The sequence below is a fragment of the Rhinolophus sinicus genome, linkage group LG07 (assembly GCF_036562045.2).
Source record: "Rhinolophus sinicus isolate RSC01 linkage group LG07, ASM3656204v1, whole genome shotgun sequence".
NCBI classification, from domain to species: Eukaryota; Metazoa; Chordata; class Mammalia; order Chiroptera; family Rhinolophidae; genus Rhinolophus; species Rhinolophus sinicus.
The window spans coordinates 67,742,319-67,993,170 of NC_133757.1; the positions used below are offsets into that span (position 1 = coordinate 67,742,319).

At 55.0% G+C, this 250,852-nt stretch overlaps 16 protein-coding genes and 1 long non-coding RNA gene across 44 annotated transcripts; 11 read left to right on the plus strand and 6 right to left on the minus strand.

Annotated features, from left to right (window-relative positions):
- Positions 1 to 9,223: 9,223 nt before the first annotated feature.
- C2CD4C (C2 calcium dependent domain containing 4C) lies at positions 9,224 to 12,988 on the minus strand. Its single transcript, XM_019716015.2, has 2 exons — positions 12,687 to 12,988; positions 9,224 to 12,141 (listed from the first exon to the last, which is right to left on the minus strand). Exon 2 carries the CDS (start codon positions 12,100 to 12,102, stop codon positions 10,840 to 10,842), a length of 1,263 nt encoding a protein of 420 aa, XP_019571574.1. The 5' UTR covers positions 12,103 to 12,141; positions 12,687 to 12,988; the 3' UTR covers positions 9,224 to 10,839.
- SHC2 (SHC adaptor protein 2) lies at positions 12,913 to 31,175 on the minus strand. Of its 4 annotated transcripts, none has more exons than XR_012497965.1 (13): positions 30,479 to 31,050; positions 27,979 to 28,049; positions 27,548 to 27,608; positions 27,147 to 27,266; positions 26,730 to 26,783; positions 26,565 to 26,616; positions 26,349 to 26,475; positions 25,177 to 25,339; positions 24,500 to 24,557; positions 23,936 to 24,079; positions 21,697 to 21,943; positions 19,691 to 19,824; positions 12,913 to 13,011 (listed from the first exon to the last, which is right to left on the minus strand). XR_012497965.1 is itself a non-coding variant. In XM_019716014.2 (13 exons), exons 1-12 carry the CDS (start codon positions 30,950 to 30,952, stop codon positions 19,696 to 19,698), a joined length of 1,767 nt encoding a protein of 588 aa, XP_019571573.2. In that variant the 5' UTR covers positions 30,953 to 31,049; the 3' UTR covers positions 12,916 to 13,011; positions 19,691 to 19,695. The 4 variants fall into 4 exon arrangements, 2 of the variants coding, with proteins under 2 accessions (XP_019571573.2, XP_019571572.2); XM_019716014.2 differs by having other exon boundaries at positions 12,916 to 13,011; positions 21,630 to 21,943; positions 30,479 to 31,049; XM_019716013.2 differs by lacking the exon at positions 12,913 to 13,011 and adding an exon at positions 17,465 to 18,078 and having other exon boundaries at positions 21,630 to 21,943; positions 30,479 to 31,175.
- A 1,885-nt stretch (positions 31,176 to 33,060) lies between these two features.
- On the minus strand, positions 33,061 to 38,588 carry CIMAP1D (CIMAP1 family member D). 3 transcript variants are annotated; one of them, XM_074337351.1, is made up of 4 exons: positions 38,201 to 38,587; positions 37,235 to 37,342; positions 35,191 to 35,337; positions 33,061 to 34,048 (listed from the first exon to the last, which is right to left on the minus strand). In XM_074337351.1, the coding sequence occupies exons 1-4, from the start codon at positions 38,325 to 38,327 to the stop codon at positions 33,564 to 33,566; spliced, it is 867 nt and encodes a 288-aa protein (XP_074193452.1). In that variant the 5' UTR covers positions 38,328 to 38,587; the 3' UTR covers positions 33,061 to 33,563. The 3 variants fall into 3 exon arrangements, with proteins under 3 accessions (XP_074193452.1, XP_019571576.2, XP_019571577.2); XM_019716017.2 differs by having other exon boundaries at positions 35,191 to 35,304; positions 38,201 to 38,585; XM_019716018.2 differs by lacking the exon at positions 35,191 to 35,337 and having other exon boundaries at positions 38,201 to 38,588.
- A 6,803-nt stretch (positions 38,589 to 45,391) lies between these two features.
- On the plus strand, positions 45,392 to 46,521 carry LOC141572654 (uncharacterized). Its single transcript, XR_012497966.1, has 2 exons — positions 45,392 to 45,560; positions 46,403 to 46,521. It is a non-coding gene; the product is annotated as an uncharacterized LOC141572654 (long non-coding RNA).
- Positions 46,522 to 50,113: 3,592 nt separating this feature from the next.
- On the plus strand, positions 50,114 to 54,340 carry MADCAM1 (mucosal vascular addressin cell adhesion molecule 1). Of its 3 annotated transcripts, none has more exons than XM_019716044.2 (5): positions 50,114 to 50,268; positions 50,446 to 50,718; positions 51,163 to 51,486; positions 52,934 to 53,302; positions 53,999 to 54,340. In XM_019716044.2, the coding sequence occupies exons 1-5, from the start codon at positions 50,208 to 50,210 to the stop codon at positions 54,139 to 54,141; spliced, it is 1,170 nt and encodes a 389-aa protein (XP_019571603.1). In that variant the 5' UTR covers positions 50,114 to 50,207; the 3' UTR covers positions 54,142 to 54,340. The 3 variants fall into 3 exon arrangements, with proteins under 3 accessions (XP_019571603.1, XP_019571602.1, XP_074193454.1); XM_019716043.2 differs by having other exon boundaries at positions 52,934 to 53,282; XM_074337353.1 differs by having other exon boundaries at positions 51,193 to 51,486; positions 52,934 to 53,282.
- Positions 54,341 to 54,457: 117 nt separating this feature from the next.
- On the plus strand, positions 54,458 to 63,611 carry TPGS1 (tubulin polyglutamylase complex subunit 1). Of its 4 annotated transcripts, none has more exons than XM_074337355.1 (4): positions 55,591 to 55,727; positions 58,490 to 58,678; positions 59,928 to 60,135; positions 62,805 to 63,611. In XM_074337355.1, exons 2-4 carry the CDS (start codon positions 58,660 to 58,662, stop codon positions 63,340 to 63,342), a joined length of 765 nt encoding a protein of 254 aa, XP_074193456.1. In that variant the 5' UTR covers positions 55,591 to 55,727; positions 58,490 to 58,659; the 3' UTR covers positions 63,343 to 63,611. The 4 variants fall into 4 exon arrangements, with proteins under 4 accessions (XP_074193455.1, XP_019571604.2, XP_074193456.1 ...); XM_074337356.1 differs by lacking the exon at positions 55,591 to 55,727 and adding an exon at positions 55,736 to 56,081; XM_074337354.1 differs by lacking the exons at positions 55,591 to 55,727; positions 58,490 to 58,678 and adding an exon at positions 54,458 to 54,758.
- A 2,966-nt stretch (positions 63,612 to 66,577) lies between these two features.
- On the plus strand, positions 66,578 to 74,881 carry CDC34 (cell division cycle 34, ubiquitin conjugating enzyme). 2 transcript variants are annotated; one of them, XM_019716036.2, is made up of 5 exons: positions 66,578 to 66,970; positions 69,965 to 70,051; positions 70,135 to 70,232; positions 70,996 to 71,056; positions 73,821 to 74,881. In XM_019716036.2, exons 1-5 carry the CDS (start codon positions 66,794 to 66,796, stop codon positions 74,028 to 74,030), a joined length of 633 nt encoding a protein of 210 aa, XP_019571595.1. In that variant the 5' UTR covers positions 66,578 to 66,793; the 3' UTR covers positions 74,031 to 74,881. The 2 variants fall into 2 exon arrangements, with proteins under 2 accessions (XP_019571595.1, XP_019571594.1); XM_019716035.2 differs by having other exon boundaries at positions 66,587 to 66,970; positions 70,922 to 71,056; positions 73,817 to 74,881.
- A 4,176-nt stretch (positions 74,882 to 79,057) lies between these two features.
- Positions 79,058 to 83,883, plus strand: GZMM (granzyme M). 2 transcript variants are annotated; one of them, XM_019716000.2, is made up of 5 exons: positions 79,058 to 79,145; positions 81,498 to 81,657; positions 82,703 to 82,838; positions 82,941 to 83,204; positions 83,594 to 83,883. In XM_019716000.2, the coding sequence occupies exons 1-5, from the start codon at positions 79,082 to 79,084 to the stop codon at positions 83,765 to 83,767; spliced, it is 798 nt and encodes a 265-aa protein (XP_019571559.2). In that variant the 5' UTR covers positions 79,058 to 79,081; the 3' UTR covers positions 83,768 to 83,883. The 2 variants fall into 2 exon arrangements, with proteins under 2 accessions (XP_019571559.2, XP_074193459.1); XM_074337358.1 differs by having other exon boundaries at positions 83,663 to 83,883.
- A 12,646-nt stretch (positions 83,884 to 96,529) lies between these two features.
- On the plus strand, positions 96,530 to 104,653 carry BSG (basigin (Ok blood group)). 3 transcript variants are annotated; one of them, XM_074337360.1, is made up of 9 exons: positions 96,562 to 96,698; positions 101,125 to 101,238; positions 101,890 to 102,046; positions 102,658 to 102,740; positions 102,861 to 102,997; positions 103,071 to 103,347; positions 103,750 to 103,774; positions 103,926 to 104,008; positions 104,386 to 104,653. In XM_074337360.1, exons 3-8 carry the CDS (start codon positions 101,988 to 101,990, stop codon positions 103,987 to 103,989), a joined length of 645 nt encoding a protein of 214 aa, XP_074193461.1. In that variant the 5' UTR covers positions 96,562 to 96,698; positions 101,125 to 101,238; positions 101,890 to 101,987; the 3' UTR covers positions 103,990 to 104,008; positions 104,386 to 104,653. The 3 variants fall into 3 exon arrangements, with proteins under 3 accessions (XP_074193460.1, XP_019571605.1, XP_074193461.1); XM_074337359.1 differs by lacking the exon at positions 101,125 to 101,238 and having other exon boundaries at positions 96,530 to 96,698; positions 101,914 to 102,046; XM_019716046.2 differs by lacking the exon at positions 101,125 to 101,238 and having other exon boundaries at positions 96,533 to 96,698.
- Positions 104,654 to 108,695: 4,042 nt separating this feature from the next.
- Positions 108,696 to 134,485, plus strand: HCN2 (hyperpolarization activated cyclic nucleotide gated potassium and sodium channel 2). Its single transcript, XM_019715994.2, is given in 10 exon segments — positions 108,696 to 108,741; positions 108,744 to 108,794; positions 108,797 to 109,289; positions 117,878 to 118,301; positions 119,037 to 119,198; positions 120,242 to 120,460; positions 121,406 to 121,552; positions 131,071 to 131,311; positions 131,534 to 131,698; positions 133,071 to 134,485. Coding segments are annotated over 10 exon segments (2,658 nt in total). The 5' UTR covers positions 108,696 to 108,710; the 3' UTR covers positions 133,796 to 134,485.
- Positions 134,486 to 134,565: 80 nt separating this feature from the next.
- Positions 134,566 to 160,196, minus strand: POLRMT (RNA polymerase mitochondrial). 2 transcript variants are annotated; one of them, XM_074337361.1, is made up of 21 exons: positions 160,017 to 160,195; positions 159,407 to 159,502; positions 153,102 to 153,703; positions 142,173 to 142,303; positions 141,824 to 142,016; positions 140,366 to 140,515; positions 139,928 to 140,092; positions 139,664 to 139,834; positions 139,156 to 139,380; positions 138,100 to 138,888; positions 137,582 to 137,704; positions 137,123 to 137,245; positions 136,667 to 136,846; positions 136,210 to 136,296; positions 136,020 to 136,133; positions 135,874 to 135,926; positions 135,621 to 135,719; positions 135,094 to 135,166; positions 134,920 to 135,011; positions 134,775 to 134,833; positions 134,566 to 134,682 (listed from the first exon to the last, which is right to left on the minus strand). In XM_074337361.1, the coding sequence occupies exons 1-21, from the start codon at positions 160,102 to 160,104 to the stop codon at positions 134,633 to 134,635; spliced, it is 3,663 nt and encodes a 1,220-aa protein (XP_074193462.1). In that variant the 5' UTR covers positions 160,105 to 160,195; the 3' UTR covers positions 134,566 to 134,632. The 2 variants fall into 2 exon arrangements, with proteins under 2 accessions (XP_074193462.1, XP_074193463.1); XM_074337362.1 differs by lacking the exon at positions 139,664 to 139,834 and having other exon boundaries at positions 160,017 to 160,196.
- A 5,708-nt stretch (positions 160,197 to 165,904) lies between these two features.
- Positions 165,905 to 169,056, plus strand: FGF22 (fibroblast growth factor 22). Its single transcript, XM_019716002.2, has 3 exons — positions 165,905 to 166,277; positions 168,550 to 168,653; positions 168,739 to 169,056. Exons 1-3 carry the CDS (start codon positions 166,064 to 166,066, stop codon positions 168,931 to 168,933), a joined length of 513 nt encoding a protein of 170 aa, XP_019571561.2. The 5' UTR covers positions 165,905 to 166,063; the 3' UTR covers positions 168,934 to 169,056.
- Positions 169,057 to 170,536: 1,480 nt separating this feature from the next.
- RNF126 (ring finger protein 126) lies at positions 170,537 to 180,410 on the minus strand. 4 transcript variants are annotated; one of them, XM_019716030.2, is made up of 10 exons: positions 180,225 to 180,388; positions 176,555 to 176,628; positions 173,932 to 173,990; positions 173,610 to 173,673; positions 173,120 to 173,364; positions 172,387 to 172,455; positions 172,245 to 172,314; positions 171,623 to 171,716; positions 171,294 to 171,409; positions 170,537 to 171,097 (listed from the first exon to the last, which is right to left on the minus strand). In XM_019716030.2, exons 2-10 carry the CDS (start codon positions 176,594 to 176,596, stop codon positions 170,771 to 170,773), a joined length of 1,086 nt encoding a protein of 361 aa, XP_019571589.2. In that variant the 5' UTR covers positions 176,597 to 176,628; positions 180,225 to 180,388; the 3' UTR covers positions 170,537 to 170,770. The 4 variants fall into 4 exon arrangements, with proteins under 4 accessions (XP_019571589.2, XP_074193464.1, XP_019571587.2 ...); XM_074337363.1 differs by having other exon boundaries at positions 170,537 to 171,210; XM_019716028.2 differs by lacking the exon at positions 176,555 to 176,628 and having other exon boundaries at positions 180,225 to 180,410.
- A 5,772-nt stretch (positions 180,411 to 186,182) lies between these two features.
- FSTL3 (follistatin like 3) lies at positions 186,183 to 192,261 on the plus strand. Of its 3 annotated transcripts, none has more exons than XM_019716033.2 (5): positions 186,190 to 186,400; positions 187,708 to 187,893; positions 190,012 to 190,227; positions 190,701 to 190,928; positions 191,019 to 192,261. In XM_019716033.2, the coding sequence occupies exons 1-5, from the start codon at positions 186,298 to 186,300 to the stop codon at positions 191,072 to 191,074; spliced, it is 789 nt and encodes a 262-aa protein (XP_019571592.1). In that variant the 5' UTR covers positions 186,190 to 186,297; the 3' UTR covers positions 191,075 to 192,261. The 3 variants fall into 3 exon arrangements, with proteins under 3 accessions (XP_019571591.1, XP_019571592.1, XP_074193465.1); XM_074337364.1 differs by lacking the exon at positions 186,190 to 186,400 and adding an exon at positions 189,321 to 189,638 and having other exon boundaries at positions 187,763 to 187,893; XM_019716032.2 differs by having other exon boundaries at positions 186,183 to 186,400; positions 190,701 to 192,261.
- Positions 192,262 to 194,206: 1,945 nt separating this feature from the next.
- Positions 194,207 to 201,580, minus strand: PRSS57 (serine protease 57). Its single transcript, XM_019715993.2, is given in 6 exon segments — positions 194,207 to 194,526; positions 195,936 to 195,979; positions 195,982 to 196,076; positions 197,107 to 197,152; positions 197,155 to 197,246; positions 197,692 to 201,580. Coding segments are annotated over 6 exon segments (630 nt in total). The 5' UTR covers positions 197,775 to 201,580; the 3' UTR covers positions 194,207 to 194,256.
- Positions 201,581 to 202,030: 450 nt separating this feature from the next.
- PALM (paralemmin) lies at positions 202,031 to 226,344 on the plus strand. 4 transcript variants are annotated; one of them, XM_019716024.2, is made up of 9 exons: positions 202,031 to 202,246; positions 212,944 to 212,995; positions 213,383 to 213,463; positions 213,638 to 213,768; positions 215,757 to 215,883; positions 217,178 to 217,199; positions 218,375 to 218,434; positions 220,826 to 220,957; positions 224,363 to 226,344. In XM_019716024.2, exons 1-9 carry the CDS (start codon positions 202,242 to 202,244, stop codon positions 224,893 to 224,895), a joined length of 1,143 nt encoding a protein of 380 aa, XP_019571583.2. In that variant the 5' UTR covers positions 202,031 to 202,241; the 3' UTR covers positions 224,896 to 226,344. The 4 variants fall into 4 exon arrangements, with proteins under 4 accessions (XP_019571583.2, XP_019571582.2, XP_019571585.2 ...); XM_019716023.2 differs by having other exon boundaries at positions 202,108 to 202,246; positions 218,372 to 218,434; XM_074337368.1 differs by lacking the exon at positions 202,031 to 202,246 and adding an exon at positions 202,394 to 202,525 and having other exon boundaries at positions 218,372 to 218,434.
- An 85-nt stretch (positions 226,345 to 226,429) lies between these two features.
- Positions 226,430 to 243,035, plus strand: MISP (mitotic spindle positioning). 5 transcript variants are annotated; one of them, XR_002136196.2, is made up of 6 exons: positions 226,432 to 226,553; positions 231,501 to 233,210; positions 233,791 to 233,921; positions 234,635 to 234,673; positions 235,243 to 235,478; positions 242,827 to 243,035. XR_002136196.2 is itself a non-coding variant. In XM_019716021.2 (5 exons), exons 2-5 carry the CDS (start codon positions 231,542 to 231,544, stop codon positions 235,330 to 235,332), a joined length of 1,929 nt encoding a protein of 642 aa, XP_019571580.2. In that variant the 5' UTR covers positions 226,432 to 226,553; positions 231,501 to 231,541; the 3' UTR covers positions 235,333 to 236,584. The 5 variants fall into 5 exon arrangements, 4 of the variants coding, with proteins under 4 accessions (XP_074193468.1, XP_019571580.2, XP_074193466.1 ...); XM_019716021.2 differs by lacking the exon at positions 242,827 to 243,035 and having other exon boundaries at positions 235,243 to 236,584; XM_074337365.1 differs by lacking the exon at positions 242,827 to 243,035 and having other exon boundaries at positions 226,475 to 226,566; positions 235,243 to 236,584.
- The last annotated feature ends 7,817 nt before the right edge of the window (positions 243,036 to 250,852 follow it).

Sequence of the window (250,852 nt, forward strand, 5' to 3'; positions counted from 1 at the left end):
CGGGAGTCGAACCAGCAACCTTGTGGTTGAGAGCCCGCGCTCCAACCAACTGAGCCATCCAGGAGGCAGCTCAGCTCAAGGTGCCGTGTTCAATCTTAGTTGCAGGGGGCAGAGCCCATCATCACTTGCGGGACTCGAGGAATTGCACTGGCAACCTTGTGGTTGAGAGCCCACTGGCCCATGTGGGAATCGAACCGGCAGCCTTCAGAGTTAGGAGCATGGAGCTCTAACCGCCTGAGCCACCAGGCCGGCCCCAGTACTCCTTACTTTTGAAGTCTCAACCACTCTCGCTCACATCCCATTGGCTGACACATGGTCACAGGGCCATGCTTGGTCACAAAGAAGGCTGGAGAGACGCACACCCAGATTCCCAAGGCCTCTAAGGGGAAGCTAGAAGTCTTCTCTGTAGATGTCTTTGTCAGTAAAGCAACTAAAAATCCTGCCTCAGATGGGCGTAAGCAATGAGGCAAAATGTTATCTCCTCCAAAGAGGCTCCTGGGCTCCTCTCCACTGTGCTGCTCCGTGGTTCTCTTGGCTATGCCTCCTTTTCTATGATATTCATCCTCGGATGGGCACCAAAATGGCTGCAGCTGCTCCAGACATCTCATCATGAAGCTGCAATGGCCTCAGGCAGAAAGAGACCATTTTCCTGGGCCTCCCTTTTAGGAGTAAAGAAACCTGTGATAAGCAGAATAACAACCCCCAAAAATGTCCACGTCCAGACCCCCAGAACCTACACGTGTCCTTTTGTATGTCAAGGGGAAACCGAGGTTCCAGGAAGAACTAAAGTTGCTAATTGGCTGACCATGAGAGATGGGAGATGATCCTAGATTATCTGATGACTCAGTATAACACAAGGGCCCTTATAAGAGGAAGCAGGAAGCAGAAGAGAGAGAACCAGAGATGGCAGCGTCACAAGTGAGTCTACAAGTTGAAGACATCATGAGCCACAGAATGGAATGCAGTAGCTTCTAGAAGCCTCCCCACCTCCCTCACATTATATTGGCCAGAAGGGCGTCACATGTCCACACATCAGCCTACCCCAGCAAAGGGGTGGGGCACCAGTGAGGGTTTTAAGCAGCACCTCGGTAGGATGGGTTTCCCAGAGTCACATGAGGTGGGGACTGGATGCCAGGCTCTATCCTCAAGGAAGGAGGTTGGTGGGCGGACTCCGAAGCATGAAGGATGGAGCAAGTGGGGTTGTCACCATATGTATGGGGCAGCCACAGAAGGCCTGCAGGGTGAGGGGCAGCTTGGAGATGCCCAACATGGACTGGCCGTCCACCACCGGATGCCACTGCCTTGCCCAACAGTAACTCAGCTAATGTCTAAACCTCGCGCCCCCAGGAATTTACACTGTACTTGGACTGGGTTGAATTGCGTCTCCCCAAAAAGACACGTTCAAGTCCCGACCCCACAACCCCGACTGATCTAAGAGGACCAAGGGGAATTTCACTGTCAGTGGTCCCCAAGGCTCTATTAACCCTGAGCATCCCTAAGCTTGGTGGGGGCCCCCTCCCCCAGGCTAGCTCCTCTGAGCTGTTGTCTGCTGACCTTGCTGCCAGCATCTGTTGTCATGGCAACCTGCTCAGTTACAGAGGCCCCCTAGTGAGACATCATTGGGTCAGATATGAGATGGTTTCAATGTGAAATTTCTCAACCTTGATAACTATACTGGGTTATAAAAGAAAATTTGTTTTTTAGAAAATATATGGTGATGTTTGTGAGTTAAGGGTCATCGCACCTCCAATGTCATCTTAAATGGTTCAGGAAATGCATACCAGTATACATATATGCACACAGGTAACAGGTAGATGCAGACCATACAGCAAATAGGGCAAAATGCATCCCACTGGGGAATCTGGGCAGAGTCTACAAGAGTTTCTGGTACATATCTTTAAATTTTCTGTACGTTTGAAATTACATCAAAATGTAAACTTGTGAAGTGCATGACTTGACTCTCCAGCTGTAAACAGGCCCAGAATCTAATTTAAGAGCTGAGGACGAGCAGGGTGTTGTAGGTTGAATTGTGCCCTCTGGATATACTCAAGTCCCAAGTCCCTACACCTGTGGATATGACCTTATGTGAAAACAGGGAGTTTAGAAATGTAACCCAGTTAAGACGAGGCTGTACTGGAGTAAGGTGGCCCCTAAATCCAGTGACTGGTGTCCCCATGAGAAGAGAGAAATGTGGACACAGACACACGGAGAAGGTCAAAGGCCAGAAGGTCAGAAGGTCAGAAGGTCAGAAGAAGGACAGAAGCCATGGATTGGCGCTAAGGGCCATCAAGGACGGCAGGCACCACCAGAAGCTGGGAGCGGGGCCTGGAACAGAGTGTCCCCCAGATGGCCCAGAAGGAACAGCCCTGCCGACATCTTGATTTTGGACTTCTGGCCCCAGAGCTGTGAGAGGTAAGTCTCTGTTGTCTAAGCTGCCCAGTGTGCAGACATTTGGTGCAGCCGCCCATGGGACGAGTACAGAGGGAATCTTGGGCGACAGTCAGAGGGAGACAATGATAGGGACCCCTTCCTCCTGGGGTACCACTCAACCCACCAGGAAGCACTGGCCAGATGCAGACACTTCCAGGAAGAGCTGGCCATGTTCCCAGTCAGTCAGTCATTCACACACACTTTAAGCATACACTGGGTGCCTACTCTGTGCATGCTGGCAAAGGGGGGGAGCCAGCTGTGAACAAAACTGACTAATTCCTCTACCCTGGAGCTGACATCTTAGCAAGGAGACAAACACACACACACACACACACACACACACACACACACACACACACACGGGAAGTGTCAAGAGGGGAGAAAGCCAGCATGGGCTCGAGGTGGTGTGGGGGGCAGGTTAAATAAGGCGGTCATGGGGTGGGCGGTCTTACCATGAAGGGGACTTTGTACAAAGATGGGAGGGAGGGAGTTATGGGAAATGGGGGACAGTGCACTGGCAGGGAGCACACACAGAGTAAAGGCCCAGAGGTGAGGTATGTTGGAATGTGGAGAGACCTTGTGAGGACAGCAAGATCAGAACGCAGCGAGGGGCCAGGCACACCCCATTACATGGGGCCGTGACTTCATAAGACCTACCTGCCACCCTGTGTGTGGGTAGATGCCGGTGCCAGGCATGAACATGCAAGGGAGGGCTGCCCTGGCCTGCAGAGGGGCCACATGAGGGCGGACACGTGCAGGACATGGCCCAGATGGGCACCCACATATGTGCTGCATGTGCTGGTGTAATTTTTGGTCTGCTCACCCATTGACCCACCCTAATCATTGTACAGTTAAAACACTCATTAGTATGACCATAAAACAGAGCTCTTCCCATGAGCTGGGGTGGGGCCGTCTGCAACTGCCTCTGGAGGTGGCAGGACGCCTGGCCTCTGCTACTCACATTGCCCACTTCTTAGGAAAATGCAGTTTCTTAGCTGGTTGATTGTCATTCACTGGATCATTCACTCAGCAAATATTTGTCAAGCACCTACTATGTGCCAGGCACTGTTCTAGACCTAGAAAGACAGGAGGGAGGCGGTCCTGGCCCTTCTAGAGTGCTAGAAAGAAAATAAAGAAGGGTAAGAGGAAGGCCTTTCTGCAGTGAAGATCCTATGGAGGTCTGGGGAAACATCAGGAGGAAAGGGAACATCAGGAAGCAGGCACAATATGTGCAAAGGCCCTGGGGCAGGTCTGTGTCTGGCGTGTTGGGGGAACAGCAGGGAGACCCATGTGGCTGAAGCAGAGTGAGTGAGGGGAGAGAGAGGAGGAGAGGGCAGGGAGGTGACGAGGCAGGTCACACAGGGTTCCCTGTGCGCAGGAGGACTTGGGCTTTTACCCCAAGGGGTGTGACAGCCATGGAGGGCAGTAAGTAGAGCAGGGACACGTGAACTTGGTTTTCCTTGATGTCCTCTGGTGACTGTGGGAAAGAACATAATGTGGTCAGCATGGGGAGAGGAGGGCGATGCCAGAAGGGATAGTGGCTGAGGGATGACGTGTACAGAGTGGATAGTGAGGTCCAATCTCAGTAGGGACTGACAAGGACAGAGAAGTGGGCAGGTTCTGGGAACTTTTTTAATATCCTTTTTATTGAAATATAGCTTATATACAATAAAGTATACAAATCATAAATGTATCAAGCTCAGCAAACTTTTTAAAAAATTGAAGAAGTCACAAAAAATAAAACTAAACATTTTAAAATGAATGATTCAGTATCATTTACGACATTCACAATGTGCAGCCAGCACCTCTTATCTAATTCCAGGACATTCCATCACCCCAAAAAGAAGCCCTGTCCCCATGAGCAGTCACCCCCACCCCCTCCCCAGCCTCTGGTCTGTGGACGCGCCTGTTCTGGACATTTCCCATAAGTGGAATCACACACTGTGTGGCCTTGTGTGTCTGGCTTCTCTCATGAGCACCGTGGTTCAAGGTCCATCGATGCTGCGGTGAGTGTCAGCGCGTCCCTCGTTTTCACCGCCGAGTGACACCCCAGTGTGTGGATGGACCATTTATCCATCCATCCATTGATGGACACTTGGGCTGTTTCCACCTTTTGGCTGTTGTGAATAATGTTGTCATGAACATTAATGTACAAGCTTTTGTTTGAGGACTGTACCTGTGGGGTACACCTAGGAGGGAAATTGCTGGGGCACACAGTAATTCCATGTGGAACTTTTTGAAGAAGTGCCCGTCTGTTGTCCACAGCAGCTGCACTGTTTTGCATTCCCACCAACAATGAGTAAGCTTCCAGTTTTTCCACATCCTCACCAACACTTGTTATTGTTCATTTTCTTGATCACAGCCACATCCTAAGGATGTGAAGTAGTATCTTATGGTTTTGATCCGCATTCCTTGATGACTAATGACATTGAGCATCTTTTCATGGGCTTGTGGGTCATTTCTCTTTTGGGAAGTGTCTATTCAGGTCCTTTGCCTACTTTTTACTTGGATTGTTTTTCTTTTTGTTACTGAGTTGTAAGAACTTTTAAAAATATATTATGAGCCCTTATGAGCTCAGTGAACATTTATAAACACCACAGCAACCACCACTTAGATGAAAATGTCGATGGTGAGAGCTCCCCAGAGGCCGTCCTCAGCCCCGTCATCATACTCACTGCACCGCAGGTGGCAGCCGTCCGACTCCCGTCAGTGTAGTCACATTGCCTGTTCTTGAACTTCTAGTGATGGAATTGCACAGCGTGTTTTCCTGTGCCCAGCTCTCTCACTCAACATCAGTGCTGAGGTCCATCCAAGCTGCTGTGTGCAGCTTATTCTTTACAGGGACGGCTCTGCGTGGGTTTGGAAGGCACAGCCTTCTGGGTTTGCTGGGGGGTGGGAGTGAGTGGGACTGAGAGAGGAGTCCAGCAGGATCCCCACCCCCACATCCAACCCCAGCATATCCCAGAGACTTGACATCCTGTCTTTGGGCAAGTGAGGGAGTGTAAGGCAGAGATTTACCCCAAAGTCCTCCACCCTTGCCTGTATGCACAGAGTAGGATATAGGGTACTGAAGAGGAAACTGAGTCACAGCAGAGAGAGTGGCTTGTCAGAATTCAAACCCAGGCAGGGCTTGGAGGGCAGGGAGCCTCTCAAAAGGATGAGCCTGCAGGATGTGAGAAGGCAGTGTGGGTGAGCTTAAGGGCTTGGTCTGCACACAGCCCTGGTTCAAATTGCCATCCTGCCACCTGCGAGCTGAATGGCTTTGGGCAGGTCATTTTTGCCTCCCTATTCCTGTTTCCCCACGTGAAAATGGGGCCTGCAGAGTCCTGGTGAAGACTCAATGCATCATCCTCTCACCATATGGGCCCTGCACTGTGTATACATATTTTATGTAATCCTAGAGGGTAGTGCCTGTAACATCTCCATTGTCCAGAGGGGGTAAACTGAGGCCCAAGAGAGCAAGGAAGCCAGCTGTGAGCACTGGAGGCACTTTTGCAGCTGGTTTCAGCCCATGGTCATTTGTACCAATTCAACACCAACAGGAACCCCCAATTTGGGGTGCAGTGAAGGAAATTTCATTCAGTGAAAACAGCTCACTAGTGGAATGGCACCTGGGTGAAGTAGCCCCTGGGCAAGGCCCCTCTCCAGAGAGACAGTTCTGCACCAACAACATGACCAAGAAACACAGACCTCAACCTTAGGTGGAAGGGGAAAGTATGCTCCCAAAAACCAGAGCTGCCTTTATATAGACAGAAGTCCCACCCCTGGTCCCTGATTGGTCCATCCTGGTGCAAATGAAGACTCCAAATCATCAGTTTGATTGATCCAAAAGGTGCTGTCCTGATTGGTCAGAATGGAGCCATTCTGATTGGTTGGTGAAGATGCTAATGAGAATATAGCTGTAGGCTCTGCTGCAGATGGGGAAAGCCTCAGTCCTATTGGTTGAAACAGAATTCCAGGAACCCCTTTATAAGGGCTGGATGGCAGGAACACAGTGCAGGCAGGTGGGTCAGTGCCAGATTCTCTCTGAGGTCCAGTTTGTGTGACAGGCTCTGCTTTTAAATTTGAGCCCAGTGAGCCACCAGGAGCCCTTCTCAGTAGCTTTCTTCTTTCTCAGGGACAACAGTGCACACCCGCCCCGTGCTCCCAACCTCCACCAGGGAGGGGGTGTAAGGGGATGGGGGGGATGAGCGGCCTGAGCCCCCTGGAGAGGGCCGCACACGCAGGCCTGCTCCCTCCCGTGCTGTTCCTTTTTATTCAAGTCATTTTTCTCCTACTGTCTGGGGGGGGGGGGGGGGGCGGGGGCAGCCCCTCCCTCCCCACTGCAGAGGAGCTGAGAAGAAAACAAAAGCTTAATTGAATCCCACACTGGGGGAAAAGGGTGCAGCGGGGAAAGGCCCCTCACAGGGAGGCCAAGGAAGGCCCGGCCCCCCGTGGGTCTTATGGTAGCCTAGCCTACAAATATCATCCTAATTTGATTATATTAATTATTGCCGCTGTACTGGCCTGCTTCCCACAAACGCTCCTGTGCATAAGCTCTTACCACACATGAGCCTGGGCCTCATCTGGGCTGAAGTGTCGCTGGTGTGGACCCTGAGACTCAGACAAGCCACGTGACTAGCCTGGGGCTACACCGCAGAGTAGAAAGTCGTGGGCCGCTCCCCTGGCAGGTCGAAGTTCAGATTTGCAGGCTCCCAGATGTGCCCAGCAGGCCAGCTCCATAAGAGCCAAGGCACCGGGAATGGGGCATGGGCTGCAGGGCATGGTGTGGGGCCATGATGAGCCTGGAAGATTTCCAAGCGGGGTGGCAGGTGAAGGAAGTGGACGGATTGGGTGGGCAGTGTGGCCAGGCTGCGGTGGAGTGGAAGCCCACGGTGCGCTGGATTGCAGCCCCTTCCCTTCCTCCAGAATGTGCCGGCTGCCCCATGCCACTTTGTTTCAGGTCCTGCTCCTTCTGCAAAGCCCTCCCTGACTAATGCCCTGATGGAGGCTCCCTCCTTTCGTCTTGGACCACACTCCCCAGGGTTCCTGTCAGACTGGGGCACACTGAGCTCCACGCTCTTCCTTCTTCATACTGGAGACTCACTGTATCAGTGTTCCTTGGCTGGGAATGAAGAAAAAAAAGTCAAATGGCTTAAACAAAGAAAGGACTTTATTGGCCCTCTGAACTAAAACGTGCAGTTGCGGACTTCAGGCACAGCTGGATCCAGGTGTCCATGAGGTCTGCAGGCATCTGTCTCCTCATCCTTAGCTGCGCTGTGCACTGTGCTGGCTCCACTCTGAGAAAGGGGCATCGTTCTGTGATTTGCACCATATCAGGTGCCTATTGCTAGTGGTTGCCCTGGATGCCCATGGCCCTTCTAAAAGTAGGAAGGCTCAGGATGGTGGGCCGGCTGGGAGGAAAGAGTGCTGGTGCCACCTTCGTTTGCACCACGGACTGAGCGCTGGAATGTTGCAGGTGCAAACATTCTGAATGGACCGATGTCATAAGGCAGTGTATGGCCGTGACAAGGAATATCAAAGGGGTCTGACCTCATTGGGGTGGGGGCTGCCCTGAGGAAGAGGCAGAGTGAGAGGACATAGGCTGGATCACAGCGAGGAACCAGCATGGAGAGAGGCGGGAGGGGGTCTTCGTAAGCTGCGGGTCTCCATATGTCCTTTTGGGAACTCTGAGACACAGGGCAGCCACAATGCACGCGCGTGCACGCACACACACAAATACACACACACACGCTCACATGTCTCCATACTGCACACAGCACACAGCACATGTGGGCATGCAAGCACACATGCACACACACTTGCTGACATGCATGGCTTCACTCATGTTCATATATGTGCTCACATGGTTACACACCAAGACACTTGTGCACAAACACGACTGCACTCCTGCATGCATGTCACTATACTAACACACACATAGGTGCATAAGGGCACACACATGGTTACACATGTGCAGAGGCACATGGTTGTATGCACTCAGTCACCCACCCGCATACACACAGGCTGCCCAGTGATGAGTGGCTGGTGGGGCAGAGGCTAGAAGGTGCCTGGTTGCCCTGGCAACACATCCTGGGACCCAACCAGGCCTTGTTAGCAAGGCTTAGTTGGCGGCAGTCAGCGGGTGGAGGGCTGCTGAGAACTCCAACCCCGCACAGAGGCTCCTGGTAGCTTCCTGACAGCACTGGAAGTCTGCGCCCCATTGGGAATAAGAAGAGAAGGAGCAGGACCTGGAGTCAGAGCAGGAGACAGGGCCCTGGACTGGGGGATCTGCGGGGAGGGACATGCCCTGCGCTGGGGTGTGTGTGGTTGACACAAAGGTGGGGACTGGGCTCCTGACCAAAACGCTTGCTTTCTGATTCCTGTGTGGTAGCAGGGGCTGGGGCAGAACAGATGAGAACGAAGAGCATGTCCGTGAGGACACACCCATTTTGGCAGCTGACACATCCGCAAGGGTGCCCATCGGTGATGGCACCATATGTCCAGTCTTTGTCCCCAGTAGACAGCCGAGGAGGGGCAGACCCTGCCTCTGTCTCCCAGTCCTGGCTCCCATTGGCTAGGGTTTCTTGGGCAGGTGAGGATGTGGGTGGCCCCCTCAGGGGCCATCACGTAGACATCTGCTGAGTGAATGTCAGCTGTTGTTACAACAGAGCCTGGGGGCCCCCTCCTCCCTGGAATTCCAGGCAGAATTCCTCTCATTATTAAACAGCCAAGAAGGCAGATCTCCACCCCCGCATTCCCCCAAATACCTTTATTGCACTAAAAACAGCATTTATAAACAAACACACTTGAGGAGGGTGTCTTAAAGGTTTACCCAGAGTTGACTTCGAACACAGAGATATGAAACAGTGCAGGGGCATATAAAATGCAGGGAGAGGTCAGGATCAGAGAAAGGGAGGGGTGTGCACTCCAAGCGGGCCCTCTGTCTGCCTCCTTAACCCACAAGCCTGACCCTAGTGGTTCCCAGGTTCCAGAGTGAAGGGGGAGCCCCTACAAAGCCAGGAGCAGTAGCATGAAGGAACAGGCACAGGACAGAGGCTGGTGGGTCCCCAGCTCCCAGGGCTCCTCCATCTTAGTCTCCAGGGTGCACTGGTGCTTTCCCCAGCCCTGGGGGAAATCTGCCCTTCCCCCCTCCCCCAGTGAGATTTGGAAATCTAGAGTCAGGAGGGACAATGTGTGAACAGGGAGGGCCACCCCAGATCCCCATGAACTAACTGCCTTGGTCCATCTGTGGGCAGCCCAGGGGAGACAAAGGGGCAGAGCCGGCCTGGCCTTGCTGGCCCCTGCTTCAAACTGTATCATTTCTGTTTCGTAGAGCTGGAAAACCTCCATAGAAATCACTCAAGGACCCACATGTTGACACAGTAAGCAAACCCATGCAGTCACCTAGCAACATGAAAAGCCACAACGAGGGTCCTCCCAGCTCACCTTTTGTCCCCTTGTCCCTTTGTCCCACCCATCCTACCCAAAACCTATTTACACACGTGGAGTAAAAGCCTCGGCCATCAGTCACTGGGCATCACTCCCTGGCATCTAGAGGTCAAGGCCATGGGGGGGAGGGGGGAGGAGACGACAGCCTGGAAGGTGTGGGGAGGGCCAGGCCATGGGCTGGGGGCTGCTCTCTGGGCACCTTCTGAGCAACCCCCTCCAGGGGAGGGAGGCTCCAGATGCCCCAGCAGGGCCTAGGGGTCCTGAGCAGATGCAGCAAACAGGACAGGCAGGTCTGTGCGCGAAAAGCAAGCAGAGTAGATATTGGAGGAAAACATCCATGGGGGTTGGGGGGTAAGGGCGCTGTCTGGCTCCAGGAACAGGAGGGGGGCCATTGCTCCCATTTTCATCTGGGTGTCCTGCGCCTGAGCTCTGAGGCACACAGCTGCCTACCATAGCCCCATGGGAGCACTGTTTGTGGAACCCAGACATGGCATTGCTTTCTAGGGGGTGTCTGGTAGGCCTGGGGATGGAGGGCACTCGTGCAATACAGGGAAATATTTGGCTCCGCCTCAGAACTGCATACCTCTAGGTCTGTGATCCACGTTGGCCACCTCCTGGCACAGGTTCCCAGCGCCCTGAGAACTCCTTTCCAGAATTCTGAAGACCACTGGCATGAAACCCGGGGCCCAGGGGATGCTCAGCCCTGCAAATGGCCCTTTCTCTTACCCAGCAGCCCCCTCTCTTTGTCCTCTGAAAAACTTAATCCCGTGAAAAATTGTATCCTGGGCACCATCATCAACCTAGGAAAGCCCAGGCACCCACTGCAGCGTCAGGCCCAGACCAGCCTGAGTTTAAACCCACCTCCCCCTTCAGCCCAGGTCAACTGGCCTCCTGCCTGGCAGGGTCTGGGTGGGGAGGGAGGCAGGGTCTACCCTGGGCACCCACGGGAGGGATGAAGGAAGGGGCAGCAAAGGGCCTTTACAAGAAGGGGAGCAGGGAGGTCAGGGGCAGCTCCTTCTCCCCCAGCAGCGTGTCCCGCTTGAGGCTGCTGCCTTTGTTGACCACCTTGATCCTGAGGGCCAGTTTCCGGACGCAGGCCGGCCCGAGGCCGTCAAAAAAGAAGTCCTCGTTGAAGACTGGGTGGCGACTGTTCTTGATGATGGTGCTGCGCTGCTTCTGCAGCTTTCCAGGAACCAGGCACAGGCCAACGCAGCAGTTGATGCTGCGGACATCGCACAGGCGGTCATATAGGCCCTCAGCAGCCAGCAGGCGCACGCGCAGGCGCGCCTGGGCCGCCTCGTACTCGGCCAGAAGCCGCACACTGCCCCGTGCGCCCATGCGCACGGTGTGCTCTGCGCGAGGCGTCTGGCCCGGCTCAGGGGCTGGCTCCGGAGTGGCCCTGCGGGTCAGGCGGCGCCGAGCCCCAGGGCTGGTGTCCGGCGTGCTGTCGTCGGCTGACAGGGAGCCATGGCGGCCCACTGAATGCTTGAGCTGGCTCACCTTGGCTTGGCTGTCCTGGGCAAAGCCTTTGAGCAGCGACACCGAACGCGAGAGCAGAGGGGACCCGAATGGGGAAGACTCAGCGGAGGACCCGGTGTCACTCTCCCCACCGCTGAAGTAGCGGCTGGGGCTCATGAGGGCCCCACTGGCCTCCCTGGGCACCCCGTCACCCCCATTGGCCTTGGCACCCCCCCGACGGCGCCCAGCACCCGGGGAGCCCACCTGGGCCAGGGCCCCATGCTCGCTGTGGAACAGGGACTCCTTGCGTCGCGTGTGGGGGCTCTCAGCCAGCGTAGTGAAGCCATAGGACGTCTGGGCCTTGGGCACCGAGGGCAAGGACATGGCACTCTGGGCCTGGGGGTCAGCATTGGTGGCGGCCTCCTCGGCTGGCCAGTCTTCAGCACTCTCGATCTGGATCACGTGCCGGGTGGCGGCCTTGAGCAGGCTCTTGCTCTCAGCTGCCAGCTTTGCGGGCAGCCGGGGACTCCGGGGGACTCGGCGGGGCACAGCAGAGGCCAGCTTCTGCTCCAACGGAGGCAGGCCAGGCTCAGCCTGCCCCTCAGGCTCTGCGGGGCTGGCGGGCAGTTTGGGGGGGATGAAGAAGTCGGGGATCTTGTCAGGCGTGAGCACGTTGCTGTATAGAGGCCCTTTGGAGGCCTTGTCCCCCCCCTCGCCCCCAGCAGCACCATTCTCCCCGGACCCCCGAAGCCGCTCTAGGAACCACATGTTGGTTTTCTTCATAGGGGCGGCAGGCAGGAGACCAGGAGGGGCCCGCAGAGTCTGGGAAGAGACGCAGAGGTCAGGAGCTGCAGGCACCCTGTTCTGGGGGCTGGAAGAGGGGCTCTCGTCTGGGGGGAGGGCGCCTGGACAGGGCCCAGGACGGGGGTGGGGAGGGCGCTCCCCTAACCACCTCCACCCAGAGGGACGTGCTTAACTTCCAAGTGAAGCGGAAGCTGAAGGGGGGGGCGATCCCACTCTAGGGAACCCCCAAGGGACAGCGGCCCCTCTGCCGACCCCACCCTCACTTTGAGGATCTCAAAGCGCTTTCTAAAGGTTTCCGCGCTCAGGCCCCAGGGAAGACACCCCAGGGTATGGGTGCTCCCCACCCCCCCCTCTGGCTCCCACCCACCTGTGGCTTCTCCCTGGCTTGAGGATCAGGGTAAGCGGGTGGGGGAAGGGAGAGAAGGGTAGTCTGCGGACTGACAGCGCAGCCAGCTGACCCCTCTTCTCCCCTCCCCGCCATCCCCCTCCTCCTCCGAGCTTAGCTTGGATAGGGCTGGGGTCCTAGCAGCCCCCACGGAACATGGTGTGGTCCCTGAACTCACCTGCCCGGGGATGGTGGCCCGAGGCTGAGGCTGTCCCGCGGACTCGCTGGGGTCTCCGCGCGAAGGCTCCGGGCCTGGCGCAGGGGATACGGCCGCAGTTTGCACACGGACGGCGGTGGCAGCGCAGTCGGACTCATTCACCGGCGGCGGCGGGAAACCGCCCAGCCGGGCCGCCGTATTCCTCCTAGTACGGCCGCCACTCCCGCCCCCACCCTGGGGCCGGTCGCACCCAGGAGCCTCGCGGGGACCCAGGGCGCTGACGGCGGGTAGGTAGGAGGGAAGCAGCTGATCGCTTTTTGTTGCTGACCACCCCTAGCGCTCGCGCCTGCGAATCACGGAAGGCTGGGTCATAAACCCCAAGCCCAGCCTCAGTTCACCTGGGGAGGGACGCAGCCCCCCCACCTGCTGCTGGGCCTTTCTCTGGTGAGCAGCTTTCCCGAGCATCATCTCTGATGACGAGTAAAATAATAGCAATAATAACAACCTCAGCTGAATTTACTATTGAGCTGTTTCCTGGTACCAGACTAACGTCCTTTCCCCAATGCTGATTCTTACAACGGGCTGCTGCTGGTAGGTCCTACTGCTGCCCCATTTATAGATGAGAAAGATGAGGGTTTCCTTTTAGAAATAAGGGCCCAGCAGCTAAGCCCCGCTCCTCCTGGTAAATGGCCATGGCTCAGTGCAGCCACCCCAGAAGCGCGCGAGGGGGCTGCTACTTCCTTTCATGGATAGATGTTTGTTGAACATCTACTGGATGCTGGACAGTGATCCGGACGCTGGGGACGCAACCCTGGAGGATGCACCCACTTTGTGAGGCATCCCAGAGGTACACAAGTGAATATGAATTGTGACAGGAAGATGAGATTAAAGGAGAGAAGGGAGAACACCAGCAAGCTGTCCATAGAGAAAGGAGGCAACCCCAGGCCTGGCAGCTCCTAGGACTGCAGGGTCCCACCCTCCTACTTTGTGATCTGCCAGCCGCAAACCCCTTGTTTCCTCACTGCTTGCCCTCCCTCCCAGCCTCAGTTTCCCTTACTGGAACCCAAGGCCAACCAGTCCAGAGACCAGTCTCGGTTTGTGAGGAGCCAGCAAGATAATGTGGCCAGATGGAGGCCCCGCCCCTTCATCACCTCCACTCAGCTTGGAGAGAGGTAGGGTTTAGAGTCCCACCGTCCAGATGGGGAAAGTGAGGTTCAGAGGGGCCACGACTCCAACAGGCCTCTCAGCTTTGTTCACCCAGCAAACACTGAGCCCCTCTTTGTGCGATAGCAACACTGTCTGATGGGGGACAGATACCAATGAATGCGTCATCTTACCACCACCTCCAGGAAGCCTGCCCTGCCTGCCAGCCTGGCTGGGTGCTTCGCAGCCTGACAGAGCCCGCTACCATGAAGAATGCTCTGGAGCAATGACTTGGGTGATGTCATTACCCCTGCTGGGCCCGGAGCTGCCTGGAGAAAGGATTGTTGCACGGGCGTAGCCCTGCAGTGTCCCCAAGATGCCGAGGTTGTTCATGAGAACCTGCCAGACAAACGGAAGGATACGTGCTACCATAGGAAGGATGCCTCCTGGAACAGCACTCTTTCCTGTAGCAGGGGGTCTCGGGGTGCCTCAGCCACCTTCCTCCACTGCAGGGACAGGGACCGTGGGGCTCAGGAAGGAGCAATGCCTGGATGGCCTGGGTATTGGGGGCTTCACTCCCCACTCGCTGTTGCTGGGCTGGGGGAGGAGGCGGTGGGTTTACTCTGTGCTAAGCAACTCTAATCAGGGAGCCGCTCAATCAGGGTTCGAGTGCTGATGCCAACACTTCCTGCTGTGTGACTTCTGGCAAGTGTCCAAACCTCTCTGTGCCTCCATTCTCCTCAGTGGTCCCTGGATATCACAGCATCATGGTGACTTTTTGCCCAGAATGTGCTGGTCTTTGTTTCACGGAAGCTGCTACTGGTAAGGAAAGGGACTCAGCCAGGAGAGGACTTGCCAAGCCTCGAGATGAACCCCAGAACCCTGACCCCACCACAGCCTAGCTCAGCCAGAAGCCCCACCTCTCTCCCCCACCCCATCACATTTGGGGGCTGGGGAAACTGAAGCCGAGGTGAAAAGTGCCAGGGGATGGGTCCCAAACACCTGCTCTGTGGGTTGCTGCAGCACCCCCTCCCCAGAAGGGGCAGGGGCAGAGAGGCTGGCTCAAGCTCTGTGATAAACTGGACCCTCTCCTGATCAACAAAAGCTGCGTCCTCTGCAGAGCCCTGTGGTTGACAGGTGTGGCAGTCCCCCAGGACTTCCCCCAAACCTTGAGCTGCAGCCATCTTGGAACCAGAGATGGGGTGGCTGCAGACTTCAGGCCCAAGCAGGGGAGGGAGCCCAGGCAGTATCCACCAGCCCCTCCTGCCCTAAGTTGTGCCACCTTGTGCTGAATGGCCTGGTCCTCACCCACCACCCAGGGACCTGCTGTACATGGGGAGTGGAAAGTGGCAGTTCTCAGGGAGGGGGCAGGAGGGTGGTGTTTCCCAGGAGCCAGGCCTGAGTCATAGCAGCCCCCTGCAGCATCCAGCAGCAGGGCTTGGAGGACCCACAGGGAAAGTGGCTCAAAGACAAAAGGCCTGGGGTCCAGAGCACCAAGCCTGAGGAGCCACCTTGTGCCCATGCAGCTCTGGGCTGAACAGTCTCCTCCCCTGGGAAATGGGAGGGAAGGCCGCCTGTCTGCAAACTCTCAGGAGGGACACCAGCCCAACAAGGCACAGGCTAACCCACAGTGGGAGGTTCAGGGGTGGGCATCATCCCTGGTTTCCAGATAAGGAAACTGAGGCACAGGGGATGGCCCAATTCTGGGGGGAATTCAGCCCAGTTCAGGGAAAGGAAGCAACTGGTTTAAGGCTGCATAGCAAAATTTGAAGCCACATCTCTACTGCTTCCCACCCCAGGCCCCCTGACGGTTAGGCTGGGGCAGGGAGCATTTGCTGAATAACAGATGATAGAATGGGACAGGAGACAAGGTGGGGGACCCAGCTATCACCGTGGGGGCACCCCAGACCTGGGAGCAGGACAGGGGAAGTGATGGGGTTCGAATCCAGGCTCTGCCACCTCCCAGTGGTGTGGCCTTAGGCAGCCATCTCACCCCTCTGAGTCTCCATCTCCTCATCTGTGAAAGCAGAGAAAATCTGAGTCTGTGAAATTCTTGGCACAAGCCGGGCAGGAGTGCTAGATGGAGACTTTGAAGGGAGGGTGCCCGGCTTTGGAAGACCTTGGGCAATGAATGAATGAATGAATGAATAGCATTTAGACCCCTCTCTGTCCTATAAATCTCTGGAATCTGATACTTCTTGACACTCCCTGGGCCAGCCCCCAGTGCACTCTCTCAGCCGCCCCCATTCTTATCCTGTCCCTAGTGCATATTTCCAACTTGGGAATCTTATTACCTCTGGGCTTAAAAGGTCCACACTGGCTTTCCCTGGCACCTAGCTTCGCTCCCACTCCACCCACCCTCCGATTTCATCTCCAGCCACTGCCCATCCTCCTGCCCCCAAATGTGCTGAGCTCCACACATCACAGGGATCTTTGCACATGATGTCCCCTCCCACTCAGAACTCTGTCCTACTCATCCTCCAGATCAAAGATCTCTAAGCCCCAGGACCCTTGCCTTTTCACAGTTGTCATTAGACACTTCATGGTGATTTGCTGATTTCTGTCATTTGACTGTTAACTCCAAGAGGACAGGTCTGTCTAGGTCACCCCCTGACCCATCCCTGACCCATCAGCGGTCCTGTTAGATAAGAGAAGCTCAAGGCAGTCAATTAAAGGATATTAGGGTGGGGGATGTGAATTGATGGACCAATGAATGAGTGAATGAAAGACGAATGGAGGGGCAGACAGGTAGGTTAATGACAGATGGATAGATGGATGAGTGGCTAAGTGGGTGAGTAGATGGACAGACTGGTGGCTCTCAGTCTCCATGTCTCTGAAGAGACATGGCATCAGAGTCCCCTTCTGGCTCTGCCTTTGGATAGCTTCACCCTTAGTTATGGGAAGAGCAGTGACTTTTACTCCCACACCCTTGCTAGGTGCCCCAGGCGTGGGAAAAGGCATGCTGACTGGGGACAAAGCACAACCCCTCTCCAGCCATCTGGACCTTGGCAGGATGTGGGGCAGACTGGGGGCCACTTTGGGAGAGAGGCCTCCACGTTTGTGGAAGGAGTTGAAGGAGGGTCCTGGGGAGAGTGGAGGTCTCTCTGAGAGGGAGAGTCCCAGAATCCATGTGCAGGAAGGCCTGGAGGACAGAAGTCGGGATGCTAGAGTAGGAAGCTGGGCACGAGGGAGAAGCATAGGTGAGGGTGACGGAGTCAGGTCGAGAAAATGGGGAGGAGAGGAGTTGGAACCCCTGGGAAATGCGGCCAGAATTATAGGCAAGTTAGGAGCAATTTGGAGAAGACGACAAGGAGCTTTTTGAAGATATGTCGGGGGTATCTCGAGAGAGGTTTGTAGCATTTGGGAGATCAACTAGGGTGTTTCCAGAGAGGAACTGGGTATGTTTAATAGGGGAGTTGGGGTGTACTTTACCTTTGGATAAAAACAAAGGTGTATGAGAGATGTTTGGGATTCTGGGAGAGAGCAGACTGTCCCCCCACACCCTCCCCCGCAGCAGGGGCACTCCCACAGGTGACTCCCTCCTCTCCATCTCCAGGCCCTGGGCCCCCCACTTCCTCCAGCCCCAGGGAGGCCAAATCCGATGCTGCCTGGCTTTTTCCCTGGCCAGCCCCCCAACCTAAGAGTGCCCTTTAGTGTGCAGTCATTCCCAGGTTTAATTACAAACAGATTCCAAATGTCCAGTCCAGGTCGACACCCGAAGGCTGCCCCCCACTTGGACATCAGCACATGTCCTGTCCTGAGGACCTAAAGCACCTCTGTTCTCCCTCCAAAAAACAATTGTGCACCAATTTTTCCATTGGAAACACTGAAGCCAGCCAGGATAGGACTCCATCTCCATGCCAGGGGCTTGGGAGCCCTCCTGAGCTGAGGTCCAGCCCAGAAAAGAGTCGGTGCCTCTATCCCCACAGGGACCTCAGCCAGGGCTCTGAGAGAGAAGGCTCCTTTCTGATATCGTTTCATTAAAGGCAAGAAACGGTTCTGTCTTTGGTATGTACACCCTCACTCCAGGTGAAGGGTGGAGGCAGGAGGGGCCTTAGAACGAGGGGCCTCGGCCAAGGAAGCCAACAGGCCTCGATTACCCAGCCCAACCCAAGGCCTGCAAGAGAAGAGATTTGAGGCCCATGTGGAGGAAGGAGAGACAGCGGCGGTTCCGGCCTGACCAGGGTCCAGAGAAAGGCTGAGCCACCATTTAAGGCCACCACACCAGGGGTCTGGCAGCAGGGACAGGAGCCGAGACTAGAACCATCACCTGGGGGAGAAAGTGAAGGAGAGGTCAAGGGTCAGCTGAGACAGCAACCAGAGACCTGGGTTCATGTGTCAGGGCTCCAAACCTCAGTTACACTGCAGTAAAATGACCCAGAGAGGGGCCTCACGCCCAGGGGCCCAGCTCCCCCTTGCTGTTCCAGTGTGACCTAGGGTAGTGTCTTAACTTCTCTGCTGTTTCTTCTTCTGCAAAATGAGAATGCTAATAACAACTCCTGTCTCAACCTCGTGGGAGTCAGTGAGATGCTGTGGGGAGGGGCTGAGCACAGTCCCTGGATACAGCAGTGGCTGCATTAGCACCTATTATAGCTGCCATCAGCATTCTTTCTTAGGTCACAAAACAACTCTGGGGAAAAAAGGCAAGCAGGTCGTACCCTGGCACATGCAAACATACAGTCCCAAAGTGCTGCAGGTCACTTCAGGTGTTCCATAGGACCACCCCCAACCCCTGAATCCCTTCTCCAGACTGGGAACCCCATCTCTGCCAGCAGCCAGGCCCGTCTGGGGGCAGGGAGGAGGCCCGCGCTGAGTGGGGGAGGAGGCAGGAAGGAGACCGTTGTCATGGGGACAGGAGAGCAGCTAACCTGGCCCAGAAGCTCCTCTCACACAGCCTTTGGGGAAATTCCACAGCCCCCTTCCCCTGTGGTCCCTCCCTCCCCGAGCCCAACCCCCAGTTCCTGTGGTCCCCAGATCCTGTCTCTCCCGCCACCACAAAAGCTGCTTATGATACTCCACTCCCCACCCCCGCACCCCTAGTTCAGCCATGTCTTCTCCTGTCTGGACTACCCCCCAACCCTGTTTCACCCCAGAGTCCCTCCTCTCTCACCAGAGAGGTCCTGGGCCTGTCTGTCCCCAACCCACTCAAAACCCTCCCTTGGCTCCCCAATACCAAAAGTGAAAGGCCAAGGATGCACCTTCTCATCTCACCCACCCCACCTGACACAGCAGCCCAGCCAGACCCAGGTCATTCCCTCTTCCAGGGTAGTCAAATGCTGCCTCCCTCAAGAGATCTTTATCACCAATTAAACAGTTACCATAACAACTCAAGCATTCCACTCCCAAGGGTGATGAAAACTCACGACCACACAAAAACCTTTACACACATGTTCACAGTGGCATTCTTTGTAACAGCCAAAAAGTGGAAACAGCCTAGTGTCCATCAGCAGGTGATGGACAAACACAATGTGACCCGTCCACACACTGGAGTGTCATGCAGCCATGAAAAGGAGAGAGGCGCTGACACTCGCCACAACGTGGATGGACCTTGAACACACAGTGCTCATGAGACAAGCCAGACAGTGTGTGATTCCACTTATGGGAAATGTCCAGAACAGGCACATCCACAGACAGGATGTGGGTTAGTGATGGTCATGAGCTGGGAAGGGATGGGGATGACTGCAGACGGGGTTTCTTTTGGGGTGATGGAATGTTCTGGAATTAGACGGGGATGCTACACAACTCTGCGAATATACTAAAAACCACTGAGGTATCCACTGCAATGGGTGAATTGCATGGTATGCTCATTCCTTCTCAGTTTTTAAAAGGAGAGAAAGTGTGGCCACTGGGCAGCTGCCGGGCGCCAGCGACTGACTACACACCTGGCTTAGGGCTCCCGCTTTACCACACTGCGCAGATGCAGCTCACTCTCGGCAGCCACGATGGGCTGCCCGTTCTGCAGGTGGTAGTCGATTAGGTGGCTGATGCTCTCAAACAGCACATCCTTCGTCCGCACCTGTGGGGCCAGAGGCCTCAGCATCAGCACCTCCAGGGGCCTGTTGGGGAGCAAACTTGGCCAGCCCAGAGCTGCTGAATCGAGACTATGTTCGCACAAGCCGCCCACGTCCCGATGCACACTCAAGTCTGAGCACCCTGGGGTCCGAGACTCGGAGAGTCAGAACCAGGTATGGACACAGGCTCCAGAACAACCAGGATTCTGGGGCCACACTTCCTATAGCAGGTTGAATAGTGTCCCCCAAAACAAGTGTCCACATCCTAACCCCTGGAACATATGAACAGGACCTTATTTGGAAAAAGCGTCTTTGCAGAAAGGTCTTGAGATGAGCTCATTCTGGATTACCCAGCTGTCCCCAAATCCAGTGGTTTGTGTCCTTGAAAGAGAAAAACTTGGACACCGAGACACAGGGAGAATGCATGAGAAGACAGGGGCAGTGACTGGAGTGATATGTCAACAAGCCAAGGAACACTAAGAACTATCAGCAACCATGAGAAGCTGGAAGAGACCTGAACAGATTCTCCCTCACGGCCTCAGAGGGAACCAGCTCTGCCGACACCTTGATTTCAGACTTCCAGCTTCCAGAGCTGGGAGACAATAAATCCTTACTGTTTTGAGCCATCCAGTTTGTGGTCACTTTGTAGGGCAGCTCTAGAAAATAAACACACCCCTGGAATCTCAGAGATACAGATCTGGAAATCAGAATCACCAAATCCAAAAACCATCTGTGTCTTCGAATGAGAAGATCTTAGCATCACTGCCTGCTAGATCTGGGTGCAGCACAGAAAGACCCTCGGGTCCCCTGGCTGCCAGGCGTTTCACAGACAATGCTGGGCTCACTGGCACATATTACCTGTGGAGCAGGGTAAAAATGCACATTTCTGGGCCTGGTCACACAACCACCTTCCACCCAAGTGTGACCCATGTAAAGACAGGAGCATATGCAGCCACCGAGGGCAGTTCTTAGGATTCAGCTAGATGTAGCTAAAGCCCTTGGTAAACTCTAAGAAGGCCCTCAACACCCCTAAGCACCTGGGAAGTAACCTGTAGAGCCCAAGGATGCTGGAAAGTGCTTCACAAACCCTACAATGCCTTGTAAATTGGAAGATGCTCTGTAAGCCCTAAAATGCTTTAGGAACTGTAAAAGACCAAATCTCATTGGCTCAAAGCAACTGTAAAATGCATCACCATTTCATGTACCACGGGGGTGGGGGTGGGGGTGGGGGTGGGGAGGCAGGTTCAAAGATGCAACTGATGGTTGAAAAAATAATCTGGACCTCAGAGATGTCAAAATGAGAGGGAAAAAAGTGTGTATCAGAGGCTTGAAGAGATCAGCAACCTGTAGACCTTAAAGCTCCATGTAAATTGAAACATGCTTTGTGAACCCTAAAATACATTAGAAACCGAAAATACCGTATTTACCAAAGGCATCACTATTTGTGGGATAACAGAATGCAAAAAAAAAGTGCATCTTACAATTGTTGAAATATGGTACTTTGTAAACCCTGAAAAGCCTTGAAATTGGAAAAGATTTTGTAACACCCAAAACGCTTTATAGACTGAGAAATACTTTGTAAACCCTAAAATAGTTTGTAATTCTTAAATTGGAAAATTGTAATTCTAAAGTACCTGGTAAACGGGAACAGAATCTGTAAACGTAAAGGGCTTTGTAATCTGGAAAGTACGTCATTAAATCTAAAGGGCCTTAAGAAGCTGCCCCTCTCATCCCCCAGCCCCGCCTGCACCCCTTCTCCAAGCCAGGCCTCGCCCCCATCCCGGCCCTGCCCCACCCCACCCCACCTTACCACTCCCTCAGGATCCACAAGTAGCAGATGCTTAGGCTGCCCAGCATGCATGCCGGTGAGGACGTACTGCCCGGGGTTGGTGACGCTGTCGCGCACGAGGAAGTCCCCGTCTGCTCGGAGCAGTTTCTCCGCAGCCCGACGGCTCATCTGGCCGTGGTACCAGGGTTCCTGCCGCAGCTGCTCCTCCGTGGGGGCGATGGGAGCCCGGCGGGTGGGGGGACTGGGCCACTGGTCCTCCAAGAGAAGGGGGGCTGCCGCCGCCGTGCCAGCCGCCACGGAGCACTCATGCAGCTTCAGGGCGTCCTCGAAGGGGCCTGCGGGTGAGGACGGGGTGCAGGAGGCAGGGGGCAGGCAACTGCCTCCTGCTGGAAAGGGGGGGCCTGGCTGGAAGGAAGGACCCACCCTTGGGAACTGGACAGCACTGATTGAGCACCTACTGTGCATAAGGCCTGCACTAAGCAGCACAATGCGTCGCCAGCTGTGCCCTGTGTGCAGCTGACTGTGCTGTGTGGGCACTGTGTGTGCTCAGTGTGCTCTGGGTGTGTGCTGTGTGTGCTGAGTGTGCCCTGGGTGTGCTGAGTGTGCTCTGTGTGTGCTCAGTGTGCTCTGGGTGTGTGCTGTGTTCTGAGTGTGAGCTGTGTGTGCCCTGGGTGTGCTGAGTGTGCGGTGTGTGTGCCCTGGGTGTGCTGAGTGTGCCCTGGGTGTGCTGAGTGTGTGTTGTGTGTGCCCTGGGTGTGCGCTGTGTGTGCCCTGGGTGTGCTGAGTGTGCTCTGGGTGTGCACTGTGTGCTGAGCGTGCTGTGTGTGCCCTGGGTGTGCTGAGTGTGCTCTGGGTGTATGCTGTGTGCTGAGTGTGAGCTGTGTGTGCCCTGGGTGTGCTGTGTGTGCCCTGGGTGTGCTCTGTGTGTGTGTGCTGTGTGCTGAGTGTGCGCTGGGTGTGCCCTGGGTGTGCTGAGTATGAGTTGTGTGTACCCTGAGTGTGCTGAGTGTGCGCTGTGTCCTCAGTGTGCTCTGGGTGTGTGCTGTGTGCTAAGTGTGCATTGTGTGTGCCCTGGGTGTGCTGAGTGTGCGCTGTGTCCTCAGTGTGCTCTGGGTGTGTGCTGGGTGCTGAGTGTGCCCTGGGTTGCTGAGTGTGCCCTGGGTGTGCTGAGTGTGCTCTGGGTGTGGGCTGTGTGCTGAGTGTGAGCTGTGTGTGCTGAGTGTGCGCTGTGTGTGCCCTGGGTGTGCTGGGTGTGCACTGTGTGTGCTCAGTGTGCTCTGGGTGTGTGCTGTGCACTGCTTGTGCCCTGGGTGTGCTGAGTGTGCGCTGCATGCTGACTGTGGTGTGTGCACTGTGTGTGCCAGTGGGAGCCTGGTTGAAGCACCTTTCTCCACAGGGGCTGCTGATCTCCCAAGGGGCCAGCCTACCTCACAGGGAGCTCATAATTTCTTTCCCAGGGGAGGGTCTCTGGGAGGTGCTGGGGGGGGACACGCACACTCCTAGTCCAGTGCCCAGTGCACAGTAGGTGCTCAGTCCACACCTGTGCATGTCATTCTTCCAATGATAAGAAATCCAGTTGTCAGATGACAGGGGAACAGGGCTTTGCAAACTTTATGAAGGAAGACATATGCAGCTAGCTTGGAAAGTTCTCAAGGACCTCCAACTAGGGAGGTATCCTGAAGAAGAAGGGCCATCCTGCCTGGACAGCACTTCCAAGTGCTGTGGAAGAGGTGGAATGGATGTGGGAAGTAAGGAGGGCATTTTGGACACAAGCCTCCTCCATCAGACTGAGCCCTCTCTCAGGCCCTGAGAGAGGCCAGAACAGGCCCCAAAGTCCGCTAGTCAGCTCTATCAAGATGTGTATCAGGCCACCACCATCAGACTGGGGGTCCCCCAGGAAGCAGACAGTGCCTCTCCCACCAGACTGGGATTCCCATAGGAAGGGGCTGGGGCCTCCTCCCTCAGACCATGGAGTCACATGAGAAGGGACTTTAAATTCCCTGTCAAGACTGGGGAGACCCACAGAGAAGAGGGGCCTGAGCCTCCCCCATCATACTAGCCACTCCTTTAAGATAGGAACTAGGCTCCTCTTGTCAGACTGGGGACCCTCATGGAGAAGAAGCTGGGTTACCCCCAAGAGACTGGGGCGTCCCACAGAGGAGGAGGCAGAGCCTCCCCTATCAGACTAGAGAGTCCCATAGGAAACACTTTCGCACCTCACCCTCATCAACTTGGAAAATCCCCAGAAGAGGAGGCTGGGCTTCCCCCATCAGACCACAGGTGGCATGTGTGCACCCTCCCCCTCAGGCTGGCTTGCCCCCACATACGCATGTCGAACAGGTCTTTCTTGGGGCTGTCCTCAGGCTGCAGGAGCTCCAGGGCGTCCAGACCCTGCGTATTGACGTACAGGTGGTCCTCGTAGTCTCGGGGCCCCCTGGCATCCGTCTGCACATAGCCGTCCCCAGGTGGGGCTGAGGGGGGTGGGAGGGGTGGTGGGGTCAGCTATGGGAGCCAGGGGAGAGGCCCTGGGGAGGCAGGGGTTAGGGCAGGACCCCACCTGGGAGCCCCACCCATACCTGTCTCGTCCAGGAAGGCAGAATCCCCACGCATTTGAGCAGGACCATCAGGAGTGAAAAACCCATAAATGCCCAAGCCGGGGTAGTGGGGCAGGGGACATCCGCCCCCAGGGAGGAAGGTGGCCCAGTGAGCCAGACCTTCCCAGTTTCAAAAGAAGCCAGAAATCTCAATGAAAAGAAACTGATAATGTCAAATCTCATAAGAGCTTGGGGAGTGAAAGTGAAATGATGCAGAGGAGAAACTGGGGGGGACCCAGGCATCCAGTCAGGGAGGGGCCGGGGCACCCCCATGCCCCCAGAGCATCCTACCCTCACCTGAGAGGCCCAGCTCCCACTGCAGGCCACAGGCGTCTCTTCGAGCAGGAGATGCACCCTGAAAAAGAGCATGGGGTCCCCTTGCAGTGTGCAAGCCACTCTTCGCAGCCAAGCACACCCAGTGTCCCTACCCAGCCCACCTAAATCCCTGGGGACATAAGTCAGATGTGAGGCGAGGCTCACACCCTCTAACCCTTCCCCCTCAAACTGCCAGCTGCCCACCACAGCCAGCTTTGTGCCCACCTCCCACTCCTGCTACAGCCTCATAGGCCCTCTCCACTTGGGAAAGCAGCCTGTACCCTCCTGCTGCCCCGCACATGCTACTCTCACCATCTGCATTCTCTTCCCTGCACTGCTATCCTGGGCAACTCCTCTTCACCCATCAGAGCCCAGCCCAAACATTGCTTCCTCCTGACCACAAAGCCAGTCTCCCTGTTTTACCTTCCTTGGGAGCCCTGTCACAGCCATGATTAAATCACTGTGATCATTTACTCAACATCTGAAGTGTGAGAACAGGGCCTAGCGTATCTGTGCAGTTTGTGAAGGGAGGGTTGTGGGAGCAAAAAACCATTTAGGATCAAGGAAGAGCAGAAGGAAAAGCTAGGGACAAGGCCCAAGGAGTCAACATCAGGGGATGGCCCTGCCAGTCCCTCCCCCGTGAGTCCCCAGAGGCTGACCTGGCTGAGGGTTCCGAAGGCCCCGAGGGCACAGGGTTGTGTTAGGGTGAGCCTGGAGTCCACCAGCCCGCCCAGGGGCGGCTCCTTTCCTGGGACACTGTTGTAGTAATTGCGTTCTGTGTCCTCCTCGTCTCCCCAGGCCGGCTCCTCCAGCCCAGTCAACCTGGGGGCAGACAGCAAGTGTGAGCACAGGCAGGAGCCCCAGCACACAGGGCAGAAGGAACAGAGGTGTCTGAGGGATGCCAAGACCTTGGGGCTTGAGCTTTCTAGGGTGGATGGGACAAGCCAGACCCCAGCTCCAATCAGCTGAGCCTTCACCCAGGAAATGCTTGCTGGGGGCTGTCTTTCTCATTCCTGTTCTATGATAGGACACTGCATGGCTATAGCAGGTGCTCAGGAGAGCTGGTCTCCACTGCTGCCCTTTGCACCTGCCTCTGACCTCAGGCTGGCACCCAGGAACAGGTCAGGGGGAACACCCTCAGTGTTTAATAAAAGGCCCTCACCATCTGGCCCTATTGTCACACCTGTTGAAATTTATCCCCAGGTGCCCAGCCAGACAGGTGAAACCCAGTGTGCACGTGTGAGGAACAAGTGAGCAGGTTACAAAAGCAAAAAAGGCCACATCACCCCCAGGGAAGGGTCGGGGGTGGGGGGGCTGCATGAATTCACATGTATACTTCCTCTTCGGTGCCTGCATGTTTGAATTTCTAACGATTAATAGATATTTAAGTAGCTGAGAGCAGGGACTAGCCCAGGAGCCAAGAGTGATCTGCACACTTTCAAGCAATAAAACATTTAAACGGTTAAGAAGATATCCAAAGGACAGTAGTTGCCGACATAAGAAAGTTATTGTAATTCAGATTCGCACATCTATAAACACAGTTTTCTTGGCTTGCCGCCTGTCCACCGCTTCAGAACCCTCCACAACTGCTTACACAGACCACCGCCTGTGCGTCTGGTGGCAACAGCACAGAAAATGTAGACTGTCTGGGCCTTTGCAGAAGCGTGGGCCGCCCCGGACAACGACGACCGTAATGCGGGCAATGCCTACTGGCTCCTGAATCCTCATGGAAGCCCCGGAAGTGGGGGCTGTTTTTATCTGGGTTTTACAGATGAGGGAGCACCGGGGACAAAGTGGACCCACTCCCAGGCGGAGGACGAAGGGCTGGTACCTTTCTGGGGGGACAACCACCTTGGGGGGGCTGTACAGGTACTGTTTGAAGCGCAGCTCGAAGGCTTGGCCCACGGTGCTGATGACGCTCTGGGCGAGGCCCTCGCAACACTCCAGGATGTGGCAGGCTGGGGGCCGTTTGTGACACAGCGTCAGCGTGGCCTCTGCGGCTAAAACACTACACAGCACCCCCTCCACCCGGCCCACTGGGCCTCACCTCTCTGGTTGATGGGGTCCTTAGCAACATAGGCCACGTAATCTGTCATGTCCTGGGGAGAGAGGGGATGGGTGGGAGGAGCCCCTGGGCCAGGATTCCTGGCCGCCCGCCCCAGCAATAAAGGGGACAGAGGGGGTGATGTCTACACGCCCAGCCCCTTCTTACCGTGTCGCCACCCGAAGCGAAGGAGATGGACTGCATGTGGTGGTTGGCGATGATCTGCCAGAGACACGTGGTCACGGGGCCGCCCGGGCCAAGGGCCAGGGCCCCAGGAGGGGATGCGAGGGCTGGGGTGCGCAGACGCGCAGACACGCAGTCACACGCAGACACGCAGATGCACGCACATACACACTCCGTGCCAGGAGCACCCCCACCCCATCGTGACAACTGTGGGGCGCTGTGACGGCAGTGGCTGTGTCCCCCCTTGGCTTCTGGCTCAGGCTGGGGCCTCAGCTCCTGTCCAGATGAACAGGTCACACACACCCCTGCACCCACCACCCCTCTGGGCTTCACTTGTGTGCGTCCATAGAGCCTGCCCTGCGTGGGGCTGTGGGGGCTGCGAATAGAGCAGGCGGCGCTCACCTGGCGCGTGGCGGGCACCGAGAGGTTGAGGCCGTCGGTGGAGATGCTGATGGAGATGCTCATGCCCGCGAAGCGCAGGTTGCTTTTGCCCAGGATGGAGGCCAGCGCTTTGTTGGGGGCCTGGAAGCAGCACAAGGCGCAGGGTGGGGGAGTGGGTCCTGGAAGGGGGAGCTGCAGGGTGGGGGTGTGGGGGCTGCATTGGAGGCGTGGGGGCTGGAGAGAGCCCTGCCCCCCCCGCAGAGTGGCTGGGGCTGGGCACAGTCAGAGGGTGAGGACCAGATGATGGCCATAACCATCCTTCCAGTGCCTATGCTGCTGGGAGGGTACCTGGTACAGCTGGAGGGCCACATGGCCGCCCTGGTCATATGACCCCATGGCTTCCCCACCAGCCCCTCACCTACCTTCTTCTTCCAGGAGCCACGGACGCCTGGCACAGCCTCATGGAGCCGGTTGATGGCTTCCCTGTGGAGGGAGGGACTGAGAGCTTGGAGGGGAGGGGCCTAAGGAGGGCCAAGAGCTCAGAGAAGGGTGGGGCTCAGAGGGCGATGGGCTGAGAAAGGGTTCAGTAGACTCTGAGACGGGGATGGGCTCTGAGGAGGGAGGGGACCAGAGGGGCAGGGACGCTAGGGTGCTTGGGGAGAGGAGGGAACCGGAGGCATAGAAGTGGGGGCTCCTGGGCATCTGGCAGATACCCCCTCAGTGCTTTCCCTCCTGCTCTTTCTCAGTGGCCAGCGCATGCCTGGGCCACAGCTCCAATCGAAGGCATGGGTATTTGATTCGGTGGGGCCAGCACAGCCCCTGAACCTGGTCCCGACCCCTTCCCACAGCTCACCTGGTGACCTGGGTGCGAGTGTTGAAGTCCAGGGAGCGCATAGAGCGCAGGACCTCGATGCAGCCCATGTACTGGAGAAGAGAGACAAGTGAGCAAGCAGCCCAGTGGGGCTGACATGGGCTCCTCACGTGCCTGTTGCACTCAGGGCTCCAAGCTCTTCCCACAGTCCCTGAGTGTCCAGCTGATAGCCACAGGGCCTTTAGACCCACTGACCCCTACCATTCCCATCCCCATCTATTTGCAGGCTGCTTCCTCTCCATGTCCAGTCTCAGTGTCATTGCCTCAGAGTGTCTTCCCTGACTACGTAAGTTGTTCTCAAATCCTCCAGGTTCAACCGTGACTGTTCATTTAACCGTGTCACTAGGACGTAAGTCCAGGAGGACTGGGGTGGTGCTCATCTTGCTCACTGCTGCGTCCCAGAGCCCAGCACAGGGCCTGCAAGCAGATGAGACGGAGACCAAGGCATTGAACATCTTTGACCCCTTACAGGAAAAGCATGTGGACTCCTGCTTCGACCGCCATTTCCATGGAAAGGTAATTCAGAATCTCCAGGAGATGGTGCTGAGGGGCAGAGGAGGTGGGAATAACCAGCAAAGTTCCTGGAGTGAGGACCAGATGATGGCCATAACCATCCTTCCAGTGCCTATGCTGCTGGGAGGGTACCTGGTACAGCTGGAGGGCCACATGGCCGCCCTGGTCATATGACCCCATCCCTGTGCAACGTCCAAGACAGGCACATCCAGAGACAGGAGTGGCTTTGCAGTTGCTAGGGGTTGGGGGTGACTTCCTATTGGGGTGATGGAACATTCTGGAACTAGACAGTGGTGATGGTTGCACAACCTTGTGAATATACCAAATGCTACTGAATTGTCCATTTTAGAATGGTTAGTGGTTAAATTTGTTATGTGAACTTTACCTCAACTTTTAAGGTAAACCATGGTGATGGAAGCGGGGTAGTGGGAACGCTGCAGGTGGTGCCAGCCAGGAGGGGACTGAGTACACTGCCCAGCTCAGTCTGGGTACCCTGCACCTGAGACTTGCTTACACTAAAGTAGTATATTTATGTTATCCTTAAATTTTAAAAGTCTGACCAAGAAAAAAAGTACATCCCACAGATACTTATTAACTATAAAGGAAACAAGTGGTACCTTTACCAGAGAGAAATGTCACCTAACCAAGAGTGTTAGTTTTCTGGGGCCATTGTAATAAAGCACCACTAACTGGGCAGCTTAAAACAGGAATGTATTCTCTCTCAGTTCTGGAGGCCAGATGTCCAAAATTGAAGTGTTAGGGGGCCCTGCTCCAACTGAAGGCTCTAGGGACGGTCCTTTCTCGTCTCCTCCAGCTGCTGGTGGTGATGGCCGGCAATCCTTGGCTTACAGACACATCACTCCACTCTGCTTCCATCTTTCCCCTGTGTGTCTTGGTCCACATTTTCCTCTTTTCGTCAGAACACCCTTCATTACATTAGCGTCACCTCACTCCAGGATGACCTGATTTTAACTTGATTAAGTCCACAAAGACCCTATTACCAAATAAGGCCACGTTCGCAGGTTCGAAGGACATGAATTTGTGGGCAACACTACTCAACCCAGTACCCGGGGAGTGGGACTGTGGTAAACGCAGCAACCAAATGCAAACACATCAATGTCTAGGGTGCTGGTCCCAAAAAGCAAGCTGAGATGTGAATCCCGCCAAATGGTCAAACACACTCTGGAATCCCAGATACTGTTTGTAGATGTAATGATGGAATTGTGGGCGTGCAGGATAGCTAGCTGGGGAGACGCGTGTTGGAAGCATTTAATAGCCTTGGTACTGGTTCGTCACAACTATACCCAGGGACAGACACACTGTGCAGAGAACGTGAGGATAACAGCCGTAGGTGTGGGTGCACAGGAGATCCATTCGTCCAGCTTTTCCGTATGTTTGAAAGGTTCATAATCAAAAACCCGGTTTAAATAACAACCCGTTCCTTTACACCACATTCAAAGTCCCTGAGTCTCACATCTCAAATTCTGAGGTCTGGCTAGACACCGCCCCTTTGCAAATACCCCTCCCCAGCGCCCCCCATAGGCCAAGCTCTCCATAGGTTCCGATTCTGTCGTCTGCGAAGGAGCTTTTTAACGGGGGTGTGGGTAGCAGGATAGGATGCCCTCAATGATGTCCCCAACGCCCAGACTCCCGCCTAACAGGATTTGGGGGAGGATGTTTAATCTGCGCATGCGTGTCCCCCTACCCACCTGCGTCCATCTCCCCGCCCCTCCCCACGTGACGCCGTGGGAACTTCCACCCCAGCGCCTCCCCGCTGGGGGCGCCCCGCAGAGTGAGGGCTGGAGGTGGGGGTCCCGGGTGGTGGGGAGAGGAGGAAGGATAGAGAGGAGACAACTGGGTTTCAGGATCCGGGGTGTCCTAGAGAAAGAGGTCTAGGAGGGGAACCCCAGTCCCCAGGTCTGTGGTCGGTGGAGGATGGTATCCCAGCGGTCCCGGCCGGCGCACTCACCCGCACGATGTAGGAGACCCCAGGACCCAAGACCCTGGCGTCTGGGTGTAGCCAGCCGTGCGCCGGCTTGTGGATGAAGCTGCCTTTGCGGATCCACTCGTCGGCGGCGGCGTCTGGGGGCCCGACCGTCCCCCGCGCGCCCCGCGGCCCCCGCGGCCCGGAGGCCCGGCAGCGGCTGAGCGCCGGCAGGGGGCAGGGCGCGGCGCAGCGCGGCTCGCAGGCGTTCAGAACCGCGGCCGCCAGCGCCGGGACGCTAGCCGAGCCGGCCGACTCCGGGTGGGAGTCAGTGCCCCCCGCGACCCCCGCATCTCCCGCTGCCCGCGCCGCCGCCGGGCCGCGGCCCAGGAAGCCAGCCGGGGCCGCGAACTTCCACTGCGGCATGCGCGGCAGCAGCGCGCAGAAGGTGGTGGGCGCCTCGGGCTCCGGGGGTGCAGGAGGCCCGGGAGACGCGCGCCCGCCGGGACCCTGCGTCATGGCCGCGGCCGCCGGACCCAGCCCGACCCGGCGCTGCGCCTGGCGCGGAGGAGGCCCTCTCGCTCCCTGCCGCTCCCTCCCCGCCCCGGGCCCGGTGATGTCATCCACCCGGCCCAGCGCGCAGCCGCGGGGGGCTGCGCCCCTGGGACCCCGGCCCTTGGCGTCCCGGCGCCTGGCGGGGCGTCTGGGGAAACTGAGGTCCGCTGACTCGGATCCGGCAGCCAGAGAGGGAGCGATGTTTCCAACCCAGGGCCCGGGCAGGGACCCCCCTACTTCGCCGGCTTAGAAATCACCTCCTTTCCTCCCTTTTTTGACTGATGAGTAAACGAAGCCTGGAACGGGACCGAGGCGCTGTCAGAGAACAGCCCCAAACCAAAGGGTTAGACTCCTCTCCATTCCCACTGTTCCAGCCGGAAGTTACTTGAAAATCAGGCCCTGCTTTATTCCCTAATGGGGAGACTGAGACCCAGAGAGGGAAAGAGGTGTGTTTGAGGGCACACAGGAGACTTGGACCTAGGAGTGCCGGGGTGGCCTGGCTGGGTGGGGGGCGGGCTCAGAGCAAAGCTAAGTGTCTCCTCTGCTGCCTTTTCCTGGGCCTCAGTTTCCTAGGCTGTAAGCCAGGGGCGCCGGCTGGAGTGTGGGCTCATCCTCCATTTTTAGGGAGCCCAGTCCAGCAACAACCCAACTGAGCCCTTGGGCTTGAGCCTCCCAGGCCTGCTGGCCCCTTCCGCCCCCGCCTCTTCGTCCCTACGCAGGCCTCAAGGGTTGATTCCTTCTGCACCGGGGAACTAGGTGTTACAGTCACCCCAACACCCAGCCTCCCGGGCTCAGCCTCGGCCGATTCCTCCTCCTCCCTCTCCCCGGGGCCCCGCCCCAGGCTAAGGCTGACTGCTGGGAAACAAAGGGAGGGGGCCGAGGCTCGCGGGCAGGTGGGGAAGGAGGGGCGAGGCCGCCTGGAGTCAAATCAATACAACCGAGAGATGAGATCACAACCCGGCCCAAGACTACGGGGCCCGGGAGGAGGAGACGATGGGGGAGGCGCGTGCGGCCGCAATTGGCCTACAACGGGGTCGAGGGGTGGGGGTCGGTGATGCCACACGCCTGCGACTATCACGCTGTGGTAGCTATTGTGCGTCTGTGGGTTCTGGGGTGAGTGGGTGTAAAGGAATTGGCCTTTGGGTCTGTGCGAGATCCCCCGTCTGGACTTGTGTGTGCCGTGTGTGGTCTACCTACTAGTGGACTGCGTGAGGGTCGGGTTGTTTGTATCTTGTGTGCAGATGTGAACATGTGTGTGCGTGTAAGGAGAGGGTCTGAGTTCCTCCCAGGTGTGTGTTTACGGGATCCATGTGCATTTTGAAGTGTGTATGTAGGGGTCTTGGTGTGTGTCCACCTAGTGGGCTGAAGGGGTGTATGGTCAACTGTGGCATCCCCAGGCTGAGAAGACGGACAGTCATGAGAGCTAGTATCCACCTAGGCCCTCTGCATCCTGCCTTCAGTGCTGCCCTTGGGGCTGTGTCCTCCAGGGAAGAACAATGGCAGTCTGTCCCTGCCAAACTCCTGGGCTAGGGCCTTTCTGGATTGGGGTTTTTAAGGCTGGGCCTAGGTGTCATCATACAGAGGGCTCAGTTTCATGACACCATCCATGTGTTTCCTTCCTGTTCCTAGGAAAGAATGACAGGAACAGAGCCCTTGGGCAGGATTCAAACCCTGGCATCAGACAAACACTGGTTCATATTGTGCCCTCAGACTAGTGTCCAATCCCTCCAAAGCCCAATTTCCTCTTGGTAAACATCACCTGCGTACAGATTTGTTGTGAAGCTTAAGTGATCTTTGTCAATATTGGGAACATTGTAGAGTACCTACTGATGAATATTAGAATACATCAAACTCATATACATCCTTCAAAACCCAACTTCCAATGTCCCTTCTTCCAAGAAGCCTACCTGGCTACCTCCACTCAAAACCCCAAATCCCTCCTCTGGTCCCAGCCAGACCCCCAGGGGCTGCAGAGTCAGGGGTCTGGATGTTGAGAGCAGTGCTTCAGATCTCCTTCCTGTGATGTAAACAGACCATGGGTTAAATGGACACACGTGTGTGATGCTAACAGCTCTTGGTGCCACAGAGATTTATTGGCAAGCAGCTAGAGGGTGGGATGGAGAGGGGAGCTGTGCTTCCATGAGAAGCAGGGAAGAGCCCAAGTTTGGCAGAAACCTGAGCTGTGTCAGGGACCCAGGCCTTAGCGGACGGACACTGAGTTCTAGGACACAGGAAGCTCCGTCTCCAGCCAGCCAGTGGGGAGGGCCAGGGGTGTCTCTTTCTCTGCCTGGCCTGGCTTGGCCTGGCATGACCGGGAGAGAAGAAACTGGGGCGCCCTGCACAGAGCCACGGGGTCACAGCCCCCAGGGACTGGAGGAAGCAGGTAGCCTAGAAGGACCTTGAATAGTTCAGAAAAGGGGAAGGAAGGAGGTGCCTCCCCCTTCCCTGGCTTCTCCAGGGCCCCCCCATCCTGCCTCCAGCCAAAGCCAGGCCCAGTAGGGGCCTGCCCACACCCCACTTCTCTGGTAGGAAAACTGAGGCTCAGCCCAGGCAGGCATCCTGTCCCCAAGAAGCATCAGGGTGTGGTGTCTGCAGCCATGGTGGCTGCCCGTTTGGAGTGTCGGATGCCCATAGTGAACGCCGGGGCCCTGGCTTTGTTCACGGTGACCTGCTCAGGGCTGTGGGTGCCAGGGCCAGGTGTCTCGTCCGGAGGGCGTGGGGCACGGGGCCGTCCCAGCATGGTGAAGGCAGGCCGGCGCTGACGGTAAGCGTTGGGGTCTGGGCTATCATATTGGCCCGGGCCTGGTATCTCAGCGGGGTCCTGTGGGGGGCGGGCAGGGGTTGTGCGGCCCACCACCGTGTAGCTAGGGCTACTGGGCTTGATGAAGATCTGGGCACCCCAGAGAGAGGGCAGGGTGTAGGCATTGGGGGCAGGGGCTGAGGTGTCCAGGGGCTGAGGACGCAGGCGGGAGCCCAGGGTAAAAGCTGGGGCAGTCCGCTGATGCAGAGGGGCCACCTTCTCTGGGCTGTAGGCCCCCGGGCCTGGCGTCACTTCCAGACCTGTGAGGATGGGGCAGAAGCATTGGCAATAGACAGAGTCCTCACCTGCTCAAAGACCTTGCTTGCATGCCCCTCCCCACCTTGTCCACATGCATCCTGGAGCTCACAGGACTTAATGAAGAAACCCCAAGGTATTTCTCCTCCTCCCTTACTCCACACACACTCTGTTCTCTTTCAAGCCTCCAGGCCTTTGCCCAAGCTTAACTCTGTGCCAGGCAAGCCTTCCATTTCACATTCCCACCTCCTGGGAGCTGCTTCTCATCCTTCCCTCAGCCCCAGAGTCTCCTCCTTCCTGCTGCCTTCCCCAGGCCCTCCTTCTAGGCAGAGCCCTCACAACCCTTCAGGAAGAGCACACTGCCTGGGTCTTCCCCTCTTTCCAGACATAGTCACACTGAAGTGGGATGGTCCCCATCTGAGTCTGACTCCATCGCTATCCTGGGGTCTTATAAAAAGCAAGGACATGTCACATCTACTTCGACGCCCAGCAGTGGCCTAATACGTGTTTGAGAGGATGAGTGAGTAGAAGGATAGGTGGTGGGTGAGCGGTGGGATGAGGAGTGAATGAATAGATAGATCCATGAATGGGTGGATTAACGGATGGAAGAGTGGATGAATGGGTGAATGGACAGATGGATGGGTGGAGGATGAGTGGAAGGATGGATAGATGATAGATGGATGGGTGGGTGGTGGAAGATTGATGGGTTGATGAGTGGATGAATCAGTGGATGATGAATAGATTGGGTGATAGGCGAAAAGATGAAAGGGTAAGTGGATGGGAGACTGGAATTGGGTGATTAAATCAGGCACTTTAGGTGAAAGTAAGCTGTTTGCAGCCTGTGAAGGGGATTTCCACATTTGCTACAGTGCCCACTGCACCCTGTTTCCTGATGCTGAGGATGAGCCCTGCTGCCCTCGTGGCACCACCTGTGCACAGTGGCACCGTCACCGTCACCCTTCATTGCTTCACTCAGGTTTTCTCAGGCCCCCTGCCCCTCCGCTGACATCTTGGACTTTGTCATTCCAAAGACACTGAAGTTGTAAGAATTTGAGGAATGGAAGGGAAGGAGAGGACAGTGGCGAGAGAGTCGCCAAGACCCTGAAAGGGCAGGGTCCTCACGGGGCTGCACAGATCAGACACTCACCCCGAGACTTGCCCCGGCCCTGCATGGAGTAGGCAGGGGTACAGCTTCGGCCGAACCGGGTGACTTTCGGGTCCAGGAAGTAGATGGGCCCAGGGCTGGTGTCCTGCGGAGATGCTGAGGAGAGGAGCCCAGGTCCACAGGGCACCTCTGACGGCCCTACTCAGTGCCCCTTCTTCGCCCTAAGGCTCCTCCACCCTCCACTTGCCCCCAGCCCCATCTTGGAGAGTTGGGACCTTGGCCTCCTGAGCTCTGACTGCCCTGACCAGGCATGAGTTTGACTTTGTCTTGACGAGCGTTTCTGTGCCCTAGTGATCCAAGCCGTCCCACCCCTCAACCTCTCCTCTGCCACGAGCTAGGGAACTGGCTCTAGAGAACCAGCTCGTAGGTTGGTTAGAATTGTACATAAAGTGAGAATAACTAGGCTGTGCCTAAGGGCCCTAGGAGGGTCCTTTCAGTGCCTGGGCTGGTTGGCATGTGATAAGCTTAAGGGAGGGCTCTAAGCTGGGCGTGTAAATCCCAGCCATGGCTCTGTGAGCTGTGTCCTTGAGCCTGTCTAAGCCTCCTTTTCCTCAGTCATTGGATGAGAACATTGAAAAGTGAGGCCGTCCATGAATGGGGTGCCTGGCACAGAGAACTTGGGACCAACGACTATGATTGCCATTACTACTTTTTAAAAGCACATTCAGGTATAAATGTATAGGAGGTAGGACAAGTATTATTTGGTGTACATGTGAACGTGTACGTGCACCTGCCTGAGACCAGGCACACACGCGGTGAAGCATGTTCATGACAAATGAGCACATCCCAACTTGTCCCATTTCCCACCTCTAGGCCTTTGCCTATGCTGTACGCTCTGCCTGGAGTTCCCTTCTTCTGAGGGCTCCACTGAACACCTACTCATCCTACAGAGCCCAGGTCCCATGCCTCCACCTGCAAGAAGTCCCCGAGCATTCAACAAAGTCTACACACTCCACCACCAGCACCCCGCTGCTGACTCCCCAGGCGTGTCCTATGACTAGGATTAGAACTGGGAAGCCAGTTTGCTCTGGGCCGCAGGCTAAGTTCTTAACCTTCCTGGTGACAGATGTGACCCTGATTCCCTCACTTGCCTTCTGGAGCCCCTTGCTGCTTCCTAAGTTCTGTTCCAGTTTGGTTTGGGATCTTTGCTGATTCTGAAGGAGCCACTGCCAGCTGCCCCCTCCTAACAAGACTCCACCCACGTGAATCAACCTCCCCAGGTGGGACCCCTTCTGGACCCTGACCCTGGCCCACTTGGGACCTCAGAGCAGCTCTAGAAAATGGGGTGATGGGGTTTGTGGGCCTCCATATGAAGGGTGTAGGCACTGACATGGTGGACAGACTGTGGCCGGACCCCGCAGCCCTGCACTTGCTGCTCACTCGCACCCTGTTGCCACTCAGTCCCAGCCAGGAGAAAACTGGGTGCCACAGACGTGAGGCCAGCGTGCCGCAGCCTGCTGTCCTGCCACCCCTGCCTGTCCAAACATCAAAGGACTTTCACTCTGCCCTCACCACACGCTGTGAGGTGAGCAGGGCCTGCGGAGCCCCAGGCTTGCTGATGGAGAAACTGAGGCTGGCACTCACATTCCAAGACCACTTTTCTGAGGACTGACCAGATACCCAGCATTGTTGCTACTTTTAAGGCATTTAATGAATGTCTCCAGGCATTGTATACAATCCTGACAACTGTGCAAGGAATGTATTGTCACTGTTTACAGAGAAGGAAACTGAGGCACAGAGCAGTCAAGCAGCAAGAAATGTGCAAAGTGCTAAAGGCAAACAGGTCAGGTCCAACCAGCCACCTACTTCTCCCGCGATTCTCTTCCTCAGTAAGGAAACAGAACCAGAAAGACATAGTGGCTTCCTGAGGTCACACAGCAAGCCTGGGGTTGAGTGGCCCTGCCTCACTCAATGGGGCCTTGGTCTATCTGGTGAGGAAATGCCCCCTGGGGGAGGTTGGCAGCTCAGAAGTCCTCCCAGAACCTTCTCTCCCCACACCCCACTCCCGCCTGCGGGCTGGACTTACCCTCGCTGTGCCTCCGGAGCAGTGAGTAGGCAGGACTGGCCACCCTGGTGCAGTCGTGGTTGATGTAGCCGACAGTGGATGGCAGGACATACAAGCCCGGACCAGAGCCTGTGACCAAAGCCCTCCGATCATGGCCTGGGGCAGGTGCCCTGGACCATGGGGAGGAGCCCAGAGCCCAGCCCCTGAGCCCCTCCCCAGGCTCCCAGCACTGTCCATGGCAGGGGTGGGGGGCAGGAGCTGCCTCCCACAAACAGGCATTATGAGTCGGACACGAATCACAGGAAGCGGCTGCAGGGCCAGCAGCCTCCTCCTGCCTTGGGGCACACGGGCCTAGACACAGAGACACACTGTCACAGGTGGGGAAACTGAGGCCCAGACACAGAGACACGTTGTCACAGGTGGGAAAACAGGCCCAGACGGAGATACACTGTCACAGGTGGGGAAACTGAGGCACAGACACAGATATATTGTCACAGGTGGGGAAACAGGCCCAGACGGAGATATACTGTCACAGGTGCAATGTTTGGTGGTCTCTCCAAGAATGCCAGTGCCACAAGAGCCAGGAAATCCAGCCATGGAGCCCGACTTCAGATGTTCCATAACAGACCGGGAAACTGAGGTGCAGGCCAGGGCTCTAACCACGACCCCACGGTTAACGTCAGAGTGGAATATCCAGCTCACTGATCACTACACCATAAACTCTCCCTCGTGGTTTTCCTGGTGTCTGTCTTGCCAGGCCCTTGGCTGTTTTGCCCACTGCTGTCCCCTCAGCACCGAGCAGGGTGCCTGGCCCACAAAGTGCCTAGTTCTTGTTGGGTGGAGATATGTGCAGGGCCCATGGAAACGCTATGCCCACACCTGGCCTACTAGACAGGAAGCTGAGGTTTGGGGGCATGCAGGGAGTTCTTGGAGGCTCCCAGAAAGGGTCCCACCACCTGGCCCCCCTCCTCCATGGCCTGCGTGTACCGTTCTCCAAGGTGGCCATCCCGCAAGTCTTCCTCAGGCCGGTCTCCGGGATCTGGCACTCTGTAGCCCGCTGGCCCAGGGGTGCTGAGGTCAGCTGTGGAGCAGGGTCGCAGCTGAGGGTCCCCATGGTGATCAGGGGAGGGGCCACAGGGAGCACTGGGTCTGGCAGCACCCACAGCTGGTGCTGTCTCCTCGGCTGCAGCGGCTCTGGGCCGCAGGTCTCGGCAATGTCCCCAGTCCTTGAGGCTTCTGCCGGTGTTGGCAGAGCCCGGGCCTCACCACACCCTCCCAGGGACCGCACAGACAGCCCCTTGTCCCTCAGCAGGGAGTCTTGGGGCCTTGGCCCAAGCAGGCTGGTCAGTGGATGCTGGCCTGGAAGTGGGGCTGGGATCGAGTGTCGTCCAGATGGCTGGACGGTCCAGGAAAGAATCTGGTGTCAGCAGAGCAGGTCCCCTGGGAGCCGGCTGAGCTGGGCAGCTGGGGCCAGTGCAGGCCCCAGGGAGCTGGAGCCACAAACATGACACCCACAGCCTTATAGCAGGAGGGACTGGCGAGGTCATGGGCAGTGTGGCCCCATTTCTGCAGCTGGGGAAACTGAGGTGCAGCTCAAAGTCATACAGCAAGTTGACCACTCTGGGCCAAGAAGGCAGACTCCTTCCTTCCTTCCTTCCTTCCTTCCTTCCTTCCTTCCTTCCTTCCTTCCTTCCATAAGAATTTATTAAGCACTGACTGTGTACTAGGTTCTGTTTGGGTTGGTGGGGACACAACAGGACACACAGACAAGGACCTGATGTTCTTGGGAAGGGACAGAAAATAAACAATACATTAATACATGAGTGTAGTATATTAGGAAGGTGCTAAATGTGCTGTAAAACACAGAGCAGGGTTGGGAACAGAGCGGAGCCAGCCAAGTATTAGTTCGGGTGGGATGAGGGGTCACTGCATTGAGAAGGTAAGACAAGAGGACAAGGCAATGGCCAAGCAAAGGCTCTAGGTCAGGAGCAAGGACGCCAAGGAGGCGGTGTGGTCCTCCAGCCACTGCCTCCAAGAAACTAACAGGGATTTACTCCAGCCCAGCCTAGAGTTAAGGTCCCTGTCTGCTCAGGTGGCTACCGCTGTGTCTAGCTCCAAGATGGGGCTCAGGGAAACTTGGCTAAATGGAATTCAAATCCTTGTCTCCCCCACAGTACCCTTGCTTGCCGCTGTGTTGCCAGGCCCCTTTGCACTATGATTTTTTAACAGCGTTATTGAGTTATAATTCACTCACCACAGTTCATTTTGCAATATAATTTTAATGCATTCTGCAATTTTTAAACTTTGTAGTAAAAATGTTATAGTCTATGGAAAAGGTCATAAAACGAGCCTTAAATGCTTATATCAGAAAGAAGAATGATCTTAAAATCAATGACCTTAGATTCCACCTTTAAAAGTTAGAAAAAGAAGAGTAAGTGGCAGGAAGATCAAAAATGTAACAGTAGAAGTGTATGAAATAGAAAACTATAGAAAGAATTACAAAGCCCCGTCCCCAAAAGCTGGTTCTTCAAAAGAATCAACAAATTTGATAAACTTCTAACCAGACTGACTAAGGACACAAGCAGAAGGCACAAATCAGCAATATCAGCCATGCGAGGGACACCACTGCAGACCCACCCCTGAGAGCTATATCGCACAGCACACAGCACACTCCTTACGAGCATCGTCTATCCAGTTACCACAGCATCTCACTGAGGGAGACACTGTGGCTAAACCTTGTCTGTAATTACAGGTTGGGAAACTGAGGTTCAGGAAGCAGAAGCAACACACGAAAGTCCCTCAGAAACTCAACAGCAGAGCTGGGACTTGAACCCAAGACTCTTTGAGTCAGCTTTTAATCAAAGCTAAGGGTCCAGGGCTTCTCCCAAGTTCTAATGCCAGCTCAGCTTTCGGAAAATGCTGAAAATCCACCATGGATTCCTGCAGTCCTAAGGATAAAAGCCAAGCCCTCACTGTCAAACAGGCTTTCCTGTCCTCTCTGGCCTTGCTGCCACACCTCAATCCTCACTCACTCCACTCTGGCCACACCAGCTGGCTGGCTATCCCTCGAGCCACCTAGACAGTCCCCACCTGGGGACCTGCACCTACTCGCCCTTACCTGGACACTTTGGCCAACAAAGGAGGCCGCAGTCAGCTCCAGCCTCAGTCACCTGTGGGCCCCACCACTGGACGAAACATTTGCTTTTTTCCAGAAGCAGCAGAAACTCAGAGCTGTGAACAGAACTGGGCACTGAGGAGAGGAATCACAGAGAGCTACCCCAACCTCTCCTCCCATCAGTGAGAGTCTCCTACTGACCAAAACTGGCCAGAAGTGCATGAGCCTAGGGCCCCACCACTGAGGTCAGCCAGGGACAGAGAGGACAAGGGTCCCTGTGGAGGCCGTTCCCTGAACGCAGCCGATCCCATGCCCAGCACCCCCAGCCCGGGTTAAGTCAGCCTGCCGTGGAGTGCTAACCAGACTTGGCGCCGACTGCCTCCCCATTGTGCCTTGGGGAGGAACCAGGAGCTAACATACAGAGGGGGGTCAGACTGAAATGGTCACCTGAGCCTGTGAAGGGTGGCTTTGAGGACTTCAGGGCCCAGCCACCTCACCAGACTAAGCTCAGCAACCCCCCCACACACAAACACTGCCCCCTCACCTCCCCCCTGGCACGGCTTCTCTCTGTGACTCTTCCAAGTTCAACTTAGAGCTCTTCCCCAACTGCTAAGTAAATGACATTTAAATGAGATGCTAATTAATCCAAAGCACATGCAAACAAGCCATGTTTTTAATCTGATCTGATTCATTGACAGAAAAGAGCAAATCAGAAAAATAGAAAAAAGGAGCTGGGATTGGGAGTGAGAGCAAGAGGCTCCCACCCAGCACCCAGGGAGGGACCGCACTGCCTCTGGCCTCAGGATCCTGAAGGCTCAATACAGTGCGTGTTCCCTACATTATAGGTCTTCTCCTACTTATTAATTCAACCAGTATTTACCTGTGTGCCCACTGTGTGCCAGGTAGGGTTTCCAGGCAGGAATTCCCACCTGTTCTCAGGAGTTTTTTTCACTTTCCCATTCCCGAATCCTGAGATATAAACTGTTTTCTATTCTCCACGATGAATCGTTCCCACAAAGTGACAGCCAACACTACCAACCACCTGGGTTCAAGGAACCGATTTTCCCAATTTCCCAGCCAATTTTTCTCAGGATTTGGGAACAGGAAAGTGAAAAGAATTCCCAAGAACGGGTGGGAATTCCTGCCTGGAAACCCTAGCGATAAATAGGAAAAATGTCTAAGAGATACATTGTGAGTAGTACGTTTATTTCCCATTGTGGGTATTACTGGGTTCAAGGAGCTGATTTTCCCGATTTCCTGACCAACTTTCCTCTGGATTTGGGAGTGGGAAAGCGAAGAAATTTCCTGAGAACGGGCGGGAATTCCCCCCTGGAAATCCTAGTGCCAGGCACTGGCAGGTGCTGGGGAAATGGACATGAGCAAAACACATAAACTCCGTTTCTGACATTTCTGTCAAGAGAGGCAGACAAATACGTGAGTTTCACTTACTTTAGAAGGCAGGTAATGCCTAGGAGAAAGCTCAGGGGCCAGGAGGGCCGGAGGTGCAGGAGTTGGCAGTTTGAAATAGGGTGGTCAGAGGAAGCCTCTCTGAGAAGGCGACATTCCAGCAGAGACCTGAAGGAGGTGAGGAGGGAGCCAGGAGGAAGTCTGGGGAAAGGACACTCTAAGCCGAGGGCACAGCACGTGCAAAGGACCAGGGGCAGGTCTGTGCCTGGCATGTTGAGGGAAGAGCTGGCAGTCCTGTGTGGCTAGAGCAGAGTGAGTGAGGGGACAGAGGGAGGCGATGAGGGCAGGGAGTTGACGGGGCAGGTCGTGCAGGGTCCCGTGCGCGCAGGAGGACTTGGGCTTTTACCCCAAGGGATAAGGTACGTGGAAGCCTAGAAGGGCTGTCTGCAGAGCACAGACGTGGCAACTCGGTGCTCCTTTGCGCCCTCTGGTGGCTTCTGGGCGAACAGGCCGTGGGGGTCCGAGGGCCAAAGCGGACTCAGGTGCTCACCGGCGCCCTCTGGTGGTTGCAGGGAAGAACAGACCGTGAGCGGCGCGGGGAAACCAGGGCGGAGCGGTCTGCGCTGGACTAGGCGGAATAGGGAGTAGGGGGACGGGGGGAGTGGATAGTAGCTCCACCCAGGTGGGGGTGGAGGAGAGAGGCACAAGCTGGTGGGTTCGGGGTCTATTTCTAACCTAAAACCGGCAGGGTTTGCGACAGATTTGATGTGGGAACTGAGGGAACTAAAGGTGTTGAGGCCGCCTCCAGGATTTGGGACTGAGAACCCGGAGGATGGAGCTGCTGTGAGGAGGGGGCGCAAGATGTCGGAAGGGCAAGTTTTAGGAGATCAAGGGTTCAGTCTTGGAGCTGTGAGTTTGGGGCTCCGGTGGGAGATGCATGTGGACACTGGTGGGCAGCCAGCCGTACAGGACTGGGTTGTTGGTTGTCTATGCCGTGCAACAAATTCCTCGAAACGTAGTGGCTTAAAACAACACATGCATTTATTATCTCTCAGTTCCGAGGGCGATGGAGCGGGTCCTCCCCCCAGGCTGCACTGACGGTGTTGGCCAGCACTGGGGGCTCATCAGGAGGCTGGACAGGGGAAGGGGTCCCTCTCAGCTCCCAAGGTCATGGCAGGATTTATTTTCTTGATATAGGACTGGGGCCCCTTTTGGGCTGGCTGCGGGCTGGAAGCCACTCTCAGCTTCTAGCCATGTGGCCCCGAGTGAGGTGGGAGCCACAAAGGGTCTAGGCAGGGGAGGGGTGTGGCCAGGTGTGACAGTGAGGGAGGAGTCAGAATGGCTGCGGCGTTCTTTAGTGTTCGTTATCCATTTCTCCCGCTTAGTGTTCATTATCCATTTCTCCCGTGAGTCCCCGGGAATAACACGCATGCAAACACATGCACAAACGCACGCCCACAAGACGAAGCAGGAGCTGTGCCCCTTGTGTCGTGAGAGTCCAGGACATCACTTGCACATGGCAAGTGCACGACAAATACCTATTGAAGGGGGGAAGGGGAGGTCTCATCCACGTTGTTGCTACTGCTGGGCTGAGTTCCCACCACCCTTTTCTAAAACCATTGGGGGCTGAAAGTGAGGATGCGCCCCCAGGAGACTGGGTTTATTATATGACCAGTTGTTTTCTGTCCATGGCAGAAAGGTGTTCACCGGACAGGCCTCCACCCCAGTCCGGTGTCAGCTCACAGTCTGTTCCCGCAGCCACCACAATTTGTCACTTTCCACCTCCCCAGAGACTTGAAATTGTCCTTTGTCCAGTGGCCAGCCCCCTGACTCAGACTCACGCGCCTCTGTGGCCGCCTGCCCCTTTGTCCGGCATGGACTCTAACAAGAAAGCCTTGTTCTTCCCAAAAGACAAGAACGCAGAGAACCTGCCAAGCTCTCTGTCTGCCTCCACCCCAGAAAGAGCTGGCTCTCTACATGGGACCGAGCAGGGATGGGACCAGCTCTCTGTTCTGCTGGGTACCCAGCTGCGTGTCCGCCAAGTCCCCATTTTACAGATGAGGACACTGAGGTTCAGAGGAAGGAAAGGCTTGCATTCAGAGGACTGGGGGTCTGGAGAGGGGTCCCAGCAGCCTCTCCTGGAGCCCACAAAGTCCAACCCAAGAGGAGGTCCTTTCTCCTCTCTCTTGCTATTTCCACCCCTCTGGTGCAACCCCTCTGGCTCCCTTGCTTTTCTAGAACACACTAGGCAGGCAGCTGCAGCCTCAGGGCCTTTGCACTTACCATACTTTCTACCTGGTACCCCTTTCCCACATAGATGCTTGCTAGTTCACTTCCTTCAAGTCTTTGCTTAAACCCCTCCATCTGAACAAGTCTTACTCTGATCATCCAATTCAATTCTACAACTTACCCCAGCTCTCAGCTCCACACTGTCAATCCCCCTTCTGTCTTACTTTTCCTTTGTTCCACAGCCCTTATCACCAGCTAATGCAGTGTAGCATTTACCAGTTGCACATTGGTGGGCTGGAGTTTGTATGAGCCAACTGTTAAATTTGCAGTTTTGTGAAATCAGTCTTCGTGGGAGTATTTACACCACAGGAATCTGCACATAGTACAGACCTGGAGAACCAGCCGTTCAACACTTACAGGCACACAGCTGCCTGCTTATTATGCTTAGTGTTATGGCCTCTGGTTCTCTGCCCCCATTAAAATGTAAGCTTCTTGGGGCAGGGGTCTACCAACCTTGCTCTCTGCTATCACCCTGGCACCTGAAACAATGCTGGGCATCTAGTAGGCACTCAAATATTTGTTGAGTTGATGAGTGACTCTCATCTCTAGCAACTGCTCAGACTCTGACATCAGGGCCCTAGTGACAAAACCACCCCTCACTACCCCCTGGTCTCTAGCACCCTTAAGCCAGTCCCCAGAAACATCCTCCCACCCTTAGATCAAATAGTCCAGTTCCCTAGCACCTTGACTCTAGGCCAGGCAGTAAGACCCTGGCAGCCTTGGCAACATGACTCCATCCAAACAACACGGCCCTTGTCATCCTGATCCCAGACCCACTCGAGATGACCTAGCAGCTCCTGGTGTCACGATCCAAATCCGGAGGGTGACAGACCAGAAACACTATGGCCTCGTTCCTTTGTGCTTTCACTCAGAACCTATTTATTGAGCGCCTACTGCCGTGTGGATTGGAAGATGCAGGAACATTCTGGCTCTCTCGAGGCTTCCCAGTGACCTGTCCCTGTCCCTGGTCCTAGACAATGCAATGCGACCAGAGAACTAGGGGACGGGGAGTTGGTTTAAAGAAGCACGACGTCCTTGTCATTCACACTAATATAAGAGGGAGGCACCCGGTACGCGCAGCTCCTCACGCCCGTTCCCCGAACTGCAGAGTCAGGTCCCTCAGGGATGTGACGATCCGACAGGAGAGTCAAGGGCTCGGGGCTAGAGAAGCCCTGAGGTGCGCATGGCCTTGCTGAAAACGCAGCCCCGAGCCCGAAACCTCCCCCCCCGGGGCCCGCGGCATGCTGGGAGTGGTAGTCCGGCAGAGGCGGGGGGGGGGGGGTCAGGGGGCTGCCGGGATTTGTGGGCGGAGTCGGTGCATGCGCAGTGACCCGCCCAGTCCCGGCGTTGGTGACGTCAGCGAGAGTCGCGGCTGGAACCCGACTGTCCCCTCGGCGTTGGGCTGCAGGATGTGGGCGCCCCACAGGATCAAGCCGAGCTGGGTGTGGCGGCCGGGGCACCTTGACCAGCGAGAAGAAGCGGATGAACCGCAGCGTCCTGCTGGCCTAGAAGATCGTCCCCAAGGATGGCGGTGCTGTGAGTACCCGAGTGCCAGCCTGACCTCGGACCCTCAATGTCAGCCACATGCTGACCATGAGCATCAGCCCGATCTGGGACCCTGCCCCTGATCGCGAGCTGGACCCTGACCCAGAGCGCACGACCGGTTTGGAACCCCCCCGCCCCGCACGATCGGGGCACCCACGGCCCATCTGGACCAGCTGGGACTCCCAGTCTCAGAAGCTGAACCCTGGCTCCATTCCCTACACACGACCCTCAAACCCAGCCTGGTCCACCCAGGCGCCTAACCAGACAGCCAGGCACAGCCCTGCAACCCCCGTTTCCCTACCCTCCCTGCAGAGCCACCTTGATGGGCTCTGAGATCGGCCCCACCTCATCATCTCGACCCTGCCCAAGCGCCTTGGCCCCACTCATGTCGCAGGTGCAGACCTTGCGCCTGAAAGAAGCTCTTTGGGCAGAGAACTTCCCTGAGGGGGTGTGGTCTGGTCGCTGACCATGACCCCCGTCCCTCTGCTACAGTCAGGCACACCTGATTCTTCTAAGCCCTCTGCCAGTGTTCTGTCCCACCCAGGGTTTCCCAACCTCTGGCAGTCCCAGCACTGCTGGCATTGGGGCTTGATGTCTCTGGGCACTGTGGGGTGTTGACCCTGGTCCCCACCCACTTGATGCTAGAAGCACCCCCAGTCATGACCACCCCAGAAGTCCCTAGATGCCATCCAGCAGAGAGACAGAATCACTCCCAAGTGAGAACCACTGTCCCAATCCCCTAAAACAACAGGTGTTCCCAGGTGTCAGCCTGGGATGAGGGGGAGAGGGGAGCTTGCCACTGTACCAAAGAGTATTTCCGTTCTGTGCTCCAGATGGAGCCCCCACCTGCCAGAAGTGGAAGTCGGGCTGAACAGCTCACTTAAATTCTCCAGCAGCCACATGGAAAGACAAAAAGAATGGATGGCATACATAAAATAAAATGAGTTTTATAAAATGTAAAATGTACTTTATTTAACCAGTGTTGACCTTGAGAAGAATACCTGCCAGGAAGGACTCCTTGTGGTTAACTGGGCCCAGATTCATAACCAGAGTCAAGCAGCCGTTGTTTACAGGGGCCTCTCACCCAAGCTGCATGTTTGCTGTTAGAGAAAATCCACAGACTGGGCTGCCAACCTCCTGCACTGTGCTCCTGCAGGGTGAGTCAACCCTTACAAGAGAGCTCCTAGGATGGAAACTCGACCAATAGGACTTAGACTTTCCTTGTCCAACCAGAACTGTGCAGCTATATCTTTATTAATACCTTTACTGACCAAGCAAAGGGGTTTCATTCCAACCAGTCAGAAAAGTGACCTTTTGGACCAATCAAACTGTGAGGATTCGGAGTCCTCATTTGCATTGAAATGAACTGGAGTTGCAGCCAGCACTGTATACCAGCCAGCTTGGCATCTGTCTTGGTGGAGGGCACTTTCACTTTCCATTGAGGATGATGTTCCATCCCCTGAAGTTTTCCAATAACTGAATTGAGTATCTGTTTTAAAATTGAAGTTTAAAAATTACATTTCAGGTGGTCACTACCCGAGAGTGATTGGTGGCTGTGACCTGGCCTGTCTGGTGTAACATCCCCGACTGAGTCCTCCTGTGGTTGCACCCAGGCTTGAAAACTGCATACAGCAGGCCCAATGCTAGCTCTGGTACTCACCCGCAAAGTCTTCTGAACTATTTGAATGAATTGTCACCACCCAGTCTCCACCATGAGCCATTGTCCTGCCCCCTCGCTCCACCCACTCTGAGCTCTTAGAACTCCTCTTATCCCCCAGCACAGCCAACTGGCCCTGCAGCCCAGCACCCACAAGAAGCTCAGCGGTGGGTCCCTGAGCTGACCCCCAGGGAGCTGCTGCTGAAGGACAGCATAGCCCGAGAGAGCCACAGGGTCTGAGGTCAGGAGTGAGGCTTCTGGGGGCCCCTGCCCCACCACTGGATAGTGGAGGCAGCTCCCCCAAATCTGCTCTCCCCAAAATGTGCCTCCCTGCCCTGGGGGCAGGTGAGGGGGTTGGGCACCCTCAAGGCCCCCTACCCTCATGTGTCCAGCTCTCTCGGGGTTGCCATCCTGAGCCCCCGACTCCAGCTTCGGGGCCTTCCATCTAGTCATCTGAACCCAGACCTCACTGCTCAAAGCCTCCACTCCCCTTGTCACTCCTAATGACCTAAATCTTAGGCCTGCAGACAGCACCTCAAGCCAGGCAACATGCAGACCCTGGCCCTGACAGCCCTGGGATGGCCACCTGCCATCACCTATTTCACCAAACTTGGATTCAGCTTCACAGACAGTCATCAAGCAACATTGTCTTCACGGGCATTCTCTGTTGGTTATTCGGGGTCCTGGCCCCCCAGCTTGGTGTGCTGGATGTCACCCCTCCTGCTATGCTCCCTCAGCCTAGCTCAGCCTTGTGATTTTAGGTGCCAGCAGGGGATCAAAGGCCTGATGGACTGGAACTGCCCTTCCCACTCTAGAGCCTTCTGCGTGGTTATTAAACAATGACACACAGCCTCCCTTTGTCCCTGAGACCCACCGAAGCAGGGAATGACTCTGAGGGGCAGGGTCTGGGGTCCTCCAGAGCCAGAGCTGGGTAGGGGAACCTAAAGGTGGTCTTGAATGACAGCCCATCCTGAAAAAAGAGCCACGATGCCCCCAACTGATCAGTGGTACAAATGAGGGGAGCTTGCCCAGCCCAGATGGGAAGGGTGTCCGTGGAGGGAGCAAGCATCTCCTGGGGCTCCCTCTCCTGGACACCCTCCTTGGCCCAAGTCCCCTGCAGAGCACCACTGCTGTCAATGGGAAGATGGACCCGGAGGCCAGGATGTCGAGTCTTGAAGTGGGGGCTGGGACCTCTAGTCTTCCGGCCTAGGCTGCTGAGGACTTCCTCCCGGGTGGGGACAATGCCGGGAAGGGGGATAGAGGGCGGGCTGTGCCGGAAACCCAGTGTTGGGGGGGGCAGGTAGAGCATGGACCTCAGCTGCCTACCTGGGGGCTCCCATGGGCTCAGTCTCCCAGGGAAGAGGCCACATGTCCCAGGTGCAGGTGGGAAATCAGCTCAGGCCCGTCCCCCGCCCCGAGTGCTAGCCTTAGGCTCCCAAGGGACCCCTGCCCCTCCCGCTCTTCTCCCCCTTCCCTCTGTCTTCCTCTCCCTCTCCCTCTCTGTCTCTCTCCAGCCCTTCTCTCCCACCCCCCCATGCTCCACCTCTGCCCAGAACTTTGTTCATATATTCAGCCCACCTGCACTCAGAGAGGCTGTCACTGACCCCCCACCCCTCACCTCAAATCATGGGCTGCTTCTTACAGTGTTGTGTGGATGTGAAGGCTCACTCATCACACACAGGTAGAGCTCAGATCTTGGAGCATGGAATGGGCGGCAGGGCGGGGAGGCAGGGCCCAGAGAGCTGGGTCACGCCTTGCAACGGGCCTCAGCTACGTGGGCAGCAGGAAGCAGGGTCATGGGCTGGGAAGAGGCCTATTCAGCAGGCCCGCTGCCCCCCACCCGGGTTAAGGGCCCAGCTTCCCGAGGAGGGCCCACACCTCCGGCCTGGGGAGGCCTGGGGAGGCTGAAATGTGGAGTCCACCTTCCTGTGTGGCCTTTCCCGGCACCGTGGAGGGGAGGGTGGGGCCAAGGAAGACAGACTAAGTTCACACTCCTGGACCCTGGCCTTGCTAGGTCTCACCCTCTTCTGCTCCCACCCCTTCGAGCCTCAGTTTCCCCACTCTGCTCCCAGCCCCTCCTCTTGGGTTTTATCAGGGATGTTAGAAACCCCATTGCCTGGCTGCTCAAGGCAAGGACCACAGCCTGAGGTTGACCGGGGGCAGACCAGGACGCCTCCCTTCTTTTCCTCCTGTGTGCCTGCTGCAAAGGAGTCCAGGGGGGTCACAGCAGACAAGATCGCCCCAGTACCAGGGGCGTTGTTCCTTCAGCTACACGACCCCTTAAGGCTGCAAGGAAAGTGCACGGGGAGAAAGTAAAATAGAGGAGGAGGCGGTGGGACGTGGTTGGGGAGGACTCTGAGGAGGCAACGTTTGGGCAGAGACTGAGTACGGTGAAGGCACAAGCCGTGCAAAGGCCCTGAGGCTGTCCGATCCCCAGGGCTCCGCCAGTGAGGAGTTGGGTTTTTTCCTTTGCGCCACAGGCAGTCTTGGGGGTGTCGGTGCACTCAGAGGAGTGCTTCTAAAATCGGCGGGGGAGGGCACACCGGGAACTCAGGGCTCTCCATCGCCCCCGCGCGGCCACGTGGGGAAGTGAAGGCCGACCTGCGGCCCACCGAGCGCGCGCGGGCGGCGCCAACCCTGGGCCTTGTTCCGACGTCTATTCACTGGACCTCGACCGTCACCCCTCTCCGGCCCTATCTTCCGATCTTTCCGTCTGCGAAAGTGAGAGCTGGAATTGGTCCATACCTTCCCGCGACCTCGGCTCCGGCCCTCCATCTCTGGTCCCCAGTCCCTGCCTCTCTGTCGCCTCCAGGGTCGGGGGTCAGAGCGGGGAAACTCCCTCGGGAAACCCCCGGGGAGCAGCTGGAGCGGGAGGGGAGTGGGGGACGGGGAAACAGGGTCGTGAGGCGGCAGGAAGTACCAGGGGCACCACTATTTAAGCCGCCTCCTTTGAGGTCAGGGAACAGAGCAGGGGATCCGGCATGGAGAGGGGCCTCTTCCTAGTGCTTCCCCTCTTCCTGGGGTTCCTCCAGCAAGGCCGCGGTGAGCAGGGCAGGGACTCCGCGAGGGCAGGGGGCTCGGAAGAGGGCGGACGTGGATGAACTCGGCGAGCCAGGTGGGAGGTTCAAGGGAGGTGATGGGGAATCCTGTAGAGGGTGGCCTTTGGGGGCCGGGTTGGGGAGGGGGCGGGGCGGGACTGAGAGCACTGTCTGCCCGCAGGTGGGCCTCTGGAGGTGGAGCCCCGCGAGCGCGTGGTGGTGGTAGCAGTGGGCGGGTCGATGCAGCTCACCTGCCGCATGGACTGCGCGGGCCCCAGGGCTGCCTCGGTGCAGTGGCGGGGCCTGGACACCAGCCTAGGCGCCGTGCAGTCGGGCGCTGGCAGCAGCGTTCTTTCCGTGCGCAACGCCTCGCTGTCCACGGCGGGGACCCGCGTGTGCGTGGGCTCCTGCGGGAACCTCACTTTCCAGCAGACCGTGAAGCTCCTGGTGTTTGGTGAGACCCCGTCCCTCCTCCCCTCGCTGCCTTTGCACACTCAGGACCCAACCAGCAGCCCTGCTTTGTCTCTGTCCCTATGCCACCACTTCCTGAGAGCCTTCCTGGATTGCCCATCTCACCCTCGCTCAAAGCCTGCGTCGAAGCTCCTGAGTTGCTTTGCAATTCGTTCCGACCTCCTGGCATCACCCCTGCCGGTCTCCCAGCCTTCACTCCCTCATCCCCAATCCTCCCCTAAACCTCCCATGCCCGAGCCCCTGCCCTTTCTGCTCAGGACTCCTCTCCAGCACCTTATATTCTATATTCTAGCCACACTGGGTCTCCCTGTCCCTGTGCACCAGCAGTCCCCACTTCCCCCGCCCTCTCCGCCCCCGTCCCTCCTCCTCAGGGCCCAGTCCTGACCCTCTGGGCTCAGCCCACCCCCCTCTAACCCTCCTCACACAGCCTTCCCAGACCAGCTGACTGTCTCCCCAGTGGCCCTGGTGGCAGGGTTGGACCAGGAGGTGGCCTGCACAGCCCACAATGTCACACCTGCCGACCCTGATGCCCTCTCTTTGTCCTTGCTCCTGGGGGACCGGGAACTGGAGGGGGTGCAGGCCCTGGGCCGGGATGAAGAGGAGGAGCCCCAGGAGGGCGAGGACATGCTGTTTAGAGTGACAGAGCGCTGGCTGCTGCCCCCACTGGGGACACCTGCCCCATCTGCCCTCCACTGCCAGGCGACCATGAGGTTGCCAGGCTTGCAGCTGAGCCATCGCCAGCCCATTCCAGGTGAGTCTGTGGGGTCCTGGCCAGCCTGCTTCTTAGTGTCCCCCAGGAAGTGAGCGAAGTCACGCCACTCAGGTCCTATGAGCCTTGGTAAGAGGTGTCTAGCGGCTCTTCTGGAATCCTGGTTCTGCCCCTCACCTGCTGGGTCTGGACAGTCACAGTACCATCTTTAGTCTGTCCCCTGGTGGAAGCCAGCGTGATGCTTCTCACTCATTTATTCATTCATTCAACAGATTTACTGAGCACTTACTTTGTGCCAGGCCCCATGAGCTCCCATTCCTGCTCTGCCCTCCGCCCTGGTCCCCCGCTCTCACCCTCGCCCCCAGTCTGTCCTCCCCACAGCAGCCACCAGAGGGCCCTTGTGAACGTCTGAATAAGGTCCTGCCTGTTTTCCCTGGTCTGTCCTCCCGGCAGCAGCCACTGGAGGGCGCCTGTGAGCACCAGAGTCAGGTCCTGTTCCTGCTCTGCCCACCACCCTTCAGGGCCGCCACCTCCCTCGGGGTAAAAGCCCAAGTCCTCCCCGCCATTCACAAGGCCCTGCCTGACCTGCCCTGCCCCTGCCCTCACCTCCTCCGTCTCTCCCACTTGCCCATTCTGCTCCAGCCACACAGGTACAGACCGGCCCAGGGGCCTTAGCATGAGCTGTGCTCCCTATTGGGAATACTTTCCCCAGATCTGTATTTCCATGGCTCCCCCACTCACCTGCCTCAGGTCACCTTTCCAATGAGGCTCCCCCTAATCTCCCCCTCCCCCTCACACTTGTGTATACACACACACTCGCGCCCTTCTCTTTCCCTAGTGAATGTTTCTTGACACCTTTTATCAACATCTGACATCCTATATGTTATCTTTTTTTCCCCCCATTATCTGTCTCCCCTGCTTTTGGCTTCACCGAGATAAGAATGTGTCTGTGCCATTCATGGCTATGTGCCCAGTGGCTAAAACAGTGCCGGGAGCATAGTGGGTGTTCAATATGTACATGCTGAATGAATAACTGTTCCCATGGTGCCCAGCACATAGCAGCTGCACAATAAATATTTGCTGGGTGATGAATGACTGAAAACATTTGCTATGGGGCCTGGCACACAGTAGGTGCTCGGTTTGTGTTGGATGCGCCCTCCCCTCTCTCCATCTCCCAGTTCCATAATAAAACCCACTATGCTTACTGACCCTATGTTCTGAGAGCACGTGAACCTGGGAAGAGGGCTGTCACTCCATTTACAGGAAAGTGAGACATGGCGATTCAGAAGCCCCCTCAGGGTTGGGGGGCTGCAATGGACTCCAACCCCACTCCTACCTACTGGGACACACAGCGATTTGCCCAAATGGCCTAGGGTGGAGCTCAGAGCAGTTCTGGTCCAACCCTGTGAGCACTGTGGTCCCGATGGAGAGACAGGCAGTAGCAGGGACCTGGGGCAGCAGGGAGAAAAACAGATGCCCTCTTTTCCAGTTCTGCACCTGACCTCCCGGGAGCCCCCTGTCATGACCTCCCTGGAGGCTACCCTGGATCAAGGCTCCACCCACAGCCCACCGAGTCCTGGCAAGCCTGGGAACAGCTCCACCGGACCCTGCCTCCCTGAGATCCACCGGTCACCAGTGCCAGGCGGGCTGGAGCTGCTGTGTGAAGCGGCTTGTGGCCCTGGTGTAGCTGTGCGCTGGACGCAGGCTCCCGGTGATCTGGAGGCCTATGAGAGGCGGGAGGCCGGGGCCCAGGCTTGGCTGAGTGTGCTATGGGCTGCATGCAACCCTGAGGGCTGGTTCCAGTGTCGCCTGGACCCAGGGGGCCAGATGGCCAGTCTGTACGTGGTCCCGGAAATCTGTGAGTTTGGGAGGCTGGGAAGGGTGCTGGGGGAGCCTGAGAGGGAAGGAAACCCTGAGTCAAGACCTTAGACAAGGAGGTGCCCTGTCCAGCCTCTGTTTCTCCAACCATCCAGGGGCTTCCCCAACACTGTAAGATTACAGTTCCCTGGCATGGCGATGACTGTAAATTCCAGGGACCATGTAGATTCCACAGCAGTTTGTAAACTCTGATCTTTATAGACTACAACAGCCTGTGGAATGAAAAATAGAATATAGCCATTTAAATCATTTCAAATTGTGTAGTAGCCACACTCAAGAGAAAAAAGTAAAAATAAATTAGATAGTTCATTGAACGCAATATATCTCAAATATCATCATTTCAACATGCAATCTGTAAAAAGGTATGAACGAGACACTTTACATTCTTGCAATGTGTGTTGACCTCTCCAGCCACATTTCAAGCACATGTCGAGTGACCACCATACTGGACAGCCCACTTGTAATGATAAGGTCCTACGTGCATTTCAAAAGACTCACTCCAAAGTCCTTTGGATACTCCAAAGGTTTTGTACATTTAAAAAGACATTCTAAGTTGTTAAGTCCTGTGTAAAATTTTGGGGAACTCAGTAAATTTGGACGCCCCTAGTAGGATCTGCTGGGCTTTTCCTCACAACCTGCAAAGAGGTGTTCAGGTTCCTGATGCTTCTCTCTCCAGGCTTCCCCCTAACATCCGAAGCCCTGTGGACAGGCAGCTTGGTGCTGGGGCTGCTCTTCCTGGTGTTTCTCACCTACCGCCTATGGAAATGCTGCTGGGCCCGCCAGCTCCTTGGGTCCTCTGCTCCGCCTGGACCAAATTGAGGGGGATGGGCAGTGGCCCCTCTTGAAGTGGCCTGCCTTTCCTTCCAATCAGTTGTGCCTGAAGGACATTTGCAGGGTTCTGGACAGCATGAAGCCTGACCACGGGCCCTTCATCATCCTGATGGTCAGCATATCCAGGCTCCCGAGCTGGCTGGGGGGAGCCACCCCCAACTGGAGAATAAAGAGCCATCTGCTCTGATCTCAGTGCTTGCTGTAGTGGTACCGGGACTCTGAGACCCTCTGCCCTGGGCGACTCCCAGAGAGCTAGAATGGACATTTACCCCAGCCCCACTGGGCCAGGGTCGGGGGGGGGGGGGGGGGAATGTGCACTCTGCCTGGGGCGGAAGAAGCCAAATGCTGTGCCTTTCCCTGGGTGCGGGGATGCCACAGCTTCAAGAATAAGCGGGTGTCCTCAAAAGAAGTGGAGGACGTATTTGGTAGGACAGTGTGAACGGACACAGAAGAGCAGTGGCCTATTAAGGGAGAGACGAGACAGGGACTGGAAATGAGATCAGCAGATGCCAGGGACTTGAGCCTGCGGGCACTGAGTAGCTCTGGGCGAGTTGAGAGCGCTAGAAGATGCGGTGTGAGAAAGACCTCTCCGGTGGTGATGAAAGGTAACTGCCTGGGACCGTGAACTGCAGACTGTGGGTAGTCCACTCATTCCTAGAACGTGTACAGGGGACTAGGGACGGTGGGCGCCCAAGACCCCTGACGCAGCCTATTGGGTGGCTGGAGGGGGGGGGGAGTGTCCCCACAAAGAGAGCTATACACTCAGACCAAGATTGGGTTAGGTTGAGGGCCAAGCTGGGCTCAAAGACGAAAATCAGAGGGGTTGGTGGCGGTGCTCAGTTCTTGAATCCAGGTGGATCCACCTGACGCGCGCCCCGGCTTCTCTGGTAACCGAGGAAACTGGTTGTTAGGGGACCATGCTAAGGGAGGACTCGCCCACTAAGAAGATGGCAGCAATCCGGCTTCATGCAAGAAACCAAGCCTCTTCTTGGGAGCCATCTTGGAGTCTGGCAAAGTTCGGTTCCGGACGTAAGCCAAGAAAACCAACAAGGATAGGTAGAGGAAAACGGAAGCAGAGCACCAATTAAAACCTAGAGAAAAGAGTGGCAGGCACTAGTTACTTCCCAATCTCCAGCGTGATCCAGCGTTCTCTGCCCTTAACCAAGACGGCTGCCCAGAAGCGCCAGCGCACTGTGGAACATGGCGGCGCTTCTGGTCCCGTCGCCCTCAGTGAAGATGGCGGCAGTGGAGAAGCGGCGGCCGGTGCTGACCCCTGCGGCCAGTTTCACCGACAGCACCCGGCCGTCGGTGTCCAGGGCGGTAGCATCGACCGAGAGCGAGGAGGACTTCCTGCGGCAGGTCGGCGTGACGGACATGCTGCGTGCGGCCTTGCTGAAGGTGCTGGAGGCGCGGCCCGAGGAGCCGATCTCCTTCTTGGCGCACTACTTCGAGAACATGGGCCTGCGCTCGCCTGCAAACGGCGGCGCCGGGGAGCCCCCAGGCCAACTCCTACTGCAGCAACAGCGCCTGGGCCGCGCGCTATGGCACCTTCGCCTGGCTCACCACTCCCAGAGGTGCGGGACTGGGCAGGGCCTGGGCGGGTAGGGGCCGCGGCCAGACTTCAACTCCCAGCGTGCTATACGGGGCTCCTCGCCCCTGGCGCCGGCACTGGAGCGCGGGGCATGCTGGGAATTGTAATTCGCAGTGCCTCCCTGGCGCTGGAAGGACCCGGATCGCAATGGGCTGGGGGTTCCTAGCGTAGCCTGGAGGTGGCCAGCGTGCTGTGCGCTGGCGTGGATAGTTCCTGTTGGCTCCGTCTTTTACGACGCCTTTTTGCAGGACTGAATTTCCCCTTGCAGTCCACCCAACTTTTAAAATCATGAAGCCCAGAAATGACTTCACCATGGAGCGCCAGTCCTCTGACACAGGTTCCTCCTCGATGCCTCGTTTTGAGCGTCGTAGCATCCCCGTCCATTCAGCCAGAAAATGAGTATTTACAGGGCTAGGCCGTAGAGACAGAGAGCAACCCAGTCACCCAAGGCCCCTGTCTTAGAGGGAGGCTCTTGGCATGCATTAGGGGTGTCCGGGAAGAGCTTTGCATGACACACAGGGAAAGGTGTTGCAGGCAGGAGACCAAAGGTGCACCGGCCTGCAGGTTGTACAGGTGCAGTACAGGATCCACAGTCTTCCCGTGGCTGAAGCGTGGTGGGGTGCGGGGAATGGCACCTGCCTACTCCCCACATGTCCCCCCTTTCCCAGAGTTCTGAGCCCTTGGAAGGCAGTTGAGAAATGTGTTGGATCCATGGTCTGCATCAGGTGGATTGGGGAGAAGCAGCACCAACCAGACGAAGTCACTTAGTAGATGTGGGTGGGCTGGGTTTTGGCTGCGGGAGGGGGGGGGCAGAAATAGTGCCTGAAGCAAGTATGCATGTGGGGGGTAATTTGATAAGGGGGAGCTCACAGAGAACCCCAGGAAGGGGGAGGAAGCCAAGTAAGGGAGCGTTTCAGCCTGATTCCTAGGGTATTTACAGGTGCTTTGGGGCAGACTCCCCAAGAGAGTCAGGTGCAGGCCACAAGAAGGAAAGCGGAGATGCTGGAGCAGGAGCTTGGCCATGAGAGAGGGTGTGGAGGACGGGCATCTGAGCAGGGCATCCACATTTCCAACACGGGGCAAAGGGAGTGTGGGGTGTCTGGGGCCGTCCCCGAGATGGGCACCTGGGAAGAGGAGCAGGTTGGTAGGACACACAGGCTTGGGACATTCTGTGAAGTTGAGCTGATGGGTTTTCTGGGCCAGGGTGGAAGAGGTGTGCACAGGACAGTGCCAGGTGTCCATGGGGCCATCCACTGAGATGGGTGGTCACTGGTTTGGGGAAATTTCCCAGAGGTGCTTGGGGATGTTTAAGTCAGGGGGCTGGGACAACCAGCATGAAAGTGGACAGGAGGGTCTTCAACTGAGATATGCAACTGGGCAGGAGGTTCTCAACTGGGAGGGGTTGTGAAGACCTCTAAAGAGCTGAGAAGAGCCCAGGACCCAATTCTGAGGAGCCCCAGCATGGAAGAACCCACAAAACTGATTTGAAGGAGGGAACCAGAAGAGGGTGGCATCTCAGGACATCTCCCAGCGAGGAAAAGTAGTCAGTGGCAGAGCCACACGTACAGTTGTTCAGGTCAAGCACTGCACAAGCCACTCATACCATAGACATCACAGATGAGGATGTTTATATGAAGGCTTTTTGCAGAGTTTTTTCCTAATTCACACAAAGGTACCTCGTGGGCTGGCAGCAGCCCTGTGTCCAGTAGCCTAGGAGGTGAGGGTTGAATAACTTGGATTTAGGGTCAACAGGAAACTTGGTTTCCTGTGGCTGCTGTAACAATCAGAAACTTAGTGGTTTAAAACAACAGAAATGTTCTGGAAGGCACAAGTCTGAAATTTAGGTGTCACAGGGCTGTGCTCCCTCCATGGGTTCTAGGGGAGGGTCCTCCCTGCCTGTCCCAACTCCTGGTCTAGCTGGCAGTCCTTGGTGTCCCTGGACTTGTGGAAGCATACTCTAGCCTCTGGTATCACACCGCTGTCGCCTCTGTGTCTCTGTTCTCTCTTTTCTAAGGATACTGTCATTGAACTTAGAGCCACTTCATCGTATTTCCAGATCCTGAACTAATTACATCTCAAAGACCTTTATTTCCAAATAAGGTCAGACTCATGGGTTCCAGATGGACATGCATTTTGTAGGGACACTAGTCACTACTGCAGGGACGTTGGGGCCATTGCTGGAGGCAGTTGGGAGCAGCAGGAGTACAGAGGGAGAGCAGTGAGCAGGGGGACAGCAGGTCCTGGCAGCACCTAGGCTACCTGGCCCCCCAGGAACGGAGCCACAGTCAGGAGCCCCTCACCCATGCCCAGTGGGTCAGGAGCAGAAAAAGCCTGCCCAGGTGTGGGAGACAGGTGCTCCGAGGCCCAGCAGCTTTGCCCCGACGCTGAGGGGTGGGCCGGGCTGTCCTGGGGCTGTTCTTTTTTCTTTTTTCTTTTTTTTTTAGGGAAGGGGAACAGGACTTTATTGGGGAACAGTATGCACTTTCAGGACTTTTCTCCAAGTCAAGTTGTTGTCCTTTCAATCTTAGTTGTGGAGGGTTCTGTTCAGCTTCAAGTTGTTGTTCTTTCAGTCTTAGTTGTGGAGGGCGCAGCTCAGCTTGCTGTTGCTAGTTGCAGGGGGCGCAGCCCACCATCCCTTGCGGGAGTCGAACCAGCAACCTTGTGGTTGAGAGGACATGCTCCAACCAACTGAGTCATCCGGGAGCTCAGCGGCAGCTCAGCTCAAGGTGCCGTGTTCAATTTTAGTTGCAGGGGGCAGAGCCCACCATCCCTTGCGGGACTCGAGGAATTGAACTGGCAACCTTGTGGTTGAGAGTCCACTGGCTCCTGGGGCTGTTCTTGAGAGCATCATCACCGTGAAAGATCTGGGAAGAAGTCAACCAAACCCCTTGTGCTGGCATCTCAAGACATCAGAAATGCTGGCCTCCAGCACTGGTAACAGCGGCAGCCTTGTCCCATCAGCCCCCCTGCCAGCCTCACAGCCCCAGGAATTGTCTGGGAACTTGCCGAGGGCTGCATGGCCATGAAGGGCAGAGCCAGAGTCAGACCTAGGCAGTGTGGCCCAAAGGCCTCCTCCTAAGCCACAGTGCTATCCCCTGCAGGTTCCTGTGACCCTGGAAGACACGCAAAAGGCACCAGTGGCTTTAGGCCAGTTCTCTGCTCAGATCACCGCTAGAGGGCCGTCCTGGGCGTGGGGGGGGGGGGGGTGTATGAGCAGCCTCCCCGGCCCCGACCCCCTTGATGCCAGGAGCACCCCCAGTGTGACAACAACAGATGTCCCCAGGTATTGCCCAGTGTCTCCTGTGGGCAGAATCACCCCCAGTGAGAACCGCTGGTCTAAAGTGAAAACTCTCTTTCTGGAGACATCCCATAAACATTCTTTTTGTGTTTTAACAAATGCTTATATGCTTCACAAACTACTCTGTGTAGGAGCTGATAGGAGGGAACCTTCAGTAAGTACCCAGTCCCACCTCACAGACAGGGCAGCTGAGGCCCAGAGTCCCCTCCCCTCTTCCTGTTTAGCCGCCACGTCAAGAGTAGGCTGCCTACCCCACCACCATTCAGCAGATGGCATGGGCGCACCTCGTGGCCAGGAATCGCTTGGGGAGCTCCCCGGGAGGGGCGGGTATGAGGCAGGTGGTCTAGTCTTTCTCTGGGCTTCTTTCCCAATTCACCGACACGACTGATCTCACTGGGCTGTAATTACCCCTTTGCTGCGTTCCTGCCCCATGAGGCCAGGGATGAGGTAGCCAGCCTCTGGACAGCCCAGCCAAACTGCAGCCATGGCCATGCAATGACAAGCTTGCATGGGGTACAGCCTTAAGCCCTTGGCACAAAATCAGCCCTCCGGTCCTCATGCGGTTGCTAAGGTACAGGGATGGGGACATGAGCACGGGGTGGGGCCACTTGTGCTCAGTGAACACTTGTGAGGGTGGCCAATGAGTGCCCCTGGTGTGTCCACCAGGTTCCTGGGCGAGAGGCTTTGGGCCCAAAGCTGGTTGCACTGGTCAGGGTGAGCTGAGTCCCACTGCAGGAACAGACACCTGAAATCTCAGTGGCTGTAACACAACTCAGCTTTGCCTCTCACACCACGGGGCCCGGGCATGGACTGGGGGGGTGGGGTGCTGGTTGTCTGAGAACGCCATTGAACGCTGACTGTGGGTTGCTCATGCTCATGTTTCAGTGGCTGAAGCAAGTCACAGGTCTCAGCCACAGGGAGGAGAGAGGTGGACAGCACAATGGAGGCCATCTTTCCGGAGCACCCCGGAGACCCTCACCTGGTATCTGTGTGCACTTGCCTCCCACTTCCACCGGGCATCACATACCAGACAGAGAGAGACTTCGGTTCCTGCCTCAGTCCCATGCCCTCGGAACAGCTGCCGTGTGTGGAGGTGCTCAGGCCACCCGGCGGGGACACCCCAGGGTGGGGAGCTGAGGCCTCATGTCCCAACCATCATGTGGTACACCTCCTCTGGCCAACAGCCTGACCTCAACCTCAGGAGAGACCACGGGCACACAGAAACCCCAACATAGTGAATGTTGTTTTAGGCCACAGGATTTGGGGTAACTTGTGCTGTAGCAACGGGTAGCCGACAGGACACTCAACAACGATCAGTTATTCACAGCGGGTCTCCCAGTTCCCTTCTAGTGAAAGGATTTAGGAATACAATCTCCCACCGAGGGTTATGCATTATGCCCTAATCATAGCAGCCAAGCCTGGCCAAGTGGAGGCTGCACCCTCGACACTCCCACGACCCTCACACCCAGAGGTCCCAGCCCACCCAAGGACCCAATGAGCAGGAAGACAGGAGTGTACAGCCAGATAGGCGGGGACTGAGTCCCAGCTAGGACAGAGACCCCAGGCTACTGCCCTCTTGCTTCAGGGCCTTGGTTTCCTCTGTGACGGCTTTGGCCCACACAGCTAACCAGGTCAGCACACCCATCCACAAAAACCACATGCTGGGCAGCAGTCGTGACCTGAGTGGCAAGCGTTTATTGGGCTCCTGCTACACGCTGGCCTGTGTTCACTGGGCTCCCTCTCTGTACTGACTGGCATTCACTGGGCTCCTGCTTCATGCCGGCCAGGGTTTGCTGGGCTCCCACTGCATGCTCACCCATAGAAAGGTAAGGTGACAGGTCCAGGTCACACACGAGATAAGAGTGGAGCTTCAGTGTGAATCTTCCCTAACCATGGAGCTGATCTCCCAGAAAGGACGAATGTGAGGTCTGAGCTCAGCCTCTTCCTCCCTGGGATTCCCTGGCCTGATCATCAGCCCGCCCTAAGCCTCACTACCCATGTGTCACTGTGGAACTAGTAACAGGCCACCAGCCACTTGAGCACTGGGCCTGTTGATCTGATGATGGGAGTGAGACGGGGTCAACTAGCCACCCAGGCTCACCCTCCAGCCAGCACGTTTAACTGCTGTGCTCCCCAACTCTGCTCGTGAAGCTCACAGTCTGGCCAAGGCACACGGCTGGACCTCAGGTTCCTCATGAGGCAAGGAGCTGCCCATCTCACAGCCAACAGTGGGGCTGACCGACTTCTGTAAAGGCTAGGTAGCAAGTACAGGGTGTGATCAAACAATACGGTGAATGTTTAAAATGTGTTACAGAAAAAGACACATTGCCATTAATCCCCCTCACAATACGCCCCCTCACTTCGAACACACTTATCCCATCATTCTTGCCACTTTCTGAACCAGTTCTGGAAGGCCTCTTTTACGTTTTGGTTGTGCTGTCCTGGCTGCTTTGATGTCCTGAATCCTTTTGACTTTGGGGAAGAGCCAGAAGTCGCACGGTGCCAGGTCAGGTGAATAAGGTGGATGAAGACACACCATGATGTTTTTATTGGACAGAAATTGCCATACCAGAAGCGATGTGCGACATGGAGCGTTGTCATGATGGAGGAAGACTTACGGCACACTAAAACACACCTTCTCTCAACTGTGGCTCACACCCGACTGACCGCACCAAACAAGTTGAAACTAAGCTTCGATGCACCGCATCCCGTATTGAAGATCCTGCCTTTCTGTTGGATGGCACTGGGCAGCAGCATTCACCGTATATTTTCATCACAACGGAAAGGCTCTCTGTCACACATTCCTTCTAGTATATGGCAATTTCTGTCAAATAAAAACATTACAGTGTGTCCTCATCCACCTTATTCACTGGATCTGGCACCGTGCAACAAAATAACCATGGAAAGTAAATGTTTTGAATTGATTCAGGACATCGAGGCAGCCATGACAGCACAATTAAAGACACTCACGAAAGAGGACTTCCAGAACTGCTTCAGAAAGTGGCAAGAACAATGGGACAAGTGTGTTCAAAGCCAGGGGGAGTATTTTGAGGGTGATTAATGGCAATATGTCTTTTACTGTAATAAAAATGTTTTATTTAAACATTCACCATATTTGTTGATCACACCTCGTACTGTCAGCTTTGGACTCTGCTGTTGCAGCAAGAAAACTTGCCACAAGCAGTGTGTCAGTGGATTGATGTGATTGTGTGCCAGTAAACTTGTTTACAGAAACAGGCCATGGGCCAGTTTTGACCCACAGCTGTAGTTTGCCAACTCTTGGCAAGTGGGACTGAAGACAAGTGAAATTAGTTAATCCACGTTAAATGGCTAAGCAGTGTGGCCAAGGGTGACCAGCCCATAAATGCAAGCATCATTGTCAGGAGGGCAGTTGGTGTGTCCCATGGGGCAGATGCCCATCAGGTGATTCAGCGGACGTTTGTAGAGAACGTGCTGTAGGCTGTGCAGTTTTAGGCAGTGGGGCAGTACAGTGACAGAAAAATACTGACATGGGATCCCGGGTTCACGATTAGGTGGGAAAGACATGAACTCATAAGGCCCCATATAGGCCCTGTTATGAAGAAAAATAGAGGAGGAAGGAGTTAGGGAGGACCCTACCAGAAAGGTGACTTGGGGGACAGGCATTGGAGGCTGGGCTAGGCCTGGTGTGTTGGAGGAAGAGCGATGGGGACTGGAGACTGCAGGGGCCGAAGGCAGTGCTGGGCGCCGACTGGCTAGCCCAATGCCTCCATCTGTCCACAGGGCAGCCTTCAACAACAACGTGGGCGTGGCCTACGAGTGCCTGAGGGCCAGCGGGCGCAAGAAGAAGCCGGGGCTGGATGGGCGTACCTACAGCGAGCTGCTCAAGCGCATCTGCCGCGATGGGGAGGCGCCTGAGGAGGTGGTGGCGCCTCTGCTGCACAAGATCCAGTGCCGGGACCACGAGGCCGTGCCGCTGGGTGTCTTCCGCGCCGGCATGCTCACCTGTTTCGTGCTGCTGGAGTTCGTGGCGCGGGCGGGTGCCCTCTACCGACTGCTGGAGGACCCGGCCCTGGCTACCGCCGACCGCCGCATGGGCCAGGCGGTGCTGGACACCCTGGAGGGGGCCCTGCAGGCTAGCGACGGTGCTGTGGCGCCTGCTCGATACCTGGAGGCCGGCTCGCGCCTGGGGCCTGACAGCCTGGCGCTGGCCATGGACCGCGCCCTGGTGGCCCGGCGGCCCAGCTCCCCCATGACCCGGGAGGAGTTCCTGGAGAAGGCTGCCGCCCTCTTCATCGCCAAGGTCAAGCCGGTGGGCTGAGCTCTGCTTATGCTTCACCTGCCTCCTCCATCCAGACAGCTGGGGACAATGCGAGGCCTGGCTCAACAGCTCCTGGTGGGACATGTGTCTGGGAGCTTCTGCATGCAGTGGCTGTGGGGAGCCCTCCCCACACCCAGCTTCGGACCAAAATGATGCTCCAGCCCCGTTCAGGGGCAGGCTGAGGGCCCCAGAAAGCGGGCACCCCTCCCTATACACACCCGCAAAGCCTCCATCTCCCCAGCAGTAATAAAGTCTGTGCCTGAGGCCTACTCAGTGTGTGTGCTCCACCCCCCAGCCGGAACCCAGAAGCGTTTCTCCACCTGGCTGCATGCCCACCAGCCCCAGTGGGCCCCACCATCGCAGGGAGACAGCTTTATGGGAGTGGAGGGCACGGAGGCACCTGGTGAGGTGCCCTGGACCCAGGAGGCTCTTCCCCAGGTGTCGTGCGAGGTGTCAGGCGGGATCTCTGGTCCCACTCCCCGCATAAGAATGCAGGACGTGGTGAGACCAAAAAGGAACACCCACAGAGCCATAGGTAGGGGAGTCATACCACTAGTCTCGCTGGCGGCTGGGCAGGAAGCAGGAGCCACACTATCCACAACCTGCCGTCCACTCCTCTCTGCCAACCAACCTCACTTGCTAGCTGCAATCTGCTGTGCTGACTGCGATCTGCTCTTGCAGGCTCAGTCACCATCTTCTTGCTAGCCCCCATTTTTTTCTCTGCTAGCGTAGCCACAGCAGTCATATTAGTGGCCAATGGCTCACTGGTTACAGCTGATGGCCAACTAGTCACAGCTGATGGCCATAGAATCACAGTTGATCGCCATTTACTACCTGAGCCAACACTTTTCCACGTGAGGCCGAGAGCCCGGAAACTGCACTCCTGGCTCTGTCCCCACACCAAGTGTGGGGACAGAGCCCCAGAGAGTAGTTTACAGGCTCTCGGCCTCACGTGGAAAGGTGCTGGCTCGGCTGTGGCTGATTGGCCGTGGGCTGTGGCCGGTTAGCCGATTGGCCGCTGGTATAACTGCTGCGGCTACGGAGGAGAGCCGAGGACTGCTGAGGATTGCCGAAGAGCCGAGGAGAGGAACAGAGTCGAGAGTGGAGGAGAGTCGTCGGTCAGTCAGTTGGCAGAAAGGCGGAAGGCAGGTCGCACGTCCAGTGAACCCAGCCTCCAGTGAGACCGTGCTGGTATGGCTCCCCTACCTATGGCTCCGTGGGTGTTCCTTTTTGGCCTCACCATATCCTGCGTTCTTGTGAGGGGAGCGGGAGCAGAGACCCCGCAGGCCACCCCGCCTGAAAAATGGCGTGGCGAGCAGGCCTCCGCACACGACACCAGGGATGTGGGCCCACATGGCCGGCTGTTCTGGAAGCTGGAGACCGAGTCCCCAGCCCCGCTCTCCGCATGTGCCCCGCCCAAGCAGTTCCTCCCTGGGCCTCAGTTATCTCAGCTGTCCAAGGAAAAGGTTCACTGGGCAGATACTAATGGCAGTGATGTCACATTCAAGGCCTGCAACATCTCATTTGACTCTCACCACAGCCCTATGAAGAGGGTCACTACTTGCATTTGACAGATGGGGTAACACCCCACTCCCCCCACCCCCCCACCCGGAAAATCAAGGTGCAGTGCACAGAAAACCGACAGGGAGAAACTGCAGACATCTGCCACCACAGCAGGCTTCCTGGGAGATGGGGCCCCCTGTGGGTTGGCTGGGGTGGGGCACAAATCTGGTGCTTCCCTTTATACTTCCAGGACTGTCCCCCAGCACTTCCTAGGGATGTGGGGTGTTCGTAGGCAGAGACCTTGGGAAACCTGTTAGAATCCTGATTAATTACTGTTTATTGACAAGCTGCCACATGAAACTGGAACCACCTGGCAAAGTTATAGCGCATTTGACAGATGAGTGGCCCACCCCAGCTCTCCAGAGTGCAGGGCGGAGGGCCTGAGAGACTAAGCCTAGAGCTTTAGGGATGAGAAAGCCAAGGCCCAGTCTCGGGCAGCCATTTGAGCTGTTGCTCTGCCCTGAGCTCTGACTCCTCGCCCTCCCTCCCCAGTTTTCCTTCCCCCAGACAGATTCACCTGCCTGACATTTGGCACAAGGCGAGGGGCCAGGTGTTGGGGCATCTGAGGGAGGTAGTCACCTTGGCCAAACCCAAGGTGTTGCAGCTGTTGGCTGCCCAGGACACCTGCTAGGAAGGCTGCAGGCACAGCGGGAGGGTCAGGGACACAACAGGTCACCCTCACAGGGAGCTGTAACATTACGGAGGTGGAGGGACGGAGGCCAGCGCACCACACCTAACTCTCCTGACCAAATGACCTAGCAAGGGGTGGGTGGATGTCAAGGCCCAGGTCTCAGTCAGGTTGGAGCTCAGTTGAGTCAGGGTAAAAAACCTTGGTTCAGGGTTAGCTGGGGTCAGGACTCGGGTGGGGTCAAAGGTCAGCCTGAGATTAGGGCGGTCAGGGCTGGGAGGTGGATTTGCCCAGCTGGGTGTCTTATGAGTGGTGATGGCTTCCCCGGTTCGCCTGCGGGACAGCGCCTTGTCCATCTCTTCTGATTCCTTTGTCGAACAGAGTGGTAACTTGAAGGTTCTGTTCAGGCCTCCTCGCCTCCCTCGGGTCCGCACTGCACTCGCGGGGCCTTCGCCCCTGCCCAGAGCTCGGCCCTATCCGCAACCCCTCCGACGGAAAACTGTGGCACCGCGCGCCTAAGACCCCGGGGCGAGGGCCCCAGCGCGTGCTCTCACCTGCCCCCCCCCGCCCCCCCATCGGCTCCGCGTCCTATCTGCTCGCTCCAGAGATTCGGAAAAGGAGTCCACCAGTCCCCCTCAAGGATGGGGAAACAGGCTCGGGGCCGGCAGGTCGCGGAGGCCAAGACTCACCGCACCGCTGGACACCGCCTGCCCGGGCCCAGCTCCCAACTCCCCGGCCCCGCCCCGCGCCGGAGACGTCACAAAAAAGGCCCCAAAAGCCTGGCGGGCCGGGCTGGGGACGCGCAGCCCAACCTTGCCCACCTCTCCGCGGACAGGCGTCGGGGTGCTAGTCGGAGCACGGGCTGCGGCGGCCTCCTAAGGATTCGAAACAGCTAAGGCGCTTGCGCGCTCGGCCCCCTCCCTCCCCGCTGCCGTGCTCGGCGGTTCAGGAAAGACAGAACTCTAGTTCCCTGTGTGCCCCGCGGGTGCGCAGGCGCAGTCGGGTCCTGGCAGCGGCGCGCAGGCGCGGTCGCGGCCCGGCGGCGGCGCACAGGAGCAGCGCGGGGCGCGGCGTGTGGGCCGGGCGGAGGGGAACGCCGGGCGGGAGGCGGCGCCAGAGCGAGTGGAGCGTTCGGGGGCCCCGGGCGGCGGCGGCGGCGGCGTAGAGGAGGAAGGCAGCCCCGGCCCCGGCCCGTCCCGCGCCCCTGCGGCGGCCCCGCGGCCCAGCGCGCCTTCGACCTCTGGCCCCTCCGCCGCCGCCATGGCCCGGCCGCTGGTGCCCAGCTCACAGAAGGCGCTGATGCTCGAGCTCAAGGGGCTGCAGGAGGAGCCGGTAGAGGGCTTCCGCGTGACCCTGGTGGACGAAGGCGACCTGTACAACTGGGAAGTGGCCATCTTCGGGCCCCCCAACACATACTATGAGGGCGGCTACTTCAAGGTGAGCCCGCAGCTCAGTGCGGACGCCGCGACCCTTGTCCTCTCGGGGTGGCCCCCTCCATATCTGCCCGAGGCCTCCGCGCCCTCGCTGGAGGTCCTTCCATCACCCTTTTCGGGCCCCAGGAGTCCCCAAGAGCCTCCTAGTCTCCCTAAAGCAGATTCAGGCTTCCCGGAGAGAAACCCGGGGGCCATTCCTGTTGTGTTTGTGTGGGGTTCTCGCTTCCCTCACGCCTGGGAAGGCTCAGTCCCATGTGCCCCCTCCTTTGGCGCTGCCCTGCGGGAGGTGAAGGGGGAGCCCCAGCTAACCCAGCCTTCAGCTGCCTTCCCTGCCCCCGGAAGAGGCAAAGAGGCCTCCCCAGAACCAGCAAGCACTGTTGTTGGGGTGCACCGGCCTTGGGGGAGGGAGCCCAGCCGGGGTGGGGGTGGGGGCAGTGGCTGGGCTACTTGGCTACTTGCTCGGATTGCAACAAAGGCCTAGATGGGTCTTTGGCAGCCAGGACCTGCTTGGAAAGCAGCCACCCTTACTGATAGCAGTGGGCCAGGTCCTTTCAGCTTCATCCCGAGCTTTACGTAACCTGTTTTCTCTGGAAGATTGAGGCAGAACCATCACTCCCACCCTCCACCCTCTCCCTGTGAGCCACACTGCAGAGGTGCCCACACGGGCCCCAGGCCTCTGGCCCCAGCCAGCATCCCAGACCCTGGCCTCAGAAGCTCGGGCCCCTCCATCACCACCCCAACTGGCCTTTCTCAGGCTCTCCTGAGCAGGCGGCTTCTTGGGGCCAGAATCTCACACTCTGAGCCATTTCTTTTGCCCTATCTGGTGGCTTAGTTGTAAGCAGTTCCCTTTTGTTGTTGTGGGGATCAGGGAGGTGGGTGCTTTTTCTGTGACTGGTGTGACAAAGGATTCAGGCCAAAACCTGGGCAGCTTTCTTGACCTCATGATCTGAGCCCAGAGGTGGCCTTGGAAGGACTCCTCTCAGATCGCAGTTCTTGGCTTCTTGAGCCAAAGGGACAAGGCAAGGGGTCTCCCTGTGGGAGAGATGAGGAATAAGCCATCAGCATAGGAACACACCCCATCACAGCCTGCCAAGAGCCTCCCGGGCCCTGCCAGGTTCAGCCTGGCTGGGAGGCCTGGGTGGGGAACAGAAACCACAGCTAGGCTGGGCTGCCCAGACAGATTTCTGTGTTTGCACTTTTGGCTAATATTTTAGCCAGTCTGGTCAGTGGCCATGAGGGAGCAGCCTGGTCTGCTGGGGGTGCTTCCTAGATGCTGGGTTGTGATGGGAGGAGGAGTGTGAACAGTCCTGGGCTAAGTTCTATGTCTGGAATCCTGCCTCCCCATGCAGAGAATGGATTTGGGGCTGGTTTCAGAAAGGTTTAACCAGCTTCCTCCCCAGCTTCTTATGTCTACCCTGGAGAACAGCTGGCTCTGAGGATCAGGGATTGCTCAGAATCCAGATATTGAAGTCCTACCCGGAGGCCAGGCCAGGCCAGGAGTGTAAGCAAGGTTGCAGGTCTAAGAGGAAAGGACAAGGGTGTTCGGCTATTGCTCACTAAGTGGTTGCAAGGGACTGTGGGTAGAGCCTCCCAGGCTGTTGGGGGGATAATCCCATTTACTTAGAAAAGAATGGATTGGGGAGGAGGTGCTGTGAGACTTGTATCACACCTGCCACAGGGTCTGTCCTCAAGGAAGCCAGCATATGGCCCAGGGTGGTTCTGCCGTCCACCCTATTCTCCCACCTGGGTCCCAGTGTGGTCAGGTGGGGCGTGAGGGAAAGACCCTCTTCCACAGGAGATGTGGAAATGCAGGGGTGGGAAGTGTCCATGGGCCACCATCACCACTTCCCAACCACTTCCTGCAGCCCAGCTGCGCCCACTTCTCTTTTGTGAGCTGTAGGAGCACTCAGCCTGGGACAGGCCTCCCGGCAATGTGGTGTGCTGAAGCGGGTGCCTGACAGACTTGCTGTGTGCTCTTGGGCAAGGTGCTTTCTTCCTGAGCCTCGGTTTGCTCAGTGGGAAACAAGACACGGTGGGTGCTTGGTGCAGGTGAGGACTGTTCCACAGAGGGGGCCTCAGCTGTTCTTGGGTTCATCACTTAGAAACCCAGCACTGGGCTGCCCAGACTTCAGACCACAGGGCAGGTGCTGAAACCCAGGTTCCAGGCTGGCTCTGCAGCCATGGCCAGTGGCCTCCGCAAGTTCACCCAAGAACAGAGGGACTTGGCCCAAATGCCCTGAGTGGCCCCCAGCCTACTCGCTCTGAGAGCCCAGAGCACTGCCAGGATCCAGGCCAGACGTCACTAAGCCTGGGACTGGAGCTGAAGCAAGCAAACAAAGCTTCCTTACCTGCTGATCCTGTGCAGCTCTGTCACCTGGTCAGGTGGTCCTTCCTCGTCTACCCCGTGACCTTGTCTGCCTTCCTGACCTGTCCTCCCCAAGACAGACACCTGTGGGCAGAGAGCCTGCCCACCCAGCGCTGACTCATCTCTCACGGGGCCCGCACAGCTAGGTGTCAGGAGGACTTGCCAAGTGCACGCATCTATTTTAATCCTCCCCAGAGCCCAGAACCTGAGGCGGGTGTCCAGCGCCCAGCTGGAGGCTCCCAGCCCCAGACCCTGCCAATCTATGTAGCTGTATGTGGGTCTGAGCCCTCCTATGGCCTGGGCCCGAACGGACTCGGAGCTGCTCCCTGGGCAGGTGCCCATGCTCCCCAGTGCAGGGTGGGGGCCAGGATCAGCTCAGGTGACCCCAGTAAAGCCTCAGGCAGCCTGCTGTGCACCTGATCCCAGGTCCGTGAGGAGTGTGGGCTGCAGGTGGGGTCTCTAGTGACTCGTACCCACACGCATGTCCATCCCAGGCTGGTGTCCTCATTTATGTATGTATTCATGGGCGGAGCCCCCAGTTGGCTTATCCTGTTCGGACTGAACCCACACATAGCGCTGAGGTGACAATGGGGCTGGCCCTGGCTGAGCCTCCTGCTTTCTGCCCACTCCCAGGCACGCCTCAAGTTCCCCATCGACTATCCTTACTCCCCACCGGCTTTCCGCTTCCTGACCAAGATGTGGCACCCCAACATCTATGAGGTGAGCCTGCCCCTCCCAGCCTCTGTAGTGGGGGCAGCAGGGACTGGTGTGGGCACTGACCCTGCCCTCCTGTCCCCGCACAGACGGGGGACGTGTGCATCTCCATCCTGCATCCCCCTGTGGATGACCCCCAGAGCGGGGAGCTGCCCTCGGAGCGTTGGAACCCCACCCAGAATGTCAGGTGAGCTGGGTAGCAGGTAGAACCCCATCCCCAGCATTCCTGACCTTGCTAGAGTTCTGGGGACAGACATGGAGAGACACCTCCTTGCAGTGCTGTGGTACCTGGAAACTGGCCATCTGCAGGGTTCTGGGGCCCCAGGAGCCAGTGCAATCTCCGCTGGCCTTGCCTCTCATCTCTTGACACCCCTGCCCCACTCACCGGGAATTCTATGTGCATATCCTGCTCTGGGGTCACCCCTCCTTCCTCAACCCCCACTGAGACCAGCCAGCTCTATCCTCGGCTGACCTCTCACCCTGAGGGGACCAGCAGCCCAGGCCATGGTAAAAGATGGTGGCACATGGGGACCCACTTGCCAGGCTGAGCTCTAGGGGATAGAAAGAAGCGTGCTACAGGTGGAAGGAAGGTGGCCCTGTCCAGGCACGTGGGCACAAGGCGAAGGGTGGGAGGAGGCCGGCAGCAGGGTGGAAAGTCCAGACAGATGTCGCTTATGGCGTTGGGGCAGCTTCAGGGTGTGTCCATAAGCTCCCCCATGACTCAGGCCAGAAAGCTGGGGCTCTGGGCGTCCGCCCATCAGGGGTGGTTTGGGGGGCCGTGTTTGGCCTGTGGTTCCTGGGGCAGTGTCGGTCCTGGGAGGGTGCAGCCGGTGAGGATCCCTGTGGCCCCCACCCGCTGCCTCCGTGTTCTCCCAGGACCATCCTCCTGAGCGTCATCTCCCTCCTCAATGAACCCAACACCTTCTCCCCGGCCAACGTGGACGCCTCAGTGATGTACAGGAAGTGGAAGGAGAGCAAAGGCAGGGACCGGGAGTACACAGACATCATCCGGTGAGGAGGCTCCCGTGTCTGCTGGGTCACAGGCAGACCCCGAGGCTGTGAGGTGGGGAAAGGCGCAGCCGGATAGAAGCCCAGCCCGTTGCTTTTCTCCTGGTCTGTTTTAGAAAAGGGAGTGTTTTTCTTTCCTTTGCACGTTTTGAAATATTTCAGTCGTGCACGTCCGTGTATTTACTGTGGTCCGTAGATATACCATGTATGTGCGTGTTGGGGTGAGGGTGCATAACACACAGGCTTGATAGTGTGGCCCAGAAATAGACACGCAGGTTTCCAGCAGCTCCTCCTGGGCTTCCTTTGCCCCTTGCTCCCCTCTCGCCCTCCTAGGCAGCGCCTCTGAGGATGGCAGTGGTCCTGTCACATGGGCCCGTCTCTGTGTGTCCAGTGAACGGGGGTGTGGTTTGCCTGTCTGCTTTTAGGCGTGAGACAACCCATGCATGTCTGGGCATGTGCGTGTCCTCCGCTGCTTGCTTCTGCCCCTCACCCGTGTTTCCCGCAGTTGTTTTTCATGTCAGTGAGACTGGGCTTTGTGCAGGGTTTTCTCTTTCCCTCTTAATAATTTGCTGGGAACATCACCTAACATTTGTAATTTTGAAACTTGGAATCATTACTAAAGGCTGAAAAACCATCATGGTATCAACATATTTAGAAAATAGCCTTTTCTAAAACAATTTTTTCTCTTGCTTATAAAGCAACATGTTGCCTAAGGATTTGCCAGAACCAGCATCCCCTTGTCTCAGTTGTTCGCAGGGCTCTCCTGTCATGAACAGGGCGGTGACATTACAGAGCAGGTCCTCAGCATTGTGGGTGCCACACTGGGCTGGGGGTAAGGCCCTGGGTGTGCGAGCTGGCAGCTTTCACCCCAGGTGGTGTGACCCCATCTGTCTGCCTCATTTGTTTGTCACGTTATGTGAGCTGCTTTGTCCATTGTCACTTTTCATCATAGGGTTTACTGACTTGTTTTATGACAAGCAGCCCTTCGTTAGGTTTTTTCCAAATACATTTTAAGTTAGACACAGCCCTACCTTAGACCCAGCCGTTCCAGGCCCAAGTATTTACCACAGAGAAACTGGACACGTGTTCACACCAGCACCCGTGCAGATGTTTTCAAAATAGCCTTCATTTGCCATAAACAGGCAATGACCCAAATGTACATGAGCAGGTGAGGGGGAATAAGCTATGGCCTGTGCACATTGCCGTGAGGCTGTGTCTCCAGGCGCTACCCTGCTGAGAGAAGCTGGGCAAACGTGGGCAGCGCGTCCATGTCCGTGTCAGGAATGTGGAGGCCTCTGGGGGCAGTGGGCACGTGCATGAGCTCATGTGTGGGATGCTTTCACGGCCACATGTGGGTCAGGTCATTGCTGACGCTGTGCACAGGTGCAGTTTGTCATAAAGGCATGGAAACAACAAGCAATGAGAAGGCAAAAAGCACATAGGTACAAGTATTATACAAGCAAAAACCTCGCGATACTAACACGTAACCGTTATGTTTGGGTATATCCTTCTAGACTTTTATCTGAAAAATGGGACCACAGTGCATGTGCCACTCTGTCAACAGCTTTTTAGTCATGTTTGCTGCGGTGTCATGTACAGTAAAGCTCGTCCTTTTTGGGGCTCATTTCGGTGCATTTTGATGTGACTGCATCCCTCCGGCCTGGACAGAACCGCCTTTTGTAGGTGCCTGACCTCAGGCTGTCGGGGTGCTGACCTGCTGTAACCTGCTCGCTCCTCCTGTCTCTACAAGGTCGTCTTCACTGCGCTGAGCTGCTCGCTGGTCACAGTGGTCGTCATCCTACCCCGCTTTGCCTGGTCCTGTTTTATGCGTGTCGTGCACATGGCAACGGGGCGTAGGGCTTTGTCCAGCCTTGTCTGTCCTGGGCTCCCCCTCCTATTCCAGGTTTTCTTTTGGTGTTTTAGTTTTGCCAGTAAAGTGTGTCGGCTTCCTGACATTGGCTTGGCCTGTTTTTGCTGGTGGTTCTGTGGTGTTTTACATAAGAATTTTCTAAACTATTTTGACGCACACGTGGCCCCAGGGAGCCCATGAGTGAATTCTCCTTGCCTCTCTGCGTCTCCCTGGCATCCCTGATGCTGGGCAGTCACAGCTGACTGTCTGTAGCGCTCAGGAATGGCTGTGATGGATGGGCAATGCTGGCCCCCTCCACCCCGGCAAACACGGCCTGCTCCGCTGCCAGCCTGCTGCACAAGCCTCTGGTCACAGGCTGAGCACGCTCACACCTCCACCAGCTCTTCCTGGCTGCTCACGAGGCCCTGAAATGGAATCCAGTCTATTTTTATCCCTGCAGACTCCCTGTGGGCCAGCTCACATGTGCCCACGTGGGGAGCCGAGTTGGCTACACCTGCCTGTTTGCTCACCCCCACCCGTGTCCCCGCAGGTGACGCGGGCTTAGAGGTTTCCACGTCTGCGGATCAGTCTGGTGGGGTTCCTGTCTCAGAGGTGCTTTGTGCTGGGACTAGGGCGTTAGGCCGTCAGGTGTGTGTGCCATGGGTTGCCACCTCCCTGTCACCTCACTTGTCCCCCCTGCCTGTAAACCTCACCTACCGTCTCATGTGCAGGGCAGTGCTCTGTGTGCGTGCTCCTGAGTGAGCCCGTCGCTCCCTACCCTTCTGGATATGGGTCCTGACTCGGGCGTCTCCCCCCAGGAAGCAGGTGGTGGGTACGTGTCCTGACTCCCGCTCGTCTCCCCCCAGGAAGCAGGTGGTGGGTACGTGTCCTGACTCCCGCTCGTCTCCCCCCAGGAAGCAGGTCCAGGGGACCAAGGTGGATGCGGAGCGGGACGGCGTGAAGGTGCCCACCACGCTGGCCGAGTACTGCGTGCAGACCCGGGCCCCAGCACCCGATGAGGGCTCGGACCTGTTCTACGATGACTATTACGAGGACCCCGAGGCTGAGGCCGAGGCCGACAGCTGCTTCGGGGATGACGAGGACGATTCCGGCAATGAGGAGTCCTGACAGCGTGTCCCCTACCGAATAAATGCACAGATTTTACCTCACCAGGCCCAGACTCTGTGGGCTCTCGGGCACCTCGTAATGTGACGCCGAGGTCACCTCAGGGAGGTAGCCTTGCGCTTGCACTCTCCTTGGTCTTGCTTCCCTTTCCCATGTTGCTCTGGGTGCTCCTTGGCTTCAGAGGAGGGGCCTCATTTGTGCTGGGCACCCGGCCTGGGGTCTGCTGCCCTACTGGCTGGAGCCAGAGACTTGGGGATCCCAGTTAGTGGACTGATTAGCTTGTGGTCATCTCTTCCTTCTGCTTCAGTTTGTTTGGAATCTAAATAAAACGACTTTATGAGAAGCCAGAGAACCAACCTCTCCTTGGTCTCCCCAAAGGACATTGGGGGCCAGGAGACCAGGCCTGGTGCCAGCAGCACTGCATGCATGGGACCCAGAGGCATGCCCAGCGTCCAGGGATGTGGGCCCCAAGGGTCCTGAGCCCCAGGCCAGAAACGACCAGCACCCCTCAGGTGGCTCCACCTGCTGCCTGCAGATGCCACATCTACCGTCACCCCAGCGTCACCCAGGCCTCTGGCTTTATTTCTGTGTAACAAGAAAGTCAGGAGCAGGGTGGATAGCGTCATCAGGACAAAGGCCCAAGTGAGACCTGACCCCACTGGTCACTGCAGCTGGAGCCCAGATGACCCCCCCACAGGTGAGAGTCAGGTGCACCCCAGGTCCGCGTCCAGCCTCACGGCGCCCACCGAGCTGCCCTGGCCCACAAGTGCAGCTTTCACGGCTGGCCTCGATAGTTTTGTTTGTTTTTTAACATGAATGATTTTCCTACATTAAAATGTGGAAGGTTTCACACAGTCGTTTCCATTTCTGGCTTTCCTTGTATCTGGCTTGTGGGTAGCACAGGGCCAGTGAGGGGCCACTCAGATGTATGCCTCGCCGTCCTCCCCTGCACGCTGGTGTCTTCGGCCAGGTTTGAGCAGAGTCTGGCCTCCAGGGCAGCCACACCCATTCCCCTCGTCTGGGCTTTGTTCAGGTGCCTCTGAGCCCCACTGTGCAGTACCAGAACCCAGCCCCTGGAGCATCCACAGGTGTACCCGGTCCCTTGTGTCAGGCCCTGGGCATGTGACCCTCTCCAAGCACTGCAGGCACGTGGCCAGGCCAGCAGCCTCCTGGTGCCTGGGCCTGGGGTGTACAGCCTCCCTTCCTCTTCTGGGAAGGCATTTGCTGAGGGGGCTGAGTCAGCTTCTACACTTGGAGGGCAGTGGGACAGCCATTTCCTGCGAACCCAGAAAGTGGTAGTGAGACGGAAGGGCCTTCTGGGGTCCCAGAGCCCGGCCTGCACTAGGAGACCCTGATGTCAGCAAACCACAACTACAGGGCACACCTGCCACACCCGCTTCTCTACTGTCTGGGGCTGTTCACGAGTGCGGCTGCAGACTGAGTACTTGCAAACCGGACTGTCTGGCCCAAAATGCCAAGGATACTTAGTCTGGCCAACTGCTGTCCTAGAGTTACGCCAGCACCTTTGGCTACCCCCGTGGAACTTGTAGGTTAGGCCTCTGCTCTGCCTTGGATAGTTTCTCCCTGTCCCACACTGCTGCTGCAGAATACCCCATCTGAACTTAGTCACATGGCACCACCACCTCTATGCTCAGATTCTGTAGGTCAGGAATCAGGTGGCTTGTCCACTGTCATCTCTAGGTGACTGGAAACCTGGGGCTTGGGGTCATCAGGAGGTGTCTTCACTCATGTCTGGTGCCTGGGCTAGGACAACACTAGGACTTGGCTCCGCAGGACTGAGTGCGCACACGTGACCTCCCCACATCTACCACTTGGGCTTACTCACAGCATGGCAGTGCAGGCTCCGTGATGACAGTTCCAGAAGGTGGTCACATGGTGCCACTTCTGCTGCTACAAGATTAATCGAAACAGACATGAGCCCACCTAAATTAAAGGAGAGGGGACGCAAACCCCCCCCCATTGATAGGAGCAGTCACCATGAATCACGGGCCATGTTGTAAAACGGCCACAACCTTGTCCCCTTCTCCCCTCTCAGACTATCCCACACGATTGCTAAAGGAGATTTTGCACACACAGATCTGACTACAATATCCTAGGCCTATAGGTTCAAATCCTGTAACTTGGCCAAGGATAAGTGGCTTCAACATTCAGAACTTCAGTGTTCTAAGTTATAAAATGGGGATAATAATTAGAGTTGCCCAGTTAAATTTTAATTTCAGGTAAACAAGTAGTTTTCATTATAGGGGTATCCCATGCACTATTTGGGACATAACTTACACAAAAAAAGTATTCATTGTCTATCTGAAATTCAAATTTACCAGACACCCTATATTTTATTTGCTAAAACTGACCACCCTAACACTAATGGAACCTAATTCCTGGGATTGTTAAGATTAAGCAAGGTAGAACCTGTGAATATATAATATATGTATATTCACATACATGCACATGCACACACATATACTGGGGGTGCCAAAAATGTATACAAGTGGACACTGGTCAATGTTGCTCAAGCAGTAGTTCACCGTAATCAGAAGTGTCTGGACGCTGATGGTAACCACTTCAAGTACCTCTTGTAATTGCAGAAGTCAAATGTGACTTGTATTCATCTTTTGTTATCGGTATATATTGAGGATTACAATTTTAATACAGTTTTCCTTTCTTAAAATGTATACATTTTTTTGGCACCCTCTGTATATATGTAAATTTTTCTTAAACTTGTTGACTCTGAAAAGAATACCTGCCAAGGAGGACTCCTTGTGGTTTACTGGGCCCAGATTCATAACCAGAATCAAGCAGCTATTGTTTACAGGGGCCTCTCACCCAAGCTGCATGTTTGCTGTTAGAGAAAATCCACAGACTGGGCTGCCAGCCTCCTGTACTGTGCTCCTGCAGGGTGAGTCAACCCTTACTTACAAGAAAGCTCTTAGGATGGAAGTTTGACCGTTAGGACTCAGACTTCTCCTGTCCAATCAGCTGTGCAGCTATATCCTTTCATCATCTTAGCTGACTAATCAGAGTGGCTCTATTTTGACCAGCCTGAGGATTTGGAGTCCTTATTTGCATAGAAATGGGCCAATTGGGGACTGGAGGTGGAAACTTGGACATTTGAGTCAGCTTCCCCACTCCCACCCCACGAGGGCACTTTTCTGGTGGAGATGGTTTGTCATACTGGGGCTGTCACACTGGGCCACCTCACCTGGGCCAGGCTGGCTGGGCTGTCCCATGGCTGTGCCGTATCACAGTTGAGCTGTTTGCACTGAATAAAGTCTTTCCTCACCACATCCCAAATGGGGATTCCTATTGGCATGGAAGTAACCACGATCTTAGGTTGACAAAGTCATCCCTAGTGTCACATACTCTACTGGGTGGAGACAGAACTCCAGAGCCAACTGTGCCAGACGCCATCAAATGAGAAAATGGGTGGGAACTTGCCTTCAGTGTCCCAGCACATAGATGAGTTTGTCTGCCACCTCTCCTTTGTCATGACCCTTGCAGTAGCCAAGGGCAAAATGCCCACCTCAAACTGACTTGAGCACAAAGGAATTGCACTGATTTCTGTGAGTCACAAGGCTGGGGCTTCAGGCACAGCCAGATCCAGGCAGTGGTTCTGTCCAGACTCTGTCCAGGCTGTTAGCAGTAGACTAACAGCCCCAAAGATCCCCACGGACTCACCCCAGAGTCTGCATCTCTAGAAGTTGGGAAAGGCAGGGACGATTCTCCCCTGGATCCCCGGGGCCAGCAGCCTTGCCCACACCTGGGTTTAGCCCACTGGGGCCCACTTACTGCTTCTGGCCTCCAGACTAAGAGAAGCTTGTGTGGTTTCAGGCACAAAATGTGAGGTGGTTTGTTAGTTTGTTAGAGCTACAGGAGGAAACAGCCCCATGCTCAGCTTCCTCTGTGCACGTCTGCAGGCCTCGTTCTCAGGTGGATTCCTCTCACCTTGGGGCCACCCCCCAGGCTGACACCCTTGCAGATTCAAGTCCAGAACAGAGTGAGGGCTGTTTCTGAAAAGTCCCAGGAGAGGAAACCCAGGCCATGGTCCTCACCGAGCCTGCTTAGGGCCCCTCCACCCTGAACCAACCCCTTGTAGCCAGGGGGTGGAGCAATCTGATTGGCCGGGCTGGGTCACGTGGGTGGGGGAGGGTCGAGCAGTGGATGTGAGGGAGTGAGGTGGGAAGTCCCAGGGAGCCAGCACCTTTCCCGTCCCTGCCTTGCCTGGGCAAGCATCACTAATGGATACAGCTTGGATTTGTGGCCACTCCCCTAAGTGTTCAGAGCACACAGCGTTTGTACCATCTTTACTCATAATAACCAAAGACTAGCAATAGCCCAAATATCCATGGACCTATAAATGGATAAACAAGATGTGGTCCATCCATACAGTGGAGTGTTACTCAGCCTTGAAAAGGAAGCACTCTGACACCTGCTACAGCGTGGATGGTCCGAGGACATGATGCTCAGCGACATCAGCCAGACACAGGAGGACAAACACTGTGTGATCCCACTCACAGGTCCCCAGAGGAGTCAGATTCACAGACAGGAAGTAGATGGTGGGGCCAGGGGCTGGGGGAGGGCAGGGGAGTGAGAGTTTAATTAATGGGGACAGAGTGTCAGTTTGGGGAGATGGAAACTTCTAGAAATGATGGTGGGACGGCAGCATAATGATGTGAATGTGCTCAATGCCACTGAGCTGTGCACTTAAAATGGTTACAATGGTAAAGTTTATGTTGTGTCTATTTTGCCATGATAAGAGAATGGGGCCAAATAAAACAATCACATTAAAACTATACACATAAAAACCCCTGTGTATGAGATGGGGGTTGAATATGATAGGAGATGACGAGGAGGAATTTTTGTGAATTTTTCAGGTGTGATGTGGTTTTGTCTGCAGAGAACACTCTCTGAAATGCTTGGGGGTGACAAACCAGCTGGGGGCTGTGTGTGCTCTGGAGCGTGGAGCTGTGAATGTCCCCTCCCCCATAGGAAGGGGTGGGTGGGGTGTGGGAGGCACTGGTGGCCCAGGCAGCACCATGGAGGCCCCCTTATGTCTGCTTCTGCCACTGGTGCTGGTGGCCTCAGGGACCCTGTGTGCAGGTGAGTGGAAGCGGAACAAGGAGGTTTGGCGTTCAGGGGTCCATGGGTGGGTGTCAGAACAGAGATTGGAAACAAATCCCCTGTCCTCAGAAGGGGACTGCTGGAAGAAATGGCAGCTGCTCTGAAAAGGAAGCAAGGCCTGAGCCAGGGCCCTGGGGTACAGGAGAGGTCACTTCAGGCCAGAAGGTATTTTTCATTTCAGTCTTGCAGAGAGAACTCCCATCTGCTCTTGCCTGGGTTCCTTGGTTGTAAACATTTCGCCAAAGCTCCCTCCCCGTCCTGTGCTAGGTGTCTGTGCATGGTGTCCATATGCAGTTTATTTTCCTGAACCGTTGGAGAGGGGGTTGCAGGCATACTGCTCCTCTGGTTTTTGAGAACAAGGACATTCCCTCAACCACAGAAGGCGGGGCACAGGCTGGCTGTTTGCCTTCCGGTAGCAGGGTCCATAGCCACATGTGTACACAACCCCAGCTTACACAGCAGGAAGCCATGGCCCAGCATTATGCAGCCTGCCCAGAATCCCCAGATAGGAAGCACAGAGCTGGAATTTGAGCCCCCCCTGACTGCCTCCCCAAACCATATATGCTTGACAAGGGCTGGGTACCAGGGAGCATGAGATGGAACACGGTGGGTAGTGGGCAGCCCAGAATTCTGGCCAGGATGGATGAGAATGGCTCTGTGATGAATTGGGGATCCAGCGGGTGAGGTAGCCAACCATTCACGTATCATCGTGTGTTTTTTTCCTTCTTTCCTCCCTTCTTCCCTTCCTTCCTTCCTTCCTTCCATCATCCATCCATCCATCCATCCATCCCCCATTATCATTTATCCATCATCCATCATCCATCCATCACTCATCACCCATCCATCATCCATCATCCATTTATCATCCTTGATCCATCCATCACCCATCGATCATCCATCTATCATCCATCATCCATGCATCATTCATCCACCTGTCCATCCATATTTGCTAAGCACATTCTGTTTAGGCCTGCTGTAAACAAGAGAGGCATAGAGCCTGCCCTTAACAACACGTGGGGATAGAGGGCAGTCAGCCAGTCTATGTGTGAGACACTGTCAGGGAGAGGTGAGTGCTAGGAAGACAGCAGAGCAGAGTAAGGGGAGGAGGGTTATATTAAGGAAGTTTGGAGAGGGTGTCTCTGAGACTTTTGAGCAGATACCCAGTGAGGAAGCCAGACTTGGGAATGTCTGGGGGGAAAGGCCCTGAGGTGGGAATGGAGGCAGTGTCCTGGAGGATCAACAGGGCGGCCTGTGTGGCTGCAGTGGAATGAGGGGACGTGGAAAGGAGGCAGGGCGAGCTGATGTGGGTCATGGAGAGTTTGGATGTTTAAACCATGGTGGAGAATCATAGGAAGATTTTGACCTGATTTGCATTAAATGAACTTTTCGTCAATCCTTTTCAATTCATGATTGGTTTCAAAACAATTTTTATAACATCTTTATTGAGATAGAATTCACATGCCACACAGTTCACCCTTTTAAAGTGCATAATTCAGTGGTTTTTAGCACATTCAGAGTGTTATGCAACCAGCACCTCTATCTAATTCCAGAACATTCCATCACCCCAAAAGAAGCCCCGTCCCCATCAGCAGCCACCCCCCCACCCCCTCGCCCAGCCCATGACAACCACGAACCCACGTCCTGTCTGTGGATGTGCCTGTTCTGGACATTTCACACCAACGGAATCACACACTGTGTGGCCTTGTGTGTCCGGCTTCTCTCATGAGCACCGTGTGTTCAGGGTCCACCCACGTTGTGGCAAGTGTCAGTGCCTGCCTCCTTTTCACAGCCGTGTAACACTCCATGTGTGTGGATGGGACATGTTGTGTTTGTCTGTTCACCCATGGGTGGTTGTGCCCACCTGTTGGCCACTGTGAATTGTGCGGCTGTGGACGTGTATGCACAAGATTTGTGTGGACGTACGTCTTTATTTCTCTTGGAGGGGAGTTGCTGGGGCGGGTGGTGACTGTTGAACCTTTGTAGAACTGCCAGATTGCTTGCACAGTAGCTATCCCATTTTACATCCCACCCGGGGGGTGTGAGGGTCCAGTTTCTCCACTTTAAACAGCCCCTCGGGCTGCATGGGGGCTACGCTGTGGTGCCCAGGGGGGTCCTGATGGGGCCCAGAAGCAAGGGATGGGGGTGGATACCAGATGGTCACATGCTGGTGATCATGATGTGGGGGTGAAGGATGGGGAGGGATCCCATGGGGAGGGACAGAGGGGACTGTGTTAGGGGGTTAACCTCAGGGTCCATGCCCTAGACCTGGGGTAGGAAGGTCATGGTGGGGTGAGGCACCCAGCTAATCTGGCTTTCTGTCTCCCTCCCCAGGAGACGACACATCTGAAACCCTCATCATTGGGGGTAAGGAGGCTGTCCCCCACTCCCGTCCATATATGGTCTCGCTGCAGAAAGCTGGTGCCCACCTGTGTGGGGGAGTCCTTGTGCACCCACAGTGGGTGTTGACAGCTGCCCACTGCGTGACCCCGCCGTGAGTGACCCTGCCCTTCCCAGCCCCTCTGCACCCCAGGTGTCCCGGAATCCATCCCACAGTCCCCTGTCCCATTCTCACTAGGGGTGGGTCCTGAGAGACTTATGCCAATTGTAGAGGTATGGGGGTCCCCTATCCTCTCCTGGGATTGTCGAGGCAAATGTTCATGACATTAACCACAGGCCTGCATACGTGACATGAGGCTGTGGGATTCCTGGGGAGGCTTTACTTGCTACAACAAAGTGCCTTCCAACTAGATGGAGCTGGGCCGCTTGTAACACCCAGGAATGTGTATCCCACTGTGGCCACAGGGTAGAGCCAGCCTACGAGGGTGGCAGAACCAACCCAGGAAGCCACCAAATAAAGCCACCCTGGAGCTGCCTTGCCTCTGGCCTGGCCAGTACTAAAGGGTGCAGATCAAACCTGTTGAAGTAGCCAAAGGGCGTCCGTTGACTCACTTAACTGAAAAGTCTAGTGGCAAAGATGGCTTTGGGCCCAGCTCAGTCCAGGTGCTCATGTGAGGGGGTCAGGAGCTGGCCCATCTCTCAGCTCTGCTGCCGGGTCCTTTGTCTGCATTATCAGGAAGATTGTCACATGGTGGCCAGGTTGGGCCCCATAGAGCCTGTTGAAAGAGCTTGTTTCTATGTAGCTGGGTAAAGTTAAAGTTCTATGTAGTTGGGTAAAGTTCTGATGGGCCCAACCTAAGTCACGTGCGAGCCTCGGAACATGTCGCTGTGGTTGAGGCGTCATGTACACATTGGATGAGGCTGAGGACCCTGTGGAGGGGCCAGCACTTTGGACACACGCAACCCTGCCCCTGGCCAGGACTGGACTGGAGTCGGGGGCGGGCTGGGAGCAGGGCCATCTTCCTGGAGGAGGCGGGAGGAGGCTGACTGAGAAGGAGATGGGAAGAACCAGCCAGGGGTGGGGCAGGGGCACAGCCGAATAACCCCTGGCCTTGCCTTGAGTGCAGCAGAGGATGGGGGCGGGGACAAAGCTTAGGATGTGGGGAGTCCCCAGGCTGCCCTGACCCTGATGCCTGCAGGACCCAGCTGCTGAGGCTGGTACTGGGGCTGCACGTGCTCAGAGAACCTGGCCTGGCCTTGCAATTGAATGCGGCAGTCCTGCATCCCAAGTACAAGCCGCCGCCCTATCTGGAGCATGACCTCGCGTTGCTTAAGGTGCGGAGGATGGGGGTGGGTGTAGGTGGGCAGGAGGAATGACAGTGAGCCCAGGCCCCAACCCTACTGCCCATCCCCACCCACCCCTTCTTGTTGCTGTAGCTGGACAGGAAAGTGAGACACAGCAGGACCATCAGGCCCCTGGCCCTGCCCCCCGGGCGCCAGAAAGTGGCGGTGGGCATGCAGTGCAGTGTGGCTGGCTGGGGGCTGACCCAGCAGGATGGGCAGCTGGCCAGAGTGCTGCAGGAGCTGGATGTACAGGTGCTAGATGCCCGGATGTGCAACAATAGTCGCTTCTGGCACGGTGGCATCACCCCCGACATGCTCTGCCTGGAGGCCATGTCAAGGAACTGGGCCCCCTGCAAGGTGAGGGGCATGGGGGACAGCCCGCAGCCAGAGGCAAACCAGAGACCCTACTCGCCCCCTTCTCTGAGATCGCTAGCATTAGCCCATTTCTCAGATGCAGAAACAGGCACAGAGATTAAATGACTTACCCACCGTCACACAGTCAGGGGTAGGTGGAGATGGGGTTTGAACTGTAGCACCAGAAAAATGGTCATGGCATGGAGACACTTGTGCAAAGGCCCTGTGGTGGGAAAAAGGAGCAAACGAAAAGTGGGGACAGGAGCAGTGAGTTGTGGGACCAGGCTGTATAGCCATGTGGGGTCTGCCCTGGAATCAGCTCCCGCCCCCAGGGATAATCAGGCCCCCTCCAGTGGGCACTGAGGGTGACCTGTGTCCCTTGGCTCCGGCAGGGGGACTCAGGCGGGCCCCTGGTGTGCAGCAAAGGCAAGGTAGCTGGAATCCTGTCCTTCGCCTCCCAGGACTGCACTGACATCTTCAAGCCTCCTGTGGCCACCTCTGTGGCCCCCTACGTGTCCTGGATCAAGAAGACCATCAGCCGCTGGCCGGTCCCGTCTCAGGCCTGAAGCTCCAGGATGACCGTGATTCCCTCACTCGCGGGTCCTTCCTTGCAGGGTTATGGGGAGGAGTGGCGAGGGGAGTGGCCACAGCTCAGAGGACCAATAAACTGTAGTAAAGAAAGCATAGGAGTCTTGCCTGTGTCGTGACCCCACTTGTGCCATGCTGGCTGTGTGGGCGGGGGCAAGCCTCAGTTTTCCCACTGATAAAACAGAGGTTGCAATTTTGAGGCTGCTGGAGGGAGCCTAGAATCAGGACAGGGCAGGCGTCTCCCAGGAGGGGCTCCAGGGTGGAGCCCCAGAGGACAGTAGTGAGTGGCATTGACCAGTGTTAGAGGCCAAGGCCAGAGCTTGGTGGCCAGGTGGGCTGGGCGCTGGGGGTGGGGTGGGGGTCACCAAGCAAATATACCCCAGAATCTTCTTCGTCTTTCCTGTTTGGTAAATTTTTGCAGTTTGAGATATAATTCACATGCCATAAAACTTACCCTTTAAAAGTGTACAGCTCAGCCATTTGTAGCACATTTCACAATATGTGCACCCATCACCACTCTAGTTCCAGAACATTCCCATAACCCCAAAACGAACCCTTGTGCCCATTAGCATCACGCCCCGTCTCCTCCTGGAGCCCCTGGCACTCATTCTTTTTAAACAGCTTTATTGAGCGAGGGTGCACGCCCCACACAGGTCACCCACTTAAGGGGTACAATTGAGTGGGTTTGGTGTATTCATAGATACAGCCATCACCACAGTCAATTTTAGGACATTTTCATCACCCCAGAAAGAACCGCAGGCCCTTTAACTGTCTCTGCGCCCACCCCCAGCCCTAAGCAACCACCTGTCTGCGCTACGTTTTACTCCTGTTGTCTTCATTTCTAAAGGCCGACCAGCAGTGGTGAGGTCACTGCAGGCAAAGAAATGGTGGCGAGTGTTTCACAGGGTCCCTTCTCTCTTTGTGGCTGTGTCTGAAACCCATGTCAGGGACTTGGGTTCCTTTCTGCTGTCCTGGGCACGTGGGCTGGGGGTTCACATCAGCCCGCACAGAGCAGAACAGAAAAGTGGATCTTGCAGAAGAGTCCTCGATGGCCTCAGACCCCGAGGCCGTGAGGGCTCTGTTCCGGGGCGCCCTGTCCTAGTGGATATGGCCAGGCCCAGGGAACTAGCACTGCTTCCTGGTTCCCTCGTCCCGGAGGGGGGGGGGCACACATCCTGGTCTCCTTCTAGCTGTAACAGGTCCCACACTGCCCTGTGTTGTCCCTCATCTGCCCTGTGCTGGGCCGTCTGGAGCAGGCCTGGAGGGGGCAGGCAGGCAGTTGCTTGAATTAGGGGCTTGTCCTGGAGGCTTTCAGAAAGACACACCATGCCCCTTAGCTGTCACCTCCCACTGCCTTCCCAGCCCCTGACAACCATGAACCCACTTCCTGTCTGTGGACGTGCCTTTTCTGGACATTTCACATAAATGGAATCACATACTGTGAGGCCTGTGTGTCCGGCTTCTCTCATGAGCACCGTGTGTTCAGGGTCCATCCACACTGTGGCGAGTGTCAGTGCCTCCCTCTTTTCACGGCCGAGTAACACTCCCGAGTGTGGATGGGCCGTGTCATGTTTGTCCCCCACCTGCCCATGGACCTCGGGGCTGTTTCTCTACCTCTTGGCCCTGAGCACTTCATGGCCTGGCCTGTCTGGCTGCCGGTTTCCTGCACTGACCCTTCCACAGACACACACTGTCACAGCCCCACTAGAATGTTGGCCCCTGCGCGTCTCTGCAGGAAGCTTTGGTTTTCATTATTCTTCAACATCCTGGAGTAAGACTGGTTTAGGGGCAGGAAGCCCAGCGAGGAGTGGACAAGGAGTGCTCAGAGGCCAGCAGCTTCCTCCCCATGTCCCCCAGAAGTTAGAGGGCCCTGTCACCTCGGCAGGGTCCTGGCCTGGCTCCAAGTGCATGGAGATCAGTGGAGGCCAGGCCAGTGTTTGGATAGCTGGAACCACCCTAAGGGTGAAGGCTTATCTTGCCTTCTCAGCTGTTCCTTCCTGGCCCAACTGGGTCCCCACTCCACCCCCAGGTGGGCCTGGGAGGGGGCTTAAAGGGACAGAGCAAGCCACCAGCTCAAACCAGATGCTCTGGGTCTCCCCTTAGGCTGGCAGGCAGGAAGCCCCTGTCCCTCCTGGGGACTCAGGTGTCAGAAGGGCACAACCAAGTGGGCCGTGCTCAGATCTCTGAAGGTATCGAGAGGAGTGAGGCAATGCCACTGAATGACTTTCCCCGGACGGCTGGAACAAAGCACCACAAACCAGGAGGCTCAGAGCAATGGAAACTTACTCCTCCACCTTCCTGGGGCCACATGTCCGAGATCATGGTGTCGCAGGGTCTCCCTCCCTTGCGAGGCCCCAGGGGAGGGTTCTTCCTGCCTCTCCCAGCTTCTGGGGGCTCCTGGGCTGGTTGCTGCATTCCTCCCATCTCTGCCTCTGTCTCCATGAGGCTTCTCCTCTGTCTGTCTCAGCTTCTGTCTCTTACAAGGACGTTCACTGTAATGGTTTTAGGGCCGCCCTGATACAGGATAACCTCATGTAAAGACCCTGAACTTCATTACATCTGCAATGACCATTTCTCCAAATATGGTCCTGTTCACAGGTTCTGGGGACACCATCCAACCCACTGCACCATCCTGTTCCCTGCCCAAGTCCACTCCTAACCCGCCCAGGCCCCTTCCCCCTCATTGGCCGCGAACCTCTCTACAACATACAGCTCATGATGACCCTCCCTTCCTCAAATCCCTCCCAGGGCTCCCAAGCACCCTGAGAATAAAATACACCCTCCTCCCTAGTCACCACCTTTCAGAAAAATGCACAGAGGTGGTTGAGCTGGAACATCTCAGTGTGGACAGAGGTATGGGAGGTGTGAGGAGACTGAAAACCCTACATCCTCTTCTCTCCCTATGTCTGAGTTCAAAAGGTTTCATAAGAAAAGGTGGAAAGCAAACAAACCAAAGCCCACACCCTGTGAAGGCACAGTGGCTAGTACCCTGAGTGTGAGGGGATGAGCCAGGCAGTCACCTGGGAGGGGCAGGCTGGCATCAGGCACAGCCCAGGAGCCAAGCCTTGGAGGCAGGAAATGGTGCCCAGTGCCTGTTGCCCATGAGGCTGCAGCGAAAGGCATGGGGGAGGTGGAGGGTGCTAAAGGGTCAGAGGGCCAGGCTTGAGGCTGCTGGGAGGGCTTGGGCTTTCACTGCAAGCAAGAGTTGATGGAACAAAAAAACAAAAAACAAAACAAAAAAAAGAGTTGATGGAACAAGGAAGGAAGGGCTCCCGGCCTTCTTTTGGTGTCCGGGGGAGGCCCGTCTGCTGCCCCGGCAAGCTGGAGACACAGGCCAGAGAAGATAACTGCTTGCCTTGCCCTTCTGTCCAGGCGGGAATCCAGGTCCATCCCGCAGAGGGGGCAGGTGAGGGATGACCTCTCACATCTGGACGGGGGACTGCTATGTGTAGATGGGCGTACAGCATGAGATCTCAAACGTGGGCACGGGACAGACACGAGGGCAGAGAGTGACCAGTGCAACGAGGAGAATTACAAAGGGGGATAGGGCCACACTGCTTTCCACTGGGTCAGATGCCAATGGAATACCAGACCCCCAGTTAAATTTGAGTTTCAGATCATGTTTTTAATGTCAGTACATTCTAGATATTGCATGGGATATACTTATACTAAAAAATTACTGATTTAAAAAATCTGAAACTCAAATTTAACTGGGTGTCCTGTATTTTGATTTCCTAAGTCTGGCCACCCTTAACAGAGTGGTCCTGGCCACAGAGGGAGCCTGGACCCTCCTGTCCTGGGTGGGGCCAGGACTGAGCAGAGCAGGGATCTGGGGACTGGGAGGGGACGAGAAAACTGGGTCCTCAGAGGGTGCAGATTTATTTTGCAAACAAGGGCAAAGGCTATTTTCCACGAGCTCTGTTCTCAGCCCTCCCAGGCTGCAGGGGCGTTGAAGCCAGCTGGCTGTCTTCCTCAGTCATTCTGCACGTAGCCTTGACGAGCCTGATGGCCCCAGCTCTATGGGCAGTTCTGAGGCATCCAGGAGTGGGAGCCTCACCCCACAGGCTCTTTAGCAGCAAGTCTGGCCTCTCTGCCTCATCCTTCCAGCATTTTCCTTGACCATCCACCACAGCTGGGGCTCTGCCAGCTCTGCCCAGCCTCCTCCTGGGACACTGCCTCCCCCACCTGACAGACTGTTCTCAGACTCACCACTCACCCCTTCCCACAGCTGCTGCCTCCTCCTCATTTTTGTGTCACCTCATATGTCATCGCCTGCAGGAAGCAGCCTGACCCCTTATGTAAATCTGCCCCCCTTACTCACAGCACCCTATTTTTTCATTGAGATAACTCGCATACCATACAATTCACCCATTTAAAGTGGAGTTTAGTGGGTTTGAGTGTATTCACAGAGTTGTGCACCCATCACCACATCAATTTTAGAACATTTTCATCACCCTGAAAAGCAACCCACACTCTGTTAGCAGTCGCCCCCATCCCCTGCCAGCCCCAAGCAACCACTAACTCACTCTGTTTGTGGATGTGCCTGTTCTGGACATTTCACTAAATGGAATTACATGCTGTGTGGTGTAGATGAAAAAGGGACCACATACTGAAACTGACAAGCTCAGGGGAGGCCTGCATGGCGGGTCCTACAAATTCAAGAGACTGAAAGTGACCACATAGGATGGTCTGAACATAAGAATTACTAACTATGAGCGTGTCATGGCCGATAGGGTCATGGCTGCTAGTCACATCCTTGTACTGTAGGTTCCTTGACAATGGTCAGTCTTTACCTTAAATGAGCCTGTCTACTGTCTTTTTGCATTTAAGATAACATACCTTTGAAATGTCAGAGTAATCCCTTTTTTTCCCAGACCCCTCAGGGCACAATCGCCCACCAGAGCAGGAGACCACAAAACCCCTCATTGTTATCTTGTTCCCGAGTACCATCTCTGCGTGCTGTAAATGTTAACTATTAACTTTCATGTACCCACCCATGTAAAAGAAGTGTCTCTCCATTTTGCTTTTTATCCAGTCCCAGAGATTTCCCCACTTTGCTTACCCCACTCCTTTAATCTACCACCCATGGATTTCATATAACCCTCCTTATGTCTCCCCCTTTGATTCTAATGTATAAAATAAGTTGCGAAACTACCATTCTCCAGAACGTTTTCTCAATCTGTTCAGATTTTGCTTCCCAACAATTTGTCGTCAGTTGGCTCAAATAAATTCATTAAAATTCTGTGGGGACAGAGTCCCAGAGAGCAGTTTCCAGGCTCTGGGCCTCGCGTGGGCAGGTGCTGGCTCGGGTGGTGAATGACCATCAACTGTGATTGGTTGGCCATCAGCTGTAACCGGTTAGCCAATTGGCTACTGATGTAACTGCGGGGCTGCGTTGATTGGTTGGTTGGTTGGCAGGCAGAGAAGTGAATGGCGGACTGCAGATCATGTGGCTACTACTACGTGTGTCTTGCCCGGCCGCCAGAGAGACTATAGTGGTATGACTCCCCTATCTATGGCTCCGTGGGTGTTCCTTTTTGGCCTCACCATATCCTGTGTTCTTATGTGGGGAGCAGGACCAGAGGCCCCACAGGCCACCCCGCAAGACAAATGGCGCAGCGAGCAGGGTATGGTGCCGGCCAAAACCTACCAAAGCATGGTGGAGCAGTTTTTGCTTACAAAAGTTCAGTTTCAGAAGGCCTGAGAGGAGTTGCGCCGGGAATGGGAGGCACGGTCTGCCTGGGAGACTCAAGCCTCCAGATGGTACACCTCCCTCCTGGCCACAGAAGGCATCGCCTACATTTTGGTAATCTGCTGCTGCTGTAGGTAATCTGCTGCTGCTCCGAGGGTTGTGGACATCTTGCACTGAGGCCTCCACCCATTCGGATGCCTGGCACGGCAAGCAAAATTCCGGCCAGGTAGGAATGGAGTCTGACTCTGGGCAGGAGGACGTGTGGCCACCACACCGTGTGTGGTGTCCGGTGGCCACTGTTCTCAGGAGTTGGGTCCCCAAGGAGGGGTGGGAGGACATGGACGGCTCTCCGGCCAGTGTGGAGAGGGCCCTGCAGGCTCTGGCTGAGTGGTTGCCAGAGGAGGCGAAGGCTACAGCCGGCCGCATGGGCTGGATGTTCCTCATGGCCTTGAGTCTCAACACGGAAAATGCGCCTAATGAAATAGCCTAGGTGCTGGACCAGGTGCCCGGTTGGAGGCGCTGGAAGCCCGGGTCCGCCTGTTAGAAGAGGGGCCCCACAGTGGAGACTCTGAGGCAGAGGCAGAGGAAGCCAGTGGAGACAACATAGCTCCCAACCCCCAAGCCCAGCCAATCTTGAAGCAAAGGGTAAACTGTGAGCAACCTTTGGGCCCCGGGGGTGTTGCTGCAGGCAACACAGCTGTGACTGAGTTCACGACCTACACCCCTTACACTCCCACTGAGTTGCAGGAGCTGGGGAGGCGGTACAGACAGCGCCCTGGAGAGCCAGTCTCGGCTTGGCTATTACGTTTATGGGATGAGGGAGCAGACAGCATTCTCTGCTCCCCAGGCGAGATGGAAAAGCTAGCCTTCATGACAGTGCATCCGTCCCTGTGACAAAGGTTACAAAACTGCCATAGGTTGGCCAACAACCAGGGCAAGCATTCTCTAATGCAGTGGCTCACGGCTGCGGTACGCACCGTATGGGAACAGGCTGGCGAGCTGCCAGACACTGTGAGGCAATGGCAGTCATATATGGAACTTACTCAAATCATCCGTGAAATGGGTATGAGACATGCTATTTTCAACCCTAATATTTAGGGGCTGGATGACGAGCTTTTTACAGCCAGCATGAGAGATCTGGTTTTGGATACTGCACCTGTGAGTGCTTTTGGATCCTTGGTTGCCATTCTCACGCCTTATGTGGGGCGGCGGATCCATGAAGTTACAACTGCCATGGCCACCCTAGGGGATGTTGGAAGCCGGAGGTGAAGGAAATTAAGACAGGATGACTGTGCAGTTGAGACCTGGAAGCCCAAACCAATGGTAAAGGGGCAAGATCGCGGGCCTCAGTGAGTAACATGTGCACAGATGTGGTGTGATCTCGTGGCAGCAGGGGTCGATCAGGAAAAAATAGACCGACAACCCAATGCACTCCTGCTGGAACTTTGGAAACAGTTGCGTCTGGAACAACAATTCCGGAGAAGCCTAAAGGAGGAGTCTGGGAAAGCGCGACCCGTGTCCCTCCAGGACTTCATGCAGCCGCTTGAGGCTGACTCCTTCCAGCTTGATTAGGGGTGGGGCCAAGGTACCCAGTCAGAGGGGATGAGCAGGGACCAGAGGCCCCTGTGGAACTGTCCATACATTGGTCCCCTTCTAATGTGCAGAGGGTTTTAGCCCTAGTTGACACTGGCGCAGACTGCAGTCTTGTTTATGGGAACCCAGAACTGTTCCCTGGACCAGCAATCTGCATTGATGGCTACGGGGGAAAGACTGTGACTGTGAAAGCCGTTTCCTTACCACTGGGTATAGGAAGGCTTCCCCCTCATACCTACAAGGTTTATGTCTCCCCCGTTCCGAAATATATTCTAGGGGTGGACGTGCTACATGGCCTCAGCTTACAGACGTCGGTAGGAGAGTTCCGTCTCCGGATCTGGGTGGTGAAAGTGGTGACATGCGGGCATGCTCACCACCCTCCTCAAGGGTTGCCACAGCCCTGGCACGTGGTTACAGTATGACAGTACCGCCTGCCAGGAGGACAGGAGGAGATTGGTCGTACAATATTGGAATTGGAGAAGGCACATATTGTGAGGCCAATGCACAGTCCCTTTAACTCCCCAGTATGGCCTGGCAAGAAGCCAGATGGGACCTGGCGAATGACTGTGGACTATAGGGAGTTAAATAAGGTGACGCCACCTTTGCACGTGGCACTGCCTTCAATTCACGATTTGATGGCTCGTCTGACTGTCCGCCTGGGGCCATATCACTATGTAGTGGACTTGGCCAATGCTTTTTTCTATGCTTGTCGCATAGATTGTGAGGCAAGACCCTGGAGGGGTGGAGTGTGGGTACAGAGTCCCAGAGAGCAGTTTCCAGGCTCTGGGCCTCATGGGGAGGTGCTGGCTTGGGTGGTGAATGACCATCAGCTGTGATTGGTTGGCCATCAGCTGTAACCGGTTAGCCAATTGGCTACTGATGTAACTGCGGGGCTGCGGTGATTGGTTGGTTGGTTGGCAGGCAGAGAAGTGAATGGAGGACTGCGGATCATGTGGCTACTACTGCGTGTGTCTCGCCCAGCCGCCAGAGAGACTATAGTGGTATGACTCCCCTATCTATGACTCCGTGGGTGTTCCTTTTTGGCCTAGCCATATCCTGTGTTCTTATGTGGGGAGCGGGACCAGAGGCCCCGCAGGCCGCCCTGCATGACAAACGGCGCAGCGAGTAGGGTCTCCCGCAAGACAAATTCTCTACAGGCTTAGACGTTTCTTAGGTTAACAGTGGCCTTGCGTGTCTGTAATTCATAGCCAGAATGGAGCAACCATTGTTTAGAGGGGCCTCTCACCCAAGCTTCATGTTAGAGAAAATCCACACAGACTGGGCTGCCAGGTTCCTGCACTGTGATTCTTTCTGGCTGAGTCAATCCTTTAGAAGAGAGCTCCTGGGATAGAAATTCAACCAATGGGCTGAAGACCTGCCTCATCCAATCGGATCTGTGCAGCAGTATGCTCTTTGCATCTTTCCCCACCAATCAGAGTGGCTCCATTTTGACCAATCAGGGCAGTCCTATTCAGACCAATCAAACTGTGAGGATTTGGAGTCCAATTTGCATAGAAGTGGACCAATCCGGGACCAGTGTGGGAACTTCTCTATAAGTCTGCCTCCCTGCCATCTTTGTAGAGCACATCCTCAGTTTCCATTTAATGTTGTGTTTCCTTGGCTGGGGCTATGATGCCTGAATCACGTTCCCCTTCACTGTACACCAAATTAGGGATTCGTGGTGGCACTGAATTGGTGCTGAGGACGACCTTCGGTTGACACAAATTTCTGTGTGGCTGTGAGTTTTCAGTTCTTGTGAACATATACCTAGGAGTGGAATTGCTGGGCCAGATGATAACTCTGTGTGTTACTGCTGGTGTGTTTTCCATATTGACTGAACCATTTCACATTCCCACCAGCAGTGCACAAGGGTTCTAGTTTCTTCACCTTCTCCAACACTTGTTATTGTCTGCCTTTTATTACAGCCATCCAAGTGACTGTGAAGTGGTGTCTCACTGTGGTTTTGATTTGCATTTCCCAGCTAGCTGGTGACATTGAGCACATTTTCATGTGCTTATTGTCCACTTGCATATCTTCTTTGGAGAAAAGTGCATTCAGATTGGGTTATTATCTTTTTTTTAATACTGTTGTAAGTGTTCTTTATATATCCTAGATATAAGTTCCTTATCAGATACATGATTAACCAATATTTTCTCCCATTCTGTGGGTTATCTTTCCACTTTCTTGTTTGTTTGTTTTTTTAATGATTTTATTGGGGAAGGGGAACAGGACTTTATTGAGGAACAGTGTGTACTTCCAGGACTTTTTTCCAAGTCAAGTTGTTGTGCTTTCAGTCTTATTTGTGGAGGGCGCAGCTCAGCTCCAGGTCCAGTTGCCGGTGCTAGTTGCAGGAGGCGCACCCCACCATCCCTTGCAGGACTCGAGGAATCGAACTGGCAACCTTGTGGTTGAGAGCCCACGCTCCAACCATCTGAGCCATCCGGGAGCTCAGCAGCAGCTCAGCTCAAGGTGTCGTGTTCAATTTTAGTTGCAGGGGGCAGAACCCACCATCCCCTGCGGGACTCCAGGAGTTGAACCAGCAGCCTTGTGGCTGAGAGCCCACTGGCCCATGTGGGAATCAAACCGGCAGCCTTCAGAGTTAGGAGCACGGAGCTCCAACTGCCTGAGCCACCTGGCTGGCCTCTTGTTGTTTTTTAAAGCACAAAAGGTTTTAATTTTGAGGAAGTCTCATATATTTTTTTCTTTCATTGTGTGTGCTTTTGGTGTCATATATAAGAAATCATTGCCTAATCCAAAGTCACGAAGATTATATTACTCTATTTTTGTTTTAAATTAGTTTATCATTTTAAAAAGCATTTGCTATACTGTATTTCCCCAAAAATAAGACCGGGTCTTATATTAATTTTTGCTCCAAAAGATGCATTAGGGCTTATTTTCAGGGGATGTCTTATTTTTTCATGTACAACAATCTACATTTATTCATGTACAACAATCTACATTCATTTATTCATGTACAAAAATCTACATTTTTTCACATACAGTCATGCCATCTTCTGGAACATCGTCATAGCTCTCCAAATCCCGAATTCCGGCTTGAATTTCTTGCGACTCCATTTCCTGTAGAACCATTGGCCCCAATCGCTCATGTCCAGCAATAGAGCTCTCCTTAAATGAGCACTTCTTGTCCATGTAGCCTGCTTGTAATGCATTGGCAACACAGCTGTCAGTGATTTTATCCCATGAATTCTTCACCCAAGTCACGACCTCTTGCAAGCTAGGCTTCACAGAGTTTCCACGCTGATTTCTCTCCATTCTATTTTCAATGTAGTCATTGATTTCCATGCGCAAATCGTCCTTGAATGGCTTGCTTATTGCAATATCAAGAGTCTACAGATAGGCAGTCATTCCTGCGGGAATCATTATTTGATCTATTCTTCTCTCTGCAAGGAAATTCTTCATGTCTTTAGTGCGGTGAGTGCTGGCTGAATCCCAGCCTAGCAGACCTCTTTGGCCACCTCACAAAAAATATGGCAGCATTAAATCGACCCACTTCCTTGTAATTGCTTGTGTGCACCAGGCGTTCTTTATTTTAAGAACATAAACACATTCAACTTTTTCTTGCCCTTAGTGATGATTAGAGGTGGGGCTTTCTTTCCACCCAGATGAATTGCCAAAATACAGATAACACGTGCACTTTCGTAACCAGTGGAGGGAATGTAGATTGACAAGGCACCCCTCTGATCAATTGTCATTTGAGATCCTTGGCCCATAAACACTGCAGTTTCATCCATAGCAATCATATTTGGAGAGCTGGTATTTAGAAAAGTCGATGCCATCAACAAAGGACTTGAATGTAAGTGCATGTTTAATAGCTTAAGTATCTTCCAGCTTGAACAGTGCTGTCGATCTTAGAGACAGTTCATATCACTGAAGGAAGCCATCCAGCCAGTGTTGTGATGCTTTGAATTCTGGGGATATTTCTAACTGTGATGCCATTGCAAGGGCAAATGCTTGAATATCAGCCCTGCACACAACCAAAGCCTTTGCTCTCCTGTCAGCAATCCATTCACAGATGATGTCTTCCAGCTCAGGAAATAATGGTTGCTGACTTGATCCACACTTGCGCTTCTTAGCATTTCCCTCGTCCACCTGTTGACTGAGGTTATCGTACACTGTTCGCCATTGTCGGACCATTCGGAGATCCAACTTCTTCTCTTTGCAGAAAGCCGTAAGATTCTTGCCCCAGGAGTAATCCACGAGTCCTTTCTTGTACTTGACGGAATAGCTCTTTCTCATCTTGTCTGGGGGTCAAAATATTATTCCCTTTAAATCTACCATTAAATCAAGTGTTAATTGAAGACTTACGAGACAGGAGTGGCAACAAAAATGATAGTTAAGAATGATGGTCCACGCAAAAGCAGTGAAAAATTGCAGGCACCAAAATTCAGAAAACGTTTCTTTATTTCACACGAGTGCATTAAGTACATCCATTACAATACACGATGTATTGAATTATGAAGATTCATATTAGACACAAACACGTCCGTTTGTTATCAAGTGTGCACGTTATTCGTGAGTTGTGTCTATACTCTGATTTGTCATTCGGCAGTAAGTTTCGAGTTCATCTGTTTACATAGGCGTTTACCTCTCATCCAAAGGCGCCTTCTTGGGTATTTACAAATACTTAATTATAATTTATATTATCATTTATTTTAAGTATTAATGTCAATAATATTATTTATATTTAATTATATTTTAATATTATTTTATAATTCAATACGTCAGTCATGTGTTGCAACAGACATACTAAATGCGTCCGTTTGGCTGACGATCTTAACTGGGGCTTATTTTTGGGGTAGGGCTTATAATATAAGCATCCTGAAAAAAATCATGCTAGGGCTTATTTTCCAGGTAGGTCTTATTTTGGGGGAAACACGGGAAAACATGGGGACCTCAGGGTAGGTTTTCCAGACAAAACACAGGACTGCCAATTATGCTTGAATTTCAGATAAATAGCAACAATCAGATAAATAACGAGTATTTTTCTTGCATCTCTACGTCTACATGTTGCACGGGATAGTTACGCTAGTAAATCACTCGTTCTCTATGTAAAATTCAAATTTACCTGTGGTCCAGGTATTTTTATTTGCTAAACCTGGCAGCCCCTGTCCACCCAGGGGACATATCCCACCTGTTCACAAGGATCCCGATGGCCTCCCTTAATGTTTTTTTGTTGTGGTGAAATACACATAATAAAAATTGAGCATTTTAGCCACTTTTGAGTGTACAGTTCAGTTCTCAGCATTTTCTGAAAGAATGAAAGCCTCGCTTCCATTTCTTAGCAACGTAGCCACGCCCCTAGGCCGCAGGGCGTGGCGCGCCAGAGTCACATGCGCCGCCTTCCAGGCTTCCGTAGAGCAAGCCTGCCAGGGCCGGCGCGTGCGTACGTGCGTCTACACGCGTGCGCAGGCGGCGGCCAGCGTGCTCTGCGCGCGCGTCCCGCCCTTGCGACACGGCTCTGCGTGCGCGCGCCCAGCCAGCCCCTTGGAATCTTACCGCGCCGCGGGCTGTGGTTGGCGTCGGGCAAGGCAGCGACATGGCGACAACGCTGCTTGTAGTATTGGGGCTCGCGCTGCTGAGCGCTGACAGAGGCACCGAGGCGGGTGAGAACCGGGCGGGCGGGGGCCGTGGGTTCGCCCTCGGGGGTCCAGCCGGGCGGGGGTGGAGGTGAAGCCCCGTCCTCCTAGGGGAACCCGTGAGCTCCGGGAGAGACAGTGCCCGGGGTTTGGGGGCGCTCCGAGGACTCCCCGCCGAGGTGGTATGTGTGGGAAGCCCCGGCTTGGGGGCTCGGGGATCCGACCAGGGCGATACTGAAGTCCCAGATTTTCGGCGGCCTGGGGGAGGGCGGGGTCTGGGAGCTGTTGTGACCCCTGGTGAGGGCACCTGGGGAGGGAATCTGGAGGCGGCCCCCCCACCCTTCCCCCGCTGGGGAAGGCACGAAGCGGCTGGGTCTTGGATCGTCCCTTCGGACGGGGCCCAGGGTCCTGAGGAAGCAACTTGAGGGTGAGGTTCCCCGGTCTGGGTGTGCGGGGCAAGGGGCGAGAAGGGCCCTCCGGACTCCTTGGGGCGCTTAGCTCTTATCTGGAAAGCGGGCTGTTGTCCTCAAGTGGACGCTGGAAGCAAATGCACTTGAGCGTCCCTGAAGCTGGCGGCCGTCGAACTGGCAGGGGTTGTCATTCTTGCTGGGATTTAGGTCCCGAGTCTCCTGGGTGTGCATCTGCTCCTGGTGTTCACCCAAACTTTTAAACCCTTGTAGGGAGGCCGACATGGTCTATTGCCTTAGGTTTTGTCTGATTTCTGGGCACAGATGAAACTGGTCTAATCCACCAGCCTCCTTTTACAGGGGTGGAAACTGAGGCTCCGGATGGGAGGGGGATGTTCCAAGGTCACCGTGAGGTCGCCCTGGCCACCCAGTTCAGAGCAGGAAATGGAAAGGGTTGTTTATACAGACTCTCAAACAGCATTCAGTTTTCAGAGCTGTTATGAGGAGTGGGCAGTGTTTCCGGGGTGGGCAGATGTGGTTTGGAGAATGCTCCTGGGAAAATGGATTAAGGCGCAGTTTTCCAGGAGAAAGCCTGATAGAAGTTTTCTTCCCCTGTCGAGACTGTTTCTGGTTCTGGTTTAACAATTTAGTGACTGGCATGTAGGGAGCAAAGTGCAGACGTGAAAGTTCTGGGGCACTGAGCCCTGGAGGGGCTGCCTATTGTAGAAGCTTCACCAGGTTACTCCTGACCTACTTTAAGATCTCAGTTTGCCTCTTTCCTCTTCTTATAATCAAAACAGCCATTTATCGAATGCCTCTGGGCAACCTGTCTGCCCACCAGCGCTCTCTGGAAAGACTTAGGTAGGACCCTGTAGTCGAAGTGAATTCGGAAGATAAGCAGCTGGGGCCTCTGTGGCTGGAGACAGCCGGGGGGGGGGGGGGGTGAAGTGGTTTTCCTCTGCTGTGGAGCACAGCCCCCCAGTGTGCTCCTCGCCTCAGAGCCCCAGCCAGGAAGCCAGGAGGTTCTGTGCAGGTGCAGATTGGGGGCTATTCTTGCATGCTCCCCGCATGGGGTTCACTATGCCCTCTGACCCCCTGGGACTCCTGTCTGTTTTGTTTTCCTTTTTTACTTTTGACAGCTCCCCCTTTCCCAGGAACTCTTGAAAAGATCCAAAAGTCTTTCAGAGGATGTCACCACATGTTCCTTTTCTACCTAGGAGGAGTGACTTAGTGACAGTGTTTGCATATTCAGGCCAGGTCAGCACCCCAGGAATGCTTTGGGTGCTCTGCTGGGAGACCCTGGCTATCCCTAGGATTGCCCAGGGTCCTGTCATTCTGGCCAGCAGGTTGGGAGGGCATGGGCTTGCCATCTGGGTTCCAAAGGCTGATGACATGGCCTCTCTGAACTGCCTCCTGGTGGGATGGAGGGGAGGGTGGTGAAGTGAGGAGCCCACGGCTGGTACCCAGAAATGCTCTTGGCTCCTATCTGGGGCCTGCAGTGCTGCTATGGGTGGGAGGAGGGTGGGGACCTGCAGTCTCCTCCTGATAGCTCCTGGGCTGTTCACCACGAGGCCTGCCTGGCCATGCTCCCCAGCCTGGCTGCCGAGTGGGCACTGAGCAGGGGTGGCTGTTTTTAGATGAAGGTGACTTTACTTTAGAGTGCAGGTTACAGTCACAGGACCGGAATACAGTTTTCACTTTCCACTCCCTGTGGATTGGGGTTGCTCCCCACCATCTCCTAGGCCCTGGGTTTGGCCAGGGGTTGCCAAAAGACGTGCTTTTCAAACTTTCTCCAGCATGGACGTCCTCCCAAAAAGCCCTTTGAGACCTTTTTCCTAATGGTCCTGTCCCAGTATTGTTTTAATATCACAGATGTTAGCGTCACTTATACCACAGATGTCTCTGTGTGTGACCCCGAGTACGGTCACAACCACTAATGCCTAAGACACCCCACACACACACATTCACACACCCTTGGGAGTGACGTGGCCCTGTTGAGGGTACATAAGATAGGTGGCAGCATCGTGGCTAGCTCATGGGCTCCTTTGTGTGACCACTGTCATGTGGCCCAGGTGTGGCCTGGCTTGGTCCCCTGCTGTGTGTGGCCTTCAGGCCAGGGCAGAGGTGTGGGCCCGAGGGGCTTTAGGCTGGCTGTCAGGTCACCTCTGTTACCACACCAGAGGCAGATGCAGCTGGGACAAGATCTGACCCAGCTTTCTAGCGGCCCTGGGTGAGGAGATTAGAGCACTGCAGGGGCTGAGGCTCTAGGGTAGAGAGTAGGCCTGTCTAGCAGGAGGCCTGCCTGGGCCTTGCTTCCAGCCCTGACTCATTGCTCCCAGCTCTGCACATAGCTGGTGTTTTGCAATCTTGGGAAGTTTTGACTCCTGAGAAGTGTGGATTACTGGGAGGTGATTGTTTTGTGACAGTGGCACTGCCACAGAAGTTTTCAGCTTCCAGCTTCACACCTTTGTCTGGTTGTAACTGTTCCTGTCCTGAGTCCTGGGAATTGCTTTTGGGTCATCCCAGGTGGGGGGACATGAAGGTCCACCTGTCCCAGGGCCTTGGGGCCACCTCACCCCAAAACAGACAGCCTGAGGCCCCAGGGTCGTAGCCAGGGCCATGAGTGTGTGTGTGTCCATGTGTGCTCTGCGGGTACTTGTCTGTGTGCCCCTTCTGCCCACGCGCACACATGCCCTGGAGCAGGGGCGCCCCAGCCCCAGCTGCCTCCTTGCCTTTCCTGTCTGGCCTTGGTCGAGCTTTCTGCTTCATCCCCTGCATGCCTGGAGTTCTGACACATCGTGTCCTCTTTTAAAGAAAGAGCCAGCAGGTGACTGGCAGTGGGGCAGTGAGAACTAGCCTGCCCAGGAAGGGGCCCCCTCCTGGCTGTGCACGTGTCCTGTCCACGGGCTCGCCACCATCCCCCCAAATTAGACATGCAGCTGGGCAGCTGGGACTGCAGGCGTCAGTTTGCAGTGGCACGGTGGGGGCACTGTTAGCCACAGAGGACCACGTGCCGGGCCCTGGCTGTTGCCCTGGGACCTGGGGAGTGGCTGGGGCCACGCTGTTCTCTGCCTGAGGAGGAGACAGCGTATTATGCCCATGGATCATTCCAAAAAATAGCCCAGTTGTGAGGTCCCTTGGGTAAAGGGTTCCTGCTGCTCTTTCGGGTTTTGAGGGTTAGTTTTCTTTTTTGGGGGCGTGGGGCATAGTTGTCTTAGCGACTTCCCTGTCTGTGTGCGTGCTGTGTGTGGATGAGGGAGGCGGAGCGGAGTCTGCTCTCAGGGGGACCCTGGTGTGGCAGCCAGTGGACACAGGCCTTTCCTGTCCTTTACTTTTGGGTTGGGGTTTACATGAGCCACAGGTGTGCTCCCCGTGGAATCGGTTTACACTGGTGCTGAGGCCAGTCCCCTAAGATGACTGTCCAGACAGGGCTAACGACCTCTGATCATTCTGCCCAGTTTCACGTGTGTTGTTCTGCAGTTTCAGTTATGCTGTCAGAAATCACTATGACCGCAAGGAGGCGGGGGTCCCGATGGCCACCACCCTGCTGGGCTTCTTGTGATGGCTTTTCTCAGAGGAAGTTGTTCACATATAGTCTCGTATTCTGCTTTTTTCACTTAACATTGTGCCACCAACTAAAAGGAAGGGAAGCTTATTGCAAGCAGCCCTGGCTAGACCTCTTCACGGCCAATACTGTGGGCGCAGCCTTTAGAAGGGGCAACTCTGGGGCCCCAGGGAAACAGACACTTCTGAGTAAAGCTTAGCTGCTGTGCCGGGAGCCTTCCCAAAGGAGGCAGGTGGGGCAGTGGGGGCAGCCCCGTAGTGCCTGGCTGTGTCCCCACAACTCCTGCCCCAGCCCTGGGACAGGGCTGCAGTGTGGACACAGCTGGGCTCCCTCCCCTCACCGGTGACTTTCAGCCCATCGAGCACCTGCCCAGCTCCCTCCCGAATATGGAGGCTGGGGTCTGTCCCCACTCCCTTACCCCTGGAGAGGAGCCTTCCCCGCTGTCGCCCAGTCTCACGTGCTTCTCACCCTCTGGTTCTAGCTAATTTTTACATTTTGGCTTCTCAAGAGAACATCCTACAGTAACGGACATTTGCCTAATTGGAAATGAGTGCAGGGGACTTTGGCCGCTGAGAGTCCACCCTCAGTGTCCTAGGTAGGACATCAGATTGTCTTCTATACAGTGGATTTGTGGCAAGTGCAAGTGGGCTGTGGGAGTTCTTGACCTTCTGGGAAGAAGGTTCCTTCCAGGATAGAGGCAGCTGGAAGCCCCTGGTCCTGCCATCACCTATGCTGCCCTACCTGGGAGCCAAGCACACCTGTGTCCACCACGGGTGGCCTTGTTTTGGTGAAGGACAGAGAGAAGGTGCAAGACCATTCCGTGGAGGAGTGGTGGCCTGAGCAATGATAGATTTACTTTTTAAAAAGGAATTTCGGTTGGGGGAGGTGGGTTATCACTTTGTGAGGGGTGAAATGTCTAACTAGTGCATTGTTTTGTACACCTGAAACTAATTAAAAAAAAGGAATTCGGGTCAGTGCTGGGCCTGGGCCTGGGCATCAGAAGCCCGGGTGGGCATTGGCCTCTGTTCCGCCACCTGAGGCCAGTTAACGGCCTCCCCATGAAAACTCTGTGGGAAGTGTCCTGAGTGAATGAGCCAGTGCAAATTCCAGATTTGTTACCAGGGCTGTGGGCTTCTCTGCCAGGAAGACGCTGTGGCTGTGGAGGAGCCACGGGGGTGGGCTGGCGGCAGGTGGGCTCTGTCCTTCCCCACTCCCCTTGCTGATCTCCTGTCGTTTGGCCACCCAGATAGCAGGATCTCTACTTCCATAGTTGATGAGAACTCTACAACACGCCTCACCTGCACCTTGAATGACAGCAACGTCCCGATCCTTGGCCATCGATGGATGAAGGGGGACAAGGTGCTGCAAGAGGACACGGAGCCAGGCCTGACAACGCAGTATGAGTGCGTGAGGCCCATGGAGGTGCTCAGGCCAGGCCCTTTTTCCCCTCAGGTCCTAGCAGAAGAGGGTGGGGCCTGGTTTCTGGGAGTGGTTTTACCCTGGCCCCCACCCATCCTGCTCGCTCTGACATCTTTAGCTGCTGACACCTCTGGTCAGCGGGAACGAAGTCAGTGGGCTCGCTTGGGACAGGTGTTAGACCCAGAGTCTACTCAGACTCCTGGGTCGTGAGAAGCCCAGGAACCCCGGAGAGTCCAGTAGCTGCTGGACGTCACAGCTGGCTTCCAAGACCCTTCCTTGGGGAGCTGGCGGGCAGGGGTTACAACACAGCCCCAGGCTGGAGTCCCCATGTCCCTGGCACTCAAGGCCACACACTGAAGCCTTGTGCTAACTGGGGCTCTAACTGGAAAAACACCCCTCCTGTTTAGAGGATGCTGGGCACAAAGGCTCTTGATGCGGGCGCCACGGCAGGAGGCAGCCAAGCCCCACTGCCGTGCCTGCACCTCAGCCCTCCTCCTGCAGGGTCTTCTGACCATGACCACCCCGGCCCTGCTGTGGTCCCGCAGGGTCCCCTGCAGCTTGCAGTGGGTTGGCTCACAGCTGCGTCTGCTTGCAGGGTGGACATAGACAAGCGTGCAGGACAGTACTTCTGCGTGTTCCTCCCGGAGACTGTGGGCAGGGCCAGCGTGAACGTGGAGGGTGAGGTCTACGACCCCGGAGGGGATCGTCCACAGCTGGGCATCAGGAGCCCACACACTGGGGGAGGGTGGACTGCTCCAGGCCATGGACCTCAGGCTCCTGTGCTCTGCTCCCCACTAGGGCCCCCCAAGGTGACTGCTGTGAAGAAGTCGGAGCAAGCCACTGAGGGGGAGGAGGTCGTGCTGGTCTGCAAGTCGGAATCCTTCCCCCCGGTCAGCAACTGGGAGTGGTACAAAATTAGTGATGCCGGAGACCAGGTGAGGGCCCAGCCTACCTGGGGGGGACATGGGGCCTGGGCTTCGGTGCCCTACAAGGTCTGCCTGCCCCCAGGTTCTCACCAACAACTCCCAGGATAGGATATTCGTGGTGTCCACGGAGACGAAGACAGAGCTGCACATCCGGGACCTGGACCTGAAGGTGGACTCCGGCCAGTACATCTGCAATGGCACCAGTGCAGAGGGCAGTGAGCAGGCTGTCATCACACTGCGCGTGCGCAGCCACCTCGCCGCCCTCTGGCCCTTCCTGGGCATCGTGGCAGAGGTGCTCGTGCTGGTCACCATCATCTTCATCTATGAGAAGCGGCGGAAGCCGGATGAGGTCCTGGATGGTGAGTGGCCCAGTGACCTCTGTGCCTCAGCTGTGGGGGGGGCCTGGGGCCTGGCACCATCCAGGAGTGCAGGACAGGAGAAGGCACTTTGTGGTTGAGGGACAGCCCCTCGGCTGGGGGGCGGGGGAGTTCTGCCTGCCCGCATAGCCTTGTGGGTAACTCCTGTGAGTGGCTGCCCTCGGTTGCTTGGGGCCCCAGGGCTGTGCATGAGTGAACTGATTGCCTGGTGGAGCTGGGGAACTGGGGCTGCCCAGGCACGTGGGGGCTTGTTTGGGGGTACATGCCCAGGAGCGAGATTGGCTCCCCACATGTCCAGTCGTGGACACTGAGGGTGGGGCCCAGTAGGATAGGAGCCATCCTGATGCCTGTTCTTCTCTTGCACGTGGCTACGCGTCTGCATAGATGAGGACACCGGCTCCGCTCCCCTGTGAGTGCTGGCCTTGCTGGGGATTGGGGCCCTGGGCTGGGCTTGGAGGATTCTCTCTATCCCTGATGTTGGGGGGCGGGGACGACCTTAGTGGACAAGGGGCGGCTGCTTTGTCCTCTTAAGTGCTGAAAAGTTCCCCTCTTGTTTCCAGGAAGAGTAGTGGGCACCACGTGAACGACAAAGGCAAGAATGTCCGCCAGAGGAATGCCAGCTGAGCGGGCTCCCATGCCCGAGGTGAGGGCAGCTGTGGGCTGGGGTCTCCACCATGCCCTCCCTGCAGGTGGCGCATTTGTACTATTCCCAGGGCTGTCGTAGAGCAAACCCGCACTAGTGAGAGCACACCACACTGGATTCAGATCACACCTTCTCTCCTTTTTAAAAGAGAGGTGTTGTTTTTTGTTTTAAGAGCACCTCAGCTAGATGTGAGGTTCTGTGTGAGACTCCTGCTGGCCCCTGCCTGTCCCCTTACTGGCCCCACCACCCGTAACCTGGGCATTTAGCCTAGTCCATCACACTGGGGGGCAGTGGAAGGCAGACTGCATTTTTCCAAGCCTCCTGCCATGGCTCCAGCATCCTGCTCGTCTAAAGCCACTGCTGTTGTGTCACCGCAGGTCTGTGTGACATGGGACAATCCTGCCTGCATGGCTGCCCCTCAAGTATCCTCCCTCACTGCTCCAGCAGTCCCCGCACTGAGGGGTGGTCTGGTTGACCATCGCAGAGGGAGTTTCTGTGACGGCTTTTTTCCTGTCTGCCTATGGTGACTGCAGAATCGCCCTCGCCAGCGGGGCCTGAGGCTTCTTCCTGTCCACAGCATCCTGACTCCCACGGGGACCCCCACCCCACTTGCCTGCCCACCAATAAAGGCTGCCCCACCTTGTCCTCTTCCGGCTCATGTCTGTGCTGGGCCTGGGTCTTACCAGGAGAGCTTGGGGGCGGTCGGCTGGTGGGGCCAAGTGCCAGGTGGTGCTGAGGCTCCAAGTGATGTTGGGGTACGTGGTGGAGCGGGGCTGACACCTGGGCCTTGTTCCCAGGACCAAGGGTAAAGGTAGGGTGAGGGGGCAGTCACCAGCTGTTTCAGAGGGCCTGGACAACGCCCGGCCATCCTTCCCTCTGGTCACCACCAGAGGGTGCCACTGCACACCACTGAGTGGGACTTGGGCTGTGAAGCCGGTGGGCAGAGCCCCTGGTTTAGGCCTGGTCCTCTGTGCCCTGTAGCTGTACACACCTGGGCCCCTGAAACTTTTCAGTGGCCTGGAAGATACATATACCCACTTGTTCGTGCAGCAGCACTGATTGGACACCAGTGGTGTGCCTGGGGCTGGGGGTTGTTTGGGCAGGCCCCTGGTCCAGTGAGAACCAATCCTGTGATCAGGAGGTGACAACAAGGCTGGCACCTCACAGGCATGGCTGGGCCTTCTTGTCACAACGGGCACATGCGTGGGAATTTGCGTGCTTGGCGCTGGCTGGGCAGCTGCACTGGGTTACTCATCCAGACAGTGTGGGACAGCACCTGGTGTAGGGGTGACTTCGTAAAGCACAGGGCAGCAGATGGGGTGTACTGTGGACAGGCGAGCAGATAGCCCAAAGCACCCGACCCCAGGAAGGAATGCTGCTTGACCTGCATGGCTCACCGTCCAGTCTTTTTGCACATAAACCTGATTACAAAAGTGACCACTGGGCGGCAGCTTTGTCCATCCCCACTAAGGACTCATGTCCATCCATCCAGCAAGCATTGGATGCAGCCCTGTGCCATGGGGCACATTCTTGGTGACAGTCTGCTGAGACCTGCCTCAGTTTCCCCAGGGATGGGATGGAGAAGTTACAGCAGCTAAGTCTCAGGATTCATGAGATCTTTGGCATGTGCTTGGAGGGTTTAGGGGGGTCTCAGAGTTCTCAGCCCACCCAGGCAAAGGGACCGTTGGACAAACAAGGGCCCATCCTGGGACAGCTTGGAAATGCCCCACCTGTGTCTCTGGGGGCCCTTCCCCAAGCCCTGACATGGTGCCGTGACCCTAAGAGCACCTCTGCTTTACAGTGGGGGCACCCCAAGATTGCACAGTGGTTGGCAGTAAGAGGTTTGGGGACCTTGCCTGGAAGCAGAGGACAGAGCTGAACCAGAAAGGGCCAGAGGTGGGGGGCGCCCTCAGACTGGTATTCTCCCCATCCCTGCCCCATCAGGGGGTCCCTCCTTTGCCCCCTGAGTGAGCTCAGCAGGGGAAGGAAACCCAGGAGTCCTAGGTTAACACAGCATGTTGCAAATAGGCCTGGGGGAGGGACGCTGCCTAAGGTCACTGGCCACTTGGTGTCACCCTGCACAATGGCATTTGTGTGTGTGGCTCAGACATGAGACACAGCACCCCCTTCCTAAGCCAAAGGTAAATGTAGGGTCCCAGTCCTGTCACGCACACTGATCAAATTCAGTGTTTCTTAGGTCTTCAGTGGACTTTCCAAGCGGCTTTTGAAGCTTAAACTCTGGGCCCCCTCTCTGGCCCCCAAACTCTGAGGCCTGTTGGAGGTTCAGAGCCCTATGATGGTGAAGAAGGGGACAAACAGCATGGCAGAGGAGCTGGTTTCCTTTCAGTGGCAGTGGGGAGGCAGCAGTTTGAGGCAGCAGACCATTGTGAACTGACAGCATATTATACCTGTCCACACGTTTAGTCCCACGGCCATCTCTGGGTGTCCTATCTGCGCTCACCCCCTGGGTCCTCGGTATCTCTTCTCACACAAAGCAGGCACCATCCTGCTTCAAAGCCTTTGCATAGGCTGTGCTGTCTGCCTGACACTTCCCACAGATGTCCACAGGACACTGTCCCTCTCCAGGTCTTCACTCAGATGTCACCTCTGCAAAGCCTCTGGACATCATGCCTGTACCTTCCTCCACCCCCTTCTCTGGCTCTGAATGGTTGTGTAGCACTTACCACCTTCTAACGGACAAATATCTCCGAAACGTAATGTGTGTGGTGTTGGGTTATCTGTCTCTGCCTAGCTGTCAGCCTCACCAGGGTGGGGTGGCCTGTTAGGTTCACTTCTGATCAGGTGTTTAGTAAGTATTGTTGGAATGAATGGATGAGTGTATTCAGTGCAAAGAATACTCTGACCTGGCAAGTGGTGAGTGGGTGGGAGAGATGGGGGGCCCAGGGTAGAGCCTGTGGTTGAAGAGGAGTCCTCAGGACTTGGGGACAAGGACCCCAAGGCTCAGAGAGGGCCTGGGACCTCCTAGGTCCAAGCCAGGTCCCTGGGGAGTAGTTGCTGGTCTGTCTCACCGGCTGCCAGACATGGTAAGTCCTCAGGCTGGGCCATGGTCCACCTCCCCACTCTCAGCAGCGAGCCCCAGGGCTCTGGCAGCCTGCCCAGGCTGACATCTTCCCAGGGCGAGCATAAAAGGTCCCCCTTCAGCTGGAACACACATCTGCCTGGGACAGGCCACAGCCTGGCACTGCCAACTCTGCCCACCCAGCCTCTCTCTCACTGCCTTGGGACAGACAGTGGCCCCACCTACCCACCTATCAGGCTTCAGGTCTGGTCAGACACTGCAGAGGTGGCCCCTGGGAGGCTGGACCCACCTGGTGCCTGTGCAGAATCCCCTGGGTTTGGGGAAGCCTGACTGGCATGAAATGGACCAGCTCAGCTCACCCGTTGTCCAGATGGGCCGATCTTTCAATCACTGTTGAGCACCTGCTATGTGCAGGGACAAATCACATCCCTGCCCTTGTGGCCCTGACATCCTGGTGGGTGGAGGCTCCCAATATGACATCAGGCTGAAAGTGCCACGAAGGCTAGATGGTCCTAAGAGGCCAGGGCTCTTGCCTCCTAGGCCGGAGTGTTTCTCCCACTCTTCTGTCTCCTCCCTCTGTCACCATGTCTTTCCACCCCCTTCTTATGACACCTATGCCACTCTGGTTGGGGGGGAGTGTGTGTGTGTGGGGGGGAATAGGGGGCTAGGGGCAGAGTCCTGGGCCTAATGCTCCCACCTCACCCAACACCAACCTGGCTCTGGCCCCAGAAGCTGATCCTCAGGTGTCTTCTCAGAGCTAGGGGCTGGCTGGGGCAGAGAAATGGGGCAGCACTGTCAGGCTCCCATATGGGCATCAGGCTCCCATGTGGGCATCTTGTGGGAAGGGGTGGCCGGCTCTGGGACCCCTGTGACCCCAGACGCTTCCCCATTTTAAAGCCCAACCAGCCTTACAGAAGAACCCCAGCCCCCACTGTGGTTTAGGGCACTGTTTAAGTGTGGGGGTCGCCAGCACCCTTGGGTAGCTCTTCCTACTGACCTCAGTTTCCTCATATGCAGGAGGTGGGGGTGAGGGGACGATTGTGGGCCTGGAGACTGGTGGCATTGACCCCATTTTGCTCCACCCCACACAGTACATTCAATTCCCAAGGGGCTTTGCCCAGGACCCTCAAGTGAACATGCATGGGCTCCGTGGCTTTTAAAAACATTCTTTTATTATGGACATTTTCAAACCTACAGAAAGGAAAGAGGCTGGAACTGGAGCGGCCCCCGTTCTCTGAGCCCCACTGGCAGCGGTTAACGCGACCCCGGCGCTGTGGGCAGAGGCGAATCCGAGGCCCTCGCCAAGGTCGCAAGAGGCTCAGGCCCCGTGGCTGGGCTCGGTGACCTTGGGTGCGTCCTTCCGCTTTGCAGGCCTCAGTTTCCCTTTCTGGGACAGGAGTGGGCGAGTCTCTCAGGCCTCGGGCCGCGTGACCTTGGGCTGTCCCCGACCTCGCTGCCTCAGTTTCCCGGGCGCAGGGCTGTGGCGAGGAGCTCCCGCAGGGGGCGCGGGCAGAGGCGGGACTTCTCCCGTCCCTCCCCAGCAAACAAGGCTCCGCCCCCGCGGCCCCGCCCCGCCCCGCCCCGCCTTCCCCCTCCCTCGGGCTCGGGCCGGCGGCGGCGGCGGCGGCGGCTCAGCTCCGCACTGCCCGGCGCCGCCTCGCCATGGACGCGCGCGGGGGCGGCGGGCGGCCTGGGAGAGCCCGGGCGCGACCCCCGCGCCTGGGCCGGCGCCGCCGCCGCCGCCCGCGCCCCTCCGGGCCCCGGGCCCGCGCCCCTCCAGCAGTCGGCCCGAGCCGAGGCGGCGCCCCCGGAGGCGGCGGACGAGGGCGGCCCGCGGGCCCGGCTCCGCAGCCGCGACAGCTCGTGCGGCCGCCCGGGCACCCCGGGCGCCGCGAACACGGCCAAGGGCAGCCCTAATGGAGAGTGCGGGCGCGGTGAGCCGCAGTGCAGCCCCGCGGGGCTCGAGGGCCCGGCGCGGGGGCCCAAGGTGTCGTTCTCGTGCCGTGGGGCAGCCGCGGGGCCGGGGCCGGCGGACGAGGCCGGCAGCGAGGAGGCGGGCCCGGCGGGAGAGCCACACGGCAGCCAGGCCAGCTTCATGCAGCGCCAGTTCGGCGCGCTCCTGCAGCCGGGCGTCAACAAGTTCTCGCTGCGGATGTTCGGCAGCCAGAAGGCCGTAGAGCGCGAGCAGGAGCGCGTCAAGTCGGCGGGGGCCTGGATCATCCACCCGTACAGCGACTTCAGGTACCGTCACCCGGAGGGACCGTCCTTGGAGCGCCTCGGGGAGGGTGGGGCGGCGTGCCCCGCGGGTGACCTCGGGGACCCTCGGTGACCTCGGGCGCGTCCGGGACCCGCCCCAGAATGACCTGGGCGCGAAGCTCCGCCCTTGGAGGGGCACTGGGAGGCGCGCGCATACTCCCGCCGGGACCCTGGCGCTTCCCCTCCCACGCACCCTGACATCCCCCACCCTGTGGAGTGGTCTCGTATCACTGGCCGCAGGGCCAGGGTCTGTGCTCGGATGGACCCAGAGGACGAATAGAGGGGAACGTGGGCGCCGGGGATGCGGCGGAGCAGAAGGAAGGAGGAAGGAAGGGCGCCCGGGAAGGACGCGTCCAGGAGAGGCTGGCGGAGAAAGGGTTAAGCGGACACAGCCTGCTCCCAAGATCTCCACCTGCGCCCCATGCCGCAGGGAGGCGCGTCCGGGCCCGGCCTGAGTATGGCGCGAGGAGGGGGCGCTGAGCGTACTGGGGTTTCCCGGCTGTGTCTTCTCTGAACCGCATCAGTCCCTGCCGCTGGGTGGTGTGCACTTGTCGGTGGGTGTGTAGATGTAGATATGACTTAAACCAGTTGACTGATGCGTGGAAAGGCTCAGCGAGGCCAGGTGCAGGGTCACCGCGGTGTATGTTTGCAGTTCTTGTTCCTGGGCGTGCGCTCTGTGGCCTGCGAGTGTAGACTGTGCGTATCACTGCAGACCGTGTATGTGATCACAAGCATGTGACTTAGGGGGGCCGAGTGTCCTGAGGGTGTGGGCCGAGTAACGGGGGCGGGGGTAGGCGTGTCCCTAGGGGTGTGTCTGCGTGGTGGGTCAGTGCTGTGTTAGGGAGAGATTGTGTGTGTGTGTGTGTGTGTGCGTGTGTCCGGGTGGGTGTGCACCGGTGGGCAGTGGATGTGAGGTTATGTGTACGTGAGTGGGGGCCATGTGGGACGCGCCCAGAGCAGGAGCGGTGTCAGGACCACGGACAGCGGCCCAGCCTCCTCTCAGAGCCTATCAGATGTCAGCACGCTGCGGGTCTCCCCACCCCAGGCCTGAGCCCCTCCCGCCTCCAACGTCGGGGGTCGCCACTTGACAGCTGGGGAAACTAAGGCCCAGGGGCACACAAGTACAGGACAAAACCTGGAATAAAGTCCAGGATTCCAACATTTCACCCCCCAGACCTTCCCTAGGAGGTGAATACAGCCTTGACCAATGGCTTGGATTTTGAGAGGCCAGTGGAGGGGGGGACCCAAGGGCAGCCCAGATAGGGTGCATCTGGATGGCCTCCACCTGCACGGGGTCTCAGCATTCCTCTTTAGGTGGTCCAGGCTAGGAGCCCTTGGGTCAGTGTCCCGGTTGTGAAGGGTCATATGAAATGGGGAGCTAGTGCCAGCTATCTGGGAAGGGACAATGGGGACATGTGGGCTGGGGGAGATAGCTACAGAAAGTGACCACTTCCCCCATTCCCCATTTCCTCCAGGACATCTGCCTGCAGCATTCCCCGGGGCAGTGGGTGGCCCTGGTCTTCCTCTTGGCTGCAGAAGAGGTAGTGTGGGGTTTAGGTGAAGGGTGCCTAGAGCAGTCGGGCTCCCCATCCTGTGCCCTATTGTGGAACCCTGGGCAGGCCACATGGTCTGGGCTGGGGAGATAAATTGTAAAATGGGGTGAACAAGCATTGAGGGGGCTAATGACCTGTAGTTGGGACTGGGGGAGCCACAGTCAAATAGAAAAACAGACTGTAGCAAAGCTGGGGTGCAGCAGGACCTCTACAACTCCCATTCTGTGGGAACTGTGCTCCTTCTAGACCCTTCTGATTTAGAGACAGGACCCAAGCACATGACCAGAACAGTGCTTCCTTTCCTGGGCCAGGTGCTTTGGGAACACCTTATGAATATTGATTCAATCCTCACATCAGCTGTGCGGTGAGTGCTGCAGCCACCCGTGTATACACATGAAGAAAGGGGGCAGAGAGTAAAGTCACTTGCCCCAAGCCACACAGCTCATCTGGGGCAGATCAGGGATTCACACCTGGGCAGGCTGGCCCCTGTGTCCAAGCTCTTGACTGCCAGGCAGCCTGGCCTCTGGCCATGTTCCATCCAGGACAAGAAGACATGGGAGGAAAAGACATTCTGGGGGTGTTCCAGATGTTGGGGGTGCCCAGAAGTGTGCCATGCGTCCTCTCTGTTTAAGTCTATGTTTAAAAAAACTGTTCATGGAGTGATGGGGAGGGGACTTTCTTGATCTACTTTCCTGCTTTTGTCTCCTTGTGTCCCCACAACCCAGTGATACAGTTACCATCCCCCCGTTGGTGGGTCCGTGCCCACACACTGTACCCGATTTAAAAGGGAAAGGGAGGTGATGAGGTGGTGTCTCCACTTCCTTGAGCTATGACTTCGTTGCTTGCCAGTGGAGCCCATCCCATGAAAACTGGCCTGGCACCTGCCTGGCACCAAGAACGGGACAATTACTGTTTGGTAAACTGGAACAGCCCAGCCTATGCCTCGTTCTGCGAGACCCTCAATGGGGCATCCAGGGTGCAGGGATGTTAGCAGAGGGTGTTTCGGGGCTGTCTACTTCAAGCCTATGCCTGGCCTTGAGTGCCTACCTGCCTCAATTTCCCCAGATATGCGATGGTGGTGGTACGAGGGGAAGGAGGTGTCTGGCATTCCCAGCCATGCCAGCACCTCTCTGGGCCCCAAAACCCGCACCTTCTTCCTCCCCTGCCTATGGAGTAACTTTGCAGGAGCTGGTCTCCCCTGCTGTGCATGCCTTCACCTCAGTGCTTCTGATTTTCAACTCCCAGCTCACACGTCGCCTCCCCCAGGCCATGTGCCCTGCTGTTCTCAACCTGTTATCGTGTCTGCTGCCCGGACACTCAGAAGCAGCCTTTTCATTTGGTGTTGCCTAGTTGCCCCTCAGCGCTCACCATGGGTGTGAGGGTCTGTCTAGGTCCCGTCACAGTGGGCACCCAGGATGTCTCTGAACTTGCCGAGGGGCATGCATGGGTACAGGGCAGGTCTGGGGGAGCTCTGGTCTGGGGAGGTGGAGTCCTCATCTTCCTAGAGAGTTTGGGCAAGTGGCTTCCTTACTGCCTTTCATCTTAAGTCTATGAGTGCCTCTGAGGTCTGACTTTAGTCACTCTTGCTGCTGCTGATTTTCAGTTCAATGTTCCTGAACTGTCTACCACTCGAGGCTTGGCATGGGAGACAGAGATGAGTCGGTCTCTTTCCTGGCCCTCAGAGCAGTTTAAACAAAGCCAGAACCCATGGACCTGCATGGGTTCTGTCGCCTCCTCTGGGGTCCCCCTCAGAACTGTGTTGTTGGAAGGGGCTTGAACAACCTGACCACATTGAAGGCCTCTGTCCCCCACGCCAGATGGCCCAGTGGATCAACAGGAGATCAGGATGGGGGGCTCTCTGCAAATCCCTACATTAGCTCACAGGAATAAACCCCACATTATCCAGGGCTGGGGGGGGAGCAAGGGTGAGGGTTTCCCTGACTGCAGACCCTGCACAAAGGCACTTGGAGTGGGGGGCAGTGGACAAACCCATTCCCCAGTTAGGAAGATCATGGGCGGTGGGTGGCCATGGCCTCCTCACTCCAGGGCCTTCCTGCCAGAATTTTGAATCTCTGGTCCCTGAATTCCCTGCTTTAAAACTTTACATCCCCAAGTCTCCTGCTTCAACACCCCAGGGCCCAAGGATAATCCCCAGGGTTCAGGGGGCCCCTTCCTCAGTCACCCGATTGCACAGGCCAGATCCTGCCTCACTTTCCCCCATTAACAAACCCACCCCAAATCCAGCCAGCACAGGTGACCCCCATCTCCTGCCTAGACACTGTCCTCTGCCCTCTTCCTGGCCTTCCGGCTGCCAGCAGGGGCATCTTAAGATACATGTGTCCATCTTTCCCCCTCACTTAAAACCTCTCCTGACCGCAGCCTCCAAGACCCTGCTGAGTCCCCCTCTTGCCTGCCTCCCTTCATCTCCTCTTACCTCCTTCACTCCGTCTGCTCCAGCCCCAGGCCGCCCAGCCAGCCTTGGAAGTGGAAACCCCAATCAGCCACAGGACCCTTGCACTTGCTGCTCCCTCTGCCAGAGGTACAGTGCCTCCCATACTTTGCCACCTCCTCCAAGGAGCCCTCCCTGTCCACCCTGGCTAGAGTAGACTCTCTGAAGGATCCTTTCCGTCTGTTTGTGTGGAGGACCCATCTCCCCGCCCGGCTGGGGGCCGTGAGGGAGGCAGGTCTATCTGGTCGCTGTGTATCCTTCAGGCCTTGCACATCACTGGCCCCCAGTCTGTACTGCCTTGGGATCACCCCAGAGTCCAGTGTCTTCCCCCATAAGAATCTCCCTTTCCTAATCCGTGACACTCACCTCTCCATAATTCACATCTGAGGGCTCAGGCCCCTAATTCTTAGTCCCCTGCTCATCCTTAATCACTAACCGGGCCCCTAATCCCTGGATTTTCCATCTGTAATTCCCCAGGTTCCTGGTTCGCACATACTGCAGGGAGGGAGCTCACCATGTCCCTGACCAACAGCCACAGGGCCTCAGCCAACCTCCAGCCAGCGGGGTGTGTCTGGCCACCAGGGTCTTGTCACTTCATACTTGGCATGACTTGGTTTCTCCATCTGAGCCAAGAGAATGGCTGGGCAGCTGCTAAAGCAGGACTGAGGTCATGCTGGTGGCCACCAGAGCCCCACTGAGGTCACCAGCCTGTGCAGGTGCACCTGGGAGAGGGTCCAGGCTCCCTCCCATCTACAGGGAAACCCCAGCCTCATCCCTGTGTCCCTCTGGCCTGCGCTTCTCTCCGCAAACAAGCTGTGAACTGGCCCACTGGCCACTGCCCTCCCGGTGTGTCCACAGAAGCGGGGACCCCACTGTTGTTAGGGAAGATTTTAGAACACAGAATTTAATTATCGTCATCGAAGGCTCTGGGTAGCTGAGGGCTAACTGTGTGCCACCCCCTTCTGGCTGCCTGGTGACATCCCAGTGGTCCCTGAGGTGACCCATTGAGGAAAGGGCTGCCAGGATTGGGTAGATGAGGCACTGTGGCTCAGAGGAGAGTACAGTCCCAGGCTGCACAGCCCAAGGGGGTTGGGCAGGGCAAGGAAAATGTGGCATGCTGGGGCAGGCACCCCGGCTTCCTCTGTCCTCCGCCACAGAGTACCCCAGGACTCTTGCTTCGCCTGCCCCTTTCCAGGGGAATCAGGCTGGCTGGAGAGCACACGGGTCAAGGCAGCAGGCCCATTTGGGGGCATCCCAGTTGGAGCAGGAGGCCCTGGGGAAGGCCCCAGGCTGTCTTGTCCCTCAGCCTCTGTCCAGTCCCCTGCCCTCTGCTCCAACTCCTCATAAGCCCGGGGGACACCACCCAGAGTGGGAAGACAGGACACAGCACACGATGGGGCTGGGCTCGAGCCCTGAGCGAGGAGTTTCCAGAGTGGGCCGTAGACAGAGGACAGGCCCTGGGCCAGCTCTCAGTTCCTGCCCCCACTCTCTGGTCTGTCAGTGGGGGAGACTGCTGCCTGCCCTCTCCCACACCCCAGGAATAAAAGGAATGTCTGAAGTGTCACCTGTCAAGGATCATGCCCTCATGCTCTGTGGCCATTTAGCTGGTTTCTAGGCCTGCTGGCCTTCACTTACGCTTTCCTGCTTGCTCTGTACCAGGGCACGGGCCCTGAAATGGGGGAGAGGTAGGTCTCATTCCAGAGGGTGGAGGTGGATTAGGAGCTCTACAGTGGATGCTCTGGAGGTTGGGAGTGGGGGAGGGGGCAGCAGACAGGTGGGGCCCCTGAACCCCTTTGGATGCTGGGGCCCAGGGGTCTCAAGGAGGAGCAGGTGCCCCAGATCAGGGGTCTGAGCCCCACACCTTGTCTAGATTCAGGCAAAAGAAGGTCTGGAATTTCTGGCAGTTTTGCCCACTTTATGTCAGCCCTTTGAGCTCCTCCATCCCCAGGCGGGTTTAGGCAGGGCCCTCCCCATCATTACCAGAGTCCCCAAGTCCACTCAGAGTAGATTCCATCACATGTGGGTGGGACAGTGCCCAGAAGGACCCTCAACGGATGCCACTCCCTGGGCTCCTCTGGGATGGATAGAAGGAGACTGAGGTTTGCAGGGGCTGGAGGGACCTGCCCAAAGTCACGCCTGCCAGTGGGCAGGGAGAAGTGGGTGTCAGCCAGGGCTGGCTGCTGCCCCCACAGTGGTAGACGTTGGGTCCCTTCCAACCTTTGGCTCTTGCATACTGAGCTCCTGTGAACATGTTGGTCCAAATCACTTTTCTCTTCCTCTTGGACAATTTCCTTGGGATCAGTTTCCTGGAGTGGAGCACCAGCCAGCAGACGTGGTGTTAATAGCTCTTCCTTTGCTGTGCTGTCCAGAAGGAGCCAAATGACAGAGGCTCCGAAGTAGGGAGCTCACTGTAGCCAGTTCTGGGCTCACAACTTTTTATTTACACACTCCAGCCCCTGGGAACCTCAGTCTCATCTTCTGTCCATCCCAGAGGAGCCCAGGGAGTGGCATCCTTCCAGACACTGTCCTTCCAAATACTGTCCCACACACATGTGATGGAACTTTCTCTGAGTGGACGTAGGGACTCCAGTCACGATGGGGAGGGCCCTGCATAAACCCGCCTGGGTTTGAAGACCCAAAGAAACCTGAAAAGGCTGACATAATCTGGGGGTGGGTGCTCTTCTCGCAGCATTAAAGGCAAAATCAAATAATTGACTTCAAAATTTGACACCCTCCTTTGCCTGAATCTAGACAGCGTGTGGGACTCAGACCCCCCAATCTGGGGCACCTGCTCATCACTGAGACCCCCCCCCCCAAGGCTTCAGTGTTTTTTTCTTTTATAATGTTAACACGTGTATAAAACATAAAATTTGGCATTTAACCATTTAAAAGTACAATTGAGTGGCATAAAGTATAATCACAATGTGTTGCGTAACCATCACCCCATCCATTTCTAGACATTTTTCATTTTCCAAAACAGAAACTCTACAGCCCCTTTCCCCAGGCCCTGACAAGCACGAACCTACTTCCTGTCTGTGGATGTACCTATTTGGACATTTTACATAAATGGAATCACACACTGTGTGTCCTTGTGTGTTTGGTTGCTGTCACTGAGCTGCCATCCACGTTGTGGTGCGGCCAAGTATCACTCCCATGTGTGGATGGGCCACGCTCATCTGTGGATGGACATGTGGGCTGTGTCTACCTTGTGGCCGCTGTGAATCTGCTGCCTTGAACGTGGAAGCACAAGCACCTATTTGAGTCCCCACTTTCAGTCCTCTGGGTACACACCTGGGAGTAGAATTGCTGGGTCATATAGTGACTTGGTTTAACTTTTTGAGGAACAGACAGTTCTCCCTCAGAGTGGTTTTGACTTATATTTTCTCAGTTGCTGCAGGGCCGGTCATCTGTCCATGTGGTCTTTTGAGGCATCTGTCCTCATGGACACTTTATTCAGAACTCCGTGCCTGGCCATCAATAGATATTGCTTGAATGGACAGGTCCTTTTCTGAGAGCACTTTCCAGGTAGAATTTTAGAATCGACCTCGGGGACCTGTACCATGTTTCCCCAAAAATAAGACCTACCCTGAAAATAAGCCCCAGTTAAGATCATCAGCCAGACAGACGCATTTAGTACATTATGACGATTTTCCAGAAGACGATGATGACATGACTGTATTTGAATAAATGTAGATTGTTGTACATGAAAAAATCACATCCCCTGAAAATACGACCTAATGCATCTTTTGGAGCAAAAATTAATATAAGACCCAGTCTTATTTTCGGGAAAATACGGTATAAGACCTGGTCTTATTTTCAGGGAAACACAGTAACTGTCCTGAGTGTATTTGGGAATGGAAGCAACCAGTCATCACTTTTTCAGGCGTATTTGTCACATTAAATGTCCCAGCAGTTGCCAAGTTCTGTTGCTTGGATAGCTCCCACGGTCTCAGCCCTCCGCTCTGGCCCTGCCCAGCCTTGGCATTCTCCTTGCTGGACTGGCACCCCGCTGCCTCCCTGTTGGTGGCCCCCACGGTTGCTTCCTGAAATGGAAATATAGCCAGTGCCCCATGTGGAAGCCTGCCTGCTCAGGATAGCGTCCAGGCCCTGCAGCCCGACATCAAGCTGCCATGTCCAGCTCCCACCCTGTACCCTTCAGTCCCCCCTCACCGCCACCCCCGCCTCATTCCAAGCCCTCTACTCACCACCTCTCTGCTTGTCTCCCCTCTCCTTTCTTGTCCCTTGGACACCAACCTTGTGCCTGGCGCAGTGGGCCTTTTGATCAAGGGAAACGCTTAGCCAATTTTTCAGTATTCTCGTAGGCTCTGTGAGGTCTTGTGCTTCACGAAGGGAAGGTCGGAACTGGGCCAGTGGGAGGGCCTCGAGTTGGGGAACTCCAGTGGGCAGTGGGGTGCTGTCGGGGGGTGGGAGGACTTCCTGAAGGCAGAGTCCACTAGCCATGACCCAGGGCCAAAGTCTTGGCTTTGCGAGAGGCGGAATCTGGGCTGGCCCTCGAAGGCGCTTGCGCGCGTCGGGCAAGGGTGGGGGCTGACGGCCCGCGCCTCCCTCAGGTTCTACTGGGACTTCACCATGCTGCTGTTCATGGTGGGAAACCTCATCATCATCCCGGTGGGCATCACCTTCTTCAAGGACGAGACCACGGCCCCCTGGATCGTGTTCAACGTGGTCTCGGACACGTTCTTCCTCATGGACCTGGTGCTGAACTTCCGCACGGGAATCGTGATCGAGGACAACACCGAGATCATCCTGGACCCCGAGAAGATCAAGAAGAAGTACCTGCGCACATGGTTCGTGGTGGACTTTGTGTCCTCCATCCCCGTGGACTACATCTTCCTCATTGTGGAGAAAGGCATTGACTCTGAGGTCTACAAGACGGCGCGCGCCCTGCGCATCGTGCGCTTCACGAAGATCCTCAGCCTGCTCCGCCTGCTGCGCCTGTCGCGCCTGATCCGCTACATCCACCAATGGGAGGAGGTGAGGGCATGGGCTGCAGGCCAGGGCTGTGAGAGAACACGCTGTGGGCGGGGCCATGGCTGCAGGGGTGGCGCTGTGAGGACACCAGGAGCAACAAGGTGGGGCCATGATGGAAGGCTCTAGACGGGCTATGAGGACCTAGGAGCCGGGCCACAGGGAGAACGAGTTTATAGGCACAGGAGAAGGGTCATGGGGGCTTGGGGCAGGGTCCTAAGGGTTGCTGTAAGGGGCCTACAAACCATAGGGGGTGGAACCTGGGCATAGTGGGGGCCACGAGCGGGGTCCCAGAAGGGTGTACAGCCGCCGGCTGGGGTCAGAACACAGCGTGGACCTTTGACACACCCGCGCCCTTTCCCTTCATTCTGCCCTGTAAGAGGAGGAATCCACAGCTCCATTGGCAATGGGGAAACTGAGGCTCACGGAAGTGAAGTTACACCCTTGTCCCCCAAATCTAAAACTGCCTCTGGACCACCTGTCCCCAACGATGTTGCCCCGTTTCCAGGGCAGCGACAAGGCTCCAAGGGGGGGTAATCGGGCAGCGAAAGGTTTGCAGGAAGGGAGGTGGTCCTGGGAGAGGGGCGTGGGGGCAGGTTGGGCAGGGGCCACGTGCTCTCCTGCAGGACATTTCATTAATCCGAAAGGCAGTGGGACCCCCTGGGAGTGGGGGGCGCAAGGAGGGGTCTGAAGGTCCGGTCTGGGGGCGCCTTCCTCCCTCACATGCCCTCCCCGCCCCAGATCTTCCACATGACCTACGACCTGGCGAGCGCGGTCATGCGCATCTGCAACCTCATCAGCATGATGCTGCTGCTGTGCCACTGGGACGGCTGCCTGCAGTTCCTGGTGCCCATGCTGCAGGACTTCCCGCGCAACTGCTGGGTGTCCATCAACGGCATGGTGGTGAGCGCCCCGCCCTGGGCCCCGCCCCGCTTGGCCACGCCCCATCGGATCCCATCCCCGCTTTACAGACCCCAAAGTGAATCCCAGAGAGGTCCCAGGTTCGTGCCCTCTGGGACCATGGACAGGCAGCTCCTTGATCATTCCAGTGTGACTGTGACAACTTTTGTCACCTAGACATATCATCATGTTTTTTCCGATTGAGTCCACTTTCTATGTACATAAATGTATTTAAAAGACAAATAGGAACGTAGTATCATGGACCATAAGAGAGAAAAATCCTCCAAGCGAGTCCCAGTCACCAGTTGCTTCCTGGCTGAAATACCGACCGCTGAATGGGCCAAGTCTTGGGTTCCCGGCAGCACCACAAGAAATCTTTCTCCTGCCCCAGAGGGCTGAGCCTCCGGCACATGTGGGGTGGGATGTGCTCAGACCCGGGCAGGAGCAGGGGGTAGTTGATGAGCGAGGGGCAGCAGCAAAGGGAACACCCTCAGGCGTGCACCGGCGCCTGGCACAGCTGCCTGGCTGAGGCAGCTCATTGTCTGGCCCGACACCCGGCATACTGTCCTGTTTCCTGAACAGGCCCCACTGCACCCCTCCCCCTGCCGGGTCAACTGAGGACTGTTGGGGGAGTTGGGGGGGTCCTCCTGGCTCTGCCTGATGCCTCCACCCTCCTGGCCCCCTCTGATTGGATTCCAGTGTCCCCAGCTTACCGGCCCCAGTGTCCCTGAAACTTTCACATCCTCTTGGCCTCACAGACACACTGATCAGCAGATACAAAGGGATAGGGGCTCCTGAGACCCCAGGGCCAGGCTATGGCCCCTCTGAGCCTCAGTTTCCCTAGGAGTGATGTGGGGAAGCAGCTTCATACTTGTCCCTGCCACTCACTGTAGCACATGTGCTGTTTCTCGGTTACCTCTGGACGTGGGAAGCTTGTCACCTCAGGTGCCTGGGGGAGGGGAGGACAGGCAGGTGCGGCCCTTTGGGCCAAGGGGCTCCCTGGGGGCCATGAGCGCCTGCCCACCCACCAACCGGTGGCCTTGCAGAACCATTCGTGGAGCGAGCTCTACTCCTTCGCGCTCTTCAAGGCCATGAGCCATATGTTGTGCATCGGGTATGGACGGCAGGCACCTGAGAGCATGACCGACATCTGGCTGACGATGCTAAGTATGATCGTGGGCGCCACCTGCTACGCCATGTTCATCGGCCACGCCACCGCCCTCATCCAGTCACTGGACTCTTCGAGGCGCCAGTACCAAGAGAAGGTCTGGGGGCATGGGGATTCTAGAGGGGTCTGTGGCTGTGGTTAGGAGTAGAAGTTCCTCAGGGTCACTCGAGGACATACCGGTTGTCTAGGCCCACGGAAGAGGCCTCTTGGGGAGCAAGGATGTTTGGCTACTTGGACCGAGCCTTGCGGTGGGGCGAGCCTCCATGGAGCTAGTCTGAGGGCCAGGGACCGGGAAGGGCTGAGAGACAGCAGGCGCTGGTCCCCACAAGCCAGCCCTTTCTGTAGTTCAACCTCGAGGTCTACTCTGCCTTGGTTTCCCTCTCTAAGGCTAAAGACGAGTGTGGCCTCCCCACCATGCCCAAGCTGTCTTTCTGCCCTGGCTGCCCTTGGCCGGGCAGCTAGGAACACCCCCAGCAGTGCCAGTTAGGTCGGCCGGGTCAGCTGGGCCCAGTGCCCAGCACCCTGGCTGCCCAGAAGCCGCAGCCTCACACCCAAACATGAGCTGGTGCCGCCACCCGCCTGCCGTCACGGGTTCCGCTGAGCTCAGGGCAGCTGTGGCCGGGTGGAGCCGGGGCAGAAACCGGGCTGGGGCACCCCTGGGGGTGCCATCCTGGGGACAGCAGGGACTGGCACCCCTGCCTCGTACCCATATCCCTGCCCTCCTTAGGGGCTGAGCAGGTGGTTTATAGGAAGATCCTGGGGGAGGGGTGCCAGGGCCACAAGCAGAGTTGGGGGCCTCTGGAATGGGGCTCCAGCATCTTGGGAGCCTGGAATCAGGCTGTGCACCCATTTCCCAGGGGTGGGGTTGCCAAATAAACTTCAGGACACAAGGAATAACTTGTTAGCATGTGCATGTCCTAAGGATGGCCCAAGATCTGCTCATATTAAAGGTCATCGGCGATGATCTGGGACCCAGATGTAACTGGGTGGCCATGTGTATTGTTACCCGGTGAGGCTGACCCAGGCCCCCGCCCCATTACAGTACAAGCAGGTGGAGCAGTACATGTCCTTCCACAAGCTGCCTGCTGACTTCCGCCAGAAGATCCACGACTACTACGAGCACCGCTACCAGGGCAAGATGTTTGACGAGGACAGCATCCTGGGCGAACTCAACGGGCCCCTGCGGGAGGTGAGGTGGCTGTGGGCCCTGGGCTCAACTGGGGATCCAGATGCCCCAGTCAGGCTGCCAGTCCCAGAGATGGGCGTGGAGGGAGCAAGCTAGATGGTGCCTCCGCCAGCCTCCAGCCCCTGCAGCCCTGGGTCCTCTCACCCTCTAGCGGACTCCACTTACCCTATTTGGAGTGTGTATTAGACAGAGGGGGCAAGCAGAGGAAAGGCAGCCTGGAGAGGGCCAGCCCAGGGCAGGTTGTCCTGGGAATGCCTGCTCTGCCCCTAACAGCCTGGGGGATGTTGGGCAAGATTCCTGGGGCGGCTGTGACAAGTAACCACACATTGGGCATCTTAAAACAACAGGAATTCATCCTTCCACATTTTGGGGCCAAAAGCCCCAGATCCAGGTGTCACAGGGTCCCACTCCCTCCAGAGGCTCCAGGGGAGGGTCCTTCCTATGTCTTCCAGCTTCTGGTGTACCTGGCTGTCCTTGGTATCCCTTAGCTTATAGATATGTCACACCAAACATCTGCCTGTCTTTGCACGATTCTCTCCCTGTGTGTCACCTCTTCTTATAAAGACACTTGTTATTGGATTTGGGGCCCACTTTACTCCAGTGTGACCTCATTTTAACTAATGATATCTGCAAAGACCCTATTTCAACATAAGGTCCTATTCCTGGGTACCGGAGGTTCAGGACTTCAACATATTTGGGGGATATAGTTCAGCCCACAATACTCTTCCATCAATTACTGAGTGCCATCTGTGACCCTGCCTTGTGCCCTTGGGGGACCAATGGGAGAAGCTCTGGGAATGACTGGAGTGGGCAGGGGGCTGGTGTGGTGATGTCTGAGCCAGGTGGATGTGAGCCTGTGTTGTCCTGGGTGGAGGGCACGGCCAGGGCCCTTAGGAAACGGGGCAAGGATGGAGAGGGAAGCTAATAAGGGCTAGAGGAAGGGGGCACTGCGCCCTCCTAACCTCCCCCCACCCCCCATGCTGTGTTTTTGAGGGTGGGGAGCCATTCACAGACATTGCCTCCTAGGGAGCAGGTGCTGTGGTTAATGACACTGAAGATGTTTAATTGTATTTGATAATTATTCATCCATCCATTCATTCATATAATATGACTCATAGACAACAAGATGCATAAAATTCAGTGGTTTTTAGTATATTCAGAGCTGTGCAACCATTGTTACTGTCTAATGGCACAGCATTACCATCACCCCAAAAGGACACCCGTGCCCCTGAGCCATCACTCCCCGTCCCCCTACCCCAGGCCTTGGCAACCTGTATTTGATAATTACTTAAATGTTTGCACAATTCCGAAGGCCAGTTTACAAAACCACATATATTCAGGAATTTCCGTCCTTGTCCTGTAGCCGGAAATTCCCTCTTGCTACATCCTTCCATTTCCGGTTCTGGGTGCGGCCACCTCTCTGCACGCCCCGTCCCTTCCGTGGGCCCCCTGGGCGCAGTACCGGGTGCGCATCTTGGCGCTTTTGTTCGCGCATTTGCGGGAGGGGCTCTGGACAGCGGGCGGAGGGTCCAGGGCAGTGTCTGGTCTCTGCTGAGGGCCTGTGCTGTGCTGCACGCCCAGCCGCAACGCCAGGGACCCCTGATCCCAGCTGAGGGACGTTTCCAGATGCACTAGTGACCTGTGTATTTAGGGCTGTTTTATTTGTGCTTCTCATTCTGTGAACTGTCCGTAACTTTTGCTTGTTTTTCTAAAGAACTTTTGGTGTGGTTTTTTTTTAAGAAATTATATACTAGGTCTGACAATTAAGTTCGCGAACTTTGTTGCAAGGCTGTTGCTAACCTTTTTTATCAGAGGGATTATTCATTATGAATTTGTACCAACTGGACAAACAGTTAACCAAGTTTACTAATTGGAAGTGCTGAAAAGGCTGCATGAAAAAGTTAGACGACCTGAACTTTTCGCCAACAATTCATGGCTCCTGCATCACGACAATGCACCAGCTCACATGGCACTGTCTGTGAGGGAGTTTTTAGGCAGTAAACAAATAACTGTATTGGAACACCCGCCCTACTCACCTGATCTGGCTCCCAATGACTTCTTTCTTTATCCAAAGATAAAGGAAATATTGAAAGGAAGACATTTTGATGACATTCAGGACATCAAGTGTAATGCGACGACAGCTCTGATGGCCATTCCAGAAAAAGAGTTCCAAAACTGCTTTGAAGGGTGGACTAGGCGCTGGCGTCGGTGCATAGCTTCCCAAGGGGAGTACTTCGAAGGTGACTGTAGTGATATTCAGCAATGAGGTGTGTAGAACTTTTTCTAGGATGAGTTCACAAACTTAATTGTCAGACCGCGTACGCGGAGGACTTTAACTCTGTCATACAAATTTCCATCCTTATGGCCGTTGGTCTTTTTTTTTTTTTTTTTTTTTGTGGGGAAGGGGAACAGGACTTTATTGGGGAACAGTGTGTACTTCCAGGACTCTTTTCCAAGTCAAGTTGTTGTCCTTTCAATCTTAGTTGTGGAGGGTGCTGTTCAGCTTCAAGTTGTTGTCCTTTCAGTCTTAGGTGTGGAGGGCGCAGCTCAGCTCCAGGTCCAGTTGCCATTGCTAGTTGCAGGGGGCGCAGTCCACCATCCCTTGTGGGAGTTGAACCGGCAACCTTGTGGTGGAGAGCCCGCACTCCAACCAACTGAGCCATCCGGGAGCTCAGCAGCAGCTCAGCTCAAGGTGCCGTGTTCAATCTTAGTTGCAGGGGGCGGAGCCCACCATCCCTTGCGGGACTCGAGGAATTGAACTGACAACCTTGTGGTTGAGAGCCCACTGGCCCATGTGGAAATCGAACCGGCAGCCTGTGGAGTTAGGAGCACGGAGCTCTAACCACCTGAGCCACCGGGCCAGACCCTGGTCGTTGGTCTTTTAACTTTGCTTTGTTTTTCTTTTCTTGACATGGGTGATTTTTATGTTGCATACAGCAGGAGTTCCATGTATGCTTGCTGTACACAGTAGACCCCAACACCTGCTTGCTGAATAGAGCAGGTTCACAATTAATGCTTGCTGTATCCATGTAGATTTTAGCAGAATTCACCCGTTTTCTTCTAATGCTTGTAGTTTCATTTTTTCCATTTGTGTTCTTATTCCCACCTGCCACGCCTCTCCCCTTGGGCAACCATCAGCTTGTTGTCTATATCTATAGGTTTGTTTCTGTTTTGTTTGTTCGTTTATTTTGTTCTTTAGATTCCACATATAAGTGAGATCATAGGTATTTGTCTTTATGTCTGACTTACTTCACTCAGCACAATACATTCTAGGTCCATCCATGTTGTCACAAATGGCAAGATTTCATTCTTTTTTGTATTCGAGTAATACTCTATTGTAGATATACCACATCATCTTTATCCATTCCTCTATTGATGGGCACATAGGGTGCTTCCGTATCTTGGCTAATGTAAATAGCACTGCAGTGAACACAGGGATGCAAATATCTTTTCAAATTTCTTCAGATAAATATCCAGCAGTGGAATTGCTGGGTCAGGAGGTAGTTCTATGTTTAGTTCTAATTTTTTGAGGAACCTCCATACTGTTTCCCACAGTGGCTGCACCAGTTTACATTCCCACCAGCAGTGCACGAGGGTTCCCTTTTCTCCACATCCTCACCAATGTTTATTGTTTGTTGATTTATTGATGATGCCATTCTGACAGGTGTGAGATGATATCTCATTGTGGTTTTATTTGATTTCCCTGATGATTAGTGATGTTAAACATCTTTCATGTGTCTATTGGCCATGTGTGTGTCTTCTTTGGAGAAATGTTCATTCAGGTCCTCTGCCAAATTTTTAATTGGATTGTTTGTAAGGTTTTGAGTTGTATGAGTTCTTTATATATTTTGGATATTAACCCCTTATTGGATATATCATTGGTGAATATCTTCTCCCATTCTGTAAGTTGTTTTCGTTTTGTTGATGGTTTCCTTTGCTGTGCAAAAACTTTTTAGTTTGATGTAGTCCTATTTATTTATTTTTTGTTGTTTCCCTTGCCTGAGGGGATATATCAAAAAGATATTGCTAAGACAGATGTCAAAGAGTTTACTGCCCATTAACGTCTAGTTTTGTGGTTTCAGGTCTTATATTTAAGTCTTTAGTCTGTTTTGAGTTTATTCTTGTATATGGCATAAGAAAGTAGCCTAATTTCATTCGTTTGCATGTATCTGTCCAGTTTTCCCAACACCATTTACTGAAGAGACTGTCTGTACCCCATTGTACATCCTTGCCTCCTTTGTCATAAATTAGTTGACTGGATAAGCGAGGGTTTATCTCTGAGCTCTTTGTTCTGTTCCATTGATCTATTTTCTGTGTCTGTTTTCATGCCAGTACCAGTTTTTATGCTGTTCTTTATGCTGCAAATTAAAGTTTATTGGGGTAACATTGGTTAACAACATCATATAAATTTCAGGTATACAACTTCATAATACAGGTATACTCTGTCTGCTAACCATGCAAAGTCTAGTCTCCTTCTGTCACCATATATTTGACCCCCTTTACCCTCTATGTCTTCCCCCCACCCACTTCCACTCTGGTAACCACCATTCTGTTGTCTGAGTTTGTTTGTTGCTTTTTGTTTTATAGCCTACATGAGTGAAATCCTATGATTCTTGTCTTTTTCCATCTGACTTATTTCACTAAGCATGATACTCAAGATCCATCCATATTGTCACAAATGGCAGTATTTCATCTTTTTTACAGCTGAGTAGTATTCCATTGTGTGTGTGTGTGTGTGTGTGTGTGTGTGTCTCACATCTTTATCCAATCATAAGTAGAAGGATACTTAGGTTGTTTCCATGTCTTGGCCACCATGAATAATGCTTCAGTGAACATAGGGGTACATATATCTTTACAGATAAGTATTTTCAAATTTTTCAGGTAGATACCCAGAAGAGGGCTTGCTGGTCATATGGTAGCTCTATTCTTAATTTTTTGAGTTGCATTTCCCTGATAGCTAGTGATGTTGAGCATGTTTTCATGTATCTGTTGGCCATCTGTGTGTCTTCCTTGGAAGTGTCTGTTCAGATCCTCTGCCCGTTTTTTAATTGGATTGTTTGTCTTTTTGTTGTTGAGTTGTATGAGTTCTTTATATATTTTAGATATTAGCCCATTATTTGAGGTATCGTTTGCAAATATTTTCTCCCATTCAGTTGGTTGCCCTTTTGTTTTATTGATCTCTTTTTTTTTGGCTGTGCAGAAGCTTTTTCAGTTTGATGTAATCCCATTCCTTTATTTTTGCTTTTACTTTCCTTGCCTCTGAGGTCAAATTCACAAAAGCTTCTCTGAGACCAAGGTCAATAGGTTTAGAGCCTATGTTTTCTTCTATGTGTTTTATTGTTTCAGGTCTTACATTTAAGTCTTTTTGGGTTTTTTTTAAAGATTTTATTGGGGAAGGGGAACAGGACTTTATTGGGGGAACAGTGTGTACTTCCAGGCCTTTTTTCCAAGTCAAGTTGTTGTCCTTTCAATCTTAGTTGTGGAGGGTGCTGTTCAGCTTCAAGTTGTTGTCCTTTCAGTCTTAGTTGTGGAGGGCGCAGCTCAGCTCCAGGTCCAGTTGCTGTTGCTAGTTGTAGGGGGTGCAGCCCACCATCCCTTGCCGGACTCGAGGAATTGAACTGGCAACCTTGTGGTTGAGAGCCCACTGGCCCATGTGGGAATCGAACCGGCAGCCTTCAGAGTTAGGAGCACGGAGCCCTAACTGCCTGAGCCACCGGGCAGCCCCTTACATTTAAGTCTTTAATCCACTGAGTTAATTTTTGTGTGTGGCCTCAGATGGCAATCTAGTTTCACTCTTTTGCATGTGACCGTCCAGTTTTCCCAGCACCATTTATTAAAGAGACTGTCCTTTCTCCATTGAATGTTTTGGGCTCCTTTGTTGAAAATTAGTTGGTCATATGAGTGGGTTCATTGATGGGCTCTGAGTTCTGTCCCATTGGTCTGTGTCTGTTTTTTGGCCAGTACCATGTTGTTTTGACTTTGTAGTATAGTTTGAAGTCAGGGAGTATGGAGCATGCGGCTGTGTTCTTTTTTCTCAGGATTGCATTGGCTATTCAGGGTCTTTCCTGGTTCCATACAAATGCTATTTGAGGATTTTTTGTTCTATTTCTGTGAAAAATGCTATTGGGATTCAGATGGGGATTGCATTAAATCTGTATATCATTTGAGGTAATATGGCCATGTTAGCAATGTTAATGCTTCCAGTCCATGAACACGGAATATCGTTCCATTTGTGTCTTCATCAATTTCTTTCAACAATGTCTTGTAGTTTTCAGTGTACAGGTCGTTTACCTCTTTTGTTAAGTTCATTTCTAGGTATTTTATCCTTTTGTTGCAGTTTTAAATGGTATTGTTTTCTTAATTTCTTTAATAGTTCGCTGTTAGTATATAGGAATGCAGTGGCTTTTTGTATGTTAATTTTGTATCCTGCAATTTTACTGTTTCTAATTGTCTTTTGAGGGAGTCTTTAGGGAGATAGATAGATAGATAGATAGATAGATAGATAGATAGATAGATAGATAGATAGAGGTCATTTGCAAATAGTGAGCTTTACTTCTTCATTCCCAATTTGGATGCCTTTTACTTCTTTCTCTTGCCTGATTGCTCTGGCTAGAACTTCCAGTACTATGTTGAATAACAGCAGTGAGAGGGGGCATCCTTGTCTTGTTCCTGATCTGGGAGGACATGCTTGCAGCTTTTCACCATTGAGTATGGGGTGAGCTGTGGGCTTGTCATATATGCCTTTATAAATTATGTTGAGGTACTTTCCTCCTACACCCATTTTATTGAGAGTTCCTATCATAAAAAGATGTTGAATTTTGTCAAATGCATTTTCTGCATCTATTGAGATGATCATACAGTTCTTATCCTTCATTGTGTTAATGAATCAATCACATTGATTGATTTACAGATATGGAACCATCCTTGCATCCCCTGGATAAAACCCACTTGGTCGTGGTGTATGATCCTTTAGATCAGGGGGGTCCAAACTTTTTTCAACGTTTTTCACCAAGGGCCATATGCGGTAAAATACACAAACAGCCGGGCCACTCACTCGAGGTGAAGTGCGTATTGCCTCACCTGGTTAGTTAAGTAAACTAAATATATTATTGGAACTTGCTGCGGGCCAATAAAAAATGGATTGCGGGCCACAGTTGGCCCACTGGCCGCAGTTTGGACACCCCTGCTTTAGATGTCTTGTTGAATCCAGTTTATTAATATTTTATTGAGAAGTTTTGCATCTATCTTCATAAAGAATATTGGCCTATAGTTTTTCTCTTATGGTAGTGTCTTCATTTTTGTTTATCATTTCAAGGAACCAGCTCTTAGTTTTATTGATCTTTACTGTTTTTAAAATTTTTATATTTTATTTGTTTCCACTCTGATCTTAACTTTGTGGTTTGTTTTTCTTCTAGTTCCTTTAGCTGTAGAGTTAGATTGTTTATTTGGTTGTTTTATTTCTTGAGGTCAGCCTGTATGGCTATGAACTTTCCTCTTAAAACTGCTTTTGCTACATCCCATAAATTTTGAAAAGTTGTTTTCATTTTCATTTGTCTCAAGGTCATTGTTGATTTCCTGTTTGATTTCCACTTTGACCCATTGGTTGTTTAGTAGCATGTTGTTTAGTCTCCACATATTTGTGTATTTTCCAGGTTTCTCCCTGTAGTTAATTTCTAGTTTTATGCCATTGTGGTGGGTAAAGACACTTGATATGGTTTCAATCTTTTTGAATTTATTGAGGATTGTTTGGGGGATTAATATGTGATTTATCATGGAGAATGTTCCATGTGCACTTGAAAGTGTATTCTGCAGTTGGAATGAAATGTTCTATAAATGTCTAGTAAGTTGATTTCGTCTAATGTGACATTTAAGGTCACTATTTCCTTATTAATTTTCTGTCTGGATGACCTATCCATTGATGTGAGTGGTAGTAAAGCCCCCTACTATTGTATTGCTGTCAGTTTCTCACTTTATGCCCATCAATACTTGCTTTATGTATTTACGTGCTCCTATGTTGGGTGTATAGATATTTATAATTGTTATTGCCTGTTCTTGGATTGACCCATTTATAATTATGTAATGTCTTTGTTTATACATTTTTTGTTTTAAAGTCTATTTGGTTGATATTAGTATTGCTATCCCAGGTTTCTTGTCATTTCTATTTGCATGGAATATCTCTTCCCATTGCTTCACTTTCAGGCTCTGTGTGTTTCTATTTGAAGTGAAGTAGTGTTAAATAGCATATAGATGGGTCATATTTTTAATCCATTCATCCACCCTGTCTTTTTATTGGATCATTTAATCCATTTACGTTTAATGTAATTATTGATAAGTATGTACGCATTGCCATTTTGTTTTCTGGTCATCTGCTATGGGGCTGAAACATCTGGCTTCACCCCTTTAAAGTTCCATTGCACTTGGGTCTTTTCTGGGTTTTTACTCTATTCTGTTGGTCTCTCTGCTTTCTGTGCGTGAAGTTTTACAATATGTTTTAATATCTTGGAGGGCTAGTCCTCGCTGCTTTCCCTTTTCATGGGTTTCCTGCTGTTTTTTTTCTCTTGTTCTAAATGAACTTGACTATCTCCAGTTATTATTGGGATAATGTGATGGTATTTTTATTGGTATCATGTGAGATGTGTACATGAACAGGGAGAATGGGTATCTTTTGTCTTTATGATGGTGAGGAGTTCTATCTTAGAACACAGTGTGTTCATGTCTCCTGTGTCTTTCAGGAACATTTCTGAGTTTTCTTTATACACATTTGGACATGTACTGCGACCTTCATACCACACTATTTTACGTAGCTCTTTATGGTGGTTTAAATGGGGTTTTCTCATCCACTGTATCCTCTTCTAAGGTTTTCATTTGCATATATAAAAGCTGTTGATTTTAAAGAGAGTTTTCCTTTTTATTGAAGTTCATTTTACAGAAGACTGTTCATGTTGTAAGGGCATACTCAATGGATGTTCTGTAAATTGAAATCCCCATGTAACCACCACCCAGATCAAACATGGAACATTTCAGTCCCCCAGACGCTTTTTTGCCAAGGGCAAACTGTCAGCCTGACTTCTACCACAATGATTCATTTTAATGTTCTTGGTTTTTATGTTGACTTTTTCTATCAGTTGTTATTATAACTAACTTCCCTTATTTGTTAGTTTTCCATTGGTTCTTTAGAGTTTTCCAGTAGTCACATTAAAAGTGATAGTAAAGTGAGTTTTACTTTTCCCTTTCCAAGTCTTACGTCTGCAGTCACTTTTTCTTGTCTAATTGCTTTCGTTGGCATTGCCAGTAGTGTTAAGTATGGAATCAGCATGCATCTTTTCTTCCTCCTGTCTTTGGTGACAAAATCTAGTGTTTGCCCATTAAATAAGTAAGACGCTGGCTTTCAGGCTAAAGTGTTAAACCCCTTCCACAGATGAAGAAACTGAGGGTCTGAGTGGTGGAACAGTCCCAAAGGTGAGATGGAATCAAGAGCTGGACCTGTGCCCTGATGTCACCCCTGCCTCCCACCTCTACAGGAGATTGTCAACTTCAACTGCCGGAAGCTGGTGGCCTCGATGCCACTGTTTGCCAATGCTGACCCCAACTTTGTCACGGCCATGCTGACCAAACTCAAGTTCGAGGTATTCCAGCCAGGTGACTACATCATCCGTGAGGGCACCATTGGTAAGAAGATGTACTTCATCCAGCACGGTGTGGTCAGCGTGCTCACCAAGGGCAACAAGGAGATGAAGCTGTCTGATGGCTCCTATTTTGGGGGTGAGCATCTGCAGGGGCTGGGGAGCAGGTAACAGAGCTGGACTCTTTCTGGGGATGGAGGGTGACGTGGGGAGGTCACATGGGTGCAGGCATAGCCATTAGGAAGGACCTCTGGGTGGAACGGCAGCCCTAGCAAAGGTGTGGGCTGGACGACGCTCACGGCAGCTGGGAGGTCCCCAGGGTGATTCAGAGCCACCAAGGTGCTTCCCTTTCCACACGCAGAGATCTGCCTGCTGACGCGGGGCCGACGCACAGCCAGTGTTCGGGCTGACACCTACTGCCGCTTGTACTCGCTCAGCGTGGACAACTTCAACGAGGTGCTGGAGGAGTACCCCATGATGCGGCGGGCCTTTGAGACGGTAGCCATCGACCGCCTGGACCGCATCGGTGAGTGGGTCTTGCTGTCGGCCCTCTGTGATGGCAGGGGGATCGCACGAGATGGGAGGGGGCATGGCCAGCTGACAGGAGACAAGATTGTCTGGATCTCTCTCGGGGGTAAACACAGCCCACGATCCGAAGAACAAGAAAGTGTTGGGTGTGTTCAGTTGTGCAGAACTCTGCTCATTTGGCAGTTACTTGGTGAGCACCTACCATGTGCCAAGAGGTATAGATGGTGGACCATGAGGCTGGCTTGGGTGCCACCCTCAGGAAGCTTACGTCACAGAGGGCAGGGGGAGTGGTGGGGCTTCCTGGTGATGCTGAGTGGAGATCAGGATGAGAAGGCATGTTCTAGGAGTGGACGCAGGATATGCAAAGGCCCTGAGGTGGGAAAGTGGCCTGGAGTCCAGAGAGCCAGGGTCGCTGGAAGGAGTCTGTGGAGGCAGGAAGGGACTGGCACACACGGCCTTGTGAGCTGTGGGGAGAGGCATATGGACAGTAAACCAGGAGCAATAGCCACGGATGAGTCTAGGCAGGAGGAGACCCAATCAGATTGGTATTCTGCAGGTGGGGGGATCTCAGGAATAGTTGAGAGGTGGAGCCCTCAGGACTTCCTGGTGACTAGATGTAGGAGCAGGGAGATGGTAGACCTCAGTGCTACTTATGGGAATAAACACAATGGCTGGAAAAGCAGGACTAGGCAAGGTGGCAAGGGATCAGGGAAGACTTCCTGTGTACAGAAAGTGCTCAACACGTGTTTATATAATAGGCACTCAACAATTTGCTCTGTACAGTAGGTGTTCAACATAAATTCGAGTGGCAGGTACTTAGATATATTTGCTATATTCAGCAGGCACTCAACAGGTGCTCACTACACAGGTGGTAAGCACTCTGCACTCTGGCTGTAAATAGGCAGTGTTCTGGGCGTGTTGCTCTATATTACAGCGGTTCAGTACATGACTGCTGTATACAGGAAATGCTCCATGCACACTGGCAGTTTACAGGTGTCTCATACCTGCTTTATGTATAGAGCAGGCGCTCTATGTGCTTGCTACACACATCAGGTGCTTGATTCGTGCTTGTTGTATACAGATCATTCATATTTGCTAAATACAAAGGCTCTCAGTTTCTGCTTCCTATACACAGCATAACTAGATACCTGTCCTCTATATATGGAAGGCGCTCAATACTTGAAGCTGTGTACAAGCTGTGGAGTAGGTGGCTGACCCCTGCTTGCTGTGTACAGGTGTTCTGTGCACACTGGCAGTAGAGTTGGTGCCCAACACCTGGCTGTTGTATGCAGGCGGCGCTCAGCACACGCAGCGATGCGCCTGCGGGATGCCCACAGCATTCCACACTGACGCCCCCGCCTCGCCCCCAGGCAAGAAGAACTCCATCCTGCTGCACAAGGTCCAGCATGACCTCCACTCGGGGGTGTTCAATAACCAGGAGAATGCCATCATCCAGGAGATCGTCAAGTACGACCGTGAGATGGTGCAGCAGGCCGAGTTGGGCCAACGCGTCGGCCTCTTCCCGCCGCCGCCACCTCCGCAAGTCACCTCGGCCATTGCCACGCTTCAGCAGGCGGTGGCCATGAGCTTCTGCCCGCAGGTGGCGCGCCCGCTAGTGGGGCCACTGGCGCTTGGCTCGCCGCGCCTTGTGCGCCGCCTGCCCCTGGGGCCCGCTCCTGCTTCCACCGCCTCACCGGGGCCTGCTCCTGCTGCCACCGCCTCACCGGGGCCCGCACCAGCTGCCAGCCCACTGGGTGCGCCCGCCAGTCCCAGAGCGCCGCGGACTTCGCCCTATGGCGGCGCGCCTAGCCCTCCAGCTGCGCCCCGCGCAGGGCCCGCGCTGCCCGCGCGCCGCCTGAGCCGCGCCTCGCGCCCGCTCTCTGCCTCGCAGCCCTCGCTGCCCCACGGCGCCCCCGGGCCTGGCCCCGCAGCCTCAGCGCGTCCGGCCAGCAGCTCCACGCCACGCCTGGGGCCCATGCCCGCCGCCCGGGCAGCTGTGCCCAGCCCAGACCACAGGGACTCGGCCTCGCCCGCTGCCGCTGGAGGCCTCGACCCGCTGGACTCTGCGCGCTCTCGCCTCTCGTCCAACTTGTGACCCTCGCTGCGCCGCCCCGCGGGCCCGGGTGGGCCAGGGGCGGGGCCTTCATCCAGACCAAAGCCATGCCATTGCACGCCCCGGCCGCCCGCCCCAGAAGCCATAGAGGAGTCGTAGGTAGTTGTAGTTGGACGGGCAGGCCGGCCGGCGGGGCAGCCCCTTCCGAGCCCCCGCCATCCCCTCATCACCCAGCGCCCACCCACATCACCCCTACGCACAGGGGTGGCCTCGCAAGTGTGCGAGGGGGCTCCCTTCACCTCGGTGCCTCAGTTCCCCCAACTGTGAAAAGGGGACGGGGCCACCCCGTGGCCGAAAGGAGATGGCTGTGGAGTCCTGCCCGCCCCCACCCTCTTAGGTGGCCCTCCGTCCGATGAGGATTCTGTTTAAGTGCAATACTTGGCCCGTCGGCTTCCCGCTCCCTCCATCGCGCTCATGCAATAACCGGCCCGGCCCCTGTTCATGCGCACCCCAGTGACCTTCCTAGAGCCGGCACACACAGCGCCCTCCAGTGCCTGGCACCCAGGGGCTGGCAGTCCCGGCTGTGCATGGGTGTGGGGGCGAGGCTGGGGGTCCCCGCCTTCGTGATGAATGTACTGACAAGTCGAGGCAGCAGAACCCCCACCACGCCTCCCATGCCCCACTAACCCCCACATCCCCATTCCGCGCAATAAACGACAGCATTGGCGCCCAGCCTGCCTGCATCTGATTGCTTGGCGCCTGAGACAGGCCGGGCAGTATACACCCTCTCCCCACAGATGGCAGCACTCCCGTGGGTGGCAACAGAGCTTTATTTACACTACGGTACAGGGGCCCCGGGGACAGCCAGGAGGGCCTGCGTCAGCTGAAGAAGTACGTGGAGTGCTTTACCTGCTCCAGGTTGAAGGACCCTGTGGAGTAGAGAGGCCGTGGGCCCGGGCCCTGGGGAGGGCAGGACCCCAACTGGCAGTTAGGAACCCCCTTCCCCTCCCTGTGGACTTACCTGTCTTGGGTACGGACAGTAGCATGTCCAGCAGCCTGGCAACTCGGACCTTCTTCACCCTGAAGCAGAGAGTAGACTGGGCGGTGAGGCCCCTGCAGGACAGGGAAGGGTGGTCACAAGCACACTGGGGATGGGGGTGCCTCACCTCGGGCCAGAGCAGAAGCGCTCCACCAGAAACCTGGACAGATCATGCAGGATGGGCTGGCTGTGCAGGCGCACGAACTGCTCCCGGCACACCTGGAGGAGGGGCGTCAGGAGCTGGACAAGGGCCTGCCCCAGCATCCCACATGGAGAGGGCCATGGGACTAGGGGTGGGCACCTGGTTCATGATGGGCACGTCAGCTGCGTGGGTCCAGAAGCAATCGTGCACGGAGACAAACGTCAGACCCTTCCTGCAGCAGGGGAGGGGTTCCTGTGAGGAAGCTCACTGAGGGCCCAGCCCCGCCCACTGGGCTGGGGACAGCGCAGTGATGTAGCCCCTCCCACTGTCCCCACCCACACGCTTCATCTTAGGAAGAAACTCCTCCGTGTCCCCCCACCCCGCTCCCAACTGCTGCCTGGCTGATCCTCTCAGTTCCACGCAGGGCTTGGCAGATGCTGTCTCCCTCTACTGTAGGGCTCTGTCCCAGGGGTCCCCATGCAGTCTTCTTCTGGGCACCAGGTCCGAAAGACACATGGCTGGGGTCCCCACCTGCTGTAGGTCTCTGCCCCAGCCCCACCTGCAGGACCTGGCTTCACAACCTGTCTCCCCCACTCTGAGGGTTCCCATCGTGTCCGCAGCAGCCAGAACAGGGCCTGCCTGCAGCAGGCAACTACTGAATGAGCGCTGTGTGGACACAGGCCTACCTGTAGCAGTGCAGGGCTGTGAGCATCATGTGCGAGGAGTCCAGCGAGTGGATGAAGTTGGGGGGGAAGCCGTTCTTCTGCTTCAGTATGTTGGGCTTCCTGTGTGTGTGTGCGTGGGGGTGGGCTGAATTGGGGGACCTAGGTACCTCTACCCTGCCCTGACCCACATCGCATCCCCTGGCCCAGTCCTCACCCAGCTACTCCCCTGCCCAGCTGACCCCCATCCTGGCCCAGCGGGACCCCCGGCACTCACTGGCTGGTGTCCCCACTGTTGCTGAAGGTGAGGCTTTGGATCCCGCCGTTGATCTGCAGGGTTATGGTGGGACGGGCGGGGTGCTTGAGGCTTGCCCTGCGCTGGGGTGGGGGTGGGGCAGGGTGGGGGGCGGGCGCGGCACTTACCAACACCTTGGCATCCTGGTGGTAGGGCTGGATGACAGGGATGCCCAGGGGCGTGACCCACTCCACCGCCGAGCCAGTGCGGGCAATGAGCCGCGCGCTTTCGGCCAGCCAGTGCTACAGGGATGGGGATAGGTTCAGGGTGGGGTACAGTCTGGGGAGCCACACCTGGGAAGGGACGAGGGGGACACACCTGAATGGCTCGTGTGCCTGAGAACATCTCCTGGAGGCTGTTGAACACCTGGCGTACCAGGTAGTGAGAGGCCTCCCACACGAACTCCTGAGGGTGGGCGGGCACAGAAAGGGGGGTGCACTGAATGGGTGGTACATTGGGGCTGGCACAGAAAGAGTGGAGTCGAGGTGGGTGGGGCACCAAGTGGATGAGGCAGCTTCCTCCATGTCCGCCCCCACAGCCCAGGACAAGGTGACCTCCTAGGACTGTACCAAATTCCTTAAGTCCATACCCCCATTTTTTAGGTGGAGAAACCGAGGCCCATGGGGCTGAGGGTCGGCTCGTCCGTATGGATCCCCACCGCCACCTCCCTGCCCAGCAATGGGGAGAAACAAGCCCTTCCCTCAAAGCTGCCTGTGGCCCAGGGGCCAATGACTCATTGGAAGCTGCGAGCTGGATTTGGGGTAAAACAGCACACCTGGGGGAAGTCGCTGAGCTCCCGGAGGCGCTTCTCGATCTGCAGGCGGCCCCCGTAGCGGGTGACCCCGTACACCACAGTCATCACTGTCTGCTTGACCACCTTGCGGCTGATGAAGCCCTCCAGCACCTGGGCCACCTGCACACCCCGCTCCGCATCCTGCCTGCGGAACACCTCCACCTAGGCAGGCGCTAGGGTGAGCTGGCAGGCCCATGGACACCGCCCACTACCCCATTTGACCCCGCCTACCAGGCCCAGCATCACCCCCTTGAGGCCTGTTCTCCTTAGTTCCCTTTTCTGACACCTTCCCTGAGGAAACCCGCCCTAAACGCCCAGTCACATCACATGTGACAGTCAAAGCTGCTGCCACAGGGTCTGCAACGCCCAGATATTCCTGGGACAGAGACCCCAGATGGACTTTGGGATCAGAATAGGTTGGGGGGCTGTGGTGCCCACCTGCGTGGCTACCCCGCTGTACACGTCCTGCGGCAGGTCAGATGGCACCAGGTTGACGGAGGCAGCCCCCACGCTGTCACGGCCCAGGGCGGCATAGTGCTGCAGGCCATTACAGGAGCCATCCTGGGCCAGAGAGGAGGCATTGAGGGGGCTGGACAGGGCTGGCGACGTATCCCTGGGCAACGGGCCACAGCTCCATGCTTGCCCAGCATGCAGCTCACATCGCCAGCTCACTGGACCCCAGAGATGAAGGGCAGGTGTTGTTACCCAACCACAAAGAGGAAACCGAGGCACGTGAGGCAGGGACGTACCTCAGGAGGCCACACTGCAAAAGCAGCTGGACCCACTGGGGCTGGCCTCCATACAGAGACACCAGCTACACATCACAGTACTCTGGGGAACTTCACATCTGTGACACCTGGGGACAGCCCACTCCACACAGGGTCCCCACCAGCTCACCTGGTGGACAGGAAAATGGGAGACGTGGGTGGCCGGGTCCCCAGCACGCACAGCCTGCGCGATCTCCATACAGCAGGCCAGGGCTTGCCAGGGCTCGTCAGCCTCCATCCACCACTTCCTGCCCTGCAGGAGGGAGTGAATGCTGGGCAGGGCTCCACCTGGTCCCAGGGCCTGGTGGGGTCCGAGTGGGACGGCTTCCTGCGCATGAATGGGAACTGGGCCAGGCCAGGTGGGGTGAGAACAGCAAGAGGGACAGCAGGGCCAGGAAGGGAGACCTGGTGCAGCTCTGAGGGAGCAGCCGTGGGGCGGGGTGGAGAGGGGTGGGACAGCTACCCTGCAGTGGGAGGTGGGGAGCAGCTGATACACGGGGCAGAGGAAAAGGCCAGATGAGTCTGTCCTCAAGGGATGATGGGGGACTGGGGTTTTGACTTTGGCCTGGAGGGGGATGCCTGTAGGGCACCTGAAGCGGCAGGAACCAGAGTGGGGGACAGTGGGAGAAGGGCCCCAGCCGCCCCTACCATCAGGGGCCGGTCTGCTGAGTCCAGGATGTCCTTCATCACCTCGTCGGCGAAGGCCAGGCGCGCCTGCAGCGACTCTCGTTTCTTGAGCCCCGTGAGGTTGACCAGATGGACCTTGAGCCAGTCGAGGCCATGGGGGCCAAGCGGGCGGCCCTGGGCAAACTCCAGCAGAGAGCGGGCCAGGTCGCTGCCCAGGTGGTTGAAGTGGGGTGGGCAGGGGTAGGTGCGGCCGCGGAAGTCCATGTTGTGGGGCAGCCAGAAGACGCGGTGCCGCAGGTGCTGTGCCAGCGACAAGCGGTACAGCGCGTCAGTCCGCAAGCTGTGCATCTCCCGTGCCACCTTCAGGCAGCGGGCCAGCTCCCGCCGCAGCTCCGCCTTGTGCTCAGGTGAGGCTCCACGTGGCAGACGGCTCTGGGGCGGGCGAGGTGCCTCAGAGGGTGGGGCCGGCACGCCCAGGCGGGGGCAGCCTTTCGCGGTGAAGAGCTTCAGCACCAGGTCCAGCACACGCCCATTGACACGCCACGCGCAGTTGCCCAGCTGCGTGAGGGCGTCCAGGGCACCGTGCAGCTCGGTGGGTGGACAGGCCTCCAGTAGGCGCTGGTGCTGCGTGGTACCCTCCATGGAGCGCATCAGCTTGGTGGGGCTCAGCAGGAAGGCGCCGGAGTGCGGCGACGTCCAGGGCAGCGGCGGGCAGAGCATGGGCACTTCAGCCGCCTCGAAAGTCATCGTGCGTTCAGCTGCCGCTGCCAGCAGCTGCATGAAGGCTGGGTGTGGCTTCAGGATCCCAATCTGGGGGCGGAGGGCACGCAACTGGTCAAGGGGTTGACCACCCCTAGGCACCCCACAGGCAAACGGCCCTAAGGTCCCATCAGTCGCCCTGATCCTGGGAGGGGCTGTGACTGCAGCCGGATTTCAACAGACCCCCACCATGGCCCAGGGGTCCCAACACCACCCAGAACCCACAGCCTCATCTCAGGCCCCTGTGCTCTGGGCGCCTCCTGCCACTGGAAACAGGAAAGGAGTCTCAAGGCCGGGAAGCTGGGTCCAACGGCCCACCTGCCGGAAGCTCCGAAACGAGTACACGTGGTAGAGCACAGGAATGAGCTTGCAGGAGCCCTGGCGCTCAGCCAAGCGGCCAGGCATCTTCACCGTCTGCACCAGCACCTCAGCCAGCTGCTTGCCAAGCTGCACCACCACGGGCAAGGGCCAGGGCTGCTCGTGGGGGGCTTCGGGCGCCCCCAGCGCCTCCCAATGTTGCCGTGGCAGGCGGGACACCACCACCTGTGGGAAGGAGCGTGGATCAGGGGTCTGGAGGTCTGGGCACAAGGCTGTACACACCGAGCTGCCTCCTCATGTGGAACGTTACAGATAAGGAAACTAAAACTGGGGGGCAGCGGAGCAGAACCAGGCCTGGGGGCTAATCCACTGCCCCAGGGAGGGAGGGGAGTAGGGATGTGATCTCTGCTGGGAGCCTCTGTTTCCCCAGCTGGAAGCCCACCTAGTCTCTCCCCAGCCCTGAGCAGGCCCAGGAGCAGCTCCTAACCCTGCCCCCTCAGGGCCTCACCGGGCTGTCGGAGGCCAGCAGGCGGAGGTACTTGAAGTAGCGCCGCTCCAGCACGCGCACCTCATCGCTAAGCTGCTTCCTCTGTACCACATGCCGGTTGAAGATGCGCAGGCCCAGCTGTTGCGCCAGGGAGAGGAGCGACTCTCCCTGAGGGGGCAGTGCCTGCAGGGTCTGGGGGTGGAGCCATGAGCCCCCTGCCTTGCCCCCACGCACACCCGGGCCCCCGCCCCACCCCAGGCCCCGCCCCACGTGCTGGCTGCCCACCTGCAGCAGGAGCCCCGCGAACTCCCCCTCGCTGAGCAGGCACAGGTAGGGGAAGAGCGAGGGGCGGCCCTCGCGGGCGGCGTGCGCCTCGTTGGCCTTGGTCTCCCGCAGCACCTGGCACAGCTCCGCCTCCCACCGGACACGCAGTCCCTGCAGGGTCTTCCGCTGCAGGGGTGGGTGAAGGATGCAGGGTCACACCTCGCCCACAGGCCCCCAGGAGTCCACCTGGAGGCAGTGCTGAGAAGGCTGGAGAACTGAGTGGCTCTGAGCACTCTTCAGAAACCGGCCCGGCCCCAAAGGTGGGTGGGCACACAGCAACCCCAGCTCAGTGGGAGAGAAAGCCAGTCTCCAGTGGGACGGGGTGGAGATTCAGGCTGCAGTACAGCCGGATGCCCAGATGAGCCCAGAGGAGCCCGGAGCGCAGTCGGGCCCCCTTACCGCTTGCAGGACCTCCTTGGTCAGCGATGGGGCCTTTTCCACAGAGGCCACGGTGACAGTGGTGGCCATCTCCACGCTGAGCTGCTCCTGGAACAGGCCTTTCAGCATCTTCAGGGGCAGGTGCTGCCTTGGGTAGGACGCAGGGCGGTCCTGCAGGTGGGGACAGAGTCCATGAGGCCCAGGTACCTGCCCTCCAGACCTGTGTTCCTCATGGGTGAGACCTGTCCACCCCGGACGTGGAGAAGACCAGCTGGCCACCCTGCACTGCCCAGAACTCCCACCCCCAAACCACATGCGGTTTTCCTGCTCTCCTGAAAATCATGCATCCTGCACATCACAGCAAAGAGGCCCGCATGTAAAATAGCCATGCTAGTTTATAAACAGACAGCTGTGTGTTTGCCCAGCCTCACGGGCTGAGTGCGGGACAGCCAAAGAAGACCACATCCCTGGATGCTACTCTTTCCTTTTTAAACTTACAACTGCGTGAATGTGTGACTTGCCCCAAAACAGATAAATTAAAAATAGCAAAACCCAACACACTGAGAATCAAACACATAGGTCCACACACACACTTGTACACGTACACCCACAGCAGCATGATTCACCACAGCTGAAAAATGGACACAATCCAAGTGTCCATCAGCTAATGAACAAATAAACACACAGTGTGGCCCATTCACACGCTGGAGTGTCACTCAGCCGTGAAAAGGAAGGAGGCACTGACACTCGTCACAACGTGGATGGACCTTGAACACACGGTGCTCATAAGAGAAGCCGGACACACAAGGCCACACAGCATGATTCCATTTATGTGAAATGTCCAGAACAGGCACATCCACAGACAGGAAGTGGGTTCGTGCTTGATGGGCTGGGATTTCCTTTTAGGGTGGTAGAATGTTCTGGAATTATATGTGAATGTACTAAAAAACACTCAATTGTACTTTAAAAAGTGAACTGTATGGTGGGGGGATTATAGCCCAATAAAAACAAAGGCATCTGGGTGGCTGCGCCCACCCTCAGCACTTTCCCTTACCCTGGAAAGGGGTGCTGGGGTCTCAGCCTGCCCACTGCCCATTGCTGCTTAGGCTAACCCATCCCAAGGGAGTTACGCTGGCTCTGCTAGCTTGTCTGTGCTCAGCCTACAGCTGAGTCCCCAAGTGGGACAATAACCACTGTGGCTGGGGTATCCAGAGCTTATGGGGCAGCCTATTCCTCCCTCAGGCTCCTTGCAGCTTCAGCCTTTAGGTCGAGGCCCTGCTGGGGACCAGGCACTTGCCAACCCTGGCCTCTCAATCTCCAAGGAGCAGGAACGGGGTCTCTAGGACGCTGGCACTCAGTGAGGAGAAATAAAGGGAAGGCTGAGATTCCTGGTGACCCCACGGGGACGGGGCAGCCCTGGCTCAAACCCCATGCAAGGAGACCCCACCTGCAGGTGCCAGGCAAAGGGCTGGGGCTCACCTTGTCATAGATGTCCCTGAGCAATGGGGAGGTGTTGACTTGGGAAGAGAGCAGGGGAGGCTGCGGAGGGCTGAAGGTGGGCTCGGCCTTGCGCACGGCACTCAGGAGTGCGACCTGGTCCTCCTTGCACAGCGCCACACTTGTAAAGAGCTCCTGAAGCTGCAGCCCATCCTGGGCCATCTGCTTCAGACACCTGCGGGGGACACAGGGTGGGCGGTGGACCCTCGACTCACCGAGTCACCCGTGACCACCTTGCAGGTCTCAGTACCAGGCGGCACAAGCCAGGCCACTCTTCCCAGCCCCTGCCACGTGGCTGTGTCCCCAGCAGGACCACACCGACACCCCCCACCTTTGGATGGTGCTGGCATCCTGGTCCAGCCGCCCCATGCACAGCAGGGCAGCCGCGTAAGACAGCAGGTCCGGGGAGAAGCCACCGTCTTTCAACATGAAGAACACGTAAACCAACTCTTTGAAGGAGCCCTGGGAAGATCAAGTCAGAGTGAGGGTCTGGGGGTGGCCCAGAATCTGCAGCCACAGAATCAGGCCAGAAAAGGGCCACTCGTGGGGAGTGGGGAGCTCAGCGGACAGACAGCCCCATCTGACATTGCTGTGTGTAGCAGAAATGCTGGCACAGTGGTGACATGGCTGGGTCACACAAGAGGCTTAGGGTCCTCGGAGGGAGGGGTGTTAATACTTTTCAGTTTTGTGGATATGAATGTGCACAATTTCGGAGCAGCTAAAAAGGGTCCCCTTTCAAGGTCATCTGGCTGCAAAAGGCTCCTCAAGTTGTTACCTTTTCAGAGGACCCATTTTCAGGTTTGTTGGTTTTCTGTTGTTTCTCTTCTCTACCTTGGTCTACTTCTTCCCGACCACCTGCTTTCCTCTAGTTTCCTAAGGTGGGCATTGTGTTACCAGCTGGAGACACTCTCATCTGCCCTGAGCGCTGCTCTCCTGCACTGTGACTGTGGAATGCTGTTTTCCTCCCATCATCTCCCAGTGCTTTCCAGTTTCCCTTATAACTTCTTGGACCTGCTGGTGGCTTAGGAGTGCCGCTGTTGATCCTTTCAAAGGGAAAATTACCCCAACGCTCTGGCCAAAATCCTGCAGCCCTCATGTTAAGATGAACTGTCCTGTCAGGGACCACTGGCCAGTAGCCTGGGTTTGGAGGCACTGGTTTGAATGACCTTGGATGGCTGCCCACTTCTGCAGTCACAAGGGACCCACAGTCGTTTAGCTTAAATTTCAATTAAATATCCAGTTCTTCAAGTGCTCAGTAGCTATCCAGGCTGGTGCAGAGGAAGTATACATCCAGAGAGGGTCCATGATGGAGAGCAAGGGGGCTGTGGAACTCACCCCCTCCCACGAGCAAACAAACACACAGCCACATAGACAACAGTTACTCCTGCAATAAGCGAGGGCTGAATAAACAGCTTCTGAACAACAAAGGAGAAAGAGACCAGCAGAGAAGGCTGGGGCCGGGGTGCCCTCTCCATCCATAGGGCGGCTCTGTCCAGGGACTCTGATCTACCTGCAAGGCCTTTGCAGCGCTTTGCCAGACACATAGCTGGAGCCCATTTCCGCCTGAACAAAGGCAGCAAGCCGGGTCCCTGGGTCCCCACACACACCTCCCCACCTGGAGCTGCTCCTGTCCAGTGGGCCAGTGTCCCCAATGCCTTAGGCACCTCCTTGGCTCCTACCAACCTGCCAACCACCCGGTACACACAGCCAACACAGAGGCCGCTTCTACCTCAAGCCACTTTCTCAATAATGGAAGAGAGAGCTATTCTGTCAAATTCATATAAATAAATCATAGAGGGCCGGCCCGGTGGCTCAGGTGGTTAGAGCTCCGTGCTCCTAACTCTGAAGGCTGCCGGTTCGATTCCCACATGGGCCAGTGGGCTCTCAACCACAAGGTTGCCAGTTCAATTCCTCGACTCCTGCAAGGGATGGTGGGCAGTGCCCCAGGCAACTAAAATTGAACACGGCACCTTGAACTGAGCTACCGCTGAGCTCCTGGATGGCTCAGTTGGTTGGAGCGTGTCCTCTGAACCACAAGGTTGCCGGTTCGACTCCCGCAAGGGATGGTGGGCTGTGCCCCCTGCAACTAGCAACGGCAACTGGACCTGGAGCTGAGCTGCGCCCTCCACAACTAAGACTGAAAGGACAACAACTTGACTTAAATAAATAAATAAATAAATAATAATTTTAAAAAGGATTAAAAAAATAAAAATAAAAAAAATCATAGAAATCAAATGAAACAAAAAGACAGACTATCTCTCAAATGAAGGAACAAGAAAAATGTCTCCAGGAAGAAAACCCCAGGGAAATGGAGACAAGTAATTTGCCTGATAAAGAAGACAAAAAGGTCGTAAGGAGGCTCATCAAACTTGAGCGGGAAATACAGAAACTTAGGGAGAACTTCAACAAATAGTTAGAAAGTGTAAGAAAGAACCAAGCAGACCTGAAGAATACAATAACTGAAATGAAAAACATGAGAAGGAATCAACACAGATTAGCTGACATAGAAAAAAGGATCAGCAACCTGGAAGACAGACTAGTGGAAATCAACCAATCAGAGCAGCAAAAAGAATAAACGAAACAAGGATAGTTAGGGGACCTCTGGGATAATGTCAAGCATTCAAATATTTGCAATAATACAGACCACAGAGAAGAAAGAATGGAACAGGGACTATATTTAAAGAAATAACGGCTGAAAACGTTCCTAACCTGGGAAGACAAACAGACATCCTGGTCCAGGAATCATAGATTGTTTCAAACCTGACAAACGCAAAGAGACCCACACCAAGACATCCTGTAGTTAAATGGCAAAGATTAAAGATGAAGGGACAATCCTGAAGGAAGCAAGGGAAAACAATGAGTTACGTACAAAGGAAACCTCATAAGGCTGTCAGCTGCCTCCTCAGCAGCAACGGTACAGCCAGAAGGGAGAGGCAGGACATTTAAAATGCTGAAAGAAGGAACCTACAACCTAGAATAATTTACTCAGCAAGGTTATCGTTCAGAATTGAAGGAGAGATAAGAGTTTCCTGGAGAAGCAAAAACTAAAATGGGTTCAACACATTTAAACCAGCTTTACAAGAAATGTTAAAGAATCTTCTTTAAGCAGAAATAGGAAAATATGAGAAAAGAAAAACATCACACAGGCAGAGCTAAATACTTAATAAATACAGCAACTAAGACATTTAAAAACCTACTACAAAGTTCAAACAAAAAAGTATCAAACTCAACTCAAACTCAATAATAAGTAGTTAGATACATAACACAAAAGGATCTAAAACATGGCATCAACAACAAAATGTGGAGAGGGGAGTGAAAATGGAGTCCTTATAGAAAATATTCTAACTTAAACGCCTATCAGCTAAAAATAGACTATCGATATAGAATCATATACAACAACTTCATGTTAACCACAAACCAAAATTTAAAAAAGACATACAAAGAATTAAGAGAAAGGAACCCAAACAAAACACTAAAGAAAACCAGCAAACCACAGGGAAGAGATCAAGAGAAGAAAAAAGGAACAGAGGAGAACTATAAAAGCAACCAAAAACAATGAACAAGGGCCAGCCCGATGGCTCAGGCGGTTGGAGCGCCGTGCTCCTAACGCCAAAGGCTGCCGGTTCGAGTCCCACATGGTCCAGTGGGCTCTCAACCACAAGGTTGCCGGTTTGACTCCTCGATTCCCGCAGGGGATGGTGGGCTGGGCCCCCCTGCAACTAACAACGGCAACTGGACCTGGAGCTGACCTGCGCCCTCCACAACTAAGACTGAAAGGACAACAACTTGACTTGGAAAAAAAAAGCCTGGAAGTACACACTGTTCCCCAATAAAATCCGGTTCCCCTTCCCCAATAAAATCTAAAAAACAAAAACAAACAATGAACAAAATGGCAATGCACACGTACTTATCAATAATTACATTAAATGGATTAAAGGATCCAATAAAAAGATACAGGGTGGATGAATGAATTGAAAAACATGACCCATTTTTATGCTGCTTACAAGAAACACTTCAAATCAACTTGGATGTCAAATATAATTAAAACATATGTATATTTATAGTCACAGGACGCAAAGTACAACATAGGTAATATAGACAATGGTATTGTAATAGCTATGTACGGTGTCAGATGGTAGTAGACTTGTTGGTGTTATCAATTTGTGAGGGAGGTAAATGTCTAATCATTATATTATTTTGTACACCTGAAACTAATAAAAAAATGACAGGAAAAAAAAATTGAAAGCCAAGACTAAAAGTATAGGCGTGGAAAAATATATTCCATGCAAATAGAAACAAAAAGAAAACTAAAGTAGCAATACTCATATCAGACAAATAGACTTTAAAACAAAAAATGTAAAAATGACAAAGAAGGACATTACATAATTATAAAGGGGTCAATCCAAGAAGAGGATATAACAATGATAAACATCTATGCACCAACATAGGCGCACCTAAATACACAAAGCAAGTGGACATAAAGGGAGAAACTGACAGTAATACACTAGTAGGGGGCTTTAATACCACTCACATCAATGGATAGGTCATCCAGACACAGAATTAATAAGGAAATAATAACCTTAAATGTCACATTAGATGGGATCAACTTAATAGACATTTATAATTTATAGAACATTTCATCCAAAAACTGCAGAACATTCATTTTTCCAAGTGCACATGGAACATTCTCCAGGATAGATCGCATATTAGGCCCCCAAACAATCTTCAATACATTCAAGAAGACAGAAACCGTATCAAACGTCTTTTCCGACCACAATGGCATAAAACTAGAAATTAACTTCAGGAAGAAAACTGGAAAATACACAAATATGTGGAGACTAAACAACATGCTATTAAACAACCAATGGATCAAAGTGGAAATCAAACAGGAAATCAACAACAACCTTGAGACAAATGAAAACATAACTTTTCCAAATTTATGGGGTGCAGAAAAAACAGCTCTAAGACGGAAGTTCACAGGTAGTTAGTTATACAGGCATACATCAAGAAATACGAAAAATCCCAAAGTGAACAATCTAACTCTATACCTAAAGGAACTAGAAGAAAAACAAACAAACCCAGAGGAAGCAGAAGGAAGAAAATAGTTAAGATCAGAGTGGAAATAAACAAAATAGAAAGTGTCAAACCTTTAGCCAAACTCATCAAGAAAATTTTATTTATTTTTTCCATTTAAATAAAATTGTACAAGAAAAGTTACAACTGACACCACAGAAATACAAATCATTAAAGAATATTACAGACTATTATATGCCAACGAATTATTTGACACTCTACAAGAAATGGATAAATTTCTAGAAGTATATAATCTTCCAAGACTGAACCAGAAAGAAATACAAATCTAAACAATGAAATGACTAGCAATGAAATTGAAACAGGGCCGGCCCGGTGGCTCAGGCGATTAGAGCTCCGTGCTCCTAACTCCGAAGGCTGCCGGTTCGATTCCCACATGGGCCAGTGGGCTCTCAACCACAAGGTTGCCAGTTCAATTCCTTGAGTCCCTCAAGGGATGGTGGGCTCTGCCCCCTGCAACTAAGATTGAACACGGCACCTTGAGCTGAGCTGCCTCCCGGATGGCTCAGTTGTTGGTTGGAGCACGGGCTCTCAACCACAAGGTTGCCAGTTCAATTCCTCGAGTCCCGCAAGGGATGGTGGGCAGCGCCCCCTGCAACTAAAATATTGAACACGGCACCTTGAGCTGAGCTGCCGCTGAGCTCTCGGATGGCTCAGTTGGTTGGAGCGTGTCCTCTCAACCACAAGGTTGCCGGTTCGACTCCCGCAAGGGATGGTGGGCTGTGCCCCCTGCAACTAGCAATGGCAACTGGACCTGGAGCTGAGCCCTCCACAACTAAGACTAAAAGAACAACTTGAAGCTGAACAGAACCCTCCACAACTAAGATTGAAAGGACAACAACTTGACTTGGAAAAAAATAAATAAATAAGTCCTGGAAGTACACCCTGTTCCCCAATAAAGTCCTGTTCCCCTTCCCCAATAAAATCTTTTTTTTAAAAAAAAGAAAAAAAGAAATTGAAGCAGTAGTCAAAAAACTCCCAACAAGGATCCAGCCTGGTGGCTCAGGCGGTTAGAGCTCCGTGCTCCTAACGCCAAAGGCTGCCGGTTCGATTCCCACATGGGCCAGTGGGCTCTCAACCACAAGGTTGCCAGTTCAACTCCTCGAGTCCCGCAACGGATGGTGGGCTCCACCCCCTGCAACTAAGATTGAACACGGCACCTTGAGCTGAGCTGCGCTCCCGGATGGCTCAGTTGGTTGGAGCGCATCCTCTCAACCACAAGGTTGCCAGTTCGACTCCCACAAGGGATGGGGGGCTGTGCCCCCTGCAACTAGAAAACAGCAACTGGACCTGGAGCTGAGCTGCGCCCTCCACAACTAAGACTGAAAGGACAACTATTTGACTTGGAAAAAAGGCCTGGAAGTACACACTGCTCCCCAATAAAATAAAGTCCTGTTCCCCTTCCCCAATAAAAAAACAAACAAACAAACTCCCAACAAGGACCAGATGGCTTCACAGGTGAGTTTTACGAAACATTCAAAGAAGAATTAACACCTATTCTTCCTAAACTATTTCAAAAAGTTGAAGAGGAGGTAAGGCTCCCAAACTCATGTTACAAAGCCAGCATTACCCTGACACCAAACCCAGATAAAGACATCACAAAAAAATAAAATTACGGGCCAATATCCTTGATGAACATAGATGCAATAATTCTCAAAATATCAGTAAACAGGATTCAAAAGGATCCTACACCACGACCAAGTGGGGTTTATCCCAGGGATGCAAGGATGGTTTGATATCCACAAATCAGTCAACATGATAAATTAAGAAAATGAAAGATAAGAACTGTATGATCATCTCAATAGATGCAGAAAATGCATTTGACAAAATTCAACATCCTTTTATGATAAGAACTCTCAATACAATGGGTATAGAAGTAAAGTACCGCAACATAATAAGGGCATATATGACAAACCCACAGCTCACACCATACTCAATGGTGAAAAGCTAAAAGTGTGTCATCTCAGGCCAGGAACAAGACAGGGACGCCCCCTCTCACCATATCTATTCAGGCAAGCAATCAGGCAAGAGAAAGAAATAAAAGGCATTCAATTCCAAAAGGAAAGAGTAAAACTCACTATTTGTCGATGACATGATACTATATATAGGAAAGCCTAAAGAGTCTACCAAAAAGCTATTAGAAGTGATAAATGAATTGGGTAGAGTTGCAGGAAACAGAATCAATATACAGAAATCTGTTGCATTTTTATACACCAATAATGAATGATGAGAAGAAATTAAGAAAGCAATCCCATTTACAATTGCATCAAAAAGCATAAAATATCTAGAAATAAACTTAAACAAAGAGGTGAAAGGCCTCTATTCTGAAAACTATAAGACGCTGAAGAAAGAAACTGAAGAAGACACAAAGAAATGAAAGGATATGCTGTGCTTGGGGGCTGGAAGTGTTAATGTTGCTAAAATGTCCTTCCTACCTAAAGGAGTATAGAGTCAACGCAATCCCTATTAAACTACCAATGCCATTCTTCTCAGAATTAGAACTAATCCTAAAATGTATGTGGAACCACACACACACACACACACACCCTCAAATAGCCAAAGAAATTTTGAGGAAGAACAAAGTGGGAGGTATCACGCTCCCTGATGTCAAACTATACCATGAGGTGTGGAGGAGAGACGGTTCCACAGTGATGCTGCCTGACCCTTGAACTAGATCCAGCCAGATCCAGCTAGATCCAGCCAGAATAGAGACCGCTTCCCCGAAGCCCCCATGGAGACTGTCCAAACCCTCCCCTGTGCCCCAGACATGCTGGTTCCTGGGATGGGCCCTCACCCTGCCCCACACAAGCATAGAAGGTGTTTTCCCCTATCCGGAGCAGGTCACACCCCAGTATCCCCACCCATCCTGCTGTCCCATACAATCCCTTAGCCTCTTACATAGCACAGAGGATAGCCACTTTGTCTTACCTCTGCCCAAGATATCCCTTGTGTAGAAGTTCTCTTAATAAACTATTAATTATCAGACTGGAGTGGCAGCCTCTTTCTTCAGTCTTAACCTGCCCTCCACATACAGAGGTATATTTTCTGTCTCGGGGCTTTTCCCTGGGTCTGCGAGTACTGACATTAAGCTACCATAATCAAAACAGCATGGTACTGGCATGAAAACAGACACATAGATCAATGGAATAGAATAGAAAGCCCAGAGATAAATCCTCACTTATATGCTCGATTCATCTTTGACAAAGGAGGCAAGGACGTACAATGGGGTAAAGACAGGTTTTTCAACAAATGGTGTTTGGAAAACTGGACACATACGTGCCAAAGAATGAAACTGGGTCACTTTCTTATGCCATATACAAGAATAAACTCAAAATGGACTAAAGACTTAAATGTAAGACCTTAAACCATAAAACTCCTTAGAGGCAGTAACCTCTTTGACATCCATCTTAGCAATATCTTTTTGGATACGTCTCCTCAGGCAACCGAAACAACACAAAAAATAAACAGGACATCAAATTAAAAAGCTTTTGCGGGCCGGCCCAGTGGCTCAGGCGGTTAGAGCTCCGTGCTCCTAACTCCGAAGGTTGCCGGTTCGATTCCCACATGGGCCAGTGGGCTCTCAACCACAAGGTTGCCAGTTCAATTCCTCAAGTCTCTCAAGGGATGTGGGCTCTGCCTCCTGCAACTAAGATTGAACACGGCACCTTGAGCTGAGCTGCCGCTGAGCACCCGGATGGTTCAGTTGGTTGGAGCGCATCCTCTCAACCTCAAGGTTGCTGGTTCGATTCCTCGACTCCCGCAAGGGCTGTGCCCCCTGCAACTAGCAACAGCAACTGGACCTGGAGCTGAGCTGCGCCCTCCACAACTAAGACTGAAAGGACAACAACTTGAAGCAGAACGGTACCCTCCACAACTAAGATTGAAAGGACAACAACTTGACTTGGGGGGAAAAATAAATAAATAAATAAATAAATAAATAAATAAATAAATAAATAAATAAAGGCCTGCAAGTACACTCTGTCCCCCAATAAAGTCCTGTTCCCCTTAAAAAAAAAAAAGTTTTTGCACAGCAAAGGAGACCATCAACAAAACAAAAACACCAGCTTACAAAATGGGAGATGATACTCACTTGCCAATGAGGGATTAATATCCAAAATATATAAAGAATCCATGTAACACTAAAATATAATCCAATTAAAATTTGGCAGAGCACCTAAATAGACATTTCTCCAAAGAGGATACACAGATGATCAACGTCACTACTCATCAGAGAAATGCAAATAAAAACCACAAGGAGGTACCACCTCACTCCTGTCAGAATGGTATCATCAGTAAATCAACAAACAGCAAGTGTTGGCGAGGATGTGGAGAAAAGGGAACCCTCAGGTACTGTTGGTGGGATTGAAAATTGGTGCAGCCGCTATGGAAAACAGTATGGAGGTTCCTCAAAAAATTGAAAACGCAACTATCTTATGACCCAGCAATTCCATTCCTGGGTACTTATCCAAAGAAACCCAAACTACTAATTTGAAAAGATATATGCAGCCCTATGTTCACTGCAGCACTATTTACATTAGCCAAGATATGGAAGCAACCTAAGTGCCCATCAATAGAGGAATGGATAAAGAAAAGGTGGTACACACATACAATGGAATATTACTCGTCAATAGAAAAGGATGAAATCTTGCCATTTGCGACAACATGGATGGACCTAGAGGGTATCGTGCTGAGTGAAATAAGTCAGACAGAGAAAGACAAGTACCATATGATCTCACTTAGGTGTGGAATCTAAGAACAAAACAACTGAATAAACAAAACAAAACAAAAACAGATTCAGATGCAGAGAACAGCTGATAGATGCCCAAGGGGAGGGAGTAGGGAACGGGAATAAAAAAGTATTTTTTAAAAAAGAACATTTCCAATGCCGCAGAAAGTTCTATTGACATTACTAGGCTAAAAGAAGCATGTTTATTCTACCTTTTGAAAACATTTTTTTAGTAATATCATCTATGTGAAGAGACACAGTTTTAAATCTCACGTACCCTCCCGCTCTCCTAAACACACGTGGAGCTGGAAGCCCTAGGTTAGGTGGCCTCCCCTCCCAAGAAGCTGGCGGGACCCCACTTTATAGATGAGAAAGCTTAGGCTCAGAGAGAAGTGAGTGGTGAGACTGCCGAGCCCCATGCCGGCCACCAGGAACCATTGCTCAGCAAGTCGAGGATGCCATGCAGCTGCCACACAGCGTCATGGACCAGGGCTCATCACAGACACTTCCTGCTGTCACAGGGCTCTTCGCTGGGGATTCCAGAGGGCTTGTGGCCTTGGACGGGAGGGCACAACCCTTTCATCTCCACTAACTCAAGGAACTGAGTATACCTCTTACAGTGATAGATGCTGGCAAGACACCAAGTGACTGTCACCCAGGGAGACAGTAGGCATCTCCACGTCACATCATGGTGACACAGACACTAGTCACCAGGCTGCTCCTGGGCCTCACTGTGTATCAATCAAGCTCATCAAGTCTCCACCACAGATATGCTCACGTGTCGGTCCCTGTATCTTCAAACAACTGGCTCCTTGGTCCCCTAAGCAGTAACAACTTGTCCTATGGTTCGAATTAGGGCCACCGATCCATGGGAGGGAGGGTGGGGGGAAGTTTTTGTCTTGCAAGGGCATGCAAAGGACACTCTCCTAAACAGCCAGAGTCAAAGAAAGAATCACAGGGGACTGGAAAGTAGTTGGAGACGAAGAAAAGGAAAACCCACAGAGGTTGCTAATGCAGCACCCACTGGGATTGGGACGAGCATGGCCACGAATGCCTGCGTTCAGATGGAAGGGTCTCAGGACAATCGATCTCAGGAAACCAAGAGGAACGCACTGAAGCCAAAGCACGGATGTCACCATCCCAGGGAGGGTCTGCAGCTGCCCCAGATGCCCACAGCACCGAACAGGTTCCGAAGCCCAGCTCAGGGATGGGAAGGAATGCCCTAGAACAGAGGCAGGGTTTTTTCCTTCTTTGATCCTTTACAAAATTTCTTTTGAGGGCCACATGGGACTTAGTCATATATCCAAAAAGCCTAAAAGAATTATTAAAACAATAACACAGCGCTGGAACTCTGGGCCCAGAGGACAAGGGTTGGAACCTCAGTGCTGCCACAGGCCACCTGTGCCAGGCGGGGACCCCTCCCCCGGGGCAGGAACCACTCACCTTACGAGCCCAGCCGTGCAGGACAGCGTTATACATGGGCAGTGTGAGTCCACGCTGCTGCCGGGCCCTGCCATGCTGCATGACCAGCACGTGGTGAGCGAGCGCCACCTGGTCTGCCAGCACGCAGCACTGCAAGAAGGCCAGGAGCCTCTGCTGCTGGCCCTCAGAGCGCATCCTGGCCCTGCTGTCCGCCGGGCCCTGCTCCTCGCCGTGCAGCCTCCACGGGGCCTCCTGTAGCAGCCAGTCCAGCTGCTCCTCCCACGGACTCCCAGGGGTGTGCAGCAGCCATTGCTGCAGGCGCGCGGCCAGCTGCCTGCTCAGCAATCGGGGCTCCACACGCAGCTGCTGCTTCCGGGCCCGCTGTTCTGCCCGCTGCTGCAGCTTCATCTCCAGCTGCTGCTTGCGCTTCTGCATCACGCGCTTCTCCTTGTCCAGTTTCCGAGCCCAGCGACCACTGAGCCCTAGGGCGGGCTCGACCCCAGCCTGCGCCTTCCTGGGTGGCTGGGAGCTGCCAGCCTCTGGGAGTCGAGCCACATCCACCCGCCTCTCTGTCACCTCCGACACATGGTCAGCCTGCAGCTGCCGCGCCCTGGCCTCCAGCACTGTGGGAGGCAAAGAACAAGGATGTCCGGGGGCCCCTTTTCAAGCTCCCATCTGTCCACACCCCGCCGGCCTGGAGGTGGGAGGTAACTGGTCTCACCTGCTCTGCGGGCCTCACTTCTAGGTATTCAAGGACACTCCCACATGTCCCTGGACTTCTGGGCATGTGCACCCCACTCACCCATTCAGCACCTCACATTCAATGTTCCAAACAAGCTCCTAGCATCCCCTCCCCATCTGTCACTGCAGCTCTGTCCTTCCCGGTGCTCAGCCCAGGACCCCAGGGGATCTACACTGCTCTTCCTCCACGTCCAGTCTATCTACAGATCCCCAGGGCTTTGGCCTCAAAATCTACCCAGGTGCCCCCATTCACTGTGCTCCAACCATAATGGCCTCAGGGCCTTTGCACATGCTGCTCTCACTGAGTGCAAGGCTATCACCAAGGTGCCCAGCCCAGCCCTGCCCATGCTGAGCATGACTAGCAACTCTGTTCTCTGTCGTCTGTCCCACAGTTGCCAGGACACCAGGCTACAAGCCCTGAACCATGTCTCCTGGGGATGCAGGGCTCCCATGAGCCTCCAGCCACATTCCCGTCAACTGATCAACACAGAACCTTGTTTTCTGTTTCTGTTTAAGACACCTTACCTCACAAACTGTATTTTGCTATGTATAATGTGCACATTGTTGCCCAAATTTGTGAGGGAAAAATAAGGACGTACATTATACATGGGTAGTACTAATTTTGTATCTATCTATCTATCTATCTATCTATCTATCTATCTATCTATCTATGTTTTTAATCCTTTTATTTATGCTTATTGCTTATGAGTTAAAAGTGTAACTCTAGAAATCAACAACGATATCCACATGCAATAATCAGTTTTTGAAATACAATAATCGGTTTTGTTGAACTTACAACGAACTTACAACGAGGAAGAGTTCTTGGCCTTCTATGATGTAAATATAGTAAATTTGTTACCAGTTTGTAAAATTTCTTCTACTCTGTATCTGTTCTTGTGTTTTGTAATTATTTGTTACATAAAATTTCTTGTACCATATATGTTAAAAAAATAAATACTAAAATTCCTTTATGATACAAAAAACAAGTACCTAAATGTAAACAAATAAAATTTTGAATTAAAAAATTAAAATGAAAGATTTTTTTCCCTGAAGGTCTGAACCAAAAACATGGGTCTGCATTATGCACGGGAGCACATTATACACGGCAAAATACAGTACATTGTTTTCTGTGTTTCTGTTCAAGAACCTTACTTCACACACATCGTGTTCTGTGTTTTCTATGTGTGCTGCTGTTCAGGACACTTTACCTCACGTACACTGCTGATTCAGTGACATCAAGCTCACGCCTGAACGCAGTGACCTAACACACGCATTTTCTCCAAAAGCCAAGGCACAGCTTTCCTGCTCAGGAACACAAGACAGCACCTTGGTTCTACACCTGGAGCCATTTAAACAGCAACATCACCAACAAACAGCACAAAAATGCAAAAGCATGGGCACCAAGTACACCCTGAAAAGGACATGGTTTACAGGATGCACCAGGACAAAGCAGAGCACCCTTAGTCCTAGCCCAGCAGGGCGTTTGCAGTGTGAAACTCTAGTTTGCCACACTGCACAGGTCTACACACGGCCAGGAGGGCACCTTGGGCATTGATCTGGGGTGCACGTGTCTACACATGGCAAGGAGGGTGCCTCGGGCACTGATCTGGGGTGCACGTGTCTACACATGGCCAGGAGGCCGTCTTGGGCACTGATCTGGGGTGCATGTGTATACACACAGCCAGGAGGGCGCCTCGGGCATTGATCTGGGGTGCACATGTATATACACGGCCAGGAGGGCGCCCTCGGGCACTGATCTGGGGTGCACGTGTATACACACAGCCAGGAGGGCGCCTCGGGCATTGATCTGGGGTGCACATATATACATACGGCCAGGATGGCGCCTCGGGCACTGATCAGGGGTGCACGTGTCTACACACGGCCAGGAGGGCGCCTCGGGCATTGATCTGGGGTGCACGTGTCTACACACAGCCAGGAGGGCGTCTCGGGCACTGATCTGGGGTGCATGTGTCTACACATAAGATACTTTGAAAATATGCCGCGTGTGGAACCAATGTACCTGCCTCTGCCTCTGCCGGTCCCTAACATCTGCCCCAGAAGCAGAGGGCTGGCACACAGCAGGGGCGCTAGAAACATGCCTACAAATGAACAGACAGGTATGAACTCTGCCCCTAGAGTGGCTGGAATACAGGAGACACTAGAGACGCACAGGGGAGTCACAGGCTAGGAAACATTGAGGAAGAAATGAGGCAGGCTTGAGGGGCAGGAGGGACATCTGAGCCGGCCTGAGACGGGGTGGGGAGTGGGAGGCATAAGCAGGCCCAAAAGCCCTGAGGCGGCCCCAGTGGCTACTGGCAGAGGCTGAGGTGGGCACAGGCCTGAGAGTGCGCTCTGCATGGGATGTTTAGGCTGGGCAGTGCTGTCATGTGAATCAGATTTCCAGAATGTTCCTCTGGTTGGATATATCTGGGCTTTGCTTTAAAATAACCAGGTGGGTAAGAAATAAAAGGGTTTCTGTGGAAACTTGTGGTACTTGTATGCTTACTTCTGAGTGTGTAAGTTGCAGAAGGTGTGTGTTAAGTTGCAGCAAGTGTGTATAAGTTGCAGGAGGTTTACGTTGCAGGAGGTTTGTGTAAGTTTCAGAAGATTTGTGTATGTCGCAGAAAGTGTGTAAGGTGCAGATGTGTGTCTAAGTTATACAAGATTCGTGGAGGCGGGATCCTGAGAAATTTTATATGTGGTCAAGCTAACTAAAATTGGAATGAATAATAAGTCAGTTGCATTATTTATGACAGTATACGGGATGCCAAAAAAATGTATACAAGTGGACACTTTGGTCAACGTTGCTCAAGCAATAGTTCGCCGTAATCAGAAGTGTCTGGACGCTGATGGTAACCACTTTGAGCACCTCTTGTAATTGCAGAAGTCAAACGTGACTTGGATTCATCTTTTTTTATTGGTATATATTGTTACAATTTTAATGGTTTTTCTTTTCTTAAAATGTGTATACATTAAAAAAAAAATGTGTATACATTTTTTTGTCACCCTCTGTATATATGTGAACTCTCACTAGATCTTTAACCATGTCATTTTTAAGTCTTTTGTCGTTTACAGACAATTACTGTTTCACTCTGAATGCTTTTATGAAACTGTTTCTACAAAAATGTTTTAACTTTAGAGAAATACATGGAAAAGACTGACACTCTAAGATACAGATTTCTAATTAACGTTAAAATCACAACACTGAATATGGTAAAGACTTACAGAACTCTGAGGAAAAACCAGATTCACAAAACTACCAACAAAATGATCAAGACCAACAAGAATAACATGGGACTAAATGAACTGATAAGGATGATTATAATTTTTATGACTTTTTATATAAAATATTACTGGGTTTTGAGCCTTGTTTTCCAGATATAAGAATTTTTTTCGGGCTGGACTGGTGGCTCAGGCGGTTAGAGCTCCATGCTCCTAACTCTGAAAGCTGCCGGTTCGATTCCCACATGGGCCAGTGGGCTCTCAACCACAAGGTTGCCAGTTCAATTCCTCGCGTCCCGCAACGGATGGTGGGCTCTGCCCCCTGCAACTAAGATTGAACACGGCACCTTGAGCTGAGCTGCCGCCTAGCTCCTGGATGGCTCAGTTGGTTGGAGCGTGTCCTCTCAACAACAAGGTTGATGGTTCGACTCCTGCAAGGGATGGTGGGCTGCGGCCCCCTGCAACTAGCAATGGCAACTGGACCTGGAGCTGAGCAGCGCCCTCCACAACGAAGACTGAAAGGACAACAACTTGACTTGGAGAAAAGTCCTGGAAGTACACACTGTTCCCCAATAAAGTCCTGTTCCCCTTCCCCAATAAAATCTTAAAAAAGAAAAAATTAACATAAGATCGGGTCTTATATTAATTTCAGCTCCAAAAGACGCATTAGAGCTGATTGTTTGGCTAGGTCTTATATTCGGGGAAACACAGTAGTTACACACACAGTCAAGTTTAATACGTGGCAATGTCAGCCCCAATGAAGGTACCAGATTTGGAAGAGTACTTTTCCCATGGGCAAGTATTGCAATGAATAAATACACGATTAGAAACTTATCCAAAACCTCAGAGAAAAATGCTAGAGCTACCACCAAAACACAGCGAGGAAAAATCTTTTAAGTTCCCTTGCATGAGTTATATTAGACAATGGAATTGCTCTTAGCCATATATCCTAGCTGAGCAAGATGGGGTGTGCTCTGTTGTTGTTATTACCTTCTGTTGTACCTGGATAAAACACCTCTGGTAAAATAGAGATGGAACAAGATGAAATCCAGGCACAAACCAAATGATTGCATCCAGTGCCTGCCCACTGACACCTCATGGTTGTCTGATATCTTCAGCTGACTGCCCTCTGGCATTGCCTCCTGGTTCAGATTGATTCTTCAAATTGGACTTAGCATTTTGTTATTATAAAAATGTTTGCCATTATAAATCTTTGTTTTGCACAGCTTGGTGTTATAAAGACACTACTCTGATAATAGTTGCTCAGCACTTTGAAATAATCACTAAGGCCTACGAAACTTCACAGGAAAAACCTCCAGAAACTAAAGATGTTTGCCCTTAAGGAAACATGATGGCAAAGCCTTCCTCTGTGCTGGTTGGTGCTCCTGCTGTTCAAATGTGGCCTAACCCCCTAAGAAACCACTTTCCCTCATATGTGGGGCATGTCACACCTGGAATGACCTTCCTGGTGACAGGGGACTGACAATGGGATGACATACCCAAAATGAGCCACCTGACAATGGAGGACCAAATATACTTTTAATAACCGATTAGTGCTGCTTTCCAATAATTGATCACTGACGCTTTCAAGCAAAGAGCTTGAATAAAAGGGAGAAAATGTAAAAATAAATAAATGGAACCACTTTAAAATGAAGCTGGAGCTGCTATCCCAGAGGAACTGCCTTGCTGGTCCCATGCCTCAAACCTCTGAAATGTTAAAACAGGGCAAAATAATCTTTGGACCAGGACTAAAGCAACATTGTGCCCCAAAGAACTGTGCAGAATTAGCGTCACCACGTTGTCATCTGCACCAATAGCAATGCCTTCCATCTATGGATGTAACTGTTCCCCTTCCCTTTCTCTTAAATGTCCATCACCTTTGTATCCTCATTGGAACACTATTTGGGCTTCTGCCTGAATCAATGTATCCCAAATAGTTCTTCTCATTGATCTCAAATAAATGGCTTGTTGCCTCTCACTTTGAAAGGCCTTTTAAGTTCACAATCCCATCAGGCACACATGGATCAGTTCAGGATTCTAATCCTGGCTCTGCACCTGTGTGTGGCCTTGGGCCAGTCTCTCCGGCCACAATTCTGTGCTTCAATTGTGTGGAAAAGGGGAACCTGGTGGGTTTTAGGGAGGAGGGAATTATAAGTGCTCACTGTGTCATCGCTGCAATGGGCCCTGGGGACCACCAGAGAGGTGAGGACCATGTTAGTTACATCAATTTACAGGCCGACATCCCTTGTTCTGGGGACACTGTGAGGAACAAGGGAGGTGACCCCTAGCAGAGAGACCAACGTGGGTAGGGAGAACAATGAGAAAGGGGCTTCAAGCCCCAAGCCATAGGGGCGCCAGCTCACCCTCCAGCAGCTCCGCGTGGCCCCAGTCCTTCCGGCGGTCTTGCTCACAGGGGCTGGCAGAGCTCCTTCTGCGGCCCCAGATGCCACGGAGGGCTCCTGCGGGACAGAGAGGAAGGCTGAAAGGTGCTGGTGCTGCGGGCCTGGGGGGTCCTCACATGCACAGATATAGCAGGATCCAGGGGCAAAAACACCCTAAATTCAGTAGAAACTGTCCGTGCACACAGTTCTCACAAGGGAAAGAAACCAAGAGGTCAAAGGTGAAGTAGACCCAATACGCTAAGAAAACGGGTGAGGGACAGAGGATAAAGGGTTCCTCGAACTAAAAGCACAGCGAGTTCAAATGTCAAAAGCCCTAGGTCACAAATAGGGGGTCAAGAGGCTCCAAAGGAAACCAAGAGTCAAAAGTCAAAGTGCCCTGCCGACCCCCGTCAGGAGAGTGGGCCAAGGGTCAATAAAAGCAGGGTTGGTTCAGTGGGTTCCCTAGAACCGCAAAGGGCAAAGTTCGGGGGTAGCTAGATCCCGGGCTGAAAAGCCAAAGGTCACGGCCAACTTGCCGGAGGGCGGGAGTGGCAGCGGCCGCGGCGTCGTTCCCCGGCCTCCCCTGCGTTACCTTCCTCAGCCAGGAGGCAGGGACAGCCCGCCGGCCACAAGGCCCACCGGAGCCCAGCCGCGCCGCGACCCCAGCGCAGCGCCGACATGCCGTCCGCACGCGGACCCGCCGCACGGCCCGCTTCGCGCCTGCGCCGCCTGCGCCTGCCGGGAGTTGTAGTTCCACGGCATACGGCGGCTACGAAGGGAATTCGCGGCCGGAAGAATACCTTCGGAACCATAACTCCCAGGAGGCAGCGGAACCCCGGAAGCGAAAGGGCATGTGCCGACACAGCCCTCTGATTGGCTCTTCCTCTGTCAGGGAGGGGTGGGACAGAGTCGTCGTTTGGACTACACCGGGTAACTATAAACTGTCTTTGGAAGGACTCAGAACCTGCATTTTTTTTTCTTAATTAAGGAATACTCGCCTAATAATTAGGACAGTGTTCTGCAATTTTTGAGGTTCCTGTTCGCAGTCTTCATCAACACAACGACAACTTTGAGGCAAGAACTATTACTACGCCAGGTTATTGTAGAGGAAGTTGGCGTTCAAAAGGTCAATCAAGTTGCTCAAAGACACAGTATGAACGTTAATTAGGGAGTTGGAGTGAAAGCCCCAGATCTGTCTGGCTCCCAGACAGATGTCTTTGGGACATTTCCTTGGCCGAACCTCATCCACTACTCTGGCCTCAGTTTACCCACTAGTCCCCAAGCTTCTAATGACAGAGACAGAGTGGGTAGAAAGAATGGCCTAACCTACTAAATTGAGATGACAAATTAGTAAATTGAGTATGCCCACTGCCAACCTAATGTCTCAGCCACCAATTCAATGCCAACAGGAGTCCCCCACTTGGCGGTGGCACAGGAGAGACCTTATTCAGTAAAAAGAGCCCTAGCTGAGGGATGGCTCATCTGAAGTAGTTTAGGTGAAGCAGGTCACATGTTACAGCTCAAATGACAAACACAGAAAATATAGCCAGCCGTTCTGATTAATTAGAGGTGACTTATATAGAGGGTCCACCCACCCCAGGTTCGTGATTGGTCCATTCCTAGGCAAATAACTCCCAACTTTTACAGTTTGATTGATCGGTATAACACGGTCTTTTTTTTTTAGGTTTCGGTTGTATATAGCACTGTCTTGATTGGTCGGCTGTATGAATTCTGATTGGTCAGTAAAAATGCAATGAGGCTATCATTGCTCAGCTCCAATTGGGCAGGGCAGGTCTTCAGTTCACTGGTCAAATTGCAGTCCTAGGTGCTCTCTTACAAGGGTCAGCTTGGTTTGCAGGAGCACAGGCAGGAGGCTGGAGGCCCCAGCCTGTGGCTTTTCCCTGATAGGCAGCTTGGGTGAGAGGCCCCTGTAAACAATGGCTGCTAGTCTCTGGTTGTGAAATTGATCCCAGTTAACCACAAAGAGTACTTCCTGGCAGGTTCAGTTGAAGAAACAGGCTAGGGAAGGGGAGCACCTGGTCCCGGATCAGCTGGCATGTGGCGGATGAGAAGAATACGTGGGGTAACTGTGTTCCAGGCAGGGATCATAGCAAGTGTACGGGCCCTGAGGTTGGAACAAACATGGATAGTTGGGGGGAGTCAAGCAGGGTGTGGAAAGAGAGCAGAGAGCACATTGGAAGGGTGCTCAGGGGCCAGATCACAGCGGTCCTAGAGGCCTCAACTCAAGCTGCCACCTGTCCCCAGATGCTAGGACTTTGCCCACTCGCCCAGAGTGGAGGATGGACCTGTGCTCTGGAAGGGCCAGACTTCCGGGCCTGAAGGCCTGACAGCACATTCCAGACGCAGCGGCCCACGTGGGCCTGTGCAGTGAGATGCAGTGATGCGACCGGCTGGGAATGGTTTCAACAGACTGCAGCATCCTCCCAAACCTGCCCAGCCCACCCCAAGATGCCCTGAGGGGCATTGATCTCAGACCTGACTCACACCAGAGGTTGCCTTCCTTGCCTTGGAGGGAGGGGCTGAATCAGCCGGGCCTGGTCCCCCAAGACCTAGAGACACCCCCTCGCACTCCCTCAGTACGGCATAGTCAGGATCATGAGCTACAAGCCAAGACTTCTGAATTCTTTCACCTTTCCTTATGCCTCAGTTTTCCCTTCTGTTCTGTGGAACATCAGATACCCTGAATCAGTATTTCCCCAAGAGCTGGGTTCCTGGATCTGGGCGGCAAGAAAGTTATTCTTTCAGTTCCCACTCAACATGGGAGGTCTCACTTAGTACTCACCTATATTTAGCTTCTGTCTCAGCTCCTGGGCTGTGATCCTACTGATCTGAGAATTTGTCACCTCATTTTTCACCTTGTATTTCTATTTATGGCTTATTGACTATGTGTCAATGTGTGGCACTGGCTTTCCACTCCTGATGGCGACATCAAGTATCCTTATTTTCCTAAGCAAGAAAAATGTTAACACACAAGGCAGGTGGAGAAGGATGCAAATAAATGGAGAATACAGCATCAAGAGGTTGGAGTTCGGGTAACACTGTATTTCAGAAACTGTTTGTGTATGTTGGGTTCTCACCCAAGATGTTTCATCTAAATCGAGCCAGGATATATTCAGATAAACCTGGATTATGCGTTGCTCTATGAGACTTTGGAAGTGTTCTTACTGAGAAAGCCAAGGAAAGGAAGGGGACGTCTAGACAGAAGAAGATGGTATTGGATTCCTGGGGCTGCCATAACAAATTACCACAAACTTGGTGTCTTAAACAACAGAAACTTATTGTCTTCCAGTTCTGGAGGCCAGAAGTCTAAACTCAAGGTGTCTACAGGACTGCACTCCTTCCAAAGGACTCAGAAGAGGGTCCTTCCTGCTTCTCCCAGCTTCTGGAGGCTCCAAGTATCCCTGGGCTTGTGCCCGCACCCCTCTAACTTCTGCCTACATTGTCACATGGCCTCTCCTTGTGTGTCTGTCAAGTCTCCCTGTTTCTCTCAGAAGGATTCTTGTGACTGACTGCACTTAGGACCCACCAGGATGGTCTCCTCATTTGAAAATCTGCCAAAACTCTTTTTGCAAATAAGGTAAAATGCAGAGGTTCCAGGGATTACAATGTGGACATACCTTTGCGGGCCAATCATAGAGACAAAAGGGAATGTGCTTTATGGTTTGTGATCAGAAAATAAGTTATTCAAGGACGTTATGGGGACACGGTACATTTGAGCCAGATGGTGGGTTAGATTGCAGCTTGGTTATGATGGAGGACCTCACCTTTAGGTGACATGTCCGGTGTGTTTACAGGTGAAGCGGCACCCTCCCTAGGGCTTACTCTCAAATATTCACTTATATAAAAATATCACTGTGTGTATTTTTTGAGGTATAACATAAAGTAGTGCACACATCAAGAATACAGCTCCATTAATTTTCACAAATCGAACACACAGGTGTTCCAAAGAATACCCAGCCAGCAAAACCCCTTTATGCCCTTTGTCACTACCCCTGAGGGTGACACCCCCATCCTGACGCCTCACTTACACCATAGGTTAGTTTTCCTTTTGTAGAATGTCACACGAATAAACCCTTTTTGTGTCTGGCTGCTTCTACTCACCATGACATCTGAGATGCATCCATGTTGTTGTGTGTTTTGAGGGTTACTCTTTTTCATGGCTATGTAGTGTTCCCTTGTGTGCACTTCCTGCAGTGCAGTGACCCTGCTGATGGACAGCAAAAATTAAAGATAGAATTGGGGACTCCAGGAACAGGGTGTTCATTGTGCTTCACCCCCACTAAGGTGGCTCTAATCAAAACAATAGACCATCACAAGTGTTGGCAAGGATGTAGAGTAACTCATGTGCGGTGGACAGGAATGTAAAATGGGGCAGCCACTGTGGAAAACAGTCTGGAAGTTCTTCGAAAAGCTAAACATAGAATAACCATATGACCCAGGAATTCTACTCCTGGTATATGCACGAGAGAATTAAAAACATACATTCACATCAACAACTGTACACACATTAATCACAGCGCAACAAGGTAGACACAGCCCAAATATCAATCAACAGGTGATGGACAAACACAGTGTGGCCTGTCCACACATGGGAGTATTTACTTGGCCATGAAAAGGAGGGAGGCACTGACACTCGCTACAACGTGGATGGACCCTGAACACACAGTGCTCATGAGAGAAGCCAGACACACAGGCCACACAGTGTGTGATTCCACTTATGGGAAATATGCACAACAGGCGTGGCCACAGACAGGACATGGGTTCCTGGTTGTCAAGGGCTGGGGGAGGGGGTGGGGAGTGGATGCTAATGGGGACAAGGTTTTATTTAGGGGCTATGGAATGTTCTGGAACTAGAGAGAGGTGGTTGGAAACACTGTGTGCTGTGTGAACTATATTTCAAGGAAGCGGTTATTAAACTCCAACAATACCTGGGGCAGGGCCAGCTTCCCGGGTTGGGTCCCGCCCGTCACACAAGGCCCCAATGATGGTATTCCTGGGGTTTGGGATGGGGGCATTCCAGGAAGGGAAGACCAAGTTTCTGGCTGGCTGGTAGGTGGGGAATGTGACTCCGAGTCTGTGTGCGGTGCCTCTACACAGCAAGGTCAGATTTATGTCATTCCATTCTTCCAGCCTTCCCTTTCCTGGCTCCGTTTTCAGAGGAGGAACCCAGGCGTGGGGCAGTGATGCACGCATGAAAGTCTCTCGGGTGCTGGCCTCAGGGTCCCCAGTGTGGGAAGATAGGCTGGGCTGGGCCCAGGCCATAGGGACACGCTCCTCCAGCTCAGTCCTGGGGTCCTGGGGCCAGGAAGAGGCATTGGGAAATCTCCAGATCCACCAGGAAGGCACCCCAGAGTCTGGACAGACCGGTTACCCCTCCAGTGTTCCTTGGGCAGGCTTGTCACCTTTTCTTCACCCCGGTACTATTTAAAGGTGCTACCAGAGGCCATGGCTGTAGGACTGGGGGCAGGGGCAGGGATCAGAGCCCTGGGATGTGACATGGGTAGGGCCTTGGGGAAGTCGCTGTCCCTCCTAGGCTTTGGTTTGCCCACCTACCAATGATGATGCCTCTCGGCTCTAGTCTGTGAAGTTTTACTACACTCACCATTCAGGGCCCAGGTCACAGGGTGGCTCCCTGTGGGGTTCGGGTGTGTCTAAATGAAGAGCAGATGTGGATGTAAACAGGGCCACCCCACCCTTCATGCCTCCGATGTGCAGCTCCAGACGCTGGGAATGGGGTGCTGGCCTCGCTCATCCATGTCCCCATCAGCTGGCCACAGACTTGCCCATGTGTCCATCCTCCCATGGGCTACCTTCCCACCCACCAGACCCCCTCCATCCCTCCACCCACCTGCCCAAACACCTGTGTGCACACTGTCCCCCAAATGTTCACCTGCTGCTCCACCCACACACTCCCCATGCCCACCCATCAGGGAAGTCCCTTGACCCAGGGCCTGCCTGGCTCTCGGGAAGCTCCTGTTGGGAGGGCAAGCGAGTCCCACCTGGGCATGCCAGTCCAGGGGCCCAGTCCACACAGAGGACACTCGGGCCAGACCTTCCCACCCAATCTCTGACCCCTGAGCAGCCCCACTTCTCCCTGTCTCTCTCATCTCTCTCCGTCTCTTACCCCGTCTTTCCCTGTCTCACAATCTCTCTCTCCTCCTCCGTCTCTGTGTCTGACAGTCTCTGTATCTCTGGCTCTCCCCATCTCTCACAGGTTCTGTCTCCCTCTTTCTACGTCCCTCAAGTCTCTGTCTCATTCTCACTGTCTCTGTCTCTATCTCTGCGTCTGTCTCTGCGTCTCTGTCCCCCACACCGGTGTCTGTGCATCTGCCTCTCTCATACTCACACTCAGTGACTCATGGACATGCACCGCCCTCACAAGACAAACACACGCGGTGGCCCAAGAGGGTTTTCCTGAATGGGACCCCCGCCCAGTGTTCTGGCCCCGCCCCAGTTGCCCCGCTCTTGCGGCTCTGGCCTCGCCCCTGAGGCTCCCTATTAGCCCTTTCGGGGCGTCCCCTTTGGGCGCTCCGCCCCTGGCCCCCGCAATGGCAGAGCCGCGGACGTGCTTGGAGAGGCAAGAGCAGAGCAGACCGAGAGCGGGTGGGAGGCAAGGCCATGCAGGGCCACCTGTGGCTGGGCCTGGCGTGCCTGCTGCTGGCACAGGCACCCCGCGCCGCCGGGACATCAAGTGGTCCTCGGAGACCACGCAGCTATCCACACCTGGAGGGCGACGTGCGCTGGCGGCGCCTCTTCTCCTCCACCCACTTCTTTCTGCGGGTGGACCACAGCGGCCGCGTGCAAGGCACCCGCTGGCGCCACAGCGCTGACAGTGAGTCGCAGGGGCTACCCAGGGACAGGGGTGGGGGTGGGGGGGTCAGGGCAAATAGGAGGACAAAAACAACTGCAGCAGTAATCATAACAATAAGCTAGTTAGCGGGGCCCTCCCTCATGCGTCCCGGGGGCTCCTCTGGTCGTGTGTCATTAGCCAACTGATTTCTGTCTGGGGCCTCATTTTCCTCAACTGTAAAATGGACCCAACCCGAATGGTCACAGAGGACGCTCCCAGCTCCAGGCCTGGCTCAATAGCAGAGGAGGGTCTTTGCAGGATAGTTGAAGTTGGGCTCAATGGGCCCATTTACAGAGGGGAAACTGAGGCTCCAGGAAGGGCCCTATTACATAATGCAATGGGGGCAGAACTGGGAGTCTAAACTTGACTCCCCACAATGCAGAACAAAGCTCAGGACCTGCCTGGGTTGGGGGACCCCTCTATTTCTTCCTAGGCAGCTGAGGCAGAGAGGGGAAATGACCTGCCCTGGGGCACACTGCCAGGGGTTGGTGTTTGCTGGTCCTCCTTGATGCTCAAGAATCTCATGGAGTTGGGGTCACTGTTTCTGCTGCCCCACCCAGTAAACAACAGGCACTCAATAAGTATCTGTGGAATGTATGAGGCAAGAGGAGATGCAAGGGCAAAAAGGAGGAGGTTGGGGACAGCTGGGCAGCCAGGGCAGTTGGTGAACCACAGCTCTGAGGTCTGAGCAGGGGGAGCTGGGGGCGGGGGGCTGAGCTAATCACCAGCCACTGCCTGAGTCACCACCATTAGGGCAGATAATCACCCCTGCCCTTCCCAGATGCCTTCATTTGGGGTCCCAAGGCCCTCATTAACCTCACCAGAGCAATGACAGGGGACTGGCTGGGCCAGCCAACTTACAGGCTAGGTGGTGGGTACGGCCAGGCAGGATGGCTTCAGGCTGGGGATGAGGCCTGGCTCTGCTAGGTGATCTGGGATAGTCACTGCTTCTTTCTGAGCCTCGGTTTCCTGATCTGGGTAGTGATGGGAGTGGCAGATGGTTGACAGCTCTGTGTGGGTGGGGCTTGGAGCTCTTGTCTCCATTAATTTGGTGGTTATTAATTGGGTACCTCTTGTAGGCTGTGCTGGGCACGGGGGACATAGAAGTGACCAGAACATCCCACCTTCATGGGGTTCCAGAGCAAAGGGTAAAGCAGTTAAACAAGTGAACAAGTAATATGATAATTTGAGAGGGGACCACATGGGGTGCAAAGAAAATGAAAACAGGATGCAAGGGAGGCCACTTTATCTAGGAGGTTGGGGGGGCCTCTCACATGAGGGGGACTTGAGTTGAGCCTCATAGAGACAGGAGCTGACCATGCACAAGAGAAGCCAGGGACCCAGCCAAGGGAACAGCAGGTGCAAGGTCATGGGGTGAGTTCCCCATCGCTTCAGTCATTCAAGTCTAGATTGAAGACCAGAGGGCAAGGCCTTGACTCCAGATTACGTCCCAATGCATGGGTGGGGCTGAGGCTGTGTGTGGCCACTCATCCTGCGGTCCTGTTTCGCTGGACAGGAAACATCGGTTCAGAGCCAGGCAGAGCTTACTCAGGGTAACCCACTGACAGATGGGGTCTGAAGCTGGTTCTATCACTTCCCAGTCCTCAATTTCCCACTCTGGGAAGTGGGCAGTCAGCACCTCTCGCCTGGAGCTGCTGTGAGCTTAGTGGGGGTACAGCGTGTGGCATTGGTGCTCAAGCAGTGTTACCGGCTATCAATTATCGAGTGGAACGCACTGAGCTGTAAACACCACATGTCCCACCCCCCAGGCCTTTGTCTGGGCCATGCCTCCCATCTGGCATCTGTCTCCCCATAACTGTGCTGCTGCAGCTGGCCAAGTTGTCAGGGCTGGACGTGGCAGTGGCAGTGAAGACTGTTGGGGAGAAGGGCTCGGAGTCACTTACACTCGTTACTTGTTCTTACTGAAATCAGCACACTTGCACCAACCTCCTCAACCCTGACATAACTAAGACCCTCCCCGCTCCACAGCTTGCCGTGGCTCCCCAGTGACCTCCAGAGAAAGCCAGACCCCCTCCCCACTTACGTCCTCCAACCTGTAAGGGCCACATCCTCAGGGAAGCTCCTGGAAGGGCCTATGTGGCCCCCAGTGCACCCCCACACCCAGAAAGAGGCCGGTGGTGCTTGAAGGACGTTACCTGAATGAAGGAATGAATGAATGAATGAGTGAACTAGTGAGTGAGAGCCTTGCGGGGAGCCTCGGGGGCCAGGGCCCTGACCCAGACGCCCCCCACAGGTATTATTGAGATCCGCTCTATCCGTGTGGGCGTCGTGGCCCTCAAGGCCATGCACACCGGTTTCTTCGTAGCCATGAGCCGCCGGGGCCGCCTCTACGGGTCGGTGAGTGCAGGGCAGGGGTGTCCGGTGGCGGTGGGCACTGGCCTGAGGTGGGCTCAGTGGTTGCCTCACACGCCCGACCCCGCAGCGGGTCTACACTGTGCACTGCAGGTTCCGGGAGCGCATTGAGGAAAATGGCTACAACACCTACACCTCGCTCCACTGGCGTCATCACGGCAGGCCCATGTTCCTGGCGCTGGACCAGCGAGGAGTCCCGCGGCGTGGCAGCCAGACCCGGCAGCAACACCTATCCACCCACTTCCTGCCCATCCTAGTCTCCTGAGGCCCCAAGGGGCTGTGAGAAACGGCTGGAGGAGATTTCAGAAGATGCCCCAGGCAGGTGGCCAGGAGCGGGAGGCTGGGGGAGGCCCAGGCCATGGCCGAGCCTTGTCCGGTCACTCATTCATTTCCCAAGTATTGAGTGCCTGCTGTGTGCTGGGTGCTGGTGACCCTGCAGAACCCCCACAGATGTGGTCTGGCCCTCGGGGAGCTCTTGTCTGAGTCTGAGTCGACACTGAGCTGAGCAGGGGCTACAGGTGTCCAGTCACAAGCTAGGGGGCGAGGAGGCCCAGACAAGGCACCTCCAGGGCTGGAGACTGAAGGATCTGGCCCTGGGTGGCTGGAAGGTCTGGGAAGGGCCTTCCTAGAGACAGCCTAGGCCAAGGCTCAGCATTGGGAATCCTTTAGGATGTTGAGGCAGCGAGAGAGGGGAGCCCAGGGGGAGCGAGGCGTCTGCGGGTGACACAGACACCCCAAGGTTTCGGGACCTGCGAACATGCCACCTCTCACGGCCGAGGGGCTTTGCAAGTGGATTAAGTCAGGGCCCCCGAGATGAGGATGACCCTGGATTCCAGGGGGCCCAGTGTCATCACCGGGTCCTCATAAGAGGGAGGCAGGAGGCTCAGAGTCAGAGACATGGAAGAGGCTGCACTGCTGGCTGTGACGATGGAGGAGGGGCCACGAGCCAGGGACGCGGTGCCTCTAGAAGCTGGAACAGGCCGGAAACGGTTCTCCCGGGGCCTCTGGAAGGACCGGCCCTGCCCGCACCTGCGTTTAGCCCCGGGAGGCCTGTGTGGGACTCCTGACCACAGGACAGTCAGAGAATAAATGTGTGTGGTTTAACCCACAGTCTTGGTGATGTCATAGCAGCCATAGGAACATACACGCAGGATCTGAGATTGAGTAATGTCCTCAGAGCTCCTGAGTTCTGGGAAGGGGGGGTTACAGGCCGAGGGGCTTTATGTCAGCCTCCTCTACGGGCTGGTGGAGGGACATGGGGCATGCCATGCCTGAGGGAGGTTGCCCACTGCCCTCCCAGCACGCAAGGCCCCTAGCCCGGGTCTCAGCTCTGCAGCCTTGGACCAAGCAGTTTTACTCTGGGCCTGTTTCCTGTTTTATAAAATGGGGATGATGCCATTTACCCCATGGCGTTTTGTGGGGGCTAACACAGGAGCCCCTCCCAACCTGAGGTGGAACATTCTGCTTGGCGCAGGTGACAGTCCCTGGGGGTGGGGTGAGGGATCCCACCCCTCCCAGCCACTGCCTTCCACTTAAAATACAGAAAACAAAGTAGGAGGGCACTTGTGGGGGCCTGCAGAGTGGACGCTCACTGTGGTCAGGGTCAGTGGTTCCACCTGGGTGACCCTGCATTCTAGAACAGCACACGTGCACAGACACCACAGGCTGTGTGAAGGGCGGGGTGCGGGGCAGCTGGGGAGGCCCCACCTGGCAGTGCAGCGCAGCGGGGTTTCCCACACAGGGTCTCTACACCTTTCTGGTGACGGTCGCCGGCCACTCCCGGGTTCCAGTCTAGGAGGCGGTGTTGGCTGGTGCCTGAGAGGCACAACCCCAGAGGGCGGCACAGAAGGAAAACACCAACCACCGGCTTCCTTTCTAAGTAGGTGTATTTTTAAATAACTTTCAAGATACACATATTTTTTCTTTTAAAAAAAGTCTCTGAGCAGTTTTGTCCTGTCTTGCTGGTCATCCTGGTGATCCCCCAAGCCCCCTGCACTCAGGGTGGCCGAGCCAGCGGGGCCGAGATGCCAGCCAAGTGGCTCCACCCTGTCTTTCCACAGACCATGCAGGGCCATTTATTTCAAAGCAGTAATAATTTAAAATTATAAAACCTTCCCACTGTTGGACATGTGGAGGGTGAGGTTGGACAAATGGGATGGGGAGGCCGGGGCACCCATGCCGCTCCGCGGTGTCTCTGGGGAGAGCCGGCCTCCTGTGCAGCCTGGAGGCCACGGGTCATCCGAGCCTCTGCCCACAGCTGGGGTGCGGCCACACCGGAGTCCACGGTGGGGGGGCGGGGAAGCACCTCCTGGGCTCTGGGACATTGGAGTCCCTGTGCCTGCCGGGCCTGTGTGAGGCGGGTCCTGTGCTCTCTTGGGACTGCGGGGGGGCCTCAGGAGTTGCTTGCTGGGTTCTCGTTGCTGGGCGAGCTGGAAGAGGAGGAGGACGAAGACGAGGAGAAAGTCACCCCAGTCAGGCCCGGAGGGTTGGTGGCTGTGTTCTGTCCTGTGAGGCTCTTTCGGCAGACGGGGCAGCTGTCATGCTGTGTGGGGACAGAGTGGGAGAAGGGAGCAGTTCAGAATCTGGTGGGGCGGGGAGGCCCGGTGACAGTGGCCGCCCGCTCACCTGCTCCAGCCAGGGCACAATACAGCCGTCGTGGAACAGGTGGTTGCACGGCAGCTGCCGCACGCGCTCGCCCAGCCCGTAGTCGTCCTTGCACACGGGGCACTCCAGCCCGGAGCCTGTAGGGACAGAGTGGAAGCCCATGACACCCCCAACCAAAGCTGTCCTACTGCCCACTGGGGAGTCTGCCTGTCCAGGGCCACCTTGGACCCAAGGGAACAGAGGGGACACTGACAAAGCCTCCCAGTTCAAGCCGAACTGGGCTCTAACAGAAAAGTCCCAGGGACAGTGTCGTGAAAAGAAAGGAAGCTGGGCAACTGAGGGCCTCCTACCTACGTGCTCCTCGGTGACAGGGACGGTGGGGAGGGCCTGGATTTTCTCTTTGTCTGCGGGCGGGGGGCCCGTGTTTTCAAACTGATTGAGGAGCTGAAAGACAAGAGGCCAGAGGGCAGGAGCTCGGTCGGCGGGCGGGGCCCCTTGCCCCGCCTGGCTCTGAAATGCAAGGCTGGGTTACCTGCAAAAGCACCGAGGACGTGTTTGTCCTGTTCCCCAGATCCCCCATATGGGGATCAGAGGTCAGTCACCCCACGAGGCCCAGCCACAGGCTCCTGCCCGCTCTTCTGCTTGTCTAGTCAGTGTCACCTCGAAGCCAGGGCAGGAGGGCGGTGCCCTGTGGACAGCAGAGCCCTCCCACAAGGCCAAGGGTCCCACCCAGGGGCTTATGTGGTGCCGTGAGACACCAGTGAGAACCAGAGGGCTGTCATGCCACAGACAAAACACTCCAGTGGGTCACTGGTGAATGGCCCTGAAGATGGATCATTCATGCCTCACAAGGGTCACTGAGGTCACAATGAACACCCACAGGGGCCAAATCCAGGACCTGTGGGGCCAGTGCCAGAGGAGAGCACTTGTTTGTGCACCCTGGCCTCAGGAGGGGGTCCCTCACTCCCGTACCTGCGTGATGATGGCGTCCAGCCCGTTGGCCCCCCAGGCGTAGTCCATCGGGTTTGAGTGCAGGACGCCCCTGGGCAGACACGTGTGGGGTTCAAGTGGCGGAGGGGCCGAGTAGGGCTGGGGGACCCACCCCACTACTCACCAGGGGCCTAGGCCCAGGTTGGGGATGGTGGCCGGAGTGATGATGCCGTTGACCAGCTGCTGGATGATCCTGCAACGGCCGGACTGCGGTCAGCGCCACCTGCGCCGGCGCGGGGACGTGTGCCCAGCTGCCCAATGCACAGCATTTAAAGGCTGTGCTTTCCACAAGCAGGACTCGTGGCTACATGGGCCCAGAGCGGCACCTCCCCCAGGTCCCAGGCCAGGTCCTCCAAGGCCTGGACAGCACCCGTGCACATCACAACACCCCACCCGACTTCACAACCAGGGATGTGTCCGTCCCGGAGGTCATGAGAGCCTGAGCTCAGTGGTGTCAGGTCCATCCTGGGCGTAAGGAGCCCAGCCCACCCCTCGGGGTGGGATGGGGCCTGCAAGGAGCCTGTAGCTTTTGTTCTGTCCTGAGCACATGGGAGGGGAGGGGGACGGGGACAACTACAGGTCAGGGATGCCAGAGACCACCCACTCGCCACCACCGTGAGCCAAGGACCCCACGGCGAACCAGCTATGCCATGCCAATGAGACCCTGCTCAGGACGATGGGGACACACTGGGACATGAGGCTCCCAACCCTGTCCAGGTCCTTGAGCCACACTCCAGTCCTTCCACACCCCATCCTGCATGATGGGCTCGGAGGACTCTTCTTCGTTGGGGGTGGGGCAGGCTCGAAGCCCCCACCAGGGTCCCGCCAGCCCACCAGACACTCCCCAGCCTCCTCACCCTTCCAGCGTGGGGACACCTTCGTGCCGGCCAGTGGCCCGCCGCGCAGTGAGGCGGGCTCGAGGCTGCCGGGCACCATACCGGTGCCGGGACTGCTGTTCTCTCTCCCTCCGACTCTCAGGGTCCCTGCTGTCATCTGCCGGTGCCCCCGGGGGGAACGTGGGGATCTCAAAGCTGTCGTCAATGATGCCAAAAGCAAACTGCCCATAGCCCTGTGGCAGCGTGAAGAGGTGCTGGTCCACGTTCTGCAGGGAGGAAGGCCATGACCACAGGCCCCTTGCACGGGCCCCACGTGGTCCCAGGTTCAGGGCTCCTAGGGGACAGGGGCCAGCAAGGAAGTCTTGGCACACATGTGGGGGCCAGGAAGGCAGTGCAGGAGGCTCAGGATTGGAAGGAGGACAGCCTACACATTGGGGGGTGGGGTGGGTATCTCCCCCAGAGGATGAGGGGCTGCGTCTGCTCCTTCAGCCATGTGAGCCAGCTGACTCACCTCGAATGGCTGCCTGCCCTGGTCCGGGGGCGCTGTGGAGGGGGCGGAACCATTCTCTGTACTCCTGGTAGGACACAGACCAAGTCAGCAATGCGGTACACGATGGGGAAGAGGCAGGAGCCCCCATCCCGACCCTCACAGCCTCAGGGATGCATTCCACCCTCTGCAGGCGCTGCCCTTGTCCCAAGTCAGAACAGTAGGCATCTACCTCTAGCTGCCCAGGACTTCATCACCACGAGCCCTGGCCACTGCATGTCCCCCCATCTTCTGCCAGTACACACCCGACCCGAGGCCTCTGTCTGTGAGCGAGGGGCTGTGTTACCTAGTCTCTTCCGGCAGCTCCTCGATGAAACCAGACTCACATCTCGGGCAGATGTAATCCTGCGGACAAGAGAGCAGGTGAGCATGATCTTGGGGTTCCGGCATCCACCTTGGACAGCAGAAGACAGGAGTGAGCCCAGGATGGGCAACACCTAAAGGGACCCACCTGCAAAACTGCCCTAGTCCAGAGCTGGACTCAGCGGAGGCCCAGGCGTGGACACCTGTCACCCACAGCTACAACCTGTGTCTCCACCTGCTCCATTACAGGTGATCTCCCCACCCGCCCACATGCCAGAATCTGTCGGCCTGCGCCCCCCACGGAGACAGTCACTGAGTTTCAGGATCTCCACTCCACACATCAGCTGACGAAGGCTCTGACAAGGCCTGCAGCAAACAGGCCAGCTGATGTGAGTCCAGCAAGCTGTTTCAACTTATGGGAACACAGGAACATCCTCTGAGTGACCCCCACACACACACGCATACACAGGAGCCAAGGCCCAGGGCAGGCGCCTGACCCTATACTCCCGGAGGGCCACACGAGTGACTGTCTGTGGGGCTCTGGAGCTGGTCAACTCCCACTAAGGCAGCCACTGAGGGCAGGAAGCGCCACCTGGTCAGAGGAACCGGCCTGTGGACAACCCATGGAGGTATTTCTGGACTATTCTAGCAGCCCTGGCACACGGCCTGTGACCCATCCATACTGGCCACGGCCCCAGCCAAGGGGCAGAGACGGTGATATCCTAAGGGAGAGGAGGACCCACCCCAGGCACAGCACAGCCAGGTGAGTAAGCATGGACACCACGCCAATGTCCCCAAAATAGGCCCAGCCCACACTGCACTCATTGGGCACGTCAGCATATGTGCAAGTCAGAACTCACACAACAGGAGACAAGACACATGTACAAGGCCTGCTTCTGCCCAAGGTGGCATTTCAGAGGCACTGCCCGCAAGCTGCGTGGAAGATGGGGCTGTTTGTAGTCCCAGGTACATGCCACCCTCTGCAGAAGCCAGGGGGCCGGGCACCTCCATCTGGGCAGCAGGTGCCACAAAACGCACAGCAAGTGTCCCTGGCCTGCCCCACTGCCAAAGGCAAAGCTCCTGGAGCCGAGTGGGGAGCCCAGGTGGTGGCTGCGAGGTCAGGTGCCTGGCACCCAGAAGACATTCAAAACTCCTACAACCAACAACAAAAAGACAAACAACCCAGTGAAAAAGCGGCCAAAGGATCAGAAATAGGTATTTCTTCAAAGACACGCAAGTGGCGAAAAGCCCATGAAATGACGCTTGACACCACCAGGCAACAGGGAACTGCAGGTCACAACCTGTGACACACACTGCACACCCACGGGACGGCTACACTCAGACGACAGTGACAAGTGCTGGCAAGAACGCAGAGAAATCGGAACCTCCAGCACACACGGGAACATGCAGCAGGCGCCTCTGCCTAACAGTGAGCAGTTCCTCCCCCGAGGTCACCCTCCCCACACGACCCTGCAGTGCCCCTGCTAGGTGTCCACCGAGAGACCTGCACATGCACATCCACTGCAGCTCGCTTCACAATGGCCACAAGGCAGACACAACCTGTGTGTCCACCCGTGGACAAGCGTGGCCCACCCACACACATGGGGTGTCACTCGGCCATGAAAAGGAGGGAGGTGCTGATGCTCCCCACAACGTGATGGACCTTGAACACATGGTGCTCATGAGAGAAGCCGGACACACAGGCCACACAGTGTGTGATTCCACTTACGGGAAATGTCCAGAAGAGGCGCATCCACAGACAGGACGTAGTTAGTGGTTGTCAGACGCTAGGGAGGGGGTAGTGGGGGGTGACTGCTGACAGGGACTGGGCTGCTTTTGGGTGATGGAATGTTCTGGAATTGGATCAAGGGGCTAGGTACTGAACACACTGAAGTCGTAGCGCCATAAATTGTTACGAGAAACGGTAAGCAGCTCTCTAATCTCCTGAGAAAGGACATGGGGGTAAAGGTCAGCTCTGTCACAGGGAGTGACCATGACAGTCGTGGCGGTGTGGTATTCCCAGGGGGCTGGCGCTCCCCCTATTACCCCCTCCAGCCCCCAGCCTGTTTACTTCAAGGCTTCCCAGGAGCCAGGAGGCTTTGTGAAGAGGCCCAGGGTTTCCAGCCTCGTGGGTCCCTTGGGGGAAGGGTGACGGCCAGTTAGGGTGCTGGGAACACATGGCGAGCCCAGACAAGCCTGGTCAGCTCAGGGAACCCTGAGCTCAGGGTCAGGGGAAGGCCCAGAATGTCACCCACCCCACAGATGTGCCACATGGCCTCAGCCTGATCGTCAGTCTGTCCTGCTGGAAAATGGGCAACCCGTCTCCCACTGTTAAGGCCCTTGGGTGCTCCCTGTTCTCAGCCCATGCAGCCTGTCCCCTTGTCCTTGACCTCACTGAACCCAACCACTCTGCACATGTCACCACAGCACAGGGCACAATCAGCACACCATCAGCTCCAGAACAAGCCGGCCCAGCCACTCCCACAGCTCCACCCGGCCCAGGCCGCCTCCACCTGGCCCTCTCCTCAACAGCCTCGCGCTGGTCCCACCCATCCAGAGCCTGTACACTGTGCCCTCTGCCAGAGCACTCTTCCCCAGATATCTACCTGGCTGGCCCCCTGGCGGAAGCTGGGTCTCTGCTCAAACATCACCTCCCGGCTGCAAGCCTCGGTCTCCCCACCTGCAAACACAGGATGGCCTCAGCCCCAGGGCTCTGCAATCCGAAGTCACCAGGACCTGAGGACTGTGGCCCGACCATGGGGCGTGGTCAGGCCCTGCCTCTGAGAGAGCCCCACTGAGTCCAGAGCCACCCTTCTGAGCCCCAGACTTGAGGCAGGGCTCCAGCCTCTGTTTGCAGGCGATGGGGAACGGGCCAGAACCGGAGTTCTCCTGATGCTCTCCGCCTCTGAGGGCACACCCCCGAGGTTTATATTAAATTAGAGTAGCCAAAGGTAGAAAGCTGCATTCCAGAAAGGGGACTGCAGGATAGAGTGTGTCCCTCCCAAAGGGCAGAACCTGTCTCTTGGACAGGGCCCAGGTGGTTACAGCTCCTCTCCCCAGATGGGGAACAGCCCGCTCGCTGGGCCCCAACTTGTGAGCACTTATGCCTTGCTGATGACTTGTTGTGAATTAGTTACCTCTCCCCTTGGAGGAGGGTTGGGAAGGAAGGGGCCCACCCCTGCATCACCACCACAGCACAGCAACAAGCAGAGACCAAGAAAGACAGACAGATGCTAAATTCATTGAGCACCTGCTCCATGCACTGGGCCCCAGGACATGCCCAGGAGATACTATTCCAACGTACTATTCGGCCCCTCCTTGGTGACAGGACCTGGGGGCTTTGACACAGGATGGGCACCAGCTTTTATCCAAGAGCTCCTTCACACCACACAAAGGGCCCACAGCCAGGGGCATACGGTGAAGTTGGGGAAACTGAGTTGGAGACGGCTGGCTGGCACCATCGAATCACATTGAATCACAGGTCTAGTGACGTCGGCCTCTATGGCCCAGGCCCCTCAGGAGAGGCAGAGCTCCAGACGCAATGCAGACCCAGGGAGGGCGGACGGAGAACTGCGTCAGGAGTATTTGGCCTCAGACACAAACACAGATGGACCCTAGGGGTGCACTGGCTGTTCCCTCTGCCCCACACAGCCCTGCTCAGATGTCACTGGGTAGACACACCTGCCCAGACCTGGTAGGAAAGCTGACCCCACCCCAAATGTTCCCCATATCCCACAGTCACATCCCATCTGTCCCCCAAAGCACCCTATGCGCACTGCTAGATGTTGGGGTGCTGAGCCCCGCCAGGATCTGACGTCATCTCAGGCCCGCTGTGCACCAGCCATGTGTCCATCCCATATACACTTCAAGCCAGCCTGTTACGGACACCATGACAGGGACGGAGATTCCGATGGAGACATCGTGTCCCACACACACGACAGGCATGTGGGAACCTGCAGACGGAGCTTGACTTTTGGACAAACCTTGAGGATGTAGGGTACAGCCGATGCACATGAGGCCCACATCATGCTCCTGCCATCACACACCACGCCCCCCATGTCCCCAGAGCTCCGTTTCCTGGTAAGGATCAAGCCTGGGCCTGTGCACCAGCCTTGAGGCCTCCACGCCAGCCAGCCTGTCTGGTCCCTGCTCCCACATGCTGTGCCCCGGCCACGCTGCCCACCTTTCCCTGTGCATTCCAGGAGTCAGGCGCTGGGCTCCTCTGTACACACGCGCTCCCACTGGACCTCATCGAACCCATCTGACAGGCAGGGAGACTGAGGCCCAGGGACGGTGAGCAGCTCGCCCAGAGCCACACAGCTGAGAAGTGACCTCAGCCTGACCCTCCAGCCAAGCCAGCTGGTACAGAGAGGCATCTGTAAGTCCAACGTCCTGAACAGGTGCTACAATGACAGCCAGTTCCTGTCACAACAGCACCAGAAGCTGCATAAAAGCCAGCGAGAGTGTCTCACAAAGTGGGGCTAGTTTCCCACAAACAAGTCCCCACTTCCGGGTGAGTGCTGACTGGATCCTCCACTGTCACTCAGTTAAGAGCCAATTGTCCCTCCCCCAGAACAGGTGTGCCCCTTGCTGATAATCGTCACCCTGTCTGCTGAGCCTCCTGGAACCCCACTCCAAACCCACAAGCAGGCACTCTCCCACCCACCCCAACATCCCCTCCCCACTGTGATTTGCTCTTCTGACTTTAACCAACATTCTTGACTAAAGATTTTACAATCACGTGTTCAAGTATGGCTCCCTGACCAGCCTCTAAAATCTGAGGGCAAAGATCATGGCTACCTTGTCACCACTGGATTCTGTGACTAGGAATGTCCTCATCAGGCCAGTGACAGTCAGAAAAGGTCAGGGTCCTCCTGGTCCAAGGCCACATGGCCAGGACCCAGGCCCTGTGCTGGCACCAGGAAGGGAGGCCCAGAACCCCTAGCTGTGCAGACTGCCCAGCCCTGCCACAGCAGCCACAGCCCCCGGCTTCCGGATGGTTCTAGACAGGCTGCTTTGGGAACCTGAGATCTGGGACTCACACCACCTATGAAGTGCTGCATGCAACTAATCCAGGCTGGTGGGCTGTCAGGAGACCTGCCCCTTCCTGCCAGGGTCCAGAAAAAAAGGCTCAGAGATGGGGTGTGCAGGAAACCCAAGAGGCAGAAGCAAGACTTCCGGGAGGCCGGAGTGGGGCAAGTCCCCGCTCCCCAAGTCTGTGCTCACACACCTGAGGTTTCGTTTTATTTCTCCCTTCCCCTGGGGAGTGGGAAAGCCCCTTGCTACCTAGTCTCTCCTTTCAAACCCTACCTCTAGCTCCTTTTCCTCTCTGTGGCGGGGATCATGCTGACGGACTCCTTCTCCTGGCCCCTCCCAGGGAACCCCAGAGCTGGAAAGACAGGACTAAGAGTCTGGCTCTGAAATCAAAACAGGCTCTACCACCCACCAGCCAGGTGACTGTGGAGATGAAGGACAAGAAGCGCACCCTGTTGGTGCTCAAATAAATCGTCACCTCCAGATCCCACACCTCCCTCTTCCTGCTCCCTGTGAGCTGGATCGGTGGCAGATGTCAGGACCGTGGCCAGCCTGAGTGGACGTGGGCCTGTTTTTCCACCTGTGACGTGGGAGAGGGTCGGACTACACCATCGCTTTCCCTGTCAGCCTGGGGTAGGGGAACACTGGCCCCATCCTAAACTAACTGACTCAAAAACCCGAGGAAGAGGGGCCTGGAAAACTTGAACAAGCAGCCCCCTCCCGCACATGGCGCCATCAGGCCATCTTGGAAGATACTGGCCTAAATAAGCAGGAGGAAACACCGAGCCGCAGGCTAGGCTCAAGCCCCAGGGAAACGCAAGAACGCAGGCTCCGGGCTGCTGTTGGACCTGGGCAGGGCCGCAGCCGCCTCGTCCCCATGATTGAGCGCAGACGGGGGGCTTCCACCGGGCTGCCCGCAGCGACGCCGACCACGCGCTCCGGGAACAAACCCCGGACACTACTCCTCAGGCGCCCCGCTTCCTCTTGGGAGGGCGTGCCGGAGCAGGTCACGCGGCTTCTGCAGGCCTCAGTTTCCCCATCGGTGACCCAGGGGCCTCATGGGGCGGAAAGCCGCGGATCCGGGGTCACCGGCCCCGCTGCGCCACCGGGGACAGGCCCCGCCTCGGGGCCCTCCGCTGAGCCCCGGGCCGACGCCACTGGGCCTCAGTTTCCCCGTCTGTGCCAGCTCGCCTCAGGCCGAAGGAGAGGGCCCACCGACCGCCGCCCCGACACGGGGCTCACCGGCAGGCGCGGCACGATCTCGACCGAGCAGCAGTGGCAGAAGTACCGTCCGGGCTGCGGCGATGCCTCAGCCATGGCCACCGCCACCTCCTCCGCGCCGCCCGCCCCCCGCGCGGCGCCCGCCGCTGGCAGTTTGCTGCTCCCTCGCCGGCCGTCGCGCCCGCGCACGCTCACGCACGGCACGCACGGCGTGGGGCGGAGCGGGGCGCGCGGGAGCAGGACAAGCAGCGCGCACAGCTAGCAGAGGGCCGACGACGGTGGCCGCCGAGGGGCAAACTAGAAGCGGGAGTCTTTTGAGCTGAGCGCCGGGCAGGGGTTGGGGCCAGGCCTGGAGGCTTCGGAGACCGCGAAGCCGGGCCTGAGCCTAACGAGGTCCAGCCAAACCCACAAAAGCCCTCACTATCCTCCTTATTTCTCCTACCTCAAGTTCCACTATCTCCCTTCACTGTCCTCATTGATCCTGGGACGCGACTAGCGCGCTCTCACCTCCCGACCTTTGCACTGGCTGTGCCCGTCTGGTGCTCCGTTCCCCCAGACACCCGCTTGGCGTTCCTCACGTCTTTCAAAGCTCACCTACTGAGATGCCCTTCTCAGTAGCACCTATTACCACCTGATGAAATGTAGGGTCAGCTCCACAGCAGATGGGATGTTTGTATTTCGTTCTCGGCTGAACTCAATAACAGTGTCTCCTTCCAGGCAGTCCATAAACACTCGGTGAATGAATGTGGACAGGATCGATGGAAATTCCAGCCCAGTCATGCATTTATTTATTTATCCACTCAACAAACATTCATTGAGCAACTGCTGCATGCCAGACCTTGTGCGGGGTGCAAGGACACAGCAGGGAAACGACAATGAAAATGGTGCTCTGAAATACTCCATGGCTGCAGGAGGCCAGAGATGGATGCAGACACCCCCCTCCCTGATGTTCAGCGAAACGATGGGACTCTTTAAGATGGCCCTGGTTTTGCCTGGGGAGACAGACAGGGCTTCCCAGGGAAGGGGGCATTGGATGCCAGGTTTGGAAGAATTAATAGGAGTTGGTTGGGGAAGGAGGCATCGGAGCCAGGGCGTTGAGGAATTAAACATGGGAGCCTGTGTATAACGGGTCTTGAACGTCAAAAGGCTAGGGACAGGGACCTGCCCAGCCACGGTCTTTTTCCCTTCAAAGCTCACAGGTAATTCCAAGCCATTCCTGTTCTGACCACCAGAGTGCGCGCCGGCTCCATCACTGGGAATCCAGGAAATTCCCCAGGTCCACCGAGGGCCGGTCCTTTGCTTCAGGCCACTCTTGCCCTGGCTCACTTCACACCACCGACATTCATGCATTCATTCTGCAGAATTTTATGAGGTACCACCCTAGAGGCCTTGGAACCAGAGGACTCGTGTTCAAATCCTACAAGCCACACTGGCTGTGTGACCCCTAGCCAAGTTGCTTAACCTCTCTGAGCAGGTGGCAGAAACTATCTCCCAGGGTTTTAGGATTAGATGAGACTTGAGGCACACATGGGTACCCATGGCATCTCCTCGGTACTCAGTTGGCTCTGCTGCCTGCCCTAAGGTCATCTGTCCCTCGCCCAGCTTCATTGGCCCCATGGGGTGGGCCAAGCTGGATCCCACCTCAGGGCCTTTGCCTGACCATGCCCTCTGTTGGGAGTGCCCCTCCCACTGTCCCTTCTCTTTCTCTGCTTCTCAGAAGGTTGCCTGACCCCTTCCCTGGGGGAGCCCTATCCCCCACTCCACCCCACTGCTTAGCACCGATTTCTTCACCCACAGCCATCCTATGATCCAGAAGTTATCAATGGTGTCTCCCAATAAGTGAGGCCAACAGCCAGCACATAGTAGGTGTTCAATAGTCTCGAATAACTGAACATTTAGTGAATGCTCGCTGTGCACAGGCCCAGGCAAGGCTCTGGAATGCAGTGGGAATGAGAACACTCAGTTTTGTATGTTTCAAAATGACAAGCTCAGGAGGTGCCAGGCCTGAAGTTTAATCCTCACACAAGCACCATGTGGTGGGACCATTACGACCCCATTTTACAGACAGAGACTGAGGCTCATACTTGGTCACATGGGTAGCCCAGCGGCCCTGAGTTTCCGCAGCCTCCAGCATCCAATTGTGACCTGTGACCACCTTGTTGCTGCCACTGATGGGACAGACTTGAGAGGCTCTTCGACTGCTGGGCATCGTGAGACACAGGTTTCAATGTTTCCCAGAAACTTTCCTTGGAAAGGCTTTAGAAATGGCGGTTGAGTGGGGCCTGGCCTCTACAGACCCCCAGAACAAAGGCCATATCTCTCCCTTAAGACTACCCAGGGCAGGGCCATGCCTCCCCCCTCAGACCCAGGGTAGGGCTGTGCCTCCCCCAGCAGACCCAGGGCAGTCCATGCCTCCTCCCTCAGATCCTGGGCAGGTCCATGACTCTTCCCTCAGACTCAGGCCAAAGCTGTGTCTTCTCCCTCAGACCCAGGGCAGAAGCAAAGCTATGTGCCTCTTCATAATGTCAAGCCAGGGCCATGCCTCCCCAGACCCCATGACATGGGTGTGCCTTCCCCTTCAGACACTGCAGGATAAGGACAGAGAACTCTCTGAGCCGCAGTCATCCATCTGCAAAATGGGTCTCTCGCCTGCTCACAGAGGACTCCCAGGGAGGCTGCTCCGTAACTGGTGACTGTGATTGTAGATTCCGCTCTCCCCACCTTTGCACCTTTGCACAGGCCTTCTCCTCTGCCTGGAGCATGCTCGCGCCAGAAGGGAGGTTACCAGCTACAACCAAGTCCACATTGTCCAGTCCAGAGAGGGAATGGCCCTGCCCTTCAGCTCCACACACAGTTCCTGGAATCTTGCCTACCTGATCTGACTCCAGTCCCAGTGCTGTGGGACTTCATGACCCCCAGAAAGTCACTTCTTTTCCTCCAGCCTCCGCTGCCCCTCTGTAAAAGGGCTGCCTGCATCACAGTATTGTGGTGAGTGGCAAAGAAGACTCACCATGCAACTGCCCTGGCCAAACATCCATCAGTTGATTCATAAGAATCCATGCACACATGTCATGCCCTCACTGTGCGCCAGGCACTGTCCCTGCTGTCTTGGCTGGAATCTGCAGTACTAGGATCCGTGCCCATTTCACAGGTGAGAAAATAGAGGCACACAGAGGGCACACGTGGCCTGGCCAAGGTGGCATAGCCTGGACTGGGCTTCCACAAACACCTCCTTCTCTCTTCAGGCTTCAGGGTCACCTCTTTGGAGACCCCATGAACTTCATGCTCCCAGGGTCTCCGTGTTGCCATCTGCCTTCACAACTTGTGTTCACTCCCTGGTTTGTTTCTAGCCTGGCAGGGACTGGATCGCTGTGGTGACACACTGAATCCAATGGTCAGTTCCCGCTTGTACTAGTGGCCTATGGCTGCTGTAACAAGTCACCACCAGCTTGGTGCTGTAAAACACCTAAATGGTTCTCTTACAGTTTTGGAGGTCAGGGTTCCAACACAGGTCTCACCGAGTGAAAGTCCAAGTGTCGGCAGAGCAGCATTCCTTCCCAAAGGCTCCAGGGGAGAAGCTGTTCCCAGCCTTTTCCAGCTTCTAGAGGCCGCCCACATTCCTTGGCCCAAGGTCCCTTCCTCCATCGTCAGCCAGTGATGATGGGTCACATCCTTTTCATGTAGCATCTCTCTAACCACAGAGAGAGATATCTCCGCTTTTAAGAATCCTGTGATGACACTGGGCCACCTGTTAATCCAGTATCATCTTCCCATCGGAAGGGCTTTAACTCAATCCCAGATGCAAAGATTTCATTGAAGGTGACATATTCACAGAGCCTAGAGATTAGGACCAGTCATCTCAGGAGACCACCTTTGAGCTGGGCTTTCTCTTACTTGTAGAACAAACATCCCATTACTGTACTGCTGTTCCTACCCCCGACCCCCTACCCCTTTCTCCCCACCATTCAGTCCAACTGCCAAATCTCAATTTAAATGTCTTGTTCCTCTGAGAAGTCTTCCTCAATTCCCCCTAGGCTGGGTCAGATATAGCCTTGGGGCATTCTCCATCACAGCTCTGATCACACTGGATTGTCACTGCCTGTTTGCCTGTGGGGTCTGGGACAGAGAGAAGCCTGAATTGGTGAGCAGGGGCCACGGGGAGTCATGGTGGGTGTTTGAGCTGGGGAGGAGCCTATGGCAGCTGGGGTAGGTAATGGGATGCAGGGTGTGAGGCAGAGGCTGGGTCAGAGTGGAGACAAGGGCACAAACAGGAGAGAGACACTGAAAAGGGGAGAAGGGGGCTCCCAGTGAAGGCCAGTGACTTACTTGAGGTCACCCAGCACACAGCCTCTGCATTGGGAGGACACACCAGGCTAGGGAGCAGGCGGCTGCTGGCAGCTGGCCTCCGTTTGGAACCCGCACCAGGCCGACAATAACCTTTTGATATGCACAGCCCAGGCCGGGTGTCCAAGCCACAGCAGGGTCAGGTCTCGGCCAAGGTCACACTGTCCAGCCCCCGCACACCCTTGGTGAGAACACAGAGTCCCATCATTGCCCCATTCCCTAACCAGGGGAGAATACCCTCAGACTGTTAGAGGCCACGGCCATGTTGAGACAGCTGGGCATCTTCCCTCAGTGCCACTAGGCAGTGACATGGCCCTTGGCCCCAGGCTGGGGACATGGGTGAGGCTGGGCAGCTCAGGTAGAGAAAAAGGTCTGGGTGCAGCATTTGCTGGTGTAAGTCCCTGTGTGTGCAGAGCAGGGGCTGGGCTGTGTGGCCGCAGAGACCTTCAATTTCCACACCTGGGGAGGAGGCAGAAGCAGGAAAGGGGGTGATGAAGCAGAGGCAGGCACCCAATTGCTCGCCATCTTTTTAATTTTCCTGAAAACATCTTACCATTCTTTGAAGTTGTATATTGTTTGTGTATGTGTTTTGCTGTCAGTGGCCCCTGCAAACCATGAGTTCAGTGGTGATGGCCAGGGGCTGCCTAGGTCGCCCTGGTACCCCAGCCCCCTGCAACAGTCCCTGCTACCAGGAGGTGTCAGTAATTATTTTAGGAGCATAAATACAGAGGGGGCTGCACAGAACCCAGCAGCACTTTGAGGGTGCCTTGATAATTTGGGCGGCTCCCATGGCAGAAGGGGTCAGTTCCAAAATAGGAAGTGCCCGGCTGCAAGAGGCCCCTGTGGACTTACCTCCAAGACCCACGCTGAGGTCACTGTAATAAACTATGGATACCCAGGATCCCAGGGAGCTGGACCTGAGCAGATAGGAGGAAATCTCCCTAAGACAATGAGTTCTCGTGGGTGCGGCCTGGGGGGCACTATCTGCAAAGGTGAGGAGAGTGCATAGTCTCCCAGGGTATGAGGGGTAAAGGCCAGGCACATGGGAGGCACTTTGGAAGTCCTGCGGTGTGATTACTGCAGTCTTGATGTTGTTGGGACCATTTGTGTCCCTGGGTCTCTCCCTGCAGCACCCAATCTCCCTCCCCATTTGCTCACACCCAGCTGTGCCCACTGGCTCCAGCAGCCAGGTGGCCTAGTGGGTGGCCTGAGGCATTAGCAGCAAACCCAGGACTGAAGTCCCAGAGTATGTGGGTGTGCAGGGATGAGGAGGACCACACTTGGACCACGAAAGGGACCACATGCAATCCACGATGTGGAACACGGACTCATTGATATGTTCCCTGTGGGACACCAGTTAGCTCAGAGCATATCTACAGCTGAAGACCCCCCAAAACACCTCAAACTCAAACTCAAACTCAAACCCACGGTCAGAATTCGGTCCCCTTCCGCCCTACAGCCACACCTTCCCAGACAAATCCTCTAGCTCCCAGGTCAGACCCGCCCGCCCACCAGCTGCCACCTGGGTGGCCAGGCCCAGCCCCTGCACACATCGCGCACGATTCTGCCTCGCGCCCCACCATACACGCGCCCCGCCCCAGCCCGGCCCCGCCCCGCCCGCGGCCAGCGGGACCTTTATAGGGAGCGCCCGGCCGCCGCGCGCTTGGAAGTCGGTGTCGCCGCCCTCCCTGCCGCCCTCCCGCGCGTCCGACACCGGGGCCGCCGCCGCGCCGCCGCCTCTGCGTTCGCCATGCGTCCCGGGACGCCCGGGCCACTGTGGCCACTGCCCTGGGGGGCCCTGGCTTGGGCCGTGGGCTTCATGGGCTCCGTGGGCTCAGGGGACCCCGTGCCCGGTGAGTGGGGCAACCGGAAGGAGCGGGCGGGGCGGGCCACCCACGTGGGCCTGCCGGGAATGCAGGCGGTCGGGATGTTGGGGGTCGCTGCAGCGGTGGCTGCCGGTGGCAGATGGGGGTGGCCGATGCAGGTTGAATCCAGGAGGGCTTGGGCCCCCCCTCCCCCAGCCCCAAAAGGCCTGAAGGAGGGTCACCAGGAGGTCAGCAGAACAGATGTGACTCCCACAATTATGATCAAGAATAGTAGTCACAATGACGGCTGACATTTATTGAGTGCTTAGTGTCTACCTCTTTCCTCCCTGAATCCATACAACAGCCTAATTGTGTGGGAACTCTTATCACGCCTGTTTTCCAGATGGGGAAACTGAGGCACAGGGTCATACAGCTTCTAAGTGGCAGAGCTAGGATTCGAACCCGGACATCTGGGTCCTGATGCCCCAGAGAGGCAGGGCTGGGTGGCTGGACCCAGGACATCTAGCTGGGGCCTCATATCTTCCCTGGGTCAGGCTTAGACAGACAGGTCATTAGAATGCCATACCTGCCACTTGCCAGGAGATGTCAGGCAAGTAACATCCCCACTCCAGGCCTCAGTTTCCCCTTTTATGAGTTTCCAAGGCACTGAGTTCCCAGAGCCAATCCCTGGGAGGCACTCAGTACAGTGCCTGGGAACCAGTGAGCTCTCTGGGATGGGGGGCTGTGGCCATTCCTGCCCCCACTTAAGGGTGAAGAAACTGAGGCCATCTGCCCCCCTCACCCTACCCAGCAGCCCCACCCCAGCCCTGCAGGGAGGGAGGGGAGAGCTGAGCCCCCTCCCCGAAGGCCATATCCCCAGGGAGACAGTGAGCTCATGCAAGGGGAATGTTCCCAAGATGGAGTGAGTAAGAGGCAGGCCAGGCAAGGGGGGGTGCTGCCAAGCAAGGGGAGCTCGGAGTGCCCTCGGGTGCTGTCTAGACAGAGGGCAAAGGAGGGACAGGCACCTCCAGGGCCCACTGATCCTGACACATCCAGCTCTGGGTGTTTGACGGATGGGGCAGGATGCCAGGCCTAGGGGTGGGGGCGGGGGCTTCCCAAGATGGGTTGTGGTTGGCAGTGGAGCAATGTGAGGGTTGGAGCTCAGAAAGAAGGATCTCACAAGGATTCAGAGCCCCTCTTTCCTGCTTGGGAGCAGTTCACCTCTCTGTAATTACTGAGCACCAGTTGTATGCATCCCTAGGGGCAGAAGCTGGGTGGAAGGTCAAGGCCTGGGTGTCAGGAGTGGCACAGGAGGGCACCTCCGGCCCCATAGAAATGGCCCCCCTTGTCCACAGGTGGTGTCTGCTGGCTCCAGCAGGGCCGAGAGGCCACTTGCAGCCTGGTGCTGAAGACCGATGTGAGCCAGGCTGAGTGTTGTGCCTCCGGCAGCATCGACACCGCCTGGTCCAACTTCACTCACCCTGGGAACAAGATCAGTCTCCTGGGCTTCTTGGGTCTCGTCCACTGCCTCCCCTGCAAAGGTGAGGCCCTGGGCGTCAGCCACAGGCCAGGGTCACTGTAGTCGAATGTGGCATGACGGAGTGAGCTTCCCGTCTTGGGGTGTATGCAGGAGGTCAAGGCTGCTGGGAGGAGCAGTTGTGGAGGAGTCCCAGGCCTCGGCCTCCCTCAGCAGTGGATTCAGGAGGAAGCTCTGAACATTCCCCAGCTTGGTTTCCAGCCTCTAGGCCTTTGCTTACGCCGCCCTTTGCCAGGATGGCCTTCCCTCCTGCACCCTACCTGGTTGAATTACACTCCTAGGAAGGCGATTTTCCCAACTGACCTATCTGGTTTGTGACCCCACACTCAGTGTTCCCAACTGTCCTTATCTGCCCTTAACCCCACAGATTCCAAGGGTCTGCAGTGGGCCCCAGCTGCATGTTTAATGGACCACATTCTGAGAAATGCTGCCTTCTCCATCAGACTAGGAGCTCTTCAGGGGTTGAAGGAATAGGTCAAGATCTATTCTCTGACCTGGAGAAGGGGTTGGAGCCCCTCCCAGGTGCCAATGGTCAGGGCTGAACCTATAGGGACTCAGAGGGGGCGTATGGACATGATTTGAAGGTGGGCATTAGAGCCAGGGTGTTGGGAGATGATTAGGAGTTTGCAAGCTGGACAAGGTATGGGGGAGAGCATCAGCAGAGACTGTGGCCTGGGATGAGGCCCTAGTGGGTGAGGTCAGGGCAGGGGAGCAGGGCGGAGGCTGGAGCTGAGGGCTGCAGACCTCCTGAAGGCCAAGTTGAGGAGCCTGGCTGGCCGCTGGGATGTGATTAATCCCAGATCAGCCTGGCTGGGTGGTCCTGACCTCACTGCCATGTGCCCTGGCTCATTCCAGAACCTCCTCTGGCTTCTGGGAGGACAGACTTCAAAGTGCCTGGCCTGGGCATGCGATGATCCAGGACCGCCCCCCCAATCTGGCCTTGGGGAGGGACACTCAGCCCCCCCCACTTCTGTTCCCTCTTGCATGAAGCCACAGAGAGGGAGCGTTTCCAGATGTGTGTGGGTGGAGGCACCCAGGTGCAGCCCACATGCCCTGGCAGGGCGACAAACATGGGGACGTGGGCCATTCTCTTGGGAGCATCAGCTCATTTTATGCTCACCCAGTAAGGTGGGTCCCTCCATCCGTCTCACTTTACACACAGGGAAACTGAGGCTGAAATGCTCAGTCTGCCCTTCAGACCTACAAGCAACAGAACTGGGGGCATCCATCCAGGATCTGGTGGAGTTATGCTGAGGTGCCTCTGGCTCTCCTCCCTCCACTCACATCTGTGACAATGCTTCAGTTTCCCCCTTTTGTAAAATTATGACAAAACGGCATGACCTCATAGGATGGCTGTGAGGCTGCGATGAGCCTGGGAGGGACTGAGCGGCAGGAACAGCCATTAGTGGGGTCTGATTTGCATTTCCGAAGGTCCTGAGCCTGAGTGGAGGCCGACACCGGAGAGAGATTCCTCTTAGACCTGTTTCCCTACCTGAGAAATGGAGTTGCGGGGCGTGGGTAACCCGATTCAGACTGCTGGCTGTGGGAGGCCCCCTCCCCAGGAAATGAGCTTCACGCCGGGCGCCGACGCCCCGCCCTCCCCGTCGCCTCCTCGGGGGAGGTCCTGGCAAGCACAGGGAACAGACGCTGCCCGTCCTCCCCAGACCCGCGCCTGGACGGGGTGGAGCCCCCTACCCCACCCCCGAGCTGACGCAGCTGGGCCCCCCGCCCACCTTCCCAGAAACGCAAGTAAATCAGGGAACAGAAGTCAGCCCGAGCCGGTGGCCCAGCTGCGCAGCGGGACGGTAGGCGGGTATGTGGGGGGGAGACTGGAAGCCGGTTCTTGGACCCACATATTCCGGGTAGAGACGCCGTTTCCGCCCACGCTAAGCCCAGCTTCCAGACACAGCCCTCAGCCTCAGGCGCAGCGGTCCACCCGGGCCGTAGCTTAATCTCGTCCACAGTGGACCCCGCACCCCGACCCCGAATCAGCCGGGACTCCGGACCGCCCCCCACTCCAGCCTGGCCTCTGTCCTTCAGAACGGGGGGCTGGGGCGCCGTAGGCACCGCGGACCGCCGGCCACCGCGCCCCAGCCCACCCGCGCGCATCCTGCGTCCGCAGATTCGTGCGAGGGCGTGGAGTGCGGCCCGGGAAAGACGTGCCGCATGCTGGGGGGCCGCCCGCGCTGCGAGTGTGCGCCGGAATGCGCGGAGCTCCCCGCGCGCCTGCAGGTCTGCGGCTCGGACGGCGCCACCTACCGTGACGAGTGTGAGCTGCGCGCCGCGCGCTGCCGCGGTCACCTGGATCTGCGCGTCATGTACCCGGGCCGCTGTCGCAGTACGTGGTGGGGGGCCTGCGGGAAGGGCGGGGCCTCCAGTCCAGTGTGCTTAGTAGTGTTCTGTATTGGTCTCGCGGGTTGGGGCGGGTCTTATGATAGGCGGAGCCTAGACGACTTGGTAGACTTGGTAGTGGGCGGAGTCCAATAAAGGGAGTCCATACTCCCAAGAGTGTCACTAGATTAGGTCTTTTGTGAAGTCGAGAATAAGGAAGAGTCTGATGGAGGTTTGGAAAGTTGGGTTCTAGGGCTCACGTGGGGTGAGAGGTATGCGTGCGTTACTCAGAGGGGCTTCTGGGTGCAATCAGAGGTGGCGGGGTTTGAGGGTGGATTTAGGCTGAGGATTGGGGTCTCGTAGAAGGGATGTGGCTTCTGGCAAAACCAGAGGGGCGGGGCCTGAGGGTGGACTTAGGCTTGTGGGCGGGGCTCGTGGTTCCAGTGGCGCCTCTGACCCACCCTGGCGCCCCGCCTGCAGAGTCGTGCGCGCACGTGGTGTGCCCGCGGCCGCAGTCGTGCGTGGTGGACCAGACCGGCAGCGCCCACTGCGTGGTGTGTCGCTCAGCGCCCTGCCCGGCGCCCTCCACCCCTGGCCAGGAGCTCTGCGGCAACAACAACGTCACCTACATGTCTTCGTGTCACCTCCGCCAGGCTACCTGCTTCCTGGGCCGCTCCATTGGCGTGCGCCACGCCGGCAGCTGCACAGGTACGGGGCAGGGTGGGGAGCAACGGCGGGGTCTAGTCCCCAGCCCCTCTCTGCGCTCCCATTTCTCTGTTTGTACCTCCTGCTCTGTAGGCATCCCCGAGCCGTCAGATGCTGAGTCAGAGGAGGAGGAGGAGAACTTCGTGTGACCTGCGGGGCGGCTTCGGCCTGGCGTTCAAAGCCTCCCATTTTATTTATTGCCACAGTAGAGCCTAATTTATGTCCCATGGACACTCCCCAGAGCCTGGACTGGATCACTGGCGGAAGCCCTGGATCCCTCCACACGATATCTTGGAAGGACTGGGAGAAGGCCGGAGTGTGGTGCTGGTGGGTGGGGCTCCTTCTGGAGGCACCCTACAGTCCAAGAGGACCTCACGCTTCTGCTCTCTAAGGGATAACTATTAACTGTCGCTGCCACTGAGAGGGCTGGGGATTCTCTGACAGTAATTAATGAAAAGGCACCCCAGTCTTCTAGAACAGGGGCTAGGAGTGAGGAGGGGGTCCACAGCCTGGGTGTGTATAGATGAATATTCCCAGACTCCAGACAGGCCAAGAAAGCAGCCTCTGTCGCCTACCAGCCCAAGAACCCAGGGCTTTCCTTCCCCACTGCCTCCATTTACCCAGTAGATCCTGTGAAGGCCCCTGAGAAAAGCCCAGTGTGCCCCCTGGTGGGCGCACTGTCGGTGCTTCCTGACACATGCCGCAGGCATGGAGCCGCCAGGATCAGCACAGAGTAGGGCACTATGTCCAGTGGTGCCCAATCCACTGAGGGTGGGGCCCAGGAGTCCCTGCTCACCCACTGACCCAGGTGGGGTGGAGATGCCAAGGCTTCCTGGAGTCGTGTGTCTGAGCAGCACCCCTAGTACCTGCTGCCTTGCCCACAAGTGAGGTCCAGACCCAGGACCCCTCGGTGCCACCAAACCAGCCCTTGTTGGGCCTCTAGGCCCAGTTCCCCGCGGGACACTCCTCACCCACCAGCCAGGCTCAGGGGTCTTGACCCCCACCCAATGCTGGCCTAGGGCCAATTCCCTCCATTTCCCCCGGACTGTCGCTCAGTGCCAACCCCCACCCCCACCCTGTGCCTTTATGTAGACGAACAGCTCCAACCAGATACACGGACACCCAACAGGGAGGGGGCCCAGCTCCTCAGGTTTGGGGCAAGGAGCACCAGAGGCCAGTGTACTCACCCTCTCCTAGCCCACAGGAAGTGCCTTATCTGTGACACCCAGAAAAGTGCCCTTGAGTAGTGGGATCACCCAAGCCCCTCAACAAGGCAACCTCCCCTGCCCTGGGGTCATGCCTCACCAAAGAAAGAAATAAAGACTGCATAAAGCCACGTTGGGGTCCAGACCTGGTCTGCCCGTCTCTCTCTCAGCCTCTGTGCTGCCCACTTTGGTAAGGGATTACGAGCCTGGAGCCTGGGTTGCTGTTAGTAGTAGTAGTTGCTGGGTTGATGGTGAGTAGTGGGCTGTGGAAGCTTCTGGGGGATAGATATGGGTATGTGTCATTGGAGCAGCCACCAGCTGTCCTTAGGCTTCAGTGTCCACCTCCGGGCAGTGGGCAGCCACCAGGGAGAGGGCTGAGTTAGGTGGGGTGGGGTGGGTGGCAGAGAAAGAAGGCCAAGAGAGTGGCTTGGAGGTAGTGGTCTAGCCAGAACCTCAGTCACCTGGAGGCCAAGGAGAAGCTCCAGGAATGTGGGTGGACCATTGCTTCTGGTTATTATTGGGGAATATTGGGGAACAGTGTGTTTTTCCAGGGCCCATCAGCTCCAAGTCAAGCCATTCTTCAATCTAGTTGTGGAGGATGCAGCTCAGCTCCAAGTCCAGCTGGGAATTGAACTGGCAACCTTGTTGTTAAGAGCTCGTGCTCTAACAAACAGCCATCTGGCCACCCCTCCCGCAGCTCATTATCTTCAATCTAGTTGTGGAAGGCGCAGCTCACTGGCCCATGTGGGAATTGAACCAGCAACCCTGTTCAGAGCTTGCGCTCTAACCAACTGAGCCATCCGGCCACCCCTCAGTTAACATTTTATTCAGTTATTTTGGCCCTTTGTGTTTGGAACTAATGCCCACCCCCACCCCCACCCCGAACTTCCTGGGTCTGCCCCCCCCCCCCCCCCCCGTGGACCCCCTGCCCCGGCCATAGAATTTTCCAGGCTGGAGCTGTCTGCCATCTCTTTTGCATACCCAGTGTTGTGATTCAGGCAGCTCCTTTGGAGGCCTTGCCGGTGCTGCCGAACCACGTCCCATATCCAGGTGATGAAGGAGGACACCTGAGTGTACACGTCAGGGGTCTTGGGGTCACCGCACCAGAGGCCAGAAAAGGAGACAAGGCCATGGGCCCGGTTCCTGCACACCAGCCCCGGAGTCTGCCTGGGGTTGGAGAGAAAGGCCAGGTCTCTCTCCCAGCCTTACTTCCAGGAAAGGAGCTTCTACATGTAAATCCCACCAGGACCCTTCCCTGACCCAGAACCCTCCCATGGCTCCCTCGTGTTCTTACAGCAAAGACTAAACATACAAGTCTGCAGCCCTTTGTGCGTGGCAGCCCTCTGATGGTCTCCCTGCCTGGCATGCCTTCCCTCAGGGCTTAAGGCTCCTTCAAGTCTCAGCTCAAAGGTGCTGCCCTCAGGCCTTTCTGAATCCCCACCGTGAAATTCTTGCCCCCTCCCCTCTCCTCCCCTCCCTCCCTCTCTCCCTCGGCTCCCTCACTCTCCCCTCCCTTCCCTTTCCCCCTCCCCTCCCTTCCCTTCCCCTTCCCTTCCTCTCCCTCCCCTTCCCTTCCCCTCCCTCCCCTCCCTTTCCCTCCCAGTCCTACCACCCTAATTGTCATGTGGAATCAGCTTTGACTCTATGAAGTGGCAGTTTTATAGATGGAGAAAGTGAGGTCCAGAGAAGTGAATTTCCCAAGGCCACACATCTGGGAAGGGACACAGTCTGGATTTGAACCCAGGCAGCTGGGCTCCAGAATCTGCGTTCTGAACCACTGCCCTTTTTTGCCTAGAACAAAAAAGATGCTCCAGGGCCAGCGTTGCCAGTGGTCCCCACAGGCTACTACGTAGGAGGAGGAGCTCCTTTTTTGAGGTCTGCTACCTCCACCTACTGGACACTGCTTATAAATACACAAGTCTGTAGCTGTGCAGTGCACAACCTGCACAGACAAACAGAGTAATCCTATGACCCTGGGCAACAACTGCCCTTCCTGGGCCTCAGGTGCAGCAATCATGCCTCACTGATCAAAGGTGAGCTGGGACTTAGTTCTCAAAGATCTGTCCCACGCTGACTCTCTGCGAGCCTTGGTTTCCCCATTCGGTAAACGGGTGGGGCAAAGAATATCATATGGAGCAGAAGTCTCGCCGCAGGCAGTCCCCACTGTGGGTGCAGAGCATGGCAGGGCTCAGCAGGCCCTTCCAGGAGCAGTTGCAGATGTCCAGGCCCAGCACATGGACCTCGGCCTCCAACAGCCAGGGTGGCAGCTCCTCAAAGTTGGACACAGATCCCCAGCCAGCCACCTGGCACTGTGCCCCCACCTTGAGTGCCCTGGCACTCCTCCGCGGCAGTCCCACCAACCCCACTGCAGGACCCAGGATGGCAGAGCTGTTCAGCTGCAGGGAGAGACCACCCCCAACTGTCACCTCTGCTCCTGCCTCAGTTTACCCATCTGTGACACCCGGTCTGTTGGCCTTATGGAGAGAAACCAACAGCAGCATCATTCGGCTGTCAGAAGGCCTACTGCTTTTGCCAGTACGTGCCTCCCCTTCCCCCCCACCATCAGGCCTCAGCCCCTCAGACCAGGACTGTGGCCTCCTCTCACCACCCCCTCCCAGCTACCCAAACAGTCTTTCTAACCAGCATCTCCTTCCCTGCCCTAGGCCCTCCTATGGCTCCCCATTGCCCTCAGGATAAAACCTGTCAGCCGACCATTCAACCCTCCCCTCCAGCCAGAATGAATTTACTGCCATGGCCTGGACCCACCTCCATGCTTTTTGCTCGCAGTGTACCCCCTTCCTGGAGCACCTTTCCTATCCATCCTTCAGGTCTCAGCTTAGACATCACCTTCTCCAGGCTACTACAGGGTTCCCATGTGCCCCTGTCAAGGCCAGTTTACCCAGCTGCCACCCTGTTAGACTGGAGTCTCTAAGGGGGCTAGCTCTGGGGTTTGTTCATGGCTGTATCCCTGGTGACCGGCACACAGCTGGCACTCAATTAACAGTTACGGAATGAATGACTTGGACCCCTGGTTTTGGTACACACTCCCTGACCTTGGGCACATCCCTGACTGTCCCCCAGCTTTGGTTTCCCCATGGGCACAATGACATGTGTGGATTGGAGCAGCGGGTTCCAGACTCTGGCTGCTGACACTCACTGCCTCCTTTCTATTTGCTGGGAGAACCCCACACCCCAGAACCCCTGTTCCCAGGGATTCGTTTTGTCCTCTCTCCATTTTCATTTTTTACATTTGGAGGACAAGTTTGGGATGTACTCCCTTTAAAACAGAGGCCCCAGGGGTGCCTGGAATTGTGGGAGGTGGTCCAAGAGAATGCACTATATGTATGGGGGGACTCACATCTATGGGAGGAGCCACTTCCTGCCAAGAAAGCCCACCAAGGGCCGAGGGGCAGGGATTGGAGTCTTTCATGGCAGCAGTGCCTCACTTGGTCCCTCTTTCAGCCTGAACACAGAGGTCTGCTCTGTGTCATAAATGAGGGAAAATTCCTGCCTGCAAGGTCTGGAGGAGGCAGTGAAGGATGGTGAAGTAGCACATGTGCAGGTGTTGCTGGCACGTAGACACAAGAAAGGTGGAACAAGGAGAAAGGACGGGGAGGGGAAAGGGGCAGGTTGCAGGATGGATACTTCAAGGGATACTTCCTAAGAAGGGGATGCTGGAGCAAAGGCATGACCTGACTCAGGTGTTTCAAGATTCCTTGGCTATTTTTTAAAACATGTCCAGTCCTCATGAGGGTGGCGGGGACAGGCCAGACCTACATCCAGTTCCCCCCTCCACGAAGCTCACCTGCAGTAGGCAGATGTCATTGGCATGAGTCATGGGTTGATAGGGTGCTTGATGACAGCTGAGATGCCAAACACCAGCTGGTTGGGCTCTGAGGTGCGCAGGGCATGGGCCCCTAGCACCACCAGGCCTGTTCGGGGGTCTCTGCAAGGGGAGGAGGATTGTGAGAGAGATTGGGGTGAGGGCCACCTGTCATGGGCCTCAGTCTCCCCATCCACAAAATAGGGGTGGAGCAATCCATTTAATGCAATGTCAACCCCACAATAATAATTATGTCTGTCACCACTCCCACTTCGATTACAGCATTAACTATAATCATTGCAATATTAATTTCAATAACTGTTATAAACTATGTTTAGAATGAATTGAATGCTTATTACATTTATTGTAATTCCCAATTATAATATTACCTCTGAAGAGGGTCCACACAGGCCTCCCCAACACGTGCCCCTTTGGCATGTGAATTCTTTTGAGCCATCAAGACCCTGCAGGCTCATGAGAAATTTCTGCCCCCCCCTAACTACTTGCAGGAATCTAAATTGGGGACCTTGCCCCGTAATGAGTGTTGTCAGCGGAGATAAGATTTTAGGACCTATCTAGAGGGCAGGGCATGCTTCTGCTTTCTGAGCATCTGCTCTTCTTATCGGCCTGAGAATGGCCCTCCTCCACTCTGATGCTCCAGCCCCCTGGTCTCGTCCCTAGCTTTGGGTACCACATACACCAATGTTCCCTGTGCATCTTGGAACCGGTCATGTGTGCGGGGTTCCCATCTGTACATATGTATTAAATTGGATTACTTTCTCTTGTTACTCTGTCTCATGTAGATTTAATTATTAAACCAGCTGGAAGAACCTAAAAGGGTAGAGGAGAATTTCTTCTTTCAGCAATTTCAATGTTAATGTTAGCAATTATTACAATAATATACTTAGACCGAGCACAGCGATAACATCTATTTATTGTCACGGAGGTCGCTCCTTTGGCACATGGCTTGTGGCCGCCCACCCTTTTCCCTTTGCTGTCTGAAAGGCAGTGGGGTCTATCGTCCTGCCCATGCCCCTACCTGGAATGTGGCAATGCCCACGCCAGGAACACCTCCTCCCCTGCAGTGCAGTTACAGCATCCTAGGGTCCTAAATGGCAGTGGGCAGGGGGAGGGCCCCCCAAGGTGGGCTCACCTGTTGTTGAAGCAGTGGGCAGCTGAGACCACCCAGCAGGTGCGGAGCCACAGCGGTGCTGGCCCTCAAAGCTCATTGATGCCATGTAGGGACGGGAGTGGGGTGTCACCTCACGGCCCCCAATGATCCAGGCCCCCCAGTAACCGGCAGGTGGGATTGGGGGCTGTGTCTAAAGAGGGGCAGGAAGAAGGGCTAATGGGGGCATCTCAGGCACAAGATGGCATAGGGGTCAAGCTGGGGGAGAAAGAAGCAGAAATGGACAGAGATGGAGATGGAAAGAGATGCAGAGAGACACAGAGAGCGAGTGAGTGACGAGGAGCACAGAGAAGGCCCTCAAGTTTGTTGGGAGGGGGTCTGCACCCCAGAAAACCTGGGTCTGGGCCCAGTCGAGACCCCACCTGGGCCTCCTGCCCCACTCCCCACTGAGACCCCAGAGGGCAGTCAGTCAGGGGGCTGTGTAGCAGCACCAGGTCGGGGCCTGCATGGGTGGCACCTGGGTGTTTCCCGCGGTGGGTCTGTGTGGGGGCCATGAGGTTCCTGGGGAGTTCCCGAGTGGAGTCCCCGTTGGGGGGGACCCAGGGGTTCCTACCTGGGGGCCTCATGAACAGCATCAGGGCAGTCGCCATGGTCAGCAGCGAGTGGTCCTGGCCCCCAGCCCCAAACCCCATGGCTGGCACAGGCTGGCGTCGCCCTCAATCCTCTGAGGGCCACGGCCCCCACCCTGACCCTCACCCAACGACCCAGAAAGGGGGAACCCAGCTGTGGCCTATGGTCAGAGGCCCCACCAGGCCCCACAGGCAACACCCAGATCTGAGCTGGTGATTCTGGGAAGCCAATGACTTGACTGCCTCAGGGTTGTTGGTCACAATTGCACAGGAGGAAACAGGGCAGAGAGGGAGAGCAGGGGCCCTGGGGGCTGCCAGTGCCTGTGACCCCAGAAGTCACTAGCTCTCACTGTGCCTTAGTTTCCCCGGCACCTGTCCCCAGGCTTTGGTAAGTTCCCCCAGCTACATGCCCCTGGCACGTTGGTGTATCACCCCAACCTGTAGGTGAGTGGAACCTCATTTAGTCCGAGAGCAACCCGAGGATGTCAGTATTGTTCCCATGTCTATGTTACTGATATAGAACCTGAGGCACAGAGAGGTTAAGTGCCCTGTCCAAGGTTGCACAGCGAGGGAGCTGTGGGGCCAGCATTGCAGCCTCAGGACAGCTCCTGTTGCCTCTGACAGGGGCCAGTTCTACCCACAGCCAGGCCCATTTCCTTCCTGTCTGATGAGCAGTTTTGAAACAGGCAACTACACTTCCTGGCCCCAAATAACCAAGCTCCCTGAATCCCTGAGGAGTGGGCTGTGTAGCAGCCGGTTGTTTCCATTTTCCAACCTGAGGCACAGAGAGGGGAGCACGGTTTGCCTGGAACTGCATGGAAGCTGGTCTTGAATGCAGAACTCCTGGACTATAGTCCTTGAAGGGTCTTTCCATGGAGAATTTGGGTGGCTTTCCCAGTCAGAGCAGACTCAATAACAATGACGATGATGATGATAGCTCCCTTACTTTTGTTATTAATTTGTTGGAGCTCTTTTTATATCGAGATTAACTCATGGTCATATTAATGTCTTTTCCTGAACAACTCTCATGTGCGAAGGACACAGCCCACCTGGGGAGTGGGTTTGGGCCCTGCTGATCTGTAGATGGACCAATGTTGAAACGGCCAGAGTTGGGTGGCCCCCTCAGGTCCCTGTCCTCCTTACTTGTGATTGCTGGGGCTCCCAGGGCATGGCACGGGCCAAGAGGACAGCAGGGGTCAAGGCTTTGGCGTGCTTCTCTGTATAGCGCCCAACCGGACTGGGCCTGCGGTTTGGAGTTATGAAACTGGGGAGGGGGCTCCGGAGTCCAGCTTACCCCTTCCTGGCCCCTTTTGGGGTGGGGGATACAAAGCATGAGCTGGAGTCAGGGCTGGAGGAAGTAAGGGGGTCTCTGACTCAGGGACAGGGGGGCCCATGCGGAGCCCAGTGTGAGTCCAAGGGCCCCAGAGGATGTCTGGGGGCAGCAACAGCTGTGCGTTTGGCTCAGGGCAAGGGCAGAGGGTGCTGGGCAGAGCCCTGGGGACAGAGGTATCCAAGGTGAGCAGAGGGCGTTTTCATGGAAACCATAGTTGCAAGTGGTCCAGGAAGGGAGTGGGGCCGCGGGTGCAGTGACTGCCCGCCTCTCCTAGACGAATGGGAGCTGCAGGTACTGAGCGGAGAGGGGAAGGTGGGTGGTGTGGACGCCTTTCTGGAGGAAGAAAGGTCGACTCAAGCCCGCTGCTCTAGAAGATACACCTCGCCTTGTCCCACCTCCACGCCTTTGCCGCCTTTGCCGGGCTGTTCCTATCACCTAGGATGCCTCCTCCCACCATCTCCGCCTGGCGGGATTTCCCCAGCTTATGGCGCCACCTCCTGGCTGGTTCCCTGCAAGCCGATGCCTGCATGTCGGAGTCTGGGGTGTGAATGCCCCAGAGGCCCTGCGCAGGGCCTTGAGAGCCACCGCGAGGACTTTGGTTTTCCATCTGAGGGAGGTGGGAGCCCTGGGAAGTTTAGGGCAGGGAAAGGCCCGTGAATGGTTTGTGGGTATGAGAGAGATGCTCCTAGCAGACCCTCTCCATCGACAAAATGCATGCACCATCCCTCAGACCTTGAATAATTTATTTAATAGACAAAAAAAAAGCCCTTTCTCCGAGGACAAGGCTGCTGCGTGCCCGGAACCTAACACTGCCAGGCACGCAGTAAGTGCTCCATAAATCTTTTTGGACTGAATGGATTCAGAGGACGAGGGGCAGCGATGTAACTACTTACAGTGCACTTTTGCTGAGTGCCTGGTGCAAAAACTACTGCCCACAGGTCAAATCCAGCCCACCACCTGTTTTGTAAGTAAAGTTTTATTGGCACACAGCAACACTAATGCTTATCCGTATTGCCTCTGGCTGCTATCACCCTGCAATGGCAGACCTGAGCCCGCAATGCTGAAAATATTTACTATCTGGCCCTTTACAGAGTTTGCCAAACCCTGAGCTACTGTGTGCTGGGCCCTGTTCCAAACCTTTCGTGTATATTCATTCTCCCAGCTGCCCTAAGAGGTAGGGCAGCTGGGAGGTTCTCTGAGGTTCAGAGAGATCAAGAAATAGACCCAGGGTAACACAGCATAGGTGGTGCTAAACTGGGACCCGAACCCAGAGCCTCTGATGTTTGTCAAGGTCTTTCTGTTTGCTAATTTATCTCATTGTTTTAGTGCTAAATAAATGTACATTCATTGCAAAAGGGGGGAAATAAAAAGGCTTGTAAAGAAAGAAGTAGCAGTTTTCCTGCCCTCTCAGGGTTGCATCCTGCAGCCTCTTTCTCCAGAGCCCATCCAAAGCTGTTTCCCTTTGCATACACCCATTTATTGAGCCCCTGTTGAGTAGAACCATTTTACAAGAAAACTAAGGGAACAGGAAGAATCTCCCTCTCCTGCCGCCCGCCTTCTCCCTTCCCCTCCCCCCAGTCAGTAAGCGTGTTCAGAACCAGGGGACTAGTGTTCTCACAAGAACCTGGGAGGTCAGGGCCACAGTGTACACATTGGCAGTGATAGGTCCTGCCTCTCTGCTGGTCTGTGGGGTCCACATAGTGACACATGCTGCATGAAGGCCTCAAGACAGACTTCAAGAAATCAAGGGGAAAGCGGTGGACCTGGATGCCTCTGTCTGCTGCCTGCACCTACTCCCCTCAGGATCTCATCCAGGCATCCTAGTGCCAGGGAGTCCCACCCCTAGCCCAGACTGGGCCTCACTGTGAACTCCAACCTGGGCATCCTACTACCCACCCAATGTCACCCTTTGTCATCCCCACAGTCCCCATGCAGGGGCTCAGTCTGGAAATGGAGGGACCCCAATACCTGTCACCCCACATCCCATCTGCTGGCAATCCTGCCGGCTCCCCCTTCATGATCCACCCAGAATTCACCTGCCTCTCAGCCTGGTCCAGAGTCTGTCATGTCCTGAAGGTGGGGGTGGGGGGCAGTTCAGCTTCTTTCCAGCCTCTAAGCCTCTCTCTTTGCCCTCCTTAATCCACTCTGCACCTGGCTGCCAGAGGGGCCTTCACAAAAGTAAACCGGCTTGGTCCTTCTCCTGCTCTACACTGCCGTGGCTCCCCAGTGCCCTCAGGACAAAGCCTGAGCTCTCCTTGCCCCCCACTGTCCCCTTCACTCACTGCGGCCACACAGGCTTGCAGCGTGCTCACAAGCTTGCAGCGTGCTGTAGGAGCTGGGAGGCAGACTTTAATCATTAACCCTCCTCCAACCCTAGGCCCAGGCCCAGGCCCAGGCCCAGCGCCCAGCTCCCAGCGCCCAGCGCCCAGCGCCCAGCGCCCAGCGCCCAGCAAGTGCTCAGAAGCTCAGCAAGTGCTGTGTTATTGCTATTCTTCCTCAAAGGGGCCGGCTCCCTCCCACCGTCCGGCCTCTACACTTTCAGTACCTCCACCCCACCCACCCACCCCACCCCCGCCCCGGGGTGTTCTTCCCCCAGACCACCAGACTGCAGCACAGACATCAGCTGCCCCCAGCGGCCTCCCTGACCTCCCCCGGGTCCCACTCGTCCTTTGCCCGGTTTATTTGTCCCCACCCGCTCCCCCCTGTGGACCAGGACCTGGGAAGAGACGGAATTTTGTCGCGGTCACGGCTAGGTCCCAAGCCAGAGCGCCGACCCGCCTGGCCTCCAGCATCAGCCCCTCTCGGAGATGTGATGAATGATTCGGAGCGAGGGACGGGACACCGCTCCTGGGAGGTTCCGGCCAGGCCGGCGCGCGGGGATGGGGGCGCTGCGGCAGCCCCAGCGGCCGGCAGGAGGCGCAGCGCGGATCGCGGCGCCGGGAGGTGGGAGGGGACCAGGCGGGGAGGAGAACGGCAGAGAAACGCTGTGGCAGCGGCGGCGACGTGCGCACCCAGCCCACCCCCCGCGCCCGCAGCCCGGACAATAAACAGCCGCGCGCGGAGCAATGCCAGGGCGGGTGCCGTCGCCCCTGCGCCGCGCTGCCCAGGCCCCCAGGCCTTAGCCCGCGGATCCCCAGCACCCCTGACCGCGCCATCCCCCGCCCAGCATCACGGACCCACCCGGACCTCAGCGGGAAATGGAGTGAGTAGGCGCGCTCCAGCCAGGGCCGGGGACTCGGCGGGTTGGGGACCCGAGGGAGGGGCGAGGCCCCTACTACATCCCCCTACCCAGGGTGTCACGGCCCCGCGTGGAGAGGAAGGTGGCGAGGGGCTTCCGGGACCCCCAGCTCAGCTCGGGCGGGACCAGGGCTGGGCCACATCCGCTCTGAGGCCTCACCCCGACCCGACCCCAGCGGCCCACGGCCTCGTAGGAACTCGGGCAGCAGCGGCTGGGGGCAGCCCAGGACACTGGGAAGGGAAGGTCAGTGTCTCCGCCCGCGCCCCGCCCGTGCTCTGCCCGCGCCCGGTGGGCTAGCCCCGGCCCTCCGCCACCTGTGGGCTCCGTAGCGGGCGCCCTGGAGTGATGGAGCGACCCGTCCCACTGCACCGGCCAGGCCTTGAGCTGAGTCCCCCCCCCCCTCCGCCAGCCTGACCTCGCTGCTCTCTGCTTCCTAGACTCACGGACCGGCCAGCCCTCCCTCCGTCTGGCTGCCCTCCTCAAGGGTCTGGCGTGTTGTAGGGAGCCCCTGCTAAGGCCAGTCCAGCCGCCAGATGTCCCGACTTGCCGCTGGAGGGAGGGGGTTTGTGTCCTGGCTTCCGGTCTGCGATGTGAGAGACCGGAGGTCCAGGTGCTTTCCAACAGGGGAGCTTGGGGCTGATTACCTCCCGGGACAGTGTCCCCAAGATGGGGCCCCAAATGCTGTAGCCAAGAGACCGCTGGCACCTGGTTCGAATGGAGTGGGTGGTCTGGGTCTGTGTCAGGTTCCTGAGGAGCTGCTGGGCAGCCGAGGGTTTTTACAGGCGATGAGTGAGTATGCGTGGTCATTTCAGATACAGGGTCATTCTTCCTGGTGTCAGGGTGGCCCACCCACGCCCTCACTACCACAGGTGGGCGCTGGGAGGTTGTGGGGTGTGTTTGCAAGGGCGGGGAGTGGGAAGTAGGTGTCTGGGGACTGGCAGTGTGCCCAGTGTGTGCAGGGGGCCACAGCTGCCCTGCTCTGGGCCAGGTCCCCACCCGACCAGAGGCCTGAACATAGAGGTCTGGCCAGTCCTGCTCTCCCTGCACTTCCCACTGGGTGTGTTTTCTGAGCAGACAACTTCCCTCCAGGGGTTAACCAGTGAACCACCACACCCTCAGCTGGGTGGGAGCCCCCGCCTCCCACCCGCCCTGGGAAGGCGACACCCAGTGTCCTCTGCTTTTGAAAACCCAGACAAAGGCCTGGCTGCTCCCCACCCGCCCTGGGAGCCCAGCCAGGGGCTCAGGGGAGCCCGAGCCTGGACTTGTCTGCACTATGATCCCCCACTTGTTTATCTGCTCTGCTCCCTGGGCCCAAGGGGAGTCCCTGGACCTCATGACAGCAGGCCCTGGGCAGGGTGTGGCCATGGGGGGGGCTGCCTCAGGGGATGAGGGGTGAAAAGCAAGGAAAACGCCCACCTAGAGTAAAGGAATGGGGAGATATTGTGGTTGGACCCCACTGTTTCCTTTCCCACCACCCATTTCTCAGGGTGGAGACTGAGGGCCAGGACTGCTCCAGGGTCACATAGCACAAGTAGGGTGCCCTGCCCTATGCCTTATGGATTATGGGTCAGATGTGGCACCATGTCCCCCTGTTAGGTGGATCACTGGCTTTTCTGGGTACAGAGGTGGAATGGGACTTGGTGTTACTTGGCCTCAATAGCCATGAGAGAAAGCCTATCCCCAGTGCTTGACTTGGGCTGACGATGGTGGGAAGAGGCTCCATCTGGTGCTGACCCTACTGGAACACCTGTCCCTTGCCCCTCGTCCTTTGCCAAGAGAGCAGAACAGGCAGGTTCCAGGCACAGAGGCAACAGCCACTAGAACGCATCACTCACCTCATCCCGTTTCCAAGGATTCTGTCACCAGAGTCACGGGAAATGGTTGCAGCTTATGGTGGTGCCCAAAAGTTTCTTTTAAAAATAAATGTGAGAATCTGACAAAATTTCATCAATTTAAGGATTAAACTACTTTTCATTAGTTTAAGAATTTAAGGAATTATCAAAAACTAGCAAGTAACTAATCACCAAGGCCATGAGAGAGATGGCTGATGCTGCAAAGGTGGGACAAGGGTGGGGGTGGCAGAACGTGGAGACACTCCTGGGGGGTGGGGCTCAAGAGCTGGGTGCCAAGTTTGCCCTGCAGAGGATTTGTTGTGTAGCCCCCGGGGAGGTGCTGCTCCTCTGGGCACCTCAGGATCTGGCTGGTAAAGTAAGGATATTTTAGCTTGGAGCAGCCATTGTCAGATGTCCAAGTGCTCTCCTGGGTGAGTGCAGTGCGCCCTGGACTGGAGCAGAAGAGGGAACCTGGGACAGGATCTTCCCAGATTCCTTCCCCCCTTAGGCCTGGACATCTTCAAGGAGAAAGTCTCCATTGGTTGCTATCTTTTACACTTGCTCATCTCCCTTTTTAATGAGAGGCACAGCCAGTTAAAAAGCAATAGTATCTAGTGATAATTGAACAACAAGCTTTTATTTTCATTGTATCTATTTATTTTTCAATGTTTTTACTCTGATGTTTGTGGCAGTGGCTTCTGGTTTTCTCAGGCTTGGTAACAATGAAGCGTTTCCTTCTAAAACAAGCATTTGATTTAAACAGTAAGTGAGGTAAAGGGGAAGGAACATTGAGGATTAACACTGGAGGTGATGGCAGGGACATGGGATGGTGGTGAAGTACCAGTGTCATTTGTTTACTTAGCAATCATTTAGTGAGCACTTGCTCTATACCCACATCCTGTTCTGAGTGCTTTGTGTGAATTCGCTGGATCCTTACAGCAGCCCTGGGGAAACTGAGGCACAGAGCGGTGATATGACATGCCTGAAACCACACAGCTGGAAAGGGGTGGGACTGGGATTTCTGGGTGGCCCTCTTAGCTGCCAGGGCAGGAGTTGGACGTGGACATAGGGAGGGGGTCTTTGTACTTTCCTGTGTCCCAGAGGTTGTAGTCTGCGGGGTTCCTCAGTATCCTGGCATCAGCTTTTCAGCCTAGTTGGTGGCCTTGGCTGTGGCCTGGGTCCCTGGGGGCATCTGACCCTGCATCTTCCTCCTAGAGACCTCTTCTGTGAGTGCTAATTCCAGAGTAGGGCATGGAAAGGAGGTGTCCTGACTCCTTATGAGACTTTGGGCAAGTCATTTGCCTTCCCTAGGACTCACTTTTCACATCTGGTGATTGGAGACATGAGCCCACCCAGACCCTTCCTGGGTGGGGTTCAGTTAGAAGAGGGGTGGGTGCTGCACGGTTTTGGATGCTGTAAGCACCACCCATAGCCCCATATGAGGCCCACCCTCAAGGGTCTTAAGATTTTGATGATGGGAAATGGGTTAATGTTCAGGGGAAAAAATCACATCACTTTTTTCAAGTCTGGGACCCTGTTTACATCCATCCTTGCTCCAGGAAGCTTCTCATCTGATCATTTCGGAAACGCTCCCTGCTGACCATCCTAGCCCCCTGCAGGATCAGAGGGATCTGCAGGAGCCCATGGCGGGCCTTCTATGAAGTGTGGGGGAGGGTTTCCTGATCCATTCCTTCAGGGATACTTTCTGTGAAAGATATTTAAACATTTATCCAGGCAGGCAGACCGGAGTACCTGGTGGAAAGACTGGCTTGTGTAAAGGCCCAGAGGGGGAAAAGTGTTGGGAGAAGGGAGTGCTTTGGTTTGTGTTCTTCAGGTTAGATCCTGCTAGGCCTGGAGTCCCCAGCTTGGGGCCATGGGGAGCCATCGATAGCGTCTGAGCAGGGAAGGAGCGAGGGCTGATGTCAGGCACCAGAAATGGGCTCTGGTAGCTGGGGAGGGGCAGCTCAGGGAGGAGCCAGTCAGGGCTGAGCCTGGACAGGGGTTGTGTGGGCAACTCAGGCAGAAATACTGAGCCAGGGGACCAGGGCCCAACATTTGGTTGGGCATAGATCCAACTTCATATTTCGTGGTGTCAGGGCTGCCCACAGGGCCAGGCCAGCCTGGTTAGAAAAGCAGCCCAGTCTCTGGATGCCAGGGAAGCTAGGGGGGCCCTGGCCATGCTGCCAAAGGGACCCTGTGCAGTGTAGGATGGCTGAGTGGAAGTCTTCCTGTCTGAGGAGTATGAAATCAGGCTGGGCTGTCTGTCTCCTGCCTAAGGCTTTCAAGCAGGAGTTCAGGGACTGTCAGAGCCCATCACTGGGACAGTCTGGATTAGGCTGGAAATCGGGAGGGGAGCCCAGAACTTGTGGTGGGCAGACTAGGTAAGCACCAGAGTAAGGGCAGATTGGGTGGAGTCGCTTCCTGGACAGGGCCAGGCTGGGAGTGTAGGGGGCATCAACAGGGGGCCTTGAAGGCCACATGATGGGCAGGTGATTCCCTGGTCTGTTTGTATCTCAATCTTTTGATCAGGGAGTCTCAGGGCAAGGCCTGCAAGATCTTACGATGCACCACAGGGTGGGCGGGACCCCAGCTCTGGCCCCGACCTGGCTCTTGGTGAGAAGGTCAGCATTTCTGCTACATATAATGTATATATTTATTTTTACCAGTGGATTGTGTGGAGATACCACTCATACACCACACAATCCACCCACTTAAACAGTTCAGTGGTTTTTGGTAATTTACAGAGTTGTGCAACCATCACTTCTATCAAATTCCAGAACATTCCATCATGTCCGAAAGAAACCTCATCCTCTTCAGCAGTTCCTCCCCCTATTCCCCACCCCAGCCCCTGACAACTGTGAACCCACGTCCTGTCTGTAGATATGCCTCTTCTGGACATTTCCCATAAGTGGAATCACACACTGTGTGTGTCTGGCTTCTCTCATGAGCACCGTGTGTTCAAGGTCCATCCACGTTGTGGCGAGTGTCAGCGCCTCCCTCCTTCTCACCGCCGAGTGACACTCCTGTGTGTGGACGGTCTGTGTTGTGTTTGTCCATTCATCATTGATGAATATTTGGGTTGTTTTATATATTAATTTGTAAAGTCACTTCCGAGGTAGTTGGAGCTTGTCCCTTGTTCTCTGTTAGATGTGGGGAGCCCAGGTCCTGTTTTAGATAAATGTGACAGTTTCTTTAAAAAGAAAAAAGGAAATGGTCATAGACCACGTGGTCGGTCCATGTGGGTGATAGGAATATGATGAGGGAAGGGCACCTTTAGGTGGGGGCCTCCTCTGAATATTGAAAGACCCTAGTTGACTTGCTGGTCCAGTCCAAAAATCTCAGCATTTACTGCGTACCTGCTGTGTCCTGGGTGTGGAGACATGGTAGGGACAAAAAGAGACAGTTTACTGTCCTTGTGGGGGAAATAAAGAAACAAAATAAGTAAAAGCCCAGGGTGTTGCATGGTGGTGAGAGCTGGCGGGGGTATTTGGGGGTGGAACTGAATTAGAGAAGTCAGAGGAGGCCTAAAGGAGGAGTTGATGTCTGAGGAAAGGCTTGAAGGAATTACTGAGGCCTGTGGGTGGAGGAAGAGCAGGGGACGCAGCCAGTGCAAAGGCTGTGGGGCGGGGACTGGTCTGGGATGTCCGAGTGTGAACAGAGTGAGGGCTGGGCAGGAACCATGGGTCTTTAGGGCTGGTCTCTCAGCTGGATTTGCCTTGCATCCCGCCTCAGGGAATGCCTTTGCCTTCAGTGCCTCCATCCATGTTCCACTGCCCTTCCTGTTTCGAGGGCCCAGGGCAGGGTCCATGTCCTCCCCCTCCCGAGCCCAGGTTAATAGGCAACAGGTTTGCTCCTCTGGGTCTGTGGCCGGTTCTGACCTCAGTCTTCACTATGGGGGTGATGTCTCTCTGCCTTCAACCTTCTAGTAAGCTCGTGCCTCATGGGCTGTTCACCTCAGCAGTGACAGTAGTAGTCCTGGGGGGGTTACCTGATGAGGGCAGGAGACCCTGGAAAGTTTCCTGGAAGAGGGGGGCTATGCATAAGCTGTGCTCGGAGGTGGAGACAGGAAAGGGGAAGGCGAGAAGCTCATGAAGGGCAAGGAGCAAACAGAGGAGGGCTTGAATGGCGACTGAGAGGCTGAGGTTTACTCAGGGCGATGCAGCTGTGGGAGGGGGTTCGGAGCCAGGAAGGTTCTGGGGAGACAAAGGTCCAACAGGGAGCTGGGAACCAGAGGGTGGCATGGGGACTTCCCACCACTACATCTCCTTCCCAGTGGGGGAAAGGGCCCATTGAGCGGCAGGGCTCCCCCTCTCACCACCACCTCCCAGCCCCTCGTGACTCTGTCACCTCCCTTTTCCAGTCCCCCCACCCCCATTGCCAAGGTCGTTGTCAGCTGTTTCCTTTCAATTAGCACAGGAATGTTACAGCGCTGGGCTCTGAGCCTGCCTGAGCAGGGACCCCCTCGTTCTGGCTGGAGTTGCTGGGAAATGGGCTCTGGAAGGACGATCCCCTCACCGGCCTCTTGCCCCGCCTGTCCTGCCCACTGGGTGACCTTGGGCCGGTTGTGTAACCTCTCTGGGCCTTTACAAAATAAATGTCCCACAAAGCTGAGGCCTCTGCTGGGCTCGTTGGGTTTGGGCCTCATTAGCTCATCTCCTGGAGCCGGGATTGTCTCACCCGCTGGGAGTCGACGCCCTCGCCTTGTCCTGGGCCCCGCCCACATCGCAGCGCCAGCCCACAATTTGCTCCAGGCGCCTTAAAAATAATCGCGCAACGACAGGAGCCAGCGAGCCCTGAGGGTAGGCGTCTGGGAGGAGGGTATGTCCCTCCACCAGCAGCTACGAGCTGTGGCCCATTGCACAGTGGAGCCATTGGAGGTTCAGAGACACCAGTGATTCCCCCTGGGTCACACAGCCAATGGTGGCAGCTGCCACGCTACTCTAAATCCTCCTCATGCCGTTTTTTTTTTGCCAAAATTGAGCTTCTCTGCCCAGCGCGTAAGATCTTTTGTGATCTGGCCTCTGCTTCCCTCACAGAGCCCTCGTGAAGTGTCTGAAGCATCCCTCTTCCTGCCAGACCTCAGGGAGACCCTGTGCTCCGTTTGCTGAGTCCGCCTGTCTGGGCGCAGGCGCTAACGTCACCATTTAGCAGCTTGTTCATCCACAGAGAAAACGAGTGTAATTCTCCCCGCCCCCGCCCCCGCCCCCGCCCCCGCCCCGCAGGACTGTCAGGATGGACGCGTAGCAAATGCCGTTTACAGGCTCCCTCCACCCCAGCCTCAGTTTCCCTTCCTGTAAAGTGGGGCTGAGACCCGCCTGGAAGGTGGGGTGCGCCGAGGAAGGTGTTCTTATTTGTCGCTGTTTCACGAGGGTTCTGTGGTCCTATTTTGTTTTATTTTTCGGATTTACGATGCTGAGCATTATCTTGGTTTGACCTACCTCGCACCAGGAGCGGGTCCAGACCCCTCCCCGTTAGAAGCCCCTCCCTGGACGGGCGCCCCTAAACCCAGAAGGGAACCCCCATTCCAACAGCCGGGGCGGGGTAGACCCATTTACCCCTCTGCCTCCCACCCTATCTAGGCAGCCCCTCAAGCCCAGGGCGGGAAGCCCCTGAGCCCCCCCCAGAGCCGGGCTGGGGGCGGGAGTTGCGTGGCGTCGGCCCCACCCCCGCGTGCTGGGCCTCCGCGTTACCATAGGGACGGCGCAGTTGCCAAGACAACCGCCTCCCCCGGGCACCGCCATCCATTACCGGCGGCGGCGGCGGCCTGGGCGGGGCAGGGCGGCTCCGGCGCCCCTGGGCCTGAGAAGGGGCCTTAAGCAGGTTGCACAGCCTGAGCCTCTTGGGCTGTGACAGAGACGCGGATGGGAAGGATGGAAATTCTCTTGGGTTCGCCTGACCTTCCCCTGCCCTGGTTCGGCCAGCAGGGGCAGGCTGCCCAAGCGAGGACACTGCCCGCCTTGTCTGCAGCCTGGGAAGCTGGCCTTACTGCCGTCTCTGTGTCCCTGTGTCCCTGTGTCTGGCCCGAATGGCCACCTGACCGCCGCTCTGGACACCTGGCATTAGACGGCCAGTCCCTCTGCCCAGTGGGGCTGTCGTGCGGGAGACCCCGCTTGCTGCGCCATTTGTCATGCAGGGAGGCCTGCGGGGTCTCTGCTCCTGCTCCCCATACAAGAACGCAGGATATGGTGAGGCCAAAAAGGAACACCCACGGAGCCATAGATGGGGGAGTCATACCACTATATTCTCTCTGGCGGCACTATACTCTCACTGGAGGCTGGATCCACACTGTCCGCAAACCGCCATCCACGCTTGCCAGCCCAGCCGCCATCTTCTTGCTAGCCCCCATTCTTTCTTTCTCTCTCCTCCTCTCCCTGCTAGCGTAGCCACAGCAGTTATATTAGTGGCCAATGGCTCACTGGTTACAGCTGACAGCCAACTAGCCACAGCTGATAGCCATGCAATCACAGTTGATGGCCATTTACTACCTGAGCCAGCACCTGTCTATGTGAGGCCGAGAGCCTGGAAACTACTTTCTGGGGCTCTGCCCCCACAGGGGCCCTGCGTGCACTGAGCTCTAAGCTACTATATGCCCGCTTGCCTAGCTCTGCCTCCTTCCTGGGTGGAAGGGTCTTTGGAGGCCTACTTAGAGCTGAGAAAAGGGAAGGCGTCTGTGTGGCCCAGAGCTGGGCAGTTGTGGTTTGAATCCGGCTCTGCAACTAACTAGCTGTGTGACTTTGGGCAAGTAACTTGCTGTCGTGCGGGGAGGCCTGCAGGGTCTCTGGTCCCGCTCCCCACATAACGCAGGATATGGTGAGGCCAAAAAGGAACACCCACGGAGCCATAGGTAGGGGAGTCATACCACTACGGTCTCAGTGGAGACTGGGTTCACTGGACGTGCGACCTGCTGTCCCTTTTGTCTGCAACCCACCGACGACTCTCTTTCACTCTCCTCTACTCTCCTCCGTAGCCGCAGCAGTTATATTAGCGGCTAATTGGCTAACTGGCTACAGCTGACGGCCAATCAGCCACAGCTGACGGCCATCTACTACCCGAGCCAGCACTCCTCCACGTGAGGCCGAGAGCCTGTAAACTACTTTCTGGGGCTCTGCCCCCACACTTGCCCTCTCTGGGCTTCAGTTTCCAGCCATGGCAAGAGCACACTGGGTAGAGGGAACAGCAAGTGCAAAGGCCCGGAGGTAGGAATGAGCTTGGTGCAGTCGAGGTACAGCCAGGAAGTCCTGATGTCTGGAACAGAGTGAGGGAGATGGAGAGCAGAGGGGGCAGGGGCAGAGAGGTGAGTGGGGGTTAGGCTATGTGGACCTCAGGGTTTCTCTCAAGGGGCAATGTGAGCCGGGGAGACTTTAGAGGAGGAGAGTGACAGGGTCTGATTCTCGTTTTGAGGTGTTCCCTCTGGTTGTGGGGTGGACAGGGGGCTGTCAGGGGCCAGGGAGGTGGCAGGTAATGGTAGAGGCCTGGGCTGGGATGGGAAATGTGGGGTTTGCAAGAAGTGAGGGGATGGGCCTATGTAGGGAGCACAGGGGTGGCACCCTGCCTGCATCACACAGAGCGATGGGGCAGACCCAGGGCCTAGCTGATCTGGCCCTTCATGAAGGGCCGTGAGCTGGGTAGGTGGGTCAAGCCTTTCTCCACCCAGCCAAACGCGGCCTCCCAAGGCAGGAGAGAAGGAAGCCACAGAGGGTGCAGCTGGCACTGCTGGGCCCTGAGGAGGCACAGAGTTGGCAGGTGTCACCTTCCAGGAAGGGAAGATCTGGGTGGGGTCACCTGGCTGGGGCGTGGGAGCCAGATGACTTCAGAGGTCTCAGTGAGGCCAGGAAACTGAACCTGAGTGGGGCGGGCGGATGGGGCACGGGGGCCCAGGATAGATCCTGGGGAGTGGCCCTTGGGGGGAAAGCGGGGGCGGGGGCTCTGCTGGGGTTGGACTCTCACACTGTGACTTTGGACTTCTGTTTCACACAGGGGGAGGGGGACATAACAGAAGGGTTTAGAACTGGGGTGTCTGCTCCAACTGTACAGATGGGGACGTTGAGGCCCAGAGTGGTGGAGGGTCTTTGGAGGCCACCGGGTGGCTCCGGGCTCTGATACAAGGTCAAGGAGTGTTGGGTGTGGCAGCAGAACCAAAGAATGGTCTGTAATTTCAGACCCTGTGAAGATAAGAGGCTTGCGGGGGGCGGGGGTGGGACGGGGAGGGGGGGGAGAGTTGGGAAGGGGGAGTTGAGCAGTGGAGAGGGAGCACCCCATGCTCAGACCCCCCACAGTGCCCCCAGGAGACTGAGTCTCCTATCCAGTCCTCCCAGAAGGGTTACAGGATCATTCACGATTTGGGGCAGAGTTCAAGACCTGTCTCCCAACCCCCAGGGCTGGAGAATGCCTGGTGGGCAGGAGGGCCAGGAGGAGGCTGTCCTGATCAGCCTCCTAGTCTGGGCAAGGAGGTTATACAGCTCATCGAACACCCTTTTGCCTTTAGAGGCCAATGAACCCCCATGTGCCCTTCACAGCCCAGTCTCAATGTCCTCTCCTCCCCAAACCTTTCCTGAGTCCCTAGACAGAGCCTCACCCTTCCCTTCATCCCTTGGTCCTGCCCTGAGGGGGTGGCAGTAGGGTTTGCGGGGAGAATTAATGAGGTAAGAAGGGTGGATGGAGAGGATGGTGTTGCCTCTGAGGGGGGCAGAGAAGGGTCCCACTGTACAGAAGAGAAACTCGGTCACCCACCCGGAAGATGCAGGGCGGGAATTCGAACCAGATCTGCCGAAAGCAGGGGTGGGGTGGACTCCCTTCCTGCTTGACCCTGTCTGTCCCCACCCCCCTTAGGGTCCTGGTGACAGAAACCACATCCCAGCAGGAGCGGCTACAGGCCATTGCAGTGAGTTCTTCCTGCCCCTCACACGGTGTGGCCAGTGGGAGGACCTGGGGTCTCAGGGGCTCCCCACACTCATCCTGAGGCCCTGCGACTCAGAAGTGCCTGCTGGCACTTTCCCACAAATGAAAACATAGAGAACCCCTCAGTCCTTCGAATGTGAGCTCTTAGACCCCCTATGCAGGTGGTAAAACTGAGGCTGGTGTATAGTAGAACCCTGCCCTTATGCCAAGGCTGGGGGAATGGGCTGGGGAGGCAGGTGGGAAGCCAGTGGGCCAAGTGAGTGCCTTTTACAGTAAAAGCAGGGTCTGTGTAGGTAGAGCCCTGGGTGGGTTTGGTGGGGTCTCCGTGGCCCCCTGCCCAGTCCTGAGCCAGTCTGGTCTGTTTGGTCAGGAGAAGCGGAAGAGGCAGGCGGAGATGGACAGCAAGCGGCGGCAGCTAGAGGATGACCGACGGCAGCTGCAGCACCTGAAGGTACCAAATGGGCAGATCCTAGCCTTGTAGGGGGCGGGGCGGTGGCAGTGCCCAGGGACCCTGAGTCTTGCCGGATACGGGGGTCGGGAGGAGCAGGAAGGCTGAGGTGACCCTGACCTCGACCCTAACCCAGACCCTGACCCTAACTTTGCCCCCAACCCCTGTTGCCCCCAGTCCAAGGCATTGCGGGAACGCTGGCTGCTGGAGGGGACGCCGTCCGCCACCTCAGAGGGGGATGAGGACATGAGAAGACAGATGCAAGAGGATGAGCAGAAGGCCCAGATCCTGGAGGAGTCCATCTCCAGGTGGGTGGGGGACCGCTGGGACCTGCACACAGTCTGAGGTGGGACGGCCCGAGTAGTAGGCCCTGAGGACCCCTAAAGGCTGGGATGGGGGAACTGAGTCAAACCTCACTACTTTAATGGAGACGTGCAGGCATGTGACCAGAGTCCAGGTGACTGAGGGAGGCAACGTAGGCTGTCGGGGGCCATGTGCTGCTCTGCACGACCTCTCCCTTCTCCTGACACCCCAGAAAAGCAGGTGCATGAGGGGTGTGGGGTTAGGGCAAATTTCTGAGTCCCTAAGGATGGGAGTTGCCAGCAGCCACCTCCCTAGGGGCTTCCTGGCTGGCGCGAGCTCTTCCCAGCTCCATTCTAATGGTGACCACAGAGGCATCAGCAGCTGGGCCTGCAGGAAGGAGGGGGCGTGGGCTGGGGAAAGTGACCATCCCCCCAGGGCTGGGACAAAAGGCCTGGAGCTTCCGGGTAGGGTAGGCGGGAGGCCCAGGCTCAGCTCCAGGTCAGCAGGGTCAGGGCAGAGGGAAGTGACGGCCAAAATTCCGAATGTGCACTTGGCCATGTGCACTTGGCCAAGCAGCAGCCTAAGTCCCAAAGCACAACCGGGCCATAGCCCTGAGGCTGGCCCTGCCGTGGGGACCTCGGATCCTGCCCTGATGTGTTTGGTTTGGAAGAAAGTGAGGTGTCTGCCGGGATTTCCATCCCCAGGCTTCAGTTTCCCCACCTGTGAACGAGCAGAAAGGACCTCTGCATCTTAATTCCAACAAACAAGCTGGAGGCTGAGATAGGCCTGTGTGGAGGTGTTGGGTGGCCGGGTGGAGGAGCACATGCTGGGTAGGTCGAAAAGCCTGAGGGAATTACCGGCCACTGGGGGCTGGGTAAAGTGGCTCCTTTACTTACCACCCTCTGGGTGCAGCCCTGGGGGTGGGGGGCTGTCTTGAACTCTACTGTGAGTTTGACACATACTGTCAAACTGCTTTGGGGGGTGTTGGCTTTCTCCCTCTCAGGGTAACCCACTCCTCGGTGGTCCACCACCGTCATTTGCTTACTCAGTGTCCCCTGCCTGGATACCTCCTCCAGGAAGCCCTCCAGATTGACTCTAGCTGTGTCTAGCCTGCTGACTTGGGCTCACTGTGTTGAGGGGCTGCAGACTCACCCTGTCTGTCCCTCAGGTGGGTGATGGCTGGGGCAGGAATTTTTTTTTTTTTTTTTTTTTTTGGGGGGGAATATTGGGGAACAGTGTGTTTCTCCAGGGACTATTAGCTCCAAGTCCAAGTCATTGTCCTTCAATCCAGTTGTGGAGGGTGCAGCTCAGCTCCAAGTCCAGTCGCCATTTTCATTCTTAGTTGCAGGGGGCACAGCCCACCATCTCAAGCAAGAATTTAACTGGCAACCTTTTTGTTGAGAGCTCACGCTCTAACCAACTGAGTCATTCAGTTGCCCCACTGACAGCCCAGCGGCAGCTTATTGTCTTCAATCTAGTTGTGGAGGGCGCAGCTCACTTGCCCATGTGGGAATCGAACCGGCAACCCTGTTGTTCAGAGCTCGCACTTTAACCAACTGAGCCATCTGGCTGTGGGGCAGGATTCAATGCACTGGCTTTGTTGCATGTGGTTTAGGTGTACTATTATCTTTGGATACTTGGAAAGTGACATGGTTTTTCCAGCTTTCCTGGAGAGATAAAGCTTCCTGTTAAAAATAAATGTATTTGAGTGGAAAAACAGAGAGGCAGTTGGAAGCGAATGAAGTCAGCAGTGGCACGGGCCGTGAAGGGACGGGTGGATAGAGCAGCCTGGGTTCAGGTCCTTGATTATGTGCATTCTTCACGCTGGGCCTCAGTTTCCCCAAAGTGAGGGCAAGTAACAAGAATACCTCACCGGGTGTTAGGAAACATCAAAGTTAAGGGGTCCCTGTACATACAGAAAATGCCCAGAATGGTGCCGGCCTCATGGAAGGGCCTGCTGAGGGCTGCCACCTTGGACTCCCTCCTCCCTCAGGCTGGAGAAGGAAATTGAGGTGCTAGAGAAGGCAGACGTGCCCCCAGCCACCACCAAGGAGAACGTGGCAACCCCGAGCCCGGCCAAGGAGGCCCAGAAGGCAGAGATGGTACTGAATTCTCGTCAGGTAAGGAGGTACCCGGGCCCCCACCCCTGCTGTGGCCAGATTTTAGCACCCCTTGCATTCGAATCCCAGCCTGCTACTTCCCAGCCGTATGACCTGGGACATGTGGCTTTGCCTCTCTGGGACTCAGTTTCCCCACTGGTAAGAGCACCTATGTGTTGGGGATGTCTTGAGGGTTAAATGGATCCACAGATGACAAGCACTTTACACAAGATCCGACACAAAGGGAGCTTTCCATGAATGCCAACCACTTGTCATCGTTGTCATTACTTTACTGAGCACTTACGCATGCCTGACCCATGCTGAACACATTCCAGGTACCACCTCATGAGAGCCCTTTCAGGAAGGAACTGTCCCCATTTGATGGAAGACAAAAACTGAGGCCCAGAGAGGTTGAGAGATGGGCTCAAAGCCACACAATAAGGTGTCTTTATTGGCTTAGCTGTTTATTCTAGGGCTTGATGTCTATACCAGGTTTTGTTAAAACCAGACTAGAACGCTGGCTCCTGAGCTCATGGTTGCCACAGTACGTCCATGCGAAACCAGGAGTCTCCCAACCACCTTTGTTGAGTTCAAAACTCAAGGGGCCTGTGGGACACTCCTCCTCTCCTCCTACCCATCCTTGTTATCCCACCCCAGATACCCAAGGGGGCATCTGATTCATGAGAGGGCTGGGCAGGCTTCCCAGAGGAGGTGGGTTTTGAAGGTTGAGGAGGAGTTCTCCAGGCATAGACATGAGATGAGAGGGGGCTTTCAGTGAGGCTGACTGAGCACAGACCATGTGCTGGCATGGGCCGGGCCGATAGCCTCAGGGGAGACAGACACTGGCTGGCTAGGTAACTTGAGGGACTACCACGTGATGGGGGGATCTCCTTTGGATTGCATGGTCAGGGATCTAAGTGGGGAGCCAGCCAAGCAGAAATCCGAGAAAGAGCCTTCTAGGTGGAGGGGCCACACAAAGGCCCTGGGAGAGGAATGTGTTGAGGAGGCCAGGGAAGCTGACCAGAGATGGGGGGTAGGAAGGAGAGGCTGGTGGGCAGGGATCTAGTGACACAGGACCCCGGGCATCATCAAGGAGGATTCTGGGGCACTCAGGAGCCACGGATGCTTCTGAGCAGGGCAGGGACATCTGGCTATCACAGGTTGGGGGGACAGGGAATGGGTCTAGGAGAAGATGCATCTGAGATGAGGTCATGGCTGAGACAGGCCCTCCCCAAGCTCCTTCCCCCACGGGTGGGAACCTGGTCAGTGAGAGGGGGCGCTGGCACCCCTGACCCCTCTCCTTTCTTTCTTTCAGACTCCCGTGGGCACGCCCAAAGGTACGGCTTCTGGAAGGGGCGGTTGGGGCCTCGGCGCCCTCTGGTGGCCAAAGTTGGGATGGCGGGCCGGGGCATGTCTGATGAGGTCTTAGCCCCAAGCCGAGGCTCTGGGTCAGTGCTATTCACGCGGGGGTTGCCTGGGCTTGGCTGACCCGCTATGTCCCACATCCACTTGCTCTGAGCTCCTAGGCAGGTGATGTAGGGCCTCGGTTTTCACATCGGTAAAATAAGGTCTGTGGGGGCGAGAATTCAGAGGGCTGCTTGGGAGAACAAGGTCCCCACCCTGCTGGGGAATCAGGTGCCATTTAAAAGGGCAAGGGTCCAGGAAACAGACCAGAAAAAACCTAAAGTTTGAGCTCTGGGACCCACTTTATGCCCCCCTCCCAATTATTACAGGTATAATATACATATTTGCAAATATTTTGCATGTGTATAGAACATTTAAATATATGTGTTTATGTACAAATATAATAGTTTATTAAATACATCAAGTATATTAAAATTATTTAACATAAGTTCTATTTTTAAAACATATATTAAACTTGTCCACTTCCATATCTAAAGTGTGGGAGGAGAGCCATCAGCCAGGATTGGAGGTGGTGGCCAGAAGTGTCTTTGGCCTGATTTCTTGTATGTTAATTATTCATAAGGAGAGTGTCTCCTTATCTTACTGTGGAATTAAAAATTTATAATTAAAAAAAAATCCACGCAGGCCTCTCAGGGATTTTGTGAAAATCACTTGGGCTGAGGGACAGGAAATAGACTGTGAGCTGATGTGTTTTGTGGGGGAGGGATTCCTTGTGTGTTTGGGGGCCTTTGGGCATGTGGAGGGGTCTGGGTGCATGCGTACACGAGGGGAGGGGCCGGGTATCTGTGTAGGTGTGTCTGTGGGGTGTCTGGGTGTCTGGGGGAGTATCTGGGTGCCTGGGGGGGTTGTCTAAGTGTCTGGGGGGTTGTCCGGATGTGTGGGCAAGTGTCCAGGTGTCTGAGGGTGTCCAGTTATTTGGGGGTGTGTCTGGATGTCGGGGTGTTCAGGTGTCTGTGGGTGTCCAGGTGTCTGGAGGGTGTCTGGGTGTCTGGGGGGTGTCCGGGTGTTTAGGGGTGTCTGGGGGGCTGCATAGTCTTCTCTCCTTTGACCCTCATCTCTCTCTCTCCACTCTTTGCACACCAAGCAGAGAAGCATGTCCCCAACTCCCCCATGACGATGGTCGAAGGCTCCACCATGATGAAGGCAGGTGGGTCAGCCCCCAACCTTGGCTCCCGTGTCCAGCCACTGTCCTGGGCCAAGTGTTGGCCCTGGGGGCCTGGAGGGACCAGAGCAAAGTCAGATGCATATGCACCCTCAATAGGGGCTGTGGTTATGGGGTGGTGGCTGGACCGAGGCCATGGCTCCAAACTGGGGTTGGCCCTGGGCACCCCTCTGCTTTGATGCCTTGGTCACATGCCAGCCTGGCTTCCCCGAGAAGGTGGCCCCCTCGCATGGCTGCTCTAACCCATCACTTCCTCATGGCTTCCATCTCCTTAACCACACCTCTCGCTCCCGGGGCCCGTTAGAGGTGGCGCACACGCTCAAACATGCCCTCACACACCCGCTGCAAATCCCCCTCCTCCACCATCCTCAGGTGCCCCAGGAGAGGGAGTGAGGGCCCTGTCCCTGGAGGTGACCAAGATGGACCTCCGTCATTTCTGTGCTTCTAGGAAGCAGGGAGAGACAGGGTTAGTGCTGCGTGTTTACAATGTCGGGTTCAAAGTCCTGCTGTGCCCCCTGACAACTGGCACCTCAGTCTCCACCTGCAGGAGGGGTGGGATTGCAGTGACCTCACATCTGGGGCTGGCACAGAAGTGAGCCCAAGTGAAGATGAGTCATAACGGATGGCAGAGCCTTCTTGCTGCTGCTGCTGCTGCTGTTAGTGGAGCGAGTTGGGAGGTGAAGACCCTCTGAGGGTCAGGGTGGCCAGGATGTGATGACAGCCGGGAAAGGAGAGGGCTGCAGGGTCCAGGTGAGTTTTGCCCCAGGGAGCAGGAGGCAGAGGGTAGCGTTTCCCAGAGAGGCGGATGCCTTCAGGGCTTCTGTGCCAGTTAGACCAGCTCCTGCCAGCACCAAGATTAGGTGCCTCCACTTGTCCCCTCAGCCAGCAACCTTGTGGAGTGCACGGCCCGCCCAACTGTATATCTGGAGGAAGGGGTGTTAGGCTGTATAGGGAATTGGGGTTAAATAACATTCATTCTTTCAACAAGTGCTTCTTGAGCCCCTGCTGTGTGCCAGGCATGAGGGACACAGCTTGGGGGATGGGGGGCTGATATTCTGATGGGGGTGACAGCCCATACAATTAACTTATGGAGAAAAGGCAGCGCATGTGGAGCTGGAGAGGGGACAATTTTAATGACAAGACTCAGGGGAGAGCAAAGTTAGAAGGTGACATTTAAGCAAGGACCCAAAGGAGGTGAGGGAGCAAGGTATGCAGACATCTGGGGGAAAGGAGGTCCAGGCAGAGGGCACAGCATGTGCAAAGGCCCTGAGGCTGGACCCCGGCTGGAGTGTTGGAGGAAACACACGGAGGCCTGTATTGGTTGGAGCAAAATGAGTGACGGGGAGAGAGAGAGCTGGTGAGGGCAAGGAGGTGACAGGGCAGGTCGTGCACACGGGAGGACTTGGACTTTTACCACGAGGGACGTGGGAGCCATGGAGGGCGGTGGGGCAGAACAGGGACTTGCCGACTCGGTGCTCCGTGGCGCCCTCTGGTGGCTTCGGGGAGGGTAGGCTGTGGGGTTTGAGGGCTAAACCGGACTCAGGTGTTCATGGGCGCACTCTGGTGGCTGTGGGGAGAATAGAGCATGGGCTGCAGAAGTGTTGAGAAGCGCGTGGGTTCCGGATGTTCAGATGGTGGAACCCACAGAATTTGCAGAAGGACAAAGCAGGGGGTGGAAGAGAGAGAGGAGGGAGAACGGAGCTGCCCTGACTGGGCTGGGAAGACTCAGAAGAGGCAGGTGTAGGGCGCAGATTAGGAGGGGCTGTTGGGCGTGGTGATTTGGAGGCTTCTGTGGGACCCCAAGGGGAAGGTAGAGAAGGCGGTGTGATACTGGAATTCAGGGTGAGGTCCCGTGTGGTTTTGTGGTAATGATTTCTACAGAGCGGGGGTGAGATGCTGGGTATCAAATTGTGGTGGCCCTAATGATAATGACATTCACTTATTTCAAGAGGGAGTTATCCATTCTTCATAGAGAAGTAGATGAGGACAAGTTCGATGGGCAACTGAAAAGAGGCATGAAGAACAGATAACGCGGGGGTCCAGGACTGCCTGGCCTGCTGCCTCAAGTTCCAGTTGTGGCTGTGACCGTGGGCAAGGCAGCCCTTTCTGCACACTAGCTCCTCTGAGCAAACGGGAGAGTTCGAGGTTTTCCAGACCGGGTGGGAAAGGCAAGGAAGGGCCTAGGGTGGAGCAGAGGCGTCCAGACCTCCTGCCAGGGCACTGGGGGGCCACGGAAGGAGGTTGAGCTGGGGAGGGACGCACCTGGGACGTCCCCGCTGCTTGGTTCTGCGCCCGGCTCCTCTCCCTGGCTTGGCTGCAGCCCGGAGGGGGGCACCTGGGTGGCGGCCGCGGCGTAACCCGTGCCTCTCGTGCTAGCCATGTACTCGGTCGAGATCACAGTGGAGAAGGACAAGGTGACCGGGGAGACGCGGGTGCTGTCCAGCACGACCGTGCTCCCTCGGGAGCCGCTCCCTCAGGGCGTCAAAGTCTACGAGGACGAGATCAAAGGTACGCAACCCTCACCCCACCCCGATGCCCCTCTCACAGCCTGAGCCAGAGCCTGACCCCCATCCGACTTCACAGCGTTGCTTCAGGGCCAGGCTCTCATTGCCCTCAGCCCATTGTTGCTTAGAGCTTGACCCGCGGCCCCGGCCTTCCTCCACCCCAGGGACCTGCCTTGAAGGCTGGTTGAGTGCCAGATGCCGGGCTGGGCTCTGGAAATTGAATCCCTGTTAGGACTGCCCCTCCAGCAAGCCCAGCTCTTTAGTCCCCAGCTCACAAACAACTCGTTGGAATAATTACTGCTGTGGTAGAGGCTACAAAAATCCCATAGAGTAGATGGGGCCATGAGTGAGTCTAGCAGGATGGGAACAGGGCTAGGAGGGCTCCTCGGGGGAAGTGAGTAGGAGCTCATTGGATGTATAGCAGGCCATGGGGGAACACTGCATATGGCAGAGGCTACAACATGTGCAAAGGCCCTGAGGTGGGATGGAGTTTGCTGGGCTGGAGGAACCAAGAGGAGCCTGAGGGGGCTGGTACAGAGTGGACGAAGGGGAAGGGAGAAGGCTTGGGAGTGGTAAGCAGGGGCATGACAATGATGACAATGAGATCTGGTTTGGTTTTTAGGGTTCCTTCTGGAGGCTGGGAGGGGAACAGGCTGTGGGAGGCACCTACAAGGGAGCCTGGAACGGGGAGAAGCAGGGGCTCCTGGGGCAAAAACACATCTCTCTCTCAATATATTTCAGATACTATCACATTCACTCTTTTTTTAATAAGGAAAACTTATTTAAACTGTGCAATTTATCAGTATTTACAGAGCAGTTTCATAAACATCTTGGCATTTAAACTTTTGTTCATTTTTGGCATGACTTGTAGGATATACATAAAGATGCTGGGGAGGGGGAAATTCTAGGCAATATTTACTGTGATGCTAGTAAAAGAAAACAAACCCATGTTAGTGAACAAAATATGTTTTAAGAAGATATTAAAAAGGTACATTCAAAATCAAGGTAAACATTTGCTCTCTTCATGGAATGGAGTTCACAGAACCAATCTCCTGAGTCAAATCTTAGATGAGCATAGCTCAGCTCTGGAGTCCATTAGTGAGTCCAAAGACACTGCCCTTCTAAGAAGATTGTGCATGGAGTGCCCAGCGCACAATTCAGTGAGTTTGGGTATGTTCACCACATGGTACACCATCACTATCTAATTCCAGAAAGTTTTCATTTCCCAAATAGAAACCTGTCAGTCCCCCTCCCCACTATGGCAACCACTAACCCACTTCCTGTCAGTGGACGTGCCTGTTCTGGACATTTCCCATAAGTGGAATCACACACTGTGTGGCCTTGTGTGTCTGGCTTCCCTCACTGAGCACCGTGTGTTCAAGGTCCATCCATGTTCATATTTTATGGCTGAATAATATTCCATTGTTTGGATGGGCTACATTGTGTTTATCCAGCCATCTGTTGATGGACATTTAGGTTGTTCTCACCTTCTGGTTTTATAAGTTTGTGTGGGCATATGTTTTCACTTCTGTTGGGCAGATAGCTGGAAGTGGAATTGCTGAGTCATTTGGGGACTCTGAGTTTAACCTTCTGAGGAGCTGCGGGGCATTTTTTGCAGTGGCTGAACGATGTTACTTTCCCACCAGCAGTGCATGAGCGTTCCAATTTCTCCACATCCTTGACAACACTTGTTACTGTTCACTTTTTAATTATTATTATAGCCATCCTATTGGGTGTGAAGTGACATCTCACTGTGGTTTTGATTCCCAAAGCCTCATGTTCTTAGCTGTTGTCTGGGCCTCTGGGATGTCTAGAATGTTATTATGGGGTCCTGTCACAGTCCATCTCTGCTGTGGTTTGGGGCACAGACCCAGGTGGGGTCCCAACTCCAGCTCTCATCAGCTGCGTGGTCCTGGGCAAGTCTGAGCTGCCTTGTCTCCTTAGCAAAAATGACTGCACAGGGATGAGGGGCAAAGGAGATTCCTGTGCTCACAGAATGTCCTCCCTCTGGCCACTCTCATCAGCCTGGCCCAGCCCCTGGGTGTCAGGACCCGTCAGACTGGACTCTGGTTGCTTAGCAATGGGAAGGTGATCTGTTTCCATGGCGGCCAAGGACTCAGATTCAGATCTTGGGGCAGTGGCCAGTGGGAAATACTCAGCTTGACTCTGAGTCACCCAGGCACACCCACCCTCTGGGCCTCCAGCCCAAAGTCACTGCGAGACCTTGAAGCATGGACACCCTCCCTGGGGATTTGGAAACTGAAAGTTGAGAGCACTTTCCTTCTGGCCAGAGGTCAGGAAATGGAACCCTGACCCTTGGCCCAGGTGGAGGCGAGTCCTTGGGCCCCGGTGGGTCCCTCCCTTCTCCCTGAACAGCCAGGCAGCTGTGCTTCTTGGAGTTTCAGGCTGTGATCTGAGACTAGCATCACACATTGGCCAGGACTCTGCCCAGTGCTGAAATCCTGTCCTTCAAAACTGCAACACAGCTCAGAAAGTGACAGAGCAAAAAAGTTGGAGAGATTTGGAAAATGCGTTTAACGAGATTGATTTCAGGGGGTTGGGGGGAAAAAGACTGACTGCACTTATAAAACTCTGACTCATGGAGAATGAACATTCTTGTCAGATACAGGTAGAGCACTTTCAGAAAGTGGCCATGTCCGGAGCTACAGAGGTGGTTATAAGGACCGTTGCAATCTTTATATCTTGTGCTCCGTGTTCTCAGACCAGTCCCTCACTCCCCAGAATTTAAAACATTCTCTAAATAAATCTTGGCTAAGAGAAGCAATCAGTCAAAATAGGAATTATAAGATATTTACACTTGGAAGAGAATATGGTAATCTAATCCATGGGCTGCAGCTAAAGCTGAACTCAGAGGAGAAATTGTAGCCTTTGGGGCATTTACAAGAAAACAAGAAAGAATGGGCAAATGAATTAAATTTAATTCGGGATGAATCACATAAACCCTGAGGAAGGGAGAAATCAGGATGCCTGCAACTCCTCAGGTCAGGGAAACAGGCCTGGCCCGCCCCAGCCAGCTGTCTGACCTAGAGCTAATTACTTCATTCTCTCAACTTCGTTTTCACCCTCTTTTCAAAGGAGGGAAAAACAAAAAACACAGCTACTTTGCAAAGTTCAGATGCTTCAAAATACAAGACAATAACATCCCAATTCATTGAATTCCAGTCTGTCTTTGTAACAAGTGCTTTTGTGCCCATAAGTTTTCCTCTGTGCGCCAGTTTGGCTGTGTCCACAGATCCCAATACGGAGCTTACATTGTCCGTCTCATTTAATTTATGATTTTCTCTTTAGCCTGTAGGGTCGCTTGCAGACCTGTCAGGCCTTCCCTCGGGCCTCATTCTCTTCCCCCTACCAGTGGTCCACGGTCTCACTCTTTCTCTCCCCCCACCAGTGGTCCACGCTGTGGACGGCGCTGCGGTGAATGGGATCCAGCCCCTGAGTTCCTCCGAGGTGGACGAACTCATCCACAAGGCGGACGAGATCACGCTGAGCGAGGCAGGGCCCCTGGCCAGGGCAGCGGAGACCCGGGGGGTGTCCGAGGAGGCCGTGCGGACCACCACGCCCTCCCGGCGGGAGATCACCGGGGTGCAGACACAGCCAGGTGAGGCCACGTCAGGCCTGCCGGGCGTCCATCCTGGCCAGGAGCCCCCGGTCACCATGATCTTCATGGGCTACCAGAATGTGGAGGACGAGGCAGAGACCCAGAAGGTGCTGGGGCTGCAGGACACCATCACCGCGGAGCTGGTGGTCATCGAGGACGCGGCTGAGCCGAAGGCGGATGCCCCGCCCAACGGCAGCGCGGCTGAGCCCCCTGCCACTTCAGGCTCCAGGGAAGAGAACCAGGTGGGGCCTGAGGCCCCCGCCAGCGACACCCAGGACCTCGACATGAAGAAGCAGCGCTGTAAATGCTGCTCGGTCATGTGATACGCCTGCCCCAGTCCCAGGCCCCGCCCTTCACGCCACAGACACCCGCAGCCCGGCAGCGCCTGACCTCCCTCCACCCACGATCACGGGCCCCAGGACACGCTGTGTTGTCACATCTTCCTTCTGAGTTTTCTTTCACTGGAAAGAGAGGGACAGGGGTCCCCCACCCGTCACCCCCTCACCATACCCTAAACCACTGAGCCATGCACCTGGTAGGAGAGAGACACTTTTCCCAAGAGGAGGCCCACCCGCCGTGTCCCGGCAGCTCCACAGATAGGCTCTCCCCACAGTGGTCCCGGCTGATGGAACCCGGGGCCTCTGTCCAGCCCCAGGCCAGCCCGCCACCTTTGGGCCTCCTGCCCGTGCCTTCCTGCCACCTGCAATGAGGTCCCCAAGGGGACATCCTGCCATAGAAGGCCTGAGGAGCCGAGGGGTCCTGGGGGCCTACTCTCCCTGCTCAGCCCCTGGAAGTGGGGTTCCTCAGCCAAGGCTCTGGCAGCCGGATCTCAGGCAGTTGGGGTGAGGCTGTGCCTCATTGGGTAGCTTTGGACAGAGACCTGGCTCTAGGGCTTGGAGTGGAGACTAGGCCCCTCTGGACACCCCCAGCCTGATGTGCCCCCCTCTATGCTCTTTGTGGGCGCAGTCAGTGGATTATGGAGCCTGGGAAGAGGGAGCCCTGGGGGCACAACCCCAGCCAGGAGGGTTCCATGCCCACTGCGCTGTTTTCTGGACGGCTCAGGGGAGGGTCTTCAAGTTGCCCCTGCACGAGGTGGGGCCATGTAAACCTCTTCTCATCCTGAGCTCCCACCCCCACAGGGCCCTCCTTCCTGGTGCTAATTTGGTGATTCTGGGGGGGGCTGCCCTTGCATCTCCTCTGACCAGCTTGGGCCAGGATCCTGTTTCCACACCCCCACACACTTCAAACCCTAGAGATCGGCCACTGCCAGCTCTCCTGGGCTGCTGAGGGGGCAGGCCTGGAGCAGGGAGCTTTCCTAAGTTGCAGCAGGAGACACTCACTGGCCTCCCAGCCCCATGGGAGCCTACCCTCTGTCTCCCTGGAAGGGGTGAAGGGCTCCCCTCCTGGGATGTGTACACATGTCTCCCAGGTCGCAGGCGCATTCATGCCCACACTCACAGACTCTCCTGTGCGAGCTGTGGGACCACCAGGCCCCCCACCTGGTGACTAGGCCCAGACTGCCCCCACCTCAGCACGGGGGGTGCAGGGGCTGCCTCCAGGGCCCAGGCCCATCTCAGCTCTGCCCCTTGGTGGTGGGAGAGGTCCTCTCTGAAGTGGCCCCGAGCAGCGGTGTGGACCCCTTCCCTCCAGTCACTGAGTCCTCGAGCTGCAAGCCTCCGCTGAAGTGCCCTTGCTGCCCTTCTGCTTTTGATGTGTGACAGGCCCTGTGTTCTTGACTTTCCCAGAGAAGCGAATAAACCGTGTGAACAGCCCCGGGTCCTGCAGTTCTTGGATTTCCCTGGGTGGGAGGGTGTGGCCGGCCAGGGAGTGGGGCCCCGCCCAGGATTGAAGACCATAAAGGGAGGCTGCACAGACCAGAGACCTGGCTTCTTCCGCTTGTGGCCCCTGTACCCCTCAGGCTCACCCAGCGCTGTGGGGGCATCGGTGGAGACCCTACCTGTACCTGAGCACATCTGGGCAGGTAAGGCCTGGAGGTAAGGAGGAAGAGGCCACTGGGAGGATTTGCCTTCTCTTTCCTGTGGGGCCCTCCCTCCTACACCTGCCCCTCCTCACTCTGGTCCTTGGAATGCAAGGCTGCCCCTTTCTGGGCTCAGCCCCCCATGGGACAGAAAGGACCTCAGAAGGAACCCCCAAGTTCTGCAGGGATCCCAGTCTCTGGGATACAGGGAAGGAAGCATTTATGGGGGTTGCCACCCATTCTCTTTCACGGTAACTGGGAGAAGTCACTGCCCCCTTGGGCCTCAGTTTGACCATCTGTTCAATGGGCTTTGAACCCTGAGGGAAGGGTCACCCTGTCTTGGGAGCAGGACAGTGAGGTACTCGTATCTACAGTGCCCCAGCCTATTGGGTGATGCAGTCTCTGCTCTTTTGGACCTCAGTTTCCCCACATGAGCAATACCATGGTAGTTATGGTGGATTCAGGTTCAAATTGCAGCCCCACGACTGACACTGTCTGCCTTTAGGCAGGACTTGAAGCTTGCCATGCCTCAGTTTCCATGTCTGCAAAACAGGTAAAAGGACCCCGCACGGCTGTATGCTCCAGGCTTTGATGGAGCTGGCCCATGTTGCATGCTCAAGCTGTCATTCTGGGCTGGGCCCTGTATCCGAACCTGTCTCACATCCCCCTATCCCAGGCAGCCCTGCCAGATTTGGGGCTGGGGACCCACTTGATGGAAGCAGAGACTGAGGTTCAGAGGGGCCCCACAGTCAGCTAAGGGGTCCCAGCCCTGGAGATGGAAGTCCATCCATTGTGTCCCATCCCTGGTAGACTGACTTCTGGACCCAGTGGCCCAACTCCCCCTACAGACACTGGGCTCCTGTGGCACCTTGACTGAGGCTCAGGCAGGACAGTTGAGCACCTGGAAGGACCTGCCCTTCAGTTCAACCCTCAGTGCCTCTGTCTGCCTTGCCCACCCACCAGCATTTTCTGGTACTTGTGATGTCCTCAATCAGCTTTCTATGTCCAAGTGAATTCTCCCAGCTGTGCGATGATTCCATTTCATGGAGGAGGAAACAGGCTCAGAGAGGTTACAGAGATTCTAATCCAGACCCAGCTGAACCCCCCAGAGATGGGCAAACGGCTTGTCCCAGAAAGAGGCTCTGGAGAAGTAGCTCAAGGGTGAAGGGAGCCAGGTCTCACAAAGGAGGGGCCTGGGACTCAGACCCCCTCACACTGAGAAACAGGCAGCTGGTTCATGGACCTGCTATTGTGACCCTGGGCAAGTGATGGCCCCTCTCTGAGTGGTGCTGAGAGGGAGATTGCGGGGTGAGTTCCGGCTTGGTGGGGCTGGGGCGGGGGGTAGGGGGGACAGTATGTAGTAGGTATGGCACCTGCCCTCCGCCCTGCCTGGGTATCGCCTTTCTCCTCTGGACTTTGTTTCCTGAGCCTGGGTGGGGCCACAGAGGAGGGGGTGCTCCTTCATTCCCTGGGCGGGGCCCTGTCCCCTGGCAACCTGTGGGCAGGGCAGTACTGGGAGGCCTCCCTGCCTGTCTCCAGAGCAGAGCCAGGCTCGGAGGCTGCCGGGGGGGCCCAGGAGCCGGCAGGTGAGGCTGGGGCATGAGAGGGATAGGAGACACACAAAGCTCGGCAGAGTGGGGTCCGGCATGGTGTGGGGTCTGTTTTTGGCATGGGGGTTCCTGTGCCAGTTGGTACCACCCAATCACCTGTGGGGTCCTTCGGGTGAAGAGAGAGAGGCCCCCCATTCTTGCCTCATACCCTTCTGGACCTAGCTGGTGTCTCAAAGGCTGGTGGGGGGGGGGCTCCCCTTGCTCTGCCCTGGCTCTGAGACCCTGGGGTCTGTGTCCTTGGCTTCCCCCCGCCCCCCAGGGAGCAGAGGGCCTGGCTCTGAGCCTTGCCAGGGCCTCAGTCTCCACCCCGGGCTTCCCAAATCCATGAACCGTGAGCCCTTGATCCTCTGAAGGAGAGGCTGGAGGCCAGAGAAGCCCTCCCATGGGTTCTAGGGATCCTGGACGCTTCTGGGGAGGTACTGAGCACCAGCCAGAGCCTTGCTTGGGGAGCAGCACACAACACTCCTGGGGTCTGAGGTCTGATGGGGCACAAAGGACAAGGGGTGGGGGTGGGACAGTCAGCATGTGTGATGTCAGCAGAGGCTCTGTCCAGCCCCCAAGAGGGTAGCTGGGATCCCATGGGGCAGAGACTTGGCCCAGTGTCCAGGTGTGTCAAAGGGTTGGGGGGTCTGCCCAGCCAGGGGCTCAGGGGGATTGCAGCCTTGTGTGATGGAAGAGGAACGCCTGGAGCCCCTCCCTGCTCTGTGACCTGCCCTGTCTGAGCCTCAGCCCCACCAGCAGGCCTTTGCCCCTAGGGGGGGAGGCCAGTTGTAGTGATGAGGAAGCAGGTGCATGGCACCAGGGGCCATAAACCCAGTTGCAGTTTGGTATAGACCAGGGTATGGGGTGGGGCTAGGGAGGTAATATCCTAGAGAGGGGCTTCCTGGAGAAGGAGGCAACCACCTGGGATTGAGGGGTTGGGATTCAGGACCTGTTGCTCTGTCACTCCTGTGTGACCTCTGGTGAGCAACTTCCCCTCTCCAGGTCTCGGTTCCCTCTGCTGTAAATTGGGGATGAAAATGGTCCCTTCATCACAGGCTCTTGTGAGGAGCAAATAATGTGAGGCATGAGCTGAGACTTGCCCAAAGCCACAAGTGAGAGAGGCCCCGGGACCTTGAACCCAAGACCCAGACTGAGCCCCACCCCTTGTTGGCCTCAGTGAATCACCAGGGAGGAGTGAACAGTGGAGGAAGTGGGGCCCCCACCCTACGGGGAGACCCAACACCCTCTGGGCAAATGGATCTTTTTGCCTGAGTTAGTGTGCCATGTGGCTTATAAATGGTGGTGAGCGAAGATACAGCTACTCACTTGGCAAACACTCCTGCATCACCCCTGCCGTACCTGCACTCCCTGGGGAGCCCCAGAGCATGGGGACAGAGCTGGCCCAGAGGACAGGTTAGGGTCTGGAAGGTAGGCCCGAAGGGGCAGCCTTGTCTGCAGCTAATAAAAGAACCTAATTCCTACACCCTGAGCACCTAGAATGAGTGGTGTTTGCAGAGACCACACCCTGTTCAGCCAGCCTTTATTAAGCACCTGCTGAACACCAGACTCTGGGCTTCAGGAGGGGTGCTCACCTGGGGCCACTGGGAGAGGGTCCTGGGCTGGTGGCTTCATGTGGGAGAAGACAGGGCTTAAATAACCTTATTCCCCTTTCAACAATGTGTTCACCCCCCAATAACTTTCAAGGATAAAGTCTGTGGGGGGCTGCATGGTCACTGGGACAATGCCTGGGATTCACTACCCAAGACTGCTTATTTTAAATATGTTTTCCTAATTATAGTTTCAATATTTGATACATACAAAAGATTGGGTGATCCATAATGTGTTAGTTATAACACTGTCCCCATGATTCATTTTATGTTGCTTGATGCCACTTCCCCAGTTCAGGAACCAGCTGTGTTTTCCTTTTTAGAACCACACTTTGCTTTTATATCAAGTTGGTGTAAAAAGTCAGCGGATGTACACAGTAGCTCTGGTGGAACCAGAGTCCAAGGCCAAGGACACTGCCTGAGAAAGCTGTCTTCCTTTCCTCACCTGTAAAAATGTGACATCTGACATGCGTGTACTGGGCTGGGCACACAGGAGATGCTCACATGATGGGCTCCAATAGTGTGGACAATCTGGGTGGGGATGGCTCCCTGGAGGAAGTGTCCTGTGGGGTGCAGCCAAGGAGGCTGTGGAGGAGCAGAAATGAGGGTCCTCCAGGAAGAGGGAGCTTCAGGGCGGGGAGGAGGGTCAGGTTTGTGTCGGGAGTGCCTGCAGAGTTTGGGGGTTTGTGATGAGGCCAGATGGAGGCCTTGAGCATCTGGGGTGGGTAGTGAGAACTGTACCCTGGAGGTGCCAGGAGCCACGGAGGTGTGAGATCAGGTGTGTGACCTTTGAGAAGTCCCCTGGAGTCATACTCAGCAGAAACCCAGACACTTGGTGAGGGCCGGTGCCCCCAGGGCACTGGGTTAGGGTGTCGCCCAGCCCAGTGGGACAAGGTCCAAGGCGTTCCCTAGCCTGTCCTGGATTTATGGCACCAAGGCGGTGAGGGGTGTCTTTTATGGGACAAGGTATCCTGCTGAGCAGGTGCTGGGGAGAGAACCAGGATGTGGGATCCAGAAAGCTGGAGTCTCTGCCATTTGCTGCCCCTCTCTGGGGCTCAGTTTCCCCACTTGACATCCCAGTGAGAGGCAAGCCCACTGGGGCCATCTGTAAATGTCAGAGGAAAGCAATTACAGAGGGAACTGTAGACACATGTGCTAGTGGGGACCCAGGGAGGCTGCCCAGGGGTGGTGTCGGGTTTGGACATGATGAACTGAGTGGGAGAGGGGAGGAGTAGGATTGGAGCAGCAGGGGCTCAACAAGGCAGGGTGTGCAGCCTCTGGAAGATGAGGTAGGCAGGGACACCTGCAAATGTCAGATAAACATGGGGCAAGTTGTACGACAGGGGCAAGATTCAGGTGTGGGATTCAGGTGTGGCTGGATCCAGAAGTTCAAGTAACATTTTTAGGACGTTGTGTTAGGGTTGGGGTTGCTCTCCAGCAGGCTGTGCTGTGTCCACAAGGGACCACATATAGCCCCCAGCAAGCCTAAAGGGAAAAGGGTACAACTTCCATATTCATTGCCAAGTCCCAGGATTTCATGTCATTGGCCAGGTTGAATCATATGTCCATCCCTGAACCAATCACAGAGGCCAAGGGATGGAATGTTCTGATTGACTGGGCTGGATCACTTACCCATCCCGGAACCAGTCACAGAGGCCATTTGGGCAGGACTTTGCCATTTGAGGGCCTGGACATTGTGCCCTTCTCCAGGTGTTCTGACATGGTGGCCATTATTTCTTCTCATCCCTCAGGGAGCCGAGAGCATCTGCACCCCATCTGAAACCCCCAGAGCATGGACCGTGTGACCAGATACCCCATCTTCAGCATCCCTGACTCACCAGGTGTGGCCGGCCTAGCCCTCAATGGGGACACCAGCTACACGTTTGAGCTGGTGGAGGTGGGGCCCTCGGCCAGTGGTTGGGGCCAGGACCAGCCTCAGGCATGGACGGCTGACAACAAAGCCCAGCTGGACGTGGAGAGGACCAGGGCGCCCTGCAGCCTGCGTGCCATCCCCAGCCAACGGTTCCTGCAGCTGGAGGACCAAGAGGATGAGGAGGTGAAGGCTTACCAGCTGGATACCAGGGACACCACGCCCAGGTGGCCACGAGACCTGCAGCGGGAGCGCTGGGTGGTCATCCAGGACCAGGCAGTCAGGAAGAGTGGCACAGTAGCCACACTCCGTGGCACCCCTGACCACGGGGACCCCAGGACCCCAGGCCGACCCCAGTCCATGCCCCTGGAGGAAAACATGATTGACAGGGAACAAATCGACTTCCTGGCAGCAAGGCAGCAGTTCCTGAATCTGGAGCAGGCAAACGGGATCCCTCAGAACCCTCAGGCCAGGGCGGCCCCCACATGTGCCCCACCCTGGGTCGGCCAGGCCCCCAAGGCCTTGAACGGGCCGTCCCTGGCCAATGGGTATGTTGTCTCAGTCCAGCCCCAGGAGAAGGAAGAGAAGAAGGTCCGTGGTTTGTCTACAGTGTCTGGTGTTCGAGCTCTGAACGACCCTGGTCCCCAGTCCCCAGCAGAGTCACTGGAGGCCCGCAAGGAGACGCCCATCGAGCGGGAGATCCGGCTGGTCCAGGAGCGCGAGGCTGCTCTGCGTGAGCAGAGAGGTCTGCAGCGGGCCGCCAGCCACCAGGAGCTGGTGGAGATCCCCACGCGGCCACTCCTGACCAAGGTGAGCCTGAGCACGGCTCCGCGGCGGGACAGGGGGCGCCCATCGCTCTACGTGCAGCGTGACATGGCGCAGGAGACACAGCGCGAGGAGGACCACCGGCGGGAAGGCCTGCAAATGGGCCAGGCGTCCATGCCCAACTGGGTCTCGGAGGAGCCTCGGCCCGGACTCAGGAGAGCCCTCAGCTCGGACTCCATCCTTGGCCTGGCCCCAGACGCCAGTGTGGCCGATCCCGTCCCAGATGTGAGAAAGGTGAACCGCATCCCACTTGCCGCCTACCAGCCGTACCTGAGCCCCGGGACCCCCCGGCAAGAGTCCCCAGCCTTCCGCGCATATGGCAAGCTGAGTGGGCTCTCTGCAGATGAGGCCAAAGTGGTGGCCTCTCCAAAGGCCGCAGGGTTTCAGAGGCTGGTCTCGGCAACCTCTGCAAAACCCTCAGGCATGAAGCAGGAGCGCTGGAAGCCCTCCAGGGGACCCCTGCGAGCCAACGGGGGTGTGGTGCGATGGGAATACTTTCGCCTGCGTCCCCTGCGGTTCAGGGTCCCAGACGTGCCCCAGAAAGCTGAGCCCCCACGAATCTGGGGCTGGGAGGTGGCTGGGGCCCCAGCGCTGAGGCTACAAAAGTCCCAGTCATCTGAGCTGTTGGAGAGGGAGGTGCAGAGTGTCCTGAGGCGGGAGAGGGAGGTGGCGGAGGAGCGGCGGAATGCTCTCTTCCCAGACGTCTTCTCCCTACCCCCTGACGAGGGCTGTGACCAAGACTCCAGGAGCTCTTCCCAGGCGTCAGGTGAGGAGGACTCACGGGAATGACTGCTTTGATCTGGGTCTGGGAGGGTGGAGCCGAGGAGGGTGGGTCAGTGGAGTCTGGGGGTGTCAGGAGGGGCTGAGGGTAGAGGGATATGTGGAGGACTGTGTCCACTCCCCAAGCTGGATGGTCTGTCACCTGTATGTCTGCTTAAACTGTAGATTTTAGACACAGATGTCAACTTTGCCCTGGGGTTTTTGCTTTATGGATTTGGATGCTTTGTTATTAAATGCATAAAGGTTTACAGATGTTGGAGCCTTTGTCAACTGCTCCTTTTGGTCAATATGAAATATCCCATGTCATTTTTAATGTTTTTCACCCTTCATAATTGGCCCATCTGTCTATGCAGTCTTTCATGACTGGCTATTTTGGTCAGTCTTCCTATCAGTTTTCCCAAATAGCTGTCTGCTCTGTCTGTCTGTCCATTCACCTATCTCCTTAACTGGTCCAGCCTCTTGGCCAGAGACTCTGTGTCTCCCAGGCTGGGATCTGACAGATGTTCTGTCTTCAAGGGACTCAGGGACCCTCCCTGACGGTCCTTCCTTCCCTCTGCCCCACACAGGCATCATGGGCAGTTACTTGGTGTCCGAGTCACACTACTTCACCCCCATCCACCTGCATTCAGGCCTGGTGTGGACGGCGGAGGGCCCAGCCAAGGCTGCTCCTGGGCAGAGAAAGAAGAAGGAACAGTGGGTGGGTGTAGAGCCTAGCTCGTCCCCTTTGACACCCTCCATTAGGGCCACAGAAAGGTGGGTCAAGATGTGCCCAGAGCCACATGGCCCGTGAGTACCCAAGCTGGGACTTGAACCCAGGCCTAGCCACACCCTGCGTTTCTAACCATGAGGCCATCTCCTTCCTTGGCAGGGTAATTGGGGACACCATGGAGAATAACCCCAACTCCAGCCTTGCCCACCTGATACTCACAGCTTAGCCTGGTAGGCTGGGCACAGAGTGGAGTTCAGGGACCTGGGTTCAAGTTTCATTCCTGCTACTTGCTGGCTGTGTGATATTGGACGAGTCCCTGCCCCTTTCTGATCCTCAGTCTCCTCTGAGAGAAATGAGCATGATGATAAGACCCGCCCCCTCTGAGCCTTACAGCAGGGCCTGGCCACAGGAACAGCTCCATAAATGTCAACTGTCTTTATTATTATGAAGTTGACAAGGAGAAAAAAAAATGCAAGTGATAGACTGAGGCTACACTGAGGGGAACAGCATGAGAGAACAGCATGGTCTGTGGCTTTGAATCTGGGGTGGTTGAGAGGCACTCAAGAGGACCATGGTGGGCAGGGAATGCCTTCCCTCTCCCCCAAGTGGTGACTGAGTGGGCTCTGCATTGAGTTTCACGTGGGCTCTGGGGTGGGGGAGGGCCAGAGACCTGCGGGCTGACATATTTTCCTTCTCTGTAGTACGCTGGCATCAACCCTTTAGACCACGTCAACTCGGAGGTGAGTGTGCTCCTGGGGGCCAGGACCGAGTCTTTCCCTCCCTGGTCTGTGCCACCTGCACTATGGCATCAGGGCCATCAGAAGCCTTTCTTCTGGGTGTGGAGACTTCGTTGGGTATCTCCACGACTGATAGTGTCTGCTTGAGGTGGATTTGACTGTGATTGGCTTGTGCTGCCTGCTGTGGACACAGATTGTGCAAAGGGGGTCTACATGCAGCCTCCTTGTCAGATGGTGAAGGTTTAGGGGTAGACTGAGTCCAAGACAAGGGCATTTTTCTTTGAGGGAGGGGTTTGTCGGGGAATGTGAAGGCCAGCTACCTCACTGGATTTGTGGCATGCATTTGTGGCCCTCTTTGAGCTGAGCCCAAAATGCCAGACCCAGGCATTTCCTCTGCTGTGGAGCTCAGCATGAGTTGGCATGTTCCTTGCTGATATTACTAGGAGTAGAAGGTCTGAAACAGAGGAGGGGATGGTCCTGCATTACCCCGGTTCTAGGCCTCTCCTATGAGTTAGCAGTGGGAGGAGATATCAGGGTGGGTGTTAGGACCCTGATGGGGGCTCCTCTTGCAGGTCCTGGAAGCCACGCGGGTGACCCGCCACAAGAATGCCATGGCAGAACGCTGGGAAGCTGGAGTCTATGCCAGCGAGGATGAGGACTGAGCCTGGAGATGGGGGCGCCTACCCCCCTGCCATGCCTGGCCCTGTGGAAACTGCCAAGACCGTGACAGCGCCCCCCACCTTAGGAAACAGGTCCCATTTAAATTCACCATCCGAGAGCCACAAGTGAAGTGCCGACAATCCTGAGGGTGGGTGCACCTTCAGACTCTAGGGATTTCTTTTCTGTTTTTACTTTCCTGGAGAAGTTGTTCTGCTTTCTGGGTCTCAAGCCAGGGATGAAATGGGACCTCTGTTGAGTCTTTCTGCTTCTAAGATTTTGCCAAGCACTCTTAGATCCAAGAAGGAAGGAGGCCAGCGCCCTGCCTTCCAAATGTAATTGTTCCTGCTAGTCTGAGGGCGAAGGGGCTGGTCCAAGGGTGGGCGTGGATCCTGCCACATTAAGGAGCTACAGCTCTGAGGGGGGAGACACTTGGCCCCTCCCTTTAAGTCTGAATCTGAGAGGGGAGACCTGCCCCACTCCAACCAGGGGGAAACTTCCAGTCTGAGGAAGGAGACCTGAGCTCCCAATCTGAGGGCCTCCATGCCTCCCTGGAGTCCCCTCCATGGTGCACCAGCAAAGCCCTGGTATTATGGGGTCCCATGCGGACAGCACCTGACCTGGCAGAGAAAAGGGCTTGATTTGAGGGCTTAAAGGGGTCCTTTTACCCCCCCCTTCAAAGTACTTGTCCACATCCACCATGAAATAAACCCTCCCTCTTCTGTCTGGTTCATTTCTCTTGGTGACATTCACTGCTCCTACGGGTACCTCTGGCCCTCACCCCACCCCACGGGGCTGTGAGCCCCACTATGGACTGTCAGGGTCACACTCGGCATACAGTAAGTGCTCAACCAGTGCTTGTGGAGTGATGGTGTTCTGTGGCGCCAGCCCCAGGCCTTTTTCCACGTCACCCTGTCCCACTGAATCAGTCACTGCTTGTCAAGCATACTCACAGTATGTATTATGGACAAGCATTGTGTGATCGCACTCACAGGAGGTCCCCAGAGGAGTCAGATTCACAGAGACAGGAAGTAGACGGTGGGGGCCAGGGGCTGGGGGAGGGGAGAAGAGGGGAATGAGTTTAATGAGGACAGTGTCAGTTTGGGAAGATGGAAGGTTCTGGAGATGGATGGTGGGGACGGCTACAGGATTGTGTGACTGTGCTTAATGCCACTGAGCTGTGCACTTAACAGTGGTTATAATGGTAAAGTTTATGTTGTGCATCTCTTAACACAATAAAGAAAAAAACGGAAAGTACTGGCTCTCTTGAAGGCAAAAAAGTCCTTGGGGAGGACCAACCAGGGGATGCATAAAAAAATTAGAAGTGCCCTAAAAATGCAACATTCTCTTTGAAATTCTTGACTTATCCCGACCAGTATGTCCTGATGGGGCCAGAAGCACGACCATTAGAAATGTCTTGTTTCTACGATTCACTTTTCATTTAATTCTGTTAATGAGGCAGGTCCCTTACAAAGTGGGGAGAGAATTCTATCCACCTGCTGGGCTGACGGCCCAGGAGGTATTCGGTGAGAGATTTGAAGAAATTCTCAGTGGAATTCCCAAAGGAGGGTGGGTCTGTCTGGAAACTGGGCGGCACAGCTCAGATCCCATATCTGTAGGTCCCTGGTGGCGCCTCATTCTTTCGTGTGAAGGGTGGGTACTCTCTCCCCTGATTTTCCCCCAGCTCAGTGTATTGCGATCCAGGAAGGGAGGAGAGTTCTCTCCCAGGCCATTAGAAAGGCTGAACTATAAACTGAGTGTTGAACTAAAATGTCAGAATCCTCCCTCCTTCCTAGGCCTGCTTCTCGGCAATTGCAGGGTCCCACACCTCCCCCTCCGAGCGGCAATCTTATTTAATCGACTCCTGTGGGATCGTGGGCTATTTCAGGAGGCCTTCTGGGGACCCCCTCATACATGGGGAGTAGAGGCTGTTGTCTGCTGGGGAGGAGTGGCAGGGTAGTGAGATAAAATCCAGGACACCCAGCTAAATTTGAATCTCAAGCCAAAAGTAAGTGATTTTTTTAGTATAAGCATGCCCCATACATACGTATGCTAAAAATAATAATAATAATTCATTGATTATCTGAAGTTTAAATGTAACTGGGCATCCTGTAGTTTTAGTTGCTGAATCTGACCGTCCTGGATGGGGCAACTGCCAGGCTGGCTGGCTCTTCCCCAGAGGGACTTGTAGGCATCCAGGAGCAGTAGGGCAGGCAGGTCTCGGACTCAAGCTCTTCAAATGCCGGCATCACTTGTGCTGCTGTCCCTCTGGCCAGCACATGACCAGCCCTGAGTCAGGACAGAAGGGGGCTGCCCAGGAGCACAGAGGCCTGATCACCAGGACAATTTCTGGAATAATCTTCCAGACTGTGTGACCTGGTAAGACCCTTACTCTCACCGTGCCTCAGTTTCCTCATTTGTAGCATGGGGATATGAATGGTATAGTACCCCCTCACAGGGCAGTGGAGGCACTGATTAACTGTTTAACAAAGTACTTACTGCCTGGTATACAGTGAGCACCAAATTAGTATTGGCTCTGATGAACGGTCGTGTGATGATTCACATCTGTTGTCCCATCAGACTGGGTACCTGGTGGGATGAGTGTCATGTCGCTGTAATGTACCCAGTGCCCAGACCAGCGCCTGGCAAACCATAGTCACTCAATAAATAATCAGTCTCTCATCAGTTACTAAGTGTCTGGTGCTGTTCAAATCACCGGGACCCAGCTGTGGCCCAGGGACACAGTGTCCTCACCATGTAGCTCTCAGGAATCAAACAATTACACTTAAATGTGTGATGTAATGGCGGTGGCACAACATGAGGCAATAAAAACCATAAGCAGAGAGAGCACAGACAGTGACAGGGCAGCTTCCTGAGCCAGGGCGGTCAGGGGAGGCCTCTCAGAAAGGGTGACCTTTGAGCAGAGGCCAGAATGAGGTGAGAGAATGAGCCAGAGGAATATAACCAGGAAGCCATCACAGTGCATGCAAAGGCCCTGGGGCAGGTCTGTACCTGGTGTGGCTGGAGCTGATTGAGCCGAGGGGGTGAGAGGGAGAAGGTGATGGATGAGGCAGGTCGGGCAGGGTTCCGTGGTTACTGGTTACGGAAGGACTTGGGCTTTTACCTGGAGGGGATGGCTCTGGGCAGAGCAAGGACTCAGGGACTCTGTGCTCTGCTCACAGCCTCCTCTAGTGGCTGCGGGAGGACAGACCGTGGAGGCTGGGGTGGAGTTGGAAGAAGGGACCTACCTGGAGGTGATCGTGGAGTCCCGACTCTTTCCCGGGGCAAGTGGGTGAGAAATGTTTGTTGAGAGAAGTCAGGCAACAAACGGCCCCAAAGTTGACCTCTCCCAGCTGAATAGTCCTTGGTATCCTGGTTTTCTTGCTGCCCCCCCCCCCCCCCCCAGGTTCTTGCCACCTGGCCTCCTCCACAAGCAGTTCACTCTGGGCTGCTTGCTGCTCCCTGGGTTTTTACAAAAGATTTGTCTGCTTAGGTCAGGCACACCCAGCATAATGTCCCTTTGGATTAACTAATTCAAAGTCAACTGATTTGGGAACATTAATTATATCTGACAATAACATCCCTCCCACACTCAAGGGGGTTACACAGGGTGTGTACAGGAGGGCAGGAATCTTGGGGCCACTTCAGGATTCTGGCCATTTTGGGGGGACCTAAAGTGGGGTTTGCATGGGCTCCCGTGGGAAGTTGGGTTCAAACCTCATTCCCTACTCATCAGGTGTCTTAAGTTAACCAGCCATTTCCCCTCTCTGTGCCTCAGTTTCCCTATCAATAAAGGGGAGATAACCCCTTCACCCACAGGACTGGTGGGCCAATGAAACAAAGTAACCAAGAATTCCTTGCTCTTGAGGTCTCAAACTGGAGGCCCAGCGGCCAAATTCAGAACACAGACTTCTCTTACTTGGCCATCAATGTTTAACTTTAAAAAAAAAAAAAAAAGAATTTGCCAGGGGTGGCCAGTTAGCTCAGTTGGTTAGAGTGCGGTGCTTTTTCTTTTTCTTTCTTTTCCCCAATTTTTATTGGGGAATCTTGGGGAACAGTGTGTTTCTCCAGGATCCATCAGCTCCAGGTCAAGTCATTGTTTTCAATCTAGTTGTGGAGGGTGCAGCTCACTGGTTCATGTGAGAATTGAACCCGCGACGCTGGTGTTATGAGCACTGCGCTCTAACCACTGAGCAACCGGCTGCCCCCAGCACGGTGCTCTTAACAGCAAGGTTGCCAGTTCAATCCCCATATAGGCCACTGTGAGCGGCGCCCTCCACAACTAGATTGAAACAACTACTTGACTTGGCGCTGATGGGGCCTGGACAAACACACTTAAAATAAATAAAAGTGGCCGGCCCGGTGGCTCAGGTGGTTGGAGCTCCGTGCTCCTAATGCCGAAGGCTGCGGGTTTGATTCCCACCCACGTGGGCCAGTGGGCTCTCAACCACAAGGTTGCCGGTTTGGCTCCTGCAAGGGATGGTGGGCTTCACCCCCTGCAACTGACAATGGCAACTGGATCTGGAGCTGAGCTGCACCCTCCACAACTAAGATTGAAAGAACAACAACTTGACTTGGGAAAAGTCCTGGCAGTACACATTGTTCCCCAATAAAGTCCTGTTCCCCTCCCCCAAAAAAGAATGACTTAAAAAAAATAATAATAAGTAAATAAATAAAAGTGAAAAAAAAAAAAGAATTTGCCAATGTTTAAAACCCATCTGGACAGCCCTGCTCAAGCGGTGAGGGAGAGGGGGTTGAATCCAGGTGGGCTCCCAGAAGATCCATTGGAGAGAACACCTGTGGTTTCTGTCCCTTAGCATACTTACCTGTGACACAATGGGGTTGTCGGTGCCTGCCTTCCAACGTGGAGCGAATGTGTCCCCTGGCTTGGGTTCCTTGGCCCGAGTATCCATCGTCACTGCCCATTCCTCTTCCGGCCTCATTCAGCCCTGGGGGAAGGGGCACGTTATGAGGGTTACCAGGCACCTGGCACAAACAGGTGCTGAATAAATCTTGGTTCTGGTTACTATTGACCAAGTAAACAAACCAATCCTCAGCAGACAGCCAGGCAAGGACTTACAGGAACTTCCAGATTTGAGGCTGAGAGGACAACTGCATGTTGTCACCAGAGGGCAGCAAAACAGCAGCAATGCAGCACCAGCTCCCACCCGGGCCCAGAGAAGCCTGCCCCTGCCCTCCTGCAAGTTCCCATTCCTCCAGTGAGCAGAGGCTCTCCAGCGCTCCTGAGCTCCCAGAAGGCTCAGCTCCAAGCCCCACAAAATGCCCCTAGGCTGCTGTAGGCAACAAGGAGGGGAGCAGTGGTGGGCAGAGCCCACAGAGCCATATTCGACAGAGAAAAATGCATGCCCGCTATACGGTTTCATACATTTAAAAATCTTTTAATGGATTTTTCCAAAAAAACATTGAAGTAGTTGGAAAAAAATTGAAAAATTGAAAAATTTAAAAACTCAACAGCATTCTTTTAGGTTTAAATGCATGTTTTGTATTTACACACAACAAACAGAATGTATAATTTGGTCCCAGTCCTGCCCCTGCAAACTGCGTTTCCTGCAATGGTTTCCTGCTTGGGACCTGCTGAGTTGGGGGTGACAGCTGATAGGCAGGGGATTTCCTTGAGAGGTGACAAAAATGTTCTGGAATTAGACGGTGGTGAGGCTTGCACAAGTCTGTGAAGACGCTAAAAACCACTGGATGGTCCACTTTAAAAGAATGGATTTTATGGGATGTGATTACATCTCAATTTTAAAAAGATGCTTCCAGAACTTTCCAAAGTTGACTCCCTCTGCACACACACACACCCTCCCCCAATTCTCGTCTGTGATATTAGAGGTCCCAGCTGGCAAGTTCTGGCCAGCGCTTTCCACTGCTGATTTTTTTGGTTGTAGTTGTTCTTCCTGCAGCGGCCCCTCTCTGGGACTGGCGCCATCCAGTACATGCTCATGGCCATTGGGCATCCTTCCTCAGAACTGGCTCTTTCCTTGGCCCATTTTAACTTGGGTTGGCTGGTTTCTTGTCATTGATTTGTGAGAGCTCTTTGCATATGCTAGACCAATGTCCTTTGTTGAATTATGTACTGCAAGTATCTTCTCACAGCCTGTGCTTTGACTTTGGACTCTACTAATGGTGCATTTGAACAAACCAACTTGTTTAAGATAAAAGACTAAATGTTTTAATTAGAAACAAATTTTGTAGGAGAGGAGGCTCAGTATGTGAGTCATGGAGGAAATGATTTGCCAACAGCAGCATCAGCTTTTCCACATGGAAGGCAGTGAAAATGAGAGGGGTTTCATTCATAGATAAAGAGACCAAGGTTCCCAGAAGCACCCTGACTTGTCCTGGGTAACCTGGGGCAGCAGCCCAGCTCTGCGCTCTTGCCCCTGATTTGAGTAGAAGCTTGGGAGGGATGTTTCCAGAAGACACTCTACCTGGCCCACTTTAGGGTATTTCTAGCAAATCTGCAGCTTTGGCATGAAACCCTCAATTTCATGTTACAAAATCTTGTTTCTTGCCAAGTCCAGTGGAAAAGACTGGGGACAGGAAGGCCACTCTTTATGTCTCGTCCCCGCTGGCTGGCTGCCTCATAGGTCATTCATTTGTGTAACTACGTGGGGTGGAATGAGGATGAAGCCACTTGCAAGAGCTCCCCAAGGACCTGTGCCCCATCCCCATCACAGGGCCCTCTGTCCACTTCTGGGTCTCCAGGGGCAATGGGTGCTGGGAGGTGTTACACTGGGTCCTCAGTGCCTGGCCTTTCTGGGCATTAAATATTTGGGGTCTCACACTCTACCCAAAAGAACTGAAAATCAGCTGGTGGCTGAGGGACAAGGCAGCCCTGGCCACACCCCTCTCGACTCCAGGGGCCTGGAAGGTGCCACCAGCAGGATCTGAAGCCTGGGGAGAAAGTGGCAGGACCGGGACCCTCCCACTGCACCATCACACTGGCCCTACCGTGTTTCCTTGAAAATAAGACCTAGCCGAACAATCATCTCTAATGCGTCTTTTGGAGGAAAAATTAATGTAAGACCCGGTATTATATTATATTATATTATATTATATTATATTATATTATATTATATTATATTATACCTGGTCTTATAGTAAAATAAGACCCGGTGTTATATTATATATTATATTATATTATTATATTATAGTAACATATAGTCTTATATTTTATCTTATAGTAAAATATATCTCATAGTAAAATATAGTAAGATAAGACCAGGTCTTATATTAATTTTTGCTCCAAAAGATGCATTAGCACTGGTTGTCTGGCTAGGTCTTATTTTTGGGGAAACACGGTATTTATAACAAGAATCCACAGAAAGTTCTCCTGGTCTGGCTGAGCTGCTCTCATGAATAAGTCATCAGCAGAAGGGGTGAGTCCTCCCAAGGGAACCACTGCCTCACCCTCCCCATGTCTTTGGTGCTTGAAAGTTCCAGCATGGAATGACTGTGTAACCCAGCAATTCCCTTCCTAGGTGGAAATGAAGAAGAGGATTGAAAACACATGTTCCACACAATGGCCAGCATACATGTCTACAGCAGCCCCAGTGTCCACCCATGGACGAGCGTGGCCCGTCCACACACATGGGGTGTCACTCGGCCGTGAAAAGGAGGGAGGCGCTGACACTCGCCACAGCGTGGATGGACCTTGAACACACGGTGCTCATGAGAGAAGCCGGACACACAAGGCCACACAGTGTGTGATTCCATTTATGTGAAATGTCCAGAACAAGCACATCTACAGACAGGAGGGGGCTTAGTGTTTGCGGCGATCTGGGGTGGGGGATGGGGTGACTGCTGATGGAGATGGGGCTTCTTTTGGTGATGGAATGTTCTGGAATCAATAGTAGTGATGTTTGCACAACTCTTTGAATATACTAGAAACCATTGAATTGTATAATTTATTTTTCCTGTATAATTTAAAAATATATCCTCACTAGGTTTGTGTACAATTTAATTTATACAATATAGAAGGATACACTAAAAAATAGTCTGTTCCAACTCACCATGTCACATCATGCCACCAATCCATCTGTATACGAGCACTTTTCCCCTGGCTTTATCGAGGTCTGACTGACATATAATATAATTGTACATATTTAAGGTGCGGAAGGTGATGGTTTGATGTATGCGTACATTGGGAAGTGATCAGCACAATCAAGCTAGTTAACACCTCCACCACCTCACCCCTTTCCTTGTTTTTGTGATGGACAACATTGAAGATTTACTCTCAGCATATTTCAAGGACACAACACACTATTGTTACTACAGTCACCATGCTGTACCTGAGATCCCAGGACTTACTCATCTCATAACTGAAAATGTGTGCCCTTTAGCCAACACCTCCCCATTTCCCCACCCCAGCCCTGGCAACCACTACTCTCCTCTCTGTTTCTATGAGTTTGACATTTTTAGATTCCACACATAAGTGAAATCACATGGTGTTTGTCTTTCTCTGTGTGACTTATTTCACTCAGCACGATACCTCCTAGGTCCATCTGTGTTGTCACAAATGGCAAAAATTTCATTCCTTTTTTATGGCAGAGTAATATTTCATTGTATAAATGTACCACATCTTTATCCAACCGTCTCTTGATGCACACTTAGGTTGCTTCCATACCTTGGCTAGTATAAATAGTGTTGCAATAAACATGGGGATGCATATATCTTTTCAAATTAGTATTTTGGATAAATACCCAGGAGGGGAATTGGTGGGTCATAGGGTAATTCTTTTTTTTTTTCTTCTTTTTTTTTTTTTGAGGAACCTCCACACTGCCTTCCATAGCGGCTGAGCAATCTGCAATCCCACCAACAGTGCACGAGGGTTCCCTTTTCTCCACAGCCTCACAAACACTGTCGATTTATTGACGGTGCTATTCTGACAGGAGTGAGGTGGTATCTCATTGTGGTTTTTATTGCGTTTCCCTCATGATTAGTGACGTTGAGCATCTTTTTATGTGTCTATCAGGCATCTGTGTGTCCTCCTTGGAGAAATGTCTATTCAGGTCCTTTGCTCATTTTTTAATTGGGTTGTCATTCTGATGTCACATCTGGACCTGTGTTAGGGGGGGTCCCGTCCTGCCCTTCTTAGCATTCCGTGCCCCCCCGCTGCCCTTTTTCTAATTTTTTGGAGCAGTTTTAGGTTTTTAGAAAAATTGAGCATAAATTACAGAGAGTGTCCATATACCCCTCAGCCTAGTTTCCCCATTATTTTCTCCCCTATTACTAACATCTTGCATTGATGTGGTACATTATAATTGATGAGCTAATATTGATGTGTTATTAACTAAAGTCCACAATGGACAGCAGGCCTCTGTCTTGGTGTTGGATGGTCTGTGGGTTTGGACAAAGGTACAGTGACACGGATCCCCCATCACAGAGCCATCAGAGTAGTGTCACTGCCCTAAAACCCTCTGCTCCCCATGTACTCCTCCCCTAGCCCCGACACCCATGGCTCCTTTTCTTATGTCCGCAGTTTTGCCTTTTCCAGAATGTCCTGTGGTTGGAACCATACAGTGAGTAGCCTTTCAGACTGGCTCCCTTCACAGTAATAAGCACTCATGGCTCCTCCATGTCTCCTCATGGCTCGATCGCCCGTTCTCTTTAGTGCTGAGTAACCTTCCATCATCCGATGGAGCACAGTGTGTTTGTACACCACCCTGGAGGGCGTCTTGGTGGCGCCCAGGTTCTGCCATTGTGAACGGAGCTGCTGTAAACAGCCTGTGTGGTTTGTGTGTGGATATTATTCTTTGGGTTTCCATTTTCAGGGCACCAAACATCCCTGGCAGGTTTTTCCAGCCATAGAGTCCAAGGTGGTAACTCACCGTGGGGCTGCCTGAGCTTGTCCAAATTTCCCAATTTCCCTCCTGTGCACATAGGTTTCACATGATGAAAGCGTACGGTTTGGTCTAATGCACACCCTCTCCAAGTCCTGACTCAGCCAGCATGACCTTGGGAGCCACATGGAAAGGCTGACGGCGGGGCCCTAAACCTGGGCTCTGTGTGCGTCCACACCAGGAAGGACCCTGCTTATTGGTGGGATGAAGGAAAATGGGCCAGCCACCGTGGGAAAGTCAGCAGACCCTCAAAAAGCCAAACACAGAGAGTCACCCCTATCCCAGCAGCTCCACTCCTGGGTATGTTCCCCAAATGACCAAAATCAGGTGTTCAAACAAAAATGTGTTCACGACTAGTCACAGCAGACAAAAGGTGGACATAGCCCAAGTATCCATCAGTGGGTGATCGACAAACACAGCGTGGCCCGTCCACACACGGGAGTGTCACTCAGCCTTGAAAAGGAGGGAGGCGCTGACACTCCCCACAACGTGATGGACCTTGAACACACGGTGGTCATGAGAGAAGCCAGACACACAAGGCCACACAGTGTGTGATTCCACTTATGGGAAATGTGCAGAACAGGCGCGTCCACAGACAGGAAGCGGGTTAGTGGTTGTCAGGAGCTAGGGAGGGGTGGGTGGGGGAATCGCTGCTGATGGGGACCAGGCTTCTTTTTGGGTGATAGAATGCTCTGGAACTGGATGGGGGTGGTGGTTGCACGACATTCTAAATGTACTAAATGCACTGACTTGTTCACCTAAAAATGATTAATTCTACGTTTTGTGAATTTCACCTCAATGTTTTTTAAGAGGCTTCGTCCCCAAAGTTCCCAGATTGTTCACGTGCTGATCGCCAACTGTGCTCCCGCCTAGTGCTGGCTGCACAAATGGGCTCTCTGCGGGACAATAAAGGCCCCACGTGTTGCACCTGTTGAGACTGAACCTGACCCCAATTTCTTGAGAATAGTCTCATTTTGGCAACAATACTCGCTGATGTTTGCTGACACCCACCCTTATCTGGTTCAATCCTGCTATCCTTCCTGGAGGAGTGTGGGGGCAGAGACCCAGAAAGTAGTTTCCAGGCTCTCAGCCTCACATAGACAGGTGCTGGCTCAGGTAGTAAATGGCCAACTGTGATTGCATGGCCATCAGCTGTGGCTAGTTGGCCGTCAGCTGTAACCAATGAGCCATTGGCCACTAATATAACTGCTGTGGCTACGCTAGAGAGGAGAGAAGAGGGAAAGAGAGAAAGAAAGAATGGGGGCTAGCAAGAAGATGGCGGCTGGGCTGGCAAGCGTGGATGGCGGTTTGCGGACAGTGTGGATCCAGCCTCCAGTGAGAGTATAGTGCCGCCAGAGAGAATATAGTGGTATGACTCCCCCATCTATGGCTCCGTGGGTGTTCCTTTTTGGCCTCACCATATCCTGCGTTCTTATGGGGGGAGCGGGACCAGAGACCCCGCCGGGTCTCCCGCACGACAAGGAGGTCACTCACTCAGCAGGGAGGCAGCCTCTCCAGGGTCGAGGGCTCTCCACACTGGTGACCCTGGGCCCTGCTTTAGGGACACCATAGAGGCTCAGGGGCAATAAAACAGCCCCTGAAACTGCCCGCCGCTCCCAAAGCCCCACCCAGATCAGTCTGTCCCTCTCAGAGAAGCCCACTGTGCACTGGGCACTGGGGATAGAAACACATTCAACAGGGTTCAGATCCAGCTGAGAACCTGGGGGAGTGACTTCAATACCTGCCTCAGTTTCCCCACTGGGAAGCTGGATGTCAGCCCCTAGGCTGACCGCTGTCTGACTGGCATTGGAAATTCTGTTCCTCCCCTGGATCCAGGCCTCAGTATTCCCATGACAGGCCTGGCCTGCAAATGTCAGATATCTCTTTTGCTTGCCTTCCTCCCCCAATGGCAAAATGGGGGAGGCACAGCCGTCCTGGCTGGAGGCTGCATGGCTCTAGTGGGGGACCGCCTGCGGCATCAGCAGTGGGTGACAGGGCCTGTGGTGGTGGGTGCTGTGCAGCCTGGGAGGGTGCTGGAACGTCCTGTGGCTTGGCCAGCCTGTGGTTCTAGGATGAGCAAAAAGTCCCTGAAGGCTGGCCACTGGCAGAAAACAAAAGGAAAAAGGAGCTCTTGGGGCATCTAATTTAAAACAAACAAACAAACAAGTGGGGACAGAGAAGGAATGCTGGGAATGTGGCCGGGTCCCCTCCTGGTGCAGCCCAGCTGCTGTGCTCCCCGGGAGGGAGCAAAGAAAATTATTAACGCTAAGGAATTTTGCTTTCCTGACAGAGGTCAAGATCCCCTTCCCTCCAGCGGCTTCGTTGTAAAGGGGCCTTTGGGGCCTGGGCGGGGATCCCTCAAGGTTTGAATTCTTCCCTGTGGAAAGTTCCAGAGACAAAAGCTTCGCAGGAGAAATAAAGCCACAAATTTTGCAGGTTGTTGGAGGAATGAGGGCATTTTAAAAGCTGTGTTTTTAGCCTTGGCCTGGCCCTGCTGGAACCCTACACAATGTCTGGAAATGACACAGAGCATTCCATGCTTTGGAGATAAATGCCAGCATCCCGGTATGTTTGTTTTTATCATTGGGCCTGTTTTATCTTCAGCAGAAAGGAAGGGGCCTACACTTGCCCAACTGATTCTAGAATTTTCCTCCAGGATCATGTCTGGGAATTTAAACTCTGTTGGTTGGACAGAGAAGCTGGGGAGGTGGGGTGGGGGGAGATGTTGCTTTCTATGAAAAATGAGGGGGTGGATTTTAGGGGAAGAAGGACTATCTCCTCGGTCTTTATGGGTTTTTCTTGTTGTTTATTTAACTCTGTTCTTCTGATAGGGAGTTCCCTGGGCACTGGGCTGGTTGGAGGGTCCGGGATGTGGGGACCCAGAGGACTCGGCAGATCCCAGGTCAGCTGGGCTCCTCTGGAATGTGGGGTGGGGCCGCCCTCTTGCTTGGGACTTGGCCCTGGTTCGCACATGGCACGGTGACCAGGAGGAGGACATGCGACAGTCAGCACCAACAATCAGATCAGGCAAGTGGTAAAAATGATGCTTCCAGAATTTCAGTTTGGGAAGATGAGAAAATCTGGGGATAGATGGATAGATGGTGGTGACAGTGACAATAACAGGAATGTACGGAGGATGACAAACAAATGTATACACATTTAAAGACAGGAAAAAACTGTATTAAAATTACACTGATGGTAACCGCTTTGAGCACCTCTTGTAAGTGCAGAAGTCAAACATGACTTGTATTCATCTTTTGTTATCGGTATATTTTGAGTATTACAATTTTCATAGTTTTTTTCCTTTCTTAAAATGTGTATAAGGCCGGGCTGGCCCGGTGGCTCAGGCGGTTAGAGCTCCGTGCTCCTAACTCCGAAGGCTGCCGGTTCGATTCCCACATGGGCCAGTGGGCTCTCAACCACAAGGTTGCCAGTTCAATTCCTTGACTCCCGCAAGGGATGGTGGGCTCTGCTCCCTGCAACTAGCAATGGCAACTGGACCTGGAGCTGAGCTGCGCCCTCCACAACTAAGACTGAAAGGACAACAACTTGAAGCTGAATGGCACCCTCCACAACTAAGATTGAAAAGACAACAAATTGACTTGGAAAAAAAAAAAGTCCTGGAAGTACACACTGTTCCCCAATAAAGTCCTGTTCCCCTCCCCCAATAAAAAAATGTGTATACCTTTTTTTGGCACCCTCTGTGATTGATGCCACTGACCTGTGCACTTGGAAATGGTGAAAAGGGGCAAATGTCCTGTTATGCATATTTTGTCATGATTTTTTTTTGAAAAAAATGATATTTAAGAAGAAATGTTGGGGCGGCTGGATGGCTCAGTTGATTAGAACGCGAGCTCTCAACAAGGTTGCCGGTTCAATTCCCGCATGGGATGGTGGGCTGCACCCCCTGCAACTAAAGATTGAAAATGGCCACTGGACTTGGAGCTGAGCTGCGCCCTCCACCACTGGATTGAAGGACAACGACTTGGAGCTGATGGGCCTGGAGAAACACACTGTTCCCCAATATTCCCCCCCAAAAGTTAATATCATCTGGAAAGTTTCAGGATGTAAACTAAGCAAATTGGTGCAGCCGCCATGGAAAACAGCACAGAAGTTCATCAAAAAATTGAAAAGTAGGATTACATTGTGACCCAGTAGTTCTACTCCTGGGTATTTATCCAAAGAAATCCAAAATACTAATTCGAAAAAATATATGCACCCCTGTATTTATTGCAGTGCTAGTCACAATAGCCAAGATATGGAAACAACCGAAACGCCCATCAATAGACGACTGGATAAAGAAATTGTAGGTACATCTATACAACGGAGTATTACTCGGTCATAAAAAAAAATGAAATCTTACCATTTGCAATAACATGGATGGACCTAGAAAATATTATGCTAAGTGAAATAAGTCAGACTGAGAAAGACAAATACCATATGATCTCATTTATATGTGGCATCTAAAGGAATAGAATAAATGAGCAAACAAAACAGAAATACACTCAGAGATATGGGGGAAAAAACTGATGGTTGCTAGACAGGAGGGAGTGGGGATGGGGGAGAAGATGAAGGGATTAGAAAGTAGAAATTAGTAGTCACAATATAGTCATCGGGCTATGAAATACAGTATGGGGAATATCATCAATAATGTTGTGAAGATTGTATGTAGGGAGCCAGATGGGCGCTGGACTTATCAGGGGGATCACGTCATAGACTGTGTAGATGCCTGACCAATACGCTGTACACCTGACGCTGATGTAGAGTAATATTGAATGTCAACTACAATTAAATACACATATGGACATGGGATGTGGAGTACAGCATAGGGAATATAGTTAATGGTATTCTAACAGTTATATACGATCAGAGGGGTAGTAGATTGGGGGGATTATCACTTTGTGAGGGGTATAATGTCTAACTATTACATTGCTTTGTACACCTGAAACTAATAAAAAATAATAATTAAAAACAATAATGAAATAAGGGGGAAGTGGCTGGGAGAACCTTCTCAAGGAAGCATGTTTCACTCTGGTGAACAGAATAAAGCTGCAAAACAAAACTCGAAGACCCTGCCCAATGTAAGCAGGTCCACCCATGGGCAGTTGTCACCTTGGGATTGCTGGGAACATGTGTTTCCTCTTCTGCCCGTTTGCCACACCAACCTGAGTTGGTTTTTCAATGTATTGTGGAAATACATCTGGGGTTGGAAATGGGCCTTGGAAATGTCTGGAAACAGGGAGGAACAGCACTGAGGGACTTATACATTTACTTACCTCCTTCTAGGGGTGTGTGAACTGGTTACAACGATACTAGTTTCTAGCCAATGTTTAGAAAACAGTAGCCTGACTGGGATTATATGTGTGCATATACAAATATGCACACAGTACATACATGTATACACACACATTACGTACACACGTAACTGTGTTTACATAGCCACACTTCCCCCATATAACATAAACAGATACATGAAATAGGAAAGGACGGCTTCCTATATGAAAGGTAGTTACTGCTGACTTGAGGGGAGGGGCTTACAGGTGATTTTTAGTTTTCCTCTATCTGGTTATTTAATTGTGTACAACGAACATTTAACATACATACATTTTAAACTCAGTAAGAAAAATATGTAGAAAAGCCTCAGAAAGAAAAGAAGCCCCGTCCC

Excerpts from the sequence above, each read along its gene's own strand:
- FSTL3 (XM_019716032.2), top strand. The coding sequence starts at position 186,298 with ATGCGTCCCGGGACGCCCGGGCCACTGTGGCCACTGCCCTGGGGGGCC. Across the intron at positions 186,401-187,707 it reads CTCAGGGGACCCCGTGCCCG|GTGGTGTCTGCTGGCTCCAG; the intron begins GTGAGTGGGGCA and ends CCTTGTCCACAG. Across the intron at positions 190,228-190,700 it reads GTACCCGGGCCGCTGTCGCA|AGTCGTGCGCGCACGTGGTG; the intron begins GTACGTGGTGGG and ends CCCCGCCTGCAG.
- CDC34 (XM_019716035.2), top strand. The coding sequence starts at position 66,794 with ATGGCCCGGCCGCTGGTGCCCAGCTCACAGAAGGCGCTGATGCTCGAG. Across the intron at positions 70,233-70,921 it reads AACCCCACCCAGAATGTCAG|GACCATCCTCCTGAGCGTCA; the intron begins GTGAGCTGGGTA and ends GTGTTCTCCCAG. Across the intron at positions 71,057-73,816 it reads GAGTACACAGACATCATCCG|GAAGCAGGTCCAGGGGACCA; the intron begins GTGAGGAGGCTC and ends GTCTCCCCCCAG.
- MADCAM1 (XM_019716043.2), top strand. The coding sequence starts at position 50,208 with ATGGAGAGGGGCCTCTTCCTAGTGCTTCCCCTCTTCCTGGGGTTCCTC. Across the intron at positions 51,487-52,933 it reads CCATCGCCAGCCCATTCCAG|TTCTGCACCTGACCTCCCGG; the intron begins GTGAGTCTGTGG and ends CCTCTTTTCCAG. Across the intron at positions 53,283-53,998 it reads GGGGGCCAGATGGCCAGTCT|GCTTCCCCCTAACATCCGAA; the intron begins GTACGTGGTCCC and ends TTCTCTCTCCAG.
- BSG (XM_019716046.2), top strand. The coding sequence starts at position 96,632 with ATGGCGACAACGCTGCTTGTAGTATTGGGGCTCGCGCTGCTGAGCGCT. Across the intron at positions 96,699-101,889 it reads TGACAGAGGCACCGAGGCGG|ATAGCAGGATCTCTACTTCC; the intron begins GTGAGAACCGGG and ends TTGGCCACCCAG. Across the intron at positions 102,741-102,860 it reads GGCCAGCGTGAACGTGGAGG|GGCCCCCCAAGGTGACTGCT; the intron begins GTGAGGTCTACG and ends GCTCCCCACTAG.
- CIMAP1D (XM_074337351.1), bottom strand. The coding sequence starts at position 38,327 with ATGGGGACCCTCAGCTGCGACCCTGCTCCACAGCTGACCTCAGCACCC. Across the intron at positions 37,343-38,200 it reads GATGGCCACCTTGGAGAACG|GCTCTGGTCCGGGCTTGTAT; the intron begins GTACACGCAGGC and ends CTTTGGTCACAG. Across the intron at positions 34,049-35,190 it reads GGGCCGGGGCAAGTCTCGGG|GTCTGGAAGTGACGCCAGGC; the intron begins GTGAGTGTCTGA and ends CCATCCTCACAG.
- MISP (XM_019716021.2), top strand. The coding sequence starts at position 231,542 with ATGGACCGTGTGACCAGATACCCCATCTTCAGCATCCCTGACTCACCA. Across the intron at positions 233,211-233,790 it reads GAGCTCTTCCCAGGCGTCAG|GCATCATGGGCAGTTACTTG; the intron begins GTGAGGAGGACT and ends TGCCCCACACAG. Across the intron at positions 234,674-235,242 it reads TAGACCACGTCAACTCGGAG|GTCCTGGAAGCCACGCGGGT; the intron begins GTGAGTGTGCTC and ends CTCCTCTTGCAG.
- TPGS1 (XM_019716045.2), top strand. The coding sequence starts at position 55,354 with ATGGCGGCGCTTCTGGTCCCGTCGCCCTCAGTGAAGATGGCGGCAGTG. Across the intron at positions 55,728-62,804 it reads CTGGCTCACCACTCCCAGAG|GGCAGCCTTCAACAACAACG; the intron begins GTGCGGGACTGG and ends ATCTGTCCACAG.
- RNF126 (XM_019716028.2), bottom strand. The coding sequence starts at position 180,299 with ATGGCTGAGGCATCGCCGCAGCCCGGACGGTACTTCTGCCACTGCTGC. Across the intron at positions 173,991-180,224 it reads AGATCGTGCCGCGCCTGCCG|GATTACATCTGCCCGAGATG; the intron begins GTGAGCCCCGTG and ends TCTTGTCCGCAG. Across the intron at positions 171,410-171,622 it reads TGTCACCGAGGAGCACGTAG|GCTCCGGGCTGGAGTGCCCC; the intron begins GTAGGAGGCCCT and ends CTGTCCCTACAG.
- C2CD4C (XM_019716015.2), bottom strand. The coding sequence starts at position 12,102 with ATGAAGAAAACCAACATGTGGTTCCTAGAGCGGCTTCGGGGGTCCGGG.
- GZMM (XM_019716000.2), top strand. The coding sequence starts at position 79,082 with ATGGAGGCCCCCTTATGTCTGCTTCTGCCACTGGTGCTGGTGGCCTCA. Across the intron at positions 79,146-81,497 it reads CTCAGGGACCCTGTGTGCAG|GAGACGACACATCTGAAACC; the intron begins GTGAGTGGAAGC and ends CTCCCTCCCCAG. Across the intron at positions 82,839-82,940 it reads ATGACCTCGCGTTGCTTAAG|CTGGACAGGAAAGTGAGACA; the intron begins GTGCGGAGGATG and ends TTGTTGCTGTAG.
- POLRMT (XM_074337361.1), bottom strand. The coding sequence starts at position 160,104 with ATGTCGGCGCTGCGCTGGGGTCGCGGCGCGGCTGGGCTCCGGTGGGCC. Across the intron at positions 142,304-153,101 it reads TGCACGGCTGGGCTCGTAAG|GGCTCCTTCAAAGAGTTGGT; the intron begins GTGAGTGGTTCC and ends TGATCTTCCCAG. Across the intron at positions 140,093-140,365 it reads CCAAGGAGGTCCTGCAAGCG|CGGAAGACCCTGCAGGGACT; the intron begins GTAAGGGGGCCC and ends CCACCCCTGCAG.
- FGF22 (XM_019716002.2), top strand. The coding sequence starts at position 166,064 with ATGCAGGGCCACCTGTGGCTGGGCCTGGCGTGCCTGCTGCTGGCACAG. Across the intron at positions 166,278-168,549 it reads CTGGCGCCACAGCGCTGACA|GTATTATTGAGATCCGCTCT; the intron begins GTGAGTCGCAGG and ends CGCCCCCCACAG. Across the intron at positions 168,654-168,738 it reads GGGGCCGCCTCTACGGGTCG|CGGGTCTACACTGTGCACTG; the intron begins GTGAGTGCAGGG and ends CCGACCCCGCAG.
- SHC2 (XM_019716014.2), bottom strand. The coding sequence starts at position 30,952 with ATGACGCAGGGTCCCGGCGGGCGCGCGTCTCCCGGGCCTCCTGCACCC. Across the intron at positions 26,784-27,146 it reads CGGTGCCCGCCACGCGCCAG|ATCATCGCCAACCACCACAT; the intron begins GTGAGCGCCGCC and ends TGTCTCTGGCAG. Across the intron at positions 26,617-26,729 it reads TCGCTTCGGGTGGCGACACG|GACATGACAGATTACGTGGC; the intron begins GTAAGAAGGGGC and ends CTCTCTCCCCAG.
- PALM (XM_019716023.2), top strand. Across the intron at positions 212,996-213,382 it reads AGCGGCTACAGGCCATTGCA|GAGAAGCGGAAGAGGCAGGC; the intron begins GTGAGTTCTTCC and ends CTGTTTGGTCAG. Across the intron at positions 213,464-213,637 it reads GGCAGCTGCAGCACCTGAAG|TCCAAGGCATTGCGGGAACG; the intron begins GTACCAAATGGG and ends TGTTGCCCCCAG.